This window comes from Schistocerca americana, chromosome 2 (genome assembly GCF_021461395.2).
Source record: "Schistocerca americana isolate TAMUIC-IGC-003095 chromosome 2, iqSchAmer2.1, whole genome shotgun sequence".
In the NCBI taxonomy this organism is placed as follows: Eukaryota; Metazoa; Arthropoda; class Insecta; order Orthoptera; family Acrididae; genus Schistocerca; species Schistocerca americana.
The window spans coordinates 1,024,783,815-1,025,072,172 of record NC_060120.1 but is presented as its reverse complement, the minus strand read 5'-3'; the positions used below and the strand labels follow the sequence as shown (position 1 = coordinate 1,025,072,172).

Sequence of the window (288,358 nt, the reverse complement as noted above, 5' to 3'; positions counted from 1 at the left end):
TATCCCTCTTTTCAGCTCACATACGGCCTCAGATAGCCTTCCATTCAGGTATGCACACCTTTCAAGTATTCCCCAAAGGTTTTGCACGATGTTCAAATCCAGTCTACGTGCAGGCCACGACTACGCGACGATACCTTTATTTTCAAACCACTTCTTTGTTGTGGCAAGGACACGAACAAACGAATTATCTTGTTGAAACATGAGAGTTACGTCCCCTGGGTCCTCATACGTTCTTCCAGTTCTGTCCCTAGATCTCACTGCACATATTAGAGTTCATTCTAGTGTTCAACCAAGCCATGCGTGACTTACCTTTACTGCAGAAAGCAGCACTAATCCCAACACTTCCACCACAACTATCCCTGCTCATTCTTACCTGCTGCTCTGTTCTCAGATAATGCAGTCGTATTGAAATCCATTCGGCCCACCTATACTGAACTTCTTCTCATCGCTGAAGGCCACTTGATTCCAATCTCAAGTCTATGACGTATGTTTTCAGCAAATTCCAGTCTAGACTGTTTATGAGTGGGTGTTAGAGCAGGTTTCTGCAGTCATTTCTTGAACGCAAGACGTTTGTCATTTGACAAAATCTGTCGTACATGTCTGGCAGTTACTAGCAACTGAAAACCAGCAAGAGGTTGAGAAAATGGCTCTGAGCACTATGGGACTTAACAGTTGTGGTCATCAGTCCCCTAGAACTTAGAACTACTTAAACCTAACTAACCTAACGACATCACACACATCCATGCCCGAGGCAGGATTCGAACCTGCGACCGTAGCAGTCGCGCGAATCCGGACTGCGCGCCTAGAACCGCGAGACCACCGCGGCCGGCAAGAGGTTGAGAAGAATAACGGCTTGTAGCCCTTGCATTGCCCGAAAATTAGGGTTCCGACGCCTCAGATAATTTTCTACTTAGCCCATTTCCGTTCTGCCCATATCGTGTGCCCAATCTAACGAAATTATAAATCACTGTACTTGAACGTACAATTCCTTGGCTGTTTGACAACTAGAGTGTCCCATTTCCTCCTGCGCAACGGCCTTACTGCAGTGGTCACACCGGTTCCCGTCAGATCGCCGAAGTTAAGGGCTAGCACTTGGATGGGTGAGCATCCGGTCTGCCGGGCGCTGTTGGCAAGCGGGGAACACTCGACCCTTGTGAGGTAAACTGAGGAGGTGCTTCATTGAGACGTAGCGGCTCTCGTCGTGTAAACTGACATACAGCCAGGAGAGCGGTGTGATGGCCACATGGCACTCCGTATCCGCATCCAATGACGCCTGTGTGCTGAGGACGATACGGCGGCCTGTCGGTACCGTTGGGCCTTCGTGACCTGTTCTGGCGTAGTTTAGTTTTAGTTTTATTTCCTTCCACGCACCGATTTCTGCATTTTCGTCACATGATAATTGTTTTTCTGCTTGACATTATCACAATGGCGGTTTATATACACAATACACACTGCTAGAAACTCACGTAGCACACAAAAAACATCGCACAGAGCCGACTGTCTTTATACCGAATTCCACCCTCCACCATCTAAATGGTTGACGTCTTGACATACACTGTACTACTGACATGAAATGCAATACTATTTGACTGCATTTGCCAGTATACTAGATGTCATTCTATTGCCTGTATAATGTGCACAATTATTCCAGCATACAAAGCTGATTTTCCTGAAAATGCCTTTACGCTGATTTCCACTAGTGCATAATACTGTCCTTCAACAATTCACACCATGAATTCACTTTCGGAAAGTCAAAAAATGTTCAAATGTTTGTGAAATCTTATGGGACTTAACTGCTAAGGTCATCAGTCCCTAAGCTTACACACTACTTAACCTAAATTATCCTAAGGACAAACACACATACCCATACCCGAGGGAGGACTCGAACCTCCTCCGGGACCAGCTGCACAGTCCATGACTGCAGCGCCATAGACTGCTCGGCTAATCCCGCGCGGCGGGAAAGTAAAGTTCGCACTCAATGAAGTTCATGTATACTGTCTAACGAGGCTACTGTAACTGCCTACTTGCTCGTCATTTTGACTTACAAGGCCTCCGCTAAAAGGACGCACGGATTAATTCAACAGTAGTCCCTGCAACTGTGTGCTTGGTGTGGCGGCCCGGCATCGAAAGCAAATTCCGGTTGTCGCATTTCTCGATGGTTACATCGTCGATTGGTGGCAGTTCATATTCACGCCGGAAACGACGTTGAGCCAATGTAACAGACTTTAGTTCGCGAGAAAAAGTACACACGATACCTTCTGCTGGAATTCAACATGGCTACTGGCGTGCCTTTACGTGAACAATGCTGTTACACACATGCGCACGCAGTTTCAACAGCCACAAACGCAGAAAACATTCTTTGTTGCCATAATTGTAGAAGCAAACTGCCAATAAATATCTCAGTTATGTCTACATTTAGGGTTGCCATAATCCAAGGACGAAAATCAAGGACAAAATTCGGTGATTATAAAGATGTGGTTGAAACACAGACCGATATGTTGAGTAATCTGATCAATTATAATACTCATTTCTATGCTTTCTACAAATGATAGGCATTGTTTAGTGTTACATACCTGCAATGCATTGTACTTAACCCCACACTTTGCAAATAGCCTCATGTTCGTTTCTTCCACGTTTAATTCTTGGAAACGCATCGATATATTCTTCTCGAAAATGTACTTTTCGTTTCGATATTTTGAATTTCGAATTCTGTGCAATAACAACACCAGAAGTACACTTCACATAGCTGAATGTTAACTTCACACGACTGTAGTGTACATAGTTCCGCGTAGTCAGCGCGTACACAAGTTTCCCCCTAGAGCGCGCCCCGCTAAGCACAACAGCGCAGCCGCAGCGCTCGTCTGTCTCCGCACTACGAGATGGCGCTGCCATAGAGATGGACTAAATTCTGCTTCCGCCGATCCGCGTATTAATATGTAATGCAGCGAATGAGATTGCTGCTAACGTAGAACCTTTTCTCCTAGCGGATCACACTTGCACAGTGATACATGAACGCGCAAGGTATTATAACGAGTGTACAGACCTCCGATTAGTCAGTCTGCATTTGTCTGCACGAGTCTGTACCAGTCTGCATTAGTCTGTATCAGTCTGTACGAGTTCTACATTTGTCTGTACCAGTCTATAGTCAAGTTTCAGTCTGCACCTAATAAGATTACCATATTCCTGTACATAGCCATGAAGATAAATGTATAGACACTTTTGTCAAGTATCAGAGATATATGTGAGAATAAGATTAACGTACCAATACCAAAGGAACTTCAGATTGTCAATTGTAAATAGCATCCAGAACCAAGTTAAGTAATTTTTAAGCTTATTATTTTAATAAATGTGTCTGAAAATTAATCAAGTTCTGTTTAAAGTTGGTCACCGTCAATCTGCTACTCTAAAGTTACGTTGTGCAAGACGCGACAGTTGGCTGCGACTGCGACGCTGCCCCCTCCTCTTTTCCCACCCTGGCAGACGGCGACACGGCCGCAACACGACTGGAGTCGTCGCCGTTTCCCAAGCTCCGGTCGGCGGCGCCGGATTCAAATACATAAGAAAAATAAGAATTCCGATTTTCTTGCTGTAAAAAATACTGTATGTTAATGCAACAAAGTTACATCGGCTCCCAGAGTTAGTTTTTCGATACAGATTCTCCTTTTACTTTAAAAAATTGAAGAGTATCTCTTCCGGTTTTGCGTGTTTTTTTCGCCGTATATTACTTCTCTATCAATTGTGAGGAAAGTAAAAGGCACAAAAAATTGATGTTTGCGTATCTTACAGTTTCACATCACAGCTTGATAATGAGGTGTCTATTTTTCCGATATTCGTCACAGTTATCCCGATACTTAATTTACAAGTAACCTACTGCATAAAATTTGAATTGTGTACAGTGAAAAATGTGGTCGCTGGCTACTTTACGTATGGTTCACGTTAGGTCATACAGCGTTGCCGATGAAAAGAAGCTAACATATCGAAATTATTTTTTAAGTTGAGATCAGATTGATATCGATCTCCGTTTCCGAGATTTGGGCTCATATATCTCCGGGAGCGTCGCGACTAGCCGCCAGTTCTGTCGACGCGCAACGAGAATCGTGTGGTCATCACACGATAGAGAATGCATTTGTTTTGTTTCGCTGACACATTTGGACCTAATGAAACCATTTTATGTCATATTCCTCCGGTATGAGTTACTCATATTTCTCCATATGCTCTTGACAATTTCATTTAAAATGCCACGAAACGTAGGTTTCTTAAAGCCAAGTGATCAAGCAGAACCCATTTTCTTGGTTTTGCTGAGGCATCTGAACCTGTTCCAAGCTTTCTTTCTCGTTTATTTCTCTGATACGAGTCCCGAATATTCCTCCATCTGTTTTTGCACATTTCACCTAAAATTCCAATGAAAGATAAGTTTATTAACAATAAGCGCACGCTAGCTTCATTGCATTGTTTCAAGTTCTTGACAACAAGATAGGGTTACACCTTAAACATCTCTAGAATTTTGATTCTGAACGTCTACAGTATACACTGGCAGAAATGTGGAAGAAATAATGTCCGTGCTTGTTCACAAAATTTCCCCAAATTATACTTGTCAGTTTCTCCCATGCAGAAACATTTGGAACAAGCTAAGGCAACTTTCATAGCCGACTGAATCTTTATTCCCATCGAAATGAACTTCCATATTCTTGTATTCTGACAGCATACATCGTTATGGATAACATCAACATTTAATCTTGCCAAGCTGCACTCAAAAGATGACTCCAGGATTTACAAAAGACGAATTTCAATTGTGAACTGTGTCAGACCAGAAGGGCCTTGTAAAACAGTAGTGCACTTTTGGCACAAGTTTTTTGAGCACCATCTTCTACCAATGAATTGAAGTGAATGTGACAAATTACTTATTGCAGCATACTGTTTGCGCAATCTGTTGAGAAACGCCTTCCTCAAAAACGAACATCTATTGATTACAGAAAGCTGTACAACAATCCGGCGGTGGTTTTTCACAACTAGAAGGTATCATCAAGACACCAATCTACCGTTTACTTTCAAAGTGAAGGTATTGTAAAATGTAACTTTCTCGTTGTACTTTAGATTGTTCATTTTATAATGTATTTGCCGTTTTCAATTTTTATCGTCACAAAAAAGAGTAATGCGAAAATTGACCTTCAAGTTCATTTTCATCATTCTCTACATCTGCATGGATTATACTGATTTTCATAACAGGCCTGAAAAATTTGCATTAATGGGAAAATATTATATATTTCACTCACCTGCCAGTTTCAACTGTGCACCAATTTCTTCCCAAATTCTGTCTCTGAACATAGTGTCTCTATATTTAGGGTTCTTCAAAGCGTAAAGGCAAGGCTGTTGCGAGACCAGCTCACAGAGCATCACATCCTGTGAGTGGCTCATTTCAGTTTTCCTTGACTGGCTCGACATCTTTCTCGCAGCCGTACGTCTTTGTGTCGTGCGACTTCCGTCGCAACACTGCTCACTGGTGCAGTGCTGCGGCAGCTGCCGCAACAGTCGTGCGTCGCATCCCAAACTCGAACTGCGCATGCGCCAGCGGACAACTTCTGACGTCACGTAGCGACCCGTCGCAGTCGCTAGTGTGCGTCGCGTCTTGGACAACGTACCTTAAAGCGTGCAAGTGCTATTACTATCGTCTGACCTAACGGCAGAAGATAAACACGCCACGATAAGACCACGAGACATATTGCCGACACTCGCCTACTTCGTTAGAGCGACAAGTCAAATAAGCTGATGGTGTCTGTACTGAAGGTCATACAGTGCGCACACCACAACGACCAAAGAATACCAGATACCGACAGCAGAGACGTTGTAAACCAACAGCGGAAAACTGAAACAGTGCTTCCACAGTCTGTTCTGAAAATAGCCGAGCGATTCTGAAGTGACACGGAATATCAGCACTGGTCTCAACGGCTATCGTGAAGTTTTCAGGAGTTATGAAACACTTGATCAGTGGCCAGTGGCAAAACGTGCGTAAAAAAGTTTTTTACTTACTAGCCACTTTTTTCGCGTACATTTTCCTCTTCGTCCAGGACATCCGTCTTCGAGCACAACATCGCGGACTGCCCGCCAAAACTCCGCGACGTATGGCAACCCTATCTACATTTTACATTTCTAACCCCGACAGCCCATTTATGGATCCACCCACACGTAAAATCTAGTAAGATTAAAACAAAATTAATAGGTAGACATGTTGTACGAAAATGGATAGTTTATTTAATAAATATATGGCTGTGGAAGAAATCGGTGATGTTACCATTTGTGTGAAATATATTCTGAAAACAAGGAAGAACAGCAGAGTAGTTCTCGATTTGTGTGAATTATGCTATTTCGTTTCCAGTAAAACAGAAGGCAGCAGAGTACTCCGCTACTGCGAAGCAAACGCTCGCTCTATCCAGCTGTTACGTTTGCAGTGCGTCCCACTTCCCGCGGTAGTGGTGGGGGGTGACCTTGAGGCGCGCTTTATAATTAGCGACACCGGCTCGCCGCCGTATGAGCTGCGTCGCAAATAGCGGACACTGCAGGCGGCGACGGCAGTGCAGCCATGGAGAGGTACAGGGGACGCGTCGCCATGGTGACGGGCGCCAGTGCGGGCATCGGCGCCGCCATCACGCAGGCCCTGCTCAGGGAAGGGCTCACTGTCGTGGGCGTGGCCCGGAGGGCGCACAGGGTTAAGGTGAGGCCGCTGCAGTTGTAGACCAGTATCACTGACGTCCATCTGCAGTACGATTTTGGAACATACGCTGTGTTACGTAATTACGGAATACGTCGAAGAAAACGGTCTATTGCAGCGTAACCTGTAGAGGCACTCTAGTCATATTTACTTAAGGAGGAGGTCGGACAGATACTACAACACACATACGAAATTAGCAGTTCACTTTATTAAAACTCTTAACATAGAATACTTAAATTTAGAAATAATCCTTGTCTACAGAGATGACATGTAATTGTTACTGTCACTGTCGCTTAACAGTTAGCACTTCGTTCTACACAGAATCATGGTGTTACATCACTGTACGTTGATACACTGTTCTGTCTTCTAAAAGGATATGCTGGGGCACAATGAGCACAAAACTCACTTAGTATTTGTTTTCAGCTACAGTAACTGTAAATCTACTTTAAAAAAATTAAAATAATATTTCATAAAACACTTACATTACCAATAAACTATAATTTAAAAAATCAATTCTATAAAATATACTAGGACAAAATTCAACAAAATTATTTATATTAAATAATTAAATAAACAAAAAATAAATATAATAAAATAAATAATCAAGATATCCTAAAGTTGAAACAACGTCCACGACTCTCGTAATTACATTCGTTTTTATAATTGTCGCTTTTGCCCTCACATTAACAGTTTTGGGTTAAATACGGGAAAAGTAAAGATTTCCCTTTATGCTCACTGTGCCCCATACAGGGGCAGAGTGAGCAGTTGCTTGGGCCACTATGAGCTAGGGCATGCGATAAAGTTTCGATATCCAGATACATCGATATTTATTCCAAAACATACTGGTATATATGGGAGATATATTCCACACAGTATATTGATACCAAAATTGCGAAGCCCAGTGCCGATATTTTTATTTTATATTATATTTTTTTCTCAATTTTCGGTAAACATCGGAACTTGTTGTTTTGAAACTGTAGTAGAACATAATTTTGCTTTCACTGTGTGAAGGAGTCTTGCTACTTTTTCAGTTTTCATAAAGTGCAGTTTTTCGCTTTGACTGTGTGAAGTAAATATACACTATGTGACCAAAAGTATCCGGACACCTGGCTGAAAATGGCATACAACTTCGTGCTGCCTTCCATCGGTAATGCTGGAATTCAGTATGGTGTTGGTCCACCCTTAACCTTGATGACAGCTTTGACTCTCGCAGGCATACGTTCAATCAGGTGCTGGAAGGTTTCTTGCGGAATGGCAGCCCATTCTTCACGGAGTGCTGCACTGAGGAGAGGTATCGATGTCGGTCGGTGAGGCCTGGAACGAAGTCCAACATGTCCCAGAGGTGTTCTATAGCATTCACGTCAGGACTCTGTGCAGGCCAGTCCATTACAGGTGTGTTACTGTCGTACAACCACTCCGCAACAGGCCGTGCATTATGAACAGGTTGTCGATCGTGTTGAAAGATGCAATCGCCACCCCCGAATTGCTCTTCAACAGTGGGAAGCAAGATGGTTCTTAAAACATCAATGTAGGCCTGTGCTGTGATAGTGCCACGCAAAACAACAAGGGGTGCAAGCCCCCTCCATGTTAAACACGACCACACCAAACACCACCGCCTCCGAATTTCACTGTTGGTACTACACACGCTGGCAGATGACGTTCACCGGGCATTCGCCACACCCAAACCATGCCATTCGATCACCGCATTGTGGACCGTGATTCGTCACTCCACACTAAGTTTTTCCACTGTTCAGTCGTCCAATGTTTACGCTCATTACACCGAGCGAGGCGAGGCGAGGCATCCCACAGCTGACACCCAATCACTTGACCACGTTCGAAGTCCGTGAGTTTCGCGGAGCGCTCCATTCTGCCCTGTCGCGATGTCAATGACAGCTGACGTCGCTGATAGATTACCTGGCAGTAGGTGGTGGCACCATGCACCTAATATGAAAAACGTATGTTTTTGGGGGTGTCCGGATACTTTTGATCACATAGTGTATGTGGCACAAAGAAGTCCAATTGCACTGAATGGAATAACAAGTTTCTGATGTGAAGAAATTTCACACCAGTGGCGTTAAGACAAAGTTTTTAACGCAGCCAGTGTGCTGTTGCTTCACATCGGCATTCTTCAAAAACAATCGCTGAAAACAGAAATCTAAATGACAAGACTGCTCTTTGCAGAGGCCAGAGGCATGTGGGGGGAAATGCTGTCGTAGTAGGCGCTCGGCGCTACCATCAGATACTGCAACTTTCAGCTTCACCACGCAATTTTGACACCACATCTGTTAGGTCACTGGCGTTGACAGAAATGAAAAAGACAAGGAAGTCGACGTGAACTGTTCCGGAGAAAACCGATGTGTGACGAGACCGAACGACAGATCTATCGAATACCTTTTCCTGTGCGACTTACATGAAGGTATCATTGTTAACAAAGTGGTTATCGCCATGCGTGAACGTGAATCGTTTTCCTTTCAATTCTTGCTCTAAGGGGAATAGACAAGCTGCCTTCTTGTTGATGAACAGAATATCTAATAATAAATGAATTCTTAAATTTACTGCTTAAAACTGGCAGTATATTCACAAAGTGCAGCTGATATTTTTTATAGACAAGTACACAGACATTTTCTCCTGCAGTATTTCGGTATATCGATTCCGTCTTCGATTTATCGAATGCGGTAATGATATTTTTGAAAATATGTATGTATCGGATTCCCGATATTTTTTAAAAATATCAGCAGTCCTACTATGAACGCACATTTGGGAAGGTAAATCATTGATACGAAAATTTCTTTCCTCATAATTAACACATTTATTTCATTATTAGACAAATATTTCCACATTTTTACTGAGCGTTGTGATGACACAAAGAGACTGGAAAGGCTAGAAAATTATTACAACGCCTACTGCCTCCAACACGCTGGGGCTTCGTTAGTTTACACACAATCAATGACACTAAAGTAGATGTCAGTTTCTTTTGGATTATTCAGCGTAAGGAATGGTTTACACTTTTATGTTATTTCTTGGGGTACGAAAATTTTACGATTTTTTTTCCATTGTCAGTAGAACGGGTATGGCAACAATTCGCCAAACGGAGTCTGTTTTTGTTGTGTCTCCACTTTCGCCACAACGTAACCATTCTTTTTGGGATCTTCAGTGAGCGTTGTGAATATATCGTGCCCTTCATCACTACTATGAAAATCAATGTCATCGTCTGTCATTCAACTGCATTTGCACTTCTGCATGAGAGTCATCACTGTCAAAAACAAGCTCCATGGTCACCCTGGCTGTTTGATTCACAGGAATCTTTTGCAGTTCCCTTTGCTTTCTTCTGCTATTGTTCTACAAGTTCTTGTTTTTCTGGGGTTTCTCTCAAGATTCGTGTTTGCCTCTTCTCCTTCTGGCAGCTGTACTTTTCTTTGGTGGTGTCTTTGGAAATGGACTGAATTCTTGAGGAGTGGGAGGGAAGCACGATGCTCTCTATTGCCATCGTCTCTTCTAGGGCCGGGTTCAATCTCTTTGAGAATACTCACAGCTATAGTATCAGCATCTGACTTTCTGGTTTAACTAAGTTCCAAAATCTTTCAACAGGTTTTCCCTCAACAACGTAACGCAGAACAATAACCAACTGAAATTCGCAATACACATCTGTGCTTTCATCCACGATTATTGCAGCATAATAGGCACGTTTTACTTCTTTACGAACTTCATCGCGGTACACTCCCAATGTGCATTGCAGTAGTACGTTCTGAACAGTCTTAGAAATGCCTTGGAACACTGATGCTTGAATGAGATGAACTTAGAGACCTTTATCCTGCTCTGCACTGAACTGAATTAGCTCACGAGAACCCTATTATTTTGAGAGGCATCAGGTTCAGAGGCATCAGATTCATCGAGTTCCAAAGCACCACAGAACCAAATACAGTTTACTATCAAATTCAATATACCTTTTCTACACGTTTGTTGCGGCTGTCAATTGTTTGTCTATATTGCGAATCTAATTTCAGCTGAACGTTGGTTTTGTCTAGAAATGAAAGACTGAGCACATTATTCACGTGTCGCTCTGAAATTTCATGTAATTTCATTTTAGACCATATATAATATCAGTTATTCCGGTATTACAGCAATGAACATCACCCCCAATTAACACACAAGGGAAACAAAAAACAGCGTTGCTTTCTTCACAACCACAAAAAGATCTGTTCTTTTGGTAAATTTATGGATCGAAAATACGACATCGATTTTTTGTTTGCCGCTGCAGATTGAGATTCGGGAGTGGTCTACCTACTGTTTTTTATCTGAGAGTTCTGTCGCCAAATGGCGTTTTTAATAACTTATTTACTTTGCTCTAGTTTGCTATTTCCGCAGTCAACTGAATTTTCCCTTACAGATAACACTGTGCAGACAGCTATATGTAGTGACATCAATATATTAATACAGAACTGTATCACAGGAACGTAACGAGTATAAACAGAAATACTATACATTTGCTTGGAAAAGAGATGCTCAGCAGGTGATGAACACGTTTGTTTTTTGTTCTGTAGACCAATATTGAAAGGATGCCTCTTAATTTCAAAATATTAATAGCATAAGTATATTTAAATTACATATAGCTACTTATAACCAAATTTAAGTGTATTATTTGTGTATTCGATTTAATTAAACATTCATTAGCGTTTAGGAATGCATTAGCATTAACTTGCAGAAAGATTGTAAAACTGGATTACAAGAAACCTGCGCCCTGATGTATTCTAACAGGATCGCTAGATGGTAGTTCGTGCTTCTATAGGCCCTGCAGTTTACTGCTCTCTGGCGGAAGGAACGTAAAGCTCAGAGTCAGTCTAGGTGTGTGGCTCCACTCCGCCATACGAAGCGTGTAGAAACCAATGGCCGAGCCTTTCACACAGCGCTTTATGAGGGCAGATGGTGCTAATCTGCCGTAGGCTCGAAGCTTCAGAAAACTACCGCGAGACCGCGCGGCGAAACCCTCCTCTTCAAATCAGAAAATACATACTCCAAAACTATGTTTTGTGCGGAGACCGGATAGATTTCTCTTTCTTTCTTTTTTATGCAAATGGTGCCACGGCGCAGCGGCACTACCTCACAAGCCGCTCCTGGTCGAAACGTTTTGAAACTCGCCCCAGACTCATCAGGTGCAAGTGTCAACATGAATGTTATTTTCTGAACCGTGCGCAGCTACACGCTAGCATTCGTGTGCTGAAGAAAATAACGATAATTGTAACATAAGCTAGCGAAATGTTTACGGAACGAAAGATCGTTATGTTTTAGGATACTTACATTGTACTGCCTTGTGCCTCTAACAAGTCTTGCAGCAGAAGTGTAATATGCTTTCTTATTTAATTTTAAAATGTCAGCATCCACTTTATGTGTGCTGCAGTTCTTTTCTGCAATTACAAGAATTGCACCAGAAAAGGACAGCCTGTTAAATAAGAGTGTGGTCGGTATTACACAAAAATGGTAAAAGATATCGCCTTAGTTCTTTCACATCCAAACAGAGGGAACATTTGTCCTTTATACAATGTCCATAAAGCATTAATATGCCTTGAATTCTTGACTGAGATACACAAGAAAAGACAGGAGTGCAACTTATGTGTCGCGTTCATCAAACATGTTTGATGCCGACTGCCAAAGGTTGGTTCTTCGACAAAAATAAAGGTAGGATATTGCAAGAGGATAATGATTCGAAGCACCATAGCAAGCTTTGCAGCGACTGCAAAAAGAAGAAAGGTGTGCAGGTACTGGATTGGCTCTCATAGACGCCTGACGCTAACCTATTGAAAATGTATGATCTTGCATGAGAAAGAAGTGGCGAGGAAAAAAGATCTTCACTTTGAAACATCTGTCAACGCAAATTCGACGCATTTCGGGGTCCTTCCACGTGTGGAAAACTTGGTTTCAAGCGTACCTCGGACATGCGAAGCATTTATCGACACTGCGGATTATTGGACATATTATTGATTATTGCAATTGCACTTCCCTTTTATTCATATACTGTGTATGTATATGTTTCTGTTTGTTGTCAAATACGTTTTTTCTACTGATTACCCGACCACGATCTTACTGGGTGTTTCAAAAATGACCGGTATCTTTGAAACAGCAATAAAAACTAAACGAGCAGCGATAGAAATACACCGTTTGTTGCAATATTCTTGGGACAACAGTACATTTTCAGGCAGACAAACTTTCGAAATTACAGTAGTTACAATTTTCAACAACAGATGGCGCTGCAAGTGATGTGAAAGATATAGAAGATAACGCAGTCTGTGGGTGCGCCATTCTGTACGTCGTCTTTCTGCTGTAAGCGTGTGCTGTTCACAACGTGCAAGTGTGCTGTAGACAACATGGTTTATTCCTTAGAACAGAGGATTTTTCTGGTGTTGGAATTCCACCGCCTAGAACACAGTGTTGTTGCAACAAGACGAAGTTTTCAACGGAGGTTTCATGTAACCAAAGGACTGAAAAGCGATACAATAAAGGATCTGTTTGAAAAATTTCAACGGACTGGGAACGTGACGGATGAACGTGCTGGAAAGGTAGGGCGACCGCGTACGGCAACCACAGAGGGCAACGCGCAGCTAGTGTAGCAGGTGATCCAACAGCGGCCTAGGGTTTCCGTTCGCCTTGTTGCAGCTGCGGTCCAAATAACGCCAACGTCCACGTATCGTCTCATGCGCCAGAGTTTACACCTCTATCAATACAAAATTCAAACGCGGCAACCCCTCAGTGCCGCTACCATTGCTGCACGAGAGACATTCGCTAACGATATAGTGCACAGGATTGATGACGGCGATATGCATGTGGGCAGCATTCAGTTTACTGACGAAGCTTATTGTTAACTGGACGGCTTCGTCAATAAACAGAACTGGCGCATATGGGGAACCGAAAGGCCCCATGTTGCAGTCCCATCATCCCTGCATCCTCAAAAAGTACTTGTCTGGGCCGCCATTTCTTCCAAAGGAATCATTGGCCCATTTTTCAGATCCGAAACGATTACTGCATCACGCTATCTGGACATTCTTCGTGAATTTGTGGCGGTACAAACTGCCTTAGACGACACTGCGAACACCTCGTGGTTTATGCAAGATGGTGCCCGGCCACATCGCACGGCCGACGTCTTTAATTTCCTGAATGAATATTTCGATGATCGTGTGATTGCTTTGGGCTATCCGAAACATACAGGAGGCGGCGTGGATTGGCCTCCCTATTCGCCAGACATGAACCCCTGTAACTTCTTTCTGTGGGTACACTTGAAAGACCAGGTGTACCGCCAGAATCCGGAAACAATTGAACAGCTGAAGCAGTACATCTCATCTGCAAGTGAAGCCATTCCGCCAGACACGTTGTCAAAGGTTTCGGGTAATTTCATTCAGAGACTACGCCATATTATTGCTACGCATGGTGGATATGTGGAAAATATCGTACTATAGAGTTTCCCAGACCGCAGCACTATTTGTTGTTGAAAATTGTAACTACTGTAATTTCGAAAGTTTGTCTGCCTGAAAATGTACTGTTGTCCCAAGCATATTGCAACAAACGGTGTATTTCTATCGCTGCTCGTTTAGTTTTTATTGCCGTTTCAAATATACCGGTCATCTTTGAAACACCCTGTACTTAACAGACTGTAGGTTTATTCCAAACGTGAAATACTGTACTGAGGTTACACATGGTCATGTATTAAACGTGAAAACAAAGTTGAGACTCGACGCGATGCCTGATGGGAGCGGCTGCAAATGGGAAATGCCTTTGCAGTCGCTCCCATCAGGCATCGAGCGTCAACTTTGTTTGCGCGTTTAATACACGACCATGTATCACCTCACAACAGTGTTTCACAGATGTTCAATTCAAATTTAAAAATCGAGAAAATGTTGTCAGTGTTATATTTAACAGTCTATGTTCCACACCATTCCTCTACTGTACGCCAATAACCAGTAAGAGAAATCAAATTAAGAAGAAGTATCATCAGAATTCAGTTACAAAGTGAATTTTTTTTTAAATAGACGCTACTGGCAACTAACACGAATTTACATTTTCCAGGCAGGGGAAATTGTTAAGACATTAAAGAAACTCATTTCATTCACAAGTATCACTTGTTCCATGGTAGAAGATTTTCTGTTTCTAGGAGCAAGATGGTGCATGACTGCCTAAATATGCCTTAACCATCCACATGGCATTTAACTACAGGGTGGCGCACGAAATGTGTTACCATTTTGTTTTTGAATATAAACTTTATTGTCAATACAATCTGAAAGGAACACATACTACAATGAAGAGTTGTCCATGGAGATTTGTTCTAACTCAGCACATGCTCAATATGTCCACCATTTCGTTTCCTAACATCCTTCACACGAACACTGAAGTTAGTGATTACCCTATGGCACATGTCTTCCGTAATTTCACTGCAAGCTTGAAGAATAAGTCTTCTGAGCTCCATTAAATCACGTGGACGTTTCGGGAAATTTTTTTACTTTAGGTACCCCCAAAGAAAATTTCACATGGATTGAGGTCTGGACTATTGGAGGGCCAATTTTGTCCCTCATTGAAGCGACCTGGAAACCTGAGTGAAATGATCCGCATGTCGAAATGCTCGTGTAAAAACTCCAACACAGTGTTTGCAGTATGTGGCCTTGCTCCAGTTTGCATGAACCACTGCGTGTTGAAGGGCAAGGCAGTAGCAAGAAGCTGTGGAATGAAGCTATTGCGAAGCATGCTCAAATAACGCTCGCTGTTCACAGTTTCTTCAAAGAAAAAGGGTCCAATAAGTCCATGACTGGAAATTGCTGCCCACGCTGTAATCCTCGGAGCATAATGTTGTCGTTCATGAAGCACTCGTACGCTTTGGGGCCACTGGAAACCTACAATTTGTTTGTTAACCACACCATCTAAATGAAAATGCACCTCGTCTGAAAACCAAACGTTGTTAAGAGTTTCTTCTCTATCCTCCGCCCACTGAGCAAACAGTAGTCTCTGCTGCTTGTGTTCTTCAGTGAGCTTCTGTGCACAGGTCATCTTATATGGGTACATACGGAGGTCACTTTAAGAATGCGTTGAACCGAGCATCTGAATATTCCCAGTTGCACTGCTGTCTTTCTACACGATTTCCCGGGACTTGTCTGTACAGCAACTCGCACTGCTTCAATATTCTCCGGCGAACAAACAGGCTTAGGCCGAGGTCGCTTCGCTTCCAGTACTGTTCCTTCCTGTACAAATTTATCGGACAATCTGTGGACGGTCTAACTTGCAAGGGACCCATCGTGTGTTAAACTGTTGTCGAAAACGCCTCTGAGTCACAACAAGGCTTTTCGTTTCATGAAAAAGTAACACAATTGCCGATCGTTGCTGTGTCGTCAGTCTTCCATTGTCAGCCATTGCTGCTTACTAGTCTCCTAGCGGCAGTATCGTGAATTACACGTCATTTCGTTACTCATTTGTTTTTCCAAGCTCTGCTGGTACTGTTGCAGAGATCCCAGCGGGATATCTAATGTACATCGTAAACTGTGAAAAAAACATTTGGTAATACATTTCGTGCGCCACCCTGTAGATTTAAAAATATGTAGAGGTTGGCCGGGAAGTAGGGACGTATACTAAAATGCTACAAAATACACAAAATTTATTGAAAATGTAATGTTCTTTTTTTTACGAACACATTACGTAACTTCTCTCATTTAAGTGTGAAAAATTATATCTTCCATATAACCACCCAAGGCTGGGCTGCAACAATAAATGCGTTTACTGAAGTTCTCCATGACACGTTCACAAACATATGGTGAGATGCCATTAACAGCCATTTTAATTTCATACTTCAATTGGTGTATTGTTTGTGGTTGGCTGACGTAGACTTTTAGTTTCGGAAATCCTCACAAAAAAGTCACAAGGCATAAGATTACATGGTTTCACAGGCCATTCCTAGTTGCCACGCAAAGAGATAAATTTTTGAGAAATATTTCCATTCAGCAGGGCAATCATTTCGCGAGATTTGTGACATGCCGCACCATCTTGTTGAAACAGAAAATCGTATTTTCATCAATAAAAGGGAAAAACCAATCAGGAAGCATGTTTCGGTAACGTTCCATTCACAATGACGACAGCTGTCATCATTTTCAAAAAAGTACGGGCCGATTACTCCTCCTGGCCAGAACCCTCACCACACAGTCGTGCGTTGTGGACGCATCTCGTCTTCCACAGACACCCGCGGATTTTCGTTACCTCAAATTCTGCAGTTCTGCTTATTGACACATGCATTTTCAGATCTTTTCAAATGGTTTCATGCAGTGAACTTGGTGATAAGTTCAATTGTTGAGCTCGTCGCCGAACAGAATTTCTGGGGTTACAGGCTTGTCATGCACGATATCAATGTTTTCTTGTGTTTGAACAGAATGCGGACATCCTGTTTTCTTAACGTTTGAAACAGAACTCGTGGTCTCAAACTTCCTGATCAACTTTCGAACTGATGACGAACGTATACATCAAACAACAATGCTCACCACCACAAAAGTTATCAGGCTACTAATGGGAAGGATCGCAGATAACAAACATGAAAAAACCACGGCTGCCAACCGTCATATGAAAAAATGTCGCGAAATTCAAATTTGTCATTACTTACCGGATACAGCAGTAAAATAATACGTAGAAGTTGCAATATTTACACACACTGCACAACACACAAACTCGGTCTTACAACAACAAAAACAATAGAAAATACCTGAAACTGCTCATGACAGTTTCTAGTGCACGTTTTGTCCTGTGACTCTAAAATCGGTCACTAGATGGAACCACCGACAAGGAAACATTTGTGCCCATGCACACTATCCTCCAGGTACAACACTCCTTAGGTGACCAATCAATTCTGACAACACGCATTTCAGCCAGAACACACAGACACGTACACACTCACATACTATCCCACTCACCCTCCCATCCACCCACCTACCTACGACGCACCCACCCACCCACACACACACACACACACACACTCACCACTCTCTCTCTCTCTCACACACACACACACACACACACACACACACTCACAAAGTACTTTGGTGCACCTGGGATCACAATAAACAAACAATGAACGTAAATATAAATAGTCTCACTTTGCCATAGGGTGATATTTGGCATGATAACATATTTATAGATTGGAGAGCAAAGTAGTCTTTGATGGAGTGGCATCCAATTACAGAGAGAATCATAGTGAGACCAGTCACCATTGTACAGTGTTACGCGCCAACAGAAGTGTCGAGGATGAAGAGAAAGACAAGTTTTATAGCAAACTTCGAGAAACATTGCCAAAGTGTCGATAGAGAGATATCCTCCTTCTGATGGGTAACTTTAACGCAAAAATTGGGAATGACCATGATGGGATAGAGCATATTATCGGTCAACATGGGCTGGGAACCCACAATGACAATGGAGAACGTCTCATAGACCTGTGCGGCATGTTTAACCTGATCATTGGTGGTTCAATTTACCCACATAAACAGTGTCACAAAGTGTCGTGGGTCCCACCTGACGGCAACACAGAGAACCAGATAGACCACTTTGCAATTAGCAGGAACTGGCAAAAATCACTCCTAGATGTGAGGAATAAAAGAGGAGCAGATGTCGGAAGAGACCACCACCTTATGCTAGCAACAGTCCGACTAAAAATAGCTGCACATAAAAGACATTGTGGGCAAAAGAGGATTAAGTTTAATTATAGAAAGTTGGACAATACAAATGTCTGAAAAGAGTTCTTGACCCAATTGGGAAATCGTTTTGAAGTGCTTAGCAGAGGAATCGGAGAGAGTAACATCGAGGGGCAATGGGATGCAGTGAAAATGACCTATGCACAGACTGCTGAAGAAATTCTTGGAACAAAGGATCACAACAGACATGACTGGATCCCTGACCGTACTTGGGATGGATTACAGCAGAGGAGAAAGGCAAAACTTCAGCTAAATTGCGCACAGACAGGGGAAGCAAAAAAAGAAATCCAACAGGAACTAGGAATATTAAATAGGATGGTGAAAAGGAGTTTCAGAAAAGATAAGAGAACCTCCATCAATAATTTCGCAGTTAAGGCAGAGGTAGCAGCTAACAGAGGCTATAACAAGACACTATACAACATCGTAAGAAAACTGTCAAATAAGAAATTTGGGGGTGATATGCCAATCAAGGACAAGCAAGGAAAACTACTCCCCAATCGAGAAGACCAAGTACAGAAATGGAGAGAACATTTTGAGAACGTTCTGAACCGCGAAACTACAGATGACAGTGTAACTCAGCTGAATATGGACTCCTACAAGATATGCCAATTAACGTAGAAGCGCCATCTAGAGAAGAAATCGCCAAAGCTGTCCAACAGATAAAAAACAGAAAAGCTGCAGGTCTGGACAACATCAACCCAGAGTTACTTAAAGCAGATCCCTCTATAACAGCAGAAATTTTACATCCACTCCTGACAGCCATATGGATGAATGAACAAGTACCAAATGACTGGAACAGAGGCTTGCTCATAAAGCTCCCCAAGAAAGGAGACCTATCCGTTTGTGATCATTGGAGAGGCATCACCCTGCTGTCAATCCCAAGTAAGATCCTTTCACGAATAATCCCAAATAGGATAAAAGCACATGTAGACAAGAAAATGAGAAGGGAACAAGCAGGATTCAGGGAAGGTCGCTCTTGCACTGACCAGATAAACACCTTGAGAATAATGGCAGAACATTCATATGAATACCTGTCACCACATTACATACTGTTTGTAGACTTTGAAAAGGCATTTGACGGTATAACTAGAACAAAAATTTGGAGTTCACTGTGAACGTTTGGAATTCCCAAGAAAATAATAGCTCTCGTCAGGTGCATGTATGAAAACTACACATGCCAAATTCAACAACGTCTGCTTTCAGATCCAACAGCAGTGAAAACAGGAGTTAGGCAAGGCTGCATGCTCTCACCGATACTTTTTAACATAGTACTTAATCTTGTAATGGTGCAAGCAATAGATAAAGCGAGGAGGATAAAATGGAGCAATGGGACACATCTAGAAGACCTAGATTTTCTCAGATGGCCTTTGCCTTCTATCCCACAGCTTCAACGACATGAAAGAGAAGTTAGAAGATCTGAAATTTGCAGCAAAGGAAGTTGGCTTGAAAATTAACGCCCAAAAAACTAAGGACATGCGGGCAAATGATAACAGCACTGCAGAGCTTAAGCTTGGGAGCCACATAATTGAAAAGGTGGATAGGTTTTGCTACCTTGGAAGCATGATTACACCAGATGGCGGTGCAACAGAAGACATTAACAGCCGCATCAACAAAGCAAGAGTAGCTTTTACAACTCTACGCTCTATCTGGAGATCGAAGGAAATATTACTGAGGACCAAATTGCGGGTATTTGAAAGTAATGTAAAATATGTGCTCCTGCTGCAAAAATCCTTACTGACTAACATGTATTGGCTGATTGCTTTGGATATTAAATATGATTTTCATAAACGTTTCCGTTTTTCACATATCCTGACACACCTTTCTTTCACTTTTCATCCATCTAACCTTTTGATGCTGAAACAAAATTATTCTCATTATGAGAACATCTCATAAATGTTAGCAGATACCATATATGTTTCTCATTTGTCCTCTCACAGTTACATCACTTATGACCACTAATCCAACACGAACTAACAGTACACAGAAAACTTTACTGAAATGTATTACCACACTAAAGATCATACAAAAGTTAGAGGCAATTACTGACCAACTTACAAGCTACTGAGAGGGCTGTAGAAGAGGGGGAGGGGAAGATCAGATAACCAGTTCAGAGAAGCATTGCCATGGCATAATGAATTGAATTCAGTACCAAGCACTGAAGATATTGTTACTTACTTACTACTTACTACTGATATAGCCCCCAGCTCTTCCACCTAATTTTATATTAATAGTTGAAAACCAAACTTCATCTTTCACAAGATTTGTCAGATCAGTGCAAAACACAACAGGATTTCTATACTCCCTACCCCCAACTGAAACCAATCCGTTGACCAATCTGCAACCAGTAAATGTAAAAGTAATGAGCATTACTAACGTACTATAGAATACCGACTGTATATTTTCATTGAAAATCACTATCCGAAACTGTTTTATCCACTGTCAATACTAAAAATTCTTTCTACAGTTATCATCATTAACTTTCAACAGTTTGCTTGTAGGAATCGCTGAAAATTTAGTAACGTATTTATTTGCTTTAGAAAAACTTTTTTTTGACGTATCCACACTTCATCACAGCATTAATTACTTTAACGTTTACTAATTGCATTACACTTACCTTGCTATTAATCTCCAAAGTTTTTACATTCGCTTTTCATAAAATAATTAACTTCATTGACACTTCCATTAGTACCTGTACACACTCCCTGTTCACATCAGGAACACTAATATTTACATCAACAGTTTCTGATTGGACCACAAATCCTGAACACTGACATTATTTACTTGCTCTGCATCCACAATCAATTTATTATTACTCTCACAATCACCTGTATCAATATTTATATTCATCTCTGTCTGTACTACCTCTGGAGCAATATCAGTAGCAAGTCTGTCAAGAACTTCACCCTCCAGCTGAGGATTTTTGACACTATTCACAATCCTTTGTTCATTTGCTGATCTCAGAGTTGTCTGATCGCTTTCTTCGTTTCTATTTTGACAGTAATTGGTAATTCACAAATTGCTGACTTAACTCCATCTCTGTCTTCAACAACTTCAGGTCATACGTCCAAATTTATCATTGCCTACTATTGGTGTCCTGTTGGTGAAATTTCCCACAGCTCAGTTACAGATAGTTCAAATATACTTCTACTTTCAGCATAAGTAAAGTTATTTCTGTCTGCAGTTTAATCTTTTTCTTTAACACTGTTATTCGTTATCTTTCCACTTGCAGTTTCAATCACAGTCACTTCAGATTTTTCTGTTTGCAATCCATTTAGATCCACTTCACTAATTACTGATTAATACTCCCCTTCATTATTACATTCACTCACACTGTCATTCATTTTAATCAAAACAACATTCATTAACTGCATACAGTCTACTTCAACGTCATCGAAGTGTTGTATCCTGCCTACTTGTCAAGTATGAGGTTCCTAAGAAACCAGCTTTCTCGGATCAGTAGACAACAATTCAAGCAAATCATATTACTGAAGTTTATTACAAAAGGAAATGATTACATTACTTAACTTTGTGTAATACAGATGTGTCCCAGGCAAAGGGTGACAGACAAAATAAGAAATCTCTTTAGTATACACAATGCTACATAGTAGAAGCGAAATGTCTTGATGCTATTCTTGAACTCGCTTCTGTAGAACTCGTAGAACTGGGCTGCGGCGAGGCGGCGCAGCGCTTATGCCCTCTTTGTGTAGAGGCTGCTACCACTGTGTCTACGACCTGGAGAGGGGTCGGTCAGAGTGCAATTGACTGACGTCGTCTCATAGCCCTCTCTTTTCTAATGTTCCTGCATGGAGTGCCGGTGCTTGACTTTATGCAGAAACACAAAGCATACTCTTTGAATTAACGGTGTCTTTTTCAACCCCAAAATCAAACATCAGTAGCTTTCCCATTCTCCGTTTTCCATATTATTTCTTTACCATAATTGCAAGAACATGGCTCCATTAGTTGCGAATTACCTACATTACTGTCAGTAAAGTTTCAGATTCTTTTTCTATCTGACATTTGCTCAGACTGTTATTAATTTCGTGAAGATCATCACGCATTACGTCCACACAATCTACCAAAGCAGCATCTTTCACATCAACAACTTTCTGTTCTACGACCCCATTCACAATAGTATCACATTTATTTAAAGTTTCACATCTTCCTCATTAAGTTTGTCTGTCTTAACTAATGGCTCTTCATTATCTATTACTATCACAAATGACTCACCTTCTCCTCTGACATCAGCTTCCTGCTCAATATCATTTATTTTCTAACAGTTTCATCCACTATCTGTACACAATTTATCACAACATCCTTACCAGTATTAATATTGGCATCTATATTTCCCGTAATAATTCCCACCTTCTCAGTATCAACAGTATCTATTTGCTTTACTTCTAATAACAATTTTGACCATTGAGGAGAATATTCAATCTACTTCACTTCTTTAGTTGTTTGTATTTTTTCTTGGTATCCAACATCCCTTCTTGTAATCTACTGTTCATTTAAGAGTTGAAACCCACCTTGCCTCACTAATCGGGTCTGTCACTATGGCAATCTCTTTTTGTATCACTTTTACTCAGCAGTTGACATTTTCTATGTTTCTCACTTACTTTATTAGCATTATTTAATGCTCTCATAAATTAAGTTGTTTTCACTCACTGGTGGCTCTTTTTTGTTTGTTGCCCAATCACCTCTAAATTGACTTTTATGTCCATATTTCCTTTCACTATTCATAGATCTGTTTTTTATTTGCTCTGTCCTATATATTTCAAGAAACCATTTATGTTTTTTTCTGGGTGCAGGTAAAAGCAATTCTTTAATTTCCAGAGACAGTTTGCATTTTAATCCCACAATTATGATTCCACTACCTAGTTCTTGAACCAAGTATTTAAGTTTACTGTTGTAACAGTGACAGAAAACCTTAATGATACCTTTTCTAGGATGATGCCCATCACTTTCCCATAATTTATTTAATCTCCTGTATCGCTCCTCTATTTCTTCAAAAACAAGTACTAAAATTCTTAGGATGAACTACAAGATTGAGAATGTCAGCAGCCCAGTCATACGAATATCCTCTTAAACATTCCTGTTCCCTTACGAAAGACGTTTTTTCCTTCTCATTCCAACTTTCTGGCAGACCATTGGATTGTCTAATAAAATCAACAGGGTGCACATCACCATGTTCCCTAACAACACTAAATTTATTTCAGTGAACACAAAAAGATACATTTGACATGTCATGCACATTGTGATTTACTCTTTGAATTTTGCTTACCTTATCTTCAAAGATTCTATATTGTCATTTATCTATCCCATTTTCTTCCTGTACAAACTTATATACATCTTGATTTGTTTGAACTGATTTTTGATCCCATCCATACTACTATTAAAATATTTTTCTAAGTATGGTATGTTTTCTCAACAGAACAAGAAACAGAGCCCACTCTCTAGATGTGTCCATAATACAAGGACGACCAGGCGTGTATAACGTATGTTTGTGAATTGCATGAACTTCTTTTCTTGAGTTGTAGATGTAGATTGAGAACTATCGCAACATTTTTAGGGGACTTCCCAGAAACCACAGTAAGACTAGCCTGTATGTACAGCGCTAATCCAAACTCTACTGACAAAATTTAGGAGCTTTTTCAGGGATATTTTCTGAGCACACTGATATATGTAACGCGTAATCTCACGTGTCTCGTTACAGAGTAATACTGTTTTCTTTCATTTCGTACCCTCTTTCATTTTTGTATTTGTACCATGCCTGAAATATCTGCACAGCAGTGGAAATACCGAGGGTGTGTGTCTTGGGTGGAAGAAAAAACTTGTTTCCATTCAGTTACGGCATTTGCTGTTGAAGACAATAATGTCTGCTTTACTCTTTGTCCTCAAGCCGGTTCTGTCTCGCGTTTCCATTTCCACTAGTGTCAGATGAGCGTTAACAGCTACAAACAACTGGCGAACAGAGTCCTGCGAGTGCGGTGTCCTGCAGGACCCACAACATTTTCTGATCTACAGAAACCTACCCAATCAAAATGGCTCTAAGCACTATGGGATTGAACATCTGAGGTCATCTGTCCCCTAGACTTAACACTACTTAAACCTAACTAACCTAAGGACGTCCCACACAGCCTTGCCCGAGGAAAGATTCGAACCTGCGACCGTAGCAGCAGCGTGGTTTCAGACTGAAGCGCCCAGAACCGCTCGGCCACAGCAGCCGGCCTTGCCCTGCCCAATCCTTGCACCACAGAAGATCTTTATGTAGCAAGAGGCAAGGCGTTGAGAACAACTGAATTCTGGAACTTACAGCCCATCTAACAGAAAATCAGTGGCGATTGACAGAATTTTATTATTGTTATTACTAATTTGTGTTATCTATGACCCATAAACATAAAATAAATAAAAAAGATAAGTGAAATGGCACAGTTTCAGAGACTTTAGTGGTCTTGTACAGATACGATTTTATGTATACAGACTGAAGTGGCGAGTGAAAATTTGTACCAAGGCTGGGAATCGAACCCAGGTCTCCTGCTTACTAGGCAAGTGCGTTAGCAACTAGGTCACGTTGCACAGCAGTTCACACAACTGTGCGGATTGCTGTGGCATGACTCCCTCCTCAGTTCAAATTCTCACTGCCTGGGGTGGCAGTTGACTGGGGCAGCAGCGAGAATTTGGACTAAGGACGGTAATTTGTGTAGTTGTGTGAACTGTTTCGCCAAGGTGGCCTAGTTGATAACGCACCAGCCTTGTAAGCACGAGACCTGGGTTCGATTCCCAGCCTTGGTACAAATTTTCACTCGCCACTTCAGTCTGTATATATAAAATCAAATAACAGTTGCTTGATGCACGCTTTGCATAGATTAAATGATTGGTGCTACACAGCTTTAAGATATTTACTAAAGGATATCTTCAAAAGAACATGAGCTGCACCTCAAAAGTTTATTTGAAACTAAAAGGTCCCAATGAAGGGACGTAATACCAGAGGTACCACTGGGATCAGTATTAGGCCCACTACTTTTCTCGTTATCTGTTAATGATGTGTCAGCTACTGTCTCCCATTGCAAGTAACACCTGTACGCTGACGACCTTCAGTTATATTTACGTGTAAGATCAATAGACTTATACACTTATCTGTGTGGGTGCAGGACATATGTTTGAAACTCAACCCATCTCAAACACAAGCAATCTCAGTCACTCACGAAAGTATTATTAACACACAGTTCTGATAATCTCTTCCACCCTTAATCCTAAACGGCACAGAAACAACTTATCCTCTTCTGTAAGGAACTTGGGGTTAATTCTCGACCATCACTTAGACTGGACGGAAAACCCAACAACAGTCTGTAAAAAGATACGTCACTTCATTCGCTACAGAGCTTATAAAGTAATTTGTAGACACAATAATACTCCCCATACTTGACTACGGTGGTGCTATTGGGCTCTGAGCACTATGGGACTTAACATCTGAGGTCATCATTCCCCTAGACTTAGAACTACTTAAACCTAACTAACCTAAGTACATTACACACATCCATGCCCGAGGCAGGATTCGAACCTGCGACCGTAGCAGCAGCGCGGTTCCGGACTGAATCGCATAGAACCGCTCGGTCACAGCGGCCAGGTGATGCTATTCTCCAAGAACTTTCATACGAAAGCTGATACAGGCCAGAACTGGTGATGAATGCTTGTGTGCTATACCTTTGTAATGTACGCTATTTCAACTGTATCACTCCTGCCTGCGAACAATTGTCAAGGGTGTGTGCCGATAAGCACAGAGACTATCATACACAATGCCTGCTCTATCGTCTTCTCAGTGATTGCCCTCCCTTTCACTTATCTTCAACTCTTAGACTGCTATCTTAACAGCACAGCAGAAATATTTGTTCTCAACAAGTTAAAATCCTCTCTGCATCATCACATAACATTTCCCTGTTCTCTGAATAATTTCCTGTATCTGGAATTTAACTTTGGAACACATTTCCTCAAAAAATCAGAGGAATTAAATCGCTTCCAAACTTCAAGAGGCAGGTAATGGCCTACCTTCTATCACAATAACCGTTTCTCCAGTGTACTAGTCTGCAGGTCACTCATAAATCCCACCTCCCCTACTACTTTTCTAATCCCTCTGTTGGCAGAGTTGTTTATTTAAATTCTCTTATTTTCTACAGAAACTCTCGCTGTCACTTAAATATTCTCCTCTTTTCCTATCCTTTCCGTTTCTGTAATACTAAACGTGTATTCAAATACGCTGAACTATTCTATGGTAGTCTTAAAGCGGGACGTTCATGAAATTGATCGAAAATGTCAGTTTTAGATTTTTTATTTATTAGTAGAACTCATGGAAAATAAATCCCCAAAGTTTCAGTTATAAAATCGCTTTGGCAGTGCCTGAAAAATAATTAAATATGTGATGTGACCTTCCTGCCACAGCCATTTTTTTAAGCAACATTTCAGTATGCACAGTCTCAGAGCGATAACAACCCCTACATTCACAAGGACAGGTTTCCAAAGCAAGAATAGAAATTCTTGTTTTGTAAATAAAACCGTCTTTTCCTGCTGCCACTTGTGGCACCAGGACAGGGCGGTTTTACTTACAAAACAAGTGCATCCTCGATGTTGTCAAGCCCACTTACAGGTTTCTGGCCTATCCTGAACTTCTAAAAAAGTGTGTTCATGGCAAAATTCAGTATTCAAATGAGACTCTAAATTCTCTCATTTGAAAACGATAACCTACAATCACTATTTCATCTGCTACAGCTCTCAAAATCGCAACTTGCGATGCAGTCCTTGTATTTCATGATGGGGACGTAGGGAGAATAGGCTTTAAGAGAGCAAATTTCGCTCAAGACATGTTGAGAAAAACAGGTTTACAGCGCCTTTCTGCAAGTGAAAAGACAGTTGAAAACCTGGTAAAAGAACGGAGCAGAAAACAAGAAACCTGAAGAGAAGCCTTTAAGGGGAAGAAGACCATGAGTACAAATATGGGACCTTTTGAAGAAGTGACTCAAGAAAAAACGACAGGTTGTACTTTTAATTTGCATTTCCTGAAAATGGTTTTTAAAGTATATGTATCCTTTGCTTAGAATCCATGAAGAATAGAATTATGAAACGTTGTACAGGTAGTTCTATTAACCCAATAAATATTGTCTCGAGAATAAATTTTGAAAAACTGAGTATAAGCTGTGACATGGGGCAAAGCGCTTGGAATTTTGCATGAATTTTATATTATACCTACAGAATTGCAATTACAAAATTATTAAAATTCTCCAGTTTGATGTATCCAAAAAACCTCATGACAGAAGCGTACTACATGCCAAGAGAAAATTTTGTAGAAATCTCTTCAATAGTCTTTGAGAAAAAGGTACATAAATTATGTCTCGAAACTAAATTTTTAAATTCTATTAAAATGCCTACGAATGTTCTTGAATACCTTTGGCATGTGTTGTTCCTGGTCAGATGTAAGAGAGAGACTTATGGCCCTAACCTGGTCAGCAAAAAATAAATAATTACATAAATATTTCGGACCAAGAGTAGTTAAGGTGGTATGCGAATACGATCCCTGTCTCGAAAGCCAGCGCGGTACGCGCTACACAACACGAGCAGTGTAATTTAACGATAGGTGTTTACCTTATAAAACTGCACGTGCGGCGCAGGAGCACAACAAAGGGCAAGCGATGCTAAAAATTTGCCTAATATAACTGTATATCGGCGAGTGCTTGAAATGTCTGACGACGACCTCAGTAAGCACTTTCAGTCACTTGTACGAATGCAGCTAAACTGACTGAAAAATTCCAAGAGATAACGCTGCGTATTTTTACATCTACGAGCTATTTTATTCTGTCTGTTGTTATCGCAACAGGTGCATCAGATTTATCTGTAGGATATCGAAGTAAAAAGTTCCATGGCACCGTATCAGGTGAAAGTGAAGTGCACCTGATAACGCCGATGCCACTAATCAGGAATTATCGCTTGACAAGATCCAGCCAAATAGTAAGTTGTACACGGGGAAAATTACACGATAAAATAGCGGCAGCTGCTAGCACTGAAAAAATTGATGTACATTAGGCGTATCTAGGCAAGCCCACGGAAGACACATAAATAACAACATCATATTCACTCTCCTAGACATCACCCTTCCATTGATTGACTCAGAAAAATACTTGGTAGTCCATCTGGAGACATATGTCAGCTCTAAGACGCACGTAAGACGGATAATAAACAACACTAGTCAATGGCAATTCCTCATTAGAAAAAAATTAGAGGACGTTTCCATAACTGCTCCGATAGCGCAGCTATATACGCCTAAAATACCTTTATTAGAACGATTATAGAGTATGATTCTGCAACACTAGCCGAACTAAATCGTCCGACCGTCACTAAACTACATAAATCAAAGAAAAGTTTTGCATCACTTCGGTTTCGAGAGTTCCGGAAGCTATACAGAAAATTGAAATAAAGATCAACATAAACATCACTTCCACCATTTTTATTGCTCATGAAAACCACACATCGCATGTTGTACCACCATACAGCGAGACCTTCAGAGGTGGTGTTCCTGATTCCTGTAGATACCGGTACATCTAATACCCAGTAGTACGACCTCTTGCATTGACGCATGCCTGAAATCGTCGTGGCATACTATCCACAAGTTCAGCAAGGCTCTGTTGGTCCAGATTGTCCCACTCCTCAACGGCGATTCGTCGTAGCATCAGAGTGTTTGCGTAGGTCATGTCGCCCATAAACAGCCCTTTTCAGTCTATCCCAGGCATGTTCGATAGGGTTAATGTCTGGAGAACATGCTGGCCACTCTAGTCGAGCGATGTCGTTATCCTGAAGGAAGTCATGCACAAGATGTGCATGATGGGGGCGCCAATTGCCGTCCATGAAGACAATTGCCTCGCCAATATGCTGCCGATATGGTTGCACTATCGGTTGGAGGATGGCATTCACGTATCGTAAAGCCGTTATGGCGCCTTCCATGGCCACCAGCGGCTTACGTCGGGCCCACATAATGCCACCTCAAAAAAGCAGAGAACCTCTACTTTGCTGCACTCGCTGGGCAGTGTGTATAAGGCGTTCAGCCTGACTGGGCTGCCTCCAAAAACGTCTCCGACAATTGTCTGGTTGCAGGCATATGCGACACTCATCGGTGAAGAGAACGTGATGCCAGTCCTGAGCGGTCCACTCAGCATCTTGGTGGGCCCATCTGTACCGCGCTGTATGTCGTGGTTGCAAAGATGCACCTCGCCATGGACGTTGGGAGTGAAGTTGCACATCGTCCAGCCTACTGAGCACAGTTTGAGTCGTAACGCTGCACGAAAAGCATTATTCAAAATGGTGGCGTTGCTGTCAGGTTCCTCCGAGCCATAATCCACTGCAGTAGTAGTCCTTGGGAGGCCTGATTGACGCATCTCATTGACAGTTCCCGTCTCTCTGTATCTCCTCCAAGTCCGAACGACATCGCTTTGGTTCACTCCGAGACTCGTGGACACTTCCCTTGTTGAGAGCCCTTCCTGGCACAAAGTAACAATGCGGACGCGATAGAACCGCGGTATTGACCGTCTAGGCATGGTTGAACTACAGACAACACGAGCCGTGTATTTCATTCCTGGTGGAATGACTGGAATTGATCGGCTGTGGGATCCCCTCCGTCTAATAGGCACTGCTCATGCGTGGTTGTTTACATCTTTGGGCGGGTTCAGTAACATCTCTGAACAGTCAAATGGACTGTGTCTGTGATACAATATCCACAGTCAACGTTTATCGTCAGGAGTTGTGGGAAGCAGGGTAATGCAAAACTTTTTTGATGTGTGTATTTACGACAGAACGATGACTTTCAGTACACTGAGATTGGACATTGGCTATGAAGCATCAGGGATTACCCCAACTGAAACGCGACTTGCGTGACCTATTACACAATATGGACAAGAAGTAATTGCACCTTACGTCCTCTATTACCAAAAAGGTGATTCACTGATGTCTTAACAAGTGTGCTGTCATACAGTCCGGTCTTCGTGTCAGTGTTTTCTGTAAGTTCCTTTCTTCGACGATTCTGCGAAGAACATCCTCATTCCCTATGAGTCCACCTGATTTTGACCCTTCATCTGTAGCACCACATCTCAAACGCTTCGAAAAAATGGTTCAAATGGTTCTGAGCACTATGGGATTTAACATCTCAGGTCATCAGTCCCCTAGAACTTAGAACTACTTAAACGTAACAAACCTAAGGACATCACACACACTCATGCCTGTAAGGGGTCCGTAGGCCCTTACTATAAGTTTTGCGACAGCACAGGTCGACAGGACAAACAATCGATAGTGTGCTTCGGGTGGCGAGAGCGAGAGCGAGTGTTGAGACAGTAGAGTGTGGTACGCGCTGCGGGCCGAGCCGGGTGGAGGTCGGTTGCTGGAATGCAGGACCGTACCGACAAAGGGAGTGGCCATCGCCGTGGTTTAACCCCTTTGTGTTAGAAAAATACGGGAAAGTGTAAAAGTATAGTTACTAGTGTGATTCAGTGATATTTTTGTGCCGATATTTGTAATTACGCGTCTACCGCGCCGGCATCATTTGGATTGCAGTGTTGGATTGCAGTGTTGGATACAATGATTGAAATTGCGTGTGACGATAATGATTAACGAAAGGGCCTGTACTGAGATTAGTCGTTATTAATTCTGTACGACGAAGGCAGTGGCTGTCTCCGTATTTTGGTGTTTTTGTGATGAATATAGGTCGTTGATTAATGAAGCTGTGTCGTTCTTCTTGCCACCAGACATTTTATTATTACAGCATTCGAGAAGGACAAAATGGAATGTAACAACTCCGTAGCAGTCCAATCCGATTGCCAGCCCCATTAGGTACACGGTCACATTAGTTATTATCTATTTGGGCTGCTATCAGATCCCGATCGAGCGGGATAAGTCAGAAGATTAAACCGGAGTGTTACATGCCCGAGGCAGGATTCGAACCTGCAACCGTAGCGGTCGCGCGGTTCCAGACTGAAGCGCCTAGAACCGCTCGGTCACCTGCGGCCGGCAAAGGCTTCGATCCTCTTCTTTTCCGGTTTTCTCACAGTCCATGTTTTACTCCCACGCAATGCTATGCTCCTGACCTAACGTTCTCAGAAATTTCTCCAGCGGATTAAGGACAATGTTTGACACTAGTAGACTTCTTTTGGCCAGGAATGCTCCCCTTGCCTGCGATAGTATGCTTTTTATGTACTCCTTGCTTCGCACGTCATTTATTATTTTGCTTCCAATGCAGCAGAATTTCTTCACTTTCTCTACTTTGTGGAACCCAGTTTTGGTATAAAGTTTGTCGTTAATCTCATTTCTGTTAGTCCTATTACTTTCATCTTTCTTACCACCACACAAAATAGGAGCAACACACTGACCAGAACTCCAAGACTAAATGAAAAACTCTGCATCAAATACATCTAACCCCGCCCCCTTCCATGACAATAGCTAAGAACATCCTATAACTGTACGCTGACATCAACGGGAGAAACTTTACGACTAACTCAAGAGACCGACCGAGGTGGCGCAGTGGTTAGACACTGGACTCGCATTCGAGAGGACGACGGTTCAATCCCGCGTCCGACCATCCTGATTAGGTTTTCCGTGATTTCCCTAAATCACTCCAGGCAACTGCCGGAATGGTTCCTCTGAAAGGCCACGGCCGACTTCCTTCCCCATCCTTCCCTAATCCGATGAGACCGATGACCTCGCTGTCTGGTCTCCTAACCCAAACAACCCAACCCAACCCAACTAACTCAAGACATACCGACCCCACTCAGTCTGCTTTCAGGATTCTTCAGTAAATGTGCTCACTAAAGTTTTTACACCGTATGATACCAGATATGTGGCTATAAATTCGATGTAGAATCCCAAAAAAATGCAGGTATACAATATACTAAGAATTTCTATTCGTAAAAGTTACAGAATTCATTTCAGATATAATTTTCAAACTATATATGGGATCTTGCTCAGTCGTCGCTTATAGGGTGCCTAAGGGATGCAGCGTTCTCGGAATGCTATACAAGATTTGAAACAAATAACATTAGCAGTTTTATTTCTATAAAGCAATTGAAAATACTTAACTTTGGAGCTACATCGTCGTCGCAAGTAACACGCAAACAGTAATACTCAGTGCTATAGACGAAGTCCAGACAAGTAACTGAACAGGATTACTACTAGTTGTTCTTGTAGCACGCTCCGCATCACGTTCCACTAATGCCAGTACACTGAGGCGATCTCAGCGGCCGAGGTCGGCAGAGCGGCGCTTATAATGAAACTTATTTATTTAAATGTGTGTGTCAGTACTAAAATTGCTGATTGACTGAGAAGATGAAACTTCTACGTCATCTGATTCTGAAACAGCTGAGTAAAACTGAACGTACAGAGCCTACTTTCTCTTTTTTTTTTTTTTATCATGTCAACACTGACCCACAATATTCTAGCGCAACGCAATCTGACTGCTCAAAAAAAATTGCAAACTGACTTCAAATAATTAATACAAAAGAATGGCCTTGAATAAGAAGCAATCCTGACAATAACCTGTACATTTCATTAAGGGCTTACCTCACAAAAATCTTCATTACGCGAACTACTGCAATACAGCGAACGTCAAGACTGCCAGCTAAATAAAAGATCCTAACTACTAAAGCCACTATCTACTAACAGGCATGTGGTTAGCAAAGGAAACATTTTGTTGCAAACCAAATAATGTATTTTCTACCTTAATAATGTGACATCCAGTTCGAACACGAATATAAATCATCATTGACATCCAGTTATCACGGAATACTTGTATATTTTTTATATTTATACATTTTATGATTTTGGTTGGGGTGGCTTTAACTATTATGGGCTAGCATGAGAGTTTTAATTAACTTATACCGCGATAACACTCGTACGGACATCGGCTGCCCCGAAGTACGTACGATATAATATTTTTTATGTAGAAAATATGCGTATTCTTACGCAAACTGTAATTATTAATATGGATCTCAGGGGCTACTGGTTATTTATGTACCAAACTACATAAAGATTAACTGAGATATTGCAAAATGTAATGATTTTGAATATTTCTTTTTCATTATTTGCAAGGCAAAACTGGAGAGAATCTCGTCTGCCGTTAGGCGGCCAAAATGAGACATACTGAACTGATTCAGTGCTGTAAATTTTGGTAACTGAAATTAATTTTAACTTAGAAATTAATAAAATATCAAAACTGAGAAGTCTCTCGCATTTACATTTAATATTATAACTTGAAATTTTAATTATACAGGTTGTTACAAAAAGGTACAGCCAAGGTTTCAGGAAACATTCCTCACACACAAATAAAGAAAAGATGTTATGTGGACATGTGTCTGGAAACGCTTAATTTCCACATTAGAGCTCATTTTAGTCTTAGGGAGCACGGAACATTCCAGCCTATGACTCGCGACTGGGGAAGACCTAGAACGACGAGCACACCTGCAATGGACGAGGCAATTCTTCGTGCAGTTGACGATAGCCCTAATGTCAGCGTCAGAGAAGTTGCTGCTGCACAAGGTAACGTTGACCACGTCACTGTATGGAGAGTGCTACGGGAGAACCAGTTGTTTCCGTACCATGTACAGCGTGTGCAGGCACTATCAGCAGCTGATTGGCCTCCACGGGTACACTTCTGCGAATGGTTCATCCAACAATGTGTCAATCCACATTTCAGTGCAAATGTTCTCTTTACAGATGAGGCTTCATTCCGACGTGATCAAATTGTAAATTTTCACAATCAACATGTGTGGGCTGACGAGAATCCGCACGCAATTGTGCAATCACGTCATAAGCCTCAGATTTTCTGTGAACGTTTGGGCAGGCATTGTTGGTGATGTCTTGATGGGGCCCCATGTTCTTCCACCTACGCTCAATGGAGCACGTTATCATGATTTCATACGGGATACTCTACCTGTGCTGCTAAAACATGTGCATTTACAAGTACGACACAACATGTGGTTCATGCACGATGGAGCTCCTGCACATTTCAGTCGAAGTGTTCGTACGCTTCTCAACAACAGATTCGGTGACAGATGGATTGGTAGAGGCGGACCAATTCCATGGCCTCCACGCTCTCCTGACCTCAACCCTCTTGACTTTTATTTATGGGGGCATTTGAAAGCTCTTGTCTACGCAACCCCGGTACCAAATGTAGAGACTCTTCGTGCTCGTATTGTGGACGGCTGTGATACAATACGCCATTCTCCAGGGCTGCATCAGCGCATCAGGGATTCCATGCGACGGAGGGTGGATGCATGTATCCTCGCTGACGGAGGACATTTTGAACATTTCCTGTAACAAAGTGTTTGAAGTCACGCTGGTACGTTCTGTTGCTGTGTGTTTCCATTCCATAATTAATGTGATTTGAAGAGAAATAATAAAATGAGCTCTAACATGGAAAGTAAGCGTTTCCGGACACATGTCCACATAACATATTTTCTTTCTTTGTGTGTGAGGAATGTTTCCTGAATGATTGGCCGTACCTTTTTGTAACACCCTGTATAATACATTCAGCGTAATGGCCGAATAAATCTTGCTATGGGAGATGAGCTCCATGCATTATGAAGTCCTGTAAAAAGCTTTGTTAATTATAATTAATGGTTGCAATTATGAGAGGTGACAACTAAGTCAATAATACACACTTTCTAATAACAATTTCAATTATATTTTCCAAAATACAGATAAAACTTAGGTTGATTATCAGACAGCACTACAATAGCGACCCACCGCTAGATGAAACAAACCAGGAGAGCCCGTTCAATCAAAGCACTGTCTCTGATATTCATGGCCTATGTTTCACAGAGATTATACCAAAAAACTGTATTTTGTCAATTACATCGATATTTGTGTTTTGATAATAATAACTTACGTTCTTTACTATTTGTTATACATCGTATACACGTACACAGTCTTGAAATAATTTATAATTCTCACGTCTCATAACAAAAACTCCCTTTCCGTTTCTCCAAACGTCCATTTATGTGACGTACCGTCACACAGTACAAAGATATATAATCATGAATAATTTTCAATCTCCAAGTCGGGTACTTCCAGATCGTTAGCCTACGCTAACACTCCAGACCTCTACCTTCCATCAATGCTAACTTCTCACATTTGACATCCATCACTGCTGGCCGTTCACCTCCAACTGCCCAACAGTACTTCCATCACTACTGGCGACTAACTTCCAACCGCCCAACAGTACTGGCGATTAACTTCCAACAACGAGTCTAAACAGCCACAGAGTCTCTTACAAAGAAAGCACGGTCAGAGATCCAATGGAAAGCGCTATACAGCTCTGCCAACACAGAAGCAGCCCACTTACAATATTCAATTCTTGCAGAGGGCGCGCTTGGAGCGGCGCTGTCCTATTGCGCGCACCACTGGCCGACGCTTCCTCACCGCCTTCTCTAGTCTTACGTACTGCGTCTTCGTTCCGGCGCTTGTGCTTACGCCAAAACGCTATATGTCAGTCTACACAGTCTGAATCCACACGGAGCTGAAGTTTCGAAAATACATGTTAGGTGCCTTCAGCAAAGTTTCAGAAAAATGAATGAAATGGAGGCATTTGGGTTTGTTGCACCATATGCTGGAATCCACAAATACGTGCCACTACTGCATTCGGTAAGAATGTGTGTTATATGTCCAGGAGTTGGAACTGAAAGATGCACCGGGCAAACTGCACGCCATAGAAGGAGATGTCAGTAGTGAGGAGAGCATCATGTCCGTCTTCAGGTGGATTAAAGACAACCTGGGTGGCGTCGACGTTCTCATCAACAACGCTGGCGTTTCAGCTGAAGCACCGCCGTCTTGTAAGTGGCATTTCAGGGGTTGGACAAAAATATGGAAACACCACAAACACAATACGCTTCCATACTTAATATTGTGGAGGAAACACACTGTCATAGAAACCAGCTTCCAGTTATCTCTGAATGGCTCAATATGGGTACGGTATGGTTCTCAAGGTAATATGACGCCTTTCTGCAAAATTGTGGGATGCTCAGGTGACGATGATGGAGGTGATAGTGATCACGCACCCCTCTCTCCAAAACAGATCACAAACGCTCAATAATATTGCGATCTCGTGACTGTTGTGGCCAGGGGAAGTGTGACAGTTCATCTTCGTGCTCACAAAACCAGTACTGGACGATGAGAGCTGTGTGATCAGGGGCTCCAACGTCTCGAAACGCATCACCATTGGGGGACAAACAGTGAACCGTGGGATTGACCTCATCAGCCACAACTGTCACATACTACTTGGCAGTAATGCGATCTTGCAGAGTAATCTGGAGCCCATGGAATACCACGATATGGCTGTCCAAATCATCACCGAACCACCACCATGTTTCCCACTTGGGACGTAAACTCGGCCAGAAGTTGGAGACATTTTATGGTTATAGCACAATGTTTTCCTCTTCAGGGCATTTGCCACTGATGAGTGGGTTTGGAATCCCAGCTCTCCTCCGAATTCTCTGCTTATGGAGCTCCCTTCGTGTTGTTTTAGTGCTGACAAGATTCGCGAGTGCGACATTCAGTTCTGCAGTGACTTCTGCTGCTGTCGTCCTCTTATACCACAATAATCCTCTTCAATGGCCGTCCGTCGCGAACAATCAACACGCATTTTCGTACGCTTTGTGACTTAAGGGATGATGTTTCTCCGCTTTCCCTGTAAGAGATATAAATCTTCGATTCGATGCTTCTTGAAAGACGAAATACTTCGGATTCTTTGGTTACGGAAGCATCCAACATACGAGCACCAACAATTTGCCCCTCTTCGAATGTACTGACCTTCGACATAATACGCTCATCATTACACAGAACACTGTTCTGGGCGAGTGAGGCGGCGCAATGGTTAGCACACTGAACTCGCATTCGGGAGGACGACGGTTCAGACCCGCGCCTGGTCATCCCGATTTAAATCGATTCAGGCAAATGCTGGGATAATCTCTTCGAAAGGCCACAGCTACTTCCTTCCCTAATCCAATAGGACCGATGACCTCGCTGTTTGGTCCCCTCCCTCGAATCGACCAACCAACCAGTGTTCTGGCCGCGACTGACATTGAATTGTTTTGAGAACATTGCACAGGTGCCGTTCTTTGCTAAATAAACTAGCGTAATCTGGAAGCCTGGCGACAACCCGCATTTATGTTAAAGTATGCATTTCTCTCCGTGTTTCCGTATTCTTGTCCAACCTCTGCACACATCTATTTTATACAATTACACTATGTGATCAAAAGTATCCGGAAACCTGGCTGAAAATGACTTACAAGTTCGTGGGGCCATCAATCGGTAATGCTGGAATTCAATATGGCGTTGGCCCATCCTTAGCCTTGATGACAGCTTCCACTCTCACAGGCATACGTTCAGTCAGGGGCTGGAAGGTTTCTTGGGGAATGGCAGCCCATTCTTCGCGGAGTGCTGCACTAGCGAGACGTATCGATGTCAATCGGTCGGGCCTGTCACGAAGTCGGCGTTCCAAAACATCCCAAAGGTGTTCTGCAGGATTCAGGTCAGGACTCTGTGTAGGCCAGTCCGTTACAGGGATGTTATTGTCGTGTAACCACTCCGCCACAGATCGTGCATTGTGAACAGGTGCTCGATCGTGCTGATAGATGCAATCGCCAACTCCGAATTGCTCTTCAACAATGGGAAGCAAGGAGGTGCTTAAAATATCATTGTAGGCCTGTGCTGCGATAGTGCCACGCAAAACAACAAGGGAAGCAAGCCCCCTCCGTGAGAAACATGACCACACCATGACACCACCACGTCCGAATGTTACTGTTGGCACTGCATACGCCGGCAGATGACGTTCACTGGGCATTCGCCATACCCACGCCCTGCCCTCGGATCGCCACATTGTGTACTGTGATTCGTCACTCCACATAACATTTTTCCACCGTTCAATCGTCCAATGTTTACGATCCTTACACCAAACGAGGCCTCGTTTGGCATTTTGCTGGCGTGATGTGTGGCTTATGAGCAGCCACTCGACCATAAAATCCAAGTTTTCTCACCTCCCGCCTAACTGTCATAGTACTGGCAGGGATTCTGATGGAGTTTAGAATTCCTGTGTGATGGCCTTTATAGTCTGCCTGTTACACATTACAACCCTCTTCAACTGTCGGCGGTCTCTGTCAGTCAACAGACGAGGTCGGCCTGTACGCTTTTGTGCTGTACGTGTCCCTTAAAATTTCCATTTCACTATCACATCGGAAACAGTGGACCTAGGGATGTTTAGGAATGTGGAAATCTCGCCTACAGGCGTATGGCACAAGTGACACCCAAGCATCTGACCACATTCGAAGTCCGTGAGTTCCGTGGAGCGCCCCATTCTGCTCTCTGACGATATCTAATGACTACTGAGGTGGTTGATGTGGAGTACCTGGCAGTAGGTGGCAGCACAATGCACGTAATATGAAAAACGTATGTTTTGGGGGTGTCCGGATACTTTTGATCATATAGTGTATGTACAGGTTAAAGCACACATGTCGTGATAGTCTTATTATTCCCAGACATTGTTTATTTATGCGGAGCATCTTGACTGTACTTGCCAGAGCGATAATTAGTTCAATCGAATGAAATTTAATACGTAACATACAGAACGTAACAAATGAGTTCTTGTGTTATTAAAACGTCTGGAAAAATGATTGTTCATAATGTTTGCGAAGTATTTTGAAGCCTTTATTTTAGAAAGACTGTCTAATTAGAATTTTTGACTTATAAGTTACTAAGAAAAATTCAGTCACCAACTGTGACATGGTCGCGTATACAAACAGTGATCCAATACTGTCAAATGTTTTTTATTCCAGTCTTTGATCACAATATGAATTCTTTAGACGATGACCGGTTTCAGTCTGTAATGACCATCCTCAGACCTTGTTTACACCATGTCCTAAAGTGATAAGACCATAATGGCATCGTCAAAACGTAGAAATATAATCGGCATCATCATATAAAACTAAAATAAGGTGTAGAATAGACTGCGTCGTCCACACAGTCATTATTGCAACTGGCTTATCACTTTAGACATGGTGTAAAAAAGATCTGAGGATGGTCATTACGGACTGAAACCGGTCATCGTCTAAAGAATTCATATTGTGATCAAAGACTGGAATAAAAAACATTTGTAAATTCAGTCAGTGGACCTAGGCTTGACTTGAGGTAACACCTACCCAGTTAATGCACCAGATATCTCGGCATTGGCTATATAAGCAAAAACATTAGCTAACTGATAGCAGCCTCAGAGCTGGCGTGGGGTGGACAGCAGACGTCCAGAGGAAATATTTCACCTGTTGCTGGGCTCTGCTGACAGAGTCCAGCGGCAGTACAACAGGACGCAATGGCTACTTCAGCAGAGTCCAACAGCAGTGAGAAGATCGTGACGTAGCATAACTGGCGATTATTTGCTTGAGGCAGCGGCCCAAAGGGAATTGGATTTTCTGCTCTGCAGAAAGTTACATCGCCATTTTTTTAGTTCCCTAGGCGGCTGACTTGCGTGGGCAGTGGTCACACGGTAACAGTTGCCGCCGCTTGTGGCCAAGCTACTAAACCTACGATGTCAATGGTCTCTGCCATCGATACATCTTTGTCCATTGATGGCAATGATATGAGATTTACAAGATTTACACGCCCTTGATTCAAATCTTCCTGCCTCATGCCTTCTGACAGAGTCCATACAGAATACTATGGCCAGCAGATGCGGAGAGGGCAGGGCACGTGTGGGGAGAGTGATTGTGGAGGGGGCTGTGGGCAGGCGCTGTAGGGGAAATGCCGAGCGCTGGAGGGGAAGTGCTGTTCTAAACTGAAGCCTACACTCACATTTTTGGTCAATATTAAGCGGATACCCTCCACACCCACATTTGCATAGTGATGAATCAAAAAAATCTGTCGCCTATGCTTTGATTAGTATCTAAAAAGAATTCCGCCGAAAATACAGCGATTTAATTTCGCCTGGGTTATTGACTGTAACTGTCTGAGAAGTGTAATGAGGCAAATTTTGAGTGAAACCTACATATTTTTCTTGTTCCCATGTTGAAATTTGCTTCTTTCGCCAAAACAGTGTGCAGTTTACACAATCTTACCTCACCAAGATGTTATACAGATGCGAGAGAATTCTGAAACAGTTGTTTATTAAGTTTATGAAGCGAGGAACTGAAGAACAGCGTCTACACTTATGTTGTTCCAAAACCCATAGCATTTCCCGTTTCACCAGCTATCGATGGCCCTTAAAAATGACAATCTTTCACCAAAGAAGTCTGTAGTCAGTAGAATAATATGGTAGATAATGAAGTTTTGCATAACAATGATACGAAAAACTACTCTCCTCTTGGTGTGCTATCATTTGCCATAATCTCATTTCGATATCTCAAGCTGTTTGTGAAATATGAGGAATGTTGTGGATATTTCACTCTGGCTTTATCGCTGACGCGGTTCAATCGCAGATGAATGTGCTACATGAGATCATTTTTCTCGAGACTGGTGACAAATACGGACCTCCACCCAAGTCTAAAGAAAAATTCAATAAGTTAGCTGAATTTCGTACACAGCAACATATTGTGTAAATATGCAGCAAATGCAAAATCATAGCGACTCCTATTTTTCATTGCAAACTTTTTCGAATTTCGAGCAGTGTCTCACTTCCACGTGGCAACGGCATTGCCGCAGTGGATACACCGGTTCCCGTAATATCACAGAAGTTAAGCGCTGTCGGGCGTGGTCGGCAGTTGGATGGGTGACCCTCCAGGCTGCCATGCGCTGTTGCCATTTTTCGTGGTGCACTCAGCCTCGTGATGCCAATTGAGGAACTACTCGACCGAATAGTAGCGGCTTCGGTCAAGAATACCATCTTAACGACCGGAAGTGTTGTGTGTTGACCCCACGCACCTCCTATCCACATCCGTCACTGAGGATGACACGGCGGTCGGGTGGTCCCGGTAGGCCACTCATGGCCTGAAGATGGAGTGTCTCACTTCCACGTAAAATATCACAATAACTGTGAGATCTAACGAAATGATGGGCACCTCATAATGAACCACACATATGAAGCTACAGGTGGAGCAAAAATGAAATTTTTTTACCGAATAGGTTCTGTAAATTCATTTGAGAAAAACAGCGGGACATGCGCCTCGATTGTGTCATTCCAGATTTGCCGAAAGATGAGGACAATGTCGGCCTCCCCTTGCGAACAAACGAAAGAACACGCCTAGCGCTTTGGACGAAAATTGGACACTGCGCATCGATCACCATATCCTGCAGCAATCAATTTCATTGTAAAGAAAGGCACCAATGCAGTCGCGAAATTCATCATTGTCGAATATGAACAAAATTTGTGAATTCGTTATTATTCTTTGCTCTTTGACACTCTGATATGTTGACAGCTGGCAAGACGGAGGACTGGAAACGAATCCTGGACGTGAACGTGCTGGGCCTGAGTATCTGCACCAGGGAGGCCGTGCAGGACATGCTGGGCAGGGGCGTCGACGACGGCTTCATCATTCACATCAACAGGTAGGCTTCCCATAGATGTATGCATCTAAAACGCTTGCTTCTAGATCGTTTCAGTTCAAACTTCATATCGAAACTGTTCTGTAGAAAACGATAATTCCTTCTCTTTTGGCATGCAATAGAGCGTAAAAATATTTACAGAATGGATGTTTCACTCTCCAGTGGAGTGCAGGCTGCAGCAAAGCTCGAAACTACGAGCTGAATCTGCATCTTCGATGTCTGCAAAGTATCAGGGAGGCACTACTGGACTTATCTAAAGCAAGCTGACGGAGGTGCTTGGCTGGCTCGTTAGGTAAAGATGGAAAGGTTCGATTTAGAGTTGTGATTCAGCACAAACTCTTGGTCTTTGCAGAGTTCAAGTGTTTATGTGCATTGTCATCGCATATACTTTCTGTGCTTACCGAGATACTGAAGCCAGTACATTTTAAATTAAAAATTGTGCTTAGGCATCCTACAAGTGAAGACAAAGGCTGTTGCACAGTAGAATTTCACTGCAGCTGCCATGTCACAACATCACGTAACAGGACTTACCGCAGCTTTCGGACCAAGGGTGGAAGCATTTCCGGAACAGCTAAGTTTGTAATATGTTCGTGTGCCGCTATGGTGAAAGTATACCGTTCACAGCAAAATGGCGCTATCCTAAACCGGCGCCAAGGGTACTGTGGTGCACCATAAAAGCCGTAGATGTCAGGGATGAATGACGGCTGCGCTGTGCAGGTGAATGGACGGGTAGTTACTGAACAACTAACGGCCTAGATGAACCAAGAGGCTACCGACAATGTCTCGTCAATGACCGTTCAGCGAATATTGGTGTGTATGGGCCTCCGCAGGAGGCGCCTGGTTCATTCACCCATGCTGACTGCTGAGTGGCGATAGGTGGCCATTTCAGAGACTCCAACGGCTGAAACGTCAGAAAGTAAAAGCACTGTAATAATTGTTGGAAGAGGACCAGAGGAGCGAGACTTGTGGTCTGGGGAGTGTTTTCATGGCATTCCCTGGGTGATGTTATTATGAAATGCACAGTGGGCTAGCACAAGTATCTATCTATCCTTGTGGTCCATGTACACCTCTACATGCAGTTTGATTTCCTCAGCACGATGGCATCTACCAGCAGGTTAACGCAATGTGTAACACAGCTTGCAAACGTACATGGATGGTTTGGAGAGCACCAGGATGTTTTTATCGTACTTTCCTGGGCACCAAACACCCCGGATTTAAACCCAATCGGGAATGTATGGGACACGCCTTGGATCCTCAAGGGAGAAACCTAGCCCAGCTGACCATGACGCTAGAGTTGGCTCGGCTACCCATCCCAGTCAGTACCTTCCAGAACCTCACTGATGCTCTTCCTGCAGGCCCTCGCTACAAAAGGTAATTATTCAGGAGTTTGACAGGTGGTCACATTGACGTGACAGTACAGCGTAAAATATTGACGTTACTAGGAGTTGAAAACAATACAGTAAGCAAAACAAACGCAATCTCTCCGATAGTTCACAACTCTGAATGTCTGTGATATAAAAACCTGGTATTGGACAACATGAATACCGTGTGGTCCAACTCGTACTTTGTAGCACGCTTGGATCCTTCTTAGCATGCAATCGACACTTTACTGCTGAAGCTTGTCGCACTATCCGATCGTGGTCCTCCTTATGCCATCCTGTGTCCGAGGAATATTTTCAGCGACACAGCTTGTGGTCTTGGGGTAGTGTTCTCGCTTCCCGCGCATGGGGTCCCAGGTTCGATTCCTGGCAGGGTCAGGGATTTTTCCCTGCCTCGAGATGACTGGGTGTTGTTGTGTCGTCTTCATGATCATCATTCATCACCATTACGCTCGGAGGAAGGCAATGGCAAATCACATCCGCTAGGACCTTGCCTAGTAAATGGTGCGGGTCTCCCACATCGTCCCCTACACTCCTCGAAGTATGGAACATCATCATCATCACTTCCAAGTATATGTAGCCGAGTTCAATTCAGCAGGTAGCACGGGCTAGCTCTTTAGCTAGCCCACACTCCCACCTCAATATACGACTTATCTGCAGTCACCATCCACATCCTCCTTGCTCGCCAATTTTAGATTCCCACTGGAGGTCGAATGCCCTGAAGGTTTCGGATTCAAAGCCCATCGAGGCATATCCCTTACATGAATACTTGGTGACTGTTCTTTCAAGTATGTCCAAAAGGAGAGACACCATATATTCATATAATTCTCAATAGTGTTTCGCAAAAAAGACGTCGTCTTTCTTCTAGTGATTCTAAGCATCTCCATAATACTCGAGTGTTGATCGAACCAAATGTAGCAATACGTCTGTGAATTGCTTGAGTGGTCTTTTAATCCGACCTGATGGTGATACGTTGCACGTGTGTTGAGGTGCAATGAGAACACTGTCCAGTTTAACAAAGTAGAACAAGTTTATTAAGTGTTCAAGAACACAAGTCTCCTTTGTGAGGTTTTACGTTACATGTAAATGGAAGTTCGTTTGGTACTTTTAGTCCGAACAAGGGAGACAATGATCAACTTGCCAAACACCAAAATGAATAAGAAAGTGGGCGCAAGTTGCGATTCATTTGGAATGTTCTGGAGTTAATCACACAGGTAGTCATGGTCTCGGCAAAGGGAGGCAACATGTACTTAGCTGGCGTCAAGTTAAATTCTGAAGAAGTAAATTGTGCCCTAAGCTCAGTAGGGGCTAGAAGTTAAACACAGTACAGCGACTATTCGATGAGAGTGCCTTAGTTGGAATTCAAATTGATAGACCACTATCGTTGTTGGCATCTGGCCCAAGGACCTCTAAGGAATAACTGGTTCAATAGCTGAGTTTGAAGTACCATTCCACAGTGCCGGCCTTAAAATGTCGCTGCTCACAGATACAGTGAGGTCTGCTAGTAAGCATGTGAGATTGTGTAGGAAAATAGTGCCTGTGATCACAGTGAGACAGCTGTGGAAGTGCGCTCCCCTGCCAACAGGCCTGGTGCACCTCATGGCTGCTGTGTGAGACTCCGGGGACACCACGTGGTAGTGATGTCCAGAACGTGTACCAACATATGAGACGAATGTAGATCGGTGTCTGGCAACAGGCGAGTATATCTTGTGGCGAATGAAGCCTGAAATGTGGACAACCTGCAGGATGCGAGTGTGTTGCAGGTTGCTGTCAACAGTAGCGATCCCAAACACTCGAGCAGAACTCAAGATAGGGTAGCGCTAGTGTTCTATATGTGGTCTCCTTTACATGTGAGATACACATTTATTAGAATTCTCCCAATAATACCAAGTCGATCATTTGCTTTCCTTACTACAGACATTACATGCGTGTGCCATTTCACATTTAACTGATGTGTCTGTGTCGAGCCACGCAACGCTAATACCGTATTTGAACGTTATGGGATTGTTTTTTCTACTGGTCCCCATTAGCTTAAATTTTTCCTCATTTAGGGCAAGTTGTCACTATCACACCAAATAAACGTTGTGTTTAATTCACTCTGTATCCTTCTACACTCACTTAATGACGACACTTTCCCATATAAGACGGCATCATCAGCAAACAATTACAGACTGCTGCTCACTCTATGCACCAGATCGTCTTTCTATACAGAGAACAACAATAATTCTGTCACACTTCCCTGGGGCACTTCTGAAGATATCCTCGTCTATAACAAACACTCGCTGTCTGAGGCAATGCCCTGGATTCTACTGTTTAAGAGGTGTTTCAGTCACATTCTAAGAATACGGAAACTGCCTGTTGTATTTCATGTATGGTTGACAGGATATCGTGCAACAAAAGACAAGCTGAGATTTACACGGTTGATACATTCTAAATCTGTACTGATTTGTGAACAAAAGCTTTTCTATCTCAAGGAAATTTTTTTTATTCTAACTTCGAATGTGTTCAAGACTTCTTCAGTGAACATATGTTATGGGGCTCGATCTGCAATTTTGCAGGTCCTTTTTTTACTCTTGTTTTGTACGGGAGTCGCCGGTACATTTTGCAGTCTTTTGAGACTTTGCACTCGTCGATAGACTCAAGATAAATGCAAACTAACTAAGGGGCCAATGCTGTTGGCTAATTTCTGTAAAACCTAACTGGGGTTCCATCTGGAGCTAGCGATGGTGGCGAGAAGTTTCTGATGTCACTGTGTGGACATGACATAAGGACCCAACAGGCCGAGTTCTTGTGGATATCACTATATTACACACTTCTAGCGACTAATGTATTAGTGCAAATCACACTGTCGTACACTTGCTGCCACACGGAGTGGTTCAAATGGTTCGAATGGCTCTGAGCACTATGGGACTTAACTTCTTAGGTCACCAGTCCCCTAGAACTTAGAACTACTTAAACCTAACTAACCTAAGGACATCACACACATCCAGGCAAGATTCGAAGCAGGATTCGTAGCGGTCGCGCGGTTCCAGACTGTAGCGCCTAGAACCCCTCGGCCACCCTGGCTGGCCATGCTGAGTGGCCGCTCGGTTCGAGGCACCATGTCACGGATTGTGCGGCCCCTCTCGCTGGAGGGTCGAGTCCTCCTTCGGGCGTGTGTGTGTGTGTTGTTCTTAGCAAAGTTAGTTTAAGTAGTGTGTAAGTCCAGGGGCCGATGATCTCAGCAGTTTGATCCCTTAGGTATTCACACACATTTGAACACACACATACAGCTGCTAGCTCCTTACATAAATACGTTATCGTCTGCACAAACAGAAGTGTAACATTCGATATGGTCTGACTCACAAATTCTTCTCCTATACCAACCTCTTCGTATCAGAGTAGCATTTGCAATCGACGTCCTCACTTATTTGCTGGATATATTCCAATTTCAATCTTCCGCTATAGTTTTTATTTTCTGCAGCTCACTGTAGTACGATGGAAGTTATTCCCTGATCCATTGACGTATGTGTTATCATCCTACTGTCCCTTCTTCTTATCAGTGTTCACGATATACTCCTTTTCTGCAGAGAACCTCCTCTCTCCTTATCACGTCATTCCACCTAATTTTCATCATCTTTCTACAGAACTACAACTCAAACACTTTGAGTATCCCTTTTACGATTTTTCTTACCGTGCATGATTCACTTCCATAGAAGGCCATCCTCCAAAATTTCTTCCTCAAGTTAAGACTGAGGCTTGGTACGACTTCTTTCGGCTGCCATTGCCCACTTAGTCTGTTCTAGTTTGCTTTTGATGTCCTCCTTCCTTCTCTATCATCTGTTACTTCTCTTCCACGTTAGAAGAATTCAGTCACTTCATTTACAGTGAAGCAACCAGGAAGAGATGAGGAAACGAAATGGCACTGCGTGCATTGAGAGTGAATATGATGTTATTTCAGCGAAGACAAAATCGAGTGACCTTCACATAGAACTTGGCAGTATGAGCTGACACATCAGTATGACGTTGCACCATCTCTGGCCCCGATGCTGCTCTGATCCTGTTCGGAAGGGTGTCGTAAGGTCGTTGTATTCTCTCCTGAGTCGAGCTGGCCCACAACTGTCGTTCTGGTGCTTGATGCTGGTACTGTGTTGGAGTTGACGTTTGAGAAGGTCTCACACACGCCCTACTGGAGATAGCACTGGGAATCTTGTGGGTCACGGGAGTACCTCAGCATCACAAAGTTCCTAGAGACGTGTGCCATTTGTTGATGTGCACTGTCTTCAGTAAAAATGGCACCACGGTACTGTCGCATAGGAGCCAACAGACGAGGACGCAGGATGTGCGTGACGTATTTTTGTGCCGCCAGAGTTCCCTCAGTCACTACTATCTAGCACCTGAAATCACACTCGTTGGCATCTGAGACCGTGACGCCAGGAGTAACACCACTGTACATTGAAAGCCTCTTCGGGTTTGCTGCCAGATCCTAAAACCAACTCGAGCGAATATTTCGGCTATCCAACTGTTCGCCAACTTCAGGCAAACGCTGCTGCTGCTGCTGCTGCTGACTCCCGCTGAGAACTGATGCCAAGGCTGGAAATGACGTTCTGTACAGGCCTCCGTAGCATACACGGCGCATGCGCCGCCTACAGAGTTGCTGTCATCCAAGGCTGGGCAGGTGGCGCCGCTCTTGGCAGATCACAGGCGACAACGATATATCGCACTCAGAGACTATTTTCGAACATTCTGACTGGCCGCAAGGGAGAAATTTCCGTTTTGTTGCAGGGTAGTAAAGAGTCCCACGTCTTGCTAAGAGGAAACCCATTATCTCTATTAATCAAATTATCTGCCAACCTAATTTCAATCGCCTTTTTCTAAACACAGTTCCAAAAACCGGAAGTGTTGGCAACTATCACAGTTTCGTCAAATTTCAAACCGTTTCCATCGTTTAAGCAATGTTCAGCTACTGTCGATTTTTCTGGATGCCTCGTATTACAGCAATGTTCCACGCACCTGTCCTGAACTGTGCGAATTGAACGACCGAGGTAAGCCTTCCCACAGTGACACGGAATTTTGTATATGTCAGGCTTCCTAAGCTCCACGTCATGTTTCACAGAGCCGAGTAGTGCCCTAATCTTAGAAGTTGGATGGAACATATTCTTAATGTTAAAACTCTTTAAAATACTACGAATCTTAAACGATATTTTGCAGTGAACACATAGTGCGTAGTGGAGCAATCACTCTGTTTTAGAAATAATTCAGAAGTCAAGATCGCTTAAACACTGTTTACTGGATAACCGGTTTCAACCCTGAAAAGGTGCCATCATCGGATGTGTGAAGATATAACGTGACAGGTTTGATGGAGGGCTTACACGAGTTACACTGTATACATTACCATTAGCACAGTACCATATACCTGAATGTAGATTAACATTTATAAACCATTTGGATATAACGATACATGAGGCAGACCAGCGGATGTAAAATCATTGCCACAAAAAATAAAAAACAACTGCTGTCATGGTCATTGTTTTCCATAAGATATGTAAAACCGAAGTCACAAGATAAAACTATTTGGCACGTGACCGCTGCTCGACTGTCAGCGGTCGGCATCACACTGCCCTATTCCCCGCCTGTTTACCTGCTGCGATTCTGGTGGTTCACAACCGGCCACTAGATAGCGCTGCCCATGCAGTGCACACACAGTCCCACGGTATAACCACTCATTACTACTACAATACAACTTTACTATTACTGCTAATCAAATACCAATGCAAAGAACACTTTCGCATACACTTACTGTACATACTGTACATACTATGCATACTATACATACTATACTTACTATAAAGTACGTCAATTACAGAGTAAAAACACATGAAGCAAAGGCATTATCCATATTAGCAGCAAATTATATTATAATTTACTCTTATTCATACATGGAAGTCAGGAATATACACATAGTAAGCCGTTCGTAACACGACTTAGATACAATGTGACAAGTGATTAAAACCTGTATGCTGGGCCTTTGCCTGTCTGGGCACTACGGTCTTAGGTACTGTAAACGCTAAAAAAGGAATAAACTTGCTATAAAAGAATCTCACCATGTATACATTTATTATGAACGTAGAAAGGATCGACTATGAAAACCTTTATGGTCATATGAAATTAAGGAATGCCAGGTCAGAAACAAACTGAGGGGGCACGGGAAGAGGGGGGAAAAACAGACTTGCGCATCAAGATGCACAGCCATTCCACGTGCGCTCCCATCGGCATGGCGCATGTGGAATGGTCTGTTTGACCAAGAGAGCAGTTGTTTTTTATTTTTTGTGACAATGATTTTATATCAGCTGGTCTGCCTCATGTATCGTTATATCCAAATGGTTTATAAATGTTAATCTACATTCAGGTATGTGGTACTATACTAATAAAAATGTACGAGTATATAGTGTAACTCATGTAAGCCGGCCGGAATGGCCGAGCGGTTCTAGGCGCTACAGTCCGGAACCGCGCTACCGCTACGGTCGCAGGTTCGAACCCTGCCTCGGGCATGGATGTGTGTGATGTCCTTAGGTTAGTTGGGTTTAAGTAGTTCTAAGTTCTAGGGGACTGATGGCCTCAGCAGTTAAGTCCTATAGTGCTCAGAGCCATTTTAACTCATGTAAGCCTTCCCTCAAACCTGTGTGTTATATCTTCACAGATCCGATGATGGCATCTTTAGTGTGTTGAAACCGGTTATCCAGTAAGCAGTGTTTAAGCGATCTTGGCTTTTGAATTATTTCTACTTAAACGATATGCCTCCATCATAAGGAATAAAGGCAAAAGATCTATGATCCTCTTCATACACCTCCGGGAATGGTCGAAACTCCATAGCCCGACGGTGTTCTACTAAGGGCGGCGCCACCTGCCCAGTCTTGGAAGGCAGTAACTGTGATGGGCGGCGCATGCGCCGTGTACGGTTTGGGGCCTATACAGGACGTCGTTTGCAGCCTTGGCATCAGTTATCACCATAATAAGCAGCAGCGTTCTCCTGAAGATGATGGACAGTTGGATCGCCGAAATATTGAATCGAGTTGATTTTAGGATCCAGTAGCAAACCCGGAGGGACTTCCAACACTTATTAGCCTACAGGGTCACACCACTGTGTCTTTCAGTAACACTAGCAGAATGGGATCGCTCCAAAGGCCGATACCTTACTCACCGACGAGATCACTTGTGGCAGTGTAGAACCACGTTTCGTCGTTGAACAAATTTCGACGCCATTAATAAGATCATGCTTCTCAATCATGACAACACACCAGAAGCAGCTGTTTATGCTGTGTTAGCGGCAGCCCACACATCTGACGGTAATTGCCTGCTAGTGTCCGACCAATGGTGTGGGTTGACACAGAATTTTGCAGGAAGTCCATTACTTGTTCTCGGATTGCAGATCCAAACGTGAAGGGGTTACGGTGTGCTTGGTCCACAATAAGGCGACCCTCTCTTGTGGTGGAAGCTGGACAGTGAGTATGCCTACTTTAACTTTCCCAAGCAATTCAGCATTGGACCACAGTCACATCTGAGTCTGGATATTATCCGATTCGACCAACCAACCAAATTTAGATCCACAGTTATGTTCGTTTCAATCTTTGTCAGGTGCAGATAACGCTGTCTTACACGAATACACAGCATTCCCATGTCTTTCACAGCGATCACTCAATATCAGGCGTTGTTCATGTACCTTGTATACTCTACCACACGAGGTAACAACACTAAACACAACCAACACTAATGTACACAGATAGCCATTCTGTCAAAGAGAACTACAAGCCTAAGTGTTTGCATATCCACCGACGGTGTATACGCTCACGAAGTTACGTTGCCGGCCGCGGTGGTCTCGCGGTTCTAGGTGAGCAGTCCGGAACCGTGCGACTGCTACGGTCGCAGGTTCGAATCCTGCCTCGGGCATGGATGTGTGTGATGTCCTTAGGTTAGTTACGTTTAAGTAGTTCTAAGTTCTAGGGAACTGATGACCAAAGCAGTTGAGTCCCATAGTGCTCAGAGCCATTTGAACCATTTTTTGAAGTTACGTTGACTGTTGACCATGTCTTCTGGGTGCTTCGCCTTTTTCTGTCGGCCAGTGTAGAAGAGTAAATTGTCCTCAGAGCAGATCGTAAGGCGAATTACGACAAACAGCGTGATAAAACAGAGTTAGTCAATACAAACTAAGCAAAGGTGAGTTACAAGGAATACGTTAATTAAAACTTCCGGGTTAGGACGCCGTGGTCGAACAACAGAAATTCTTCCTGCTGACGTTTTGTTGCCATCTGTGAGCAACATCTTCCGAGGCGAGCCGACGACTGGCTGGGCCGTGGATGTCCCGTTTATATAGAGCCACCACTCGTCACCTGCTTTTGATAGTGAATCTATCTCTGGCTAACGCCATTACTCTCGATCAAAGGTAATCGATTGTCAGATCGTTGATACAAAGTTGACCGGTAAACGATTGTCACATCGTTGATACAAACTTGACCGCCACATCGTATCTAACTTCTGAAACTTCTTTGTTTAATATCCTTTTTACGTGGACTGAAATAACAGGGATGGTGTAACTTCTTAATTTAATTTTGAAACTGCTGAGTGAAACTGAACGTACTGTCACTTTACTTGTCTTTATCATTTCACATCTGACCTACAGAATTATTCCTAACAAATGCAACTCAAAGGTATTCTATTCATTTATGATCCACAATATACAAAGATACGCAATCTGACTGCTCAAATAATTAACAGAAAAGAATGGCCGTAAATTAGAAGAAATTCTAACAATAACCTATACATTTCATAAGACACTTACATCACAAAAAATCTTCTTTACACGAACTACAGCGATACAGCAAGAACCAACACAGCCAGCTAAATAAAAGATTCTAACTACTGTAGGCCCTAACTACTAATAGGCATGTGGTTAGATTCTGTTGCAGAGCAAATAATGTATTTAGCAAATTTTACCTCAATAATGTGACATCCCGTTCAAAATATTATATAATCGTCTGTGACATCCAGTTTCAAAAATTATATAATCATCAACAATAATACGTTTCCGTGACGGACACACGTCCAGATCGTCCGCTTGCGCTAACACTTCAGATCCTCTAACATGCTAACTATAAACTTCCAGCATCCATCACTGCTGGCTATTCACCTCTAACAACGAGTTCGACCAGCCACAGAGTCTCTTACTGTCAGAGTTATTAATGCAATCTATCGCATTGCCAACATATAAACATATAAACAGGCTTACGCTTTAAGCCTTCTCCTTCTCTGTTAAAATTATTGTATTGTTTATAAATCTCTATGGCTTCTCTGTACATTGTGCACGATAATGCAAAGTCTTAGCTAGCACACTCGTTTCAATAAATTTTATTTCATGATCAGTGTCTTCAAAAAAATGTTCCACTACAGCCGATTTGTCGGTGTGACCGAGACAACAGTTCCTTTTGTGTTCAGTTAGACGGGTATTAACACTTCCATTCGTTTTTCCAATATAAACCTTCCCACAGCTACACGGAATTTTATGCATCGCAGGGGTTGCAAAAGGATGTCGTGCTTCTTTCGCTGATCTTAAACGTTCACTGATGTTCTTGGTGGGTCTAAAGATTGTTTCAAATCCAAACTTGGCCAGAACTTTCCCAATACGGTCCGTAATACTGTGGATAAATGGAAGAAAAACTTTCCCAGCCTACGGTTGTTGTTGTTGCATGTTTTCGGACACCTTTCTTCTGAGATGGTGAGCTCCATATATCTCATTATCAACACATCCATTTTCCTTAAAAGCTGTTCGCAAATGATTTAGTTCTTCTTGCAAATGAACTGGCTCACAGATTTTATTGGCCCTGTCCATTAATGTTTTAATAACACCTCTTTTCTGCCTGGGATGATGTTTCGTATCCTTATGGAGGAAACGATCGGTATGTGTACCTTTCCTATATACCTTATGACCTGAAGTCCCATCTGCCATTTAAGCTGTCCATTAGTCTCTTTCTCCACAGTAAATTGTGTCTTTGGACTAATACTATTTTAATGCACGAAGAAACCATTCAGTTCCTCTTCACAGAGATTCCGTATCAGCAAAGTGTCATCTGCATACCAATACCACTTCAGTGGACCTAGCTGACTGCAGCGCCCACCGTTAAAAAAAAAATCCACAAAAAGATTAGCAACAGCTGGACTTAGAGGGCTCCCCGTTGTTACTCATCCAATTTGTTCATAGAATTCATCATTATATTGAAAATAAGTCGTGGATAGGCAATGTCAAAACAAAGCTACTACTGTATACCAGTGGGAAACATGTCAGCTATGTAAGAAACAGCTTCGTTAATCGGAACTGTGGTGAACAGGGTACAACATCAAAACTGACAAGGAATCACTTGGGCTAACAGTAATCCCTTCAATTTTTCGATAAATGACACAGAATTTTTAATATGATGATCAGTTTTTCCGATGTACGATTGTAACAAGGAGGCAAGATGTCTAGCCAACTCTTGACTAGGGGATTCAATAGCATTCACTTACAGAGAATTGTCAATGCAATGATACGAATGTATCGTCTGACTTAACCTGTCCTCTAATAGCATTACGATCATTTTACATAATGTAACTGCAGGACAAATAAAAAATGTGAGTAATGGACTGTGAGGCTGATCCCAGCGGAGGTTCGAGTCCTCCCTTGGGAATAGGTGCGTGTGTTTGTCCTTAGGATAATTTAGGTTAAGTAGTGTGTAAGTTTAGGGACTGATGACCTTATCAGTTGAGTTCCATAAGATCGCACACACGTTTGAACATTTTTCGAAAAAATGTGATCATGATATTACAGGACCAAGTAAAAAGTAAAACCGAGTCAAAATTTCTGTGCAGTTTGGCGTGCCACCTTCCCACATTCGACGAGCTGTACGCCATGTACTGCGCCAGCAAATACGCCGTCAAGGCGCTGCTCGACGGACTGCGCCTCGACCTGGTCACCAGGAAGAGCAACATCCGTGTTGGGGTGAGTTCTGGCAACACTGCTCGCCTCCGCTATGTCGCAGCGGTTCTGGTGACGTCATTGTTTCCTTCGTAATTGGCTTTTGGCAGGTACAGCATACTGCCATGTCTTGGAATTAACTGGGAATTCGTGCGTATCTTGAGACTGGCCACTCAGACGTATCATAAAACTACACTCCTGGAAATTGAAATAAGAACACCGTGAATTCATTGTCCCAGGAAGGGGAAACTTTATTGACACATTCCTGGGGTCAGATACATCACATGATCACACTGACAGAACCACAGGCACATAGACACAGGCAACAGAGCATGCACAATGTCGGCACTAGTACAGTGTATATCCACCTTTCGCAGCAATGCAGGCTGCTATTCTCCCATGGAGACGATCGTAGAGATGCTGGATGTAGTCCTGTGGAACGGCTTGCCATGCCATTTCCACCTGGCGCCTCAGTTGGACCAGCGTTCGTGCTGGACGTGCAGACCGCGTGAGACGACACTTCATCCAGTCCCAAACATGCTCAATGGGGGACAGATCCGGAGATCTTGCTGGCCAGGGTAGTTGACTTACACCTTCTAGAGCACGTTGGGTGGCACGGGATACATGCGGACGTGCATTGTCCTGTTGGAACAGCAAGTTCCCTTGCCGGTCTAGGAATGGTAGAACGATGGGTTCGATGACGGTTTGGATGTACCGTGCACTATTCAGTGTCCCCTCGACGATCACCAGTGGTGTACGGCCAGTGTAGGAGATCGCTCCCCACACCATGATGCCGGGTGTTGGCCCTGTGTGCCTCGGTCGTATGCAGTCCTGATTGTGGCGCTCACCTGCACGGCGCCAAACACGCATACGACCATCATTGGCACCAAGGCAGAAGCGACTCTCATCGCTGAAGACGACACGTCTCCATTCGTCCCTCCATTCACACCTGTCGTGACACCACTGGAGGCGGGCTGCACAATGTTGGGGCGTGAGCGGAAGACGGCCTAACGGAGTGCGGGACCGTAGCCCAGCTTCATGGAGACGGTTGCGAATGGTCCTCGCCGATACCCCAGGAGCAACAGTGTCCCTAATTTGCTGGGAAGTGGCGGTGCGGTCCCCTACAGCACTGCGTAGGATCCTACGGTCTTGGCGTGCATCCGTGCGTCGCTGCGGTCCGGTCCCAGGTCGACGGGCACGTGCACCTTCCGCCGACCACTGGCGACAACATCGATGTACTGTGGAGACCTCACGCCCCACATGTTGAGCAATTCGGCGGTACGTCCACCCGGCCTCCCGCATGCCCACTATACGCCCTCGCTCAAAGTCCGTCACCTGCACATACAGTTCACGTCCACGCTGTCGCGGCATGCTACCAGTGTTAAAGACTGCGCTGGAGCTCCGTATGCCACGGCAAACTGGCTGACACTGACGGCGGCGGTGCACAAATGCTGCGCAGCTAGCGCCATTCGACGGCCAACACCGCGGTTCCTGGTGTGTCCGCTGTGCCGGGCGTGTGATCATTGCTTGTACAGCCCTCTCGCAGTGTCCGGAGCAAGTATGGTGCGTCTGACACACAGGTGTCAATGTGTTCTTTTTTCCATTTCCAGGAGTGTATTTCCAGTTGCTGTATGGGCAGTTAGACTTAGGGGCAGCCAAGAATTCGGCTGGTAACCGATCTCTGGCGCGAGTGCCATAGTCCTCACTCAGCCTGCTCACTCCCTCTCCCCCCCCTCTTCACCCACCTGTCTACGCCTGAGGGGGGGGGGGGGAGGGAACTGCTAACGTACTGCAATTAAATGCAGCGCAGACACTCCACATACAAGTTGGTTTTATGTTTCACGCAACACAGCAACATAGATCACAAAGTCTCAGTACTGGCAAAATGGTTCACATGGCTCTGAGCACTATGGGACTTAACATCTGAGAGGTCATCATTGCATGTGTCAGAATTTGTCCCTTGCACAATGCAATTTTCTTTTTAAATACAACCCAATCAAATCAAAAATAATTTGTTTGACACCTTTCGGTGTCTTACTGTGGGCAGCGTGCAGTCAAGTCAAATTAAAATGCGTGGTCAGCAATCCATTATAGATGTTCTAATTTTCGCTGCTATACTCCTATTTCCTTCATAAATTCGACAACAACTGGTTTTAAAGAGAAAAATAGTTTCAGACATGTCTCTTGACTTAATCAGCGTACTTTTCAGTAATATATAAAGTCCTCACACTCTTTGTTCATTTACATCAGTGGGATAGTGTGCAGCAACTTCACAATTTTACTGTTCAATTTCGTCACATAGAGCATGCCTAGATATTTAGGACAAAGTGCGTCTTGATAAGCAGAACAATGAATCCCATGTGCCGATCGTTTTAAGTTTTTTGCTTTTTCGTTGACAGCGAAATCTTTAAATTCTTTGTGCATGATATTCTTGTTTCCCAACAAATTTGCAATAACCATCGACTATGTGATTGGACAATAGATACTGGTAATTTTCGTCCCTCTCTTCCGTCATTCCAAATCATTACTAAAGGCCTGCGATGATATATCACTAGACTACCTCTTTTTGTGCAAAAACAGCGGCATGAAAAAATAGCGAAGGGTAAAGAGCACTGACACCACGAATGCACCGAACTGAAGAGGGTTGTGCTGACCTAAAAATGCCACCCCGCAATACTAAATGAAATGGTTCAAATGGCTCTGAGCACTATGGGACTTACATCTGAAGTCATCAGTCCCCTAGAACTTAGAACTACTTAAACCTAACTAACCTAAGGACATCACACACATCCATGGCCGAGGCAGGATTCGAACCTGCTACCGTAGCGGTCGCGCGGTTCCAGATTGAAGCACGTAGAACCGCTCGGCCACTCCGGCCGGCCTAAATGAAATGGCGCACCATTCTCAGTACTACGGAGGAGGACTGAGCAAAGCAAGACAGGCTGAGCCTCAAATGGCCTGCACTCCCGGCATGCGTGACATTTGGCATGTCGTGCCTGGCCATGAGTTAAGACAGCTTAGCGATGGTGTCTTCTCTACGTTCTCCCACCGCTCAAGTCGTTGATACTTAACGTCTTTCCTGAGTCTCCTCAGAGCATCACAGTAGAACTTTCTTCTCACTGACTACATGGAAGAAATTATCGACAATCCCATGAAGGTCAAGAAAAAGTCATTAACACTGATCTGATGTTGGTGCAAAATTGACTCGCTTTTACGGCCACAGAGAGGATGGTGTCTCCCACTGCAAAGATTGCTGTTTTGTCTCAGGGTCATAACCATACACACATAACTAAACACTGGTTGCTGTTTAGTGCACGCCTGACCCAGATGATCTCAATGATCGGCGTTTAAAAGACGAAGGAAGAACTTAGCTGCAGTTAAAAAATGTTCAGTTCATCAGCTAAAATGCGTTGATCTGTTTCGTATGTATTTCCAACGAGTTCACAAACAGCATGGAGTGTCTGGTTTCTATCCTTGTGGGTCACTTCACGGACTCGCACCATCATTTCTGGAGTTATGCATCAAGGCAGTCGGTCTGTTTATCCGCCACAGTCTCCTGACTATCTTGAAATCGCTAAAACCACTCAGACGTTCTTGCTTGCTCACCAGTAGCATGATTTAGTATGAGCTGGGTTCCAGCTACAGTTTTACAGAGCTTAAAACAAAACTTAATGCAGATCCTTTGTTCCTTCAACCCAGCCATTTTGAAGTCCATAGGAATCAGCAACAAAGTTTACTCTGATGCACTCACAAAGATGCCATGTACCAGATTGACAGTTTAAAGACACAACTATGGGATTTCTGTACTGCTGACTGTTTGGGCGGAATGTTCAAATTCTCGGAAAATTTTGGATAGCAGTTTCTTTTCATGGATCACTTCGAAAAACGTACCTTGGCTAAACAACTCTGAGTGCAAATATCAGAGACTGGCTCACTTATGTAGATGATGTACTATGTATGTAAACAGGAACTACGATCACAAGACAACTGAACAAATAATAATTTCATGACTTACATAGTCAACATAAAAACATTCAGATCACAATACAGATTGACAACAAACCCATAAACTAAGTAGATCTAAGCATTGACATCAGTACACAAACAAATTGTTTCAGACGATATAGAAAAACTACAACTACAGACACAGTAATGCATTCTTCTTGACAACACCCAACATCACATAAACATGCAGCTTTCCATTCAGTGGTGCACTGTCTCATATCTGTTACAATGTCTGGAGAAGATTTTCGAACAGAATTAGACACCACAAGACTTACTGCCATACTCAATGGCTGAGGTTCAGTTCTGACTGAACACATCTTACACACAAAAGGAAACCAGTCATCAGTGAGGCCAAAGATTGTTTCTGATGTGTCAGTAGTTGAGGTGGCCAATAAAGACTGTCAGACACGTTAATGTAGCATATTAATAAAGCCATAGCTGCACTTGCATATCAGTTGGTTTGTTATGCTGAGTGTTGGTGAGTGAATAAGCTGCAGTACATGCAGTAACGTCAGCTGCCCTCATGTCTCTGTCTGCTTGGGTAAATGTAGTAGTTCGTGATGTGCGCCCCATTCCCCCCACCCCTCCAAGCTGTCCCAACGCATGATGCGCCGGCACACACAGCTTTGTTGCCAGACTGCCCAACAGTGCGTACAGAGGTGCATGGACAAGAGGATGAATCTATGCATCATGCTATTGAAGTAGCTATAATTTATACATTGTGAACATTATACAGGGTGGTCCATTGATAGTGACCGGGCCAAATATCTCACGAAATAAGCATCAAACGAAAAAACTACAAAGAACGAAACTCGTCTAGCTTGAAGGGGGAAACGGCGCTGTGGTTGGCCCGCTAGATGGCGCTGCCATAGGTCAAATGGATATAAACTGCTTTTTTTAAAAAAAATAGGAACCCCTATTTTTATTACATATTCGTGTAGTACGTAAACTGATATGAATGTTTTAGTTGGACCACTTTTTTCGCTTTGTGATAGATGGCGCTATAATAGTCACAAACGTATAAATACGTGGTATCACGTAACATTCCACCTGTGGGGGCGGTATTTGTTTCGTGATACATTACCCATATTAAAATGGACCGTTTACCAAGTGGGGGAAAGGTCGATATCGTGTTGATGTATGGCTATTGTGATCAAAATGCCCAACGGGCGTGTGCTATGTATGCTGCCCGGTATCCTGGACGACATCATCCAAGTGTCCGGACCGTTTGCCGGATAGTTACATTATTTAAGGAAACAGGAAGTGTTCAGCCACATATGAAACGTCAACCACGACCTGCAACAAATGATAATGCCCATGTAGGTGTTTAAGCTGTTGTCGCGGCTAATCCGCATATCAGTAGCAGATAAATTGCGCGAGAATCGAGAATGTCAGAAACGTCGGTGCTGAGAATGCTACATCAACATCGATTGCATCCGTACCATATTTCTATGCACCAGGAATTGCATGGCGACGATTTTGAACGTCGTGTACAATTCTGCCACTGGGCAAAAGAGAAATTACGGGACAATGACAGATTTTTTGCACGCGTTTATTTAGCGACGAAGCGTCAGTCACCAACAACGGTAACGTAAACCGGCATAATATGCACTATTGGGCAACAGAAAATCCACGATGGCTGCGAGAAGTGGAACATCAGCGACCTTGGCGGGTTAATGTATGGTGCGGCATTATGGGATGAAGGATAATTGGCCCCCAATTTATCGATGGCAATCTGAATGGTGCAATGTATGCTGATTTATACGTAACGTTCTACCGAAGTTACTACAAGATGTTTCACGGCATGACAGAATGGCGATGTACTTCCAACATGATGGATGTCCGGCACATAGCTCGCGTGCGGTTGAAGCGGTATTGAATAGCATATTTCATGACAGGTGGATTGGTCGTCGAAGCACCATACCATGGCTCGCACGTTCACCGGATCTGACGTCCCCGGATTTATTTCTGTGGGGAAAGTTGAAGGATATTTGCTATCGTGATCCACCGACAACCCCTGACAACATGCGTCAGCACATTGTCAATGCATGTGCGAACATTACGGAAGGCGAACTAATCGCTGTTGAGAGGAATGTCGTTACACGTATTGCCAAATGCATTGAGGTTGACGGACATCATTCTGAGCATTTATTGTATTAATGTGGTATTTACAGGTAATCACGCTATAACAGAATGCGCTCTCAGAAATGATAAGTTCACAAAGGTACATGTATCACATTGGAACAACCGAAATAAGCCGGCCGGGGTGGCCGAGCGGTTCTAGGCTCTACAGTCTGGGACCGCGCGACCGCTACGGTCGCAGGTTCGAATCCTGCCTTGGGCATGGATGTGTGTGATGTCCTTAGGTTAGTTAGCTTTAAGTAGTTCTAAGTTCTAGGGGGCTGATGACCTCAGAAGTTAAGTCCCATAGTGTTCAGAGCCATTTGAACCACTTTTTTCAACAACCGAAATAAAATATTCAAACGTACCTACGTTCTGTAGTTTAATTTAAACAGACGTACCTGTTACCAACTGTTCGTCCAAAATTGTGAGCCATATGTATGTAACTATTACAGCGCCATCTATCACAAAGCGAAAGAAGTGGTCCAACTAAAACATTCATATTTCTTTACGTACTACACGAACATGTAATAAAAAATGGGGGTTCTTATTTTTTGAAAAAGCGCAGTTGATATCCGTTTGACCTATGGCAGAACCATCTATCGGGCCAACCATAGTGCCATCTGGTTTCCCCCTTCAACCTAGACAAGTTTCGTTCTTTGTAGTTTTTTCGTTTGACGCTTATTTCGTGAGATATTTGGCCCTGTCACAATCAATGGACCACCCTGTATAATAATTAGTGTGAAAGTGGGGATTAAACACATTGCAGATTCTATGAGCATTATATTCATTACACTGAATCATATCACGTAGCACAAATTAACCAATAAAAGTATTTTCGCAAATGTGATAAAGATCAAAAGTGAAAGAGCTTTTTCAAACAGTAAATACTTTTCCCTAATTCGTGTAACAGTCTTCAAATCAATACGTATGTTGTATTACGGGCTTTCTGAAGGAGCCCATTTTCTTCCTCAGGGTTGTCCTGACCAAATTTCATGGAAATCGGTGCAGCGGGTTAGTCGTGAAAACTTAACAGTTACTTTACCATTTATAACATTAGTATGATAAAACTTTCAATTAGAGTATGTTTTCCCGTGATCCGATTTTGGTAAAGCCTACACGACGTCACAAGCTATGCCCAAGTTACTTGTGAAAATCCCATGAAAGAGATTAGCGTATTCAAACAGAGAAACAGACAGACATGACGGTCTTTGATAAAATTTTAAATCACAATATCTTTCTTCCGGTGATCTGAACTTGATGGAATAAAGCCTAAACGGTGCCCAAAGCTATGCTCAAGTTACCTGTGAAAACCACATGTAGATTCGTCTAGTAGTTTTGGAGAAGCGAGGTCAAACAAAGAGAAACGACAGTTTTATAAATTTATTATTAGTATAAATACCTAAACATGAGCAGAACCAAAACGAGGATAATGGAAATAAGTCGAACTAAATCAGGTGATGCTGAGGGAATTAGATCAGGAAATGAAACACTTAAAGTACTAGAAGAGTTTTGCTGTTTGGGCAGCAAAATAACTGATGATGGTCGCAGTAGACAGGATATAAAATATGAACTGACAATGGCAAGAAAAGCGTTTCTGAGTAGAGAAATTTGTTGGCATCGAATATGGATCTAAGTGTTAGGAAGCCTTTTCTGTAAGTATTTGTATGGAATATAGCCATGCATGGAAGTGGAACATGGACGATAAACACTTTAGACAAGAAGAGAAAAGAAATTTCTGAAATGTGATGTTGCAGAAGAATGTTGATGATTAGGTGGGTAGATCACATAACTAATGAGGAGAATTGGGGAGGAAAGTAATTTGTGACTTAACCTGACTGCAAGGAGGGATCGGTTGGTAGGACACATCCTGAGACATCAAGAGATCACGAATGTAGTACTGGAGGGAAGGGGGGGGGGGGGGTGTAAATCGTAGAGATTGACCAAGAGATAAAAACAGTTAGAAGATTCAGAGGGACATAGGTTGCAGTACTTACTTGGAGATGAAGAAGCTTTCATGGGATAGAGTAGCATGGAGAGCTGCATCAAAACTGCATTCGGACAGAAGACCACAACACCAAGAGATATGTAAAATTAATAATCAATGTATACGTAACTTTGAAGTGCTGTAGGTCCTTCTGGTGCTGAGTTATATACAGCGAGAGTAATGTTCTTGATAGCAACAATGTCTTGAACGCCGATACAATTCAATAAGCCACTAACAACAGAAATATTTAGTAGCGTGATGCTATTCTGGTGACATTTCTCGCCATTGCAAATATTCTGCACTAAGGTAGATGTGAGTCCGAAGATTCACCGAGCCTCGGACGAAACTCTGAGTGCGACTGCTTAAAAAGGAACGCGCCGACCAATCGGAATCGCAGCAGAGAGATCACGTGAATTCAGCGTCCTTTGACGGCGAGGAAGGTGAGTTTACATCCGTGCGGCTGTAGCTTCCCTAACACGAAAGTAGTGGCTCCCAGTGTGAACTCAGGTGTGAATGGTATCACCTGCACATACTTGTTGAGGAAGAAGCATGCAACATATACGTGCGCCTCTAATTCCGTGTGTGGCGCCCCCCCCCCGCTCCCCCATCGGAGGCAGCAAGCGATGGAAGACTGACCACGCCCGTTGGCATGCCTGGTGCAGTGGACGAAGCGTCCGTTGACGCTGCAGTTTTGAACATCACAGTGATTTACTAGGTACGTTCCTGTTAGAGGTGGTATGCTGTTTCTTCCTTTTAACTGTGAACTGACGTACTCACCCAGTTATAGGGGGACCTACGCTTTAATGTGTACCGGGTGATCAAAAAGTCAGTATAAATTTGAAAACTGAATAAATCACGGAATAATGTAGATAGAGAGGTACAAATTGACACACATGCTTGGAATGACATGGGGTTTTACTAGAACAAAAAAAAAAATACAAAAGTTCAAAAAATGTCCGACAGATGGCGCTTCATCTGATCAGAATAGCAATAATTAGCATAACAAAGTAAGACAAAGCAAAGATGATGTTCTTTACAGGAAATGCTCAATATGTCCACCATCATTCCTCAACAATAGCTGTAGTCGAGGAATAATGTTCTGAACAGCACTGTAAAGCACGTCCAGAGTCATGGTGAGGCATTGGTGTCGGATGTTGTCTTTCAGCATCCCTAGATATGTCGGTCGATCACGATACACTTGCAACTTCAGGTAACCTCAAAGCCAATAATCTGGTCTGGGGACGTGGGAGGCCAAGCATGACGAAAGTGGCGGCTGAGCACACGATCATCACCAAACGACGCGCGCAAGAGATCTATCACGCGTCTAGCAATATGGGGTGGAGCGCCATCCTGCATAAACATCGTACGTTCCAGCAGGTGTTTATCAGCCAGGCTGGGGATGATGTGATTCTGTAACATATCGGCGTACCTCTCACCCGTCAGAGTAGCAGTTTTCCTGTCCAGCGCCATCTGTCGGACATTTTGTGAACTTTTTTTTTTTGTTCTAATAAAACCCCATGTCATTCCAAGAATGTGTGTCAATTTTTACCTCCTTATGTACATTGTTCCGTGGTTTAAGTTTTCAAATTTATACTGACTTTTTGATCAGCCGGTATTTAGACTCATAGTGCAGCTAGATATTTTTCACGTCGTCAAACATAGCAAAAGGTAAAATAACAGACAGATCACAGATAGCACCCCTAGGGTTGACCAGGGAGCGAACTATAGATCTTTGGATTTGTCCACTGGCACTTTAGCTCTGAGCCACCAAACTTACTAAAAAAATAAAATGAAAGTTGAAAGATTTATGCCCGTCATCTATGCTCCCTCTGCTACTCCTACCAATGTCCGCAGAAAGTGGTGTATTCCATACTTAGGACAGGTGTGACAAAGTGTAGCCAAAACACTGAAAACATTTTTTATTTTTGTTTATTTATTTTTTTGAGTCATCAGTCTTCTGACTGGTTTGATACGTGCCGCCACTGATTTCACTCCTGCGCTGACCTCTTTATCTCAGAGTAGCATCCTCTGGGAAAAGCTGAGCAGTGCTCCTGTGAACCTACCGCTCTTACAGGTTTTCATGTTTTCAGCGTTGTGTTGTGCTTGATTGAGACTGTATTACGTAATTGAATATCAGTTTTCTGACGTTTTCAAGTCAGAAATGGCGCATACTTTCCTGGTCAAATAGCATGTATGGCATGTGAAGTTGTTACAATAGATACTTTTCCAGTGCGAAGATGGTCTATGATCGAAATCGGTAGTGAGTAAAGACCGAAATACTGAATGTCTTCTTCCAAAGCTGTTTCACATAGGAAGACTGTACTGTGGTTCCTTCTCTAGATTGTCGCACAGATGACAAAATGATTGATATCGAAATAGCTGACAGAGGGCTAGAAAGACAATTAAAATCGCTCAAAAGAGGAAAGGCCCCTGGACCTGATGGGATACCAAATGGTTCAAATGGCTCTGAGCACTATGCGACTTAACTTCTGAGGTCATCAGTCGCCTAGAACTTAGAACTAATTAAACCTAACTAACCTAAGGACATCACACACATCCATGCCCGAGGCAGGATTCGAACCTGCGACCGTAGAGGCCGCTCGGCTCCAGACTGTAGCGCCTAGAACCGCACGGCCACTTCGGCCGGCGATGGGATACCAGCTCGATTTTACACAGAGTAGGCGAAGGAACTTGCCCCCTCCTTTCAGCTGTGCACCGTAGGTCTCTAGAAGAGAGTAGCATTACAAAGGATCGGAAAAGGGCACAGGTCATCCCCGTTTTCAAGAAGGGACGTCGAACAGATGTGCAGAACTACAGACTTGTATCTCTAACGTCGATCAATTGTACAATTGTGGGACACGTATTATGTTCGAGTATAATGACTTTTATGGAGACTAGAAATCTACTCTGTAGGAATCAGCATGGGTTTCGAAAAAGACGATCGTGTGAAACCCAGCCCGCGCTATTCGTCCACGAGACTCAGATGGCCATAGACACGGGTTCCCAGGTAGATGCTGTGTTTCTTGACTTCCGCAAGGCGTTTGATACAGTTCCCCATAGTCGTTTAATGAACAAAGTAAGAGCATATGGACTATCAGACCAATTGTGTGATTGGAATGAAGAGTTCCTAGATAACAGAACGCAGCATGTCATTCTCAATGGAGAGAAGTCTTCCGCAGTTAAGAGTGATTTCAGGTGTGCCACAGCGAAGTGTCGTAGGGCCGTTGCTGTTCAAAATATATATAAATGACCTTGTGGATAACATCGGAAGTTCACTGAGCCTTTTTGCGGATGATGCTGTAGTATATCGAGAGGTTGTAACAATGGAAAATTGTGCTGAAATGCTGGAGGATCTGCAACGAATTGAGGTATGGTGCAGCGAATGGCAATTGAATCTCAATGTAGACAAGTGTAATGTGCTGCGAATATATAGAAAGAAAGATCCTTTATTATTTAGCTACAATATAGTAGGTCAGCACCTGGAAGCAGTTAACTCCATAAATTATCTGGGAGTAGGCATTAGGAGTGATTTAAAATGGAATGACCATATGAAATTAATTGTCGGTAAAGCAGATGCCAGACTGAGATTCATTGGAAGAATCCTAAGGAAATGCAATCCGAAAACAAAGCAAGTAGGTTACAGTACACTTGTTCGCCCACTGCTTGAATATTGTTCACCAGTGTTGGATCCGTACCAGATAGGATTGATAGAAGAGATAGAGAAGATCCAACGGAGAGCAGCGTGCTTCGTTGCAGGATCATTTAGTAATCACGAAAGCGCTACGGAGATGATAGATAAACTCCAGTGGAAGACTCTGCAGGAGAGATGCTCAGTAGCTCGGCACGGGCTTTTGTTGAAGTTTCGCGAACATACCTTCACCGAGGAGTCAATCACTATATTGCTCCCTCCTACGTGTATCTCGCAAAGACACCATGAGGATAAAATCAGAGAGATTGGAGCCTACACAGAGACACACCGACATTCTTTCTTTCCACGAACAATACGAGACTGGAACAGAAGCGAGTACCGAAGGAGGTACTCAAGTTACCCTCCGCCACACACCGTCAGGTGGCTTGCGAGTGTGGATGTAGATGTAGATGTAGATCGTAAGACGGCACAGTCTGTATCATGCATTTCTCCTGCTTGGTGACGTTGTAGTTTGATGGTGGCCTTTTAAGTCACAAACCGGATAACAAAATAAATCAGTAGTGTAGAAAATCCAAAATTTTATAATTAAAGGTTAAGGCTACATTTACTTCAAAGCTTTATTGTTGCTTTTATAATTAATGTATCATTTTGATGAAGAAGAAATACCATATTTCTGGTTAACTGTTGGTAATATCTTATAAATTCTGGTTGCTAATTTGTATCCACCCTATTTAAAAAACAGTATGATTTATATCTCACCATCACAGAGAATGCCGGAAACGGCCAACGTTGAAGTCGACGAAACGCTGTTTTCCATTTATCAACCTCTTAGATTAGCGTTACAACTCTCCCTGACTCGCCCTGAGAGAGAGAGAGAGAGAGAGAGAGAGAGAGAGAGAGCAAAAACCTTCTTCTATAGCTGTTTAAGTGTGCGTGGATTACATGAGCTCACCTGGCTCTTCAATTTGCCCCACAGGTTAAAATTACAGGGAGACAAGTCAGGCGATCAAGTTGGCCAAGAGATCTTCTGCCTCTGCTAATTGTCCGCTCCTCGCCGAACACCTCGTGCACTCCAGACAACGTTATCAAGGCGGTCTGATATCGCTCCGTCTTGACGAAAATATCACTGAAGGCGTTCGTCTTCTGTGAGTGGATCAAACAATTTCTGGACTTACCAGTTAGGATTATCAGTATGACGAAAGATCGGTGTTACCATACGGCCACCAGACGTTGGGCAACAAACACCAGTCTTAAGATTATATAACGTCTCTTCAGACTGCTGACAGGGAATTTCTGATGCATAATGACACTTGTTTTGAGGGTTCACGTACTCTGACAAGGTGAACCAGGTCTCAGCTGAAGGAATGAAAGCTGAAAGTCCTCATTCCACTTCACTCAGAAACCACCGGCGGAGCTCAACTCTTTGATTTTTTTTTCTTTATTGTAATTTTTATCACCTTACACAAGGCGGGCTGTCAGCAGCTGAGTACGCCGCTCTTCAGCCTTGAGATTTACAATAAGTAATAAATAGAGGGGACACAGAGAATGCAATCAAAAATGGCGGGCAAAACAATGTAGACACCAAAAAACATAAAACACGGAGCCGTTCACGCCTGACGAGAAAACATCACTGACACTAGTCGACACGGTGCACAAAACAGGGATGATGGCGATGGTACACGTGAACAGTGGCGGCGTTTCGGCGAACAAACACTAAACACAAACGAAGGCACACACACGAGACACTAATGGCGATGACCTCCGGCGCGCGAATGTTCACTATGCGTGTGCGAGTCCGGGGACCTGCCAAGAGAGGAGGAGGAGGAAGGGAGTGGGAGAGCAAGAGGGGAGTGCAGAGATGCCACGGGCAGGGGAGATAGGGGGGGAGGGAGGAAGGGGGAGGGGAAGCCCGGGGGAAGAGGGGTGGAGGGAGGGGACAGGGGAAAAGGAAAGAGAAGGGAAGGGAAGGGAAGAGAAGGGAGGGAGGGTGCCTAAAGGAAAGGACACCGGAAGTGGGGGGTGGGGCAGGGTCAAAGTTGATAGGAGGGGTAGATGGAGGGGAGGAGGACATCATCAGGGAGGGGGAGCTGGCGGGAGCCACCTTGGGAGAGGGTAAGGAGGGTGGAGAGATGGAGACTGGGTGGGACGTGGGAATACAGGCGCGGCAGTGGGCGGGGGTGAGAGAGGATCGGGGAGATGAGCGGGTGAGGAGGATCGAGTTTACGGGAGGTGTACAGGATCTGTATCCTTTCAAGGAAAAGGAGGAGGTGGGGGAAGGGGATGAGATCGTACAGGATCCGCATAGGGGAGGGGAGACGGATGCGATAGGCGAGGCGGAGAGCATGGCGCTCAAGGATTTGGAGGGATTTATAAAAGGTGGGGGGGGGGCGGAGATCCAAGCCAGATGGGCATAACAAAGGATAGGGCGGATGAGGGATTTATAGGTGTGGAGGATGGTGGAGGGGTCCAGACCCCACGTACAGCCGGAGAGGAGCTTGAGGAGACTGAGTCGGGAGCATGCCTTGGCTTGGATTGTCCGGAGGTGGGGAGTCCAGGAGAGGCGACGGTCGAGGGTGACGCCAAGGTACTTAAGGGTGGGAGTGAGGGTGATAGGACGGCCATAGATGGTGATGTAGAAATCAAGGAGGCGGAAGGAAGGGGTGGTTTTGCCTACAATGATCGCCTGGGTTTTGGAGGGATTGACCTTGAGCAACCACTGGTTGCACCAAGCGGTGAACCGGTCAAGATGGGATTGGAGAAGGTGTTGGGAGCGCTGTAGGGTGGGGGCAAGGGCAAGGAAGGCGGTGTCATCGGTGAACTGGAGAAGGTGGACGGGGGGTGACGGCGGCGGCATGTCCCCCGTGTGCAAAAGGTACAGAAGGGGGGAGACGACGGAGCCTTGGGGCACACCGGCAGAGGGGAAAAAGGTGTAGGAATCTGTGTTATGGACGGTGACATAGGAAGGACGGCGGGAGAGAAAGGAGCCGATCAGACGGACGTAGTTAATGGGAAGGGCGAAGGTTTGGAGCTTGAAGAGGAGACCGGAATGCCATACGCGGTCATATGCACGTTCGAGGTCCAGGCAGAGGAAGATTGCGGAGCGATGGGAATTAAGCTGTTCGGAAAGGAGATGAGTGAGGTGAAGGAGAAGGTCGTCGGAAGAGAAGGACGGCCGAAAGCCACACTGGGTAATGGGAAGGAGGCGGTGCTGGCGGAGATGCTGGTGGATGCGTCGGGTGAGGATAGATTCCAGGACCTTGCTGAAGACCGAGGTAAGGCTGAAGGGACAGTAGGAGGAGACGGTGGACGGCGGTTTGCCAGGTTTAAGGAACATGAGAATATGGGGGGTAGTAACCGGTGGACAGGACTACATTGTAGAGCCTGGCCAGGGTGGAGAGGAAAGAGACAGGAGCTTCACGAAGGTGACGGTAGGTGACACGATCGTGACCAGGAGCGGTGTTGCGTTTTGTGCGGAGTGTAGTAATGAGATCCTGTGTAGTGATAGGGGCATTGAGTTCCGTGTGCGCAATGTTGTCCAAGTACTGAAAACCAGGAGCGAGGGGAGGGACAGAGGTGTCAGTTCGATCGCGGATATCCGGGAAGAGGGAGTAATCGAACTGGGGATCATCGGGGATGGAAAATACATCGGAGAGGTAGGAGGCAAAGTGATTGGCCTTACTAAGGGTGTCAGGGAAAGGGTGATCAACATGGAGAAGAGGATAGTAGGGGGAGGGTTTAGTTCCGGTAAGGCGACGGAAGGCTGACCTGAACTTGGACGAGTTGATAGGTAGGGTAGCAGTTAAACGGGTGCGTGTCTGTCGCCAGTCCCAGTGTTTCTTACCCGCGAGCAAATTACGAATGTGTCGCTGGAGTTGCCGGTGGCGTCGTAGTGTGTCCGGGTCCCGCGTGCGGAGGCGGAGGAAGGCACGGTAGAGACGGCGGGATTCACGGAGGAGGAGAACGGCCTGTGGGGGTAAGGTAGGACGGTGGGGGTGGACGGCGATAGTAGGGACGTGGGCCTCCACGGCCTCAGACAAGGTCTGCTGGAGAAAGGAGGCGGCATGGGTGACATCGTCAGGGTGGAGGTAGGTGAAGGAACTCTTTGAAGTTGGTCTGGATGCTTTAACTCGTGCACAACAGAAAATTTGCAAGGATACAGATGCCGATCCTTTCTGATAATGTTTCGACACGACGATCTCTTAGTTCCCACCTGCAGATACACGGAGTTGAGATCTCGTCCGTCTTTGTTCCAGGCTTTCCTTCACTCAAATATTCTTTTCTGGTGGTTGAAATCTTTTCTCACACTTACTGTTGTGTACATAGTTCCGCGTAGTCAGCGCGTACACAACTTTCCCTCTAGAGCGCGCCCCGCTAAGCACAACATCGCAGGCGCAGCGCTCGTCCGTCTCCGCACTACGAGATGGCGCTGTCAAAGAGACGGACCAAATTCTGCTTCCGCCGATCCGCGTATTAATATGTAACGCAGCCAATGAGATTGCTGCTAACGTAGAACCTTTTCTCCTCGCGGATCACACTCGCGCAGTGATACCTGAACGCGCGAGGTATTATAAAGTGTGTACAGACCTCCGGTTAGTCAGTCTGCATTAGTCTGCATTAGTCTGCATTTGTCTGCAGTCAAGTTTCAGTCTGCGCCTAATAAGATTATCATATTCCTGTACATAGCCATGAAGATAAATGTATAGACAATTTGTCAAGTATCAGAAATATGTGAGAATAAGTTTAACGTACCAAGACCAAAGGAACTTCAGATTGTCAATTGTAAATAGCATCCAGAATCAAGTTATGTAATGTCTATCCTTTTTATTATTTTAATAAATGTGTGTGAAAGCCGGCCGCAGTGGTTTAGCGGTTCTAGGCGCTCAGTCCGGAACCGCGCGACTGCTACAGTCGCAGGTTCGAATCCTGCCTCGTGCATGGATGTGTGTGATGTCCTTAGGTTAGTTAGGTTTAAGTAGTTCTAAGTTCTAGGGGACTGATGACCACAGATGTTAAGTCCCATAGTGCACAGAGCCATTTTTTTGTGTGTGAATATTAATCAAGTTCTGTTTAAAGTTGGTCACCGTCAATCTGCTACTCTAAGCGTGCAAGTGACTTTTCTATCGTCTGACCAAACGGCAGAAGATAAACACGCCACGATAAGACCACGAGACACATTGCTGACACTCGCCTACTGCGTTAGAGCGACAAGTCAAATAATCTGATGGTGTGTGTACCGAAGGTCTTACAGTACGCACACCACACGTACCATGTTTATTCGCTGTAGAGTCCATTTCGCGCCATTTGGCATTAAGTTTTGCACTGCAGACGGCGATGGAGTTGTTGTCGAAACACTTTCAGTCTTAAGCACGTTTCCCACGAAGTGTACTTCGCATAACACTCGAAATGAACACTTGTTGAATGCAGCACCTCTTTGTGCTGCATTCAACTGGTCATTAAACGCGCTTACTTCTCTCACTCACTCAAACGTAACGACACAGCGAAGTACTGGGGACAGAGCACGAGGGATATGCGGGTGTGCAGACACAAGGCAGCAGTAGTTGCTGCGTTTTAAATCACGGCTTCCAGCATTTACTCTGAGGGGCAGTTCAATTGTTCGTTAACAAAGGTCAGTTCCGCGTCAGTCTTAGATATATTTTCCTGGCCATCCTCATAACGCTCCCGACACAACACATTTACAGTGTTTGGAATCATTTGACGTGTCATGTAGTATGTTTTTTCATGGCTGTCAGATAATGATTTTGTTTTTCAGCAAATATCCCCCGGCGTAGTTATCACGGAAATTTTTGACAATCTGACAAAACTCTCGAAAGAAGCAGCCCTGGCGATGGCGCATTTGCTACCAGAGGACGTGGCAGCGGCCGCGGTGTACATGCTGTCCCAGCACCCGCGCGTGCAGGTGAGTCGCCAACCATGACGTTGCTGTTGTTGCTGCTGCTGCTGTCTTCACTATACTGTGCAAGCCTCTTCGTTTCAGCACTACCTGTATCCACATGAACCGGGTCAACTGAACCTACCGGTTCTAGCTATGCGATTCGTCCCATAATGTAACGGTGTTGTGATACGCGACGTCGTACGTGCCCAAACAGGAAGTGAACGGGAGCTAACTATTTTTTTTTCTTCAACATTATTTTATTATTTTTTTGATTTATGTAGCGGTATTGAAGAGTTCAGTTAACCTCTTGAACCTGGAGGCTGTAGTGTAGTCTTCATCTCCCTCTATAATCTTTACCCTCTCTCCGTTCGCACACTATAGTGTTGAGCTCAGTTGTAACGTTCTTTAAATTATACTTTTTGTGTTTGTTATTGGATATACGATTCATGCAGGCGATGGCGTGATGAACCATCCCTCTTTCTTCTTCTACTATCAAATCTATTCATTAAGAATCAGCAACATTAATGGGCATGGGTCCCTTTGAAGTAAAATATTCCGGAGGTAAACTAAGTTCCCATTCGGATCTCCAGGCGGAACCTACTTCGAAGAAATTCAGGCCGAAAGGAACTTTCAGGTTGGGAACATGGAACGTTAAAAGTTTGAACAGGCCAGGAACATTACAGACATTATTAGACGAATTAGATAGATACGATGTAGACATTGCAGATATTCAAGAAACTCGGTGGCAGGGGGAGGGTAGCATAAAGAGGGGTAACTATACATTTTTCGATGGAGGTGCGGAAGCTCACAGTTTCGGAACAGGTTTCGCAGTACAGGGTAAAGTGCTTCACGCAATCAGAGATATAAGGTTCATTAGTGACCGACTATCAGTTATAGTGTTGTCCGATAGGTGGAATAGACTAGTAGTAATTAATGTACACGCACCAACTGAGGACACTGAAGAGGTTGTTAAAGACGCCTTTTATGAAGAACTAGATCAACTGTGGGATGAGTTCTCCTCGTATGATACAAAATTAATCGTAGGCGATTTTATTGAGAAGATAGGGAAGGAGGAAGCAAAAGTTTGCATAACATTTCGAATGATAATGGCACAAAGGTGGTTAATTTTGCTGTTTCAAAAGACATGATTGTTGAGAGCACATATTTCAAAAGGAAGGACATTCATAAAGCAACTTGGGTCTCTCCGAATGGACACAGCCGAAACCAAATTGATCATGTTCTTTGCAGATCGGAGATGGCACACTAGTATAGAAAATGTTAGGACTTTCAGGGGAGCAGACTGCGATTCTGATCATTTTCTTGTAGTTGCCAAAGTTCACCAACCCCTATCTACAGCAACATCAAGGTGTCACAATGCAGAACTTGGGTCCGACACTGACAAGCTAAATGATGAAAACTTTTGAAGAAGGTACATGATAGAAATTTCAAATAGGTTTGATGCTCTCAGGACACACGAAGATCAAGATGAAGATGTAAATAAACAGTGGATCACTGTGAGGAATAATATCAAAGAGGCAGCGAAGGTCACAATAGGTACAATTAAGAACAGGAGGAAACCGTGGTTTGATGAGGAATGCAAGAAATTGGTAGAGGAAAGGAGAAAAGCGCGATTAGATTGGGATAGAATGGGAGACAGAAAACGAGAGGAGTTCTTGAACTTGAGAAGGGAAGTTGGTCGTAGGCTACGGGCAAAGAAGAGGGATTATTTGAACAATCAAATTACAAAAATGGAAACAAACAGTAAAACAAAAAACATTAGAGAACTTTACCTAGACATAAATGGGTATAGGAAAGGCTTCAAGGCTAGGACAAATGCACTTCAAGGGGATGCTGGGGGAATACTGAGAGACTCCAGTGCTATATTAAGTAAATGGAGGGCGTATTTTGAGAATCTATTAAATGTACACCAGGAAGCAGGAAATGAGCAGGCGTACGAAATACATACAGCAGAACCCCAGTTACCTGAGCCAACGTTCAAGGAAGTAAGAGCTGCAATCAACAAATTGAAAAACCATAAAGCACCAGGATCAGATTGCATAACTGCAGAATTAGTTAAAAATGGGGGACAGAAATTGGTGGAAGTAGTTCACAAAGTGATAACTAAAGTATGGAACTCAGAGATGATACCTGAAGAGTGGCAGGAGTCGATTCTGATCCCAATTTTTAAGAAAGGTGACAAAATGGATTGTAGTAATTATAGAGGGATATCGCTATTACCAGTATGTTCCAAAATTTTCCCGAATATTCTGCTAAGCAGGCTTACACCATATGCAGATGAAATTGTGGGGGATAACCAAGCCGGCTTTCGGAGGAACAGATCAACTATGGACCAAACATTCACCCTGCGTCAAATTTTGGAAAAGAAATGGGAGTACAATAAACCAGTTCATAATCTTTTCATAGATTTTACAAAAGCATATGATTCAGTATTGCAGTCAAAATTGTACAGAATTCTTTTGGAACTTGGAATACCAAAGAAGTATGTTAGACTTATAGAAGCGAGTTTGAAAAACACAAAAGACAGAGTACGCGTGGGGAAATTGGAGTCAGAAGAATTTGTAATAAAGAACGGTCTTAAGCAGGGAGATGCCCTGTCTCCGCTACTTTTTAATTTAGTCCTAGAATATATTGTACGAATGGTAGCAGATAATTCAGAGGGTGTGGAGTTAAATGGAAATATTAAGATATTAGGGTATTCAGATGATCTAAACATCATTAGCGATAGGAAAGAATCTATAACAGCAAATGCGAATGCGTTAATCAAGGCTAGTGAAGATGTAGGTCTAAGGATAAGTGAAGACAAAACTAAATACCTGGTTACTACTAGAATACCAACAGCAGTAGATCAGGAAATGTTAAGAGTTGGAGACATGCAGTTTGAAAAAGTGAACACATTTAAGTATCTGGGCTTGGACATCACTTCGAGAAATGAGATTGAACCCGAACTGAAGAAGAGATTACGGGCGGGAAATGCGTGCTACTTCTCACTGAATACGTTACTTTCATCACGGATATTGTCTAGGAATTTAAAGATTAGAATATACAAAACTATTATTCTACCATTTATGCTGTATGGGTGTGAGACTTCGTCCCTCACTGTGCAGAATGAAAAGCCGTTTCGTGTATTTGAAAACAAAATTTTGAGGAAAATTTTCGGAGCAAAAAGGGATGACATTAGCGGAGAGTGGCGAAAATTGCATAACGAAGAGGTTCACGAACTCTATTCAAGCCCTGACATAATCAGTATTATTAAATTACGTAGGCTGCGATGGGCGGGTCACGTAGCTCGAATGGATGAGGGCAGGGCAGCGCGCAGAGTACTGGTAGGGCACCTAGAAGGAAAACGTCCTGTGGGGAGACCGAGGCGTAGATGGGAGGACAATGTGAAGGCTGATTTGAGGTACAGCCCAAGACAGGGACAGATGGCGAAAATAAGTTGCTGCGGTAATGGACTCTCGAGTCCGGTATGACCAGTGAGTAAGTAAGTAAGTAAGTAAGTTGTCTTACAGAAATTTACTGTGTATTGTGTTGTTGAGCATATGGTGTGCTTAATCAGTTTTACTGTAATCCAAAGAAAAATTAAACAATTTAATCCGGAAAACCAGCATGTAATGTCTATAATGAAATCAATCCCTCTAAAATTTACTCAGTCTCGTGAGCACCGAGCTCAATGGCCCTGTGCAACAAACTGATCAAATCCATTATGCAAATAAACTATGAAATACAGTTTCCTTAGTTCTTGAATCGCAACGGATGTAATCTTGGTATTCTGTCATCTCCACAGTAGGCATAGAAAATATTCAATCTTGGCTCAGCGAAGTGCAATGCCGGCCGTAAAATAGCTTCATACAAATAATGTCAGTAGATTAGTTGATAAACAAATAACCTTGCAAACGTTCAGTGATAGTTTTGGATACTGGCTCAGCGCTATACAATGCTGCCCACAATGAAACTGTTACAAAAAGTAATACTTTTCTAATCCTGGCACATTAATATTTATATATGTAGATGGTATCTGTTCTTTCGGACATGTCCGAAAGAACATAGTTAAAGCTCACCGGCCATGATCATCTTCTTGTGTGCGGATGCACAAACGATGCCCGAACTCTTACGGGAATCGGCAAAAAGCCGCGCATATAGAGTATAATGGGCAGGGGCACTATGAATATAGTGCGGGACAATAAGTTGAGAATGTGGGTCTCACGGGAGGCGTGCTAGAGATAAGTCCCTGCAGGTGCAATATCCTCTGAGTCCTCGGTGGCTAAGATGGATAGCGCATCTGCCATGTAAGGAGGAGATCCCGGGTTCGAGTCCTAGTCGGGGAACACATTTTCAACTGTCCCTGTTGACTTACATCAACGCCTGTATGCAGCTAGGGGTATTCATTTCATTGTAATTTCTCATCAATATTTTTCTGACTCTGATTCAAAAATCATTTCTTTTAAAAATATTCATTGGATTTAAACAAGCACGACATGGAAGAGGGTGAGGTACTGATAACGGGGTATGCTAAGACCGAATGCTTCTGTTTGAAAATTGTGTTCAAAATAAAGTTTCTCCTTCATAAAATCTAATATGAAACATTTTACATTACCTTCAAACTCAGTGAACTTCTCAGCTGGTCTACAGTTCTCACTTACTGGCGTAATTAAAAATACTTGGATTGTTACATGACAAAAGGTCCGACATCGTTTGACGAAATAGATTCCAAAGTTTAATTTCTCTGTATCAGGATTACAAAACACTCAGAATATTACAAATCGTGTATACCTACTCAACCTATATATCAAATCTGATGACAAGTACTTGGTCCCTACATCCAAGGGTCAGTATTGTAAAATTAGCAAGATCCACATTGCGTTGCTGCACGCTTAAAACTAAATATCCAAAATTTCATTACCTTGCAAATCTGTATTATGCTGCGGCCATAGGCCAACAGCTAAATTCTCACAGCTAGCCACTAGCTTTAAGTCTTACATCCTACCTTTAACAGGGCGCAACGACAACTAACTCTGCGCTTCGCGCGCCCCTGCTTGCAATCGATTCTGCCACTCAGGCAACATCTTTGGTTCAGTGGTGTCAAAGATACAATCTCTTCTACATATGATAACCATTTCATGTCATTTTTTATCAAATATATTACCAAATCGGGCTCAGTGTACAAGTGGACCCCTCATACAGTGGACTTGCATTGAGAGCGCTTCGGTTAAAAACCCTGTCCTGTCATCCTAATTTAGGTTTCCCGCGATTTCTCTAAATAACTCCAGCAAATTACCGAAATCGTTCCTTTGAAAGGGCACTACAGATTTACTTCCCCATCCTTACGTAATCTGAGCTTGTCTTTCATCTCTAATGACCGCACTGTCTGCGGGACGTTGAGCTATAATCTTCCTCCCTTTCTCCCCTCACACTTGCCTTCATTATCAAACTGGCGACTCATTGATGGCTCAGGATGCCTCCTATCATTAGAGATGCCATTCGAGTGCTGTGCCGACGTCCGTGAGGCAATGTGTGAGTCAATGTACAGCTTGTTAGGGTGACTGAGGACAGTACACCGGACAACAATACATCTGTACTTACTTCATTTGCAGACTAATAATTGTAGCTGTTACGAATAGAATGTTTTATACTGGTTACTACCTCCAAGTACATGTGGCAAGAGCATGTCACTAATGCTTATTTGTCTCTGGGCAGCAGGTCAGATGTTGAGGCGTGACGCGCCACGCAAAACGGTTAGTCTTTGCTGACAGGTCCACTTACAAAGGAATGGTCCAATCCGACATGTCGAAACCCACCCTGGAATTTTAGGTTCTAAGGCTAAAAATGGCAAAGCTACTCATTTTTGCCCCCGAAGAACCGCTTATAAATGCGGTTTGTACAGTCCTTCCTGCCCAACGCGCGAATCGGCGAATAAGCGGACACTTCAGAGACCAAATATGTCTCAGATCAAAAATTTTTCAATAACGTGCAGTTCATATCGGCAGCTAAACTTCTGAAGGGATGTGCTGTTATACGAATGACTAGCAGAAGAAAGAAAATGATGGCAGAGTATGATGTTACAATACAGAAACTTGCATCAGTCGGGACTTTCATTTGTTGACGTTAAACATTTTATAACAAATCTTGTAAAACAGTTCTTATGATAATTTTTGAATAATTTATATTTTGCTGCCAATGGAACAGTTACTTGTTTATTCCCTGAAGCCGTCACAAAAATGGGAAGTGTCCATTAGGTGACGAAAACAAACAGTTTCCTTAAACCAGGAACATCTGATAAAAGAAAAATTAATGCATTCGGGCGCTTCATAGTAATTTCTAGTTTTACTTAGACGGATCCGGAATGGAAGAAGAAATGTTCGTGACTGTTGCCCCTCATATTGTGCTGCATACCAGGCATACTTTATCAACTTCGTTAAATGTTGTGATCCAAGTTGACAATGCAGAAATGATATGATCGAAGTTTAGCAATACTATTCCGCAGATAAATCTGAAATGACAAAGAGTAACTGGAAATTATACTATCCAATGATTTTGGAAAAATGCTTTACATTGTTGAATTTTTTTATCGTGAGGCTGAATCACAATATCAGCTCCGGTTGGAATCAGAATTATACATATGTCCTCGTCCTCCTAATGACAGAGATGTCGCTATATCTGGGCCAAGAGTCCAACAAAAGCAATACATTATTTTCTGCAACTGCCAAGAGGACGTCTCGGATGTAGCAGCGAACATCTTTCCCTCCCATATTTCCAGATTTGTTGCATCGATTACAAACTTCTGAAAACAAATAGTCAGTTTTTTTCAAATTTTGAACATAATTTGCTTTGATGTTTCTGAAGAATTCGAAGAATCTTGGAAATCAGTAATGTTCATCTCAATTTCCATTTAGAGCACTCAGTGCCAATATCTCCATCGGTAATGATGCATTGACTCACAGGTGTGGCTGTAAATCTTCCGAATAATTTTTCTTTCATATTTTTTCGAGTTTCATTTTGGCACATATTTCTTACTTCATGTAAATATTTTTTCCATTCATCAAACAATGGAAAATCCAGTATGGAATGTAACAATATTATGGAAAGGGTAGTTGCTACTCACCATATAGCGGAGGTGCTGAGTCGCAGACAGGCATAACAAAAAGACCGTCACAAAGTGAGCTTTCGGCCAACAAGGTCTTTCTCTTGTCGTCTTACAAACGACAAAAGGCCTTGTTGGCTGAAAGCTCATTTTCTGACGGTCTTTTTGTTATGCCTATCTCTGACACAGCATCTCCGCCATATACTGAATAGCAACTATTGTTGCAATATATATCCTAGATTTTCCATTGTTTGATTTTGCTTGACGTCTTTTCTTCCATCCTTAATCCAATGTTGTTTTCCTTTGTTACAATGTTTCCAATGCTTTACTATACTCAATGTCCGTATTTTTTTCTCTTATCGCCTTACAAACCGCCAAAGGCCTTGTTGGCTGAAAGCTCATTTGTGACTGTCTTTTTGTTCTGCCTATCTGCGACTAAGCATCTCCGCTGTATGGTGAGTAGCAACTATCCTTTTAATTATATTGTTTCTTCCATTTATAGAATTCATGCTCATAGTTTACAAAACGAAACCGGATTTGCACACAGCTTAAAGCCTCTCTCCCTACTTCATTTAATTAAAAGATTGATAGCCTCTTCTTTCTCACTGAAAGATATTACTCTACATGTTTTCTTTGGGCTTGGAATGTACTCTGTTTTTGTTCTGAACATTAATTATCACAACACTCATCGTTAGAACCACAATTCACGGAATCATCCCTGTTATTTGCTGTTTCTTCTAATATTGCCACAATTTCCAACGAACTGTCGTCATCATTGGAATGATTGTCCAAGAAATTAACTGTTAAACGATACATCTGTAGGTATTCAGAAGAATTAGGTACCGAGCAAGGTGGCGCAGTTGTTAGCACACTGGACTCACATGTGTTAGGACAGTAGTTCAAACCTGTGTCCGACCATCCCGATTTAGGTTTTCCGTGATTTCCCTAGATCGCTTCAGGCAAATGCCTGAATGGTTCCTTTGGAAGAGCACACCCGATTTCCCTCTCAATCCTTTCATATTCCGATGGAACTAATGACCTCAAAGTTTGGTCCCCCCCCCCCCCCTCCACCTCTCCCTCACATCAACCAACCAACAATCCTGTCCCTTCTTCTTGTCAGTGATTTCCGAAATAGGTGATTTCGATTGCACACCACGGTCTTCATATTTCATCTTTGCAAGGTTGAAAACATTAACTGGATTCCACATCACTGTTAATCTCTGGAACCTATACAAAGGCAGATACTTTTAGTAACATATACTAAGAAATGACAAAGGAAATTAATTCAGTTTTATCTCCATCATTAACACTTAGCAGTACCGCAAATGCAAATGCCATTTATTATGAATATTAAATCAGTTGCAAATTCGAGCAAATAATAACTGTGAACGACTATGGAAGAAACTATCCACAGAAACTGAAATTCGCTTTACAAATTACTTTTGCGCTGTGCCAAGTTATCTGTTTACCGATGTGCCAACAACCAAGCATATGTGCCCGCCGTGTCGTATATTTCTTTTGTTGTATTCTTCTTGTATAAAACATTTCAGGGCAGATTTCGCCATGTCGGATTGGACAGTTCCCTTGTTAGTTGTGCACTGACGACCTGGCAGAAAACATCAAGTAGTAAATTATCTGACGTGTTTGTGAGAAGACTGTTAGACGCAGAGGTAAAACAACACTCTGAAATGGGTACATATTAAGGTCTCAAAGAGCACAATATCTGCACGTATTCCCTAACACCCTGTATATTTTCTTGCACGTACTGTGTTGATGCTGGGACTTCATTGAGGTTGTGCTGTCGATCATGACAGATCTTCATTTTCACTTTTCGTCTGAAGATTCAGATTTTGTTACCGATTCCCTAGAATATGCATGTGATAATCTTCGTGACATACGTTTGGTATTTCTCATGACTCCTTAAGCATACAGTCGCTTTGATCGAAACATTGTATAACTAAATGTTTAGGTAATGTGTCGTGCTTCTAATTTTAATGAAACTGAAAGGTAAAATTGAGTCTGTGGTCCGTCAGTATGTGGATCATCCCCGTCTAAGAAGTTTGGTGACTCATTGTCGCACATTCCTTGCCGTCTTCTAGAATACTGTACACACTGCTTCCTGTTGTAGTCGTGTCCCAGATATGGTGTCGTTATATGTTAAGCAATGTTTAGACTCTTTTCTGTTGGTGATTGCTTGAGTACTTGTTTCATTTATTTTTTCGTTTCACTAGACCGCAGATCTGCTCTTGATCACCAAGGCAACTAGGTAGAGATATCACTAAGAGTCTATCCACCGGCGTTGTCTTGTCGACCTTACGCGTCTTTATAATGACACTGAGCTTTTCTTTAGGACGATTCCAAAAGTCTAGACATTATGCAAGACTTTTAGCAGACTCGTTTCTGCGACAGTGGGGTATTTTTAGTGATCTGCTTAGAGGCCTTATCATAGACTATATGAGAGTTGTTTACTTTTCTCTTCATCCAGATGCATCCTTAGTTGTCATTCCATCACATTATTTCCAACTGCAACTGCATGAATTGCAGTAAAAGGATTTCTGGATGTCTACACCTTTGCTTCTAGCTATCCTCAATTTATAACATTTTCACCATTGCTACATCATGATGCATTAAACTTTTCTTCCAACTGAATTCTGGAATGTCCCTTAGCTACTGCCAGGATGTTGGCTCTGTATGCAGAGGAGACCAATTCCCATCCTGCAGTCCTCAAGCTTTTCCAACATTAGGTCGATCACAACATCGCACAAGACAGGGTGATCTAGGTTTTTCGTCCCGTTCGGCAAAGCAAATTTTCTGAGAGAGTATCTCTTTGTTTTTCGCCTTTAGCTTTTGCCATCCTTCATTAACATTTGACTATTCGTAACCTTGCCTTGCCGATTCCCTAGTGTACATTCCAACTTGCGGACTATTTTGACACTGTACACACCATTCTAGATGGACTATGCTGGCGCCCTTGAAAACGGTTGCTGTGTCGCTACGCTCGTGATGTCTTAGTGAACTGTACTTACTAATGTCACAGCGGGAACGGTTTAATGGGCATAAACCAGTATTATGAGGAGAAAACAAGAGGTTCTCGTCTTGGCACTGAAACCATCCATTTCTTAAGCCATCAAATAAAAAAATAAAAAAAGACTTTGGCCAGAATTCTTTCTATACCTTACTTAACTTCTAAACCTGGACTCTTACTGTTTGGATGCCGCCTCGATGTGCAAGAAATTATGGTTCTACATGCGAGTCACTTGACTCTTCTTTTACTACCAAAATACAGTGTTTACCTTGCCTTTGTCTTGTATAGCAAATTTTATTGTGTTGCAGGTTTACGACATCATATTACGGCCTACTGGATCGGCGTTTTAGCTCTAGATGTCATAACTTTTTCTGGTTTCGAGAAGATAAGCATATCCAGAAATTTATAAGCCTCTAGAAGCAACATGCATTTGCTTGTTCATTACACTATTTTTGTTTGGCTGAGTAAGGAAATAAAAGAAGATTCCCTGTGATGTGTAATTCAGAGAATATGTAGAAGAGTGAGACTTTAGTACGTTACGACGTACCTCTCTTAATCAAGGTGGACTGTATATTTTGTAAATTACCGGAGGTGTGACAGATCATTCGTAATTGTAATACAGCAGTATTGAGAATTTGAGAAATGAATCAATCCATAAAAGGATAGTAGTAAGTTTTGACACTGAAACTAATGTACATACTACTTTTGAACTCTCAACAAATTCATAGAACTAACATCATTATACACTCCTAGCAGACATAAAGATATTAACTGCATAAAATAACAAAATGGAAACAGTAGAGAGCTATCAACCTGAAACAGTGTGACACTCGTATTTCATTCTGTAACAAGATGAACTTAGCTATACGTACGTGTGTGTATAAATGTATGTGCATATGAATTACCTTATGTGAAGCAGTTAAGTGTTAAATACGCGTCAAAATAATGCTGTATAGACTGAAATAAAGATAATGTGTACTGTCATTCTCAAAAGACTTCTTTTCTGTGTTAAACAAAATGTGTTTAAAAAAAATTAATGTTTCGTTAAGACTTCCACAAATACAGAGAATTTACACTGACGAAAATCCCAACACCAAGAAGGAGACACACGAGATAAATGAAAGTTGGTTGGCGTGTTTCTACATCTGAAAGACGACGTTGATCCAAATTTTAATGCAGTAATAATAAGAGCGGCGCTATTAGCGTCACTATGAGGGTACAATTCAAGTTTGATCTAAATACTTGTTTTAACAGTCATGAGCGTCAGTTACCATTGAGATTGGACGTAAGGAGTTGATTTTAGTGAAGAATGCCTCTAAGATGACGAAGATGCCATTATCAACAGCTGACTGTCTTTTAATAACGCTACGAGAAGCTGGATGTTCCTTCCGCGATGTCTGCAGGAAGACTTGGTAAGAAACGACCCACTGTACACGACTGCTGGCAGTGGTGGCCACGGGAAGATACGGGAGACTGGGCATTGGAGTGTCACATGGGATTACCGAGAAGGAAGACCATCGTGTTCGTGTATGCCTGTGGCGAATCGTACTGCGCCTGTGGCAGAGATTCCAGTAGCAGTAGCCACCACAGTGACACACCAAACTGTTACAAATCGGTTACTTCAAGGACAGCTCCGAGACAGGCGTGCCGCGGTGTGTGTTCCACTGATCCCAAACAACCACCATCTGCGGCTTCAGTGGTGTCAGGCGAGAGCTCGTTGGCTGTCAGGGTGAAGGCCTGTTGCGTTTTATGATGACAGCTGGTTCTGCTTCGGTGCCAGTGATGACCGTGAGTTGGTTAGAAGGAGGCCACTTGAGCACCTACAGCCATCCTGTCTGTGACCTAGACAAGATGCGATTTACTATGATAGCAGGTTATCCCACGCATCCTGACTGCAAATATGTACGTCAGTCTGTTGATTCGACCTATTGTGCTGCCATTCATGTACAGCATTCCGCGCGGGGGGAGGGGGGGGGGGGTGCTTTCCACCAGGATACTGCTTCCCCATTCACCACTGTTGTATGTTGTAACCCAACACGCTCTACAGACTGTCGACATGTTCCTTTGCCTGCTCTATAGTCACTTCTGTCTCTGATCGGGAGTGTATGGGACAATCAAATGGTTCAAATGGTTCTGAGCACTATGGGACTTCACATCTGAGGTCATCAGCCCCCTAGAACTTGGTACTAATTAAACGTAACTAACCTAAGAACATCACACACATCCGTGCCCGAGGCAGGATTCAAACCTGCGACCGTAGCGGTCGCGCGATTCGAGACTGAAGCGCCTAGAACCGCTCGACCACAGCGGCCAGCATGGGACAATTGAGCACATGTGGCGGTTGTTAATGGAAGCAAGAATAAAGAAAAATCAAGACATGTCCATAGGATTTGCCAAGCTGGAAAAAGCGTTCGACAATGAAAAATTCGGCAAGATGTTCGAAATTCTGAGACAAATACACTGCTGGCCATTAAAATTGTTGCACCAAGAAGAAATGCAGATGATAAACGGGTATTCATTGGACAAATATATGATACTAGAACTGATTACATTTTCAAGTAATTTGGGTGCATAGATCCTGAGAAATCAGTACCCAGAACAACCATCTCTGGCCGTAATAACAGTCTTGATACGCCTAGGCGTTGAGTCAAACAGAGCTTGGATGGCGTGTACAGGTACAGCTGCCCATGCAGCTTCAACACGATACCACAGTTCATCAAGAGTAGTTACTGGCGTATTGTGACGAGCCAGTTGCACGGCCACCATTTACCAGACGTTTTCAATTGGTGAGAGATCTGGAGAATGTGCTGGCCAGGGCAGCAGCCGAAGATTTTCTGTATCCAGAAAGGCCCGTACAGCACCTGCAACATGCGGTCGTGCATAATCCTGTTGAAGTGTAGGGTTTCGCAGGGATCGAATGAAAGGTAGAGCCACGGCTCGTAACACATCTGAAATGTAACGTCCACGGTTCAAAGTACCGCCAATGCGAACAAGAGGTGACCGAGACGTGTAACCAATGGCACCCCATACCATCACGCCGGGTGATATGCCAGTATGGCGATGACGAATACACGCTTCCAATGTGCGTTCACCGCCAGGTCGCCACACTCGGATGCGACCATCATGATGCTGTAAACAGAACCTGGATTCATCCGAAAAAATGACGTTTTGTCATTCGTGCAACCAGGTTCGTCGTTGAGTACACCATCGAGGGCACTCCTGTCTGTGATGCAGCGTCAAGAGTAACCGCAGCCATTGTCACCGAGCTGCTAGTCCATGCTGCTGCAAACGTCGTCGAACTGTTCGTGCAGATGATTGTTGTCTTGCAAACGTCCCCATCTGTTGACTCAGGGATCGAGACGTGGCTGCACGATCCGTTACAGCCATGCAGATATACCTATCATCTCGACTGCTAGTGATACGAGACCGTTGGGATCCAGCACGGCGTTCCGTATTACCCTCCTGAACCCACCGATTCCATATTCTGCTAACAGTCATTGGATCTCGACCTACGCGAGCAGGAATTTCCCGACACGATAAACCGCAATCGCGATAGGCTACAATCTGACGTTTATAAAAGTCGGAAACGTGATGGTACGCATATTTCCTACTTACACGCGGCATCACAACAAAGTTTCACCAGGCAACGCCTTTCAACTGCTGTTTGTGTATGAGAAATCGCTTGGAAACTTTCCTAATGTCAGCACGTTGTAGGTGTCGCCACCGGCGCCAACCTTGTGTGAATGCTACGAAAAGCTAATCATTTGCATATCACAGCATCTTCTTCCTGTCGGTTAAATTTCGCGTCTGTAGCACGCCATCTTCGTGCTGTAGCAATTTTAATGGCCAGTGGTGTAGATGTAAAGTGTAGGGAGGGATGGTTAATATACTATGGATAGAAGAGCCAAGAGGGAATATTACAAGTCAACGAGCAAGAATGAAGTGCTCGGATTACAAAGGGTGTAAGACAGGTATGTAGTCTTTCGCTCCAACTGTTCAGACTGTACATCGAAGAAGCAATGATGGAAATAAAAGGAAGATTCAGGTGTGCGATTAAAATTCAAGGTGAAAGGATGTTAAAGATACGATACGTTGATGTCATTGCCATCGTGAGTGAAAGTGAAGAAGAGTTATATGATCTTGTGAAAGGAATGGTCTAATGAGTGCAGAGTATGGACTGAGAGTAAATCAAAGAAAGACGAAAGAAACGAGAAGTAGGAGAAATCAGAACAGCGAGAAATATAACATGAGGACTGATGATCACAAAGTAGATGAAATTAAGGAATTCTGCTACCTGGACAGTAAAATAACCAATGACGGATGGAGCAAGGAGGACATCAAAAGCAGACCAGCACTGACAAAAAGGGCATTACTGTCCAAGAGAAATCTGTTAGTATCAAATAAAGGCTATAATTTGAGGAAGTAATTTCTGAGAATGTACGTCTGGAGCACAGCATTGTATGGTAGTGAAACAAGGACTGTGGGAAAACCGGAACAGAAGAGAATCGAAGCATTTGGGATGTGGTGCTACAGACGAATATTGAAAATTAGGTGGGCTACTAGGGTAAGGAATGAGGAGGATCTGTGCAGAATCGGAAAGGAATAAGTGGAAAACACTGATAAGGAGAAGGAACATGATGATAGGACATATGTTAAGACATGAGCGAATGACTTCCATGGTACTAGAGGGAGCTGTAGAGGGCAAAAACTGAAGACGAAGATAGAGCCTGGAATGCATCAGCAAATATTTGAGGATTTAGGTTGCAACTGCTACTCTGAGATAAAGAGGTTGGCACAGGAAAGGAATTCGTGGAGGACTGCATCAAACCAGTCAGAAGACTGATGTATAAAAAAATAAAATAAAATAAAGAAACGTCATGGGACGACAAGTCCAGCGCCACCCGCAATCAGAATTAACAGTCCCTGTATTGATCGACGAATTGCTACAGGCGTGGAAATCAATCACACAAACTGACATCCGGTACCTGTACGACAGAACGCATGCATGTTTGCATTCTTGCATTCAAAATTCTGGCGGTTACACCATTTATTAGCGTACCAGCATATCACATTTACAATGGATTTTCTCGCGCTTACTTAAACCTGTGATTTTGCAACGTTAATAATTTAACTGTGTTACGTAGACAAATGTGTCCCAGAAGTTTGACTACTCTACATTAATTATATCTTGGTGTTGGGATTTTTTTCCGTCAGTACGTAAGCTGATTACCCGTCTGCACTAATATTATGATATTCGTAGACAACAGGGAAGTTTGGCTGAAATTCTTCCAGGCTTTCCAGAGCTGTGCTGAAACATTCACACAAACCAACATTCATGTGTTCATAGGATCAAAGGAGTACCTTCGGAATTATCTATTTATTTATTTTATTTATTTATTTAACCTGGCAAGATTAGGGCCATCAGGCCCTCTCTTACATCTAACCAGGCATTCTACTTATTTTAGTAGGCATGTTAAACTACATCTAGTACAAAAAGTGAAATAAACAATTAGAAAGGCACACCTGGAAAAATACATACATATAGAGTTTATGTTCGTAGATCGTAAGTACTGTTATAATTAGACATTATTGAAGAGACAGATTTTAGATAGGAGTGCTAGCAGCAGGGAGTATGAGGGAGACTCATGGTGAAGGGAGGAGAAGAATAGAGAAACATGATGAAACATAATTAAGGAAATATAAAGGAAAAGAAGATTGCGTGGCTAATAGAGATAGATGAAGAGGAAGGCATCTCAGGAGCAAGATAGGAGACGCTAGCTTTGCCATTTGACAGATGAGAGGATTGGCCTTGTACATTAATTTTGTGGAGAACGTTATGAGGACGATAGTAGGAAATGCTTCAACTTCTTCTTAAAAACAGCAGGAGATTGAATTTTGCACAAAGTGATGGGCAGTTTGTTCCAGAGGCGGACAGCAGCAACTGAGGAGGAGTTTGCAAGAGTTTTTGTTTTGTGAGTGGGAACAGTTAGGATACCAAATAAGAGTAACCCCGTGTTTCGATTATGATGGCATGACAGGTTTTTAATCTCTGAAGCAAGGTACTGGGGTGCTTGCGCGACGAGGAGTCGGTGAAGTAGACACAGAGTGCGGTAGTCATGCAATTTGTCGGGCTGCAGCCACCCTAGCTCGGAGTATGAAGCACTAACATGATCATATCGGCGAATGTTGCAGGTGTAACGCACACAGGCATTCATGGTTAGTTCTAGCCGTCTTTTGTTTTCACTACTCATGCCTTGTTGAATAACATCACAATAGTGGAGGTTCGGTAGAACGAGTGCTTGCACGAGCTGGCGTTTCAAGTACTGTGGAAATATGTTCCGAAACTTTTTGAGAGCATAGAGACAAGCAGACGTCTTTCGGCACACTGCGACTGTATTCTCCGCCCAGTTGAGATGCTCATCCAAAGTTACACCCAAGTTCTTAACTGTTTTCTGATATGGTATTGGAGTACCGTCTAGCAGAATAGGAGGTAGCCGTTCGCGGAAATCTGAATTTATTAATTTCTGATGGGCTATTAAGATTACTTGCGTCTTTTTTGCATTTAATTTAAGCCCCAGGTTTTTCGCCCATGTAACTACTGAAGACAGATCATCATTCATCTGAGCGATTGCAGTGTTTATATCTTCAGGTCTGACGCTTAGGTAGAGCTGGAGGTCGTCAGCATTGAAATGATATTTACAGGAGGACAGAACCGACGAAATATCGTTGACATATAAAGAAAACAAAAGTGGTCCTAAGACTGATCCTTGTGGCACTCCCGAGGAAACATGTTTCCAGGAAGATTTTTCATTTCCGCAGACAACACATTGCTGTCTGTCTTTTAAGTAGCTTTCAAAACATGTCATTGCACTATCAGAGAAATTAAGCTGTTGCATTTTTCTGAGCAAAATGTCAAAGTTAACAAGTGTCAAAAGCTTTGCTGAAGTCCAGTAGCGTCAATATTGTTGCCTTTCGATTGTCGATGGCATATTTCAGGTCATCAGTTACTTTAATTAGAGCAGTGTTTGTGCTGTGATTTTTACGGAAACTGGATTGAAATTTGTCATATAGGCTGAATTCATGCAAGTGTTCAGTGATTTGGTCATGAACAATATATTCAAGTGCTTCGGAAACAGCAGGCAGTATGCTAATTGGTTGGTAATCACTAGGCAGTTGCGGGTTTTTGATCTTAGGGATGGGTCGAATTATGCTTCTTTTCCATGCAGTGGGGTATATTCCGTTCACGAGGGAAAAACTAAATATGTCAGTTAAGACAGGTACTAAGATATCGGAAACATTCTTAATCATGGTTATATTGATACTGTCGTTGCCTATTGCATCAGAAGAGATTCTCATAATTGCTTTTCTTGCTGTATTTGTTGTTACATGTTTTAGATGGAAGGTATCGTTGTTAGTTATCCTGTTTGGGGATTCTTGTGGACGGTAATTATCAGCCGTGCGGGTATTCAGAGGTGCAGAGAAGAATTCATTTAATTCGTTAGCTGACACATGAAAAGTAGTTTCCGATTTTGCCTTTCCGACCCCCAAACTACGGAGATTCTTCCATAGAGTCGAGGGCGTCAGATCGCTGCGTACAAGGGAGCGAGCGTGCCTGATTTTAGCATTGCGAATGCATTGTTTCACTCTGTTCCGTAGCTTTCTATATTCTTCGAAACGCTCGGGTTTCGGATCTGCCTTGAAACGCCTGTGGGCTGCATCCCTATTAGTCATAATTCGACGTAATTCAGTTGTCAGCCATGGAGCAGGAGATTTTCTTACACGGATTGTGCGTACAGGTGCATGTTTGTCATAGAGGTCAGTGAGTTTATCACCAAGTTCATTAATTTTGCCATCGATTGTAGGTTCTCTGATTATTTGATGCCGTGAGATTTCTGAGCAATCGACTGTTAGAGCGTCAAGGTCAATACGTTTCATGTTCCTGCAAGTTATGTAACGCGATTTGATCCTTGGGGGATGCACAGAGTAGGTCAGGAATATTACATCATGTGCTGAGAGGCCAGGGGCCGATGTTTGACCAACATATTTTACTTTGTCAGTCTGTTTCGTTGCGATTACGTCTATAAGAGCATGACTGTGCGCCGTATGGTGTGTAGGTTGTAATGGAAGAATGTTCATGCTATTGCAGCTAAACAGTCTTCTTAGGTTTACTGCGGAGGGAGTGTCTCTTAGGAGGTCTATGTTCAAGTCACCCATTACGATGACATGTTCGTATTGACACTGAAGTGAATGTAATTCCGACTGGAAGGGACTCATTGAGCTTATTTTTGGCGGCTTGTACACGATGCCAGTCAAGAACTTCCAACTTTGTATATTTATTTCAATGAACATGAATTCAGCCTCTTTTCCATCAGCAGGGTTTGACGCACATAAGACTTTCGCTTTGAGATCTGTTCGTATACACACGCCGACCCCGCCACCTCGCTTTCTTGATCTGTCTGCCCTAAGAAATGTGTACCCTGGGAGATGAATAGACGCAGAGGATATGTGTGGTTTTAACCACGTTTCGGATAAGAGGATTACGTGGTAGTTTAGTTGGTTGAAGAGGAGGCTAAGTTCTTCGTAATGTGCAGGTAAAGACTGGATGTTGCAGTGAGCTGCTAAAAGCTGTGACGCGTTCCCCTGAGCAGCCTGGAGTAGGGTGGCAGACTGGTTTGTCCCTTTGTTGGGCACTACCTACTGCGAGGGGCACAGGCCGGTGCTTCTGCCAAGTGACATAACACAGGGGTGGCCGAGATTTTGCGCGCCCTGTTTGTGACTCCGCGAGTGCCGAAAGAAAGGCGACTGCAAGAGATTTCCTGAGGTTGCAGGAGTATGGAAAATGGATTAGTGGTATTCGGTGCAAGGAGCATACGATCAAAATAGTGACGGCTGTGTGTCACTGTGTATCCTATGTCGTAAGAGGAGAAATGTAATTAGCATATTTGAAACAGCTTAGGGTGGAAATAAGGGAAAGGGGAGTGATTTAAGAGGCCGATGCTACCAGCAGAGAGAAGTAAGCTTAATAATTAATAGATTATCGTAGGAAGCTAGAATTAAATCGAAATTTACTAAAGTGATACTGGTAGTGATTATCGTAGGAAGCTACAATTAGATTGAAATTTGCTAAAGTGATACTGATAGTGATTTTTGTTATGAACAACTTAAACCGAAGAGATGGGTGATTAATGAACTAAAGGAGAGACTAATAATTGCAATAGAACTATTACAGAATGGAAGAGAATAAACTGAGAAAATGAAAAAAGTATTAGCAGTAACTAAAATTAAGAAATGGTTAGAGCTACAGATACAAAAAAACAGTAAAAAGTTAATACAGTTACAAAAACAATTAGTTGAAGGTACAAATATGGGTATAATTAAAAAGTTAATACAATTGCAAGACTATATCTGAACAAAAGCAAAACAAGGATAATGGAATGTAGCCTAATTAAGTCGGGTGATGCTGAGGGAATTAGATTAGGAAATGAGGCACTTAAAGTAGTAAAGGAGTTTTGCTATTTGGGGAGCAAAATAACTGATGATGGTCGAAGTAGAGAGGATATAAAATGTAGGCTGGCAATGGCAAGGAAAGCGTTTCTGAAGAAGAGAAATTTGTTAACATCCAATATTGATTTAAGTGTCAGGAAGTCATTTCTGAAAGTATTCGTATGGAGTGTAGCCATGTATGGAAGTGAAACATGGACGATAAATAGTTTGGACAAGAAGAGAATAGAAGCTTTCGAAATGTGGTGCTACAGAAGAATGCTGAAGTTTAGATGGGTAGATCACATAACCAATGAGGAAGTATTGAATAGGATTGGGGAGAAGAGAAGTTTGTGGCACAACTTGACCAGAAGAAGGGATCGGTTGGTAGGACATGTTCTGAGGCATCAAGGGATCACCAATTTAGTATTGGAGGGCAGCGTGGAGGGTAAAAATCGTAGAGGGAGACCAAGAGATGAATACACTGCAGTAGGTACTGGGAGATGAAAAAGCTTGCACAGGATAGAGTAGCATGGAGAGCTGCATCAAACCAGTCTCAGGACTGAAGACCACAACAACAACAATCTGAGTATAGGGCTGTTACAATTTGCAAATGGTGTTAAGTTTGCGGAATGATTACTCTGCCATCCTGAGTCCACACATTCTGAAGAGCGAAACGGGATATGGCACTGTTTAAAATCTTTAGCCGTTCGTGTGTCAGATCTTCCCTTATTGTAAGCCCTGTCCTTGCTAACTTCTTCTTCTGGGTAAAGATCTCCGCCCTTTTTCGGTATGAGACAAATTTAATTATTATTGGACGAGGTTTGGTAGCACCTGGTAGTTTTCGTCCCACCCGATGGCTCCTGTCAATGTCTGCCTTAGTCACTTCAACGCCTAATTTTTCACGCGCAACCTGTATAAGCAGGTTGTCTGTGTCTTCTTCCTTATTTTCTGCTACTCCAAACAGTCGTAGACTATTTCGCCTTTGGTACTGTTCTAGCTCGTCTGTTGCGGCAGATAGTTTCACTTCCAACTCTCGTGCCTTTTTCTCGTATTCAGACACAGACTTTTGTAGTGCTGTAATTTCGGCAGTATTGGCCTCAACAGTTTCACGCATTTTGGCCAATACTGCTGCCGTTACTGTATCTGATATAGTGCCTGCTATCAGATCGAGATCGTCTTTATCGCGAAGCGCAGCATTTACCTCAGAGCGGACCAGCTCCGCTAGACCGGGAGCCGCGGCCGCACCTTCCGCCAGGAGCAGACCCGCTGCACCTGCTGCTTCCCCGCTGCTGGACGCGCTGCTGTTGACTCTTCTGTCTACCATTTTCTCGAAGATATTGTCGGAGCACAGAAAAAAATAGCACTACTGCACAGAACACTGTTGTTTACTCAATTTCCACTGGTACTAGGCAACACCACCTGCGAGAACACCTTCGAATTCAACTAAATTTCGCGAGCCGAACTTAACACGTGTTACACTGCAGCCGCCATGACACAAACAAAAGTCATTATGTGACTGGCTCCAGGAATATTTGACTAATAAACCCAGTATATATAACTGGGCGGCGAATGTTCTATAGAAATAAAACTGACACTTTGTGTGCGCCATGAAGCAAAATAGGAATCTTAGTATTCTCACTATACAAAAATGATTCATGACAGCGGATCAACCGTCGAGCCATACGACATTATCGTCATTAGCAGCACTACAAGAATGTTTTCTGACGGTGCTATTGTGTGCAGGAATGTCGTTGGATGACCATGAAGGATTGCAGAAACATCTGGACAAAATTTCCACTAGGTGTGATGAATGATAGCTCTCTTGTGTGATAAATGTGAAGTTGTGGCAATAAGGAGAAAGAACTTGTTATTACATTACAGGGATATTCAAAAAGAAGGAATAGATTTCAAATATTTATTGCTCGCAAACTACAAAAGATAGAAATAAAATTCTAACGTTCCTGGAAAGAGAAACGTTCTAATTTTGATGCACTCAATTTGAGTGCCATGTATAACACGACAAATATCAAAACGGTGGCTCATTTCCTGCCACCACGAAGCAAATGATCTGTCGTTATCGAATTCACAGCTTCAACAATTCGATACCACAAACTTTCAAGAGTGTCAGACATAGGGCGGATAACATGCTGTTTTTTACGTAACCCCATAGTTAAAACTGACAAGGTGAGAGGCCTGAAGATCTGGGAGGCCACCGGTGATGAAGTTCATCTTCTCTTGCTCCTCTTCCAATCGAACGTCCTGCAATGGTGTCATTCAGGTAACGTCGGAAGTGCTTAGAGAAATCCTCTAATAAAGCAGACGGGTGGTACATTGCAAGCCTTTACGATACGGAGGACTTACCTCATGACGCTATAGAAGAAGAAATGGGAGCTGATATTGAAGGCCTAGAGGATCCACTGTTAAGGAGTTAAACAGAGATCTGGATGACTTGCGATTAAATAAGGGGGAAGCATAAACCACAATCCTTCGGAATTCCTAAAGGCATTGAGCGAAATGGCAACGAAGCGAGTATTCGGCCGGCCGCTGTGGGAGAGCGGTTCTAGGCGCTTCAGTCCGGAACTGCGCTGCTGCTATGGTAGCAGGTTTGAATCCTGCCTCGGGCATGGATGTGTGTGACGTTCTTAGGTTAGTTAACTTTAAGTAGTTCTAAGTCTAGGAGACTGATGACCTCAGATGTTAAGTGTGGTGTCACCGCCAGACACCACACTTGCTAGGTGGTAGCCTTTAAATCGGCCGCGGTCCGTTGGTATACGTCGGACCCGCGTGTCGCCACTGTCAGTGATTGCAGACCGAGCGCCACCACACGGCAGGTCTAGAGAGACTTACTAGCACTCGCCCCAGTTGTACAGCCGACTTTGCTAGCGATGCTACACTGAAAAATACGCTCTCATTTGCCGAGACGATAGTTAGCATAGCCTTCAGCTACGTCATTTGCTACGACCTAGCAAGGCGCCATTACCAGTTTATATATACTTTGGTATCATCAAGAGCGATGTTCTCCAATTACGGATTAAAGTTAAGTATTACAAGATTTTCGTACTTTATTGCAATTCTCAAGACATTGTCCTGTTGCAGACCTCGCGCCAGCCTGCGTGAGCTTAAGCGCGTGCCTTTCGGCTTCCTCTCATAGTGACTTGGCTGTCTTGCCAACTCACAACATTAAGTGCCATAGTGCTTAGAGCCATTTCAACAATTTTCGAGTATTCAAATTGGTTTGTTGACGCTATGAGTCTGGAGACATACCATCAGACTTCCGAAAAAATATGACCCACACAATCTCGAAGAGCGAGAACTATCGCGCAATTAGAATACCAGCTCATACGTCCAAGTTGCTGACAAATATAATGTACAAAAATAGGGAAAAAACTGACGATTTATTACATCACGACCATTTGGCTCTAAGAGAAAGACATCAGAGAGGCGGTTCTGATGTTGCTTTTAATAACTGAGGCACGAGTTAAGAATAATCTAGACATTGTAATAGGATTTGTCGACCTAGAAAAAGCGATCGATAGTGTAAAATGGTGTAAGATGTTCGAAATTCCGAGAAACATAGATGTAAGCTATAGGGGAAGATGGGCAATGTACGACGTGTACAAGAACCGGTAAGTAACAATAAATATAGCAGACCAAGAACGAAAATAATCTGTTTCAATTTACGTTTCATAATTGTTAATCACACGTTTGTGATCAGAATTAATTCTTGATTGTTCATTGTTTATGAGTAAGTTCAGAATATACTAACGTTACTGAAGTTTTGTTCTGGTACAGTCACAAATATTTTGATACTCGCGTGTACGTAAACCCTGTGAGCAAGCAACGTTTTCCATTCGTTAGCGACACCTGTAAAAGTGTTTTCGACCGATTCTTCAGGATATTCAAACCACATTACAATAACAAATGTGTTAAAACGCGATTTACTTTACAGAACGACACTTTAATTGCTCAAATGGGTCCCACCACACGCTGATCGCCTCGTGTCCATGCTGGTATAAATGACAAGGTCCAGCGACAGTGCCTCAGATTAAAATTGCAAGAACTGGCGCGCTACGTGGATTTTCACATACTGCGTAAGATGGGGTGAGAGTACGCTTACATAAATATTTAGTTTCTGAAAATACTGCCAAAACTGTCGATACGTAACACGTTAAGTACGAAGGTAGGAGTAAAAGGAGTGACAGAAGTGTAGATATTGCGTATTAAAGCGTGATGATACAACTATTCATTGCCTCAACGGTGTAAGGCACAACTGCTTTTCATCATAAACTGTTGAATCATGAATCGACAGATAAACAGTAATTATTCTGCAAAAGATCAGTGCAGTTTACCAGAAATGATTTTTACATTTTACGGTGCTTTAAAATAGGCACTGTTAAAAAGAAATGCATCTGCCTGGATAATATAACGTTTAGCTGTCGTCAATAGTCTATAACAAGGAATAATCCTTGATGCAGACAATGTACTATAAATTAAAGTAGTTTGAAACTGCTTGGTGCGTTACAGAAAGAGCTGTAAGTATACCAAAGGTTAAAAAGTTTCTTGCATTGTTTCAATTACACTTGCATGCCTTTTATGCTTTTCTTAGGCTAACCAGGTTGCAAAGAGAAAAAACCGGGACAGTTTTGTTTATACTTCATACCTAACTTCATCACTACACTTACGTTTATTTTTGCTGTCAGTCATCCGTACCCTCATGAACCATGGACCTTGCCTTTGGTGGGGAGGCTTGCGTGCCTCAGCGATACAGATGGCCGTACCGTAGGTGCAACCACAATGGAGGGGTATCTGTTGAGAGGCCAGACAAACGTGTGGTTCCTGAAGAGGGGCAGCAGCCTTTTCAGTTGCTGCAGGGGCAGCAGTCTGGATGATTGACTGATCTGGCCTTGCAACACTAACCAAATCGGCCCTGCTGTGCTGGTACTGCGAACGGCTGAAAGCAAGGGGAAACTACAGCCGTAATTTTTCCCGAGGGCATGCAGCTTTACTGTATAGTTAAATGATGATGGCGTCCTCTTGGGTAAAATATTTCGGAGCTAAAATAGTCCCCCATTCGGATCTCCGGGCGGGGACTACTCAGGAGGACGTCGTTATCAGGAGAAAGAAAACTGGCGTTCTGCGGATCGGAGCGTGGAATATCAGACCCCTTAATCGGGAAGGTAGGTTAGACAATTTAAAAAGGGAAATGGATAGGTTGAAGTTAGATATAGTGGGAATTAGTGAAGTTCGGTGGCAGGTGAATACAGGGTTATAAATACAAAATCAAATAGGGGTAGTGCAGGAGTAGGTTTAATAATGAATAAAAAAATAGGAGTGCGGGTAAGCTACTACAAACAGCACAGTAAACGCATTATTGTGGCCAAGATAGACACGAAGCCCACATCTACTACAGTAGTACAAGTTTATATGCCAACTAGCTCTGCAGATGATGAAGAAATTGATGAAACGTATAATGAGATAAAAGAAATTATTCAGGTAGTGAAGGGAGACGAAAATTTAATAGTCATGGGTGACTGGAATTCGGGAGTAGGAAAAGGGAGAGAAGGAAACATAGTAGGTAAATATGGATTGGGGGAGAGAAGTGAAATAGGAAGCTGTCTGGTAGAATTTTGCACAAAGCATAACTTAATCATAGCTAACACTTGGTTCAAGAATCATAAAAGAAGGTTGTATACATGGAAGAATCTTGGAGAAACTAGAAGGTATCAGATAGATTATATAATGGTAAGACAGAGACTTAGGAACCAGGTTTTAAATTGTAAGACATTTCCAGGGGCAGATGTGGACTCTGACCACAATCTATTGGTTATGAACTGTAGATTAAAACTGAAGAAACTGCAAAAAAGTGGGAATTTAAGGAGATGGGACCTGGATAAACTGAAAGAACTAGTGGTTGTACAGAGTTTCAGAGAGAGCATAAGGGAACAATTGACAGGAATGGGGGAAGAAATAAAGTAGAAGAAGAATGGGTAGCTCTGAGGGACGAATTAGTGATGGCAGCAGAGGATCAAGTAGGTAAAAAGTCGAAAGCTAGTAGAAATCCTTGGGTAACAGAAGAAATATTGAATTTAATTGATGAAAGGAGAAAATATAAAAACGCAGTAAATGAAGCAGGCAAAAGGGAATACAAACGTCTAAAAATGAGATCGACAGGGAGTGCAAAATGGCTAAGCAGGCATGGCTAGAGGACAAATGTAAGGATGTAGCGGCTTATCTCACTAGGGGTAAGATAGATACTGCCTACAGGAAAATTAAAGAGACCTTTGGAGAAAAGAGAACCACTTGTATGAATATCAAGAGCTCAGATGGAAACCCAGTTCTAAGCAAAGAAGGGAAAGCAGAAAGGTGGAAGGAGCATATAGAGGGTCTATACAAGGGCGATGTACTTGAGGACAATGTTATGGAAATGGAAGAGGATGTAGATGAAGATGAAATGGGAGATACCATACTGCGTGAAGAGTTAGTCAGAGCACAAAAGACCTGTGTCGAAACAAGGCCCCAGGAGTAGACAACATTCCATTGGAACTACTGACGGCCTTGGGAGAGCCAGTCCTGACAAAACTCTACCATCTGGTGAGCAAGATGTATGAGACAGGCGAAATACCCTCAGACTTCAAGAAGAATATAATAATTCCAATTCCAAAGAAAGCAGGTGTTGACAGATGTGAAAATTACCGAACTATCATTTTAATAAGTCACAGCTGCAAAATACTAACGCGGATTCTTTACAGACAAATGGAAAAACTGGTAGAAGCCGACCTCAGCGAAGATCAGTTTGTATTCCGCAGAAATGTTGGAACACGTTAAGCAATACTGACGCTACGACTTATCTTAGAAAATAGATTAAGGAAAGGCAAACCTACATTTCTAGCATTTGTAGACTTAGAGAAAGCTTTTGACAATGTTGACTGGAATACTCTCTTTCAAATTCTAAAGGCGGCTGGGTAAAATACAGGGAGCGAGAGGCTATTTACAATTTGTACAGAAACCAGATGGCAGTTATAAGAGTCGAGGGGCATGAAAGGGAAGCAGCGGTTTGGAAGGGAGTGAGACAGGGCTGTAGCCTACCCCGATGTTATTCAATCTGTATATTGAGCAAGCAGTAAAGGAAACAAAAGAAAAATTCGGAGTAGGTATTAAAGTCCATGGAGAAGAAATAAAAACGTTGAGGTTCACCGATGACTGTAATTCTGTCAGAGACAGCAAAGGACTAGGAAGAGCAGTTGAACGGAATGGGCAGTGTCTTGAAAGGAGGATACAAGATGAACATCAACAAAAGCAAAACGAGGACAATGGAATGTAGTTGAATTAAGTCGGGTGTTGCTGAGGGAATTAGATTAGGAAATGAGACACTTAAAGTAGTAAAGGAGTTTTGCTATTTGGGGAGCAAAATAGCTGATGATGGTCGAAGTAGAGAGGATATAAAATATAGACTGGCAATGGCAAGGAAAGCCTTTCTGAAGAAGAGAAATTTGTTAACATCGAGTATAGATTTAAGTGTCAGGAAGTCGTTTCTGAAAGTATTTGTATGGAGTGTAGCCATGTATGGAAGTGAAACATGGACGATAAATAGTTTGGACAAGAAGAGAATAGAAGCTTTCGAAATGTGGAGCTACAGAAGAATGCTGAAGATTAGATGGGTAGATCAGATAACTAATGAGGAGGTATTGAATAGAATTGGGGAGAAGAGGAGTTTGTGGCACAACTTGACTAGAAGAAGGGACCGGTTGGTTGCACATGTTCTGAGGCATCAAGGGATCACAAATTTATCATTGGAGGGCAGCGTGGAGGGTAAAAATCGTAGAGGGAAATCAAGAGCTGAATACACTAAGCAGATACAGAAGGATGTAGGTTGCAGTAAGTACTGGGAGATGAAGAAGCTTGCACAGGATAGAGTAGCATGGAGAGCTGCATCAAACCAGTCTCAGGACTGAAGACAACAACAACAACAACAACATCGTGATATTTTTAAATCGATAATAGGCCTATGACGATGCAGCATCTGAAAAACCCATAGCAAATATGCATCATCATTTTGTGAAACAGAAAGGAACATGTAAGTACATTATACATAAATAAAATTATTTTCTTCAGAAATAAAAAAACAGGTATATATTTTTATTGTAATAGCCTGGATATATTTATTCAATGTTTAGTCACTTACTACGTACACGGGTACAATTAATTCATCCTAAAAACTGTGTAATATTACTAATCAGTTATCATACCCAAATTATAAGTTCGATACTAAAATTTAAGATATCATTTGATTGCAGACTGTGAGGGCCAGCATGCATACATGCCAAACAATATTCAGTAAGTACTGTTAACACACTCCGCATCTCTCACAGTCTTCATAAAATTAACTTCCACATAGCTGCAGTCCCGTTGAGAGAAATGATTTAAGTGATGCTCCTTTATATCCTATTTGTTTTTAGTTTTGATTTTGTTTATCTCGAGGGCCATAAAGTGCAAGGTCGGCAGGTTAGAGCCGGATTTAGGTAATGCCTGCATTTCTTGGGCTCAAATGGTTCAAATGGCTCTGGGACTTAACATCTGAGGTCATCAGTCCCCTAGAACTTAGACCTACTTAAACCTAACTAATCTAAGGACATCACACACATCCATGCTCGAGGTAGGATTGGAACCTGCGACCGTAGCGGTCGCGCGGTTCCAGACTGAATCGCCTAGAACCGCTCGGCCATAACGACCGGCACCTGCATTTCTTTTCAACATATCTCTTACTCTTTCGTTAGACATAAAGTCAGTTAAACCAAATGAGATAGGCCTATAGGGAGCATTGTAAATATATATATATTTCTACAACGTTCTAGGAAACGTATTTTTCATAAGTATTTAATTAAATGAGAAATATTATTCAAAGCACTTGGTTTCTCGATTAAAAACGCGGACAATTGTGAGTACCGACAGATTTTCTCGGGGTACTGGGGCATTTATGTGTAAACCGGGACTTCTGGTGAGCCTAGGTTTTCTTATCTTCTTTTATTTATTTGTTTGCAGTAGCGATATACTAAACGTAGCAAAATTAATGGGAGAAAAAAAGCTTGCAGCAGCAATCTTCAAGAATTTAACATTAATTACAAATTTAGTTATATGTTATCTTTTCTTGAGTCTACATCTCTCCCTCCAGCAGGAATCCTGTAAAACTTCACTTCCTTCTGGACTTCAGAAGTTCAGCACTGTGGCAATATCGCAGTCGAAACTTCAAAAAATACACAACACGACAAGTCGTATGACACAAATGTAACAAGCGAACTGGATTTGATCGGATGTGTCACATGATTCGACGTAGGCCAATCACGAACTGCGGGTAATGGTAAGCAGAATGGAAAGGATGATCATACTTTCCTCATACAGGATTTTTAACATAAAGAGACACTACTCTGTCATCTGTTGAGAATGGACAACACTACTTTTAAGTGGAGAGACAGCTTTGCTGATGCACCTTTAACATCATGGCTGCTAGAATACGTGATAGGGATCACGTGGTGTGTGTGCAGCTTCAAGCTGCACTGCTAACGTCACACCTGACCGTCTCACCGCTCAGTTGTGCGCCTCTGACGTAACGTATTGTATGGTCGTTGAGTTTTTAACTGAATACAACTAGCTTGTGTGTGTATCGATTCTTACCAATGATTGACGATTAAGTGCACAGACAAGGTACAGTTATCAGTCTATTGAGAGGATTCTGAGGGCCTTTTTTTAAATGTTTTCAGTGAAAAATAATGGTTTGTTGTATGATCACGAGTTGTAATAGCCACTGCAGACAATGAAAATTTTGTGGCGGTGTTCGTAGCGACAAGCAATTCGCTGTAGAAACGGCTTACGAAGTCACCGCCACACTTTTAATAGCGGGCCGACCGGTCCGCTGGAACAGTGAACAGAAAGATGAAAACCCAAACACTCTGATTAAATAAAAGTCGGTACTTATCTTTATTAACGAAGATACAGAACACAGTATTGGACTCCGTGTCTACAGAGATCTGTCTAGTTCGAGTCGGAGCGGCTAGGTCAGCGTCGGCTGACGACAAACAACAACTCTGCTGCGATGAACACACAACTGACTAGCAAGTACACAATTCGGTGGCGAGTATACAACTGAGCGGCGAATACAGAACTGTCCTAGCGCTCGCGACTCCAGCGCTTAAGAAACCAGAAGCCAGCGGTGGCGCGCGCAGCCTTGCGGCGATTTCCTGTCTTCGCTGGCGCTGCTTATGCGGACGGCGTCCGGACTTTGATGCTGCCAACCTTTTGGCAGCGGGCTCGGGTGGCATTACTGGCTAGGATATAACAGAAAAAAATTAGGAGGTACGTTTTATATGTTTCCTAAGAACAGTAACACGAAATAAGTATGGATAAAATCTTGTAAATGTGCCGTTTTGTTTTCCGGAGCTAATGGTTGTTCGTGCTTAATACATCTTGCTGATTCGAATTATGAGAGGTATTTGAAAGCTGAATTGTTGAATCTTCCTCCGAAAAGCAAATTGAAGCATGATGCTACTCAAAGTCTAAAGGGCAGGTGGGTAAAAAGTACGCATTTTCGGTTTTACTAAATGTTTTAAAAAGATCTTGAGTCAGTATTATATCAGTTACACATGCAACAGCTAGTTCGACATCTTGGTAACGTTGTGTAGAAATTTCATAGTCATCCAGTTACCGTACAGGAATTCCGCCTAAGAGCCTTGTAGTTTTGTTTTCACCCAGACATATTTCAGGACGTTTTGTGCTATATGTATCTGACATTGCGTCAGTTGTTGGGGGCGATCTGAAAGTTATATTATTCTTGAAGAATCAAGTTTGCCAAGATCGTTAGCAGTTTTCGACGGATCTACACTGTTATCATCGGATCTTGTAACATTGCTAGTTGGACATGCTTCTTACAACACTGAAAGTCACATAGTGATGTTGGCTCAAATAGTAATAAAAAGTGGTAGGCAAAGTCAGTATGTCACAAATAAAATAACACACAAATATAATAAAAAGAATTGTTAGCGATCTTGGCAAACTTGATTATTCAAGAATAATATAACTTTTTGTGCTACCTTCAGTGGGTTTATTTGTTTATTTTCCTTCTGCAAAATTACTTTTATATGTTAAACTTTACAGAAACTGTTGGTACAGAATATTTATATTTGTAAAATGAGGGATTATTGTCAAATGCTTTACACTGGTTTGCATACGGTATAGATTTGAGGGATGTGTCTCTCAGTTGAGGCATTCTATATTGTTTATTTACGATACGTCTAAAGGTTCTAGTTTTGTAGCACATCTGGAAATAACTACAAGGAAACTAGAGCCTTTAGACATATCGTTAATAAACAACATAGAATGCCTCAACCCAGTGATACATGTCTCAACTCAACACTGGAAGCAAACAAATGTAAAATATTTCACAATAATCGCTCATTTTACAAATGTAAATGTTTTGTACCAAGAGTTTCTTTAAAGGTTAATATGTAACAACAGTTTTGCAGAAGGAAAACAAACAAATATATCTACAGAAGTTAGCACAAAGAGTGCTCCATTTTCCTAAAGAATACTTTTTGCGCACTGGAGTAAGAGTGCGTATTGAATAACATAAAAAAGAATTACAAATAATAAGCGTGGAAAATCAAATTAGGAACTCTTTATATTTCGGGGAACTGAAAAAGAAAATGTCACAATGATCTGAGAGTAAGATCGAAAAAAACGTTTATAGATTGAAATGCAGTGCTGCAATATTACCTGTTTTCCTGCAACGAAAAAGTTTTTGTGGGTCGGCCTAGGTACTCACTATCTATGCCGATTTTAACATAGTCTCTGAAAACCCGATAGCTTTGGATGCTTTTCGTATCCAGGTATCATTTTCAATGAGGCCAAGAACCTAATGGTACAGCGGCTCCAAGAGCCTAATGGTAGAGCATCTCTGTTAATGGCTGTAGTGCTGATGTTCTCTATCGGTTTCTGAAAAAAACGGGCACTATGGAAGATGTGATTATATTTTATGTGCGTTTGACGGGTAGGTATGTTTGAAAACAGCACTACCCAACGAAATTAAGGAAAAGAATAATGAATTTATGTTTTCTAAGGTGAATAACAAGGCATCTAAGAAAACTAAACGCCAATAAAAATGCATGAGTGCACTACAACGGACTATACAAGTCGAAGTACAGATTATGGAGCAAAAGTTCACAAACAGCTTCCACCCCATTACATTTGCGTATTTTTACCGCATTCCGCTATTTTCTTTTTCGGCAATCTACATATAACACACGCAACAACAGTTATATAAATTTATTCCTGAAATTCATCTTACCTGTAGTAGGCACATATAGATGTACTACCTAAAGCGACATACGAAAATCTGTGCCTGATCGGGACTCGAACCAGGATTTCCTGCTTATAGCGAGCGCTTGCCTTACCACGTACACTATCCGACCACACTCCCTGGACCGACCTGGTACGGATTTTCATATGTCACTTTAGGTAGTTCATCTACGCCTATTACAGTAAAGCTGAATTTCAGGAATGAATTTCAAACGGCATATAATATTTAGGTGGATTTGAATTCACGTAACACTCAACCAAAAATGCAAAGTCCGACTGCCACGAGGTTCCAGAAAAGAACTGAGGAGATGATAACGTATGCGCTGCCTGGTGGCAGAATGGCGAATTTCTGCTGTAGGGACGTGAAAGCTTCATGCATACTCTTGCTACACGCGTACTTTTACCCCAATCTCCTTTGTCGCCCACCCTCCAGAACTGATATAGGGGACATTATTAAACCTGATGAGAGACAAATTCTGGCACAAAAGAGAAGTTACCATAAAGAAATAGAAGAGGTTTTACAGGTAAATGGGTTACCGACTAATGAAGAAACTACTCTGAATCGCCAAAGAAACTGGTATAGACATGCGTATTGAAATACGGAGATATGTAAACAGGCAGAACACGGTGCTGCGGTCGGCAACGCCTTTATAGGACTAGCGTCTGGCGCAGTTATTAGATCGCTTACTGCTGCTACAGTGGCAGGTTATCAAGATTAAAGTGAGTTTGAACGTGGTGTTATAGTTAGCGCACGAGCGATGGGAGGCCGTATCTCCGAGGTAGCGATGAAGTGGTGATTTTCCCATGCGACCATTTCACTAGTACACCGTGAATATCAGGGATCCGGTAGGCCATCAAATCTCCGACATGGCTGAAGCTGGAAAAGATCCTGAAAGAGTGGGACCAACGACGATTGAAGAGAATTGTTCAACCTGACAAAAGTGCAACCCTCCCGAAACCTGCTGCAGATTTCAGTGCTGGATAATCAACAGGTGTCAGCGTCCGAACCATTCAACGAAGCATCACCGATATGGGCTTTCGGAGCCGAAGGCCCACTCGTGCACCCTTGATGACTGCACGACACGAAGTTTTACGCCTCGCCTGGGCCGATCAACACCGACATTGGACTGTAGCCCTGCACAAGGTCACACGTACGGAGACAGAGCTCTCGTGAAAGATAAGTAATTTAGGTTGTAATTAATTGAAGTTGAAAACTTTTAACTAATTAAATACGTTCTTTAGTGTAATCTTCAAGATCACCATTAAAAGTTTTTCTCTTATTTGCGTAGTGTTCTAGTACTCGCGAAAAGGTCGTTTGTTTACTTACTGCTGCTTAGGCCTAATTTTTCGAGTGTGCATATTTAGCGTTATACCGCAATTGTAAGTGCATTTGCTGTAGTTTAACTGATTAAATACGTTCATTAGGGTGCTTTTCAAGCTCACCATTGAAGGTTTTTCTTTTATTTGCGTATTGTTCCAGTAATCGCGAATAGTTCGTTTTGTTTATATTTCGCGGCTTTGCCTTACTTTCCGAGTGTGCATATTTAGCGTTATAACGCAATCGTAAGTGCATTTGGTATAGATCAACTAATTAAATACGTTCATTAGTGTGCTTTTCAAGCTTGCCATTAAAGGTTTTTCTTTTATTTACGGATTCTTCCACTTATCGCAAAAAGCCTGTTTAGGCCTAATTTTTGATCGTGCATGTTTAGCATGTTTACAAATTTAAGTGCGTTTGTAATAGTTTACTTAAATATTAGTTTCCAAAACATATTTAGTGTCCTTTTGCATTTATATTTAATATATTATCGTTATCGCTTAGTAAATCTCTTAGCCTAATCAATTTCTAAACTACCATGGATACTAAGTGTGTGAGCTGCAGTAGGAAAGTTAGTTCAGGGGTTTTGTGCAGCTGTTGTGACAGGTGGTTTCATTGGGGAAATTGTAGCGGCGTGGGAATTGGGGAACGAGACTCTTCCATTCTTTTGCTGGGTTTGCTTAAGAGATAGGATTATAGCTGAACAGGAGGAGAAAATTAGAGCCCTTCAGGCTGATTTGGACAGAGCAAGGGAGGAACTGAAGAGGTTATGGGGGGACGAGGGTAAACAGCGGTGGGAAGTGGTAGCTGGGAACAGGGGCCACAGAAAGAGGACAGTGTCTGACAGTTTCCCAGTTGGCAGAACCAATAGATTTACCCTGCTATTAGTTAAGTAAGGAAGAGGCTCCAGCAGAAGTAGATGTAGTTAAGATGCTACAGAATCTCACTAGGAAACCAACTGTTTCAAAAAAAGTAGAAAGTAAGAGGAAAGCTCTGTTGCTAGGTAGCAGCCATGGAAGAGTTGTGGGCCAGATTTTGCAGGAAAAATTAGGTGACAGGTACCAGGTCACAAACTTTTACGAGCCAAGTGCATGTCTTAGCCAGGCGGTAGAGGATATAGGTTCCTTGTGCAAGGGTTTCACAAAGCAGGATCAAGTGATGATAGTGGGTGGAGTGGGAAACATTATTGATAGGGATCAGGGCTACAGTATTGAGTGTGACCTTGTGAAAGTAGCCTCGGCAACGACCCATACCAGTGTTGGGCTGGTGCCTGCTTTCATGTGGCATGATCAGCCCCAGTTGAACCGCTCTATCAGGAGGGTGAATATGGAGTTGGATCAGTTGCACAGGGCGGCCACTCTGTCAGATATTGGATTGGTTCCTGTTGAGGCTATTGATAGGGGGGATTTAACAAGGCCTGGCCTACACCTCAATATGAAAGGGAAGGGTAAACTGGCAGGGTTGTTAGCGAAATCCATTAGGGGGGACACTAGTACTCATGGATGTACCTCTTTTATAGACTAATATCAGTGTCCAATGAGACGTTCAGGCAGACAGGTGCTAAAGAGATCCAAAACTCACAAAATTCTCACAACAGGAAAGTAAATAATAATGTTACCATATTTAACCAAAATATTGGTGGATTAAAGAAAAAAAGTAGATTCTCACAAAAGTAAAGTAAAAAAAAAATTATATCTCGGGACTGAAGAATAAAGTACATGAGCTTCTGGTTTGTTTAGATGACACTGAATCTTATAATGTAATAGATATACTATGCCTGTCTGAGCGTCACATTGTGTCTGACATGGAAAAGGTTATAAACTAGCTGCACATATGAGTAGAGAGAATAAGGTGAAAGGAGGGGTTGCCATATATGTCATAAGTTATCACTGTGTAGAAAGCTTAGATACAAAAAGTATGTCTAGAGCAACATACAGAAGCATGTGCCTGTCAACTTAAACTGAAGGAGGGCTCTTTTATAATTGTAACAGTATATAGGTCCCCTTCAAGAAACTTTCATTTATTCCTGGAAAACTTGGATGCCTTGTTGTGCTATCTGTCAGATAGGGGAAAGCAAATTATTATTTGTGGGGAATTCAATGTCGATTCACTGAAAGAGTGTAATAGGAAGAATGACCTGGAAGTGTTGCTCGGTTTTTTCAATTTGACATCCGTCATTAATTTTCCTACTCGGGTAGTAAAGAACAGCAGCACATTGATAGATAACACTTTTATAGACCAAGATAGGTTTAAAAACATAAATTCTTGTCCTATTGAGAATGGCTTTCTGATCATGATGCTCAGCTAGTTACAATTAGAAATTTCAGAGAAAATCTTCAGCAGTTAGACTGGGATGAGGAGTACAATGAACCTGATGCTAATTGAAAATGTGACTTATTTCATGATACACTTGTAAGAGAATTTGAAAACCGTTTCCCCAAAAAGGTAGTTAAATCTAATTATAAGAAACCATGCAAAAAACCTTAGCTTGCTAATGGAATAAAAATATCTTGTAATCACAAAAGGGAACTGTATCTAACAACAAGAAAGAGTAATGACCCAGAAACAGCCAAATATTATAAAAACAACTGTGCTACATTGTGAAAGGTTATTAAAAAGTCCAGAAGCATGTGCATCATGTCTGATAACAAAATCAAAACAATTTGGAATATTGCTACAAGGGAGACAGGGCAACCAAGAGTACAGGATTACGGCATCCCCATCAAAACAAATGGAACCTTGGTAAACAACAAGCCGGAGGTCCAAACCATTTTGAATAATCATTTTTTAAATGTTGTAGAGAAAATAGGATCTAAATGCTCATTAGAAGAAGCAAGGCAGTTAATGGAAGAGGCCTCACCCACATGATTTGATACAATTGAAATTCCACCCACCTCTCCTTCTGAAATTAGGAAGATAATAAACTCTCTCAAGAATAAAAGCTCACATGGAATTGATGAAATTTCCAGCAGGATAATAAAAGCTTGTTCCAAAGAAATAAATGGGATTCTTAGCCATATATGTAATAGCTCTCTGAAGCAGGGGATTTTCCCAGATAGACTGAAGTATGCCATTGTTAAATCACTGTATAAAAAAGGGGATACGTCTGATGTCAACAACTACTGCCCAATCTCTCTTCTGACTGCCTTATCCAAAATCCTTGAAAAAGTAATGTATTGTAGAGTAGCTTCACACCTTTGTAAAAATAAAGTTTTAACAAAATGTCAGTTTGGTTTCCAGAAGGGTTTTTCAACGGAAAATGCTATATGTACTTTCACTAATGAAATATTAATTGCTCTGAGTAACCTGAAGTCACCTGTTGGTATTTTTTGTGATCTATCAAAGGCTTTTGATTGTGTAAATCATGGAATACCTCTAGATAAGCTCAAGTGCTGTGGTATGAATGGGACAGTGCTCAAATGGTTTAAATCATACCTAACTGGAAGAGTGCAGAAAGTTGAAATAAGCAGTTCACATAACATGCAAAAAACTGGTGATTTCTCAAACTGGGGAACAATCAAGAATTGGGTGCCGCAAGTTTCGGTCTTCGGTCCTCTGCTGTTCTTAATATATATTAATAACTTGCCATTCTATATTCACGAAGATGCAAAGCTGGTACTTTTTGCTGATGATACAAGTATAGCTATCACACCCAATAGACAAGAATTAACTGGTGAAATTGTAAACGATGTTTTTCAGAAAATCATTAAGTGGTTCTCTGCAAATGGGCTGTCATTAAACTTTGACAAGACACAGTATATACAGTTCCACACAGTAAATGGAATGACACCATTAATAAATATAGACTTCGAACAGAAATCGGTAGCTAAGGTAGAATATTCAAAATTTCTAGGTGTATGCACTGATGAGGGGTTGAACTGGAAAAAACACACTGAGGATCTGCTGAAACGTCTGAGTTCAGCTACTTATCCTATTAGGATCATTGCAAATTTTGGCGATATACATTTTAGTAAATTAACTTACCACACCTATTTTCATTCTGTGCTTTCGTATGGCGTCATATTCTGGGATAACTCATCATTGAGTAAAAGAGTGTTCATTGGACAAAAGCGTGTAATCAGAATAATTGCTGGAGCTCATGCAATATCATCCTGGAGACACTTATTTAGAGAGCTAGAGATCTTCATGGTAGCCTCACAATATATATATATATATATATATATATATATATATATATATATATATATATATATATATATATATATATTCACTTATGAAATTTGTTACTAACAATCCGAACGAATTCAAAAGTGATAGCAGAGTACATGGCTACAACACTAGGAGAAAGGATTGTAACCTCTCCCTCACTTATCGACCTTAATGACAGTGAAAAATTAAACCGCGTGTACCTAATGGAAATTTGGGAAAAGCAATCGTCACCGAAGTTAATCTGTCGGTAAAGAGGGAGGAAAGGGTTACATCTAAATGAAAGGAAAAATGCAAATGAAATTGGTGGAAATTAATTTTGAGAAAAGGCTAAAATTAATAAAGAAAGTAAATGTGCGGTCGTCACGTTAACAATTAATTGGTGTCAATTAGATATTTGAGATTTGGGGGGAATTATGGTCGCCAGTCCTATGGGCAATTACTATAGTAACTGAAAAAGAAAGGTTATTACACATATAATTAGCACTAGAAGCGTGGCAACTGAAGGTTAACACGTGTAGTGTGAAAACTGAAAGTTTGTCAGAAGTAATAAATTTCGCTACACTCTGACTTAATTTAGCAAAAGAATTAATAAACCCGGAAAATTGAAAGTTAATTTAGTGACTGAAATTAATAGTGAACTTTGTTTCTGAAGCACTACGAAATTCAGTAAAATAAGGTTAGTCTTGGGCTACCCCAACAATCATTTCAAAAGCTACTTGAATCTACGCAATTTAGAAATAAGAGATTTCACTTTGAACTTGAATTAAATGATTCTGAACAAATAAACAATAGTAAAATTTAGTACGTACCAAGCTGAGCTGCAGTCACAGGTAAGCTAAAATATGGTAACCAAACTCGCGCTCTTAATTTGTGCTTCTGGAATCTAAATATTGTAGCCAGCTATGAATACCTTAACTGAACTTTGAAATTAAAGCAGTTAAATCGAATGATATTACTTTAATGCTGGCGTTTGAATTTCAACGACACTCGGGTGTATTCCGGAAAAGGAAGGGGCCCTGCTTGGTAATGCAATTGAGACAATGAGCAACAAAGGTTCATGCTACGTTGCTGTAATTTAGTGAGAAAAATTTAACAGTTTGAAAAGCTGAGGTCTGCCATACAGTTCTAAAACTTTACGTGCTACCAGTCTTCCTTGTTGGTTGATTGAAGGTTTGAAGTCGTCGATCGAGGAGGTGGCGACAGTCACTCATTGTCGGCCGTCACTGTTGCAGAAGCTGGATATTGGTGCGCCTTCTTCTCGACACGGTCTCCAGCCGAAACGGGCTCTTGATGTGTGCCAGCTAACGCTTCCCGTCCGCGACACCATGTCAGAAACTAACATACCAAGTCGAGCGCAATTACATGCTGCCAAACCCCGAAAGCGCGGCAACTCGCGGGAGCGTCACACAACACACCTGCTCCACTGCCCTCCTCCAGCCAGACTCTCTGCCCGCGCTCCAGGCGGCAGAGTTCACACTATCAAAGATCCTAAACACTTTGGTTCTCCACACGACCTATCGATGTATTCGTTCGATAGCATAGTTTTCCCTAGGCCAGACCCAGCGTATAAATACAAATAATATTCACAAAACAAACCAATTATACATCGACATAAATGCATATATATACAAATAGTAAAACAATTACAATATACAAAGACACGGAAATGTTATATCTTCAGGTAACAAAATAAGGAAAAAAAATTTGCAGTGCAATAGATGGAAATGGGAGGATATGCATTTCCGGCGTTACAGGATGATCTTCACTACTCAAGGTTAAATCTAACTTTGTCTCAGAAGGGGGTAAATTATGCTGCCACAAAAGTCTTTGGTCACTTACCTAACAGTATCAAAAGTCTGACAGGTAGCCATATAGCATTTAAAAGGAAATTAAAAGAATTTCTTAATGGCAACTCCTTCTACTCATTAGATGAATTTTTGGATATAGTAAGTGGGTAATTTCCTCAACCCTCACAAAAAATAAATAAATAAAAATAAAAATATTAAGTGTCATGTAATATTTTGTGTAATGTAATATCTTGTATAGACACCTTTTATTAACCTGACACGTTCCACTTTATTACGAAGTGTCGTATTCATGATCTATGGAACAAGTACTAATCTAATCTAATCTAATCTGTTGATGGTCGGAGATATGTTGCATGGTCGGACGAGCCTCGTTTCAAATTGTATCGAGCCGACGGACGTGCATGGGTATGTAGACAACCTCACGAATGCATGGACCCAGAATGTCAGCAGGGGAGTGTTGAAGCTTGTGAAGGCTTTGTAATGGTGTGGAGTGTGTGCAGTTGAAGTGATATGGACCCCTAATACGTCTATATACGACTCTGACCTGCATCCATTTATGTCCATTGTGCATTCCAACGGACTTGGGAATTTCCAACAGAACAATGCGACACCCCACACGCCCAGAATTTCTACATAGTGGCTTCAGGAACACTTGCGCTTGCCACCAGACTCTCCTTGCCTTGCAACGTGCTGTTCAGAATAGATCTCCACCCCCTCGTGCTCTTAAGAATTTATGGACAGTCCTGACAAGATTCATGGTGTCAGTTCCCTCCAGCGCTACTTCAGACATTAGTCAAGTCCATGCCACGTCGTGTTGCCGCACTTCCGCGTGCTATCGGGGGCCTGCACGATATTAGGCAGGTGTACCAGTTTCTTTGGCTCTCTAATGTATTAATAGAGGAAAAATTAAAATTATGAAACCACGTAACGCTGTAAATGCTGCAACGCCCTCTTGTGCCAAGAATTAGAAATTATAAAAATTATTAAAAGAACTTAAAACAAAACTGCTGTATTGACATTAGACGTGTCACAAGACGTTTCGATACTAAGCACCTTGAATGTGAGTTAACATCTGAGGGAGATGCTGTATCCACTGATGTGTGCGTATTTTCTGTGGGTCTTGTAGTTTTTGCACATTTATTTCCTGAAATCTAGAAGGTATTTATGAATGACACCGTATGTTGTTCGGCTTCTTATATGGATTAAGAGATTTGACAATAGCCTGGCAAGCACAATCAAACTTATACTGTGAGTGTCTGTACAGATGGCACACTCCCTCACTCCATATTTGTGTGATATTTTGCAATGTTTTGTATAAGCACTTGGCGATTTTGTTCCGGAAGAACTTTTGTCAAAAAAAGTGGTTCAAAGGGCTCTGAGCACTATGGGAGTTAATATCTGAGGTCATCAGTCCCCTAGACTTAGAACTACTTAAACCTAACTAACCTAAGGACATCACACACACTTATGCCCGAGGCAGGATTCGAACCTGCGACCGTAGCAGCAACGCGGTTACGGACTGAAGCGCCTAGAACCAGTCACCCACAACGGACGGCAGAAATTTTGTCATAGCAGATATTATCTAGGACGCCTTTTAGTTATCTCATGCCGAATTAACGAATTTGTGCAGAACTGCGCTGGTATGTTCTTGAGAGAAACACATGGCAAGCATTTGTTTTAATTAATTACAAATTTTTCAACTACGTCATAATCTCGTAATTAACAAGGGGATATAAGAAAATAAAAACTGTTGCCAAGGAATTAGATATTTGTCATATGACTCTATACAGATTTGTCAAAAAGATAAGATCTGAGGTAGAAAATATCGCGATTGGTTACAAAAAAGTAAGACTGGTCCTTACTGAAGAACAGGAAGATAAGTTAGCAGAATAGCTGTTACAATTAGCTTCAATTTTCTTTGGTCTTCTGCCAGAAGAAGTCAAAAAGTTATTGTACGAATGTGCACTGAAATTCAATGTTGGCAATATTTCACCATCGTGGTACGAAAATAAAAAAGCTGGTCCAGACTGGCTGACTGTTTTTTTTTTTTTTTAAAGACATCCACACCTGTCAATGAGAACACCGGAGCCACTGAGCGCCAGCAGGGCGACATCATTTAATAAACACGATGTTACCAATTTTTTTACAAAGCTGAGCACAACGTTGGATAATTATAAATTTACACCTTCAAGAATATATAATTTAGATGAAACAGACGTTACCGCAGAGCTAAAGCCGAGGAAAATTCTTGCCAAGAAGGGAATGAAGCAAGTTGGAGCCATAGTATCTGCTGAACGAGGGACATGGGTTACAGTGTAACTGGTAGTAAATGCATTACGTCATGCAGTTCCTCCCATGTTTATTTTCCCAAGGTTTAAGTACAAGGATCTGTTTATAAAAGGCGGACCACCGGAATCTATCGGCGCAGGAAACAATTCAGGGTGGATGACAGCTGTGGAGTTCGTGAAATATATGGATCATTTTATCAAACATACTAAACCATTACCTGCAGATCCGATTTTGTTGTTGCTCTATAATCACCAATCTCATACTGATATCAATGTGACGGAAAAAGCGAAACCTAACTCCATTACAATGATGTCATTCCCGCCTCATTGTACACAACGCCTGCAGCCATTGGATGTTGGAGTAAATACACCTTTTAAAAGCTGTTGTGCAAAGGCTCAGGACATCGTATGTTACAGATCGCCCTTAGCTTTAGTAAACGCATCAGATGTGGCTTTAGGCATTTCACATGACCATCACAAATAGGTCGGAAGCAGTATCATAGAATGTTACTAGCATAGACGCTAATGCATATGAAATTGTAAACATTGTAAGAGGTCTATGACTATGGTATTTATTGCTAGCGCACTCGAGCAGATGTAATTTCCATGGATTGCTCAGGCGCTACCTGCGATATGTAAGACCAGACCAGACCAGAGAGCGGAGTTGACTGCAGTAGGAACTGTGTAGCAGTAGGAGTAAGTAGTAGGTGGTACTCCGGTGTATGGAGTTGGCTGGGCCGGACGTGGGAGCGATGACGGTGCCTGAGCGTTGTAGTATAAGGTAAAAGCAGCCTCGCGCATATGTACCATTGTTATATCAAGTCCCATGTAAATTTTTTTAAAAAATCTCTTAATAATAATCTTTCTTATAAAAAATTAACTTTTGACAATCATTCATCTCAATTTAAAGAATTTACTAATTTCTCCAATCCATGATCATCCTGATTATTGTAAAGAAAAATCAGTTGTTTCTTTTTATACATGAAAAATCTATCGGCCAGCATTGCACTGGGCTGTGCCAGAAAAATTTCTTATAGGAGCAGGTGTATACGTGTTATCCGGCGACCTTGTTGAGGTAAGATTTTTCAATTTATTCAGAATGAATTTTCAGGGCCATGACGCAGCACTGCTGACGTCCAAAATTTACCAGTTTAAATTGACAGTCAGTTATTGAAAGGTTATAAGTGAGTCACATTTATTGAGAGATTAGTCACATTGTATTATTGGTAGGTTACGGAATTTTTTATTGCGAGGTTACGCTGAATGTGAATGACATAAATAATTATAATTTTACTGTTGGGAGGTATTTTTTACTGTTGCGATGTTATTATATTTTTATCTGTGGGGAGCTTACACTGAATGCTATACATAATTATTTTTATCTGTTGGGAGGTTACAACATTAGTACAGATACAAGACAAATCGTTGATGCGCCAGGGCCATCAGGGATTGTTAATCTGCCTGCATCTTCTGGTGTCATAGAAGAACAATTAAACTCGGAGATAAGTCCATTTCTCTCCAGGAGAAGTACGTCCTTTTCCGAAGGCCTCGCCAAGGATTCGAACAAAAAAGAGACGTCTTAGAAAATCTGCTGTTTCAACCGATACTCCAATAAAACAAATCTTAGCAGAAGAGCAGGAAAAGGAAAGTGAACATCAACAATGAAAAAATGAGAAAAAATAAAGGAAAGGGGGAAAGTAAAACAGCACAAGGAGATGGAAGAGGGAAAGACAAAGGGAAGGGGAAGTCTGTTAATAGACAGGTTTTACAAACGAGTAGTGAAAGGTCTGAGGGTGAAGAGGACAGTTTAGGGTATTATTGTCTAGTGTGCTGTGACAGTCACTCTAATTCATGAAGAATGTGTTCAGTGTCAAGACTGTAAGAACTGGGCCAATTCCAGACGCAGGCAGAGTCAGGCCTTATTAACCTACTTGTGGCCGAACTGTGCTTGTGATATATCTTCTGATGATTAATTATTTATAAGTATATATGTTTCCTGCCTATGACGGCAATATGATAGGTATTTACAGCTTAAGACAAGGCCAATATGATTGAAGACTGGATTATGAAGGTTGAGTAGTTACAGGTTATTTGATAAGCTGTTAATTACTAAAGGGTTAGTAATTGTTTAAGTACAAATTATAGTTACTTGTTATATAACATACAAATGTTTCCCTGACGATTCGTACATTGTTGATTACTACTTAAATAAACAGACATGGTTTAATCATTTATTGTTTTTTATTTCACAAATAATAGCTTTAACAAATACGGTAACAACTTACCCTAGCTTGTTAACAATTTGCCCCCAAGTAGGGGTAAGTTGTAATTTTACGACTTTAGACATTAAAACATTATTACTAAATAAATCTTACAATAAATGACCCAAATAACTGTCTTAATAGCAAAATTACATATATAAGTTAATTTTGATTGCATCGCTTGAATACTAAAATCAAGTATTCTTAACGAATTTGATGGTAACTAAAAATCCGAACTTGTAGCCCCGCTCTCCCCTATCTCGCAAAAATTGTTCAATATTTTGTTCATGGAAAGCCTATTTGTCAGAACGCAGATGTGTACAAGTGTTTTATAATAAAAGTAATTCCTTCTGACTCAATACTCTGAAGCAAGTGTTTCAGTTGAACGCCTCTTCGGTGACTTGTGTGTCCCTAACCTACCCCAATAACCCTACTGGAGCAAGGGGAAACTTTGAATCCGAATCATGGAGAATCTTCACTTTATTGAATGATGAAGGCTAGTTCAAGGGCAGACTGAAGCATTCCTAGGTCTGACCGGGATTCGATACCGCTACATTTTGGTTTATAGGGAGCGCTATAACCACTAGACACACAGGCTCGACAGAGATGGTTTAAAATCTTGGGCTTCAAAATAATACATACAGGATGAAATCGTCTTGTGTGATTTTTTCAGTCGTATTTTTTTCTGAAATACTAGAAATACATTCAATAATATTTTCATCCGAATCATTAAAATAAATTGTTATGGATTAATCTTTTATAGGCTTAAAATTTTAATAAATTTGTTGTAACACTTGTAAAAGTCTTAAACTTCTTTGTGGTGCTCGGTCGTTCACCGAACGCTGTCAGTGGAGTGAGCCCGTAGCTCGAATGATGACGTCAGACACCTGAAACAGTAGAACGTGTAGTAGTTAGTACATACAACGGCTACTTCATGAAAATAAGTGACTGATCTCAAATACAAATTTCGTACGCTACTCCCTCGAAGCAAGTTAGCTATTTAGAAACGTTAGTGTTAATAGACTGTAAAAAAAAAAAAAAAAAAAAAAAAAAACCACGAAAGATCCATTTCCTAAAGAGTGCTTTACTCTGCAGCTCAAATAATTTATTTAAAAATTTCTTTAGTCGGATGTAGCTGTAACATACGTTTTGCAATTGTTACACAGTTCAACATTCATCCAGACACAGAACACAGTGCCTTTTGTGTGAGTAAAGAAGCCTATATGACGCATTGTTCTGTGGATAGAAACTGAAAGGAGCACATTAAGGAAATAACTGTACAGCGTTTCACTAACTGTGCACTATACAAGCTATTCTTGAGATTCGTTGGAGGAAGGAAACGTAAGACGTCTAAGAAAGAGAGAATTTTTTCGCCGATTTTTCTCGTGACCTTCCTCAATGTACTGGAATAACAATCGCTGAGCTGCTGTAGCGTGCCAACACGGATACGAAATCTGAACCTTTCTGGCATAACTTACAAGTTTCTGATGTCTATAACTGAGAAATTTGTTGATAAATTATGAGTAAATTATGTGGCATTAATTATATCCATTATGGATGGCTAACTGAAACAGTGATTTACATAGATGGTTTATGTAGGTATGAATGCAATCACTAGCTTTTTGAGTCTGATACAACTTATTGCATCATTAAGTTTTAGAACCACTGCAAGCTCAGTATCAGATGGAAGAGTTACAAGAACGTTGGAGTTTATTATAATGAAATTTGCATGATTTGACAGCTGTATTCTGATTGGCTTCCTAATTTTAATACTCACTGCAACAGTGTATTGTGATTGGCTGCCCCATTTTAGTACTACGCTGAGATCTGCTGAAGAGGAGAGGGTCAGAGGATGTTAAGATGTAGGGGGAAAGAGGGAGAGGTGGCGGACGGGATACAAAGCACAGCTAGGCTACTTAAGACAACTTACTTTTTTTTAATTTCCACAGTGATGCATTTTTTACATTTTTCTGCCACAGCCGTATTGGATATTTGAATTTTCTGCCATGGTCATCTTAGAATTTTCAGCGACTGCTGTGGCGACTAGTGGGGGAAACTTGAATTGTGTGCTGGATAGGACATTAATGTAGTACTTTTTGCGATTTAGTGCTTATTTTTCAAATGGCACTCTTGGTTAAGCTTTGAGGGTCATCAAAGTTGAAGAAACGTGAAATCAAAGTCTCTTCGGATAGTATGTGATATCCCTATTAGTAATGAGACCCAGCAGCAGTTCGATGAAATGCCAAGTTCGAAGAAATGCAGTATTTCCAAAAATAATTACCTAAGCTTCAGATGACTTGGTTGCACATACAAAAACAGTTGCCTCTGAACTGAACTCACACACACACACACACACACACACACACACACACACACATGTGCAGCACGCATACATTTAAAAATACATAAAAATCACCTGAATTGCGTAAAATGGTGCCATCTTAAAATATATATTTCCAAGTCTCTTTCTGTTCTTCGCTATAAAAAAAATTGTTTATGTCAAGTGCTAAGAAGACAAACAGACAGCCTGGATCACTGCCAGGTATGGGAAAAATTACATTTTCTAGGCCTAGTGTTGTGTAAGGCACAAACACCCACAAATTAAATATTTCCACATCTAAGTGCTTTTCAAGTGTCCTAAAGTTATCTCCACGTTTAAAATGCGTAAAGGGTGTCGTCATACATACATTAAAAAAACTTTTGTGTCATCCCGCTTCCTAGAACTCCTGTAAATGGTTCAAATGGCTCTGAGCACTATAGGGCTTAACATCTGAGGTCATCAGTCCCCTAGAACTTAGAACTACTTAAACCTAACTAACCTAAGGACATCACACACATCCATGCCCGAGGCAGGCTTCAAACCTGCGACCGTAGCGGTCGTGCGGTTCCAGACTCAAGCGCCTAGAACAGCTCGGCCACAACGGACGGCCAGAACTTCTGAAGATAGAAGTTGACTGTGGATGTTACGTCACAGATACAATCCCTTTGACTGTTCAGAGATGTCACTAAACCCGCCCAAAGATGTAAACAACCATGCATGAGCAGCGCCTATTGGCCGGGGGAGCCATCCAAACAGTTCAAGTCATTCCACGAGCAAGTAGATACACGGCTCGTGTTGTCTGTAGTTCAACCAAGCCTAGACGGTTGATACCGTAGTTCGATCGCGTTCAAACTGTTAATTTGTGCCAGGAAGGGCTCTCGACAAGGGCAGTGAACAGGCATCTCGGAGTGAACCAAAGCGATGTTGTTCGGTCATGGAGGAGATAGGAACTGTCGATGACATGCCTCGTTCAGGCTGACCAAGGGCTACTACTGCAGTCGATCACCGCTACTTATGGATTATGGTTCGGAGGAACCCTGACAGCAACGCCACCACGTAGAATAAGGCTTTTCGTGCAGTCACAGGACGTCATGTTACGACTCAAACTGTAGCAATAGGCTGCATGACGCACAACTTCACTCCCGACGTCCATGGCGAGGTACAGATAGGCCCAACAAGGTGGTGAGCGGACCGCTCAGGACTGGCATAACGTTCTCTTCACCGATGAGTGTCGCATATTCCTTCAACCAGACAATCATCGGAGACGTGTTTGGAGGCAACCCGGTCGGGCTGAACGTCTTAGACACACTATCCAGCGAGTGCAGCAAGGTGGAGGTTCCCTCATGTTTTGGGGTGGCATTATGTGGGGCCGACGTACGCTGCTGGTGGTCATGAGAGGCGCCGTAATGGCTGTACGATACGTGAATCCCATCCTCCGATCGATAGTGCAAACATATCGGTATCATATTAGCGAGGCATTCGTCTTAATGGACCACAATTCGTGCCCCCATCGTGCACATGTTGTGAAAGACTGCCTTCAGGATAGCTACATTGCTCAACTAGAGTGTCCAGCATGTTCTCCAGGCATGAACCCTGTCGCACATGCCTGGCATAGATCGAAAAGGGCTGTTTATGGACGACGTGACCCACCAACCACTCTGAGGGATCTATGCCGAATCGCCGTTGAGGAGTGGGACAATCTGGACTATCAGTGCCTTGATGAACTTGTGGATAGTATGCCCCGACGAATACAGGTATGCATCAATGCAAGAGGACGTGATACTGGGTATTAGAGGTGCCGGTGAGTACAGCAATCCGAACCACCACCTGTGAAGGTCTCGCTGTATGGTGGTACAACATGCAATGTGTGGTTCTCATGAGCAATAAAAAGGCTGGAATGATGTTTATGTCGATGTATATTCGAATTTTCTGTACTGTTTCCGGAACTCTTGGAACCGAGGTGATGCAAAACTTTTTTTGATGTGTGTATAAATGTGACCATACATTATCGATGGCTCGTAGAACAAGCTATCATCATCTGTTGTTTTTAAAAATTTTCCGATAGTGTTGCATCATAACAGTCACCAGTACAAAGGGAGCAAAAGTAATGCTTCATGTTCTATTCTAGAAAATGTTATCGGAATGATTAACAGCCTAATATTGCTTTTTATTTGCATTTGAACTAAGTGTAATAGAGTTTAAATAACAAACGAACTTTTAAGGAAGACTATCAATGTACCAATATGAATTATGTTGTGAAGGCTCACTAAAACGTTTATGAGCTTTATTTCATATAATCAGCTATTAAACAGCACCAGAATTCAGTTAAAATACGTAATCAAGAGACAGACTTACACACAACATAGCCAATAAACAAACTAGATGTTCAAGCACCATTTTAGGAAGGAATGAGAAGACTTTTTGACGAGATTTTACTGTGATATGTAGCTTAAACTGCATATTATTGTAATATACTAGGTGAGCTATATAGTACAAATTGTTTATTTTCAGAACATGACGATCAAAGACGTTGCTGGAACGGGAGATTGATAACACATAGCGAAAGGCAATGGAGCAACAAGACAGAAACGGAAATTTGATGTTTTGAAAGTAACATTTTAGGCACGAATATAAAATTATTTATAATTTATTATGTACAAAACACATACAGGTTGCTTATCATAATACACAGGTATAATTACGGATCTGTGATCGTAAACGGAAATTTGCTCCGAAATGGTGCTGGACTATTCCCCAAAATACGTATGTAAGATTTCGAGCACAAAACAAGTACTGTAAGAAACATGTTAAATAGTTCCAAAATGTAAGTGCCAACGTGAAAGTTTTTCACCAGTGCAGAAGGCAAATATCATGTGGTTAAAAGCACACTATGTCCATAAAGTCCTTGGAAATGGAGTTCTAGCTCCGAAACAGATTGCACAGCAATTTCAAAATAAAATTTGTGACTGATGACAGAATATTAATTAATAATCCGTAATCCACATGTCACAGTTACAGAGAGCCCATGGATTTATGTCTACTAATAACAAAACACACTTGGCACTACCGTGATGAGTTAATTGTTCTATAATATTTAAAAGAAATACACATGACTTGCATACTGGAACTACAGCTAAAAGCTATAGGTTAAGCAGCACTTATTGACAACAAAAGTTTAACTGTTGTACCTCAATTTGGAAGGCCAATGGACATTAAAATTAAACATTACCACATTTAAATTATCTGTATAATGTAATACAATTCATATAGCTTGCTTATTGTCAGTACTAAAATAAATGATGAAATAAATGAAAAGTGTAGTTCAGCCTCTGTATCATGCATTAACGTCATCCTAATACATAAGAATGTGTTCTATAACATTGACAGGGATTAGCAAAGTAAACCATGTTGTGCACTTACAACATTTAATACTCGTAAAAGCAGTTTCAGCTAATTCACCATTCATCCATACATTCTTCTGTGGTTGGAATGAATTTAGCACAGCAATGCGATCAGAATGCCCACCACCAGCATAAGTTTATTGTTGGTGATGTCAAACAGTCAAACAACGATAGTCCTACAAAAACCAACATGTTTCCCCCAGCATCGTCATCTTACCAAATCTTGATTCAATCTGCAACCTGGGACAGATCTGGCTCCATCAAATAAGTTCATCATTATTTATCTAAGCACTTTAATTCTCTATGTAAGAACTAATGTTCACGTAAATGGAGCTTACTATTCTGAAATTTAGTCTTTCACTCTATTATCCACAGCCATTGTTCTCCTCTTCATTAGACATTATTTCATTATCATGTAAATTATTGCACACCGCTTTTGAAGCCAGCAAGAAAATTTTTCGCTATACCAATTCATGTGTGTCTGGAATGTCTTCTTCCTTATCATAATACTTTTATATAATAGTTTTCACATGTGGTTGTGCTGACATAGCAGTAGTTTTGTTATGATGATTGATGGTGAGTAAGTAATCTACTGTAGTTTCGATAACATCATCTTCCCTCATGTGTATGCCTGTTAGGGTAAGCACAGCTAATGAGGTGCACCCCATACTCTCTCCTACCAAGCTGTCTCAATGCACATGCACTGGCATGCACAGCGTCGCTGCCAAGCTGTGTGTATTGAGGGCCATTGGCAGCAGGATGCATTGTACTACTGATATAGTTATACATTATACAGTGTGTACATTATGCCATAACGTATGTGGGAGTATGGATTAAACATATTGCAGATTACATAAGCATTGCACTCATTTCTTTGAATCCTACCACGCAGCACATATCAACCAATAAACGCACGTTCAAAAATACGGGGAAGAACAAAAGTTAGACAGAAATGGCTTTTTCAAAGAGTAAATATTTTCCCCTAAACCACGTAATATTCTTTAAATCAGTAAGTATCTGGTACTAAACACTATGTAAAGCATCCTATATGCATCCACATGGTTGAAGCTAGCTCCATACCAGATTTGGTAAAATCGGTTAGTCGTGAAAATGGAACAGAGTTACGTTCCATTTATAATATTAGCATGGAGAAAACTTTAATATATGTTTTTTGAATGAGTCGATTTTGACGAAATACAACCTACATGGTGTCCTAAGCTATACTTAAGTTATCTGTGAAGCTGCTTGGTCGGTTGGTTTGGGGGAGGGGAGCAAACAGCGAGGTCATCGGTCCCATCGGATCGGGGAAGGATGGGGAAGGAAATCGGCCTCCCCTTTCAAAGGAGCAATCCCGGCATTTGCCCGAAGCGATTTAGGGAAATCACGGAAAACCTAAATCAGGATGGCCGGACGCGGGTTTGAACGGTCGTCCTCCCTCGTGCGAGTACAGTGTGCTAACCACTGCGCCACCTCGCCCGGTGCCGCAAGAATGAGATCAGCGTGTTCAAACTGACAAACAAAGAGATACGAAAATTTTAAATCAAGATATCTTTTTTTCGATATCAGATTTTGATTAAATCAATTCCATACGATGTGTCAAGCTACAGTCAAGTTTGTAACTGCGAAAACTACATGAAAATTCATCTACGGTTTTAGATAAAACTTTAAATCATTATTTCTTTTTTTTCATGATTAAATTTTGATGAAGTGAAGCTTTATATGCAAAAACTCCATGAAAATTCATCTAGTAGTTTTGGAGAAGTGTGTTCAAACAGACAGACACGACAATTTTACAAATTTATTGTTAGCATAGATTGCAGGAAATGAAGTCTGTACACGTTTAAGAGAGCACTGGCATCAAAGTTCTGATTAGTAAATATTGCATCCCCTTTGTTGAAAGTTCATTTTGTACCTAACCTCTAGAGCATTTAGTTCAAATGCCAATAAAAAGAAGTGTTAGGCTGCTTATACCACTGATTATATTTTCTAGTGTAGCACTTTGAATGTATAACCTAACAGTTCATGTTAAAAACGTTATGTGTGTGTGTAAAATAAAACTGTGATATGTGACTAAACATTGCATTTTTATGTTGCTGAAATATGTTTGCAGACATTTTAGACTTGGAAAGGACACTGTGACAGTTGACAAGCACCATATCAGTAGTTAGATGTGGAAAACAAGTAATCTGAGGGTCCGCTGTGCCTATAAGTATGGTATAACAGTCTAACTGTGAATGTTCACATCTGTTGGCGATGACAAGCATAACGAGGATAAAGCGAGAGCTGATTCTTGCTTTTTTTTTTTTTTTTTTTTTCACTTTGAAGTTTTGCAGATTAGTAGTTAAAGTGTATCTCATCATTGTAATTTGTTAATTACGTTTCATAAGTGTGTGTTCGTTTCTATTTACGGAGAGTATGTTTTTTAATCAATCTCATATCCGATAGCGAATGCTACAGTTTTCAAAGAAATTTACAAATCTGAGATGAAGATCACTGATGAGATGGTACAATATTTCACATAAACGACTTTTTGTAGTAAGGAATGAAAATAGACTGGGCAATATTTCTTTTTGAAGTGATGCCATTTTACGCAATTCAGGCGCAGTTTAAGTATTTTTTAAGTGTGTGTGCATGTGGGTGTGTGCAAGTAATTAAGAGGCTAGTATCTTTGAACATGGAGCAAATTCATGTAAAGGTTATGCAACATATTTTAAGGTACTATGTATCTTCAAACATGGCTTTCATAAAAGAGAAGCTTGTGTAATGTTTCAGTTACTTTCTGATTGGCTGCCTCATTTTAATACCCACTGTTATACTACACGGTGATTGGCTGCCTCACTTCAGTACCACGATGTGATCTGATGAACAGTTGGAGAGGTGAAGGGAAAAGGGGAAGCGACAAATGGGTGGGGGAGGGGGGAGGTGAAGGGGTACAAAACATAAGTTGCACACCATCTTCCATTTCTTAAATTTCCTACCACCGTCATGTAATATTTTTGAATTACCGATCACCACCATATTGGATTTTTCGGTGACTGCAGCGCCGAGTAGCGGCGGAAGATTGAACAGTATGCTGTATAGTACAATGCTATATCGCTGCAAAAAAGAGTATTTTCAGTGTTTTTTGATACACTCTGTACGACATTAGAAAGATTTTTATCTATTCAGAAAATAAATGTATAACATACGTCAGAATTTAAAAAAATATTAATACCAATTGTCCATTAAGTACTAAACTTTGGAAAAACAACTGGCTAGAGCTTTGACTGTATCATGTTTCGTTATGTTATGCTTGTACTTCAACCAGACTATGGAGTTTTGTTGGTGTCACACCACTATTTACATACTGACTTGTTCGACCCTGACCTGAAAATCCACTATACCTTATTTTTCGGTGTCCACACTATTATTTGGTGCACCGCTCGTTCTGTCGCTCTAATGGATGCGACAGACCAGATATTTTAATAAATTGAGTGCCACATATTCAACGTAGCATATACTCAATCCTCTGTTGCGATTTATTGTATTTTGTTACATCCTTATTTCGACTGACTACTTAATGGTGCCCCCCATGAACCATGGACCTTGCTGTTGGTGGGGCGGCTTGTGTGCCTCAACGATACAGACAGCTGTACCGTAGGTGCAACCACAACGGAGGGGTATCTGTTCAGAGGCCAGACAAACGTGTGGTTCCTGAAGAGGGGCAGCAGCCTTTGCAGTAGTTGCAGGGGCAACAGTCTGGATGATTGACTGATCAAGCCTTGTGACACTAACCAAAACAGCCTCGCTGTTTTGGTGCTGCGAACGGCTGAAAGCAAGGGGAAACTACGACCGTAATTTTTTACCGAGGGCATGCAGCTTTACTGTATGATTAAATGATGATGGCGTCGTCTTGGGTAAAATATTCCCGAGGTAAAATAGTCCCCCATTCGGATCTCAGGGCAGGAACTACTCAAGAGGACGTCGTTATCAGGAGAAAGAAAACTGGCGTTCTACGGATCGGAGCGTGGAATATCAGATCCCTTCATCGGGTAGGTGGGTTAGAAAATGTAATAAGGGAAATGGCTAGGTTAAAGTTAGATATAATAGGAATTAGTGAAGTTCGGTGGCAGGAGGAACAAGACTTTTGGTCAGGTGAATACAGGGTTATAAATACAAAATCAAATAGGGGTAATGCCGGGGTAGGTTTAATAATGAATAAAAAAAATAGGAGTGCGGTAAGCTACTACAAACAGCATAGTGAACGCATTATTGTGGCCAAGATAGACACGAAGCCCACACCTACTACAGTAGTACATGTTTATATGCCAACTAGCTCTGCAGATGATGAAGAAATTGATGAAAAGTATGATGAGATAAAAGAAATCATTCAGGTAGTAAGGGAGTCGAAAATTTAATAGTCATGGGTGACTGGAATTCGAGAGTAGTAAAAGGGAGAGAAGGAAACGTCGTAGGTGAATATGGATTGGGGGTAAGAAATGAAAGAGGAAGCCACCTGGTAGAATTTTGCACAGAGCACAACTTAATCATAGCTAACACTTGGCTCAAGAATCATAAAAGAAGGCTGTGTACATGGAAGAAGCCTGGAGATACTGACAGGTTTCAGATAGATTATATAATGGTAAGACAGAGATTTAGGAACCAGGTTTTAAATTGTAAGACATTCTCAGGGGCAGATGTGGACTCTGACCACAATCTATTGGTTATGAACTGTAGATTAAAACTGAAGAAACTGCAAAAAGGTGGGAATTTAAGGAGATGGGACCTGGATAAACTGAAAGAACCAGTGGTTGTACAGAGTTTCAGGGAGAGCATAAGGGAACAACTTACGGGAATGGGGGAAAGAAACACAGTAGAAGAAGAATGGGTAGCTTTCAGGGATGAAATAGTGAAGGCAGCAGAGGATCAAGTAGGTAAAAAGACGAGGGCTAGTAGAAATCCTTGGGTGACAGAAGAAATATTGAATTTAGTTGATGAAAGGAGAAATAAAAAAGGCAGTAAATGAAGAAGGCAAAAAGGAATACAAACGTCTCAAAAATGAGATAGTCAGGAAGTGCAAAATGGCTAAGCAGGGATGGCTAGAGGACAAATGTAAGGATGTAGAGGCTTATCTCACTAGGGGTAAGATAGATACTGCCTACAGGAAACTGAAAGGTACATTTGGATAAAAGAGAAGCACTTGTATGAATATCAAAAGCTCATATGGGAACCCAGTTCAAAGCAAAGAAGGGAAAGCAGAAACGTGGAAGGAGTATATAGTGGATCTATACAAGGGCGATGCAATTGCGGACAATATTATGGAAATGGAAGAGGATGTAGATGAAGATGAAATGGGAGATATGATACTGCGTGAAGAGTTTGACAGAGCACTGAAAGACCTGAGCCGAAACAAGGCCCTGGGAGTAGACAACATTCCATTAGAATTACTGACAGCCTTGGGAGTGCCAATCCTGACAAAACTCTACCATCTGGTGAGTAAGATGTATGAGGCAAAATACCCTCAGACTTCAAAAAGAATATAATAATACCATTCCAAAATAAAGCAGGTGTTGACAGATGTGAAAATTACCGAACTATGAGTTTAATAAGTCACAGCTGCAAAATACTAACGCGAATTCTTTACAGACGAATGGAAAAACTGGTAGAAGCCGACCTTGGGGAAGATCAGTTTGGATTCCGTAGAAATGTTGGCACACGTGATGCAATACTGACCCTACGACTTATCTTAGAAGAAAGATTAAGGACAGGAAAACTTACGTTTCGAGAATTTGTAGACTTAGAGAAAGCTTTTGACAATGTTGACTGGAATACTCTCTTCCAAATTCTAAAGGTGGCAGGGGTAAAATACGGGGAGCGAAAGGCTATTTACAATAGGTACAGAAAACAAATGTCAGTTATAAGTGTCGAGGGATATGAAAGGGAAGCAGTAGTTGGGGGGTGGGACAGGGTTGTAGCCTCTCCCCGATGCTGTTCAATCTGTATATTGAGCAGGCAGTAAAGGAAACAAAATTTATGGTTTGCATTAGGTATTAAAATCCATGGAGAAGAAATAAAAACTTCGAGGTTCGCCGATGACTTTTGAACACCAACAAAAGCAAAACGAGGGTATTGGAATGTAGTCGAATTAAGTCGGATGATGCTGAGGGAATTAGATTACTTAAAGTAGTAAAGGAGTTTTGCTATTTGGAGAGCAAAATAACTGATGATGGTGGAAGTAGAGAGTATATAAAATGTAGACTGGCAATGGCAAGGAAAGCGTTTCTGAAGAAGAGAAATTTGTTAACATCGAGTATAGATTTAAGTGTCAGGAAGTCGTTTCTGAAAGTATTTGTATGGAGTATAGCTATATATGGAAGTGAAACATGGACGATAAATAGTATGGACTAGAAGAGAATAGAAGCTTTCGAAATGTGGTGCTACAGAAGAATGCTGAAGATTAGATGGGTAGATCACATAACTAATGAGGAGGTATTGAGTAGAATTGGGGAGAAGAGGAGTTTGTGGCACAACTTGACTAGAAGAAGGGATCGGTTGATAGGACATGCTCTGAGGCATCAAGGGATCACCAATTTAGTATTGGAGTTCGGTGTGGAGGGTAAAAATCGTAGAGGGAGACCAAGAGATGAATACACTAACCAGATTCAGAAGAATGTAGGTTGCGGTAGGTACTGGGAGACGAAGAAGCTTGCACAGGATAGAGTAGCATGGAGAGCTGCATCAAACCAGTCTCAGGACTGAAGACCACAACAACAACAACAACAACAACAACAACAACTGAATGGTGCTGTCCTAGAAACGAGGGGTGAGTCCGATGATGCTGGTCTCATCGTATTTAATTTCACGATTATCCGTGGCGGCCATCCCATCCATTGGAGTAGACAGAATGTGCGTTTCACGATATACCACTGGGGACTCAAAAAAAAAAGGAGAATCAAAATGATTAGCCTGTGCCGGTCACTGAACTTGACTATACACAGTGGCGCGACAGGGACGATACTTCTCACTGGTTTAAGTCCAGGCAGCGAGTTACATAACAGATCAAGACGCCTGAAGAATACGACTGGTCGGTCGTCACTTAAAGAAAAACCGGTGCACCACGAAGGAGTTATCCGAATGGGACGGAAATTGGTAGGTCTGATCTACATGTACAGATATACAGACAAACAAATGATTACAACTTCAGAAAAACTGCATGATTTATTTAAGAGACGTCAATAACGCGTTTGTCGACCTCTGGCCCTTACGCAAGCAGTTACTCGCCTTGACGCTTGACATTGATTGATCCAGTTGTTGGATGGTTTCCTGAGAGACATCGCGTCGAATTCTGTCCGGCTGTCACGTTAGATCATCAAAATCGAGCGCTGATTGGAGGGCCCTGCCAATAATGCTCCAGACGTTCTCAACTGGGGACAGATCCGGTGACCTTGTTGGTCAAATTAGGATTTTGCAAGCACGAAGACAGGCAGTAGAAATTCTCCTCGGGTTTGGGCGGGCGTTATCTTACCGAAATGTAAGCCCAGGATGGCTTGCCATGAAGGGCAACAAAACGGGACGTAGAATAATGTCGATGTACCGCTGTGCTGTAAGAGTGTCGCTAATGACAGCCAAAGGGGTCCCGCTATGAAAAGAAACGGCACCACAGATCTTTAGTCCTGGCTGTCGGGTCGACAACCATTTTGGTATCCCAACAGTGTCCAGGGCGGCTCCAGACACTTCTTCTCTGGTCATCGGGACTCAGTTCGAAGTGGGACTCATCACTGAAGACTGTTCTACTCCAGTCACTGAGATGCAGCCATTCGGATTTTCCTTTGTGGTGCGTCGTTTTCTTCTTTTTTTTCTGTCTTAGAGTGTATCATGCAGAAAACTCGGCTAAACATCAGAGAGCACACCAGCGATACTGGCACCTGTTTGTGATGAGTTACATTTAGGCTCAATAGAATATGGAAGTCATACAGTTATAAGTGGTGGAGACTTCAATGTACCCTCGATTTGTTGGCGAAAATACCTGTGGTAGACTGAAAACACCTTCCGAAATTGTACTAAATGCTTTCTCTGAGAATTACTTTAAACAATTAGTTCGTGAGCCCACACGAATTGTAAATGGTTGCGAAAACACACTTGACCTTTTAGTCACAAATAATCTTGATCTAATAGAGAGCGTCATGACGGATACAGGGATTAGTGAACACAAGGTCATTGCAGCGAGGCTCAAAATCACATCCACAAACCCATTAAAAATAAACGCAAAATATATCTGTTTAAAACAGCAGATAAAAATTCGCGTGATGCCTTCCTGAGAGAGAGTCTCCATTCGTTCCAAGCTAATTATGTAAGTGTAGACCAGATATGGCTCAAATTCAAAGATACAGTATCGACAGTATAGATAGATTCATACCGCATAAGTTAATAAGAGACGGGACTGATCCACCATGGTACACAAAAAAAGTCAGAACACTGTTGCAGAAGCAACGAAAAAAGCATGCCAAATTCAGAAGAACGCAAAATCCCCAAGACTGGCTAAGTTACACGGAAGCTCGAAATTTAGTGCGGACGTCAATGCGAGATGCTTTTAATAGGTTCCACAATGAAACATAGGCTCAAAATATGGTAGAAAACCCAAAGAGATTCTGGTCGTATGTAAAGTACACCAGTGGCAAAAAACAATAACATCACTGCGCGATAGCATTGAAAATGTTACCGATGATGGTGCCACTAAAGCGGAGTTACTAAATACAGTTTTCCATAATTCCTTCACGAAAGAAGTCGAAATAAATATTTCAGAATTCGAAACCAGAACATCTGTTAGCATCAGTGACATAAAAGTAGATATCTTAGGTGCTGAGAAACAGCTCAAATCACTTAAGAAGGCAAGTCGATCGGTCCAGATGGCATACCAGTCAGGTTCCTTTCAAAGTATGCAGACACAATAGCGTCTTTCTTAGCAGTCATATACAACCGCTCACTTGACGAAAGGTCTGTTCCTAAAGAGTAAAAAGTAGCACAGGTCACACCCATATTCAAGAAAGGAAATAGGAGTAACCCATTGAATTACAGACCTATATAACTGACCTCAATTTGGAGTAGCATTTTGGAGCATATACTGCACTAATCGCCTTGAAGAAAATGACTAATTGATACATAACCAACACGGATTCAGAAAGTATCGTTCTCGTGCAACAAAGTTAGCTCTTTATTCCCATGAAGTAGTGAGTGCTGTAGACAAGGGATCTCAGATGGATTCCATATTCCTAGATTTCCAGAAGGCTTTTGATACCGTTCCTCACAACCGACTATTAATCAAATTGCGTACATATGAAGTGTCGTCTCAGTTGTGTGACTGGATTCGTGATTTCCTCTCAGAGCGGTCACAGTTCGTAGTGATAGACGGTAAATCATTGAGTAGAACAGAAGTGATATCTGGCGTTCCGCAAGGTAGTGTCATAGGCCCTCTGCTGTTCCTGATTTACGTAAATGATGTAGGTGATATTCTGAGCAGCCCCCTTAGATTGTTTGCAGATGACGCTGTAATTTACCGTCTAGTCAAATCGTCTGACGATCAATTCCAATTACAAAATGATCTAGAGAGAATATCTGTATGGTGCGGAAAGTGGCAATTGGCACTAAACAAAGGAAAGTGCGTGGTCATCCACATGGGTACTAAAATAAATCCGATAAATTTTGGGTATACGATAAATCGCACGAATCTATGGGCTGTCAATTCGGCTAAATACCTAGGAATTACAATTACGAGCAACTTAAATTGGAAAGACCACATAGATAATACTGTGGGGAAGGCGAAACAAAGACTGCGCTTTGTTGGCAGAACACTTAGAAGATGCGGCAAACCCAGTAAAGAGACAGCCTACATTACACTTGTCCGTCCTCTGCTGGAATATTGCTGCGCGGTGTGGGAACCTTACCAGGTAGGATTGACGGAGGGCATCGAAAAAGTGTAAAGAAGGGCAGCTCGTTTCGTGTTATCGCGCAATAGGGGTGAGCGTGTCACTGATATGATACGCGAGTTGGGGTGGCGGTCACTGAAACAAAGGCGGTTTTCTTTGCGCCGACATATATTTACGAAATTTCAATCACCAACTTTCTCTTCCGTATGCGAAAGTATTTTGTTGACACCCACCTACGTAGGGAGAAATGATCATCATAATAAAATAAGAGAAATCAGAGCTCGAACGGAAAGATTTAGGTGTTCCTTTTTCCCACATGCCATTCGAGTATGGAATGGTAGAGAAGTAGTATGAAAATGATTCGATGAACGCTCTGCCAGGCACTGAAGTGTGAATTGCAGAGTAACCATGTAGATGTTGATGTAGAGGCCCTATAAGCCCACTGGCGACTTACCATCACGTGCGGCTCCTGAGACAGCATGTACAACACCGCCTGTGCCACGTCATCTGGCTGAAGGCAAGGGGAATCCCACAAGGCTCGGTTATCTTCACTCACGTTCTTCATGATCTCCGTCTTCACCAGCGCTGGGGATACTTCCTGAAACAAACGTTTACCACTGTGTAAGAGCACCTCGTGTTCGTTTTAAAATACATAAGCGTAATTACCAGGGCTGTATTTAGGATCCATAGACACGGAGGTTTAACCTGTGGTGCAAGCCCTGTAAGTACAGTACTCGTAGTAGCTAACTCGCAAATGTGGAATTTTACCGGAGCTTTGAAGTTAAAATCCTATAACTCAGTATTTAATGTTTATTACATAAAGCGATCAGAAACAGTCTGAAAAGCTTGTAAGTTTGTCGCGGGGTGTTGTACTGAGAAATAGCTGTTAAGAAAAAAATTCGATGCGTTGCACCGTTCCCAAGTTAATTAGCACTGAAGTTACCCAGTCATGTCGTAAGCGCGCAAATTCAAATGGCCCGCCAGATATTATTAGTGTCGGTTGTCCTCCGGTTTTCGGTGATTTTCCTACATTGCTTCAAGCAAATGCTGGGATGATTCCTTTGAAAGCGACCGGCCTATTTCCCTTCCCATCCTTCCCTAATCCGATGAGACCGGTGACCTCTCTGTTTGGTCTCTTCCCCCAGATCAACCAGTCCTCTCTAGCTGACCGGTTCGTAGGTCCCATCGTTACCTCTAGATGTCACTCCGACGCTAATTAAATACGAACAGATAGCAATAGACACATCACTACTGCAAACAACTTATACATGCAAACTATCATCATGATTCAGTCTACGTATAAATGAAAACCGTATCAAAGTCTCTACAGTAGTTCCTACGATACTCCGTCACATGTAGACAGAAAACTGCGGCATGGGCTTTAACATATAATGTTTATAGAATGTATAACATTTTAGTACATGGTTTATCATTTAATGAACAGCTGATAACGAAAATTTAAGAGCATTGAAATCATTAAGGTATTCCACAGGATTTAATAACATCACTACAAACTACATCTTCCTTTTTTTGGGTCATGTCTTCTGACTGGTTTGATGAGGCCCAGCACGAATTCCTCTCCTGTGGCAACCCTTTCACCTCAGATTAGCACTTGCATCCTACGTCCTCTATTATTTGCTGGATGTCTTCCAATCGCTGACTTCCTATACAGTTTTTTCCTTCTACAGCTCCCTCGAGTACCATGGAATCATTCCCTCATGTCTTAACAGATGTCCTATCATCCTGTCCCTTCTCCTTATCAGTGTTTTCCACATATTTCTCTCCTCTCCGATTCTGCATAAAACCATCTCATTCGTTACCTTAACAGTCCACCTACTTTTCAACATTCGTCTGTAGCACCACATCTCAAAAGCTTCGATTCTCTTCTGTTCCGGTTTTCACACAGTCCTTCAATACCATGCAATGCTGTACTCCAGACGTACATTCTCAAAAACTTCTTCCTCATATTAAGGCCGATATTTGATATTAGTAGACTTGTCTGGGTCAGGAATGCCCTTTTTGCCACTGCTAGTCTCCTTTTTATGTCCTCCTTGCTACGTCCGTCACTCGTTGTTTTACTGCCTAGGTAGCAGAATTTCTTAATTTCATCTACATCGAGACCATCGATCCTGATGTTAAGTTTCTCGCTGCTCTCATTTCTACTACTTCTCATACTTTCGTCTTTCTTCGATTTACTCTCCATCCATACTCTGTAACCATTAGACTGTTCATTCCATTCAGCAGATCAGGTAATTCTTCTTCGCTTTCACTCAGGATAGCAATGTCATCAGCGAATCATATCCTTGATATGCTTTCACCTTCAATTTTAATTCCATTGCTCAACTTTTCTTTTATTTCCATCATTGCTTCCTCGATGAACAAACTGAACAGTAGGGGCGAAACATTACATCCTTGTCTTACACCTTTTTAATACGAGCACTTCGTTCTTGGTCGTCCACTCTTATTATTCACTCTTGGCTGTTGTGCATATTGTATATGACCGGTCTCTCCCTATAGCTTACCCCCATATTTCTCAGAATTCCGAACATCTTGCACCATTTTACGTTGTCAAACGCTTTTCCCAGGTTGACAAATCCTATAAACGTGTCTTGATTTTTCTTTAGTCTTGCTTCCATTATTAACCGCAACGTCAGAATTGCCTCACTAGTGCCTTTACCTTTTCTGAAGCCAAAGTGACCGTCATCTACCGCATCCTCAATTTCCTTTTCCATTCTTGTCAGTAACTTGGGTACATGAGCTGGTAAGCTGATTGTGCGGTAATTCTCGCACTTGTCAGCTCTTGCCGTCTTCGGAATTGTGTGTATGGCGTTTTTCCGAAAGTCAGATGGTATGTCGCCAGACTCATACATTCCAGACACCAACGTGAATAGTCGTTTTGTTGCCACTTGCCGCTACGATTTTAGAAATTGTAATGGAATGTTATCTATCATTTCTGCCTTATTTGACCTTAAGTTCTCCAAAGCTCTTTTAAATTCTGATTCTAATACCGGGTCCCCTATCTCTTCTAAATTGACTCCTGATTCTTCTTGTAGCACATCAGACAAATCTTGTCCTCATAGAGCCTTTCAATGTATTCTTTTCACATATCCGCTCTCTCGTCCAACAGTGGAATTCCCATTGCACTCTTAATGTTAGCACCTTTTGTGTTTAATGTCACCGAAGGTTGTTTTGACTTTCTTGTATGCTGAGTCTGTCCTACCGACATTCATTTCTACTCCGATTCCTTCACATTCTTCATGCAGCCATTTCGTCTTAGCTCCCCTGCACTTACTATTTATTTCATTCCTCAGAGACTTGTATTTCTGTATTCCTGAGCCTCGCAGAACATTTTGTACTTCCTCCTTTCGTCGATCAATTGAAATATTTCTTCTGTTACCCATGGTTTATTCGCAGTTACCTTCTTTGTACCTATGTTTTCTTTCCCAACTTCTGTGATGGCCCTTTTAGGGATGTCCATTCCTATTCAACTGTGCTGCCTACTGAGATATTCCTTATTGCTGTATCTATAGCCTTAGAGAACGTCAAGCGTGTCTCGTCATTCCTTAGTGCTTCCGTATCCCACTTCTTTGCGTATTGATTCTTCCTGACTAATGTCTTAAAGTTCAGCCTACTCTTCATGACTAATGTGCTGTGATCTGAGTCTATAACTGCTCCTGGGTACGTCTTACAATCCAGTATCCGATTTCGGAATCTCTGTCTGACCATGGTGTAATGTAATTGAAATCTTATCACCTGGCGTTTTCCAAGTATACCTCCGTCTCTTGTGATTCCCGAGCAGAGTATTCGCTATTACTAGCTTAAGTTTAGTACAGTACTCAATTAGCCTTTCTCGTCTCTCATTCTTCGTCCCAAGCCCATATTCTCCTGTAACCTTTCCTGCTACTCCTTCCCCTACAACTGCATTCCAGTCTCCCGTGGCAGATTTTCATCTCCCTTTACATTGTGTATTACCCTTTCAATACCCTCATACACTTTCCTTATCTCTTCATCTTCAGCTCGCAACGTCGGCATGTATACATGGACTATCGCTGTCGCTGTTGGTTTGCTGTGGATTCTGATAAGAATAACCCTATCACTGAACTGTTCACAGTAACACACTCTCTGCCCTACCTTCCTATTCATAACGAATCCTACTCCCGTTATACCATTTTCTGCTGGTGTTGATATTACCCTATACTCATCTGACCAGAAATCCTTGTCTTCTTTCCATTTCACTTCACTGGCCCCTACTGTATCTAGATGGAGCCATTGCATTTACCTTTACATATTTTCTGCCTTCCCTAGAACGTTCCATTGCCTTCTGCATCCTAATGCCACTGATTTTTGTTGGTTCTTCCGCCTTCAGGGGCAATTTCCCACCCCTAGGACAAGAGTGTGCTCTGAACCTCTGTCTGTTCCTCTGCCCTCTTTGAAAAGGCCGTTGGCAGAATTAGGATGACTTCTAATGCCGGAAGTCTTCGACCGCCAATGCAAAACGGGTAGTAGCTAAAACTTACACATTATTTAGTCTTGCCCTAAACTTTACTTAATTATGTACAAAACAATAAAATTCCACAAAAAGGTTACTTCTTTTATCAGACAAGTATTGCAGTATTATTATTATTATTATTATTATTCCCCTGTTTAATCAATAATGTTCCAGGGGTTGGCACCTGTTTAACTCTGGAACGACGACACAGTGAATCCACAATTCAGAGATATAAAACCACCTGCGGTTTTTGTTTGAATTAAGGGAAGGTCGCGTCATCAAATTGATGTAGGATATCTCGAATGAAAATTTCTGTAAACCCTCGTTGCCAGTTTGTGAAAGCCTCTTCGCTGCTGCTGTGGAGGCCAAGTTGACACTGTTGTTACGATATGCCGAGTTTGTGAGTTCGTGAAACGGCTTCTGGTGTAGTACACCGCTAAGACAATTTCCCCCTGCAACTATTACACAGCTATGCCCCAGCGTGAGGTAATAGGAAAGGAGAATGAAGGTTCTACAACACTTCAAACAAATTAGTAGCAAAGACACACAAATGACTTAAAAAGGTTTACTTATCTTTGTGACTTGTTGAATAATGAAGTCTGCAACCTGCCCTGCGTAAAATACTACACAAAAATGGCCCTCAATGGCTGAGTGTAAATAATCGTTGGTAAACTACTCATACATAGCAAATGCAATTTACAACTGTCTGTTCACTTCTAAGACTTAACTAACCGATATTCCCTGACTAAGTCAGCCCTGGACGATGACCTATAACCAAGTGGGCCAGAGCTGCTCTTATATCTTTCGAGTAGGCTTCTGTCCATTGTCGTCCGGTAATTGGTGTACTATACTCGGCCGGAAATTGGCCGAGGCGAAGTCGATATCTTCATCCTCAGCGCCGCCCGTGGTGCTGGTCGAACTCGCGCAAGTGACGAGTCTCTATGGCACTGACTCCAGTTCCCATCTTTGTGCCCGTGTTGCTTTTGCCCTGGATGTGTCTTGTTCGGACGGCACAGCAAAACTAATCATTAAAACGAACGTCAATTTATTGAGTCACTTTAATTCGATTCACATATCAAGTGTTGAAAAAAAAGTGTAATTTTTCAACGAATTAAAATCACTGGGTATAAAGTACAATGATGAATCCCATTTATTCAAGGAAATTAATTAAAAACTGTCTTCGGAATTAATTTTGAAAGCAGAAGGCACCTGAGAGCTATTTGGATGGCTGTTAACTTCTTGATCAAACTACACTCCTGGAAATTGAAATAAGAACACCGTGAATTCATTGTCCCAGGAAGGGGAAACTTTATTGACACATTCCTGGGGTCAGATACATCACATGATCACACTGACAGAACCACAGGCACATAGACACAGGCAACAGAGCATGCACAATGTCGGCACTAGTACAGTGTATATCCACCTTTCGCAGCAATGCAGGCTGCTATTCTCCCATGGAGACGATCGTAGAGATGCTGGATGTAGTCCTGTGGAACGGCTTGCCATGCCATTTCCACCTGGCGCCTCAGTTGGACCAGCGTTCGTGCTGGACGTGCAGACCGCGTGAGACGACGCTTCATCCAGTCCCAAACATGCTCAATGGGGGACAGATCCGGAGATCTTGCTGGCCAGGGTAGTTGACTTACACCTTCTAGAGCACGTTGGGTGGCACGGGATACATGCGGACGTGCATTGTCCTGTTGGAACAGCAAGTTCCCTTGCCGGTCTAGGAATGGTAGAACGATGGGTTCGATGACGGTTTGGATGTACCGTGCACTATTCAGTGTCCCCTCGACGATCACCAGTGGTGTACGGCCAGTGTAGGAGATCGCTCCCCACACCATGATGCCGGGTGTTGGCCCTGTGTGCCTCGGTCGTATGCAGTCCTGATTGTGGCGCTCACCTGCACGGCGCCAAACACGCATACGACCATCATTGGCACCAAGGCAGAAGCGACTCTCATCGCTGAAGACGACACGTCTCCATTCGTCCCTCCATTCACGCCTGTCGCGACACCACTGGAGGCGGGCTGCACGATGTTGGGGCGTGAGCGGAAGACGGCCTAACGGTGTGCGGGACCGTAGCCCAGCTTCATGGAGACGGTTGCGAATGGTCCTCGCCGATACCCCAGGAGCAACAGTGTCCTTAATTTGCTGGGAAGTGGCGGTGCGGTCCCCTACGGCACTGCGTAGGATCCTACGGTCTTGGCGTGCATCCGTGCGGCGCTGCGGTCCGGTCCCAGGTCGACGGGCACGTGCACCTTCCGCCGACCACTGGCGACAACATCGATGTACTGTGGAGACCTCACGCCCCACGTGTTGAGCAATTCGGCGGTACGTCCACCCGGCCTCCCGCATGCCCACTATACGCCCTCGCTCAAAGTCCGTCAACTGCACATACGGTTCACGTCCACGCTGTCGCGGCATGCTACCAGTGTTAAAGACTGCGATGGAGCTCCGTATGCCACGGCAAACTGGCTGACACTGACGGCGGCGGTGCACAAATGCTGCGCAGCTAGCGCCATTCGACGGCCAACACCGCGGTTCCTGGTGTGTCCGCTGTACCGTGCGTGTGATCATTGCTTGTACAGCCCTCTCGCAGTGTCCGGAGCAAGTATGGTGGGTCTGACACACCGGTGTCAATGCGTTCTTTTTTCCATTTCTAGGAGTGTACTTATCAAACCATGGGCATTTGACAAAGGCAGCAATACTGGCTAAGCTCGGTACACGCGCTTCGTAATAAAACTCTGAACCAAATAGCACCAATAAAGTTTGAAAAGCGCTTACGAGTTGAGAGCAGCGCAGACTACAAGGAGCGCAAACGCTATTCGTTGCAGAGCAACAAGAAATGCCAGGCTAGACCGAACATCACTCGTAACCTTGGCGGAAAAGACGTCGCTCTGCGATGCTAGACAGGATCGCCCAGCAACCTGGCTGCTCCCCGACTCCTCTCCAACTCAGCTCCCTCTGCTATTACACACAGAGAGAGCCAATCCCCGGATTTGCCATCGTGACAGGCATGAATGTCTTTTTCCTCACTACTGTGCTGGGGAATCCTTCGTAAATTTTTCAGTTTGCGGCTGTTGTATTTCCGTAGACTAACCAGAAGTTGGCAAACCACGTAACTCTCTTTCCATATTGGCTGTACGTTTATGTCGCTCGTTTCCCACACTGTGTACGAAAATATGGCGGCTTCCCCTCTGCTATGCTTCCAGGAAGTCCCCATCTGCCTTTCTCACAGTCTTCAAGAGCCACACAAAAAGCAGCTCAACACACAGCAGAAAGATCCCTATTACTACCACTAGCCAGAGAATAGCCTTCCCAGACGGCTGTCTCAAGCGTCTTACGCTGCCCTTGCGAAAAATTCTGGGAACATCTCGAGTCGTAGCTATTCAACCACACGAAGCCTCTGGCGTGTGGGTGGCCACGCGCCTCTTGTCTCACCAGCAGATCAAGAATTCTGGTTTTTGCGAACACAGAATTTCTGCTACACCTGTCCAGTCCTCCTCTCAGAAAGTCCCGGTCAATATACTCGTAACACATAACGCAATTACTGAAGGTCGCATACTAACATGTGACTAATCAATATAGTACAATGTTCAGTTAGTTCACAACTGTGATGGTGCCTTCGGTTTCTACCGTAAGTATCATGCAGCCCAGGCGAATGTCCCTCACAGCATAATACTGCCCCCACCAACCTGCGTCTGTGGCACAGTGCATATTTGGAACAGAAGTTCGTCTGGATGACAAGAAACGTGATTGATCCGACCAGAAGAAACGTCTGTATGGGCCCAAAGACCAATCTCGATGATGCCAGTCCAACTGTAATGGTAACTGATGAGATCAGTGCGTCAACAAGGCAACCAGAAGTGTCATCTGCTGTGGAGCCCATGTTCAACCATGTGTGCTGAACGGTTTGCGCCAAAACACTTGTGCATGTATCAGTATTGTACGAGGACGTGCTGAAGAGTAATGCTTCCGAATTTTTTATGTGATAACTCAAAACATTTTAAATAACACAAACCTTATTAACATTCTACAACTTTATTCTTCATGTCTGCATATTTATTTTTGAACATAGCCACCATAGCCACGACCAGTTTCTTAGCGGCACAGTCACTGTGTAATGTCTGACTTCGTTGACAGAACCACAACCTCGCCTCTGCTTGCAACTCTTTATGTTTTGCGAACATGAAAATCTGATGAGGCCAAGTGGGTCTGGATGGAGGGCGGTTGATGACAGTGAATCCAAGGTGCCGGATTGTTTCAGGCGTCATAGCGCTCGTGTGTGGTCTGACATTGTCAATCTGAACGAGAGAGTAGTCCATGTATGGACAAAATCTTCAAATTGATGCTTTCAGTTTTCTAAGGGCCTCGCAGTACCTTGCAGAATTTATGGTAGTGCCTTTGGGCATGAATTCGAAATACATCACACTTTGACCATTCAAGAACACTGTGAGAATGATTTTGTTTGCTGATGGCACCGTCTTGAACTTTTCTGGAGCCGGTGATCCCTTGTGCGGGAACTACATTGATGCTCTCTTGTTTTTGAGGTCAAACAAGTGAATAAACACGTCACCTATCACAGTTGTGTTAAGAACCCATCACTCTCGCTCTCAAAACGCGAAAGAAATTGTTGACATACGTCAAAAATCCTCCATTTGATGTCTCGAGATAGCATGTGAGGCACGAAGGGTGCAAAAAGTTTTCTGTGTTGCGGTTCTGCCAGTGATGACCTGTACACGCTCTCGTAATACGCCACACTTACCTGAGAGCTACTGACGTTAACACAATCATCACCGTACACAGCTCTCATTCTCCTATGGAGGCACGTTTTCTGCGGTTAGAAACGCGATTACAATATACTGTTTCTCAAGTAGCGGCTTATTTACGTTACCACAACCGCCATATTAGACGCTACAATGCGGAGCCCTCTAGTGGCAGAGGGAGGTAACTTGCGTCAGCGAGCGGGAAAGTGGACTGAGTGATATGCAAGACATGTAATACCTGAACTGTTATTAAGGACAGAATAAAATTTCAGAGACATTGCTCTTCAGCACATCCTTGTACTTTGTGTGATTCAAGGATTCTGACACAGATCGCTGCCCTTTCCTGGTTTACAGAGGAGTCGAGCTTCCGACCTCTATGTTATGTTATGAGGTGTGGACGTTCAACACATTGTCACCTACTGGTCGTTTCATCGTCCTTCAGCCACTTTTCGTAGATGTTCACAATAGTACTACACAAGCAGCCGCGTAGCCACGGAATTTCCGAGATCTTCGTTCCCACATGGCGGGTCACAACAACGTTCCCTTTTGCCGAAGTCGCTTATATCAACAGATTTCTCCCTTTTGCAGCCCGTATCGAGACTAGGCTGATCTCCCACTCGTCTATATTTCACTTATACACACCTACAGCTACATCTACAGATGTACTCCATATGCTACCGTAATGTGTGTGTGTGAAATCTTATGAACTTAACTGATGTCATCCATGCCCGAGGGAGGACTCGAACCTCCGCCGGGACCAGCCGGCTGCCGTAATGTATATGCGGAGAATACCTTGTATCACTGTCTTCTTTCATGCTTCAGTCGCAAACAGAGTGAGCGAAATGTACACGTTGTTGAGCTGTTCCAGCGTCATGACCAGCCACACGCTAATGGTGCTGTGAGGAGGAATAATGTGGTGTTGAAGATGGCACTGACAGCAACCAACTTTGCCCATGCTCTTCTGGCGCCTGTCAGGACTATTAATAGATGGAGATTTTACAGGGTATGGTCCACATCTGAACAGGACTGGGAGGGAATATTGATACAGCTGATTCTCGAAAGTATAGTGGGTGGATCTCAGGTGACATATGGTCAAGTACCTGTCGTCACCAATAGGAAAAGTATTTCTGTTTTAGGATAAATCCAGAGAAAATACTTCCCTGTCTAACGAGAATCTCTAGCTGTTTAGAAAATTCTGAAAAAATCGCTCACAACAAGAAAATAACATACCAAATTGTACACATACTACATGTCATAAAGAAACAAAAATCATTGGGAAAAGCAACATGGGATATTTCACAAACTTAACAATCCTTCATCAAAACATACAACAACAACAAAAAATACAACTGAAGTTAAGCTCCAGTCTATGAACTCCACTGTAGTTTGTGTCACTGAGCGTTGGTGTAGAGGCAAGGAAATCCAACATGTAGTATTATCATTGTATGAAAGGACACACTCTTAGTTTAGGGCTAGTTCAAAGAGCAGAGGATCATGCATTTATTTCAGAAAAGGAGCACAGTTCAAATCAAGTCATGACCTTAGTACAGGAAGTGAACTTAAACATTTTGAAACATCAGCTAGAAAGCTTGTTAAGGCACAGAAATTAATCATCTTACGTGTGTATCAGTCTCCCAGTGGTAGTGTTTGCGCTTTTTTCAATAAATTAACAGAAGTTCTAGATAAAATGTCAAGCACAAATGTCAAAATAATTTTGTGTGGGGACATAAACACAAGTGCCACAAATGAAACTAGTAGCACCTCATATATAGGTTTCAGAGATTTGGCATGTTGTTGTGGGTCAATAGTGCAACAAGGTTTCATACAGTGACAACGTCAGTAATCAACCTGAAAGGGTACAGTACCGCCCGACATTGAGATAGGTACAACATTCTTCGTTATTCTTGTCATAACAACATATTTTTTATAATAATAACTCAATTTCATTTAAAACACGGAAACCGGATACCAGTGTAGGAAAGAATGACAATTTATTTATTTACTTGATCACATGTGCACTCCCACAAAATAAATCCCTACACCAATTTGGTGAGACCTGCGAAATAAATGAATGTATGGTCGTCTGCTAACCACAGATAGTGAATGTGCAATATATGATCATCTTTGAGACGAGGCTTTGGTCACCTTTGGTGGAACCAAAGAGATGAAATTTACCTGAGCTTTGAGCACCTGAAATGTGGCTGACCAATACGGTAACATGGTGCACCCCCACCTCGATGGAGGTACGAGCTGACCTGAAGAACGGCCATGTTCCAGCACTCTGCCGCTGGATCTAGTGTTTGTAAGACCTGTCTTAGGTGTGCTCCATAAAGACAAAAGAGTGGAGACATGGTATGCATGTGAAATACTTCAGAGTAGTTTGGAATAATAATTTCTCTATTTCAGGAACTTTTGTGGGGAGAATTAAACGTCAGGCAGGTAATATTAAGGGCATTGTAGTAATCTTCGGAAGTGACCAACGGTCACAATGAAACCACGTGTAGCAGTAAGTTGAAATACTTCCGAGTGCTTAAGTTAAGCTGAATTACTAGCGTGTGTACTATAAGTTGGAAATATTTAAGAAATGGCGTGTGCAGGACTTGAAATTAGAGACGAGTACTTCCACGTGGTGAGTACTGTGTGAGTCTCAATCTGTGTATGAGACAAAGGATAAAGAGAAGTACTCGTCCATGGTATCAGTTGAGGACTCGCGTGTGTGATGAATATGTTCTTAATATTACTTTGCGTGATATGTTTCCGTGTGACGCTTGATTCAAACTATAATACTCTGAGAGAGGAGCAAGGTGAGTCAGCCGTCTATCCAGCAACGCCACTTGGCTTGCATTGCACAGGAAGACGTGAATATATCCTCCAGAGTTCGTAGTAGGAAAGAAAAGTTACGAACTGGGGCAGTGTTGTGTGAAACTGGGATGAATACTAATTGAAGTGGGAAAGCTGAAAGTGATGTGATTATGATGTTGTGACTGTTCCTTGTGTTGTATTCCATGTTTCAGTGTGGTGTATGTCATGTAATTTAAGTATGTGTGGTTTGCATGGGAGAGTAGCAAGGTAGTTTCAGAGGTAGTGGGTTATGCATGTTCCTTTTGTACCGCTCGGTCTGGAGGAAAGTTTCGTGATGATGGTTGTGAGAGTCGAAGTGTGAGATATAGCAAAAGATCCACCATCCTATCCAGAAAGTGCACTGCAACGTTAAATAATTACGAGACCATAAGATAGAGAATCACCAATGCAAAGCCATGCCCTCTGGGCGGAATTTCTCATGTGTTATTGTTGTAGGTTATAGAATTTGTGTGTTTAGGTTATATAATTTATCTGAATAAATAAGATAGTGAAAAGAAAAAGATTGGTGGCCTTTTCCTTCGAATTGTATGTTGTCATTATATCCAGAATTTATGATGTGTGCGCCATTCATATTCAGTGCGATGGCCACGTGTTGATCAAAGCCGTTAAATAAAAAAGAAAATGTGGTATTGCCAGTGCGTAGTGAACAGTCAGAGTTGTGTAAATTACTAACAGTCAGATGTGCGTTTCCGTTGCGTAATATTCAAACTGGAGAATAACGTGTAACTTAATTGTGAGTACTAGAGTTCATGTTACTCGATAAATAAGAATGAGTCCACTCGCTTGGCAGACCACTCTTCTTGCAGGCCTGACTGCTTGATGCCACAGTAGGAGCACGGCATGTGGGTGCCTCTCATAATTCGACCCTGCTAGGTTTTTCCTGTTAGGGTTTGATGTTAAGATTTTTTTTGATGAGATATATTGTGATAGCGCTAAGAAGTAAAATTTTTTGTTTGCAATTTCTTTCTGGATTGGTGAGGATCTTTTTTTTTATGTAATTAATTGCTATATCGTCCAAGGCTGGAAGATCGTTGTATAATTTTTTTTTTTTTTTTTTTTTTGCGTGATGTCCGTAGTAACTAGGTCGCAGTCGAAAATTGTAGTCACCACGGGGGAGAGTGATTCTGGGGTGAACGTAGCAGTGGAACAGGAAGTAGGTGTCGATCTTGGGTTAATGAGCGAGAACAGCAAACACTCGGAAGAGGCTGAATTGGTCTGCGGACCGCGGCTAGGTGATCCTTTAGGCAGCGGGCCTTGTCCACAAACGGGGGCTTTTCCCGACGACGCGGGCGAGCCGGGACTAGGTCCGGTATGCAGTTGAAGTGTAGCTACCCTTAGCGAAGCTACGGTTTCTCAGGCAAGCAAGGTGAGCGCACCGAAAGTAAAAAAAAAAAAAAAAAAAAAAAAAATGGTTCAAATGGCTCTGAGCACTATGGGACTTAACATCTGAGGTCATCAGTCACCTAGAACTTAGAACTACTTAAACCTAACTAACCTAAAGACATCACACACATCCATGCCTGAGCCAGGATTCGAACCTGCGACCGTAGCGGTCACGCGGTTCCAGACTGAAGCGCCAAGAACCGCTCGGCCACAATGGCCGGCGCACCGAAAGTAGCAATTGACAATGTGCTACTGCAGTTTTTACAGAGGATGGATAGAGATAATAAGGAAAGATTGGAAGCGATGGATAAAAATAATAAGGAAAGATTGGAAGCAATGGATAAGGGAAATAAAGAGACAATGAGGAAGCTACATACAGTTATCGATGAGCGTCTGTCTGCAGTTGACAATCGGTTAGATAAGGGGGAGGAGAATCTGGGTGCGTTGAAGCAACTATGTGACGCCGTGAAAGAAAAAGCCAATAATCTGGAGGTACGAATAATTGCAATAGAGAGTGATATTACAGAACGTAGGGACGTGTTGCCGGATGAGCGAATCAAAGAGGTAGTGGAAGACTTACTTGCAGATAAACAAAGGGCATTAGACAGCGTGGAAGCTCAAGTCACCCGGCATTAAGTGGCGCTAAATAAACACAGGGATGAAGTTGCGGAGGTAGTGGTCAGAATGAATACGATTAGCGCAGACGTAGAAAAGATCAGTATAAGAGGCGAAACAGGCTCTGACAGTACGCAGCGAGAGGTCTATGGCGACCAGGAGGAGGTACAATCACTATTACAGTTTAAAAAGGCACAATTATAAATAAATAGGAAACAGAGGGAAGAACTAGCACAGTTGCAATTAGCGTGCAGTAGCGAAGGTGAAACACCACCAGGTAGATTGCAGAGGAAGAGTGAGATAAATTCAAAAAACGAAAATAGGCAGAAAGAGGAAGACGAACTCAGAGAGTTAGAAGAACGGTTGTGTCGGATAAAACAGGTGGCAAACCCAACTGGGTGTAGTCCAAGGTCAGAAAACATAAATGCTGAAGAAGAATGTAGGAGGCACTTCGTGTCGGTACAAACGTACACTTGTTTTCCGGATCCAGATAACTACCAACATCCATGCCTGTGGCTGTCTCAATTTCAAGATTCATTACCTTCATCGTGGGGACCGCTCCTCACAATGAAGTTTGTGTAACCATTTGAGGGACGAGGCTAGAACGAAAACGCAGGAAGTTATTAAAGACTGTAGTAGCTACAAGATATTTTGTGACAAGTTTTTAAATGAATTCTGGTCGAAAAGTAAGCAGGACCAGGTTAAGCAAAGCATATTAATAATGCCAAATTGTAACGAAGGTGGTATAAGAGATCCTGTGGCGTGCTATCAGGAAATTCTGAGACGAAATAGGTATTTGGATGTCCCATACGAACCTGGGGAGCTCATTAGGATCTGTATAACGAAGTTGCCAGTGAAATTGCGCAGAGATATAGTGATAGCAGGCAGAGGCTTAGACGATTCTGCGTCATTTCAGCACTTGTTACAGGAACTGCGTAATGAGAGCAACATTGTGAACGGAGACACGACTCATAGGTCAGACAGAGTCGAGGATAGGAACGGCAGAAACTATCAGAATGACAGGAGAGCATGGAATCAGAGGAATGACGGAAATGGAAGATGGCGAGGAAATAGGGGGCAGAATTCATGGGGATATCAACCGTCAAACCGGGAAAATAGAAAATGGGACAGAGATGGAAGAAGAAGGGAAAATGAAAATGATGGGCGAAGAGAGGATAGGCAGTCATTGGGTTCACGACAGGACAATCACTGTCACAATGACGGAGGGACAAGAAGGTGACTACATGATAGATGGGTACAAGCCAGGACTATTAATGATGTAAATATTAGGTATATCGATTACGGAAAACTAAGGGAGAATCTGTTAGAGGAGGTAGGAGATGTGGGGAGTGAAGTCCACCCAATAATTAGCGTAGAAATAAATAATATAATCGTACCTTGTGTCATCGACACAGGCAGTGTAATGAGTGTTTTGAGGGAAGATGTGTTTAAGTGTTGTAGTCTTACAAAACCATGGCCACCGTTGCCATTGCAAAGGACAACAGTGAGAGGGGCAGTTACAGGAAAGGGAATTGAGGTGAAGTTACAAGCGCAGGTAGACTTTGTGTGCCAGGCGAAGAGGTTTAGTACAGTGTTCATGATTGTGTCGTCTCTAACTGTTGAAGGGATACTAGGCGTTAATTTTTTGAGCCAATATAAAGCAGTCGTTGACATGAGAAATGGTTCGATGGTGTTGAAACGAGATTAGGAGGAAATTACATTAAGATTCGATGATTGCTTATGTGCTAAAGATAACGCACACTTAGCATTATGTCTGGCGGTAAAGTCCGGTAGTCAGGCACAGAATACGGGGTTCGAACAAGAGAAGAAGGAAATTCATAAATGTTTGGAGGAGGAGATCAGGGAGAAAATCTGGCGTTTACGAGGGACCACGGTCTACGGCGAATTGCAGAAAATTTTATACGAGAACAGGAAGGTATTTAAACATGATGCGGGTACAACAAGACATTTTGTGTATAGATTCAAAGTCAAGCCCCATAAACAGTTTAGGGCCCAAGTGTACCCGATTCCTGTTGTGTACAAAGAAAGAGTAGAAGCTGAGATCGAAAGCATGCTAGAACAAGCGATTATCGAACCAGCATCCAGTCCGTACAACAGCTCCTTAGCCTGTATTGAAAAAAAGGATGGGTCAATTGGACTAGTTTTGGATGCAAGAAGGATTAATAACGTAATAGAGCCAGAGACAGATCGGCCATTCACACTTGACGAATTGCTGCAAAGGTTTCACGGGATCAGAGTTCTCAGCTCAGTTGATTTGAGAATGAGTTTCTGGCAGGTACAGTTAGATAGGGGGTGTAGAAAATACACTGATTTCTTGTGCTACGGGAAATTGTATCAATTTCGGAAACTACCATTTGGGTTAAATGTATCATCCGCGGCGTTTATCAGAGCGCTAAATAATGTCAGTCCTCATGAAATAAAAGATAAGGTAACACAGTACGTGGATGATGTCCTGATAGCAGAGAGAAACTGGGAAGACCACAATAGAACGTTAAGCATATTGCTCGGTGCATTGGAGAGACATGGGGTAACCGTGAATTTGGGAAAGTCAGAATTTGGACGAAAAGAAATCGAGTTTCTAGGTCACATTGTGACACCAGAGGGAATAAGACCAAATCCAGACAAACTCGAAGCAATCAGAGATTTTCCGGTGCCAAGAACAAAACGTCAGCTACGGGGTTATTTAGGATTAATCAATTTTTACATGAGGTTTATTAAGATTGGGGGTGCAGCGACACCCAGACTATGTCAGCTGACTGGAAAGAAAACGGTATGGAATTGGGACCCCGTCGCGCAGGAAGAGTATGAGGCGTTAAAGAAGGCACTGCTATCGGCACCTCTTCTCGGGCATCCAGACCTAGGGAAAGAGTTTTGTATGGCCACAGACAGTTCCCGTTGTGGACTTGGGGTAACATTGTTCCGAGAGCAAGAGCAAGGAGGAAAAGTATTGCAACAACCTATTGCATTTGCGAGCCGAGTGCTTAGCAAAGCTGAGAGAAATTACACGGTAACCGAGCCTGAAGCTTTGGCAATAGTATGGGGTTTTAGTAAGTTTAGATACTATTTGTATGGGAGGCATACTAAAATCTATACTGACCACAAGTCACTACAGTTTCTGATGTCGGCCAAACTTAACAATAGACCTCGCTAGGTGGGCACTCTATTTACAGGAGTTTCAGTTTACAGTCATGTATGTTCCTGGGCCACAGAATATAGTGGCAGATGCGTTGTCAAGGAACCCAGTACGTCATGGTCAATGCTTGATGAGGAGGTAAATGAGAACAGGTATGACATATTGTATATGCAGGGCGTGCCGTTCGAGAAATACATAGGGGCGGTACTCACAAATATCGCGAAAGAGCAGGATAAAGACGCGTCATGGAGAATGGTGAAGGACAGAGTTAGAGCGAACCTAGATGCCAATATAGCGCGCTTTTATACAATTCAGAACCGGGTCCTTTTCTGCCGTAGAAATCCGAACACACAGGACTGGGTGTTGTGTATACCAAATGAAATAGTCAACAAGCTGATCTGGTACACGCACCTAAGTTACGGGCATTACGGGGCAAGGAAATGCTGTAAGAAGTTAAGGGAATCAGTTTATTTCATTAGTATGGAGAGGAGGATCAAGAACGTGCTTGGTAGTAGCAAATTGTGCCAGAAGGCAAAATCGTTAACTATCTCATGCAAAGCACCGCTTTTTCCGATAGTTCCAGGTAGATTGAGGGAATTCGGAGCAACAGATTTGTTTTGCCCGCTGCCTAAGTCAGTGCAGGGATATAGATATGTTTTAGTAGCAGTGGAATTGGTGTCAAAGTATGTGACTTTTACCGCATTGAAACGTGCGACAGGAAGGACAGTAGCAGCAGCGATCGTTAAAAACTTTTTGCGAGAAGTAGGAACTGTAGAAAAGTTCATAGCTGACAATGGACCACAGCATAGATCCAGACAATGGCTAACCACACTGAAGAGAAGAAGGATAAAACCGGTGTTCATATCCCGCTACCATGCTGCAAGTAACCCCAGTGAAAGAGTGGTAAAAGAACTAGGAAAGTTGTGTAAGATCTATTGCCATAGGCAACATAGAAGTTGGAGCATTTTTCTCAAAGATTTTCGGGACATCCTCAATGAGCTACCACATGGAGCAACTGGTTTATCACCAATTACGGTACTAAAGAATGAACCACCACCAGATCGAGTCAGGGAGCTGGTAGATTTTCCGCGATCAGGAAACCAGAGGCACACAGAAATTGTCAAGGTTGCGATAGAGCGTATTAAGAAAGCAGCTAAGGATAGGCAGGAGAAGCAGAAAGGAAAGACCCGTAAGATAGAATTGGCAGTAGGAGACAAGGTTCTAATTAAAACTCATCGATTATCAAAGAAGCTCAGATTCCTAACTAGCAAATTCTTTACGGTGTATAGTGGACCAATCAGAGTGAGGCGGGTTGTCCATGAAAATGCTGTACTGATTGAGACGATCAAGGGAAAACATCCCGTGGGCTTCATCACATTTCTAATATCAAATTATGGAAAAGTTAAGGATAGATCGAAAGTAGGCAAGTTATGGTAGATGGTCAGTGTATTTATTTGTGGTGTATTAACGTTGTGCAGCGTCAAATCGAACGTAAGAATTTTCAGGCGGGATGTCAGGAAGTATGACGGAATAGACTGGTCGAATGAATCATGAACAGGAGTCGACAGAGTGGTGTATGTATGTATTTTTTGTCATATGAATAAGGATCAAGCAGAAACGACGTGATGATTAATGAGTGGATAAAGATGGTAGATAGAGAGAGAAGCGACGTGACAAATAATAGTGGATAAAGGTGATATTTAAGGAGAGAAGCGACGTGAAGCAGTGTGATTAATAAAGAGAGATTCGACGTGATGAAACAGTGGTAAATGAAGGTGAGTAGGATTAATAATGTGGAGATGTCTGAGATGTATGTTACAGAGAGGCCTGTGTATGCTGCAATCGAGATTGATGCGAATGGCGAAGGAAGACCAGGAAATGATGGAGTAATGGACGGCCGAAGAGCCGAAATACGAATGAAGAGATGAGGACAACTGCACAACGTGAAAGGACATAAAGGGAGTATGAGATCCAGATGGTGAACGTTGTGGAATACTGACGTAAGATGTAATATAAGTGTATATCTAATTCTTACCATAACATTTGCAATATGAAAAAAATAATTTTTGTTGTTGTTGTTGAAGCTTGGTACCAGTATAACTAATCAAAACGGTACCAAGAATGTGTACAGTTATTTTGCAGGATGAATAATTTGTGTATTTTTTGTTCTTAGATGAAATGTCGCAATTCTAAAGTGATATTTAGCAGGATGAATAATCGGTAAAGTGAATGCAGAGGTAAGCCAATGGAGAGAGGTGCCAGAGTGAAAGGACGTAATCGGAGTCTGGAATGCTATCTCCGAAACAACTCCATGTGTTATGTGGTTGAGTATAAGGGAGCAAAGGTATGGTATGTTGACGTGAGTGTGGTGGTGTTAAGGTTAGCTGACTTCTAGACCTATTCTGTTGATGTAGTAATGGATTGAATGAGAAGGAAAATGTGGTGTCAGTTGAATGAGAGTTGTAGAGTAGTGTGATCAATGCGCACACTCCTGTAGAGGGGATGCTACCGATCCATAACTAAAACATTATTGTGCTTTTTTGTTTGATTTGGATGAACCTCAATGGCAGGTCAGGATCTGACATCATGTGGATGGTACATACATGTCCTAGAAATGTTGTTATATATAATAAAAGGTACAGTATATAAAGAGATACTAATTTCAGTCTGTCACAAGCACAAAGGTGCATTGTATGTTGTAGATTTAGAGTCATCAGTTTCTAAAATGTTTATTGTGTTAGGATGTTAAAGTAGTTTACTATTTAACACCATGTGGTACATAATTGTGAGCTGTGTAGATTATGTCTTATTTTTTTGGTAGAACACTTTCAAGGGGTATTAATTTCAGTCTGTCACAAGCACAAAGGTTCGTTGTATATTGTACTTTTAGAATCAACAGTTGCTAATATTTTCACTGTGATAGGATGTTAGAGTTGTCTACTATTTGATACTGTAATTATGAGCTGTATAGATTGTTTCATATTCCTTTTTTTTTTTTTTGACACTTTCATGTTTTTTATGAGGGACGACAGATACAATCAATAGCACAAGTGTGGGCTGTATATAGAAAAGGGATAAATGTTAATATTGTATGTGTAGAAAACTAGGGTGTATGATTTTATGTTCTTTAGAACAAAGATTCTTTTGTTACCAATGTATCTAATAGATCATACATGTAATCAATGAGTATTTAAATACTGTAAGAATCTCCTGTTGTCTGTAATGTTGCGCGATGCACGGAAGCGTCTGACTGATTGGGTGTTGTAGCGCTGAGGCGCTATGCAGAACGCGCATTACCGCTAGCGGGAGGCCAAGCTGACGTCGCCATGGGAGAGGTGACAAAGCCGCTGCGCTCCCCACTCCACTGTCAGTCGGGGTACGCTCCACGCGCCCACTACAGCACGTCAACGGCCTGGGGCGACACGCACGTACTACTGGCCATTCATAAGTTCCGCCGCCCTTACGACTGGAGACAGTATCCCGCGGAGGCAACAGCGGATGGTTTCTTCTGCACAATGGCTCGCGCGGCGGCAGTGCGACGGCAGAGTGAACAACGCGAGGCAGAGTTCGGCGGGCATTTTTTTAAAAGCAACTATTGACTAGTACTGGACTGTGGAGCCGTGAAACAAGATGACTGCTCGTATGTCTCCATAAGGTGGAAAGTGAAGGACTGGTGTTTCCACGTTGTGAGTGGTGGAAAAGATTTTGTCTTTAGCAGACAGGACGATTGTTTTGCTTTGTCTTGACCACTGAACGGTGGGATCCAAAAAACTTTTGGCAGTGACTTGTTAAGTGTGCTTTGTAAATTGCATGTGGGACGCTTGTTATACTTAAAGAGGACAGTTGTCGTATGATGACTAATTATTGTCTGAACGCAAGAAACTAAAGTGGGACATTGTCATTTGCATTTGTAGTAGGAGACATTTCTTGAATTGGTGCGGGAATAAGTGCTGTTTGTTGGAACTTACGACTTTTAATTACACCACGAATTGAAAGGACAGAACCGTGGGTAATAGTAGTTGTAGGGCCATTTCTGGACGACCAGATTCCTGTGGATGGTACTCTGAGAGTGACTATGACATTTGTGTTTAATGTGTTCAAAATGCCGATTTGAGTGACTTAAAGACTTTCGTCCGGGTAACCATGGGAGAGCTTTGACACCGAGGCAGTGTTTCTAGGAAAACTATCAGCAACTTTTTGACCCCAAGAAAATCACAGAATGAAATGATTCCGTGTGACTCGCAAGATAGGGAATAATGTATTTGTACTTGTAATTGTGTAATTTTTTTATATGTTTCATTCCTGAAGGGACAGCAAGTGTAATTGTATTTCATTAACATTTGTGTTTAGAATAGTTGGCTTTTTTTTGTTTGTTCTGGGTTATCAAGTTCACGTAGCATGTTTATCAGAATATTTGGTATAATGGTGCTTTGATTATTAGCCAGTGGCGTAATACTAAAGTAGCGGCTCTTGTTGCATTAGTCAGTAAGGTTGTCACAGGGGACAAGAGTTTGCATTACACAACAAATATCGGAATTAACTGATGCATTTTGATGACATGGACAGTAATGATCTTGTTGGTGTGTTGACTGAAGCCACTTATTTGCATTATCACAGCGGTGATATTCCACATTAAAGTGTAACGAAGGCTAGTCGAATTGCAAGTTCTTGTCGTCTAAATGTGTAACAACAGAGAAATGAGCAGTAGAGTAAGATGCGAGAGCTACTGGTGGATTCAAGCACTTATTGCTAACTATTTACTGCGTGTATTGATCAACGTTGATGGACTGACTAGCTCAGCAGCAGGTATTTGTACTGGTGGACAAGGATAAGGTTAAACTCACAGTCGAGTAGTGGTGGCAACTCCTTAAGTGATGATAGTTAATGAGGTATGACATGATGTCTTAGATGAACTATATTACGTAACCAGTATGTAACTTGTGGTATATTTCATTGTTTTTCTTCTCAGTTTTATTTCAATGTAGGTTTGATGTATATTTTAGAGTACTGATATGGAGCCTGACATTATACATGGAACTAGTGTACGCAATTGTTTCTTTTGTTGATTTTGTTTTGTATTTAGACATTGCCGTGTAAAGATTATTACAACGCAATTTATGAATGTCAGATTACTTGCTCTGTGTTTGGACGGTGAGCTATTTAAAATTTTATAAGTACAATTAGTATTTTTTCTATTTGTTATAGAATTAGTGAAGTTTGGATTACTCCTAAAAATAACGGAAATCCCGGTAACTAAGCAAATTTTTATCTCACCATTATTATTTATTTGTATGATGTAATGTTTTATTTGTCATTTGGATTGTTGTAAATTTGTATGTGTACGTTACTCCGGATTGTGGAGAATACAATAATGCAACAACTGTGTCAATAATTTGGTAAAGTAACAGCATTTGGTCGTCTATTTGAGGTCACCAGGGGCTAAGGTCTCCTCCTAGTTATTATGATGACTTGCTACGTTTGTTCGAATACAGTTTTCTTTAAAAAAATATGTTCAGAACTACCCTCGCATTGCAGGGATAGTACCGTGCCATTTTTTTCTACATGGGTAGCCGGTGGTGAAAGGGTACAGTACCGCCCGACATTGAAATAGGTACAACATTCTTCGTTATTCTTGTCATAACAACATATTTTTTGTAATAATAACTCAATTTCATTTAATACACAGAAACCGGATGCCAGTGTAGGAAAGAATGACAATTTATTTATTTAATTGATCACATGTGCACTCCCACAAAATAAATCCCTACACCAATTTGGTGAGATCTGCGAAATGAATGAATGTACGGTCGTCTGCTAACCACAGATAGTGAATGTGCAATATATGATCATCTTTGAGAAGGGGCTTTGGTCACCTTTGGTGGAACCAAAGAGATGAAATTTACCTGAGTTTTGAGCGCCTAAAATGTGGCTGACCAATACGGTAACATGGTGTGCCCCCACCTCGTTGGAGGTGTGAGCTGACCTGAAGAACGTCCATGTTCCAGCACTCTGCCGCTGGATCTAGTGTTGGTAAGACCTGTCTTAGGTGTGCTCCGTAAAGACAAAAGAGTGGAGACATGGTATGCATGTGAAATACTTCAGAGTAGTTTGGAATAATAATTTCTCTATTTCAGGAACTTTTGTGGGGAGAATTAAATGTCAGGCAGGTAATATTAAGGGCATCGTAGTAATCTTCGGAAGTGACCAACGGTCACAATGAAACCACGTGTAGCAGTAAGTTGAAATACTTCCGAGTGCTTAAGTTAAGCTGAATTACTAGCGTGTGTACTATAAGTTGGAAATATTTAAGAAATGGCGTGTGCAGGACTTGAAATTAGAGACGAGTACTTCCACGTGGTGAGTACTGTGTGAGTCTCAATCTGTGTATGAGACAAAGGATAAAGAGAAGTACTCGTCCATGGTATCAGTTGAGGACTCGCGTGTGTGATGAATATGTTCTTAATATTACTTTGCGTGATATGTTTCCGTGTGACGCTTGATTCAAACTATAATACTCTGAGAGAGGAGCAAGGTGAGTCAGCCGTCTATCCAGCAACGCCACTTGGCTTGCATTGCACAGGAAGACGTGAATATATCCTCCAGAGTTCGTAGTAGGAAAGAAAAGTTACGAACTGGGGCAGTGTCGTGTGAAACTGGGATGAATACTAATTGAAGTGGGAAAGCTGAAAATGATGTGATTATAATGTTGTGACTGTTGCTTGTGTTGTATTTCATGTTTCAGTGTGGTGTATGTCATGTAATTTAAGTATGTGTGGTTTGCATGGGAGAGTAGCAAGGTAGTTTCAGAGGTAGTGGGTTATGCATGTTCCTTTTGTACCGCTCGGTCTGGAGGAAAGTTTCGTGATGATGGTTGTGAGAGTCGAAGTGTGAGATATAGCAAAAGATCCACCATCCTATCCAGAAAGTGCACTGCAACGTTAAATAATTACGAGACCATAAGATAGAGAATCACCAATGCAAAGCCATGCCCTCTGGGCGGAATTTCTCATGTGTTATTGTTGTAGGTTATAGAATTTGTGTGTTTAGGTTATAGAATTTATCTGAATAAATAAGATAGTGAAAAGAAAAAGATTGGTGGCCTTTTCCTTCGAATTGTATGTTGTCATTATATCCAGAATTTATAATGTGTGCGCCATTCATATTCAGTGCGATGGCCACGTGTCGATCAAAGCCGTTAAATAAAAAAGAAAATGTGGTATTGCCAGTGCGTAATGAACAATCAGAGTTGTGTAAATTACTAACAGTCAGATGTGCGTTTCCGTTGCGTAATATTCAAACTGGAGAATAACTTCTAACTTAATTGTGAGTACTAGAGTTCATGTTACTCGATAAATAAGAATGAGTCCACTCGCTTGGCAGACCACTCATCTTGCAGGCCTGACTGCTTGATGCCACAGTATGAGCAAGGCATGAGGGTGCCTCTCAAACCATGTGGTCACAAATAGCACAATGTAGCTTTAAAGGGTACTACAGTATCAGATCATTTACTCCAAATAATAAGAGTAAAATCAGGTACGAAAAATTTCCCTAAACTGCAAACTGACGAAAGACATTTATCAGAAACAAAAACGCAAGATTTTTCAAAAGAAAGATCAAACCATAGTACAGCTAAAGTGTATAGAGGAACCAATCTAAATGTGTTGTTCTCTAAATTCTCCTCATTATTTAAATCGAAATTTGTAAGTATCCACATCAGTATCAATGTCACACAAAAACAAATAATAACAGTAGGTATTAAGAAGCCCCAAACCCTCAAGCGCTCAGTTCCATGAAAAAAGTCATAAGAACCCAGAGTTTTTAAATTTCGGTCACATCTACAAAAACATTTATAGGAAGGTACTGATTGCTGAAAATAGGTCATTTAATGACAAAATCATATAAAATGCAGAGAACAAAAGCAAAGCCATTTCTGATTTCATTGAAAAGGAAAAATGGAGAGAGCAACATATGCAAAATAACACACTGATAAGAAAGGCGAATAAAGTAGTAAATGATTCACGTCACCTAGAAAGTTACATGAATGAGCGTTTTTCAACTATTGTAGACAAACAACAGCAAAAATTCCCAAAGACATATAACATAAGTAAACAATTATACACTGACTACAATGACGTTGCCACCGAGCACAGAGCATGAAGTCAATAAATCTGGACAAATACTAAAAAATCAAAAAATCAATAGTCTTCGATGAAGTACCACTGCGTGCACTGAAACAGTGTATAGTGAGCGTACAACCTCTCTCAGCGAACATAGTAAACGAACCCTTCACATCAGGAAGTTGCCAGAGTTGGGAGCTCCAACGTTAGGCGCGTTATGGGGCCCCTTAAGTACTTGGCTGACATGAAGGGTAAGAAAACCAATGTGCACTCCGTGTGCATACCGGGTGGAGTCATTCCAGATGTGGAAAGGGTCCTCCCGGATGCCAAGAAGAGCACAGGGTGCAGCCACCTGCACGTGGTTGCTCACGTCGATACCAGTGAAGTGCGTCACTTGGATCAGAAGAGATTCTCTCTGGTTTCGAGTGGCTAACAGAAGTGGCAAAGGCTGCAAGTCTTGCTTGCCAGATGAACCGGAGCTGACCATTTGCAGCATAGTCTACGGGACCGATTGCGGACCTCTGGTAAAGAGCCGAGTGGAGGGTCTGAATCAGAGGCTCAGACGGTTCTGTGACCGTGAAGGCTACAAATTCCTCGACTTGCGTCAAGGGTGGTTGGGTTTCGGGTTCCGCTGAATAGGTCAGGTGTCCACTATACGCAGGAGGTGGCTACACGGGTACCAGGGCCTGTGTGGCGTGGACTGGGCGGTTTTTTAGGCTAGAGGGTCTCGGGAAAACACAGAAAGGGCTTCACTCACAAAGGGTGCAGGCTGAACACAGGAAGAATGTAGATACAGGAACCATTGGTATAACAGTTGTAAATTGTCGTAGCTGTGTTGGAAAAGTATCAGAGCTCCAAGCGCTAACAGAAAGCGCTGATGCTCAAATCTTTATAGGCATTGAAAGCTAGCTAAAGCCGGGTATAAGCTCAGCCGAAATTTTTGCGAAGAACCTAACGGTATTCCGAAAGGAAAGGCTAAACACGGTTGGCGGTGGCGTGTTAGTTGCTGTCAGAAGTAGTTTATCTTGTCGCTAAATTGAAGTAGATACTTCCTGTGAGTTAGTATAAGCAGAGGTCATTGTTGACAACCGGAATAAAATACTAATTAAATCCGCTTACCGACCACCCAATTCAGATGATACAGTTCAAAGAAAACTTGAGATTGATTTCAAACACGTACCCGACTCATACGATAATAGTTGTTGGCGATTTTAATTTACCCTCGATATGTTGGCGAAAATACATGTTTAATTCCGGAGGTACGCATAAAATATCATCCGAAATTTGTTAAACGCATTCTCTGAAAATTATTTCGGGCAGTTTGTTCATGAGCCCACGCGAATAGTAAACGGTTGTGAAAACACACTTGACCCCTTAGCAACAAATAATCCTGAGTTAATAACGAGCGGCAAAACCGATTCAGGGATTAGTGAACACAGGGTTGTCGTAGCGAGATTGAATATTGTAATCCCCAAATCCTCGAAAAATAAGCGAAAAATAAACCTATACAAAAAAGCAGATAAAAATTCATTTGATGCCTTCCTGAGAGACAATCTCCACTCATTCCAAATTAATAATGTAAGTGTAGACCAGGTGTGGCTTAGATTTAAAGAAATAGTATCGGCAGCAACTGAGAGATTTATACTAAACAAATTAACAAACGACGGAGCTGATGCCCCTTGGTACACAGAACGGGTTAGAACACTGTTGTAGAAACAACGAAATAAACATGCCAAATTTAAACAGACGCAAAATCCCCAAAATTTGTGATCTTTTACAGAAGCTCGAAATTTAGCGAGGACTTCGATGCGAGATACTTATAACAGTTTCCACAACGAAACTTTGTCTCGACACCTGGCAGAAAATCTTAAGAGATTTTGGTTGTATGTGTAGTATGTTAGCGGCAATAAACAATCAATGCCTTCTCTGCACGATAGCAATGGAGATACTATCGAAGACAGTGCTGCGAATGCAGAGTTACTAAACACAGCTTTCCGAAATGCCTTCACAAAAGAAGACGAAGTAAATATTCCAGAATTCGAGTCGAAAACAGCTGCAAACATGAGTAACGTAGAAGTAAATATCCTCGGGGTAGTGAAGCAACTTAAATCACTCAACAAAAGCAAGTTTTCTGATCCAGACTGTATACGAATTAGGTTCCTTTCGGAGTATGCTGATGCATTAGCTCCATACTTAACAATCATATACAACCGTTCGCTCGACGAAAGATCCGTACCCAAAGACTGGAAAGTTGCACAGGTCACACCAATATTCAAGAAAGGTAGTAGGAGTAATCCACTAAATTACAGGCCTATATCGTTAACGTCGATATGCGGCAGGATTTTGGAACGTATATTGTGTTCGAACATTATGAATTACCTCGAAGAAAACGGTCTATTGACACACAGTCAACATGGGTTTAGAAAACATCGTTCCTGTGAAACACAACTAGCTCTTTATTCACATGAAGTGTTGAGTGCTATTGACGAGGAATTTCAGATCAATTCCGTATTTCTGGATTTCCGGAAGGCTTTTGACACGGTACCATACAACCGGCTCGAAGTGAAATTGTGTGATTATGGAATATCGTCTCGGTTATGTGACTGGATTTGTGATTTCCTGTCAGAGAGGTCACAGTTCGTAGTAGTAGACCGTAAGTCATCGAGTAAAACAGAAGTGATTTCTGGCTTTCCGCAAGGTAGTGTTATGGACCCGTTGCTGTTCCTTGTCTATATAAACGATTTGGGAGACAATCAGAGCAGCCGTCTTTGGTTGCTTGCAGATGACGCTGTCGTTTATCGACTAATGAAGTCATCAGAAGATCACAACAAACTGTAAAACGATTTAGAAAAGATATCTGAATGGTGCGAAAAGTGGCAGTTGACCCTAAATAATGAAAAGTGTGAGGTCATCCACATGAGTGCTAAAAGGAACTCGTTAAACTTCGATTACACGATAAATCAGTCTAATCTAAAAGCTGTAAATTCAGCTAAATACCTAGGTATTACAATTACGAACAGCTTAAATTGGAAGGAACACACTGAAAATATTGTGGGGAAGGCTAACCAAAGACTGCGTTTTATTAGCAGGACACTTAGAAAATGTAACAGACCTACCAAGGAGACTGCCTACAGAACGCTTGTCCGTCCTCTTTTAGAACACTGCTGCGCGGTGTGGTATCGTTACCAGATAGGACTGACAGAATACATCGAGAAAGTTCAAAGAAAGGCAGCAGGTTTTGTATTATCGCGAAATATGGGAGAGAGTGTCACAAAAATGATACAGGATTTGGGCTAGAAAGGCGTTTTTCGTTGCGACGGAATCTTCTCACGAAATTCCAATCACCAACTTTATACTCCGGATGCGAAAATATTTTATTGACACCGACCTACTTAGGGAGGAACGGTCACCACGACTAAAAAAGCGAAATCAGAGCTCGTACGAAAGATATGGGTGTTCATTCTTTCCGCGCGCTGTACGAGATTGGAATAACTAAGAATTGTGAAGGAGGTTCGATGAACCCTCTGCCAGGCACGTAAATGTGATTTGCTGAATATCCATGTAGCTGTAGATGTAGAACAGCCAAGAGTTCTGTCTCTGCTAAAGAAAGATAATGCAGAAGACATAGTAAATTGCCGGCCCATTTCACTGCTGTCACCATTCTAAAAATAACAGAATCAATTATGAAAGACAGATTAATGAGTTTCTTGAATAACTACAACCATAGTTTGACTTCTGATGTGGTAGAAATATGGAATCGTCTATAGTGGAATTCACAAAAGCCATACTTGATGCTTTTGACAAAGATGAATGAGTTACAGCATATTTTTAGATCTTTATAGCGCTTTTGGTACAGTTGAGCATGAGATTTTATTGAGTAAGCTGGAAGCATTAGGAATAAAACTGGTTCTATCATATCTAGCAGCTAGGGTACAAGGAGTAGAGATAACAAAAACCTCAAATACGTCTATGGTTTTAGTAAAACACTTATCAGAGCCAAAATACGTTAGTAAAGGAGTGGCTCAGGGAGCATTTTAGGACCAATACTGTTTTTGCTATAACTTGATGACTTTCCTGCTAGTGTTAGCCGTGGAGACAAAATTCTCTTTGCTGATGGCAACAATATTATTGTTACTTAAAAAACAAGAGAACTCCTTGCAGAGAAAGTAAATAAAACCCTCAAGGAAGTTTACAATTGATAAGAGAACTCCTTGCAGAGAAAGCAAATAAAACCCTCAAGTAAGTTTACAATTGGTCAATAAGCAATAAAGTGACATCGAACATAAAGAAAACAAATGATATGAGTTACACTTTGAAGAGGGAAAATGACTATTCAGTTAAATGTAGATGGCGACTCTATAGATAGTGTAACAAATGCGGAACGTCTAGGAATGAATATTGATTCTCAGTTGAAATAATGTGAACATACGAAGATACTTGCAGACAGAATGTCATCGGCATGTTACGTCCTTCGAGTGCTGTCAGTGTATAACAGCCAGTGTCTTTTAGTTACATACTATTCATATGTACACTCAACTCTTAGCTACGGCATTTTTTACTGGGACCAAATGTACAAAATGTGAACACGATTTTCAAATTGCAGGAAAGGGTCATAAAAATAATAACCAAAAACCGTAGTCGATTTCATTGGAAAGATCTGTTAAAAACACTTGGGTTTTAAGTGCACCATTTGGATACATTTACCATTCAGTTTTACACATCAGAAATAACATCGATAACAAGTACCCTGACAGTTCTGTCCACGGTCAAGGAACAAGGTGTAGACTGAAGTTATACTTACTAAGAAAGTATAAAAAAGAACTCAAAACAACATTTTCTACCAAGGAATAAAACTGTACAATAAATTACCAAAGGAGATTAAAGAAACTGCTAAACGAACTCATCTAAAAAGGTAGTTAAAAAGTATCTGTTAACCCAAACATTCTATATGTTGAAGGATTAACTAGATAACACAGAGTAGCGGTCTGGTAAAAAAGTAACACAAATAATAATAACGATAATAAAATATCTGACACTCTACATAACACATTCACACTATAATATTTCCTTCTTTTTTCATTTTCTGACAAAACTTACTCCCAAAGCCAAGCAGTTTATAATATTTACACATATTTCTGAACTTGACATTTCACTCGTTATATAGGGATATTGATCCAGTTTTTCAGGCTAATAAATGAGAAGTTACGGTGCTCAGAATGCTCCTGACATGAGCTAACAGTGCGTGTAGTGTTATGAAACAATGTACGTGTAGTGTGTGTGCAGTGACTGGAAGTGAGAAATGAATGGATATGGTAGCATCAGCCTTTTATCGTAATTAAACAACTTACTTCTAAAACAGTAGTGTGCACTAGGTTAAAACGAAAGAGCACTGTTTTAAACAGAGTGAACTTGTATTCGGGAGGGCGGAGACTTCAGTCATCATCCAGCCTTCATGAGTTAGGTTATCCATTGTTTTCCTAAATTACTTCAGGAAAATGCCGAGATATTTCCAGCTATAAAGAAGCAGTCGACTTCATGTCCAATCCTCGTCATTCTAGATCTATAAGTCTGTAAACGAAAGTGTATGTGATTTTCTTTAATTTTGTTGTTCTTAAATTGTAGCGCCAAGAATGTCCAATAAAAGATATGTACTACTACTGCTACTAATGCTACTAAAAGCATTGTCCACATGCCTCTGCACGTGACCTAATTTATCTTCGTGGTCTTTACACGAAATGCACATTGGCGGCAGTAGAATCGTTCTTCAGTCAGCATCAAATGCCGGTTCTTTGAATTTTCTCGAAAATAATGTCATCTTTTCGCCAGGGATTCCCTATTGAGTTCACGCAGCATTTCTGTAATCCTTGTGTGTTGATCGCCTCTGAACTGCTTCGATATGTTCCTTTAATCCTACCTGGTGGGGATCCCCAATCACTGAGCAGTACTCACAAATGGGTAATGCTAGTGTTGTGTACGAGACCCCTGTTGTAGATGAATTGGACTTACCTAAAATTTTTCCATTAAACCGGTGTCGATCATCCGTCTTCCCAGCTACCGTGTTTACCTGCTCTTTCCATTTCATATCGCCTAGCAACGATATGCCTAGATATTTAATCGACATCTTTCCTGCTCATATGCATTAACTTGCGTTTTCATACATTTAGAGCCAGCTGAAACTCATCATACCAACTACAATTTTTATCTACGTCATCTTGTACCCTCCTTCAATCACTCAATGACGACACCTTTCCGTATACCATAGCGTCATCAGAAAACAGCTGCAGATTGCTGCTCAGCCTGTCCGTCAGATCAGTTATGTACGAGAAGAATTCAAAAAGTATACGGTCGTCTGAGAAAAGGAATATTTATTCTAATGATAGAAAACTGAAACATGCATTATTTTCTACATAACCTCTCTGGACTTCAATGCACTTTGTCCAACGTTTCACAAGTTTTTTGATTTCGCCGGTTTTTGGTTGCACCTGTAATCAATTTTGCTCCGCATCAACGACATCAGCATCGGTTGCAAAACTTCTTCCCCTGAGCGCTTCCTTCAGTGGTCCAAACATATGAAAATCCAACTCCTTTACTGTTTCGGCCGTCCGTTTCGCAGAGTGTGGCTGACCGTTATCTTGCTACAGGATGACACATTTTCGCAGTTTTCAGCGACATTTGAATCTGATTGCAGATTTCAGTTTAGTTCGCTACACTTCTCAATAGTTTTCACTGTTCACAGTTTTCCATCACCATACCCCAAATGACTTTCAACTTGTCCTCAGCTGTTAACAGCGATGGCCTGCCCGATATTTCCTAGTCACTTGGAGAAGTTCTTCTGTGTTTGGGAAGCGCTCTATCAATTCGTAAATCTTACTTCGCGATAAGCGACTTTCACCACATTGCGCTTGCATTCGATGAATAATTTCCACAGCTTTAAGTCCTTCCGCAAACAAAAAGCGAATTACTGTCCTCTTTTTCTCTTTGGTGCAGATCGACAATGGAGATGACACGTTTCACTGTCTGCTACAATACAACTATCGCCGGAATAAGAGTGACACGTTCTATAGAACTGTTGCCGCCTATACTTCAGCAGTGTTACCAAGCCCTACGGCGAGAAATTTCAGAACTGCCTTTAGGTTTTCACTTCCCCTCATACATAAAGAATAAGAACGGTCTTATTACATTTCCGTGGGGCACTCCTGACGATACCATTGTCTCTGTTGAACACTCGTCGTAGAGGACAACATACTGGGTTCTATTACTATAAAAGTGTTGTGCCACTCACATATCTGGAAGCCGTATGCTCGAGCCTTTGTTAATAGTCGGCCGAGCGCACAGTGTCACACGCTTTTCGGGAATCAGGAACTCTGCCTGTTACCTTTTGTCCACGGTCCGGAGGACATCAGGTGAGAAAAGAGCAAGATGACTTTCGCAAGAGCGGTTCTTTCGAAATCCATGCTGATTTGTTGACAGAATCTTTTCCGTCTCAAGGAAATTGTCTGTGATTTTGCGGGTTCATTATGTTCTTCCTCTATACAGATATAACCTGCGCTTTTTTTTCAGTCGCATCGTAGTTTGCACTACGCGAAAGATTCACGATAAATGTAAGGTAGGTAAGGAGGAATCCATCCGGGCATGGCCATTTATTTGTTTTCAACTCTTTCACTTGATTTCTCTGCCTTCCTTATATCGCCATGTACAGTAGTCACTCTCGCGGAACGTGTAATCGCAATAAGGTGCCTCGTCAGGATAATACAGCGAAAAGCGCCTTTTTTGGTAAAGGTACATTCGATTTCAAAAACGCAATTGTTTATTTTATTTTTGTAGTTCACACTAGAGCGGTCGTGGTGGTCCCATAAGCTTGCTATGACGAGTCAGTAACGCATATGTCTGATGCTATGGGTTATAAGATGTCTTGTACGTGCCAAAATTCTGTTAATCATTCTTTTACAGTTCTTCGGAATTTTTCCAACTGAAGTGACACGCATTTCACCGGGCGCCACTGGAAATTTGAAGCAAGGGAGCGCTGATTTCGAAAGGTGAATGTTGACTTAATTCCTATCAGCTGTTCTCTGAAAAATTCAGCCTAAGAAGGCAAACAAAATGATTACGTCTGTTACAACCATTAAGTCACTTCGTTATTTTGAATTTATGTGGTATGGGCCGCTTTGTAGAGCGGACTCGTTATACTTCGATTTAAATTACTTTGTACAGGGTGACAATTATTGAACTGTACGAAAAAAACGTAAGTTAGTTACTAGCTACGGCGTGCACACATTTTATTCAACGTCACTACAGATATTCAGATTTAGGTTATGACATGTTGGATATGCCTGCCACCATTGGCGATGATGTGGCGCAGACGAACAGCGAAATTCTGCATGACCCGCAGAAGTGTAGGAAGATCGTTGCTGTCGATGACCTCCTGAATGGCTGTTTTCAGCTCAGCAAAGGTCTTGGAATTATTGCTGTACACTTTGTCTTTAATACAGCGCCACAAAAAACAGTCGTATGTGTTCATATCCGGCGAATATGGCGGCCAATCGTGGCCCATGCCAGTGGCCTCTGTGTACCCCAGAACCAGAATGCGGTATCCAAATTACTCCTCCAGAATATCAAACACGCTCCTGCTTCGATGGCGTCGAGCTCCGTCTTGCGTGAACCACATTTTGTCGAACTCATGGTTACTTTAGATAATGGGGAAAAAATCATCTTCCTAAACCGTCACGTACCATTCGGTAGTGACTGTACCATCAAGAAGCCAACGGCCTTGCTGCAGTGGTAACACCGGTTCCCGTCAGATCACCGAAGATAAGCGCTGCCAGACTGGGCTAGCACTTGGATGGGTAACCATCCGGTCTGCCCAGCGCTGTTGGCAAGCAGGGTGCACTCAGCCCTTGTGAGGCAAACTGAGGAGCTGCTTGAGTGAGAAGTAGCGGCTACGGACTCGTACTGACATACGGCCGGGAGAACCGAGTGCTGACCACATGCCCCTCCATATCCGCATCCTGTGACGCCTGTGGGCTGAGGACGACACGGCGGCCGGTCGGTACCGATGGATTCGCAGGGGCCTGTGGACGTTTACGTGCCATCACGGAATATCGCACGGATTATTCCGTGACTGGACATTGCACACCACACAGCCACCCGTTGAGGGGCTTCTCGCGGGGTCAGAGATTTTCTCTGCCCCGTGATGACTGGGTGTTGTGTGATGCCCTTAGGTTAGTTAGGTTTAAGTAGTTCTAAGTTCTGGGGGACTGATGACCATAGATGTTAAGTCCCATAGTGCTCAGAGCCATTTGAACCATTTTTTAGGGGCTTCTCGATCGCGAAATGCGAATTTTCAGTCCCCCAAATACGCCAATTTTGCTTACTGACGAATTCGTCCAGATGAGAGTGGTCTTCGTCGCTAAACCAAACAACACTGCGCATACTAATTCCCTACATGCCCCTCGGCCAGCCGTACAGTTTGAACGTCCTAGCGCAAACAGTACAGAAATTATGTCGATTCATTTCATATAGTTCAATAACTCTGACGGAAGGTGATGATGCTGACCAGAGCCGCCGGCTCGCACACAACGTGTCACGTGCTCGTGCGATCCATAGCTGGGCGCACACCAAGAAGGAAGCTAGTTGTCAGTTTACGGACTGTTGCAAAACGCATAAATGCTCTGCGAGAATGCGGCCATTTTTAAAGCACTCAAGAACTGATAATAATCTCGACCACTGTAATACTGCCCTTCACGATTCGGCCTCAGCCCATTCTCAAACGCTGTACAAGAAAAATACATGAAATGGCATTAGTGAAAAAAACATTGGTACATTTATATAAAAAGTGTAGCGTAGAAACGGAAGAAGCTAGTACTCAGTGAGAAAACATTGATAAGATACATGAAACGCACATCGTAAAAAAAAAGAAGAGACGTAGAACTCACCAAAATATCTATTCTTTGGTAAAACGTAAATGAATTTATCAAACATGGATACAACGTATGTGGTCTACATTACTCCACATTTGAGTGCAAACTGACTCACTGAACACATCAAGGTACCAGGTGAAGAAGAACTCCAGATGGTAGCACTATACATCTCTTGTGAAACTTGTACGTTGTGAGATACAGAAGTCCTGCTAAAACTGACTGTTACATGTAGTTTCAAATGACAAATGATATTATATTATATCTATTACATCACCATGATTATTATTTGACAAAAATTCATCTGGTGCAAGGATGGAGAAAATTATCAACACAAGATGGAGTCAATGTATAAAATGTAATTAAAATTCTTGAACTTCTGGCTGTTCGATAAAACAAAAAATTTCAACAGATGTGTAATTTAGTATACAGAAATGTATATGTGAAAACGTTAAAATCGGTTTGTTGGTATTCTGGTATTCCAACCATAAGATAAAACAAAATTTACAACTTTACTGGCTAAATGACAGGAAGTGTTTTTTAGTATGTAACGGTTCTGCAGAGGTAAGCATCAGTTTAGAACATAAAGTACAAAATGCAATACATACATGTAAGGATTGGAATACAACAGATGTGTGTGTATTTAATATCTGATTCAATACAAATGGTGAAAAAACGTTAAAATCGGTTTGTTGGTATTCTGGTATTCCAACCATAAGATAAAACAAAATTTACAACTTTACTGGCTAAATGACAGGAAGTGTTTTTTAGTATGTAACGGTTCTGCAGAGGTAAGCATCAGTTTAGAACATAAAGTACAAAATGCAATACATACATGTAAGGATTGGAATACAACAGATGTGTGTGTATTTAATATCTGATTCAATACAAATGGTGAAAAATTAGTATCTGTCAAATTTTGTGATCGTGCACAGTGGGCAAATTACTAGTCAAAGATTCTGAGCTATACTCGTACTACAATGTAAGCATAAAATTAACAACCTAGCGGTCTTACGTAACAATTTTCCACTTATGGTAGAACCAGAAGTATACAAAAATCCAAGACAACAATATGTAAAAGTAGGATACTACACATAAACCACAGCGACTATAAGCTGTGACATTTAAGTCTGGGAGGCTGCATAAAGAGAGGCGTTAAAAACATTTTTAATTATTTCTAATATTTCTAAAAATGTTGACAGCATCACATAAAAAATAATCTAGTGTCTTACGGCAAGTAATCTTGTAAATATAGGTGTCGCACATCTTATTAACTGACAGGGACAATGCCAAAAACATGCTCGCTGCATAATAACATGCGAATCATGAAAAATACGGTAGTTAAACCACTCACCTGGCAGATGAAATATACAGGAACAGTAAAACACATTAAGTATCTTCCACGAAAGCAAATCTTACGATTACATAGTGGCATACAACAAAAATGTGCTCTACCTATATTGAAGGTGAAAAGCTACACAAAGAATACGTTTGTTTCTTTTGAATTAACCGAAAACGAAAAATTACTGAAAATGAAAGTTATGTAAGGAAATATCGTACTGAGTTGCCATCTGTCTGACTCCAACTACATCTTGTAGCAATGGCTGTAGATATTCCGAGAACGAATAAACGAAAGCAAACCCTGACAAGGACAGAGTGGAATTAATCGATAAAACTGTGCAATAACTGTATTGAAAACAAATAAAATGAAAAGAAAGAGGGAAAGCTACACAAAGAGTACATTTTTCGGTGTGTATTAACCGAAAGAAACGCAAATTTACCGTAAGTGGAAGCTGAATAAATAAATATCATATTGAGTCGCCATCTATAGGGCTCCAGATATTTCCTGTAGCAACGGCTATAAATATTTCGAGAACTTATTAAAGAACCAGTTTTTAGATAAATCTGTTTGTCCACTTAATATTTCTGAAGAATTTTTTTTTCTGTTAAGATAAATTTCTAACTCTTGTAACGTATAAGAAAATTGCCCTTTAGTTGCCTTATGTAATACTTCAGTTTTCATGACCGTCATCAATAGTATGGCTATTGTGTAGGAAGAGCTTTTTAATGCTTCCTTCATTACTGCTGTGCGATGTTACATAAAGCTCTTCTTGAAAGACATACCCGATCGTCCCACATAAAAAACTTTCACAGCCATTACAATTTATTCTACACACGCCTGAATTTTCGTATTTATCGCGTTTTGCTTTTACTGAACGGCGTAAACGTTTCTCAAGGTTACCATTCGTTTGTAACCCTATCTTTGCTTCCACTGCGCTGTCTCTTGAAACTCGACAAGGAGAACTACGTACTTAGGTCTTTCATGCATTTTAAACGTGGTTTCCTGTATACTCGACACTAATTTATATCGCGGGCGCCACACAAGTTCTTACAGTATTGACAACGGTGTTTGCCTGCCAAGACATTCGAATGGACCCCAGCCTGTGTGTTTAACACGCGTTGTACCAGCCAATATAAAGATGCCTTAAACAGGACGAAACGCATCATTGGCAAAATATAAAATAACAAAGCTTGTTTAGCAGCCAAGACTGTTTATTTCTTCAAGACATTTATGACTGTTGCTGTATCATCATGCAATGAACTGGAAGAAAAACAAAACTCTAATCTCCTTGTTGTTAGATGTTAAATGTTCCAATATATTCAAATATTTTCTGTATCCTTTGATTTTAAGGGAAATTTTGTTAATCTATTAGCCACAGAACGAAAATAGGTCCATTTACGTGTTCCCAGATGACACGAATCTGAATGTATGATAACATTGGAGTAAGTTGGTTTTCTGAAAATGCCAAATGACAGACTGTTAACTGCTCTACACACAGTTAAATTAAGGAAATTTACTGACTTTTTAACTTCATATTCCAGACTGAACCGAATGCTTGGGTGCATAATGTTAAGTTTTTCTGTTATATCATCAACTAGATCGCGATCGCCTTTGACTAACAGAAATGTGTCATCAACGAATATGTTAGAAATAATCACATTATTCCAGACTTTACGATCTTCTCTCATGAAATTATTCTCTAAGTTCTTCATGAAAATTCCGGCCATTCTATTGGATAAGCTGATGGTTCATGATCGATGATAATATTTTTCCACTGAATTTAAAATAATTGAAGGGAAATGTGAATTCTATCTCCATCATTTCGATGATTTAAGTGATATTAACTAAATTCTAGAAATATGAAAAAGAATTAAAAATGTTTTTAACACCTACCGTTGTGCAACTTCCCAGACTTATACGTCACAGCATACTGTCACTGTGATTTATCTGCTGTATTCTACCTTTACATATTGTTATCTTGGATTTTTATGTACTTCTGGTCCTGTCACAAGTGGATAATCGTTACACAAGACCGCTAGATTATTAATGGTATGCTCACAATGTGGTATAGCTCACAGTTCTTGAGTAGTAGTTTGCACATTGTGCATAATCACAAGATTTGACAGATACGAGTTTTCACCATTTATCTTGAATAATGTATTGAATATATACACATCTATTGTATTCCAGTCCTTATGTATATTGCACTTTGTATTTTATTTTATACACTAATGCTTGTCTCTGCAAAACTGTTACACACTAAAAAACATTTCCTGTCATTTTGTGAATACCAACACATCGATTTTAACGTTTTCGCCTATACATTTCTGGATACTAAATTATGCATCTCTTGTAGTTTATTATTTTACTGAACAGGTAGATGTTCACTTACTTTCATTACATTTTTATACATCGACGCCGTCTTGTAGTGATAATTTTCTCCAGTCTCCTTGCACCATATGGATATTTGTTAGATAATAAACAGGTTGATGTAGAGATATAAAATCATTTGTCGTTTAAAAGTACATTTATCAATCAGTTGTATCAGTATTTTTGCATTCCATAACATACAATTTTCACAAATGTAGTACAGTACTGTCATCTGGCGTTCTTCCCCACCTAATGTCTCAATGTGTACAGTAAGCCGATTCGCACTCGGATGTGAAGTAAGATAGACCACGTACGTTGTGTCTATGTCTGACAAATTCAGTTTTTTTTACCTAAGAATGTGTTATAGATATTTTGTTGGGTTTTACTTCCCCTCGTTTTTTGTTTTTTATGAAGTGCATGTCACGTATTTTATCACTCTTTTCTTCTCAGCGCTTGCTTCTTCCTTATTTATGTTTTGTGTCACTGTATCGATGTTTTTCCATTGACACTCTTTCATGAACTTCTTTTGCAGAGCCTATGAGAGTGGCGTATGGCCGAAAAGAGTGAGGGAGTATAAAATTAAGAAATACAGTGGTCAAGACGATTATCAGCTTTGATTACCGACTGTTGCCACTGTCTTTGGAGGTAGTGGGTAGGGAGTGGTGACGGCCACAGTTGATGTACGGACGGCGATGCGTAAGATGCTGTAACAACACGCTATAGGCGAATAACAGCAATAAGATGATCGTTGAGTCACATATATGTCGCAAAGTGACAAATTATGTAAGCAAGCGGAGAAAATTTCAACAGGTGAACACAAATGAATTTTTGATTACACACTATACCACTAACGGATGCATGACACATATCTGCATCACGTTCACTATCATCGGAGTGATGACTAGAGCTGCTGTCATAATTTAATGAAATAACAAATCGTTCATTGCTATTTTCCACTACACATTCATTCTGACATGCTTTCATTGTAACTTATTTTTCGTGTATCTTATCTTATGCCAATCTGAGGACGAAGTTTGTTTTACAGTATCCTTTGCTAGTCTTTCCACTTCTGCCTCTGTACATTTATTGTTCATTGTGACATACCTGGGAGTGTTATGATGGCTGTCTGAGAGCCAAATGACCATATATTTTCCACATGATCTATAATACGTACAAGTAAAGGTGCTCTGAGCTACGAGATCAAGTAATTCACCGTCTCTACATTCGTCTGGTATGGGAACATTTTTTGGTTATAGCCACAGGAGAGAGTCATGTTGTCTGGAGGTTGCTTTAGATACCTAATCAAGGACAGTCGAATGATATGAGGCGTTGTCTATAACTATTACTGAAGATTTCCTCAAATTTTTGAAAAGTGCGTCCTTAAACCATGGGTGAAACGTCACACCTTTTCTAATGGGTTGTGGCATGATGCCAGTTACTAAGTCATCTATCCACCATGTACTTCTTGAATGGCTTGCATTTACCCATGCTTCATTGAGCCAAACAACATCGTTAAAATTTCCATTTGATATTCCCCTCAAAAACGGACACCACAACGATACAATATAATCTGTCTCCAATACGACCTTTCTTCCCTTAATTCATTTGTATTTGAAGCTTATGTAAGTAGGCTGTTTAGGTTTTTTTATTGGTAACGCCACGTAGCGCACTGTATGAAAATCACTGGCTGTGCTGTGTGCAGTCTGTGGCTCGTTTGCATTGTCGTTTGCTATTGTAGTGTTGGGCAGCTGGATGTTAACAGCGCGTAGCGTTGCGCAGTTGGAGGTGAGCCGCCAGCAGTGGTGGATGTGGGGAGAGAAATGGCGGAGTTTTAAGAGCGGATGATCTGGACTTGTGTCCATCAGATACAGTACATTTGTAAGACTGGATGTCATGAACTGCTATATATATTATGACTATTGAACACTATTAAGGTAAATACATTGCTTATTCCCTATCAAAATCTTTCATTTGCTGACTATGCCTATCAGTAGTTAGTGAGTGCCTTCAGTGGTTTGAATCTTTTATTTAGCTGGCAGTAGTGGCGCTCGCTGTATTGCAGTAGTTCGAGTAACGAAGATTTTTGTGAGGTAAGTGATTTGTGAATGGTTTAGGTTAATGTTAGTCAGGGCCATTCTTTTGTAGGGAATATTGAAAGTCAGATTGCGTTGCGCTAAAAATATTGTGTGTCAGTTTAAGCACAGTCATTTATAAATTTTCTAAGGGGACGTTTCATACTTAAGTCATGCACAGTATGTGGCAGTGACAGTTTGCTGTCTCTGAAAAGTTCCGCATCTTCTACGGAAATGTTGCATGCCAACGTTTTATAAGGCTGCAAACAGTGTTCCAGAGAGTAGCTATTTCGCTTACATTACGGCGGTGTCAACACGAGATGGACGGGAAAAATAACATTTCACCACTGCAAAGGGGCGGAAGAAAACACAACATTGGCAGTCCCGGTGGGCCAAACAGAGGATGTCAGGAGAAACGTAGTGCAACAGAACAGCTGGAAAGGATCAGGTCACCGGTACATGATGAAAAATACGCTGTTGCTAATGCAACAATAAGCATCAAGAGCTTTTACGAATCATTCCTATACTACAACAAAATCGCTGTCATCTTCGTAATAGCGAGACCTATGCGGTCGTGACAAGTAACGCAAGGTAAATAGTAGGCACTACTTCACTCCACAAATACCCCAGTATTTTAGGTCATAAGACAATTGGTCAGACTGAACGATGGCGTACGTTACGTTCGCACTCGGTTCCCTGATTACAGTAAAGAGAGGTCTGGCACAGGTCTGTTGTAGATTTCCTGCACGCTGCTGAATAAAGACAGCCACTGCTGGGTGAGATGGCTATCTCTCCGTGATCACCTGTCGCAGAGTTGCAGTACCACAGCCTGCTGCTGTCGCAGATGGGTGGTCCCATGGGTCTTTCCTATCGTCCCGGATCATGTGACGTCTCCTGGAAATCCTTATAAAAATTAAACTAAACCTATACCAGAGGTCCAAATGTGAAGCGTAAGTACAGCGCAAAACTGAGTTTATTTCATATACATCTACATCCATACTCCGCAAGCCACCTGACGGTGTGTGGTGGAGGGTACTTTGAATACGCCGGTAGGGGTGGCCGAGCGGTTCTAGGCGCTACAGACTGGAACCGCGTGACCGCTACGGTTGCAGGTTCGAATCCTGCCTCGGGCATGGATGTGTGTGTTGTCCTTAGGTTAGTTAAGTTTAAGTAGTTCTAAGTTCTAGGCGACTGATGATCTCAGAAGTTAAGTCCCATAGTGCTCAGAGCCACTTGAACCATTTTTGTACCTTGAGTACCTCTATCGGTTCTCCCTTTTATTCCAGTCTCATATTGTTCGTGGAAAGAAATATTGTCGGTATACCTCTGTGTGGGCTCTAATCTCTCCGATTTTATCCTCGTAGTGTCTTCGCGAGATATACTTAGGAGGGAGCAATATACTGCTTGACTCCTCGGCGAAAGTATGTTCTCGAAACTTCAACAAAAGCCCGTACCGAGCTACTGAGCGTCTCTCTTACAGAGTCTTCCACTGGAGTTTATCCATCATATCCGTAACGCTTTCGCGATTACTAAACAATCTTGTAACGAAGCTCGCTTCTGTCCATTGGATCTTCTCTATCTCTTCTATTAAACCTATCTGGTACGGATCCCACACCGTTGAGCAGTATTCAAGCAGTGGACGAACAAGTGTACCGTAACCTACTTCCTTTGTTTTCGGACTGCATTTCCTTAGGATTTTTTCCAATGAATCTCAGCCTGGTTCAAATGGCTCTGAGCACTATGGGACTCATCTTCTCAGGTCATCAGTCCTCTAGAACTTAGAACTACTTAAACCTAACTAACCTAAGGACATCACACACATCCATGTCCGAGGCAGGTCGCGCGGTTCCAGAGTGTAGCGCCTAGAACCGCTCGGCCACAATCTCAGTCTGGGATCTACTTTACCAACGACTAATTTTATATGGTCATTCCATTTTAAATCACTCCTAATGCCTACTCCCAGATAGTTTATGGAATTAAGTGCTTCCAGTTGCTGATGTACTATATTATAGCTATATGTTAAAGGATTTTTCTTTCTATGTAATAGTAGTACATTACAGTTATTTACATTGAGATTCAATTGCCATTCCCTGGACCATGCGTCAATTCGTTGCAGATCCTCCTGCATTTCAGTACAATTTTCCATTCTTACAACCTCTCGATATGCTACAACATCATCCACAAAAAACCTCAGTGAACTTCCGATGTTATCTACAGGTCATTTACATATAGTGAATAGCAACGGTCCTACGACACTCCCCTGCGGCACACCTGAAATCCCTCTTACTTCGGAAGACTTCTCTCCATTGAGAATAACAATTTCTGTCGACAAAACCGTAGCTAACAGGGCAGATAACTATAAAACCTACAACTCGTTAATACTATATTTTTTGTGTTAAAACTGTTAATAAAGTATGTATTTTAGTATCAGAGAGTAACTATACAATGTAAACACATACTTTGTAATCACGCACATTTTATCTCATTAAGGTTAAAGAAGGCATGGACCAAAGATCAAATACTACTTTTGTCTCCGCTGTTGAAGAATTAAGTTGCTTAGCCGTTGTGACGCAGTATTTGATGTATGTATTTTCTGTTACAATATATGGTAAAAAGTGAATTTCTCCTGTTCTTGTACAAAACCACTCTCTCCTAGCCGAAACATTTAAGTGAAACTAATTATTAGAAATTAGCTGTGTGGGAGAATGCCCATCTGGCTTTCTTTTGTCGTAATGGCGCACAGGCGGCCATTACGTGGAATTTATTTCAAATATTAAATACTGGGCTTCAGCTTCAAGTTAACATAACAAATACTGTGAATACTGACAGTAATTTTATAGTATGAATATTTGCAAGTTCAATTTATCAGAATTGTTAAAGAATTGGCTAGAAATATTTAACTGCATTAGGCAACAAGGCTTAGGTTTGTCTTGCGATGTCTTTGAATTTACAATTAAATTTACTTATGTCAAAGAAACGATTAACCAAAACTGAAGCCACTGTGATATTAATGAAATTATTTATCGTGAATACAAATTCTTACGCTACGTAGATGGTTAAATCGCCTCTCTCTTCGCAACAATTAACTGAACGGTCATCAACAGCAATAGTTTCATGCTACATCTGATTATCTTTGACCTAACCGCGAGTTTGTATAACGTAATTAAACTATTACATGCAAAACTGTACCAATTTTAGTAATATTTGTGCCTGCTTAGCAACCTTGATTATCGTTGGCGTATATTTAAGCCGCATTTACGAGCGAGCAGAATATACGCGACGCTAACAGTGTGTTGAATATCCTTTACCTTCTTCCCAGCAATTCCGACCACGTGTTAAATGCTTCAAATGGCTCTGAGCACTATGGGACTTAACTTCTGAGGTCATCAGTCCCCTAGAACATAGTAGAACTACTTAAACTTAACTAACCTAACGACATCACACACATCCATCGAGGCAGGATTCGAACCTGCGACCGTATCGGTCTCGCGGTTCCAGACTGAAGTGCCTAGAACCGCTCGGCCACCCCGGCCGGCGACTACGTCTTACATCAAAATCAAAACACTTTAATAGCAAAAAACAGAGAGAGGATACAATCAGGACTCCAGCTTTCCTGATACTTCGGCTGACTGAACATGGCTTATGTGAACGGCAGGCCAAGATCTTCGTGGTACGTGGCTACACGGCAACCTTTATCGCAGTTCAGCAGATGAAAGACTGCGAGCAAGTGGGGACAGAGCACCTCCCAAGTCAATCTGTGATTAAGTCCACACACGCGCCACCTTCACCCACTGCCCCGACATCGCAATACGGCCAAAGCCGGAGCTACACCGGCGGAAGGCGAACCTGTATAATGGGATCCAGCCAGGAACGGAAAACGCGGCATCAACTGCCTTGAACGGGCTGAAGGCCGCTTACGACCCGAATCATCGACTGGCATCCACAGCCGATATCAACAGCGAGTCAAGACACTGACCGTAATTATGGAAATAAGTAAGTCTGGATCTTCTTTCGCTGTACGTACCGGTGACGACAGGTCAGCACCATCATTCCAAGGGAAAGTGGCACGGAGCGAACTGGGAGAGTGATTCCTGAGACAGAACCGTTTCCACAACCGCTCTCACAACAGTCGCCGCTTGCAGAAGCCTTCAATTTATCGAGAGTTGGACTAGCCTTTCTCGAATAATAATTAAACACGACTTCGTACTGGATATCCCTGAAAATCGTCGCTATAAGACCCACAATTCTCGAATTGCTTCTTCTTTCCTGGAGTGCTTGGAAGTGACAGTCCAGCTTCATTTTTTTCTACTTCGTAGCTTCTCTTCCCTATTCTCAGGACAGTGGTTTTATGAGTTTTTAACGTGTCCACGGTACTGTCTGTAACTGAAATAAGAGGCAGCAAGTGCCCATCAGTGTCTTTCTCTCGTTCGAAATTTTCCCTGACATTGTTGCAATATTCACAAGCCGGTCCTCTCAGTACAACGCGCTGCCCACGTACATATCTCGCATAGCTCGCATCCTCGGATGTCCTCCCCCTCGCCTTTCTTCTGCCAGTGAAATATACTGAACAGAAAGAAACAGTCACACGAATATCACACAACTCAGTTCGCAACACCGCACAAAACAGCTGCTGTACGCCGCACGGAGTGGCCACGCGGTTTGAGGCGCCATGTCACGGATTGCACGGCCTCTCCCGTCAGAGGTTCGACTCCTCCCTCGGGCATGGGTGTGTGTGTTGTCCTTAGAATAGGTTAATTTAAGTAGTGTGCCACTCTAGCGATCGATGAGCCAGCAGTTTGGTCCCTTAGGAGTTCACACACATTTGAACATTTGAGCTGCTGTTCGCCAATTAGGTTTTGATTGTAGAGAGAACACGAATTCGAAGCAACAAGTACATTTTTTGTTTTTTCATCTCTCTCTCAGCCTTAACACACTACAGACAGCGCAGTTTCCAAGAGGATATCCATGTCCCATCCTTGGATGCCTGTAAATAAGAGCCATAAAGGAGCCTCATCTGAGGAGCACTCAACATGCAAAGTTTCATAATTTTTTTTTTCATAATGCGTGGCCACAGTCATAATATATTTCTGTAAAGTCAGTACCGCCATTAGACTGTTGTTTATTCACAGTGTTACATTTACACTTACATAATCATGATTTCCGCTTCAAAGTGCTATTATCAAGTGTTTTAAGTGTTATAAATTGCCTAAGATGGCATACTGTCGTATTAAAATACACTATTAGACGTATAGACTTGAGTCAAGATGGTGTACTCAGTAATGAAACAAAGCAGTAGTCTCTGCCAGAAATATCGGCTCTTAAACATTATGTCTAATAGTGTATTTTAATACGGCAGTATGCCATCTTAGGCAATTTATAAAACTTAAAACACTTGATAATGGCACTCTGAAGCCGAAACCATGATTTTGTAAGTGTAAATGCAACACTGTAAATAAACAATAGTCTAATGGCGGTACTGACTTTAAAGAGATTCAAAGTTTCGTCTGAACAATTTAAATCATGCGCAACAGTACATCTCTGTAAGGACAATACTGCAGGTCCGTTTTGATAATGTTTCAATGAGACGATCTTTTAATTCCCACTTGCACAGATAGAAGGCGTTCAGATTTCACCGGGCTTTGTTCGAACGAAGAAAAGTCTGGAGCAAAGGTTTTTGATGTTCGATCCCTTTACAGATAGTTACGGTTTTTCTTCACTGCAAGGTCCGTCCTCGCCATTATTTCGTTAACTTCTGAATTATAGACTTTTGCTGAAGCTCCGTGCAAACACTTCCAGTCTTCATCTCTTGCACAAACAGTTCTGCAATCGTTTGACAGGAATTGTGCTTCGCATAACACTCGACGATCGGCATGCGCTGTTTTGCTGTCAGCACCATTTTCTGTTGCATTCACCCATCTGTTCCTATCTCTCCCACTTGGCCCTAGATTATTAAACCATCCTAAAATTTGCAATTGCAGCTGGTACCAATTCGCGGTCCCCGCCGACCTGGTATTGTAAGTAAAGGGTGCAAAATAGCACAGTCTGTACTTATTCTGTACATGACATACCATTGGAGACCTCACACCCTAAGGGAAAAAAACGACGCACCACGAAGGAACTATCCGAATTGGACGGAAATCGGCGAATGCGTTATACATACACAGACAGATAAATGATTACAGTTTCAAAAAAAAAAAATTGGATGATTTATTCAAAAGAAAGAGCTTCACGAACTGAGCCAGCCAATAACGCGTTAATCCACTTCTGGTCCATATGAAACCAGCTATTCGTCTTGGTGTTGATTGACAGATCCGTTGGATATCCTCTTGAGGGATATAGTTCCAAATTCTGCCCAATAGGCGAATTAGATCGTCAAAATCCGGAGCTGGTTGGCGGGCTCTGCCAATAGTGCTCCCAGCGTTCTCAATTGGAGAGAGACCAGGCCACATTGCTGGCCAAGGCAGAATTTGGTAAGCACGAGGACAAGCAGCAGAAACTGTCCCGTGTGCGGCAGGGCGGTATCTTGCTGAAATTTAAGCCCAGGATGGCTTGCCATGGATGGCAACGAAACGGGGCGTAGAATATCGCCGTCATACCCCCGTGCTGAAAGGATGCACCGGATGACAATCAAAGGGGTCCTGCTATGGTATGAAATGGCACCACAGACTAACACTCCTGGCTGTCAGGCCGCATGGTGAGCGATAGTCAGGCTGGTATTCCATCGCTGTCCACGGCGTCTCCAGTAGATATGGGTCGTTCGTGAACTAACGGGTCAAAAGGAATTGTTCATCAAGATGAACGGAACGAGCGATGAACGAATTCTAAGGATCGGTCTTTCATAGTTCACTTCGTTCGTGGCTTTCTGCTTATAGTTTCCGGGAGCGGGAAACGGTCGGTCTCGTTCCCGCAACTACAGCCTCGGTCCCGTTCCCATCTGTCTCCGTCTCGCTCGGCCGGACTCGTCTTCGCGTGGCCACTCGTCGCAGTTCCAATGCCGACTGCTCATAGTTAGTTAAGTATAGAGTCGTTCGTTTCGTTCGCTGCGCGTGCCCATACTAAATCCGTTTCAAACCTTTTTTTGAACTTTGAACTTCTGGTTCTTTTCGTATTCTATTCAACAGCCATTATCGGTAATTATAATGTATTTTATAATTACGTAAGTTACATAAAATTACGTGGTATGTAATACATCTTTTCAGGTAACAAAACGGCATATCAGCTCACTTCACTACTTCGGTAAACAGCAGAAGAAATACTTGTAAAAAGGCAAGATTTTTTATCTTATTACACATGCAAAGGAAGTCGGCACGGCACGCACGAGTGGCCATTTTCCGTCTTTTTTTTTGATCCAAAGTAAAAGAGCATGTTCATTGTTATGGAAGGCAGATCGACTTGCAACCGAATGAAGTCCGCGTTTCATAATCGATTATCTGGTGTCACATTTTGTAAAGAGAATATTATAACTTCTACAATATTATTTCAGTACTTGACTGCTCATTGTCGCCTACCAATCGTCATCTATTGTTTCGAGGTTGTTGTTTGCATTACCTTATTTGTTATCTCTTCACTGCCTAATTATTACATGTTTATCTACTCTGCTCGTAGCGGTCAACAAATCCTGCGTAACTGGCGAGCAGTCTGTACTCGGGGCTGGTTTTTCGTGCGCCACCTTAACATTATTTCACTGCGATCAGCCACATAACGCTATAGTTTCTAACCGAGAGGTTTTGCGGAATCACGAAAATTACAAGCGTGTGAGAATTCTGTTATGAATGAAATCTCTGTACTCCAGGGCAGAGACAAGTGCCTCTCTTGGCGCCTTCCATCTTCAGTCATCTAGGCTAATAATTTTCAGTTTTTCATAAGAACCGTATACCAAGCACAAATGAATGGTAAACGTGTAAAAATGAACGGTTCCCAAAAAAGAGCGATCACCAGTGAATTAGTTCCCAAGGATGAACGAGTTTGCCCGTCTCCAGTCACATTCCCGCTGGTCGTCGGGTCTCCGTTCGAAGCGGGACTCATCAGTCAAGCCAACTGTACTCCAGTCAGTGAGATTCCAGGTCAAATGGGCCCCGACACCGCTCCAAACGGTATAAAAGCAGCTGGCACATGGGGCGCCGTGAACTCAGCCTCCTTTCTGTGAACCCTTACCGCCACTGAAGCGCAAGTTTCACGCCAGATCGATGGCAATGACGGATCCGGGACTCTGAGTACCTCTCTGACGAATGCTCGGAGTTCAGGTTCTGTCGTCTCTCCCGGTCGACCGCTTCCTTCTTGACGCTGTGTTCGGCCGTGATTCATCCATTCGTCAAGTAATGCCGACGCTCCTGTTCAAATGTCGAGCCCTTCGCCGATTACTGCAACGTACTCTCTCAAATGCTCTCATCTGTATGTATTTTTCACACGTCTGTGCAGCTGATACAGGGAATGAAATTCGTTAAGATTTTACGTCCTGGTATAGATATCTCTCTTCTCAGCTGCGCTGTGAAATTGCGCTGCGATGTCACATATTCATCCAGCAGCTGTCAAACTTTACAATTTTGCACTTTTCGTTGATAACTGTATGAATATCGGTATTCAGTTTGTGAGCAATTTGGATAATTTGTTCGTGGTGCGTCGTTTTTTTTTGTCTTACAGTCATAGTCGCAATTAACTAGCGCATAAACTATAAATTGTGAATTACTTTGAATAAAATATAGAGTAGTAAAACTGACGATGGTTTAGTAACAATTTAACGTTTTTTCCCCTCCTTTAGTGTTCTAAGGTTAAACGTACTGACACAGCGAAGTTTTCGGGACAGAGCGAACAGGTAGATGCGTCAAGTGCAGGCGTGTTACATGATGTATCGAAATCACGGTTTTCAGAGTTTTCTGTGATGGAAAATTCTCCTATCCGTTAACATGGATCAGTTCCACGTCAGCTTTATAAAAAAAAATTTCCGGGACAGTTTTCTTTCATTCACCGCGTAAAACATGGTGGTTTGTTTCTGAACAAGAGGATGTTTATTACAGAGGAAAGTACCTGGTGAATGGACGAATACTATTGTTATACCTCTTTTCGAAAGAAAATGGAAATAAACGCATAGCAGCAGGAAGAACAGTAGCTGAGAGAGTAATGAACCTCGCAGGTAAACAAGTGTGGCCACGAAAATGAGACTAGAGCGAGAGGGCTCCTTTCTGCTTTCAGCTTGTGATCTGGAGGCTGGTTTGAGGACTTACTCCAACACGGATGCGGCTGTTCCGGGCGAGCAAGTCCTTCCTCAGTCCATCGAGCAGCACCCTGACAGCCGTCTTGCTGCCGAAGTACATCGCGTATTGGGGGTCGTGTGGTGGGATGTAAGCGGCGAGGCTAGAAAACGAAAAGACACTCTGACAAACACTTTAAATTTATAGAACATAGCTACACAAAACTTTAAGAAACAGTTTATCGGAGCGTAATATAACAGTTGTTGTAACGTATTGTTATCTGCACAGCGTGATTCAGCTGCCCCTACCGATGTCATTTCTATGCAACCCGCAGTGATATTTCTCGCCTTCAAGAACCACGCGTCTGATTTTTGATACTCTGGCTCACTACGCGGAAGCTATTAGGTCTGCAGAAAAATGAACTGGGCGTCTTTGTAGGAAATTTTATGTAATGATTAAATTTTCTACTGGGATACGCTTTCGCCAGAAGCGACAATGTACAAAAGTGACCATCATACGCACCTCTGCTCCCACATTCAGCCGCTACCGGTCAGGATTTGTAGTTTGTTGCTCATGGAACTCCCTCCTACCGCTTTGCAAAAATTTTCTACTGCGTGAATTATTTCCCACATTGGAACAGTTTTGGTCTTCACTGACTGCCCTTGTTACGCCACAGGCTTAGTCGTGCACTTACAAACTGTAAAATTGACTTTTGTGTAAATTTTGCATAAAATTTTTATGAAATTTAACAGTAGAAAATGACCTATTTCATCGTTGTATTTGTTAGTCCTTCTGACTTAGAAAATACTGTGCTAGTAAGCGTTAAGTTTGGATCGAATAGCTACAGTAAATCGATTTAGCGTAAGTCTACAAAAGTCGTTGTTCTCTTCATTACACTTAGGGGCACGTTTAAATTAATATTGTTAAAGATGTAGTGACGTAACAAGACTGTTACGCCACTGGAGGTAGCCGAAGGAAAGGCACGCGTACACACACGCCGACGGGCGTCAAGTCTGGAACAGGCTACGTAATTAATGCTATGAAGAAAAGTACGTAGCTGGATTACTACTTATCTTTAATCAATCATTGTGGTACATCACTCTTGACGATACACAGGAGACTTTAATTACAATTACTGTAAGGCTAATGGCGCCTTGCTAGTTCGTAGCCATTAACTTAGCTGAAGGCTATTCTGTCTCTCGGCTAATGAGAGAGAAAGGCTTCGTACATCTAGTCGCTAGCTAGGTCGTCCGTACAACTGGGGCGAGTGCTCGTCCGTATCACGAGACCTGCCTTGTGGTGGCGCTAGGTCTGCGATCACACAGTGGCGACACGCGGGTCCGACATGTACTAAATGGACCGCGGCTGATTTAAGCTACCACCTAGCAAGTGTGGTGTCTGGCGGTGACACCACAAAAGAAATAGCCAAATATGCTGGCGGCGCAATAGCCTAATCAGTTGAGACCAAAGAAGGTCAAACTTTTGTTTTTTAACTTTGTGTTCTGCCTTACGGCAGGTCTTGTCATGGGGGAAGCCTCGTCATAGAGGTCCACCGCATGAGCGTCTAGGGAAGAGATTCCAGTGGAGGTTTCCTGTTGCCTTCCACTGGTGATAATGAAATGATAATGAAGACAACACCCAGTCCCTGAGCGGAGAAAATCTCCGACCCAGCCGGGAATCGAATCTGGGCCCCTTGGCGTGACAGGCCGCCGCGCTGACCACTCAGCTATCGGGGCGGACAAAAAAAGTTCGAATATAGGAGTAATTCGCGTGGTCGGAAATTTTTGTACAGTGGTAGCAGGGAGTGCCACGAACAACGTACTAAGAATCCTTACTGGTGAGGGATGAGTGTGGAGTCGAAGGTGCGTTTGAAGGTCACTTTTGTATGGTTTTCTTGAGTAGTACTAATATCCTAGCGCCCAGCGAAAACGTATCCCAGTACAAAATCAAGCTGCATTAAATTACTTACAAAAAAGATCCCGTATATTTTCTCTGTAGGCTCTGAGCACTATGAGACTTAACATCCATGGTCATCAGTCCCCTAGAACTTAGAACTACTTAAACCTAACTAACCTAAGGACATCACACAACACCCAGTCATCACGAGGAAGAGAAAATCCCTGACCCCGCCGGGAACCGAACCGGGGAACCCGCGCGTGGGAAGCGAGAATGCTACCGCACGACCACGAGCTGCGGACTTTTCTCTAGGACTAAAAACTTGCGCGTAGCGAGAGAGAGAATGTGGAAATCTCGTACATGGTTTTTGATGGCCAGATATAACATTGCGGGCTGCACAAAACGACATTGGTAGGAGCAGATGAATCACGCTGCATGCATTAAGTGTACTAGGTGAACAATAAATCAAAATTTTGTAACATTTGAAGTACTGGAGAATGACATCTCTTTGTTTGTCGTGTATTATCGCAATATTTTTGGAAGTGATACGCTGAAACACAGTAGGTAACCTCAGCATCTCAGTTAATCGATAAATGTTTATTATAGTACAAAAGTTTATACAAAACATACAGACAAAAAAATACTAGGCTTCAACGGTGTGAGAAGGAGATGTAATTTAATCACAAAATTATTTAATATAGAGGGTGTAATGGGTATAAGTGCAGACATTTTTATTGGTGACAGAGGACAGTGTATTGAAAAAACATTACACCAGTATTTACTTGAAGTGCAGACCATTATTTATAGCTCTTAGGAGTGGTATGTTTTTGGGTTAGTTAGTGCTTCCAAGTATATGTGGAAGGAGCAAACTATTCATTAATGGTATTAGTTGAAAACAGTCTTGGTTGCCATTTTAGATTTTTATTTATCAACTACGGGTTTCGCCTTATTTGGGTATCTTCAGGCTGATCTTAATTTTGTATTTCTTAGGACGATGCTTTAGAGGCATCAGTACTAGCACACGACGCTGTGGTGTACTATGCTAACTACTTAAGCCCCAACTTATTCTACACAACTGGCCATTAAAATTGCTACACCACGAAGATGACGTGCTACAAAAGCGGAATTTAACCCACAGGAAGAAGATTCTGTGATATGAAAATGATTAGCTTTTCAGAGCATTCACACAAGGTTGGCGCCGGTGGCAACACCCACAACGTGCTGACATGAGGAAAGTTTCCATCCGATTTCTCATACACAAACAGCAGTTGACCGGCGTTGCCTGGTGAAACGTTGTTGTGATGCCTCGTGTGAGGGGGATAAATGTGAACCATCACATCTCCGACTTTGTTAAAGGTCGGATTGTAGACTATCGCGATTGCGGTTTATCGTATCACGACATTGCTGCTCGCGTTGGTCGAGATCCAATGACTGTTAGCAGAATATGTAATCGGTGGGTTCAGGAGGGTAATACGGAACGCCGTGCTGGATCCCGACGGCCTCGTATCAGTAGCAGTCGAGATGACAGGCATCTTATCCGCATGGCTGTAACGGATCGTGCAGCCACGTCTCTATCCCTGAGTCAACAGATGGGGACGTTTGCAAGGCAACAACCATGAGCACGAACAGTTAGACGACGTTTGCAGCAGCATGGACATTCAGCTCGGAGACCATGGCTACGGTTTCCCTTGACACTGCATCACAGACAGGAGCGCCTGCCATGGTGTACTCAACGACGAACCCGGGTGCACGAATGGCAAAACGTAATTTTTTAGGATGAATCCAGGTTCTCTTTACAGCATCACGGTGGTCGCATCCGTGTTTGGCGACATCGCGGTGAACGCACATTGGGAGCGTGTATTCGTCATCGTCATACTGGCGTATCAACCGGCCTGATGGCATGGGGTGCCATTGGTTACGCGTCTCAGTCACCTCTTGTTCGCATTGACGAGACTTCGAACAGTGGACGTTACATTTCCGATGTGTTACGGCCCGTGGCTCTTCCCTTCATTCGATCCCTGCGAAACCCTACATTTCATCAGGATAAAGTACGACCGCATGTTGCAGGTCCCGTACGTGCCTTTCTGGATGCAGAAAGTGTTCGACTGCTGCCCTGGCCAGCACATTCTCCAGATCTCTCACCAATTGAAAACGTCTGGTCAATGGTGGCCGAGGAACTGGCTCGTCACAATACGCCAGTCACTACTCTTGATGAACTGTGGTATCGTGTTGACGCTGCATGGGCAGCTGTAACTGCACGCGCCATCCAAGCTCTGCCTGAATGCCCAGGCGTATCAAGGCCGTTACTACGGCCAGAGGTGGTTGTTCTGGGTACTGATTTCTCAGGATCTATGCACCCAAAATGCGTGAAAATGTAATCACATGTCAGTTCTAGTATAATATATTTGTCCAATGAATACCCATTTATCATCTTTATTTCTTCTTGGTGTAGCAATTTTAATGGGGCAGTAGTGTATTATTTGCTCCTGTGAACGTGTACGCGTTATGCAGGTCTTGGAGTCTCTCACGTCCATTTAGGAAGTATTTACTGTTAACGAAGGCGCTGTTGGCCTGATGTACTCGACGATTCTTTAAGCCACTCTCTCTAAAGGATCGTCCTAAGAAATACCAAATTAAGATCATCCTAAAGATGCCTAAATAAGGTGAAACGCGTAGTTGATAAATAAAAAAAAACTAAAATCGCAAGCAAGACTTTTTTCAACTAATACTATTAAATACTGGTTTGCTGATTCATGCCACAGATGGACTGGAAGAATTTTTATTTATTACTGCTTATTTTCCCAGCAGGTCAGGTATTGAATTGCGCACACGTGGACCCAAATACACTCCTGGAAATTGAAATAAGAACACCGTGAATTCATTGTCCCAGGAAGGGGAAACTTTATTGACACATTCCTGGGGTCAGATACATCACATGATCACACTGACAGAACCACAGGCACATAGACACAGGCAACAGAGCATGCACAATGTCGGCACTAGTACAGTGTATATCCACCTTTCGCAGCAATGCAGGCTGCTATTCTCCCATGGAGACGATCGTAGAGATGCTGGATGTAGTCCTGTGGAACGACTTGCCATGCCATTTCCACCTGGCGCCTCAGTTGGACCAGCGTTCGTGCTGGACGTGCAGACCGCGTGAGACGACGCTTCATCCAGTCCCAAACATGCTCAATGGGGGACAGATCCGGAGATCTTGCTGGCCAGGGTAGTTGACTTACACCTTCTAGAGCACGTTGGGTGGCACGGGATACATGCGGACGTGCATTGTCCTGTTGGAACAGCACGTTCCCTTGCCGGTCTAGGAATGGTAGAACGATGGGTTCGATGACGGTTTGGATGTACCGTGCACTATTCAGTGTCCCCTCGACGATCACCAGTGGTGTACGGCCAGTGTAGGAGATCGCTCCCCACACCATGATGCCGGGTGTTGGCCCTGTGTGCCTCGGTCGTATGCAGTCCTGATTGTGGCGCTCACCTGCACTGCGCCAAACACGCATACGATCATCATTGGCACCAAGGCAGAAGCGACTCTCATCGCTGAAGACGACACGTCTCCATTCGTCCCTCCATTCACGCCTGTCGCGACACCACTGGAGGCGGGCTGCACGATGTTGGGGCGTGAGCGGAAGACGGCCTAACGGTGTGCGGGACCGTAGCCCAGCTTCATGGAGACGGTTGCGAATGGTCCTCGCCGATATCCCAGGAGCAACAGTGTCCCTAATTTGCTGGGAAGTGGCGGTGCGGTCCCCTACGGCACTGCGTAGGATCCTACGGTCTTGGCGTGCATCCGTGCGTCGCTGCGGTCCGGTCCCAGGTCGACGGGCACGTGCACCTTCCGCCGACCACTGGCGACAACATCGATGTACTGTGGAGACCTCACGCCCCACGTGTTGAGCAATTCGGCGGTATGTCCACCCGGCCTCCTGCATGCCCACTATACGCCCTCGCTCAAAGTCCGTCAACTGCACATACGGTTCACGTCCACGCTGTCGCGGCATGCTACCAGTGTTAAAGACTGCGATGGAGCTCCGTATGCCACGGCAAACTGGCTGACACTGACGGCGGCGGTGCACAAATGCTGCGCAGTTAGCGCCATTCGACGGCCAACACCGCGGTTCCTGGTGTGTCCGCTGTGCCGTGCGTGTGATCATTGCTTGTACAGCCCTCTCGCAGTGTCCGGAGCAAGTATGGTGGGTCTGACACACCGGTGTCAATGTGTTCTTTTTTCCATTCCCAGGAGTGTAGGTTAGCTATACCGACAACTGTAGTCCACTTACTGGTGCAGTTACGACAATGTAGAAAACATTAAATCGCAACGTTTGTGACGTGTTTGTGAGAATTCTGTTCAATGCAGAGGAAGAACAGCCAACACTCTGATACCGCTTATAAAATATCTGCATGTATATACTTTACATCGTGTACACAATATACTGACGATAAGTTATGCAAATTCGATTTTAGACAGTAATACAGAACTCCATCGACAAAATGGCGCAGGTTATTCTGGGATCTTTTCATTGTTTGTTGATACGAGGGTTTCGTTGTCAGCGGTGGCTCGTTACATAGCGATTGGATTTCTTTTGATATTTGAGTCCCTGTTATTAGGTTTTATTTAATTCCACTGAAAACACGTGCCGAAAGGCGAAAACATATTAGTTGCACGTTAACAGTGTTACACAGCTGTATGAATGGGTTTACTGATGAAGTATTGGCCGATATTCACCTAGTGTAACGGAAGAGCGGCACAACCACGGTAGGGTAGTTGTTCCCGCAGCCACAAAACCCCCTCACAGTAATTTTTCCTTTATCTGAGCATTGTTACCTCCCTCTGTGTTCTTTTACTATATGTTTTGGTGAGTGCGTATTATAGATTTTACACCTTTATGCAACTATTTCACGGAAACCAAGGTAGTTTTCGTGAAAAACCGAATAAAGTGCATTACTACTCTGTAATGAGCCACAGGACAGCATGGGTCCCTTATACCAAACAACACAGAAAATATCCTTGTACAACCTCAGAAAGTTTTTCGTTTGAGTTCAACTGACCTGATGTACTCGTATTTAATACTGACTGGTTTCTCAGTGCTGAAATAACTTTTTTCAAGTAGATGGCTATCCATCGATGATTACAATACATGAAGATCTACTTGTATCGAAAATAATAATAATTGACTTAATAAAAAAAACAGTTCTTTTCAGAGAGGAAAATCCTGCTGGAGATAAAATTGTCGTCAATAATATCACAATAAGTGAAACATGTTAATTGTATGGACTGCAACGTCTTTGAAGATAAAGACACACAAAAGAAAATACATACAAAATAAGTCAGAAACTAGTTTAAAATGTGATAAGGGTGTTGCTGACTCAGCACTGCTGTACCGAAGTGAGATATAGGTTATAAATAGAAAGCGAATACTTCCCCCAGGTTGTAGTCTGACGAACATTGTCAGGAATGTTCAAATAACTTTTGGGAATGCAGCCGGATGATGTCGTCGACAACCGTAGATAGTCTCACGTTTCAACAGGCAACCAACTTGTCAATTTCAGGAAAAGCGGCAGCAAGTAAGTGCTGCGCAAGTGAAATTGAAACCTCAATTTGCAGACCAGTTCCGGAAAGATAAAAAAACACATACACACACACATACACTGTAAACACTAGCACCACCACACAAAAAAAGTTGGCCGACGCCGGAAGTTACCTATAGAGAAAATTACTAAACAACAGGTGCGATAGCATTAACTCTGACCTTCTAGTTTTTGGCGAGGGAGAGATCAGGATTCTACACAGAACTGAAGCAAAAACCGCCATCTCTATTTACAAGATTACTTGTTAATTTACTTTCAGCTGCTTCAAATGGTTAAAATGGCTCTGAGCACTATGGGACTTAACTGCTGCGGTCATCAGTCCCCTAGAACGTAGAACTACTTAAACCTAACTAACCTAAGGACATCACAAACATCCATGCCCGAGGCAGGATTCGAACCTGCGACCGTAGCGGTGGCGCGGTTCCAGACTGTAGCGCTTAGAACCGCTCGGCCACTCCGGCTGGCTCAGCTGCTTCCTTAATAACATTGTCCCAATCGCTAGAAGTGCACGCCAGAATTTCCGTGTTGTTAAATTTCATTGCCCGACCGGTGCCAATATGACGTTATACAATAGCCGATTTTCTCGGGTGTTATAAGCGTATTTTTCAGATTCACTTGCACAGCACTTACCTGCTGAAGTTCTGCCGTGAAAATAACAGGGTAGTCACCTGTTGCCGATGACGCCACGTGGCGATATTCCCGTAAGTTGTTTGAACATTGCATACGCCAGGAGAAACTCAGCTCTCACAGTACCAGAAATGCCGATGACAGAAAATAATATTATTTCGCGAATAGTGAGACAAAATTTATAGTGAAGGACGATCACCAAATGAGCAAACAATTCAGTGACTCGTCAAGCACAGAGCTGTCTCATTTGCACGTTCACATCTAGTGAAGAGAGACCAGACTACTTACATCTAGGTGGCGAAACAGTTTGAAAAGTGAGTAATGGTGCATGTCAGATGGGTGCAATTGGCATCACAAAAGCCAACATTTTCATGGGATCCTGAAGGCTGATGCCCCTATGCTGCACAGGAAGTCTAACCTTCTACTGCCTATAGAGACGAGTTAGCACATCTGTTTCTCAGTTACCGTAGCTGTTTGAAATAGAGCTCGAGCTCTACGACAGAGCAGTATTGTGCAGAAACGCATTCTCGTTCTGAGAGCTGGAAGAGTCCATCCTGTTGCTCCGAAGGGGAGGCCCCTGATGTCTTCACATCGAGGTAATAGAATCTATCTCCTCTGGTTCAAAGACTATGTAAGCTAGCCACTATCGATTTTGTCTCAGCGCTGGCTGGGTATATTGCGCATTTCCGAAGCAAGCAGGGGGGCTGACGGTACTGAGCGACCAGGAGGCGCAACTGTGGTGCGCTGGGGCTGGAGCACAGTGTGCGAGAGAGGGAGTGACGGCTGGACTGCCTCGGTGTTAACACCGGACGTTGATCTGCTCTCCGGGCCTCAGACGTCGGTTATGGGGCTCCGTTTCCATCTGCTGGAGTTTGTCTTACCGATAATCTATCTAGTGAGCATCGTTCCAACGACAACTGTGGTTATCCCAAAAATTAAAGAATCGCGCAGGTTCTTTCGTCGTATAAAAACTTTCTCAGTTCATATTCAGATTATGATACTGATGCTGCTCATTACCTACTTGTCGTTAATTAATATTCGACTAAGCCGGAACATGATAATTGGTTGCGAAAGAGGCATTTTGGTTTTCGTATGTGTATATCAGTGAATGTTCTTTTCATTAAAGAGAGATGTGTAATTGTTAAGGTTTTTTACTCGTAATTAAGTTGCGGGGTTGTTTTCTTAATTATATGGCAACTATTTTATTGTGTTTTATTTGCATGTTAAAGACTGCAACGTGTGTATAAGGCCATGGGTAGAAATGTTTCTAATAGCAGATTTCTGTGTGTTCCAGAAGGCTTTCTTGTTCTGGTTTCAATATTTGTGTACCTTGGCCCGGAGGAGTACGGGGGTCGTGTGGGTCCGTTTGGAGAGGAAGAAGGGCATGTGTCCAGAGCAGGACTGTAAAATTCTAAATTGTATTTTCTTCCTGTAATTTAGCACTCTTATTGAGCTATAGTTGTGTGAGTAGCTTATGCTTAAATGTGTGTTAATTAGACTTGCAGAAATTTTGCTTTGTTCAAGGTTTGCTAAGATAATGTTGAATGTTCAATAATTTTATTAATTGGGTAAATATTTTTTTAATGCAATTATGCTTGTGTCTTTTTAACGTTGAGTTTTTTAGTATTTTTTATTTAAGGGAAAGGTAAACTTCAGCCTGGTTGGTAGGCGAGTTTCTTTCTGAGTTCACTTCGAAGAAAGCCTTTGCTTAAATTTTTGCTGTTACTGAAATGGTTTGAAGATATTTTGATAGTGATCGTATTTATTTAAGAATTTGTTTGCAAAAGGATAAGGAGTGTAATGAATGTAAATTGTACAGTATATTTTTTGAGCACCAAGGAATGTGAACATCTGCTGAGGAACTACACTATAATAAAATTTATTATATGTGCAAACTTGGGCCTAGTCCTTCCTTAATCGAAAGTGAGAGCCCGTTCTGATGATTTTAAGTCACCGCTACAACCCCCTCAGTTGATGGTTGGCCGCTGACCTGTGCACTTCCTGCATTCTCTTTGGTGTCTGCACAGTACGCCAGCACTGCCTTCGCACACTACAGCTCCAGGGAAAGTCGTTCATGGCCAGGTATGTGTCATTATACATACTGACGAAATTTAAGCTGGAGGTAACATATTATGGAGCTGGTCAAACAATTGATTTCAGCTACTTTTGCTTTGGGAGAGGTAAATTAGTGAGCACAAATCTCATTAGATGTACTTTAGGGGGTTACACAATCTTTAAATATAGAGAATAAAGGAGGAGGAGGATACATTGGTACAAGTACTTCCCAAGACTGCACTGCTTCAGAAAAGGGGTGGACGATGGGAATGTAAATTTTATATTTAGAGACTGCCACATAATTTTCACTTAGCACACATTCTTTATCTTACACTGTTCACGTCGTAGTAAGGAATACTACTTCTTTCACACCTTCCTTGTTTTACAAGATTTGCTTCTGGCAGCAAGTTGTCAGACTCGTTTCGCTTTGGTTGACTCGTTATTGAACCAAGCGCCAGCAGACATCATGGTTGTACTTCTTGGATCTGACAGTCTGTCGCCACAGTGTTGTTATAGTTACAGTTAGAGGAAACTGTAATATTCAAACTGTGTTCTGCAATATATAAGTCCACCAAAAACCAGTGAGAAATTGCTGTATACTGGTAGACTAGGTCTTAGTGCTCTGGCCAAAGAGTGTTTATCGTCTGAAACCTCAGAAACATAAGTCACGTGCAATGTTTTAAGTAGTGCTTAACCTTAAGTAACCTCGCTGTCGGTCATTTTATTTGTTGTTATAGTATGAACTGAACTGTTGTGAATACAGAAATCGAATAATAAAGATTCGTCTTTAACCCTGTAAGAGATATACTTTGTGTGTTTTGCGTACAATTGGCCGCTTATGTTACAAAAATTTGTTGTATACTTGTTCGCTCTGTTCAAAATTTTGCAAATTCACCCTGAGTTATTGGAAGTGGCAGACTCGCATGACGGTGGCCATTTTGACAGACTGTGACTCTTGTACTATTACTAGCTGAATATGACACCATCTGCATGAACTGAGTAATTCATTGTTAACTTAATTTACTCTCTTGCGTGTTGCTTCACTTGTAATTACGTAATTCTGATCATGAATTATTTCCTGTGTGCTGCGAGCTGCAGTCTTACTGTTATCTTTAAGCATGAAGATTAGGCGTCGAGGAGCAGGCATTTGCTACAGGTTGTGTAAGTTATTGTGAGCTACTCTCAGAATAGGTTGCTGAGTTTTAAGCCAAGTGTGGAAATTTAAATTTGGTACAGTGGAACACACGTTCTTGTATTATTACTAGTGCATGCTTTCATAAAAAGAAACTGTAAAATCTACACATTTTATGTAACTACAGTCACAGTTAACTAAAATTGGCTTTATAGAAACATACTGAATTTCAGGCTGTACTGATATGGCATAGCCTCCGGAAAAAAGTAATGTAAATTAACTTAACGATATTCATCAACAATGGAAGCGCTTTCTGCGCCCTTAGATATGCAATAATTACTATCTCTGTATAGTTAGTATATAAGAAAAGGACGCTTGTTTCTTTGTCTTCTTCTTTGTCTTCCTGGTCTCGTTGGCTCTGATGTCCTATCTGACGGTCGCATAGAGATCATGGTCTGTAAATGAGTAATATAATTATTTGTAGCGTTATTATCAATTTTGTCAAATACGTCTGCAGTCATTTATGGTAGAATGTGTTTTTTGTTGGTAGCAAATAGTACCTTCTCTGACCCATGATTTATTTACGTAATAATTATATGTTGCCCTGACCATTTTGTGTAAGTTAATTGTTGTAGCGACGCCATTAATGATAAAATAACAAAAACACTTTTAATAGTCATTTCTTGCAAGAAGTATTAAAGTTAATAATCTTAACAAATACAGAACGGCGTCTTGTAATATTTTCCATTTCATTTTTTAGGTCAGAGGTACAGTTTAGTGAATAATAATTTTTTAAAATGTATATGCTGCCGTTGCACATAGGCAGCTATACTGGAGCAGCAAGCCTCAGAGAAAAAGAAAGAATTAAGCAGTTTATTTTACTGGTTTATAGCGTAACATAAAAGATTTTTTTAAAAACCATCGTGAGTAAGACAGATGTCTTCACGTTGGAAAACGTATGATATTTCTGGCGATAGCGTCCTGAGTAACAATTAGCCGTGGATTTTAACCAACTTAAAAGAGAATTTTTAACAAAACGTTTTCATTTCCAACTATCAGAATAATTTATTTCATTCTCTTTTGAAAAAACATTACGCGATATTGATGGTTTATTAATTTTCCATACTGTGGCCTTAAATTCTACTCAGTGGTTGGCCACATTAATTTCTTTAACTTACTTCAGACTAGAGTGTAGAAATTTTACTTTGTAACGAAAATTACTTGACTGATCAGGTCAGTGGTTCGGGATAGAGTTTTTGATATTTTATACAAATGTTTACAGCTCTCATCCTATCAGTTTTCATAATTTCTTTATTGTGTTTTGAAACGGTGTGTAATATAACTTTATCGCAATGAATGATTACATAAGAATTAAATGACACCACCTCACCACTCCGTGCCTGCTCCCTTCTGCTACACTTACGTATATGACTACTTCTTTTTGACAGTTATTGCGAGGCACTTAGACTTCTAACATCTGTATTTGTTGAATTGTTCAATGTACTGACATAACTTCTTAACACAATCCTTCGCAGAATCGCCAGCTATCGCTTATAAGTTACGCAAGATATGTGTTTGTGCGTAGACTTCAGCTGTTGAACTACATCTCACCTACACTGTGCTGGTCGCTTACAATGGAATCCAGCCACCATCGTTGTCTCGTTTCGTGCGTCTGTGCAGGTGTGGGCCCCGTCCAACACCAATTACTTCGTCTACGAGCACTCTTTATCACGCGAGCCACGAACGCTCTTGGTCCAAACTGGTAATTACATTCACATTTGGCACAAACCACAGGAGCCCACCAATCCTGTTAACTAGTTGTAAAGTGACGTCTTGGAGCATCATGTGGAGTACCTTCTGATCTCGTCCGTAGCTCAGCTAATTTAACATCCATTAATGTTCATTTGGAGTCCATTTGTATTGCTTCACTGCATTCACATACTCGTAAAATCACAATATTGCGGCACGATAATGAAGCATATGAGTTATCACAACAATTTGTATCGAAGTTGCATCAAAAAATCATCCGATTTCGTATGCCATTTTCTCCTTTCAGTAACAGAGTGCTGACAAGTGACTCTTCATGATCGTCATTTTATAAATAAACGACCCACTCTGAAATTGAGCAGTGGAAGAACGTGCTACTCTCAGAAACTTTTCTTTGTCAGGGGGTCATGCCTCTCCATTTTCGAAGCACACTGTGGTAGCCACTCACCTGCAGATGTGGATGATGAAGCCATCTTCGACGCCCCTGCTGAGCATGCCCTGCACGGCCTCCCTGGTGCAGATACTCAGACCCAGCACGTTCACGTCCAACATACGTCTCCAGTCTTTAGTGGCTCCACCTGCAAACAACACGCCGAAACAGGTAACTGTAAGCACTTCAAAAGATAAACAATGGTTGCTTCAGGTAGATGAATTAACGAAACTTGTCTATGAGACACAACACCTCTCTTGTACCGTCAGCCATTTATGTTTGATATGTACCACTGCAACTTTGAGGATATAGTAATAATAATAATAATAATAGTAATAAGAGATAAGACGGAATCATTTTCTTCTCATTATTTCTAGCTCATCTCTGTTGGTCCTTCCCACCCAGTAATGGTCGCGTAATGACCAGTAACACTTCAAAAAATGGTTGTAACCGTTTTTTGGTCTACATATTGATGAATACGTAACTTTGAAGAAACATATTGTTGACAAGGAACCCCCTGAGTGCGAGGTCGCAAAAGGTAAATGATGTTTACGGCATTTGACGCCCCACATATTGTTTAGCATGCAACCACAATAACGGCAGTAGGGTCGGAATTGGAGGTATGCAATGGCGAGTACAGTATATAAATAACTCACAACAGTGTTACACTGCTAGTGGTGTTGACACAAAGACGAGTATGTCAACGATAAACAAAGCAAACACTACACTGCATCTGCAACAACAGCTGCCGAAGATGGCATTTAGTCAAAATGAAAAGCAAGGCATATTATCGCACTATCTAAAGCTATGCCTTAAAGAATAGCCAGTTTCACGATAAGCTCCATGACAGACGGTTTCACATTCGGTTGCATGCCATCACATTTCCCCATGACACCAATTTGATTCTATGTGCATTATTTAAGAGTGGATACTTAGCTGAACGTTCTGCAAGGTTTGTAGCTCCCACGGAGTTCGTCTTCAGTCTTGATGATGCGTACCTTTGGGATTACTGTGGCGCATCATTTTTCATTCGGTGTTCATCGTGCAAGTTAATGGTTTGTTGTGAACATTTCTTGAATATCGACGATGTCTTATTTTACGACTTGTTATACATACATCCCATGGGAGTTTTATACTGCACCTCTCGCAGACTTATTTTCTGGCGCCCTCCTGATGCACAAGGTGAGTTTTTAGCAGCTAATATTTTTCGCGTCATAATTGTTAACACAATACTTCCAAGCAAGCCTTCCTAAAGACTGAATTTGTGTTCGGATACTTATGGGATTCCTTGTAAGCTGCCCCAACATTTTCCTTTACTTTTGTTCTTCATACAACTGCTAGTCTTGGAAACAATCAACACCAAAACATATCTTGCTAATTTCCACTCAGCAATGTCTTATAGAATAATTTCCTGGGCTATTTTGGCAAAGAAAGTATTGATTACACAAAAGTGAGCTGTTTGAATGATAAAAAAATTGCTTCGCCAGTTGGCTTTTGAGAAGGTTAGAGCTTTATAAATTTGGAAAATACCTCCAGCATTACATAAATACAGGCAAAACCTTTTTCAGTTTTTGGCAAAGGAGCATAGAAATCCTCAGCTAACAGTTCCATCAAATCATTCAGCGTAGGAAGTCTACATGTATGGACAGTAACTTTGGCTCCTCGGCATTTATCACATTTTTAATAGGATTATTTGCCCTCTTTGCCATGTTATAAAGAAAAATCACAGATTGTGCTAATTTCTGTACACTCTTTTTAACACCTACATGCTCAAAATTCAAATGGGTATAATCGACTATTTCAGTTATGTGCTCACTGGGCCAATACACTCCACAGTTTACCTCATTTTCATTGGTTTGTTGAAACAGTAAATAATTATAAATCCTGTTATATGTTGGCAGTCGTACCCAAGTTCCTTTTTATCGTCTTACACACGTCATCATGATTCTGATGTAACCTCAAAGATTTTTGCAGTTTTATTCAATATTCTTCTCTCCATGAACTTCATTGAGGTAAAACAGATTTACATGCTGCTCACGATTGTTTATTTCCGACTTTATAACTCCATCCTACTGCCAGTCTGGGGAAGGTATCTGGCACAATGTCTTGTGTACCTTTAACATATATGATTTTAAATTGAAACTGCTGCAAAACGAGTGTTCGCCACATCAATCATCCATGTATTAATATAAATCATATGAAAAGGCTCTGTGATCAGTGTAAATAATTGTTTTATTTCTCCATAGATAACCTCTAAACTCCTGGAATCCCCTTTCACCAATACGTCTCACACAGTCACACTACGTTTTTCTTCACACCTAGTGAATGACCTGTTTAAAAGGATAATGTTTTATTATCTTCATTCCACTCGTCCCCATAATACTGGAACTATTCCACTTCAGCGCTGTGCCCACTGGAGTCAGTTTCTAAACAAAATGGCTGACTGAGGTCAGGGTGGTGTAAGAGCCTCCTCTCCCTCAAAGCCTCCTTAAGTTCATCAAAAGCTTCTTGATATTTTTTGTCCAGGTAACAGTTGTCCAACCACAAAATTTCTAAAAAAGAATTGCACAGACCTAAAATGATTTACATTGCTTTTGGTTTCTAGGACATGGACATTCTTTTATTGTCTTTATGTTTTTTGGATCACTTTTAATACCAGTTGTCGGTGAGATATTGCACAAAAATTTTCTTTTTTTTCTAAAATTTCACATTTTCTAAACCTAGTGATCATGCTCTCTTTTCTTAAAGTTTAAAATACCTTGTCCAGAGTTTACAATATTCTTACCAAGATTCAATGTTAATTAGTTGGTCATTTACATACCCAATTATTTTGGAGCTTAGCTCTGATCTTATGACTTGGCCTAGCAGTCACATAGATGCTTACACGCATATTAAACTCTAGTGGGACAACAGTATACTGGTATAACTTCTCATTTACAAAAATGATGTACAGTTTCGATATTTTTAAGTAATTGGTACTTGCCAGTTCATCAGTTAAATCAAGAACTGCCATACAGTTCACCTTGTTGTACTTCTGTAATATCCCTTCCATATTTTCTGGGGGATTTGTCTCTCTCCTCACTACTGTGTTCACATTCAAGCATCTATGACAACTTCTACACTACTGTTCTTTTATGCACAACTATTAAAGGAAGATTGAATTCACTCTTACTTCTGTCTGTCTGGCTGTCTGCCAGAAAATGTTTCCCATAAAACGTCTCTAATTCCTCTTTCTGTTGGTTATTTAATCCTTCAAATTCAGACATTTGGTTTTTAAGCTCTTCTGCAACCCCCTTTTATCCTTATCACAATCTCGGGCCAGGTTCATTTACAATTTCACTCAATCAGTCCTTTTTAATTCAAGATGTTCCAGTAAGTTATTATTATCTAGTGTCACATCATCAAAATTCACATTCACTTTTGATCCTTCATACCCAATATTAACAAAACTGTCTCCACAATTAATCTATCCTCTATAGTTTGTTAACCAATCCACACCTAAACTGATTGCTACACTTTGCCCTGGTAACATAAAAAAATGCATCAAACATATGCCTACAATTTCAAATTACAGAAGTATTTGCAGATTAGCAGCTTCGCTTAATTTATGTATTGCATTTACTATTTTTAGTCCAGATAATCACACATTCATTACATCATTATGTTCCTGTTCATAATTGAAAAACCTTTGAGTAACTGCATCAGTTTCACTACCAGTGTCTAAAAGAGCTTTGTTTTCTCCATCATAAATGCCAGTTTTCATAGGATGTTGTCCAGTCCTAGTATCATCAGTTTCACTTACTTCATGTGACAATTCCTAATAAAATCACTCTGTGTTCAGTCATTACTATCTATCTCTATATATATCTCCTTCTAATTCTTTTGTATTACACATAAATGTATTTCTTTGTCATTACCTGTTGCTAACCTTTTAGCCAATGATGAAAACATTAACTTTCTTCTCAACACCTATATCTACTGGACTCTTCAAACAATTTTTGGTAGGCCTGATCATCTCCTCAATAATTTCAGAAAAAGTTCAGTGTCATTCCTCATCTCGTTTTTACAAGTCATTATATAAAAGATTTGTGACCTCTTTGTTTCCCTCTTCTTCCATTTTACTACTACTACTAATATCACTAATATCTTTCTCATTACTACTACCACTTTCATTTTGCAAACTACCCTTTTCCTTCCACCCATCTCTTTGCTGCCCTTCATATTTTTTGACTCCATTCTATAGCTGGGGAAACATTTCTATATATAAACTCGATGAGTCCATCAAACACATTATCTTCTGCCATTACGTTCTGACTTTTACATGTCCGATTACTAAATGTAGTATTAGTGCTATTAGAAATTACTAAATTCTTCCATAATGGAAACGTGAAACATTTGTTGTCCTGTAAGTATACACACCCTAGCATGGGACTCAAATATGGAAGTTCTGTTCCCACTTAGGACTCTCCCAGCCCTACAATTACTTGGCCTCTTGGTACTCTACCTCTCACATTTGTTAGTTCACTGTCTTTGTCTCATGATAACACACAGAATTTCTGTTTTCATGAAGTGAACCACTTGTTTGCCATCTATCAAGATCCCTCATTCTTTTCAATCCAGTTCTCAATCCTAGAAGTAGTCTCATTAATTTTCTCCACTTCTTACTCATTCATCTAACTACATTCTTCTTAAAGCTGATCTCAATATTTCCTTACTTCAGCTTTCCCTTGCTTGAACTCAACAGCCTGGATTTTATGTTTTTGTCCAGGCCTCCTACCTTTACACTTATGACATTCTCAAATTTTCCTTGTTCTACTTATGTTTATAACTGCGTCTCTGTAACCCTTTCAGAAACATAATTTTTGAATTTCCCAAAATCTTTATTTATCCCTAACTTCACCTCATCAATTTCCTTATCTAAGCCACCTTACTGCTCCTGTTTAAAAACTTCCATTCAAATTTCTTCTCTAACATTTATACCTTTCCACATACTTCTTTCTGTGATTGTTCCATTTTTATATTCCACCATTTGCACTCTCTTACTTGCCAACACCAGTTTCCAATTTAACAAGTAAACGTTTTTCTGTATTTTACATAACAGATTCTATTTCTTTGTCCCATCTGTTCACTTCTCCACACTTGGAAACCCACTGGGAACCCACTACATGTTCTTCCTCTTCAATCATCGTATTGCAAATTAAAGCAGGAAAAACCAGAACCAGACAGTCTACTCACTAAATTTCGAACTCTGAATTCAAAGATTTCAAGGTCTCAACAAGACAGTGTTTGAAACAGTACTGTCCTCTTATGACAGAGCATCATTTGTAATGAAACAGGAGTTCCCTAATCTATCAATAATATTAGTCCTACTACTAAATTTAGTAATAAGATAACTGATGTTATAAATTATAGAGCATTTAACCCACAGAGCATATAAAAATGGAGGAAACTTGATAAATTTCTTATAAAATGTGTACATATATTTTGTAGCAAATAAAATCCTAATCTTTTACGTTTTCTCAGAATTAACTAAATATTAGACAGACTCAAACTGAACCAATTACTAACATTTATCAAAAAAGTAAGCAACGCCCCAGAATGGCTTTGGTATATCATAGTACGACCACACTGATACATAAACCAATGTCATGCAACATACACCTATCAGAGGAAAAGTTTTCATGTGGTATGAATACTTCAACAATGGAAACTCATCTACTGTTTTCCGATTGCTTGTAACCAGTTAGCTTAACGTCAGAACTGCATGATGTGTTTTTTTCTAGTACATTACATTAAGCAGTACAAAATTCGATGTACAACTTGGATAACCAGGCAAAAGACTGGAGTAATGCTCACAAGCACTGCAGTTACACAATTATATGAAGAAAAAGACAAAGAAAACGAAAAGGAAAAAAAATCTTTATCGCTGCAGATAAATATGTAGCACACACAAATGCTGCCTGAAGGAAAGCAGTGTCAATAGATGAAGCGTCCACAGAATTGTAATGTTTGGTGTGAGATGTAATTTAACAAAAGAATTTAACTTTTGACTTTGTTATCCTTCAGAGTATTATTTATAATGTGTGGGGTACCAGTTATGTCCAAAAAGTACTAAAAATGAGAAGTCTAAGAAACGACTTCATCACAAAATGATGTGTTTCATACATAATTAAACAAAAACTCTTGCAAGTGACTACTCGACAATAAATAGTAAAGAATGATGTAGGAAAGAGTAACATTTACAATATCCTTCTTGATCCAAGTACCTGCAGTTGGCAATGCAGACCAAAAGTGCTCATAACTATTTTGTAGTTTCACATTAGATATGGCAAGATGCACTTTATATATCACAGTCCACCATGTTACTTAGCTGTTATTCTCTTACCAAACACGTTGTTTCAAAGTCCCAACATCATAGTGTTCTAATTATTACTTGGTGAACTATTAGTCCAAGTTAATTCTTTTACCACACTGTCACGGTTTGCACTCTATTCAAAGAAAGCATTCAAATGGGTATAAATGCCTCTATGCTGTCCTTATTGATAGGTTTCACCTTAATATTTTAAGACAAAATACGTTATAATGGAGCCATTGTAATCTATATATTCATTAAGTTCACTCTACACATCGAAAACAATCTACTCGGCAAACAGCCTACTGCACTTCATACTTTTCAAGTTCGCTTTGTGAGACGTGAGCCCACGATACGAGAGTACTGTAATATGTTTGTATTTTAAATTTGGGGTCTAACATACGCGTCGGGACTGTTCGCGTTGTACACTCCGAAAACAGTCCACTCCACAATCACGTGACTCTGCTGACCGCACATCATAATCTCAAGTTTATTTTTCGTGGTGTTGTTCTTCTATCTGAAGCACTCTAAAAGGTTTAGATGTATCGAAAACTGCTGCCAGAACATTAAATTCACGTACTCACCATATTCAATCTCTTAGTACCCTCCAAACACCTTAGTTACCATTTCACTTATCAACGTTTCGATAAATTTTTTAAGCTTGACTTCTCTCGTAAAATTTTCTACATTTCTATACGAAACAAGAATTTTCCAGTTATACACAACTTCAAGTATACAGTAACAAGTAACATTTTAAATTCGTAAAGGAGAAAAATGGAAAACAGCTATTCCACAAATTGGCACAACTCCAAAACGTGTAGAAAAGAAACCCAAAACCTTCAGTGCTGCAGCTTTCTCCAATTTGAGAGTAAAAAAGGAAAAAAAAGGGAAAAATTTGTATCCTAAAATCATAATACCTTCATGGGCAAGTGCTTAGAGGTGTACCGGTAAATAGGATTGTAACTGTATATGCATCAGCTCTGTGTTCAGTTTACAATCTAGACTGCCTGACAAAAGAGTTGAAGCACCCAAAACACTTGGTGAGTTGTCAGTGTAACTTCATACACTTACACACCATTGGTGTGTGTGTGAATGAGCACAGTGGGACTTCTCTGCGACATCTTGAACAACCGCTAGGGTGCATTAGTGTTGTTCATGTTTAACATTATTACGAGGCCTGGTAGGATATACTCGTATAAGGAGCATGAACAGGGTCATATGTTGAGTTATCACTGTGTAGGACATGGAGATTCCACATATTCATGTAAGACAGTGTATTAGCACCTGACAAAGCTATAAAAGGGCCTTTTTTGTGGGGTTCCACTTCGCTGGTTGGTCGAACAATACAATGTACAGATTTGGGTTCATTCAGATGTGACAATGGCCTGATGTTGGACTTTTTGGGAACATGAGGGCAGGCATACTCATCATCAAGGTTTCAGTCATCCACATGCGACCATTACAAGGGAGGATCGCTGAAATGTGCACCAAGCACATTGCGACTGCATCACATCTGCATCTGGCATCCAAGAACAAGTAATGGAAACCTTGCAACACTGTGTGTCATCCCACACCAATGGTTGGAGACTAGCACCAGATGGATAAGGGAATTACTGTAGCATGCCCACTGTTACCACCACAACACAATCTTCTGTGTTTGGAGTGATGCCATCACCGAGAAGCGTGGACTACTAATGAATGGCATCACAGTGTGTTCAACAATGAGCCATTGTTCTGCATAATGCGGTTGGCCATCATCGGTGAGTATGGTGGCCACTGGACAGAAATACTACTCTTCCAATGTTTTTGGGAGACTTAGCGGTATTGCTTCCTGTGTCATAAAGTGGGGAGTAATTGGATGTGATTTCAGGTCAAGGCTGGCAGTGACTGAAGCAACTCTGACTGCATAATGGTACGTCAGGGACATCCAAGTTGTCATGTGTTACATCTTGTGAGACAGTATAGTGCTGCCATTTTCCAACGGCACACTGCTCGTCGACACACGGGACAACACCCTATGAATTGTGTGGTGCTGCGGCCAGCAAGATCCCAAGACCTGTCGCCGTTAGGACATGCGTGTCGCCGTTAGGACATGCGTGGGACTGCCTCAGGTTTAAATTCTGTCCCAGTGCGAGTATCGAGAGTATCAAGGACCTTTTACAACAGTTGGGGCCAGTTTGCCTCAGGGGAGGATACAGTGCCTTTATGACAGTGTTACCAACTGAACCAGTGCATACATCCAGGCCAGATACGGTTCAGCTCTTACTGGTAAGTGATCTAATTCTGGGAAGTTCTTTGTAAATTTGACCCAACCACACCACATACCCTCCCATACACTGAACCTCCATTTACTCTGCTCCTTCACTTGTGTGCGCTTCACTCTTTTCGTCAGACAGTGTTTACCATCACTTTTTTTCAGTTTCTCTACCTGTATAGTAAAAAAACTTTAGAACAAAGCAATAAATGATTTTATTTTCATTTTCACTTGTTAAATAGTGTTTTTCTGCGTTACTATCTGAAGGGCATAAACTCTGGTTTCAGTGCAAATGTTCGTTACGCCTGGAGGTCACTGCAGTACGTACGAAAGTATTTTCCAGGAGGATTGCCAAGTAAGACAACAGCCTGTGCACTCTGTCGTTAATACGAGTAGTTACACGTTCTACAAACTCCCTCTGAATCTTAAAACCATTACACACAATGGCCAAATCGATTAAACATAAGGGTACAAAGTCTGTATATTCCACAGCTCAGTCATATTATGTGATCACCATCTGCACTACTGGCTATTAAAATTGCTACACCAAGAAGAAATGCAGATGATAAACGGATATTCATTGGACAAATATATTATACAAGAACTGACATGTGATTACATTTGCACGCAATTTGGGTGCATAGATCCCGCGAAATCAGTACCCATAACAACCAGCTCTGGCCGTAATAACGGCCATGATACGCCTGGGCATTAAGTCAAACAGAGCTTGGATGGCGTGTACAGGTACAGCTGCCCATGCAGTTTCAACACGATACCACAGTTCATTAAGAGTAGTGACTGGCGTATTGTGACGAGCCAGTTGCTCGGCCACGATTGGCCAGACATTTTCAATTGGTGATAGATCTGGAGAATGTGCTAGCCAGGGCAGCAGTCGAACATTTTCTGTATCCAGAAAGGCCCGGCCAGGACCTGCAACATGCGGTCGAGCATTATCCTGCTGAAATGTAGGATTTCGCAGGGATCGAATGAAGGGTAGAGCCATGAGTCGTAACACATCTGAAATGTAACGTCCACTGTTCAAAGTGTCGTCAATGTGAAAAAGAGGTGACCGAGACGTGTAACCAATGGCACACCATACCATCAAGTAAGTTGATACGCCAGTATGGCGATGACGAATACACGCTTCCAATGCGAGTTAACAGCGACGTCGCCAAACACGGATGCGACCGTCATGATGCTGTTAACAGAATCTTGATTCATCCGAAAAAATGACATTTTGCCATTCGTGCACCCAGGTTCGTCGTTGAGTACACCATCGCAGGCGCTCCTGTCTGTGATGCAGCGTCAAGGGTAATCGCAGCCATGGTCTCCGAGCTGATAGTCCATGCTGCTGCAAACGTCGTCGAACTGTTCGTGCAGATGGTTGTTGTCTTGCAAAGGTCCCCACCTGTTGACTCAGGGATCGAGACGTGGCTGGACGATCCGTTACAGCCATGCAGATAAGATGTCCTTCTGAACCCACCGATTCCATATTCTGCTAACAGTCATTGGATCTCTACCATCGCGATCAGCAATGTCGGGATACGATGAAGCGCAATCACTATAGGCTACATTGCGACCTTTATCAAAGTCGGAAACGTGATGGTACGCATTTCTCCTCCTTATACGAGGCATCACAACAACGTTTCGCCAGGCAACGCCGGCCAAGTGCTGTTTGTGTGTGAGAAATCGGCTGTAAACCTTCCTCATTTCTGCACGTTGTAGGTGTCACCACCGGCGCCAACCTTGTGTGAATGCTCTGAAAAGCTAATCATTTGCATATCACCGCATCTTCTTGCTGTCGGTTAAATTTCGCGTCTGTAGCACGTCATCTCCGTGGTGTAGCAATTTTAATGGCCAGTAGTGTATGTTCGATGTAAACGTGCAGTAATTAACCATAGACGGCTGGTGGCGGAACTGGCAGTGGAGAACATATAAACCCTGTCAGGGGGGCCCGAAAACAAAACGATCTATGTAACGTCTAGAAGGGCATAACCATTAGCTTTCGGGCTAAGGGTGGAAGCATTTCCGCAACAGCCAAGTTTGTAAACTGTTCGCGTGTGGCCGCAGTTAACGTACACCGTGAATGGTGAAACGCCGCTATCCAAAACAGGTGCGGAGGCAACTGTTGTGCACCACGGGCCATATATGACAGGGTTGAAAGATGGTTGCGGATATGTAACGGGCAGGCAGTTTAACCAAGGAGCTACTGACAGTATCTCCTCAACGACCATTCACCAAACGTATGAGGCTCCACAGCAGGCGGCTGGTTCATGCACCCAAGCTAACTGCTGCTCATCGGCAACGGAGGCTGGAATTTCCCCGTCAGTACCCCAACTGGATGTCCACTGAGTTATGACAGATGGCCTTTTCGGATGAATCGCATTTTATTCTCCATCGGAGAACAATAGTCCGGAGTGTCCAGAGCAGAGGGCATTTCCTGGATGATCTCGTCAATCTGCAATCAGTGAATGGACACAAGTATCCGTCCATACCTCGGAACCATGTCCACCGCCACATACACTTTGTTTTCCCTCAGCACGATGGCATCTACCATCAGGACAATGCAACGTGTCACATAGCTTACAGTATACCTACGTGGTTCGAAGAGGACCAGTAGGAGCCTGCCGTACTCTCTTGACCACCAAACTCTCCGGATTTAAACCCAACAAAGAACCTGTGGGACCATATCGATAAGTCTGTTCGCGTTATGGATTCTCAACCGAGAATCCTAGCTTAAGTGCCCACGGCACTGGAATTGCCACAGCTCCACGTCCCTGTCGCTAACATCCAGAACCTCACTACTTCTTTTCCTGCATCTCTCACAGCAGTTCGCGCTCCAAAGCGTGGTTATTCTGACTTTTGACAGGTGGTCACATTAATGTGACTGGACAGTGTAGTCTGCTTTCCATACTTTAAAATACACCAAATAATGGCAGAGGAACACCAGGAGGGGGGCGGAAGGTACACGTTGCGATGCGTCTTCTACGTTATAAACTTCTTTTCCTTCATATTTCTTCCTGTTTCGTCCATTCCAAATACACACATCAAAAAAAGTTTTGCATCGACCCGGTCCCCAGAACTCCTGAAGATAGACGTAGACTGTGGATATTGTATCACAGAGTCCCTTTGACTGTTCAGAGATGTCACTAAACCCACCCAAAGATGAAAACAACTACGCATGAGCAGAGACGGAGGGGATCTGACAGCAGATTAATTCCAATCATTCCACTAGGAAGGAGGCACACGGTTCATGTTGTCTGTAGTTCAACCACGCCCAGACGGTCAACACAGCGGTTAGATCGCGCCCGCATTGTTACTTTGTGCCAGGAAGGGCTCTCAACAAGGGAAGTGTCCAGGCGTGTTCTTCGGACATGGAGGAGATACAGAGAGACTGGTACTGTCGATGACATGCCTCGCTCAGGCCGCCCAAGGACTACTACTGCAGTGGATGACCACTAACTACGGATTATGGCTCGGAGGAACCCTGACAGGAACGCCACCATGTTGAATAATGCTTTTCGTGCAGCCACAAGACGTTCGTGCTGCGACTCAAACTATGCGCAATAGACTGCATGATGCGCAACTTCACTCCCCACGTCCATAGTGTGGTCCATCTTTGCAACCACGACACCATGCAGCGCAGTACACATGGGCCCAACAGCATGCCGAATGTACTGCTCATGATTGGCATCATGTTCTCTTCACCGGCGAGTGTCGTATATGCCTTCAACCAGACAGTCGTTGGAGAAGTGTTTGGAGGCAACGCCTTAGACACACTGTCCAGCGAGTGCAACAACATGGAGTTCCCCCGATGTTTTGGAGTGGCATTATGTGGGGCCACCGTACGCCGATGGTGGACATGTAAGACGCCGTAACGGCTGTACGATACGTGAATGCCATCCTACGACCGATAGTGCAACCATATCAGCAGCATACTGGCTAGGCTTTCGTCTTCATGGATGACAATTCGCGCCCCCATCGTGCGCATCTTGTGAATGACTTCCTTCAGGATAACGACATCGCTGGACTAGAGTGGCCAGCATGTTCTCCAGACATGAACCCTATCTAACATGTCTGGGAGAGATTGAAAAGGGCTGTTTATGGACGACGTGACCCGCCAACCACTCTGAGGGATCTACGCCGAATCGCCGTTGAGGAGTGGGACAATCTGGACCATCAGTGCCTTGATGAACTTGTGAATAGTATCCCACGACGAATACAGGGATGGATCAATGCAAGAGGACGTGCTACTGGGTGTTAGTGGTACCTGTGTGCACAGCAACCTGGACCACCACCTCTGAAGGTGTCCCTATATGGTGGTACAACATGCAATGTGTGGTTTTCATGAGGAAGAAAAAGGGCGGAAATGATGTTTATGTTGATCTATGTTCCAATTTTATGTACAGGGTCTGGAACTCTCGGAACCGAGATGATGCAAAACTTTTTTGATGTGTATTGAAATAATTCCAGATGCAGTGTAAGCCGCTGAAATGCACTACCTACCACGCTTGACCTCATGTATACCATTTAGGTGTTTTCCAACTCTTGATGTGCTTCCACAAAAATCTGTCTGTGATTGATAATGGTACACGTTCCAGACTCATACTGTGTCACACTGCTTTTTATCCGTGCATTGCTTATCGGATGCATCAAAACTTGAAAGAAACAACAAGTAAAAGTAAAAAAAATAAAAATAAAAAGCGTGCGAAAGTATTTGTGTATAGTCGCTTAATCTGAAATCAGTATGCGTAACTACGGTTGAATACATTTCTCTTTTTGAATCAGTTAACAGTATCATATCGTATGGTAATTTCTTCAAAGGTAGTTTCGATAGTATTTTCTACTCACCAGTTAGGCTTGCATCAAAGAATACGCCAGCGCTGTTGATGAGAATATCGACACCTCCCAGGTTGTCTAGAGTCCACTTGAATGCAGATACAACGCTTTCTTCATTACTGACATCACAGCAACGGGGATATAACTTTCCTTTGGCGTCATTTAATTCCCATGCCTGGTGAAGAAAGAGAACAGCCATAGAACACAATATTTTAATAACAATACGTTGGTATTTATTTGTATTTCATATCTGTCAGCAGCCTTCCAGAATACGGACACAAAGAATAGATGTGACTTCTTCAGAACGATGGAGCTGCTCCTTGTTCCAGTTTCAATACCCAGCAGCTTCTAAATAATAAATAGGGGAGAGGAGGACCAATTCTGTGGCAAACATATTCTCCGGAGCTAATGCCGCTACACCTTTGCTTGTGGTGGTGTTTATAAGCTCTTGTGCATTGAACCTCGACCCAAGATTTGGAGCTTGTTTTGTGGAAGGCTGCGGAGGAACAGGGCTAGGGGATAGCCGGGCAAAGTGGTCATGGCAGGCAAAGCGGCTGTGGGGTCCGAGGTACCAGAATCGTGAGGGGAATACCTCGACTTCTTCCCCCATGGAGGGTCCAGTCACCCCGTCTGCTGTGCCGCTCATCGGAGTTATAGTAATTTTTGTGGATTTCAATTATTCTGATGTAAGGTAAGTGGTCACTTTCTGCATTTATTGCGGAGGGGGAATGTCATTACATCTGTTTACTGAAATTTTGCTGGAAGTGTCATATCTTGACTCCATAATCTCACGCTATAAGAAAAAAAAGAGTCATCACTAAGGAAATAACCGATCTGGTCGACAATTGAGGGCAACTGCCTCGCCACAGTGGATACACCGGTTCCCGTGAGGACACCGAAGTTAAGCGCTGTCGGGCGTGGCCGGAACTTGGATGGGTGACCATCCAGGCAACCATGGGCTGTTGCCATTTTCCGGGGTGCCCTCAGCCTTCTGATGCCAATTGAGGAGCTACTCGATCGAATAGTAGCGTCTCCGAAAAAAAAAAAAAAGTCATGACGACCGGGAGAGCTGTGTGCTGACCACACGCCCCTACTATCCGCATCCTCAACTGAGGATGACATGGCGGTCGGCTGGTCCCAATGGGCCACTTGTGGCCTCAAGAAAGAGTGATGCTTTTCTTCGGCAATCAATACATGTGATGTACATGTACAGGCAAACAAACGATCACAATTTCCGAAAAGTTGGATTCAGACATCGAGCAAGTCAGTAACGCGTTGGTCCACCTCTGGCCCTTATAGAAGCAGTTATTCGGCTTGGCATTGATTGAGGGAGTTGTTGGGTGTCCTCCTGAGGGATATCGTGCCAAATTCTGTCCGCTTAGCGCGCCAGTTCGTCAAAATCTTGAGCTGCTTATAGGGTCCTGGCCATAACGCTCTGGGCTCCATCGGGCCTGAAGACCACATAGAGCTGCATATTTATGGCTGTGGCGAATATCAAACACTTGTGTCCCTCCGCTGTCTCTCTCTCTCTCTCTGCTAGGTTGCTGTGCCGAATAAACGGAAAAATACAGCTTCTCACAAACCGAAATGAACAGCTAATTCAGCTCCTGGCTTGTCTGTAGGCAACTTGTGGAAATACCATCTCAGTTACCCATTCACTATGTTAATAAACCCGAGGAGTACTATTGGAACACAAAAATATGAATAAAATATGTAGGATGACGCTACATGAATAATTACATGTAAAAAAAGCGGAAGTAAGAGTGATTCCAGATGTGCCGCAGGGGAGTGTCGTAGGGCCGTTGCTATTCACAATATACATAAAGGACCTTGTGGATAACATCGGAAGTTCACTGAGGCTTTTTGTGGATGATGCTGTAGTATATAGAGAGGTTGTAACAATGGAAAATTGTACTGAAATGCAGGAGGATCTGCAACGAACTGACGCATGGTGCAGGGAATGGCAATTGAATCTCAATGTAGACAAGTGTAATGTGCTGCGAATATATAGAAAGGAAGATCGTTTAACATTTAGCTACTATATAGCAGGTCGGCAACTGGAAGCAATTAATTCGATAAATTATCTGGGAGTAGGCATTAGGAGTGATTTAAAATTGAATGACCATATAAAATTAATCGTCAGTCAAGCAGATGCCGGACTGAGATTCATTGGAAGAATCCTAAAGAATTGCAATCTGAAAACAAAGACAGTAGATTACAGTACACTTGTTCGCCCACTGCTTGAATATTGCTCACCAATGTGGGATCCGTACCAGATAGGGTTGATAGAGGAGATAGAGAAGATCCAACGGAGAGCAGCGCGCTTCGTTACAAGATCATTTAGTAATCGCGAAGGCGTTACGGAGATGATAGATAAACTCCAGTGGAAGGCTCTGCAGGAGAGACGCTCAGTAGCTCGGTACGGGTTTTTGTTAAAGTTTCGCGAACATACCTTCACCGAGTAGTCAAGCAGTATATTGCTCCCTTCTACGTATATCTCGCGAAGAGACCATGAGGATAAAATCAGAGAGATTAGAACCCACACAGAGGCATACCGACAATCTTTCTTTCCACGAACAATACGAGACTGAAATAGAAGGGAGAAGGGATAGAGGTACTCAAAGTACCCTTCGCCACACATCGTCAGGTGGCTTGCGGAGTATGGATGTAGATGTAGATGTAGACAGTGAACTGATGGATGAACTGCACTTCTCACGAAATTTCAATCAACATCTTTTGAATGTCAAAATACGAGGGTTGGAACGTAAATAGTGGCAACTGTTTATTTACAAGCGATACAAAAGAGTTACATGGTTGCACCTGTCACTGTCCCTCAAAATAGTCACCAGCGTTGTGTAGAACCCTTTGGCAGCGATTTGGAACGCGCAGTTTTCCGTTAGCAAACCCTGTTCTGTTGATGGTGCGAATGGAGCTGTCTACTGCCTGTCGAATCTCTGGAACAGTTCTGAAGCGAATGCCACGAAGTGATTCCTTCATCTTCGGAATGAAATCAAAGTCACAAGGACTGAAGTCCGGGGAGTGTGGTGGATGGTACAGTACTTCCCAGTCCCATCGACCGAACAGAGCAGCCACAGCTAGCGTTGTTTGCGCCCGCGCATTGTAGTGCAAAATCATGGGTGGGTTGCGCAGAAAGTGTCGCCGCTTCTTTCGCAAAGCTGCTCGCAGGTGATGCTCCACAAACTAATAGTAGTACTGTGCACTGACGGTCTGGCATGGTGGAACGTAATGCCTTAGGATAACACCATCACAGTCGTACACGAGAATCACCATAACTTTCACCATGCTGGGGCTCTGACGCACTTTCGACTTTCGAGGCGACCCATAACGACACCATTCGTTGGATTGGAGTTTCAGTTTTGGCTCGTACGATGTGGCCATGTCTCGTCCAATGTTACGATACGGCGTAAGAAAGCCTCTCCTTCGCGCTCATAGTGCTCCAAGTGCGTCTGAGCAGCGTCGTAACGCGTCCATTTCCGCATTTCCGCCAAGTTATGCGGAATCTATCGCGATGCAATTTTCCGCATGCCCAGGCGTTCCTTCAGGGTGCGAAGCGCAGTCGTATGTGCTAATCCGGTTTCGCGGGCGTGCTCACTAATCGTATGGTCTCGATCACTGTCCACTAACGCGGCAACAGCATGCACTTCTTCTTCAGAGACGCTAGGACGGCCTGCCCGATGCGTGTCTGCCACAGTTTGCCGACCTCCGTTGAAGGGTTTTAACCGTACGTGCCACTGTTCTGTACGGCAATGCCGATTCCCCGCACGCCTCTTGAAGACCTTGATGATACTGTGATGCTGTACGACGTCTGACACATTCAATCTTGATCCAACTCCGCTGTTCCTGTTTCGAAAACATACTGACACCGTTATGTTAGACCGCTCGCTCGCAAGTGACTGTTTCCTTCGATTGTGCGCACGCCGGTGACGTGGGACGAGCGAGTCCATTTGCTCGGAGGACAGGTAGGTATGTCAACAACGTGTGCTATCAGCGACAGTAGTAAATTCCATGGAGTAGTGTCTCCACAGCAATGTGCCACTATTTAAGTTCCAACCTACGTACTTAATTGCCTCTTGTCCACGTAAGGAGAAATACTTGTCATGATCAAATAAAGATGAATCTGAGTCGCACGGAAAAAGTAACGGATATTCTCACATATTATTCGAGAATGAAATGGTCAAGATACAGATTGAAAGTCACTCTGTGAACTGCAGTGTAATTATGTACACGTAGGTGGAGAGAAGACCAAGAGGGACGAGAAACAGGATTTCAGGAGGGAACTGTGGTCATTGACAGTCATATTATGTGAGTGAAGTCTACTGAGACGGCAGATTGATGAGGAGACTCCCTCCCCTCCGCCACTGCAACCCTCCCCCCCCCCCCCCTCTGTCTCTCTCTGTCCATGAGGGATTATAGCTATTACAACCTCCTACTTTGCCCTCAACTCGGCTAATTAATCTATGCTAGTGCATCAGCCACATCTAACTCCGTTATTTTGCTGACTAGGTAGTCAAATTCCTTAATTTCATCTACTTCGTGGCCATCGATCCTGATGTTAAGGTTCTCGTTGTTCTAATTTCTGTTACTTCTCGTTTCTTTCGTCTCTCTTCGACTTACTCTCAATCCGTACTATTTACTCATTAGACTGCTCATTCCATTCAGCAGATCAAGTAACTCTTTTTCACTTTCACTCAGGATAGCAATGTCATCAACGAATTGCATCATGGATACCCATCCACCTTGAATTTTAATTCCACTCCTGAACCTTTCATTTATTTCCATCATTGCTTCTTCGATGTGCAGACTGAACACGAGCGGATAAAGGCTTCGTCCCTATCTTACACTCTTTTTAATCGAGCACTTCGTTCTTGGTCATCCACTCTTATTTTACCGTATCGCTTTTCTACATATTGCATATTACACGCCTCTCCCTATAGCTTACCCCTATTTTTCTCATAATTTCGAACGCCTTGCGCCATTTTACAGTGTAAAACGCTTTTTTGAAAGTCTCTTCGGGATTGCTGCCGGATCCTAAAATCAACTTGACTCGATATTTCGGCGATCCAACTGTTCGCCATCTTCAGGAAAATGCTGCTTATGCTGATGAGTCCCGCTGAGAACTGTCGCCAGGTTGCAAATCGACGTCCTATATAGGCCACCGTTCAGTACACGGCGCATGCGCCGCCCATCACAGTTTCTGCCTTCCAAAACAGGGAGGTGGCACCACCCTTAGTGAAACACTGCTGGCAACGATATATCGCAATCAAGGCCGCACCAAAGAACGTTCAGCTTTGATGCGAGATAATACAGGATTCCTCGTCTTGCTAAGAGGAAACCCATTGTCTCTGTTGATTAAATTCATCAACGAATTTTAAGGAATTTTAACATTAAGAGTGTTTTCCGTCCACCTTCTAAATGGCTGGCTCTGAGCACTATGGGACTCAACTGCTGAGGTCATAAGTCCCCTAGAACTTAGAACTACTTAAACCTAACTAACCTAAGGACATCACACACATCCATGCCCGAGGCAGGATTCGAACCTGCGACCGTAGCAGTCGCGCGACTCCGGACTGAGCGCCTAGAACCGCTAGACCACCGCGGCCGGCTCCACCTTCTAAGATTAGGGCTCTGCTCGGCTCTGTAAAGGATGATTTGAGGCTTAGGAAACCCGGGGTGCACAAAATTCCGTGTCAATGTGGGAAAGCTTACGTTGGCCGTTCTATTCGCACAGTGCAAGACAGGTGTGTGGAACATCGCCGACATACGAGGCTACAACAGCCGGAAAAATCGGCGGTAGCAGAACACTGCCTAAATGAGGGACACAAAATGAAATTTGAGGAAACTGTTGTGGTTGCCAACATTTCCGGTTTTTGGAACAGTGTGTATAAAGAGGCGATTGAAATTAGATTGACTGATAATTTAATCAACAGAGACAATGGGTTTCTTCTTAGCAAGACGTGGAATCCCGTATTATCTCGCATCAAAGCTGAACGTTCTTTGGTGCGGCCTTGATTGCGATATATCGTTGCCAGCAGTGTTTCACTAAGGGCGGTGCCATCTCCCTGTTTTGGAAGGCAGAAACTGTGATGGGCGGCGCATGCGCCGTGTACTGAACGGTGACCTATATAGGACGTCGATTTGCAACCTGGCGACAGTTCTCAGCGGGACTCATCAGCATAAGCAGCATTTTCCTGAAGATGGCGAACAGTTGGATCGCCGAAATATCGAGTCAAGTTGATTTTAGGGTCCGGCAGCAAACCCGAAGAGACTTTCAAGACTTATTACGCCGGGAAAGCCTACGTAGTCACATAAAACGCTTTCTCCAGGTCGATAAATCCTATTAACGTGTCTTGATTTTTCTTTACTCTTGCTTCCATTACCACCCGCAACGTCAGCATTGCCTCTTTAGTGCCTTTACCTTTCCTAAAGCCAAACTGATCGTCATCTGACACATCCTGAAATTTCTTTTCTATTCTTCTGTATGTTATTTTCGTCAGTAACTTGGATGCATGAGCTGTTAAGCTGATTGTGCGATAATTCTCGCACTTGTCAGCTCTTGTAGTCTTGGATATTGTGTGGCAAATATTTTTCCGAAAGCCATATGGTATGTCGCTAGACTCATACATTCTACACACCAAAGTAAACAGTCGGTTTTTTGCCACTGCCCCCACCGATATTCGAAATTCTGATGGACTGTAATCTGTCCCTTCTGCCTTATTTGATCGTAAGTCCTCCAAGGCTCTTATAAATTTTGAGGCTAATACTGTATCCCTATCTCTTCTAAATCAACTCCTGCTTCTTCTTTTATCACATCAGACAAATTTTCTCTCTCAAGAGGCTTTCAATGTCCTCTTTCCATCCATCTGCTCTCTCCTCTGTATTTAACAGTGGATCTCCCGTTACACTCGTAATGTTACCACCCTTGCTTTTAATTTCACCGAAAGTTGTTTCGAATTTCCTGTAAGTTGCGTCAGTCCTGCCGACAATCATTTCGATTTCTTCACATTTTTCATACAGCCATTTCGCCCTAGCTTCCCTGCACTTTTCATTTCATTCCTAAGTGACTTATATTTCTATATTCCTGAATATACTTGAGCATTTTTAAACTTCCTTCTTTCATCAGTTAGCTGAAATATTTCTTCTGTTATCCATGGTTTCTTCGCAGTTACCTTCTTTGTACCTATGTTTTTCTTCCCAACTTCTGTGATGGCCCTTTTTAGAGATGTCCATTCCTCTTCAACTGTACTGCCTACTGAGCTAGTCATTATTGCTGTATCTATAGCCTTAGAGAATTTCAAAAGTATCTCGTGATTCGTTAGTACTTCTGTATCCAACTTCTTTGCATATTGATTCTTCCTGAGTAACTTCTTAGACTTCAGCCTACTCTTCATCATCACTACGTTGTGATCTGAGTCTATATTTGCTCCTGGGTACGCCTTACAAGCCAATATCTGATTTCTCACCATGATGGAATCTAACTGAAGTCTTCCGGTATCACCACGCCTTTTCCAAGTATACCTTCTCCTCTTGTGATTATTGAAGAGAGTATTCGCTATTACGAGTTGAAAGTTATTACAGAACTCAGTGTTTCTCCTCTCACTTTCCTTGTCCGAAGCTCACATTCTCCTGTAACCATTTCTTCTGCTCCTTCGCCTAAAAATGTATTCCTGTCCCCGATGAGTATTAGGTTTTCTTCTGCCTTTACGTAGTGTATTACCTTTTCATTATACTCGCCGACTGCGGTGGCCGTGCGTTCTAGGCACTCCAGTCCGGAGCCGCGCTGCTGCTACGGTCGCAGGTTCGAATCCTGCCTCGGGCATGGGTGTGTGTGATGTCCTTAGGTTAGTTAGGTTTAAGTAGTTCTAAGTTCTAGGGGACTGATGACCACAGCAGTTGAGTACCATAGTGCTCAGAGCCATTTGAACCATTTTCATTATACTTACATACTTTCTCTATCTCTTCATCTTCAGCTCGCGACGTCGGCATGTATACCTGAACCATCGTTGTCGGTGCTGGTTTGCTGTCGATTCTGATAACTCTATTACTGAACTGTTTACAGTAACACACTCTTTGCCTTACCTTCTTACTCATAACGAATCCTACTCCCGTTATACCATTTTCTGCTGCTGTTGATATTACCGTACACTCATCTGACCAGAAATCCTTGTCTTCTTTTCATTTCACTTCACTGACCCCTACTATTTCTAGATTGAGCCTTTGCATTTCCCTTTTAAGATTTTCTAGCTTTCTTACCACGTTCAAGTTTCTGACATTCCACGCCCCGAGTCTTAGAACGTCATCATTTCGTTGGTTATTCATGCTTTTCCTCATGGTCACCGCTCCCTTGGCAGTCCCCTCCCGGAGATCTGAATGAGGAACTATTCCGGAATCTTTTGCCAATGGAGAGATCATCATGACGCTTTTCAATTACAGGCCACAGATCCTGTGGATACACGTTATGTGTGTTTAATGCAGTGGTTTACATTGGTTTCTGCTTGCTCATGCCGTTGATCATTGCTGATTCTTCCGCTATTAGGGGTAAACACCCTCGACGTCACTCCCGGCGCCACCCCCCCCCCCCCTCTCCCAATACTGTAATACCACCTCCTCCACAGTTGACACTACACATGAGCCAAGGTAACGTTCTCCAAGCACTCGCCAAATCCAAACACTTTCGTTGGGTTGCTACGGGGCAGTGCGCGATTCATCGCTCTAAGTCACTCTTTTCCTGTCATCCACTGACCAGTGGCGTTGTTCTTCATCCTAAGTCAAGCCCCAAAAGGCATTTTTTGTTTTGTTTTTAGTATGTGGCTCATGAGGAGCTGCTCTTTCTGCATTCTTCTCAACGGCCAGGCACAGACACTGTGCTAGGGGAACTTCTGGCAGCACTTTTGAAACTTACGACTGATTCCTCCCGCTGATTTCATGCGAATTTTAACTGCTGCCTTCTGCTAACGGTCTCTGTTTGTCAGTAGACGAGGCCCTCCTGGCGTTACTTTATCTGTGGTTGTTCCTCCACTTTTCCACTGCACAGTTACATCACCAACAGTCAATGTGGGCACCTTTAGAAGAGTTGAAACGTGCCTGCTGGATCTGTTAGTTAGGTGACATTCAATGACTAGTCCACGTTGGAAGCCGCTGAACTCTCATTGTGCTGTTACTGGTTTTCTACAGCACCACCGTCACACCCCACAGTGACATACAATGTCGATCAGGTCGTCAAACTATAATTCTTCTATGTGAGACCTGAATTTCTCCTGGCGTATACAATTTTCAAACAACTTACGGGTATTTAACCAGGTAATATTTTCAGCGACCGCCGATATTTTGGCGTGAGTACACTCCGCCATTTTGCCTTGAAAATGGCGTACTCCCATCGAGATATCGGCAGTCTCTCAAAATATTACCTGGCTGAATAGCCGGAAGTTGTTTGAAACTATAATTCTTCTAATTTACAAGAGGGAAAAGCACCCAGACGAGTGGAAAATATCTTCCCCTAGAAGCATCCGATGCCATCATTCAGTATTCACCGGCGTATTTCATATGTGAAAAGTCATGTGCCATCTGTTGTGTCTAGACAGGACAGCCTAGACACAGTGAGAGAAAGCCGAAAGGCACGCGCTTAAACTCACGCAGGCTGGCGTGAGGTCTGAAACAGGATACGTAATGAATGCTATAAAGAAAAGTACGTAGCTTCTGGAATACTTAACTTTAATCCCTAATTGTATAACATCGCTCTTGTACAGATATAATCTCCATTTCAATATACTTGGTGATGGCGCCTTGCTAGGTCGTAGCAAATGTCTTAGCTGAAGGCTATGCTAACTATCGTCTCGGCAAATGAGAGCGTGATTGTCAGTGAACCATGGCTAGCAACGTCGGCTGTACAACTGGGGCGAGTGCTAGTACGTCTTTCTAGACCTGCCGTGTGGTGGCGCTCGGTCTGCTATCACTGACAGTGGCGACACGCGGGTCCGGCGTATACTAATGGACCGCGGCCGATTTAAAGGCTACCACCTAGCGAGTGTGGTGTCTGGCGGTGACACCACACCAACGGTGGTGGGTTCGTCACTGATAGCTTACTGGAGTTCACCGAACAAAATACATTCAAAGAGGGGGGGGGGATCGGGGGGAAGGGGGAACAACACACCATGAAGGAGTTATCCGAAAAGGACGAAAATCGACAAATGTGATGCACACGTACAGACAAACAAATGATAAAAATTTCAGAAATTTGGATGGTTTATGCAAGAGAAAGAGCTTTCTTTACAAACTGGGGAAGTCAATAACGCGTTGGTCCACTTCTGGGCTCATGCGAGCAATTAGTCGACTAGGCACGATTGTTACAATTGTTGGACGTAGTCCTGAGGAGTATAACGAGAAAATCATTGCAATTGGCATGTTAGATCGTCTATATCCCAGGCTGATTGGAGTTTCTGCCCAAAACGTTCCAATCGTTCTCAAATTGGGAGACCTTACTGACCAAGGTAAGCACGAAGACAAGCAGTACGAAACTTCCTGGCAGACTAAAACTGTGTGCCGGACCGAGACTCGAACTCGGGGCCTTGGCCAGTAAGGTAGAGCACTTGCCCGCGGTAGGCAAATATTTCTAGTTCGAGTCTCGGTCCGACACACAGTTTTAATCTGCCAGGACGTTTCATATTAGCGCAGACTCCGCTGCACGGTGAAAATTTCATTCCGGAAGCAGTATAAACTCTCGCCGTGTGCGGGTGGGCATTATCCTCTTGAAATGTGAGCCCAGGATGACTTGCCACTGTGCTGTAAGGGTGCTGCAGGTAACAACCAAAGTGGACCTGCTTTGAAATGACATGGCTCTGTAAACCATCACTCTTGGCTGTAGAGCCATATGGTGGGCAAAAATCACTGCTGTCTGAGGCGTCTGCAGACACGTCTTCTGCCTGGAATCTCATTGATTTTCGAATTGAGCTCCGACGACCAGCGGCGACATGTCTGAAGACACGGTGAGATACCAACCTGACTGTCGCCAGCCATATGGCACGACAACCGGCAGTGGTGATGACGCCATACGATTTCGTAACGGGGCCCATTTGGTTGTCATCAGCAGCATCCTTACAGCAGAGCGGCAAGCCACCCTGGGCTTACATTTCAGCAAGATAATGCGCCCCACAAACGGCTAGAGTTTCAGCTGCTTGTCTTTGTGTCCTACCTTGGCCAGCAAGGTCTCAGCATCTCTGCCCGACTGAGAGCGTTTGGAGCACTGTGGGCACGGCCTTCAAGCCAGGTGGGGATTCTGACTATCTAGCGCGCTAAATGGACAGAATTTGGCACGTATCCTTCAAGAGGACACCCAGAAACTCTGTTCAATCAGTGCCAATACGAATAACTGCTTTTATAAGGGCCAGAGGTGGACCAACGCAGTAAAGAGTTGCTCAATTTGCGAAGCTCTTTCTCCTGAATACATCAACCATTTTATCTAAAATTGTAATCATGTGTTTGTCTGCACATGTACGTCATGTGTACGGATTGTCATCCGATTTTGTTAATTCCTTTGTGGTGCATGTTTTTATTGCCTTAGAGTGTAATATGTGTTACAAAGGTGCTAGCAGACTTGGGCCATAGACAATCCGTTTCAAATCCCACACGAAGTGCTTCTATTAATGAATACAGGTTCATCTCAAGCACTTTGCGAGCGAGCTCTACGAAGGGAGTTGCAAGCAATGGCTGGACATTTGGAGTCGGATACTTCGAAAAAGGCCAATGTTCACAGTGGCACATGAAGCTGCACGTCCTCAGTGAGGCAAACACCGCAGAACTTGGACAACAGCTGGGGTGAAGGCGTCCGATGCATTCAGAGAAGACAGGATTTGGACTGTTTTCAAAGGTTACAAGGTGTCAAGTACACCGAAGATCGGATGAGGTGTGGGTTTGCATGTGTGTGTGTGGGGGGGGGGGGGGGGTCGAAAGTAGTCCTGAGATGTTTTGGGGACGTTTTGCAAATCATGACCATGGCCCACTCATTCAGGTTATCTTGAACCTGAACAAAGATGTTTATTTTAACGTTCCGAGTGAGCAAAAGTTATAATTTATTCTACATTTTCATGCCGAGTACGCGGCACGACTCACAATGGTCGTGTTCAGAGAGCTACACGCATATGTTCCTGGCGTGACCAATACTTGTTGCACGACTGGCCAGAATTTTTTTAATCATCAGTCTTCTGTATGATCTGATGCACAGCGCGCCAAGAAGTCTTCTCCTGTGCCAACCTTTTCATTTCAAAGTAGCACCTGCTACCAACGTCCTCATTTGTTTACCGGGTGTATTCCAGTCTCTGTCTTCTTCTACGGTTTTTACCCTCTACAACTCCCTCTAGTACCACGGAAGTTATTCCCTGATCTACATCAACATACATACTCCGCAAGCCACTGTACTGTGCGTGGGGGAGGATACCCTGAACCAGTACTAGTCATTTGTTTTCCTGTTCCACTCGCAAATAGAGCGAGAAAAAAAGATTGTTTATAAGCCTCCGTAGGGGCCGTAGTTGCTCGTATCTTATCTTCGTGGGCATTACGCGAAATGTATGTTGACGGCAGTGGATTCGTTCCGCAGTCAGCTTCAAATGCAGGTTCTGTAAATTTCCTCAGTAGTATTCCTCTAAAGGAACGTAGGCTTTCCTCCAGGGATTCCCATTTAAGTTACCGAAGCTTCTCCTTAATAGCTGTGTGTTGTTCGAACCTAAAGGTAACAAATCTAGCAGCCCACCTGATGTCCAGGTGTCCTGTTGCTCTGTCCCTTCTTCTCGTCAGTATTTTCCACGTATTCTTTCCTTGCCGATTCTCTAGAGAAACTCCTCATTCCTTACTTTATCAGGCCATCTAATTTTCAATATTCTTCTGTAGCACCACATCTCAAAGGCTTCGATTCTCTTCTGTTTAGTGTTTTGTCACAGTCCACGTTTCACTACCATACAATGCTATGCTCCAAACGTACGAGATTTCTTCCTATAATTACGGACTATGTTTGACGTTAGTAGACCTCTCCTGGCGAGGAATGAACTTTTTCCTAGTGCTACTCTGCTTTGTACGTCCTCCGTGTACCGTCCATCTGTCTAGGTAGCTGAGTTCCTTAACTTCTAAATTTTTAGACAACATAGTTGTTGTATGGAGATAAACAACGATTAATTTACTTATAACCAATTATTCGAAATGACAATCCCATTATTTATTTTGCCGCCAACCGGTTTCAACCCGAGATGGGGTCATCTTGAGGGCAATTTACACCATTTGGTCGCTCGTTAGAGTCGTCACCCTGCCTGTGCACGGTTGGTAACTAAATAAATAAATAATGCGATTATGACTGTCACTTCGAATAATTGATACCTTAATTCCGTCTACATCATGATCCCCAGTTCTGAAGTTTCTCGCTGTTCTCATTTCTGGCACTTCTCATTACTTTCGTCTTTAATCGATTTACTCTCAGTCGATACACTGTACTCAATACAATGTTCATTCCATTCAACTGACCCTGTAAATCTTCACTTTCACTGAGGATAGCAATGATATCAGCGAATCTTATGATTTGTTTCCTTCGCTCTGAATTTTACCTCCACTCTTGAATCCTTCCTTTATTTCCGTCGTTGCTTCTTCGATGAATAGACTGAACAGCAGTGGTGAAAGACTACACCACCTTTTGAGCCCGAGCACTTGTCTTCCAGAGCAGAAATGATCGGACTAAATAGGATGTGAGACATTCCCATCTTAATCACGTAGAAAGTGCTTAGGGCTACTTTGAACAGCAGGTGAAACATAAAATCAATATCTTTGCAATATGGTAGCTCCACTGAGTGAAAAAGCAGTTAATGGATTCAGGTGGATATAAATGAACGAATTTGCGGGCTGTCTTTGTCGTCGAATCAAGGCCATTGTCAAGGCGGTGTTACGCAGAATAGACTGATGTCTCTTTGTTGTCGCAAATTTTTTGTTCTGTCTGTTTACTGCGGTGACAGAGATAGCTAAAGCGAATCATAATTTCCCGGCGTACTGCATGAGCAAAACAATCCAGAACGAATAATCAGACCATCGAGGGTACATGTTTAGTGCCACGTGTCAGACGTTTATCTTTGAACTTTTCGCTCACGATATATGCCGGTACGGACTGAAGAATCGCTATCTCTCTTATTTTGTCAAGAAAACACCACTGTTATATGCTTATCTTATACAAGCCTAAGAAACCTGCTGAAGTTACAGATAATATGTGCGGCGTTGTGTCGAACTTGTCACATTTAAGGAACAGGAAAGATGTATGAATTACGTCTGTCATATTTTTAGCTGTCTGCAGTTGATAGCAGTATCTATGTAGTATCTTTGTCCGAGTTAATAACTCTGGTAAGTTACTGCATGACTTTCCACTCAGTGGTCATTACAGCCAAAAGTAATCTTTATGGCTATGCTGATAGCAACCTCGTTACGGAAAGGAAAGTCCAGACCACGCGCAGGTAGGTGCCTAACTGTTGCAAATCATCTTATACTTTCTAGTTTTCTCAATACTCTCTGAACTCTCGAGAATATAGCAATGCGTCCGAAGAGAAGGAGTCAAGGGGAGTGGTGGTGGAGTACGGGTGGCCTACAAAGTAACCTCCATCAAGTTAGACTGTTGTTTAACTCTGTTACCAATGTTGCAAAACCAAATCCATGATACGGCTACCAGAATGAAAAATGCTCCTTTAGTAGCACGAAAAGTGCGACAAATTCCTGGTAGAGTTAGGGATGTAAAATAAGAAAACTAGCTGTTCGATTTATCTAATAGATTCAAAGACATTTAAATAAAACATCTAGAGCTATTCGCGCTTTTTTACTTGTCAGTATTAATACCGATGTCATGTAACGTAATACATTGTGTCAATTAAATTAACATGATACATGATGTCATATCGTATAGCATACACATGCTATCCATGTCATCCAACATAGCACTTGTCATGTCGTGAAATATGACAGCGTGTCGTTAATGTTTAGGATGAATGCGTCCCCTCTGGGATACTTCCTGTTACACGCTCGTATGCTTCCTGCTGTAGATGCGTCCACTCTCTAGAAGCACATAAATTTGTGCCTGTTTTTTCTTAAGCCCCTCACCATACCTGTAACAGGGGGTTGGTCTAAGAGAGCTCACTGCACTGGGAAAGTAGGTTTAACTCGTAAATAAACGCGAATACGTCAAGATGTTCTGATCTAAATTTCTTTGGAGCTGTCAGACAAGTCGAAAAGCTAGTTCCCTTCCTTTACGTTCCTATCTCTGCCGAGGAGGTCTTCGTCTTTTTTTTGTGCTACGATAGGAGCATTTTTCATTCTGGTCCCTAACTTTTACTCTACCACAATTTTGATATTAGAGCGCCATAGCTCGACAATCGATGTAGATTTTTGTTGACTCGGATGACGAATGATCCGGTAAACGTTTTTGTATCGTCTTTCGAACCATGTTGCTTGTGTCGTGGGAACGGATAAAACTTTTTACAAAACAACAGGGCGACCATTAATTAAGTTGCATAGCTCCTTAAAAAATTTGAACAGATTCGCTCAAGTTGGAAGCACAGAAGTGGCGAGCCTAAAAACCTTGCAAAACGCGGTTTTTGCTCATAAAATCAGGATATAGGCAGATTTTTGAAAGCGAGTTTTCAGTTTTATTGTAAGAATGCATTTTTTATTTCACTGATTCCTTTCAACAGTAAGCGCATTCAATTCACGTAAAAACGAATTTCAGTTTGACTTTAAACCATCGTATCTGGACGAGGGATAAAGATTACTGGATTTAAAAAAATCCATTCTGACTTTATCCATTTATGTACCTTCGTGCATAGTTTGAAGTGATTCGTAGAAGTTTAAGGTATAGATGTGCTGCGCTAAAAAACCTCCCACAAAACCATGTTTTTTTGCACGTAAAATCCAAACAAAGCGAGATTTTTTTAAGTGGTTAAAACTTTTCTTAGACTAAGGTCTGAAATGCCGGTTGCCCAAATTTGACCCATCAGTCTCTCTCTAGCCCAGAGTTATTTAATGGTGATTTTTTTTGCACGTAAAATCCGAGCGGTGCACATACAAATGGTGCCATTAGCTGAACATTAACTTCAGCTCTACATCTACGTGATTACGCTGCTATTCACAATAAAGTGCTTGGCAGAAGGTTCAATGAACCTCCTTCAAGCCGTCTCTCTACCGTTCCACTCTCGAATGGCGCGCGGGAAAAACGAGCACTTAAATTTTTCTGTGCGAGCCCTGATTTCTCTTATTTCATCGTGATGATCATTTCTCCCTATGTAGGTGGGTGACGACAGCATGTTTTCGCAATCGGAGGAAAAAACTGCTGATTGAAATTTAATGTGAAGATCCCGTCGCAACGAAAAACGCCTTTGTTTTAATGATTGCCACTCCAATGCACGTATCATGTCTGTGACACTAACACCCCTATTTCGCTATAATACAAAACGAGCTGCCCTTCTTTGAACTTTTTCGATGTCATCCGTCAGTCCCCCCTGATGCGGATCCCACACAGCACAGCACTCCAGAATAGGGCGGACAAGCGTGGTGTAAGCAATCTCTTTAGTAGACCTGTTGCACCTTCTAAGTGTTCTGCCAATGAATCCGACTCTTTGGTTTGGTTCACCCACAACGTTATCTATGCGATCGTTCCAATTTAGGTTATTTGAAATTGCAATCCCTAAGTATTCAGTTGAATTTACAGATTTCAGATTTGTGTGACTTATAGTGTAATCGAAAGTTAGCGGCTTTCTTTTCGTACTCACGTGAATAACCAGGCACATTTCTTTATTCAGGGTCAATTGCCGCTTTTCTCACCATACAGATATCTTATCTAAATCACTTTGCAATTCGTTCTGGTCATCTGATGACTTTACAAGACGGTAAATGACAGCATCATCTGCAAAACAATCTAAGACGGCTACTGAGATTGTCCCCTATGTCGTTAATATAGACCAGGAACAATCTTTTGCAAATGGAATTAATAGATTCGTACAATTTGACCTTACATCAGCTCCCGTACAAACCTTATTTAATATACTGTAACACAGCTAAAGACAGATGTTCGAATGAGTATATAAATGGCAGCTGGTCCGGGCTAAGCTCAAATGCTCAAATAGGGACCGAGCACCAAGACCCCCCTCCCCCAAACCGCGGTATTAAAAGTGGCCTTTTCACAAATATCTTTTACACGAAACATAAAAAAGGAAACTCACTCTACTGCATACATTTTACGAGTTAAATTCACGAGGAGACAATTTTTTTTTTTTTTCATTAACGTCCTGCGTTAGTAAATTTTGCCCACTCTGGATTAAAAGCCCACCTTTTCATCCAGTTCCGCTACATGACTGCTTCATTTGTTCTAGTAATAAACTATTGATGTGTTTGACGTAGGGAATAAAAGGTGGAATCGACATAATAACAACTCCTTCTTGCAAGTAGGGAATTTGGATTCATCTTTGCGTTACACCCCCCCCCCCCCCCACACACACACACCGTAGGTACAACTACAGCGGAGAGGTATCTGTTGTGAGGCCGGACAAACGTGTGGTTCCCGAAGAGGGGCACCAGCCTTTTCATTAGTTGCAGGGGCAACAGTCTGAATGATTGACTGATCTGGCCTTGTAACACTAACCAAAACGACCTTGCTGTGCTGGTATTGCGAACGGCTGAAAGCAAGGGGAAACTACAGCCGTAATTTTTCCCGAGGGTATGCAGCTTTACTGTATGGTTAAATGATGATGGCGTCCTCTTGGGTAAAATATTCCGGAGGTAAAATAGTCCCCCATTAGTTGCAGGGGCAACAGTCTGAATGATTGACTGATCTGGCCTTGTAACACTAACCAAAACGGCCTTGCTGTGCTGGTATTGCGAACGGCTGAAAGCAAAGGGAAACTACAGCCGTAATTTTTCCCGAGGGTATGCAGCTTTACTGTATGGTTAAATGATGATGGCGTCCTCTTGGGTAAAATATTCCGGAGGTAAAATAGTCCCCCATTCGGATCTCCGGTCGGGGACTAATCATTGTTATCAGGAGAAAGAAAACTGGCGTTCTATGGATCGGAGCGAGGAATGTCAGATCCCTTAATCGGGCAGGTAGGTTAGAAAACTTAAAAAGGGAAATGGTTAGGTTAAAGTTAGATATAGTGCGTGTTAGTGAAGTTCGGTGGCAGGATGAACAAGACTTCTGGTCAGGTGACTACAGGGTTATAAACACAAAATCAAATAGGGGTAATGCAGGAGTAGGTTTAATAATGAATAGGAAAACAGGAATGCGGATAAGCTACTACAAACAGCATAATGAAAGCATTATTGTGGCCAAGATAGATACGAAGCCCACGCCTCCCACAGTAGTACAAGTTTATTTGTGAACTTGCTCCGCAGATGACGAAGAGATTGACGAAATGCATGATGAGATAAAAGAAATTATCCAGATAGTGAAAGGAGACGAAAATTTAATTGTCATGGGTGACTGGAACTCGATAGTAGGAAATGGAAGAGAAGGAAACGTAGTAGGTGAATGTGGAATGGGATTAAGGAATGAAAGAGGAAGCCGCCTGGTAGAATTTTGCACAGAGCATCACTTAATCATATCTAACACTTGCTTCAAGAATCATAAATGAAGGCTGTATACATGGAAGAAGCCTGAAGATACTGGAAGGTCTCAGATAGATTATATAATGATAAGACAGAGATTCAGGAACCAGGTTTTAAATTGTAAGGCATTTCCAGGAGCAGATGTGGACTCTGATTACAATCTATTGGTTATGAACTGTAGATTGAAACTGAAGAAACTGCAAAAAGGTGTTAATTTAAGAAGATGGGACCTGGATAAACTGAAAGTACCAGAGGTTGTAGAGAGCTTCAGGGAGAGCATTAGGGAACGATTGACAACAATGGGGGAAAGAAATACAGTAGAAGAAGAATGGGTAGCTTTGAGGGGTGAAGTAGTGAAGGCAGCAGAGGATCAAGTAGGTAAAAAGACGAGGGCTAGTAGAAATCCTTGGGTAACGGAAGAGATACTGCATTTAATTGATAAAAGGAGAAAATATAAAAATACAGTAAATGAAGCAGGCAAAAGGAATACAAACGTCTCAAAAATGGGATCGACAGGAAGTGCAAAATGGCTAAGCAGGGTGGCTAGAGGACAAATGTAAGGATGTAGAGGCGCATATCACTAGGGATAAGATAGATACTGCCTACAGGAAAATTAAAGAGACCTTTGAAGAAAGGAGAGCCACTTGCATGAATATCAAGAGCTCAGATGGAAACTCAGTTCCAACCAAGGAAGGGAAAGCAAAAAGGTGGAAGGAGTATATAGAGGGTCTATACAAGGGTGATGTACTTGAGGGCAGTATTATGGAAATGGAAGAGGATGTAGATGAAGATGAAATGGGAATTACGGTACTGCGTGAAGAGTTTGACAGAGTACTGAAAGACCTGAGTCGAAACAAGGCCCCAGGAGTAGAAAACATTCCATTAGAACTACTTACAGCCTTGGGAGAGCCAGGCCTAACAAAACTCTACCATCTAGTGAGCAAGATGTATGAGACACGCGAAATACCCTCAGACTTCAAGAAGAATATAATAATTCCAATCCCGTAGAAAGCAGGTGTTGACAGATGTGAAAATTACTGAACTATCAGTTTAATAAGCCATGGCTGCAAAATACTAAGGCTAATTCTTTACAGACGAATGGAAAAACTGGTAGAAGCCGACCTCGGGGAAGATCAGTTTGGATTCCGTAGAAATGTTGGAACACGTGGGGAAATACTGACCTTACGACTTATCTTAGAAAAATGATTAAGGAAAGGCAAACCTACGTTTCTAGCATTTGTAGACTTAGAGAAAGCTTTTGACAATGTTGACTGGAATACTCTCTTTCAAATTCTGAAGGTGGCAGAGGTAAAATACAGGCACCGAAGGGCTATTTACGATTTGTACAGGAACCAGATGGCAGTTATAAGAGTCTAGGGGCATAAAAGCGAAGCAGTTTTTGGGAAGGGAGACAGACTTGTAGCCTATCCCCGATGTTATTCAATCTGAATATTGAACAAGCAGTTAAGGAAACAAAAGAAAAATTCGGAGTCGGAATTAAAATCCATGGAGAAGAAATAAAAACTTTGAGGTTCGCCGATGACCTAATTCTGTCAGAGACGGCAAAGGAACTGGAAGAGCAGCTGAATGGAGTGGACAGTGTCTTGAAAGGAACATCAACAGAAACAAAACGAGGATAATGGAATGTAGTCGAATTAAATCGGGTCATGCCGCGGGAATTAGATTAGGAAATGAGACACTTACAGTAGTAAAGGAGTTTTGCTATTTAGGGAGCAAAACAACTGATGATGGTCGAAGTAGAGAGGATATAAAATGTAGACTGGCAATGGCAAGGAAAGCGTTCCTGAAGAAGAGAAATTTGTTAACATCGAGTATAGATTTAAGCGTCAGGAAGTCGTTTCTGAAAGTATTTGTATGGAGTGTAGCCATGTATGGAAGTAAAACGTTGACGATAAATAGTTTAGACAAGAAGAGAATAGAAGCTTTCGAAATGTGGCGCTACAGAAAAAAGGTGAAGATTAGATGGGTAGATCACATAACTAATGAGGAGGTATTGAATAGAATTGGTGAGAAGAGAAATTTGTGGCACAACTTGACTAGGAGAAGGAACACATTCTGAAGCATCAAGGGAATTTAGTATTGAAGGGCAGATTCAGAAGGATGTTGGTTGCAGTAGGTACTGGGAGATGAAGAAGCTTGCACAGGATAGAGTAGCATGGAGAGCTGCATCAAACCAGTGTCTGGACTGAAGACCACAACAACAACAACTTTACCTTACAGCACACAGACACCTGCATCTACATCGAACACTATATAAGCACACTGGCCTGTGTAGAATCGTCTCTAGTCGGGACATTGGCTTCAGTTGCGTGAGGAAAGAACCCTTACGTTTCTTTAGGACTGCCATATAAGGTAAAGTCATTCGCTGATGACATAATTGTTGTATCCCGAGATTTAGTGACAAGACAATCCGCGTGCCGCACCGCCCTAGGACTTAAATGCATGGGCCAGCAATCTTTTTCCAACATATCGCCTTAAAAGGCCAGCAAATTTTTCATACCTACTGAAATCCTGAACCGATTATGTCTACATCTGTTACAGACTCTTCATCACTGCACTGCCCACCCAAACCACCCATATAAACTATGCATAAGTGACTATTGGTGCTTGGTGGCCGCAGTGTCCTTTAAAGTCGTCCCGAATGTATTGGTTCCTATGGTTTTGCGAAACCTAGGTTTCGTCCAGACAAACCACATCCCTGTTGACCTATGTATGCAATAAACGCATAGTCTGCAAAAATTTAGATCTCAAAGCGGCAAATTTCCTTTCGGTCCTTAGAAAATTTGCATCCATTGTTTCTTTTTCCGAACTTAAAAGCGATGACCTAGAAGGTACAGAACGGACGTTTGCGCGCCTGTGTTCTCAGCTCCCTGTTGTAGTTCTGCACAGACTTCGCTGTACATTGATGCAGTATTCTAACTTAATCCTTCAGACCGCACCTTTATTAACATCGTCTAGTCGAGTAAAGCTGTTTTCCCGTTTACATCCGCTGCGTGACGAATGGAAGAGATTAATTACACACGCAGCTTCTGAAGATGTTACGATTCCGTCAACGCCTAGCACTCTCTTGTCTGAGACTCCACATGTTTCCACTGTCAGTTTTTGTGCTCGGGCAAAGTTAATGTTCGATTTAGCTTCTTCTCATCAACATGTACGTAGAAAAACCTTAACACAATAGATGTTACACTTTAAATTTGTGTTTCAATATCCATTCGATACTGCCATAAGCAAAGAAAATGTGAGCTAGCAACTATGTTAGGAGCACTTCGTTGATCTTCAGAATTGCTGTAACTAGACTGAAGAGCCAAACCAACTGTTACACATGCCTAATGTCGCTTAGGGCCCTGCGAGCACGCAGAAGTGCCGCAACAGGACGTGGCATGGACTCGACTAACGCCTGAAGCAGTGCTTGAATAATGCAGGGCTGTCCATAAATCCGTAACAGTACAAGGCGATGGAGATCTTTTCTGTACAGTATGTTGTAATGCATCGAAGATATACTCAGTAAAGTTCAATTCGAGGGAATTTGGTGGTCAGCGGAGCTGTTTAAACTTGGAAAATAGTTCCTGGAGGCACACTGTAGCAATTCTGGAGATGTCGCATTGTCCTGCTGGAATTGCCCAAGTCCGTCGGAATGCACAATGGACATGAATGTATGCGTGTGATCAGACAGGACGCTTACGTACGTGTCACCTGTCAGAGTCGTATCTAGACGAATCAGGGGTCCCATATCACTTCAACTGGACAAATCCCTCACTATTACAGAGCCTCCACCAGCTTGAACAGTCCACTGCTGATATGCAAGATCCATGGATTTGAAAGGTTGTCTCCATACCCGGACGCGTGCAGCCCACAATTTGAAACGAGGCTCGTCCGACCAGGCAACATGTTTCCAGTCAGCAACAGTCCACTGTCGGCATTGAAAGGCCCAGGCGAGGCGAAAAGCTTTGTGTCGCGCAGTCATCAAGGCTACACGAGAGGGCCATCGGCTCCGAAAGTCCATATCGATGGCGTTTCGTTGAATTGTTCACTGGCTGACATTTGTTGATGGCCCAGCATTGAAATCTGCAGCAATTTTGCGGAAGGTTTGCACTTCTGTCATGTTGAACGATTTTCTTCAGTCGTCGCTGGTCCCGTTCTTACAGGATCTTTTTCCGGCCGCTGCGATGTCAGGGTTGATGTTTAACCGGATTCCATTCGTGAAATGGACGTACGGGAAAATCCCCACTTCATCACTGCCTCTGAAATGCTGTGTCCCATTACTCGTGGACCAACTATAGCACCACTTTCAAACTTACTTAAATCTTGATAGCATGTCATTGTAGGAGCAGCAACCGATCTAACAAGTGCACCAGACGCTTGTTGTCTTATATACGCGTTGCCATCCATATTCTGCCTGTTTACATATCTCTGTATTTGAATATTCATGCCTAGTTTCTTTGGCGTTTCACTGTATATGTGTAGAAGAACGAGTCTGCGTAACAAAGCGAAACTGCGCACACGGAAGTAGTGAAATGTGATAACTTACTAGCGGGTACTTAACTGACACGTGCTGACACCTGCGACCTTGAGCCAACTGGTTTTGTGACGGAGTCTGCAAGTCTTTCGCGGGTACTTAACATGAAAACATCGCAAAGCTGACACGTGAGACCTTGAGCCAACTGGTTTTGTGACGGAGGCTGCAAGTGTTTCGCGTTATCCCGCGCAGCGCCGAACACAGTGCCTGCGAGATGCGTGGATCAGACTGTACCAGGCGCGGCTCGAAGTGAATCTCTCCGAGACGGAAGCACCCGAAAAGATATATTAAAATATATTACCCAACAGAGGATTACAGAATTTAAACACTCAGAAAGCATTTCGAATATTTTCTGCACTGGTTTAAACAATGACATTCAACGTTTTTGGAACTGCTGATATCGAGTGATGTTTTTCGAACAGGTAGTAGCTAGACATGGCTGCTCCTTGATATGTCAGTTAGCACCATGTAGCAGAGGCTTGTGAGCGTGGTCTCTACGTAGTACAGCTCTTATGGCCCTCTCCAAGTCTCTGTTCATGCAGCCTAAGGGTGTCGTACCAATCTACAGATGATTTTCACGTTCTGATGCTTACAAAGAAAGGTAATTAACAGAGCGGCCGATCCCCTGGTATCGAATCTCTCACTCTGTATATTTCAGTTGTACTTGGTCGAGTCATGAACTTGGTGCATGTAACCTGATCGAAACATGAATCAAGAAAAAAAAACAGTGCAGATATATGCAGGGGTACGAGATGTGACAAAGTAATGATATTGGTTACAAAAAGCATCTTTATTTACATTTTTAATCAACTACATTGATATCAACTTCAATGTGACGTCTTTGTACCTTCACACACTCCATCGGTGTTTCCATTGTTGGTAGCATCTCTCAAACTCATCTTCACGTCTTTTAATGCTGTCGGATTAATAAGAAGTTTGTGATAGCACTGAAGCGGATTTTGGCGTCAAAAAATGCCAAGCATTCAATGCAGTATGGGATCGTGCATTATCGTGATGCAGGATCCAGTTGTTAGCAATATATGAACATACACAATGGTCCCGGTTTCGAAATCTGTCGAGAATTTCTTGGTAATAGTATGAGTTTACTGTTTGGTCTGGAGGTAATCATTCTTTGTGCACAATACCTGTGGAGTCAAAGAATCAAAGAAGCGTGCTTTCTTTGGTCTTGGCGATTCCATTGTGAACTTTGACGTTAGGTCTCGAAATCATACTAGTAAAAGTAACTTTCATCACCAGTGGCAGTTCGGTCTAGTAGTTCTGGGTTCAGTTTTACTTGTTTCAACACACTGGCAGCCACAGCCGTTGATCTTTTTGTTGCCGTGTGAGATTTTTGGGACTCATTTTGGCACAAACTTTTCCGATTCTGTCAGTATCAGATGGACAGTTTCCCGATGAATGTTCAGTTTGTTTGCAATTGTTCTCACAGTTAATCTTCGATCGGCTTATACAAGTTCTCTCACCCTGGGCTTGTTGTCAACTATTCGTGGTGTTGATACTCGCCCACTGAGGTGTTCACTTTCGACATTGATTCTTCTTTCAGAAAACATAAGGTGCCAACGAAACACTTGTGGCCTTGATAAAACCTCGTTACCAAAAGCCTGCTGCAGATTCCATATGTAACTGCAGCATTATCAATGGAATACTGGTGAGTATTATTTCGTGATTCGATTTTTGTGGCGAGAAGCAGACACAGGACTTCGCTCTTGAAGATGCCGTTTGCAAGTGCACGCCACTTGTAGTTGTGATGGGGAAACGCTAAGGTCACACACCGCTTGCTGTAGCAGGCTGTTGGGTTGCCACCGTTCTCCATTATTTGCAGAATGCATCCCAATCTCTGTCTTCCTCTGCAGTTTCTAGCCTCTACAGCTCCCTCTAGTACAATTGAACTTACTCTCTGATGTTTTAACAGATGTCCTATCATCTTGGCCCTTCTTGTTGTCAGTGTTTTCCATATACTCCTTTTCTCTCCGACTGTGCGAACCGTCTCATTCCTTACCTTATTATCTTACCTAATTTTCACCATTCGTCTGCAGCACCACATCACAGATACTTCGATTCTCTTCTGTTCCGTTTTCCCGCATTCCAATCCATATTTCACTACCATACAAGCTGTACTCCTGGCGTATGTTCTCAGAAATTTCTTCGTCGAATTAAGGCATGCGTTAGAGAGTAACAAACTTCTCTTGGCCAGGAATGCCCTTTCTGCCAGTGCTTGTCTGCTTTTTACGTCCTCCTTGCTCCGTCCATCATGGGTTATTTTGCTGCTGAGAGTCAACCCACAGCGGTAGGGAAAGACTTAGCTGGTACGACACGGCGCGAAGGCGACGACTCCGCCTGTATTCGACACACGCCAAACTCGAATTCCTCCCGAGACTCGTCAAACTGACACATCATTCACTTAGCGCTATCGGCGCTTAACCTACCATCGACCTGTGTGAGGGAAAAAGTGCTGATCGTTGGGTAAGGGATCGCGGACCCTTCACACTCTATGACACTATTTCCTACCTACAAGTTAATCACTTGACTTACGAAGTATATAAACGCAGCAGAGGGCTACTATGTTGTTAATACAGATCAGGAACAATAGAGGGCCTATAACACTTCCTTGGGGAACGCCGGATATTGCTTCTGTTCTACGTTTTACTCGATGACTTTCCGTCTATTACTACGAAGTGTGACGTTCCTGACGGGAAATCACGAATCCAGTAGCACAGCTGAGGCGATATTCTGATGCGATATTCCATAGGCACGCAGTTTGGTTAGAACACGCTTATGAGCAACGGTGTCGAAAGTCTTCCTGTTATCTAAAAATATGGAATCAATTTGACATCCCTTGTCGATATCACGCATCGCTTCATGAGTATAAAGAAATAGTTGTGTTTCACAAGAACGATATTTTATGAATCCGTGCTGACTATGTGTCAATAAATCGTTCTCTTCGAGGTACTTCGAACACAGTATACAGGGTGTTACAAAAAGGTACGGCTAAACTTTCAGGAAACATTCCGCACACACAAATAAAGAAAAGATGTTATGTGGACATGTGTCCGGAAACGCTTAATTTCCATGTTAGAGCTCATTTTAGTGTCGTCAGTATGTACTGTACTTCCTCGATTCACCGCCAGTTGGCCCAATTGAAGGAAGGTAATGTTGACTTCGGTGCTTGCGTTGACATGCGACTCATTGCTCTACAGTACTAGCATCAAGCACATCAGTACGTAGCTTCAACAGGTTAGTGTTCATCACGAACGTGGTTTTGCAGTCAGTGTAATGTTTACAAATGCGGAGTTGGCAGATGCCCATTTGATGTATGGATTAGCACGGGCAAATAGCCGTGGCGCGATACGTTTGTATCGAGACAGATTTCCAGAACGAAGGTGTCCCTACAGGAAGACGTTCGAAGCAATTGATCGGCGTCTTAGGGAGCACGGAACATTCCAGCCTATGACTGGCGACTGGAGAAGACCTAGAACGACCAGGACACCTGCAATGGACGAGACAATTCTTCGTGCAGTTGACGATAACCCTAACGTCAGCGTCAGAGAAGTTGCTGCTATACAAGGTAACGTTGACCACGTCACTGTATGGAAAGTGCTACGGGAGAACCAGTTGTTTCCATACCATGTACAGCGTGTGCAGGCACTGTCAGCAGCTCATTGGCCTCCACGGGTACACTTCTGCGAATGGTTCATCCAACAATGTATCAATCCTCATTTCAGTGCTAATGTTCTCTTTACGGATGAGGCTTCATTCCAACGTGATCAAATTGTAAATTTTCACAATCAACATGTGTGAGCTGACGAGAATCCGCACGCAATTGTGCAATCACGCCATCAACACAGATTTTCTGTGAACGTTTGGGCAGGCATTGTTGGTGATGTCTTGATTGGGCGTTCTCGCTTCCCGCGCCCGGGTTCCCGAGTTCGATTCCCGGCGGGGTCAGGGATTTTCTCTGCCTCGTGATGACTGGGTGTTGTGTGATGTCCTTAGGTTAGTTAGGGTTAAGTAGTTCTAAGTTCTAGGGGACTGATGACCATAGCTGTTAAGTCCCATAGTGCTCAGAGCCATTTGAACCTCTTGATTGGGCCCCATGTTCTTCCACCTACGCTCAGTGGAGCACGTTATCATGATTTCATATGGGACACTCTACTTGTGCTGCTAGAACATGTGCCTTTACAAGTACGACTCAACATGTGATTCATGCACGATGGAGCTCCTGCACATTTCAGTAGAAGTGTTCGTACGCTTCTCAACAACAGATTCGGTGACCGATGGATTGGTAGAGGCGGACCAATTTCATGGCCTCCACACTCTCCTGACCTCAACCCTCTTGACTTCAATTTATGGGGGCATTTCAAAGCTCTTGTCTACGCAACCCCGGTACCAAATGTAGAGACTCTTCGTGGTCGTATTGTGGACGGCTGTGATACAATACGCCGTTCTCCAGGGCTGCATCAGCGCATCAGGCATTCCATGTGACGGAGAGTGGATGCATGTATCCTCGCTAACGGAGGACATTTTGAACATTTCCTGTAACAAAGTGTTTGAATTGATTGGCGACTCCACAGTGTCCTGTGCAATACGACCAGATAATGGGTATACTTGGAAGGAGAGACAGCATTGGTCGTATATTTTTGTTTATTATCGCAAAATCGATTTTCGGTCACTTAGTGACCATCTTCAGTGCTGTAATATATAACTTAAATTAGTAAGCACTGGTGTCAATAAGCTTACGGCGATCACATAGACTATGTGATCGCCATAAGCTTATTGACACCAGTGCTTACTAATTTAAGTTATATATTACAGCACTGAAGATGGTCACTAAGTGACCGAAAATCGATTTTGCGATAATAAACAAAAATATACGACCAATGCTGTCTCTCCTTCAATGTGTTTGAAGTCACACTGGTACATTCTGTTTCTGTGTGTTTCCATTCCATGATTAATGTGATTTGAAGAGAAGTAATAAAATGAGCTCTAACATGCAAAGTAAGCGTTTCCGGACACATGTCCACATAACATACTTTCTTTCTTTGTGTGTGAGGAATGTTTCCTGAAAATTTGGCCGTACCTTTTTGTAACACCCTGTATATTCCAAAACCCTACTGCAAATCGACGTTAGTGATATGCGCCTGTAATTCAGCAGATTACTCCTAAGTCCGTTTATGGGTATCGGTGTGACTTGAGCAATTTTGCAGTCTTTAGATACGTATCTTTCTGTGAGCGAGCGGTTGTATATAATTGCTCAATATGGAGCTATAGTATCAGCATACCCTGAAAGGAAAGTGGCGGTATACAATGTGGACTGGAGGCCTTGCTTTTATTAAGTGATTTAAGCTGCTTTGTTACACTGAGGATATAGAGTTAACATTGTACAGTTACTATTGACATAGTAGCTTTATAGTGTGCGCACCGGCAGGTATGTGTGCGTGGGCGTGTGTTTAGGGTGGCTTGGCTTACCTCCATCCTGTCCGGCTGCAAATCCACGCCCACCACGGTGAGACCGTGCCGCAGGAGCGCCCTCGTGATGGCAGCGCCGATGCCGGAACTGGCTCCTGTCACCATGGCAACTCGACCCGCGTACCTCTGCATGGCGGCGATGTACGGCGCGGACTGACGGCAAGCTCTTACACAACGCCCGAGCTCCTTATACCGGTACCACCCCACCTCCCTTCGTCCGTTCCCCTCCCAGCTCCTGGCGTCTCACGCACTAGCCTTGGCAATAATAATAGCTCAACACTGTGCTGTTAGCAGGTCGGCGAGTCGGGCATGCAAACCCGCATTCCTGCAGTCAAGTGCCTTAGCCCGTAGCATCATTACCTGTCACGTTATAGTGGACTTACGGCGATAGATAGGACTTAACGTGGGTAATACTTCATTTGCAAACTTGAGTGCACGCAAACACGTCTACTCTGAAACCTGTTTCTTTCACTTCGTTCCACTTCCCAATATTCACTTGACGTATACCACGCTGAACGTATCTTTGTTCCTAAACAGCCGTCAGAAATTGTCTAAATGATAACGCTTTCACCGTTTCATCTACATCTATATCTACAAGGCTACTCTGCAAATCACACTTAAGTGCTTGGCAGAGGGTTCATCGAACAACCTTCAACACTAATTCCCTATCATTCCACTTTCGAACGGCTTGCGGAAGAAACGAACGGCTATACCTTTCTCTGCGAGCTCTGATTTCCCTTATTTTATTACGATGATCGTTTCTTCCATGACGATCGTTTTTCCCTATGTAGGTCGGCGCCAACAAAATATTTTCGCCTTCAGATGAGAAAATTGATGACCGAAATTTCGCAAGAAGATCTCGCCGCAACGAAAAACGTCTTTGCTTCAATGATTTCTACCTCAAATCCTGTATCATGTCCTTGACACTCTCTCTCCTGTTTCTCTATCATACAAGGCGTGCTGCCCTTCTTTGAACTTTCTCGACGTACTCGGTTAATCCTTTCTGATAAGGATCCATCCAAAAGAGGACAGACAAATGTAGTGTAGACATTCTCTTTACTAGGTCTGTTGGATCTTCTGCGCGTTCTGACAATAAAACCCAGTCTTAGTGTCTCCTTCCTCACAACGTTTTCTATGTATTCTTTGCAATTTAAGTAGGTGGTAACCTTAATTGCTAGGTATTTAGTTAAATTTAGCCCTTTAGGTTTGATTGATTTACCGTGTAACCGAAGTTTAACAGATACCTTTTAGCACACATCTGGATGACCTCACACTTTTCATTATTTAGGTTCAACCATTTTTCAACTGGTTTTGAGGTTCTGATGACTTTACTAGATGATAAATGACAGTATCGTCTGCAAACAACGTAATATGGTTGCTCAAATTGTATCCTAAACCTCCCGTATAGATAAGGAACAGCAGAGGACCTCTGCTGTAACATTACCTCTGAGAACGCCAGAAATCACATTGACTTATATTGTTTCCCAAAATGCCCCACCCCACATGGTCAATATTGTTGCACAATATTATCCAGGTTTTCCGTAGACCGCTCAGAAAAATACGTCGTATCTACTCTGGTTCGGAATGTCGGACCAGCAAGGCGAAGATGTTAGAGCTGTGATTGTTGCTCCGCTTCGTGGCGAGCAAGAGAGACATTACTGGAAACGACCGTCCTCGTGATCACGCATTACACCATCACAGTCATCTATTGCACTATGACTACGAATGGGAAAATCGACTGGTTATAACCGGTCGGTATTTTAATCCTGAATATCCGGTGTTTTTCGGCATTTGTTTGCCTTCGGTTACAACAGGTGTTGCTTGTTTTTTACTAATCACCTTGTAAAGAAGAGAAGTATCAATTAGCCACAACAGCATTGCTGAAATTTTTGGATTTTAAATAAATATTTTGAAAAAAACGAACGTTTAATTGGACGATGACAATCAAGTCTACGGTGGATGGTTAGTCAAGTGACAAATTTCAGCACAAGATTACCCAAGGCCGCTCGAGTGGACACAAGCTGGTGAATCAACAAAGTTTATGCCTCTGCCCGCGGTATTTACCTTAAGCACGCTAATTTCTTCTCTGCATCATACGGAGCGTTAAGTGCTCCATTCTGCACTTGACGCCAGTTCAGAGAAGAGTCCTTCCTACTCATGGCAGAACTGCCTCCCTCCACTTGGGTTCCTTTTTCACGTCACGGCTTTTTTCGACCAATAGGAGCGTTCCTCTACCAATCGCAATGTCCCTTCTATCAAACAGCGTCGAAACTTCACTAGTTTTTTCCTCCCTAGTGAGTTTCCGCCAATCGGACTTTTTGTGCCCGTTTTAGACACCTAAAGTTCATTGACCTTTCCGTGTGTCGCACTCGCTGCGTCACATGCTTTTGTTCGTATCCCGTTGAAATTTCAAAACGCAGTTTTCTAAAGCTTCTTCTCTGCCCTTGTACCGATGCCCTCGCTACGGGAGGCCCTCCAGCTTGAACCACCTGGCCCAGGGTCACTGTCCTCTTTCCTGGCACCTCTTTAAGCGGTTGCCAGTGTAACTCCCGCAGCGTGGCTTCACTACACCATTGTGGAGCTGGCTTTTAAAAAGTAAAAGTGACTCAACTCGCGTTCCCTGTTCTACCTTCCGCTCAAAGACATGCATTGTATAGGAATGGTGTGTTAATTACTGTCAATTGACTGTCATCCCTTTTTGCTCTACATATTGATAGGCAAACGTTCTCATAACTGTCGATTTACGTTAGGTGTCATCTTCACCGTCTCATTGCGATTTGTAAAGGTCTCATGTAAGGTGCGAATGTGACCATTTATTCTGTCACCTTACAAGTGTCATGAATAACACACTACAAATCCTAGCCAGTGGGGAGTGCATGTAGGGGGAAGCAGCTGTTATGTGTTCGGTATGAAGAAACAAGCAGTCTTGGTTGCAGTGCTAAACTATTTATTTTTTCACAATGACGCATTTGATGTTTAATTAGGCGTCTTTGAAAGTAAAAATTTCATTATATTAGCCTGAAGACATTTAGTGAGATTGGATTACCAGGAAGACATTAAACAATTTACTGATATTTGGTAGAGATGAATGAATGAGACACCTGGCATAAAATATCCCAGCAGGAAAATGCTCCTCGTCAAACCTTTAAAACTACTGCTCTCTGTGATATAAAATACACTGAAGAGCCAAAGAAACTGGTACAGCTGCCTAATATCGTGTAGGGCCCCCGTGAGCACACAGAAGTGCCGCAACATGACGTGGAATGGACTCTACTAATGTCTGAAGTAATGCTGGAGGGAACTGACACCATGAATTCTGCAGGACTGTCCATAAATCCGTAAGAGTACAAGGGGTGAAGATCTCTTCTTAACAGCACGTTGCAAGGCGTCCCGGATGTGTTCAATAATGTTCATGTCTGGGGAGTTTGGTGGCCAGCGGAAGTGTTTAAACTCAGGAGAGTGTTCCTGGAGCCACTCTGCAGCAATTCTGGATGTGTGGGGAGTCACATTGTCCTGCGGGATTTGTCAAAGCCCATCGAAATGCACAGTGACCATAAATGGATGCAGGTGATTAAGACAGGATGCTTACGTACGTGTCACCTGACAGAGTCGTATCTACGCGTATCGGGGGTCCATATCACTCCAACTGCACACACTCCACATAATTATAGAACCTCCAACAGCTTTAAAAGTCCCCTGATGACATGCAGGGTCATGGATTTATGAGTTTGTCACAATACCCATGCACATTCATCCGCTCGATACAATTTGAAACGAGACTCGTCCCTGCCAGGCAACATGTTTCCAATCATCAACAGTCAAGTGTCGGAGTTGACGGGACCAGGTGAGGCGTAAAGCTCTTATGTTGTGCAGTCATCAACGGTACACGAGTGGACCTTCGACTCTGAAAGTACATATCAATGACGTTTCGTTGAGCGGTTCGCACACTGACTCTTGTTGATGGTCCAGCATTGAAATCTGCAGCAATTTGCGACAGGGCTGCACTCCTGTCACGTTGAACGATTCTCTTCAGTCGTCGTTGGTCCCATTCTTGCATGAGCTTTTTGCGGCCGGATTCCTGATTTTCACTGGTTCATGGCGAAAACGTTGTGAAGAAAACATAAGAAACGAAGAGGTCAGTGATGCTGATTAATAAAACTTAGGAAATAGAGAGGCACAATTTAAAAAATATGGTGACAGTCTGGTTTCTGTTCGCAGAACTTTAAAAAGGGGACGCACATCACTGAACACTCACGGAATAAAGCTGAAGATGACTGAAAGGTATTTGTAAGAAATATGTAAACTGCTTTGTCCCTAATTTGACAACTCATACTGGAAATTAGAAGGAAGCAGAAATTTACCTTATTACGGCGCTGTGGCGCAGTGCAATACAAACCAAACGGGATCAGGCCTACAGTAGAGCCTTATATCTGAATCATACCGGAGGTTCAGTGCATATTCTGGTTGCACACATCACACTGGATATGAAAACATACAATACCCCTACCAATAGTGCACGCAGCTCTAGGCAGATGGCGCCTGCATGCTGTGAACTATGATAGTGTTCAATTGCTAATCTTGTCATAAAAACAAACCATGATAGTTATTATTGACGACTGCTGCTCGAAAAAATTTCTGATAAAATGTTTACATTAACAGCCAGAATAATCAGGGCGAATTAATATTGAAAACAAAGGTACATAAAAAATACATTGCTGTAATGAGAAAGCATAAAAGTATATAGGGGAGTACCGAGTACCAATTTTGTGTGTCCCAAGTAGTATTCTGCTCAAAACATTGTACATACCCGATCCTCCATAAAACGAGAATATATGTTCCTCTCCGTGCCCCCCCCCCCCCCCTCCTCAATGCACGAGTTTATTACATGACAGCTACTTGTCAGTTCTGACAAACAGTGTCTTTGCTATGGCCCGATGGCAAGCAAGTGAGCATCTGTAGTAAAACACACTTCAGCGGGAATCTGATAAATGCAATCTGAAGACGCCTAAACGCGTCATTGGGAATAAAAAAATTTAGCACTGCAACTAAAAATGCTTGTTTCCTCCAGTCATACATTGTGGTTGCTGTACCAACCCCGTTACGAAATAGAAAAAGTTTTTGTGTTTCTCTCGAATAACTCGATAACCGCGGCTTCCCGCGAAAATATATGGCGGTACAAAATTAAACTACAGTAAATATTCAACAAAAGAAACGACCTATTCATTTTCTCTCTAGAACTGTCTCCGCGTCAGGGGGAAGGGAAAAATTGCAGGTTATTAGAAATATTGTTTGAACGACATGAATTTATTGATTATCTTTAAATGAAGTGGGTTAGAAACAAATATTAACTGCAGTAGAGCCGTATTAAGGGATAAATTGTGTTCCAGAGATGTAACAGGGTAATATGGGGCGGGGGGCTGAGTGTTGTGTGGGGTAGAAGCATGAGGAAAGGTAGGTCGCCTGATTATGCTCACGCACTTCCCTCCTCCATAGCTCTGCTCTGAAAATGGAGCAGGTGATTCCCACTTGTTCACCCCACTTCGTCACAAGAAGCATCTAGAGGGTGTTTCGCAAGTTACACCTACCCTCCACAGCACGCCTTCTGAAATACTGGCCACCCAGTGACCAGACATACCGGAGGTGTATTTACATTCCTCAAAATAGGTTAAAGGTACGTGGAATACAAATCTTGACTTATTAATAATGCTAATGCAAGTAAATCTCTGCATACTGTGTAAGTAGGCTGTTTAGGTTTTCTTATTGGTAACGCCACGTAGCGCTCTGTATGAAAATCACTGGCTGTGCTGTGTGCAGTCTGTGGCTAGTTTGCATTGTTGTCTGCCATTGTAGTGTTGGGCAGCTGGATGTTAACAGCACGTAGTATTGCGCAGTTGGAGGTGAGCCGCCAGCAGTGGTGGATGTGGGGAAGTGAGGCGGCGGATTTTTGAGAGCGGATGATCTAGACATGTGTGCATCAGAAACAGTACATTTATAAGAATGGATGTCATGAACTGCTATATATATTATGACTTTTGAACACTATTAAGGTAAATACATTGTTTGTTCTCTATCAAAATCTTTCATTTGCTAACTATGCCTATCAGTAGTTAGTGCCTTCAGTAGTTTGAATCTTTTATTTAGCTGGCAGTAGTGGCGCTCGCTGTATTGCAGTAGTTCGAGTAACGAAGATTTTTGTGAGGTGAGTGATTTGTGAAACGTATAGGTTAATGTTAGTCAGGGCTATTCTTTTGTAGGGATTATTGAAAGTCAGATTGCGTTGCGCTAAAACATATTGTGTGTCAGTTTAAGCACAGTCATGTACAATTTTTCTAAGGGGACGTTACATATGGCGACCCTGCCAAGATACCTCACTGGAATCTTCTGGTTTTTTTCTTGTAGATTGTGTAATTAGTGTAGCTATTGTTTATTGCTAGCACGTAATCATAGAGAGAATTTCCTTTGTAGTTGTAGCTTTTCATTGTTGTGGCATGCATGTAGATTTGCACCAAGTATTTCGCAGCTGCGCTTGCAATTAACTAGATATTATTTTCAGTGCTATGTTAATGTGTTCTCTTATTTTTGCTCTTCAAATTATGCTTTTCTGTGTTATCGTGTGAAATATTGTGACAATAATGGCGTGTGAAAAACGTAACACTAGGCTCCAAAGTAAACTGAGAAATAATAGTGACGGCGAGCGTAGCTTATCAGCACCACTGTGTAATGAATTAACAGACATTCAAAGTAGTAATTTGGTAATAGTGCTTAGGGAAATGGAGCGGGCGGCAAATAATGGTGTAGTGAAACAAGTAGTGCACAGGGAAGCATTATCGATCGATTGGTCGGCAACAGCTCGCCTCAGGAATCCGAAATGACAGAACACAATATTGCAAATACTGTAGACTTAGGTTTTGGGCCCTCACCGTTTTCTCAAATGAGCCAAGACACATTTTCTGCATGTCAAAACGTGAATGTTGCCGGTGAAAATGCACTGCCAAAAAGCATAGAGAAACAGATTCCAGACACTAATACATTATTATTGCAATTAATGCAACAAATGGAACAAACTCAGAGACAAACACAGCAAAAGCTACAAAAGTTAGACACAATGGAACAAAATCATTGACAAACACAGCAACAGTTAGACACAATGGAACAAAATCAGAGACAAACACAGCAAAAGCTTCAAAAGTTAGACATAATGGAACAAAATCTTCAAAAGTTAGACACCACACTTGAACAAACACGTGAAGATTTAAGTACTGAGTTACATAACATTGAATCGAAATCTCAAAAAGTCTGTAATGACGTAAAAACACAAATTTGTGAGCATTTTCAACCTATTTTTTCGCAGCATGAAAATGCATTACGGAATCACAAAGCAACCATAAAAGAACTGCAAACTATTGTTCATGAAAATCATGAGACCTTGCAAGCTAAAATTGACTCAGTTGCATCTACCGATTCGGTAACGCAACTTGCAAAAACTCAGGAAAACTTGAAGGACACAGTAGATACTCTGAAAATTGGTTCAGAAAGACACATGGAGGAAATTAGTTCATTATCAGAGAAAGTAGTTAAACTTTCAAATCAGCTAAATAATTTATCTACAAAGGTAGATGATAATCTGAATGACACCAAACCAGTAGTCTTTAACGACACAGTAGAGTGCGAACAAATTCGGAAATTCAAACAAAATCAGAGTCAAATTAATACGCAACACCAAAGAGAAATCCGGGAGGTACAAGATCAGCTGACACACATTATACAAGAATTACGTATTTTAGAGGACACTCGCGCTCCAATACGGGAAGAGGGACATAGAAATACGGAACAGCCACAAAATAATAACACGGGGTACTTCGGAAATTATGAAAGAAATTGGCAAGGTACACCAAATTTTGAGATGGAACCGCCGAAACGAAATAACAATGACCGATATGCGACTCGCCGACATGATGATTTTGACTATAAGTTGTTTATTGTTACACGTAAATTCAAAACATTTAAGAATTCCGGCAACGACATTCATCCACAAGTGTGGCTTCATCAGTTCTCTCATTGTTTTCCTCCCACCTGGTCATTAGAGCACAGATTAGAATTTATGTGTGGCTACTTAGAGAATGAACCAGCTGTAAGAATGCGATCGGTCATTCACGATTGTCATAGTGAAGGAGAATTTTATCATGCCTTCCTCTCAGCACATTGGTCTCAAGTTACACAAGACCGAGTAAAACATAGCATTATAATGATGAAACATTTCGAACAATCTGAATTTTCCAGTCTTGTGAAATATTTTGAAGACATGTTGCACAAGAATCAGTACCTGTCAAACCCATACAGCCCCTCAGAACTCATCCGCATTTGCTTAATCAAATTGCCTGAACATTTACGACATATTATTTTGGCAGGACTTTGCAAAGACGACATTGAAGCTTTTCAGGGACTGTTACAAGAATTGGAAATTGACACTGACAATCACGGAACGCGAAAACAGGAGCACAACAATTACAGGTCACATCCGTCACAATTCCGCAATGACAGAAATAATAACTTGACACGACAAGGCTATTCTTACAACGCAAATCGTGAACAAAACAGACACCACCCATATAACAACCACTGGCAGAGTAATAGTTACAGAGAAAGAGCGCATTTCTGTAGTAATGAATATAACAGAGACAATTGTAGAAACAGACAATATGGCAACCAGAACTATTATTATCACGGAAGACAGAATAACTTCAGACGCAACGGTCCACCGTGCAGTGATAATTCAGGGAGAAATTCTCCACCACTTAACCAACAAGAAAGAAACTACAGGAACTACCGACATGACGACAGACGATATAATCGTAAAGACAGACTTGAATTGCATCAGAACTGGCGAGATTCAAACAGGGCAGGGCCTTCTCGACAAGGTGAATTTGTAGAAGTTAGGTCTCCAAATCACAATAACGACGCGCGCCAACAAAGAGACAGCAATGACTCGCACCGCAGGCAGCCACGTGCGCCGGCTGGCTCAGAAAAATAACATAGATGCTAACCTTGAGAAAGATTCCAGTATTCTTTACTGACGTATACCACATGATAATTGCATTCAAGTTCAAACTCTGAGTACTATGAAGAGTAAAGGATTGCACCACACTTCACATGTAAAATCGTTTCTTGAAAGATAATTTGCTTCTTAACTTAGTCTTTTCCATAAAACTTTTCACTTCACGTTACTAGTATGCTTTGTCAGACTTAGAAACTGTTAACATGCAACAATGTTTGAATTTAAATATCCAGTCTAGCACCTAGGGAACATATTTAGACAGTAATTACAAATACATTGTCATAGCGAACAGACGACACAGTGTTACTGTGTGTGTACATTCTTGCTTGTTAGTAGCACAATTACGTAACGACTATAACACGCTTACACACTTAGAACATATACTACTAATGAGATTTTAATGCAAGATTTTGGTTTAGTCGAAAAGAGAGCTTTATTTGAAGTACTTTCTGTGAGATTAAAGATGACTTTGTATTTGGTTTCTTTGACAGCTACACGATTATATCACGACGCTACTAATGTGTGACACAATTTGCATTGTTGCTTTTGCGGTGTATCTGTTTTATATCTGCACAATTTTTATGTATTATTCTGGAAAGTAAAACATGTTTTAGTAGTAACTTTTGTGGTATAGCTACAATGAGCCAGCCTTTTCTGTAGCACAACAATACGTTACAGCACAGTACTTTCTTCATCACGGCAATAAACGTAATAACTGAGATATCTATACGCAAAGCATTTCACTTTTGTTTATGATGAGGAAGTACATTGCCTTCTGCAGAACTTAGATTTCGGAGGACGATAACTATGACACTTCCACAGAATTATCTTACAGCAAGACGCACATTTAGCGCTAAAGGACACGTATTTGAGTGATTAATTTTGTACTTAAAACATTTATTTTTAAAGATTTTTTAATTGCAAAGGTTTTCCGTGATACATTTCATTCCATTGCTGTAATCTGTAACACCTGAGGGTATAATTACATTATTCCTGAGGGGGGTACTCGCCTACTTCGTGTACCATGTGTTTGGCAAGCACAAGGAGCCCTAGCTAATATGGTATTTGCTCATACAACTCTACACATCGGTACCATGTTTCTCTAACACATAAATTACACAGCTATCTGATCATTTAACTGAGAGAGACATATTTGCTTATACAACTCTACACATCGGTACCATGTTTCTCTAACACATAAATTACACAGCTATCTGATCATTTAACTGAGAGAGACAAACATTTATTTTACTACATCAGTGACAGATGTTTACGTAATTTCACCGTTGGATAACTTCACACTTGCGAAATTGTATTTTGTATGTACGTTGTGATGCTATGGGAGCTTTGAATGATATATTTGGTATGGGATCATGATTTTTAAAGTACGTTTGAGGTTCTTGTTGTTGTTGTTATGGTCTTCAGTCCTGAGACTTGTTTGATGCAGCTCTCCATGCTACTCTATCCTGTGCAAGCTTCTTCATCTCCCAGTACTTACTGCAACCTACATCCTTCTGAATCGGCTTAGTGTATATATCTCTTGGTCTCCCTCTATGATTTTTACCCTCCACACTGCCCTCCAATGCTAAATTTGTAATCCCTTGATGTCTCAGTACATGTCCTACCAACCGATCCCTTCTTCTGGCCAAGTTGTGCCACAGACTCCTCTTCTCCCCAATTCTATTCAGTACCTCCTCATTAGTTATGTGATCTACCCATCTAATCTTCAGCATTCTTCTGTAGCACCACATTTCGAAAGCTTCTATTCTCTTCTTGTCTAAACTATTTATCGTCCATGTTTCACTTCCATACATAGCTACACTCCATACAAATACTCTCAGAAACGAATTCCTAACACTTAAATCTATACTCGATGTTACCAAATTTCTCTTCTTCAGAAACGCTTTCTTTGCCATTGCCGGTCTACATTTTATATCCTCTCTACTTCGACCATCATCAGTTGTTTTGCTCCCCAAATAGCAAAACTCCTTTACCACTTTAAGCATCTCATTTCCTAATCTAATTCCCTCAGCATCACCAGACTTAATTCGACTACATTCCATTTCCCTCGTTTTACTTTTGTTGATGTTCATCTTATATCCTCCTTTCAAGACACTGTCCACTCCATTCAGCTGCTCTTCCAGTTCCTTTGCTGTCTCTGACAGAATTACAATGTCATCGGCAAACCTCAAAGTTTTTCTTTTTTCTCCATGGATTTTAATACCTACTCCGAATTTTTCTTTTGTTTCCTTTACTGCTTGCTCAATATACAGACTGAATAACATCAGGGAGAGGCTACAACCCTGTCTCACTCCCTTCCCAACCGCTGCTTCCCTTTCATGTGCTTCGACTCTTTTAACTGCCATCTGCTTTCTGTACAAATTGTAAATAGCCTTTCGCTCCCTGTATTTTACCCCTGCCACTTTTAGAATTTGAAAGAGAGTATTCCAGTCAACATTGTCAAAAGCTTTCTCTATGTCTACAAATGCTAGAAACGTAGGTTTGCCTTCCTTAATCTTTCTTCTAAGATAAGTCGTAAGGTCAGTATTGCCTCACGTGTTCCAACATTACTACAGAATCCAAACTGATCTTCCTCAAGGTTGGCTTCTACTAGTTTTTCCATTCGTCTGTAAAGAATTCACGTTAGTATTTTGCAGCTGTGGCTTATTAAACTGATAGTTCGGTAATTTTCACATCTGTCAACACCTGCTTTCTTTGGGATTGGAATTATTATATTCTTCTTGAAGTCTGAGGGTATTTCGCCTGTCTCATACATCTTACTCGCAGTTTTGTCAGGACCGGCTCTCCCAAGGCCGTCAGTAGTTCTAATGGAATGTTGTCTACTCCCGGGGCCTTGTTTCGACTCAGGTCTTTCAGTGCTCTGTCAAACTCTTCACGCAGTATTGTGTCTCCCATTTTGTCTTCATCTACATACTCTTCCATTTCCATAATATTGTTCTCAAGTATGTCGCCCCTGTATAGACCCTCTATATACTCCTTCTACCTTTCTGCTTTCCCTTCGTTGCTTACAACTGGGTTTCCATCTGAGCTCTTGATATTCATACAAGTGGTTCTCTTTTCTCCAAAGGTCTCTTTAATTTTCCTGTAGGCAGTATCTGTCTTACCCCTAGTGAGATAAGCCTCTACATCCTTACATTTGTCCTCTAGCCATCCCTGCTTAGCCATTTTGCACTTCCTGTCGATCTCATTTTTGAGACGTTTGTATTCCTTTTTGCCTGCTTCATTTACTGCGTTTTTATATTTTCTCCTTTCATCAATTAAATTAAATATTTCTTCTGTTACCCAAGGATTTCTACTAGCCCTCGTCTTTTTACCTACTTGATTCTCTGCTGCCTTCACTACTTCATCCCTCAGAGCTACACTTTCTTCTTCTACTGTATTTCTTTCTCCCATTTGTGACAATTGTTCCCTTATTCTCTCCCTGAAACTCTGTACAACCTCTGGTTTAATCAGTTTGTCCAGATCCCATCTCCTTAAATTCCACCTTTCTGCAGTTTCTTCAGTTTTAATCTACAGCTCATAACCAATAGATTGTGGTCAGAGTCCACATCTGCCCCTGGAAATGTCTTACAATTTAATACCTGGTTCCTAAATCTCTGTCTTATCATTATATAATCTATCTGATACCTTGTAGAATTTCCAGGATTCTTCCATGTGTACAACCTTCTTTTGTGATTCTTGAACCACGTGTTAGCTATGATTAAGTTATGCTCTGTGCAAAACTCTACCAGATGGCTTCCTCTTTCATTTCTTTCCCACAATCCATATTCACCTACCATGTTTCCTTCGTTCCCTTTTCCTACTCTCGAAATCCAATCACCCATGACTATTAAATTTTCGTCTCCCTTCACTACCTGAATAATTTCGTTTATCTCATCATACATTTCGTCAATTTCTTCATCATCTGCAGAGCTAGTTGGCATATAAACATGTACTATTGTAGTAGGTGTGGGCTTCGTGTCTATCTTGGCCACAATAATGCGTTCACTATGCTGTTTGTAGTAGCTTACCCGCACTCCTATTTTCCTATTCATTATTAAAGCTACTCCTGCATTACCCCTATTTGATTTTGTATTTATAACCCTGTATTTACTTGACCAAAAGTCTTGTTCCTCCTCCCACTGAACTTCACTAATTCCCACTATATCTAACTTTAACCTATCCATTTCCCTTTTTAAGTTTTCTAACCTACCTGGCTGATTAAGGGATCTGACATTTCACACTCCGATCCGCAGAACGCCAGTTTTCTTCTTCGTGATAATGACATCCTCCTGAGTAGTCCCCACCCAGAGATCCAAATGGGAGACTATTTTACCTCTGGAATATTTTACCCAGGAGGACGCCATCATTATTTAACCATGCAGTAAAGCTGCATGCCCTTGGGAAAAATTTCGGCTGTAGTTTCCCCTTGCTTTCAGCCATTCGCAGTACCAGCTCAGCAAGGCCGTTTTGGTTAATGTTACAAGGCCAGATCAGTCAATCATCCAGACTGTTGCCCCTGCAACTACTGAAAAGGCTGCTGCCCCTCTTCAGGAACCACACGTTTGTCTGGCCTCTCAACAGATACCCCTCCATTGTGGTTGCACCTACGGTACAGCCATCTGTATCACCGAGGCACGCAAGCTTCCCCACCAACGGCAAGGTCCATGGCTCATGGGGGGGACGTTTGCGATAGATGACACTATTGAAGTGGCAGATATTTTTTTTAGGGTTTTGAAATTATTGCAGAACACTACGATGTTTTTGAGATTTGACTGAGGTGTTATGATGTTATTATTACGACGACGATGTGTATTATGCTGTTGAGGTATGTTTATGATCAATAAGCTGATGTTATATGAGGAATCTGATTGTGCTACATATTTATTATGATGAAATATTGAAGTGTCGACGCAAGATTGACGTGTCGACGAATATGTATATGTGTAATAAGGTAAGGAATAATGAGAAGTGGTTAAGGACTCAGATTTGTGAAAACGGATGTTGGAAACCAAGAATCGTACTTTAAGAGTTATGAAATGTGTGTACATGCGTGAATGTTTCACAGTGCCGACGAAAATGTTTTGGACACTGTTATATTTATAGGATTTTGTTTCTACAGATTTGTAACACAAATTCTTGACCTGTGAAATTTTTTTTATATGAGACTGTCACTGTAGTGGAAACTGCTGTCGTAAATATTTCGGTAAGAAAGGTAAGTGACCTTGACGTAATGAGTTTTGGGCGCCCAGCTGAGAGAGAGTCGTCTGACAAAAGAAAGCCATTAGGTGGAGAAAAAAAAGAAGAGGCCATTACCCTCGCTATTGACATTTCCTTGTCGAAAGCATCGCAAATACGACACGCTCAAACTTGAAAACATATAATTACACTGTGGATCTCTTAATTTATGATATTTACTGAAATTGTCTAATGAAATGATGAGAAACATTTTACATCTATTGTCTTTCTAGTTGAGAGATTTTTTTGCCTTGCGAGATGCCATTTGCCTAGTGAATGACGTTTCATATGTTGCTTTATATATACATTTGCCTATTTTGTTTAATATCTAGTTTCTAGCTGCACTGCAGCATTGGTTACAATAAAATTTAATAGATGTACTAATATAGATATTTTATGCCTACAGAGCCAGTAAATAATAACTTTATGATCTACTTAAAAAAACGAGGGAGCACAAAAAGACATTTCCCCTCACAGGAATTGCATACATATTTTTTGTCAATGACTGGTAACTTTTTAGTGGTGTAAGTTAAGGTGATGCATCATTCTAGTGTTAAGATGTGACATAGGTATTAGACATCGCCATCTTTACTGTAATATTACACTCCTGGAAATTGAAATAAGAACACTGTGAATTCATTGTCCCAGGAAGGGGAAACATTATTGACACATTCCTGGGGTCAGATACATCACATGATCACACTGACAGAACCACAGGCACATAGACACAGGCAGCAGAGCATGCACAATGTCGGCACTAATACAGTGTATATCCACCTTTCGCAGCAATGCAGGCTGCTATTCTCCCATGGCGACGATCGTAGAGATGCTGGATGTAGTCCTGTGGAACGGCTTGCCATGCCATTTCCATCTGGCGCCTCAGTTGGACCAGCGTTCGTGCTGGACGTGCAGACCATGTGAGACGACGCTTCATCCAGTCCCAAACATGCTCAATGGGGGACAGATCCAGAGATCTTGCTGGCCAGGGTAGTTGACTTACACCTTCTAGATCACGTTGGGTGGCACGGGATACATGCGGACGTGCATTGTCCTGTTGGAACAGCAAGTTCCCTTGCCGGTCTAGGAATGGTAGAACGCTGGGTTCGATGACGGTTTGGATGTACCGTGCACTATTCAGTGTCCCCTTGACGATCACCAGTGGTGTACGGCCAGTGTAGGAGATCGCTCCCCACACCATGATGCCGGGTGTTGGCCCTGTGTGCCTCGGTCGTATGCAGTCCTGATTGTGGCACTCACCTGCACGGCGTCAAACACACATACGACCATCATTGGCACCAAGGCAGAAGCGACTCTCATCGCTGAAGACGACACGTCTCCATTCGTCCCTCCATTCACGCCTGTCGCGACACCACTGGAGGCGGGCTGCACGATGTTGGGGCGTGAGCAGAAGACGGCCTAACAGTGTGCAGGACCGTAGCCCAGCTTCATGGAGACGGTTGCGAATGGTCCTCGCCGATACCCCAGGAGCAACAGTGTCCCTAATTTGCTGGGAAGTGGCGGTGCGGTCCCCTATGGCACTGTGTAGGATCCTACGGTCTTGGCGTGCATCCGTGCATCGCTGCGGTCCGGTCCCAGGTCGACAGACACGTGCACCTTCCGCCGACCACTGGCGACAACATCGATGTACTGTGGAGACCTCATGCCCCACGTGTTGAGCAATTCGGCGGTACGTCCACCCGGCCTCCCGCATGCCCACTATACGCCCTCGCTCAAAGTCCGTCAACTGCACATACGGTTCACGTTCACGCTGTCGCGGCATGCTACCAGTGTTAAAGACTGCGATGGAGCTCCGTATGCCACGGCAAACTGGCTGACACTGACGGCGGCGGTGCACAAATGCTGCGCAGCTAGTGCCATTCGACGGCCAACACCGCGGTTCCTGGTGTGTCCGCTGTGCCATGCATGTGATCATTGCTTGTACAGCCCTCTCGCAGTGTCCGGAGCAAGTATGGTGGGTCTGACACACTGGTATCAATGTGTTCTTTTTTCCATTTCCAGGAGTGTATTTCTGCTTGAACATTGTCATGTTTAGGTATAAGTTATTGCATTTGCTGCTGCTGTTTTCCAGGCATAGTTCTACTGAATTTTACATTGTATTAAGATAGTTTTACTACTGATTTATTTTTCTTGTTGCTGCTCATTGCCTCATATTAGTTGTATTTGCTTTGCTAATTTCTATAATGCTGCTTGCTTTGCCAATTTGCATTTTTTGTCATTGCTGTTTGTGTTAATTGTTTTGTGCTGTTGCATTGCCTTGTCCCTTAGTTTATGCATCTGAGCTCAGTAGATTTAAGTTAGCTTAAGAAAGGGTAAGGTATATAAGAGAACGAGTTGTGATGAATTGGAAGAAATGCATTGAGAAGCTATAAGAAAATGGTTTGGCTAAAAAGTATTTTGAAAGAGGATATGAACAAAAAAGTAGGGTTTCGAGACAACAAGTTTGGGTAGGATTTTCTTGGAAATAAATGATGAGGTAAGATAGTGGAAAATAAATAATGAGGTAAGAAATATGTGAACATATAAACACAGAAAGCATGCTTGGATAGGGTGTTTTGGTGGAAACAAATGTTGAAAGAAGGCGAAAGATCTATGGAATGAAGTTTTGGGTTGGACTGCAGTACCAAATGTTACACTGAAAACAAACCCTGCCCTTTCCTCTTGTGTTATCCCACTATGTGTTTGTGTACCCTTGGGTATTTGTGTTCTTCCTGTCTTTATGTGTTTATCTGATGAGAGTTACGTTGTAGAATTTTTCTGATGTTATTTACTTTGTAAAGATGTTTAGACATTATTTACTCTGTTTTGTTTTAATGCTCATGTGTGAAGTTGATGTTTCAAAAGTTATTCTGATCTTTTATGTATTTGCTTATGTCATAATTCCTCTAACACTGATGTATATGTTTATTTCTATTCTTTTGTAAATCCCCTATTACTACAAATGTTATCTGTATTGATATATTCTTTAATGATGTATTTTGTACCTTTGTTATTGTATTCTTATGTTATAAAATTGTAATTGACACCAGTTTATCAAATTAAATAACATATAAGCATTCGTTTCACTGCACATATTTCTGTTGGTCATAGTATATGCACAATATGCGAAAAAAAAGAGGACTCTTAGCGTTTGGACGTGTGTTAATAATTCACCAAGGGACTGATTAACAGCATTGCTCGTTCTAAGGACAATTCCAAAAACTTTGTGAGTGGTTTATGGACTCGCTATATTCTCCACAAGACTCTTCGATGGTGATTGTGCACCTGCACAGTCGCAACAGATGGTTGCTGGCCGTCTCTACAGTGGGTCTGCATCTTTGATGGCCCACCAGTACCATTATTTCTACAAGGACTGCAGTGGGTCTGCACCTCTGGTGGCCCACCAATACCATACACTCTACCAGGACTACAATGGGTCTGCTCTGTGATGACCTACCTACCAATATTATTCAACTTCGACTGACTCTGCTGTGGGTTTGCTCTGTTGTGGCCCATTAGCCGTCTGCATGTCAAGAGTCAGCACTGTCTTTCCGTTGGAAGGACAACACTACTTCTTCAAGACTGCATGGAAATCCACTATTTCCATGTGCATTCCCTTTTACTGCTCAGTCTTGGAGAAAAAAAACAGTGCAATTTTACTGTGATGAATGATCAGGACTGTCTTTACGGACTGTGAGAAAATTTTAGCTTTTGACCAACACTGTATCAAAAAGTGCGTGCAATTGATTTCTTTGTTATTTTAACTGTGAAAATTTTTAAAAAAAATATGTATTGGCCAGTGCCCAAAACAGTTTGTAAAATTTTTTGTGGGGAACATGGGGGCAATGTAAGTAGGCTGTTTAGGTTTTCTTATTGGTAACGCCACGTAGCGCTCTGTATGAAAATCACTGGCTGTGCTGTGTGCAGTCTGTGGCTAGTTTGCATTGTTGTCTGCCATTGTAGTGTTGGGCAGCTGGATGTTAACGGCACGTAGCGTTGCTCAGTTGGAGGTGAGCCGCCAGCAGTGGTGGATGTGGGGAAGTGAGATGGCGGATTTTTGAGAGCGGATGTCTGGACGTGTGTCCACCAGAAACAGTACATTTGTAAGAATGGATGTCATGAACTGATATATATATTATGACTTTTGAACACTATTAAGGTAAATACATTCTCTATCAAAATCTTTCATTTGCTAACTATGCCTATCAGTAGTTAGTGCCTTCAGTAGTTTGAATCTTTTATTTAGCTGGCAGTAGTGGCGCTCGCTGTATTGCAGTCGTTCGAGTAACGAAGATTTTTGTGAGGTAAGTTATTTGTGAAACGTATAGGTTAATGTTAGTCAGGGCCATTCTTTTGTAGGGATTATTGAAAGTCAGACTGCGTTGCGCTAAAAAATATTGTGTGTCAGTTTAAGCACAGTCATGTAACGTTACTACTGTTCTACAGTGATAGAGGAGAAACTGATTCTTGTCATCTTCTGTGATAGCTGTGTGGTTCATCACGGAAAAGGTAATATCCTCTACGGCGACCGTTGCTCGATTTCCAGTTTTACTTCCCCATCATTTCTGATTCCGTTTTCTTATGCGAGTAAACAAAATAACTTCAGGTAGCGTGTGTTTGTGTTGTAGAGCTATATTGAGTTTACTAAATGGGTACTTTTTGCGGGTGTTAAACTAACTTTTATGCAAAATACGTTCAGAGACCTTTGGAGAAAGAGGAACCACCTGGATGAATATCAAGAGCTCAGATGGAAAACCAGTCCTAAGCGAGGAAAGGAAAGCTGAATGGAGGAAGAAGTACACAGAGGACCTGTACAAGGAACATAGATACTTAAGTGGAATATTATAGAAATGTATGAGGACGTAGATGAAAATGAGAGAGGAGACAAGATACTGCATGAGGAATTTGACAGAATACTGCAAGACCTGAGTCGAAACAAGGTTCCGGAGTAGACGGCATTCCGTTAGAATTATTGATAGCCTTTAGAGAGCCAGCCACGACAAAACTGTTCAATCTGGTGAGCAAGATGTATGGAGCAGGCGAAATAGCCTCAGGCTGCAAGAAGAATATCATAATTCCAATTCCAAACAAAGCAGGTGCTGACAGGGGTGAATATTGTCGAACTATCACTTTAATAATTCAAGGCTGCAATATACTAACACGAATTCCTTACAGAAGAACAGGGAAACTGGTAGAACCCGAACTCGGGGACGATCAGTTTGGATTCCTTACAAATGTAGGAACACGCGAAGCAATGCTGACTACAATTTCTCAAAGAAGATAGATTAAGGAAAGGCAAACATACCTTTATAGCATTTGTAGACTTAGAGTAAGCTTTTGACGATGTTGATGGAATACTTTCTCTGCAACCCTGAGGGAAGCAGTGGTAAAATACGGGGAGCGAAAGACTATTTACAGCTTGTACAGGCACCAGACAGCAGTTACAAGAGTCGTGTGGCATGACAGGGCAGCAGTGGTTGAGAAGAGAATGAGACAGCATAGCAGCCTATCCCCAATGTTGTGCAGTCTGTACATTGAGCAGGCAATAAAGGAAACAAAAGAAAGATTTGTAGAAGGAATTAAGGTCCATTGAGAAGGAATAAACACTTTGAGGTTTGCCGATGACATTGTAATTGTGTCAGAGACAGCAAAGGGTTTGGAAGAGCAGTTGAACGGAATGGGTATTGTCTTGAAAGGAGGATATAAGATGAATGTCAACAAAAGCAAAACGAGAACAACGGAATGCAGCCGAATTAAATAAGTTGATGCTGAGGGAATCAGATTAGGGGAAGAGACACTGAAAGCAGTAGACGAGTTTTGCTATTTGGGCAGCAACATAACTGGTAATGGAAAAGTAGAGACGAGACAAAATGTATACTGGCAATGGCAAGAAAATCTGTTCTGAAGAAGAGAAATTTGTTAACATCGAGTATAGATTTAAGTGTCAGGAAGTCTATTCTGAAAGTATTTATGTTGAGTGTAGCCATGCATGGAAGTAAAACAGGAATGATAAACAATTTAGACAAGAAGTCAAGCTGTTGACATGTGGTGCTACGGAAGATCGCTGAAGATTAGATGGGCAGATTACATCACTAATGAGGAGATACTGAACAGGATTGGGGAGAAAATAAATTTGTGGCACAACCTGACAAGAAGAAGAGATCGCTTGGTAAGACACATTCTGAGACATCAAAAGATCACCAGTTTAGTACTGAAGGGAAGTTGGGTGGGGTGGAGGGGAGTGAATGTCGTAGAGGGAGACCAAAATATGAACACGGTAAGCAGACTCAGAAGGATGTGGGCTGTAATAGTTACTCGAAGAAAGGCTTGTACAGGATAGAGTAGCATGGAGAACTGCACCAAACCAGTCTTCTGACTGAAGACCACAACAACAACAATGTTCAGGTAAACAATGTCTCAGAAGGGTTCAATTTGTAAGTAGGATGTTGTCAGTGACCTATGTAGTGTTGGTGGGAAAGGGATTGGATTGGTAAATGTGATACCTCTCTGCTGTCTATCGTTGACAGCTCATTGTAAAGTCGTGTAGCTGTGTTAGAATCACCTGGAGGTGAATTAATGAATGACCAGAAAGTTACTGCATTTTTCCCGCTATCAATTGCATTATTCTAGGCTTCCTAAAACTGTTTCATTCAGGAATTTGTGGTCGCACTGAATGGAACCAGTTGTCAGACATCCACAGTATATCTTCCAAGATGAGTCTGAATATGTGTGATGGAATGGGACTGACGATGTTGAAGTGTAGAACAGTAATCTGCTGCAGTGCATTGCTTGAATTACGTTGAAATATCTGAAGTTCGATAACATCTAGGTGACCTAGTTCTGCTATAGAAGAATGTAGTTCAAACCTCCTGAGTGTTTTCAGATCTTCAAAGAGTTGAGGCTAGGGTAATGCACTTGATACCCTTCATGCTAGGAAAAGTATTCCTCACAGTGACAGTGGAGACATTGCAATCGACACTGTCGAAAGCCGGTCCCGGTGGTCGAGCGGTTCTAGGCACTTCAGTCCGGAACCGCGCGACTGGGGAGGTATAATGTGAAAATCGAGTAGCGCTCGTAGATGGGGAAGTAGCCTTCCCCTGTGGAGCGTTACATTTACCGTATAGGATAGGCAAGAATAAATTTTCTCGCTAGCGGTGAAGGACAGTGTGCAGAGATTTACGTAGTTCTATATGCGATCGCAGTCTTTCTCGGCTTATTCCACTGTTGAATTCTTCGCCGGTTATCAGCCGAGTGGTGGCGCCGTCTTGTTGCAACGTTTCAATGAGTTTTGTACCCATCATCTTCTGGTGACTCATTGAGACGTTGCGACAAGATGACGCCACCACTCGGCTGATAACCCGAGAAGAATTCATTACGTAGTCCTGTCCATATGCGTATCTTGTGTTAGTGGTATTGGTACCTCCTGTCTGCAGAACATGTAGTGTTAACATATTCTGTGGAAAATAAACGTTCCCTCGTCATGTCTGTGTCCTGCGCCGCTGCTGAAACACAATTTATCTCTTAATATGGTTCTACTGCATTTTGACGTGGTACACAATTTTAGTAGTTGTTTTCTAACCACTTAATTTAAAGATAAATATTAATTTTATACCTTTGAAACAATATTTTTACTACTCTACGAATTTTCCAACTCCTACAACGCGGAAAATATTATGTACAAAGAAAAGATGAATCTGACCTTTTTTGTTGGGAATGTACTGGGAAACATTTTCGTTAAGAGCGGCGACTTTCGCGTTATTCGAGAAAAACTTAGAGAAGGACATCCGAAGGCCCCCAAACCGCCGCCGCTCCAAAGCTCATGCTTCACAGATCAGTGTGTCGTTCATGACCCTCCCTCCTAGCACTGTTCAAACATTTGTGACTACACGATTCTTTTCCCAATCGAATTTTTTTTTCTTCGTTGACTGGCTTAGACCAACTAACACAGATGTGCCCCCGGAGCACAATTTAACCCGAAATAAGGCTCTAGTGCACATTGAGTCGTACACACATTTAGTATTTGCTTTTTACTCGCTTCATTTAAAGATAAACATGAATTTCATACAGTTAGTCCTAGAGAAAAATTGAACAGTACCTTCTTGCTGGGAATTTAGTGTAGTTTAATTTTATACTAGGAAATATTTTCGCTGGGACCAGCAATTTCCCAGTTATTGGAAAAAAAAACACAAAAAATGTGGTATTTAAACGTCCTCCATCCCTCTCCCCCCATCTCTCCCATTTGCAACGCTGGTACCCTGCTAAAACAGCGAACAGAAATATTCCCAGAGATTGTACCTCGCGAGAGAGTGGTAACTATATTGCCAGTTTTGTATTTTATCTCTCTTCAGCGACTGTAGTCGTACATAATGAAATAACAAGCAACCAGCTCCGTAACAGAAATTTAATTTCTTTACCGGTGTCGGGCACTTAGTGCCCTTCTTCAGCAGGTCATGCCTATCGCATTATTTGCGAATGTTAGTAATAAAGTGCGTACAGCAAAATGCCATGGTCACGTTGTTCAGAGTGTCTGCATAAAACTAGTGACTACACGACTATGGAATTGTACTGAATGCACTTCGTTATTGACACCCGCAGATGATGCGATAGGCATAATTCTGAAGAAGGGCACTAAGTGCCCGAAACCGGCAAGGAAATCAAATTTCTTTTACGCAACTGGTTGCTCATTACACTGAAACGCCAAAGAAACTGGTGTTCAAATACAGAGATATGTAAACAGGCAGAATACAGCGATGCGGTCGGCAACGGCTATATAATACAAGTGTCTGGCGCAATTGTTAGCTCGGTTACTGCTGCTACAATGGCAGGTTATCAAGATTTAAATGAGGTTGAACGTCCAGTTATAGACGGCGCACGAGCGCTGGGACACAGCATCTCCGAGATAGCGATGAAGTGGAGAATTTCCCGTACGATAATTTCACGAGTGTACCGTGAATTACAGGAATCCGGTACAACGTCAAGTCTCCGACATCGCTGCGGCCGGAAAAAAAGCCTGCAAGAACGGGACCAATGACGACTGAAGAGAATAGTTCAACGTGACAAAAGTGCAACCCTTCCGCAAATTGCTGTAGATTTCAATGCTAGGCCATCAGAAAGTATTAGTGTGCGAACCATTAATGAAACATCATCGAAATGGGCTTTCAGAGCCGAAGGCCCACTCGTGTACCCTTGATGAGTGCACGACATGCCGTCAACACCGACACTGGACTGTAGATGACTGGAAGCATGTTGCCTGGTCGGACGAGTCTTGTTTCAAATTGTATTTAAATGATAGACGTGTTCGGGTATGCAGGCAAACCATGAATCCACGGTCCCTGTATGTCAACAGGGGACAGTTCAAGCTGATGGAGGCTCTGTAATGGCTTGGGGCGTGTGCAGCTGGAGTGATATGGGACCCCTGATACGTCTAGATACGACTCTGACAGCTGACACGTACGTAAGCATCCTGTCTGCTCACCTGCGTCCATTCATGTTCATTGTGAATTCCGATGGACTAGAGAAATTCCAGCAGGACAATGCGACATCCCACACATCCAGAATTGCTACAGAGTGCCTCCAGAAACACTCTTCTGAGTTTAAACACTTCCGCTGGTCGCCAAGCTGCCCAACATTAACATTATTGAGCATATCTGGGACTCCTTGCAACGTGCTGCTCAGAAGAGACCTCCACCCCCTCGCGCTCTTATGGATTTATGGACAGCCCTGAAGGATTCATGGTGTCAGTTCCCTCCAGCACTACTTCAGACATTAGTCGAGTCCATGCCACGTCGTGTTGCGGCTCTTCACGACATTTGTCAGGTTACCTACCAGTTTCTTGGGCTCTTCAGTGTATTTCATTATACCGGGTGATCAAAAAGTCAGTATAAATTTGAAAACTGAATAAATCACGGAATAATGTAGATAGACAGGTACGAATTGACGCACATGCTTGGAATAACATGGGGTTTTATTAGAACCAAAACAATACAAAAGTTCAAAAAATGTCCGACAGGTGGCGCTTCATCTGATCAGAATAGCAATAATTAGCATAACAGAGTAAGACAAAGCAAAGATAATGTTCTTTACAGGAAATGCTCAATATGTCCACCATCATTCCTCAACAATAGCTGTAGTCGAGGAATAATGTTGTGAAGAGCACTGTAAAGCATGTCCGGAGTTATGGTGAGGCGTTGGCGTAAGATGTTGTCTTTCAGCATCCCTAGAGATGTCGGTCGATCACGATACACTTGCGACCTCAGGTAACCCCAAACCCCATAATCGCACAGACTGACGTCTGGGGACCTGGGAGGCCAAGCATGACGAAAGTGGCGGCTGAGCACACGATCATCACCAAACGACGCTCGCAAGAGATCTTTCACGCGTCTAGCAATATGGGGTAGAACGCTATCCTGCATAAACATCGTACATTCCAGTAGGCGTTTATCAGCCAGGCTGGGGATGATGTCATTCTGTAACATACCTCTCACCCGTCACGGTAGCAGTTACAAAAACAGAATCACGCATTTCCTCTTAGAAAAAAGGGGCGATAACGGTAGATGTGGTAAATCCAACCCATTCCATGGCTTTCTCGTCGTGCAATGGAGTTTCCACGACAGTTCTAGGATTTTCGGTAGCTCAAATTCTGCAGTTGTGGTCGTTGACAGACCCTCTGAGCGTGAAATGAGCTTCGTCGGTCCACAACACGTTACTCAACCAATCGTCATCTTCCGCCATCTTTTGAAATGCCCAACCCAACCGCAAATGCCCTCCGCTTCATTAAATCTCCAGGTAACAGTTCATGATGCCGATGGATTTTGTACGGATAGCATCGGAGGGTACGCCTCAGTGCCAACCAAACAGTAGTGTATGGAATGCCGATGCGACGTGCGACTGCACGAGCGCTGACTTCCCCGTGTATAGACGAACCTTCTACAGTCTCAATTTCTTCCTGAACTGTCTCAGCACAATTACGCCTTGTGCTCGGTCGGCCACTACGGGGTATATCGTTTAAACACCCCGTGGCTTCGAACTTCGAAATCATTCTCGCTACAGCTGCATTTGTCAACGGACCTTTACCCTTTCGAATCCCCTTCCTACGGCGATCGGATCGTAACGCTGAACTAGCACATTCCCGATTCTGATTATACAGCTTCACTAAAAGCGCCTTTTCAGGTAACGTCAACATACTGCGACTGCTGGCGCATCTGATTCTCTCTCTTTTTCCTTTATTGTAATTTTCATCACCTGATACAGGCGGGCTGTCAGCAGCATAGTACGCTGCTCTTCAGCCTTAAGTGGAACAAGAACAAGACATATGGGTGATACAGACATTACAGTAAAAACGGCAGGCAAAAAAAGGAGATTTAAAAAACAATAAACAGGAAGCCGTTCACGCTGGACTCGAAAAAACAGGTAACACTTGGTGACATGGCGCACAGAACACGGATGACGGCGACGGCACACGTGAACAGTTGATGCGTGACGGTGACAGAACACTAAACACAAAGCGAGGCACACACACGACACACAGATGGCGATGATCTCCGGCGCGCGAATGTTCACTGAGCGTGTACGAGTCCGGGGACCTGCCAAGAGAGGAGGTGGAGGAGGAGGAAGGGGAAGGGGAATGGGAGAGGGGAGAGCAGAGATGCCATGGGCAAAGGAGAGAGGGGGAGGGAGGAAGGTGGAGGGGAATCCCGGTGGAGAGGGAAGGAGGGAGGGGGGAAAGGAAAGAGAAGGGAAGGGAAGGGAGGGAGGGAGGGTGCCTAAAGGAAAGGACACAGGAGGTGGGGGGAGGATCAAAGTTGATAGGAGGGGTAGATGCAGGGGAGGAGGACATCATCAGGGAGAGGGAGCTGACGGAAGCCACCTCGGGAGAGGGTAAGGAGGGTGGAGATATGGAGACCGGGCGGGACGTGGGAATACAGGCGCGGCAGCGGGCGGGGGTGCGAGAGGATCGGGGATACGAGCGGGTGAGGAGGATCAAGTTTACGGGAGGTGTACAGGATCCGTATCCTTTCAAGGAAAAGGAGGAGGTGGGGGAAGGGATGAGATCATACAGGAACCGCGAGGGGGAGGGGAGATGGATGCGATAGGCAAGGCGGAGAGCATGGCGTTCAAGGATTTGGAGGGATTTATAAAAGGTAGCGGGGGCGGAGATCCAAGCTGGATGGGCATAACAAAGGATAGGGCGGATGAGGGACTTATAGGTGTGGAGGATGGTGGAGGGGTCCAGACCCCACGTACGGCCAGAAAGGAGCTTGAGGAGACAGAGTTGGGAACGTGCCTTGGCTTGGATCATCTGGAGATGGGGAGTCCAGGAGAGGCGACGGTCGAGGGTGACGCCAAGGTACTTAAGGGTGGGAGTGAGGGCGATGGGACGGCCATAGATGGTGAGATAGAAATCAAGGAGGTGGAAGGAAGGGGTGGTTTTGCCTACAATGATCGCCTGGGTTTTGGAAGGGTTGACCGTGAGCAACCACTGGTTGCACCAAGCGGTGAACCGGTCAAGATGGGATTGGAGAAGGCGTTGGGAGCGTTGCAGGGTGGGGGCAAGGGCAAGGAAGACAGTGTCATCGGCAAACTGGAGAAGGTGGACGGGGGGTGACGGCAGTGGCATGTCCGCCGTGTACAACAGGTACAGAAGGGGGGAGAGAACGGAGCCTTGGGGCACACTGGCGGAAGGGAAAAAGGTGTAGGAATCTGTGTTATGGATGGTGACATAGGAAGGACGGCGGGAGAGAAAGGAACCGACCAGACGGACATAGTTAATGGGAAGGGCGAAGGTTTGGAGCTTGAAGAGGAGACCGGAATGCCATACGCGGTCATAAGCGCGTTCGAGGTCAAGAGAGAGGAAGATTGCGGAGCGACGGGAATTGAGCTGTTCGGAAAGGAGATGAGTGAGGTGAAGGAGAAGATCGTCGGAAGAGAAGGACGGCCGAAAGCCACACTGGGTAACTGGAAGGAGGTGGTGCTGGTGGAGATGCTGGTGGATGCGTCGGGTGAGGATAGATTCCAGGACCTTGCTGAAGACCGAGGTAAGGCTGATGGGACGGTAGGAGGAGACGGCAGACGGCGGTTTGCCAGGTTTAAGGAACATGAGGATACGGGAGGTTTTCCACAGGTCGGGGTAGTAACCGGTGGACAGGACGACATTGTAGAGCCTGGCCAGGGTGGAGAGGAAAGAGACAGGAGCTTCACGAAGGTGACGGTAGGTGACACGATCGTGACCAGGAGCGGTGTTGCGTTTTGTGCGGAGCGTAGCAATGAGATCCTGTGTAGTGATAGGAGTATTGAGGTCCGTGGGTGCAATGTTGTCCAAGTACTGGAAACCAGGAGCGAGGGGAGAGACAGAGGTGTCAGTGCGATTGCGGATATCCGGGAAGAGGGAGTAATCGAACCGGGGATCATTGGGGATGGAAAACACATCGGACAGGTAGGAGGCAAAGTGATTGGCCTTACTAAGGGCGTCAGGGAAGGGGTGATCATCATGGAGAAGAGGATAGTAGGGGGAGGGGTTAGTTCCGGTAAGGCGACGGAAGGCGGACCAGAACTTGGACGAGTTTATAGGGAGGGTAGCATTGAAACGGGTGCATGTCTGTCGCCAGTCCCGGCGTTTCTTAGCCGCGAGCAAGTTACGAATGTGTCGCTGGAGTTGCCGGTGGCGTCGTAGGGTGTCCGGGTCACGCGTGCGGAGGAAGGCACGGTAGAGACGGCGGGATTCACGGAGGAGGAGGACGGCCTGTGGGGGGTAAGGTAGGACGGTGGGGGTGGATGGCAACAGTAGGGATGTGGGCCTCCACGGCCTCAGACAAGGTCTGCTGGAGAAAGGAGGCGACATGGGTGACATCATCGGGATGGCGGTAGGTGAGAGGGTGGCTATCGACCTCTGTGGAGAGGGTATCCCGGTAGGCATTCCAGTTGGCACGGGAATAGTCATGGATGTTCTTAGGGGGAGGGTCATTACGAGGGTCGGAATGGGGGCGACGATCGTCTGAAACGGTGAGGAGGACAGGGAGATGGTCGCTACCAATAGGCTCCAGGACATCCACCGTAATGCGACCAAAGAGGATGGGGGAGGAGAGAATAACATCGGGAGTGGAGTTGGATTCGGGACGGGTGTGCTGGGGGATGGGGATGATGTCGCCTTGAAGGGAGGAGAGGAACCGATGCCACCGCCGTAACTGGGTAGCAGAGCGACTATAGATGTTGAGGTTGGTGGCGACCACGTAGGAGGAGAAGGTACGGTCGATGTGGGAGAGGAAGTCGAAAGGAAGAGGGGTGTTGGGGCGGACATAGATGGTGGCACAGGTAATGGTAAGGCCAGGGAAGAAGAGACTAAGGATCAGGTGTTCGGTGGGGTCAGGAAAGAGAGGTTGGAGCCGAACGAGGATCTGGCGGTGGTGACCAATGGCAACTCCGCCACGCGCAATTGGGAGGGGATTATCGGAGCGGTGGAGGAGATAGAGGGAGGTGTGGATGGAGTGGTGGGGTTGAAGGAAGGTTTCATTGAGGAGGAAGGCATCCACACGGTGGGTAGCAAGGGTGTGCAGGAAGAGGTTCTTGTTGGTGGGAAGGGAGCGGATATTGTTGAAAAGGATACGGTGCTGTCGCGCCATGACAGAGATTTAGACGAGGGTGTCAAGACGGGAGAAGGTGAAATGGGCCTGGTTGTTGGAATAGGTGGCGTACATTTTAAGGTGGAAAATGGAACGGGCGGCGAGGGAGATCTGTTGGAGGGTGTGGGGGCGCTGAAAGGGGTGAACGTTCTGGAAGACAATGGTGAGGAACCTGATGATGTCCTCAGCGGTGGGGGGGGGGGGATGAAGGGAATTGCCAGGAGGGGTGGGGGCGTCCAGAGGATGGACAGGTACGGTGAGTTCAGGAGTGGTTGGAGCAGGTCGGGCTTTACACTTTTGGGAGTAGGTGGGATAGGGGAGATTGCAGGTATTACAGGAGGGAGGGGATTGAAGGTTAGGGCACTGCCGGAGGAAGTGCGCTTGCCGACAATGCGGGCAGGTGGGGGCCTCACGGCACTCAGCTGTTGGGTGCACATTATAGCGCAGACACCTCTGGCAGCGCAGGGATTGGGGAGGGGAACGGGAGGGGTTGACCTTGTACCGCTGGTGGAAGAGGAGGGCACCCTCCTTCGGGAGATGGTCAATGGAGGGGGCGTCCTCAGAGAAAACCCGCATAAGGCGGGTGGGGCCGGCCGAGTTGAAAATGCGGCGGACCGCCCGCACCTCCAGCGTGGGATGGGCCTTGAGCTCCACCAACACCTCCTCCTCCATGATCGACGGACTGAGCCGAGTGATGACGGCGGTGAGGGTCGGCGGGCGACGCGGGGGTTGGGGTTGGTGGGTAGGAGATGGAGAAGGAGCAGGGGTAAGGGAGGCGTTGGGGCCAAAACGGGTGATGGGGAGGCGGGAGAGGATGTCAGTATGGAGGGTTGGGCTGGGGGAGGAAATGAGAACAGAATCCCGCCGTGGAGTAAGGAGAGAGATGGGGGCACCAGGGAAGTGTTGGCGGAGGAGGAGGGGGAGAGTCCGGGCCTCGAGAAAGGAAGGATCGGGATGGGACAGGAGATACTTGTATAAACAGGGGGGGTGAGGAGGAGGAGGAGGGAGCAGGGCCAGGTGGGGAGACATCCATGGTACCCTGGGGGGGGGATGGAGGTCGGGGTGGGGCCTTTTTGGGAGCGGAGGAGGTGGGGGTGCCACTAGGGCGTTTGACGGTGGCAGAAGGGCGGGTGGTGATATGAGGGACGGGAGCTATAGGGAGGTGGTGGGATGGGACAGGTCCCGGCGTGGACGCAGCAGTCGGCGCTGGAGATGGTGACAGTGATGGTGAAGGCAAAGGCGACGGCGACGGCGACGGCGACGGCGATGATGATGATGATGACGGTGGTGGCGGTGATGGCGAAGGCGACGGGGAAAGCTGGGCGTGGACAGTGGCCCGACGGGCCACCACCCTAACCGGAGCTGCAGTGACAGGCTGGGGGAGTGGGGGGAAAGGATCAGAACGAGAGGAGCGAGAGGAAGAAGCGGGAGAGGGGGCGACAAAGAGCGAGGGCGAAGGGAGAGTGAGAAGAGGTGGGATGGAAGGAGAGGGGTGTGACTGGGCACACCAAGTTATAGTGGTGGAGGCGGCGGAAGGGGATGTATAGACGATGGCGATGGTGGTAGTGGTGGCGGTGGTGGTGGGGGCGGACATGACGACAGGGAGACAAAACGCACAGCACGAAAAGGAAAGGACACAAACTGGGAACAAACGAAGATGCAGACGGACGAAGACCAGGGTCGGACGACCGGGGTCGGACGGCGACGGCGACGGCGACGGCGACGGCGACGGCGACGGCGACGGCGACGGCGGGTGGCAGGAACGCCCCAGCGTATCGCTACATTGCTGCTAGCGTTGGCCGAGATACAATGACTGTTAGCAGAATATGGAATCGGTGGGTTCAGGAGGGTAATACGGAACGCCGTGCTGGATCCAACGGCCTCGCATCACTAGCAGTCGAGATGACAGGCGTCTTGGTTGTAACGGATTGTGCAGCCGCGTCTTAATCCCTGAGTCAACAGATGGGGACGTTTGCAAGACAACAACCATCTGCACGAAGACTTGGACGACGTTTGCAGCAGCATGGACTATCAGCTCGGAGACCATGGGTGCGGTTACCCTTGACGCTGCATCACAGACAGGAGCGACTGCAATGGTGTACTCAACGACGAACCTGGGTGCACGAATGGCAAAACGTCATTTTTTCGGATGAATCCAGGTCCTGTTTACAGCATCATGATGGTCGCATCCGTCTTTGGCCACATCGCGGTGAACGCACATTGGAAGCGTGTATTCGTCATCGTCATACTGGCGTATCACCCGGCGTGATGGTATGGGGTGCCATTGGTTACAAGTCTCGGTCACCTCTTGTTCGCATTGACGGCACTTTGAACAGTGGACGTTACATTTCAGATGTGTTACGACCCGTTGCTCTACCCTTCATTCGAACCTTGTGAAACCCTACATTTCAGCAGGATAATGCACGACCGCATGTTGCAGGTCCTGTACGGGCCTTTCTGGATACAGAAACTGTTGGACTGCTGCCCTGCCCAGCACGTCCTCCAACTGGAAACGTCTGGTCAATGGCGGCCGAGCAACTGGCTCGTCACAATACGCCAGTCACTACTCTTGACGAACTGTGGTACCGTGTTGAAGCTGCATGGGCAGCTGTACCTGTACACGCCATCCAAGCTCTGACTCAACGCCCAGGGTTATCAAGGCCGTTATTACGGCCAGAGGTGGTTGTTCTGGGTATTGATTTCTCAGGATCTATGCACCCACATTGCGTGAAAATGTAATCACATGTCAGTTCTAGTGTAATATATTTATGCAATGAATGCCAGTTTATCATCTGCACGTCTTCTTGGTGTAGCAATTTTAATAGCCAGTAGTGTATTTAAGTTCGTTTTTCCAGCGTGCTGTTCGAGTGTGGAACGGTAGGGATGTAGGTTAATGGCTGTTCGATAAACCTTTTGCCAGACACTTAATTGTGAATTGCGGAGTAATCATGTAAATAGATGTAGAAGCGAAACAAAAACAAAGATTCCAAAGACGTCAGTATTTTGATCCAAGAAAAAGTATCCGACTCTGAAACTCAAATGGAGATGGAGTGAGAGCACGATCTTTTAGTCGGCATTACTGACCTTCTCTGTGAGTATGATTCAAGCTTATAAAATACTCGCTCTGAGTATTAGTAGAACTAAATCTGAACTAAAAATTGCATCACCACAACAGTTACCTGTGACTCAGAAGCTCATGTTACAGAAGTTACCTTTTTCAGTTTATCTGTGCCTGGTTTTAAAACAATACCGAACGTAGCACTCGTAGAAAACACCGGTACAACAGCCTTCCTAAGAGAGATCATTCCAGTACACAGTCTCAAAACTTTATATGCAAATCGAGAAATATGTTGTCCTATTTATTGTCACCATAATTAACCTTTATGCGCCGTCCGGCGATAGCATCAAGTTAGAGGGATCCCCTTCCAACAGAGAAGATGTTCCCTGTCTCTTGAGAAGAAACCCTAGAAACCTTTTAATAGTCAGTGACTGTAATTGCGTATTAAACAAAAAAGACCAGTTCCCGAACTTCAACTTTTGCAGGGAACTGCATAACCTGTTTACCAACACGAAACTGATAGATACTTACAAACTGAAGCAGCCCACCTTCGTGAAATATACGTTCTTCATCTAGACTTTTGTGCAGCCGTGTAGATTGAATGCATGCATCCGATTCTACACGCGAAAGAATCTTTGCAGTTGAGGTGATAGTGGTTTGTTTTCCTGACCATTGTGTCCTTTAAGTAACTGTAAATTTGTATAACTAGCTGACCAAAATATATAGATCCTAGTGGATTCTCAACATTTTGCGCTCGGGAAACAAAGAAATAATCGAATTCATCAGCGACACGTCGAATACCTGTCTATGCTCAACAAATAAATATTCTTCTGAAGCAGAATTGTGGACCAGTTTAGCTATATGGCAATTAAGACAAAGTTTAATCTATTATGGATCTCAAAAAGCAAGAGACATTAAAAGGACTTTACAGTTTTACTACACAGGACTGAGGGAGGTTATCATAAATTCAGTGTGACAGACACATACATTCAGTAAATAAAACGAATAAAGGCTTAACTATTGAATATTAAACAGAAACAAATGGAAGGTCTCTAGATCTAATCATAACCCAGAACTTTAACAGATGGCGAATGGAAATCAAAGAACTATTCATTCAGGTACCAGAGAAATTGCAGACACACATTCATTGAAGGCTTAGAAACAGACAGTAAGAGATTACTCACAAACCAAAACGGAGTTGTCGGAAAAATGGTACAACATTACGTACAGTTCTACTACGCTGAGGAATCAGAAGCAATTTCGATAGACGAAGCGGTACAAGTTTTTAACAGAGAGATGATGAACGACGAGAATATCGGATTTTTAGCTAATTTGAGTGCAGAGGCAGTTTTCGAGTTAAATACCGTATCACCATCCCACAAATCGCCCAGACCGGATGTACTCCCAAAGGACTTTTATCTTAGATTCTGGAATATCATCGGATCTACTTTTACTGAGATTTTCAACGAAATAATGAGAGGGGTGGAGGTGTGTTGATTGCCAAAGATTTCAATGCAGGAAAATTTTTTCTAGTGTCAAAAGGAAAAGATCAGAAGAAAATAGATAACCTCTATCCACTAACTTTAGCAAATTTATTTTACTAAACTATTACTACAGCAGTAAACAGTAGAATGAGGCCTGTACTTGAGAAAGTAATAAAGAAACATCAATCCTACCTTCCAGTATAACGTATCATGACACCAAGCTCAGGATATCAAGACATTATGTCAAGTGCTATAGTAATATAAAATGTGCTATGTTCTTTGTTGACTTTTGTAAAGCTTTTGACCCTGTGAATCATCATTATCTGCACCACTTTTTACTGAAACAAACAGGACTCCAAGAAAGAGCTCTGCAAGTGATCCTGGATACGATAACAGGAATCACGGCAAAGATCACCAACAATGGACAGATGACAAAGGCAATCAAAATACAAGGTAGTCCACTTTCCATGTCGCTTTTTTGTGCAGTTGCTGGATCCACTTCCCAGGGGACTGATGGCTGAGTGCACCAAGCTCGATATAAAGTTAACATCACTGGAGTCGGCATTTGAACATGTTCAATATAAAATTCTTGGGCACCAATCTAGATCAAAGTTAAACAAGCGAGTTGACCACGGTTAAACACGGCCGTGGCTCACGCCCGGTTTTCTCATAATGACCAGGTATTAAGATGGCGGCGTGTTTCGATGTTTTGAGACAGACTCAAGGCATTATATGCCGTACCGTATACATGAGATGAACACAGAGAGTTTATTAATTTATGAATCAAACTTACCAACAGTAGAATCAAATTGTGCCTCCACATGTGAGCACATCGCCTGTTTTTCTCTAACAAGGGGGCCACACGAGAAACAGATTTTTGTACTTCTTTATATTTACGACACGTGAACTACGAAACTCTCTCTCCCAAAGCAGTTCAAATCAACTCTCAAAAATTCTCGAGAAAATCAACTTCTATATTTCCCTGTCTCGCTTAAGATGTTACATTATGATTTTTTTTAATCGACAAGCAGTGTGTCTGTTTGGCAGCGTGCTTGTTCGTGGCGTGGGCGGGCTGGGTTCGATTCCAGATAGGTTCAAAATTTTAAATACAGACGCCTGTTCTATGAGCATTTACGTGAAGTGTAAAAATACAAAAAAATGGTTCAAATGGCTCTGAGCACTTTGGGACTTAACATCTCTGGTCATCAGTCCCCTAGAACTTAGAACTACTTAAACCTAACTAACCTAAGGACATCACACACATCCATGTCCGAAGCAGGATTCGAACCTGCGACCGTAGCGGTCACGCGGTTCCTAGAACCGCCCGGCCACACCGGCCGGCTGTAAAAATACAGAAAGCTATAAAAATGTAATTTGTAACATTATAACTGTACAACCTTGATTAAAAATCTTTTATAAGAGATCAGTAATTAAGAATTTATGTTTGGAATGAGAACTGGATTTTAGTATGCAGTACATAGTTAGAAATATTAAGACGTGCATTTTTCATACAAGTAACTATTACAAGTATTAATTAGCATATACGTGATGAGTTTTATATTTAAATGGCGTAGATATTCGAAGTGAAGGGAAAAAGACGAAAGAAAAATTAATTACGGAAAAGAGACGGTATATATAGGAGGCCGTGTGGAAATTCACATCTCTTTCAACATCTTGGCATATCCGGGGCGCCTCACTTTGCAATACAATGAGTTAACCGAGGTCAAATGCAACGTAGGCTTTGCCGATAGTCGATTAACGTTGGTGCACCGCAGACACATTTTAAACGCTGTTTACGTTTACTTTTAACCGTGATTAGGAAACCTTGGTTGTCTTGCTTCTTTACCGAGGCTGGTGCACTCGGCAATGAATGAAAAACTAACTGGTCTGGCCATTTCAACAGCGATTCTCACTTTAAGAGCTCACGCCGATGTTGCTGAGGTTCTCTTACGACGCAGAAGTAATGAAGGCGCATTGAAAACTGAATCTGACAAACACGGCGCAGCCTCAGGTACAAAAATAAATGAGGGGAAGAGTAAGCTATTAAACGTCAGAGGGTTCGAAACTGGCGAAGCACCACGGGTGGAGATGGTGGGAATAATAAATCTCCACTGAAAATGGCCAGGAAGAACTGGAAGCGGACGACGGACAAACGTACAAGGTTCCATAATAGGAAACTCCTGGCGGACCAGCAATCTTATCGGAAAAATCAGGATTTTAGACACCTATGTATTCTGTAAAGCACAACACATATCTCGCAAGGGAAACTTCCCATCGCATCCCCCTCAGATTTAGTGGTAAGTGTACACAGTGGACAGCTAGTCAAAAACTGCACACAGATCAAGAATGAAAACAGGAAGAAGGTGGACTGAACTGTGAGAAAGTATCAAAACAGTAACAGTGAAGATCAAGAAGTGGATTATAGAGCAGCTTGAAACAGGGTCGTCGTTAAATGGTCACCGTCAAGACATGTTCAAACCTCACTCATGCCAATTTCTTTTTTCCCTCTGTTCGCTGTATTCAAATTTGTATCTGTGTTATGGTGTAAGAAATGGACCTATAATAGCAGTTGATTCTGCCCAACTGCTCTATTAACAGCCGAAAGGAACTGGCTTTCGAATGGGAACCACAAACGTTTGATGTCAAGGCGACAAGTCAACCGAACACATCTGGTGTACCATTCACGGCATTGGTGATAGTACGTGTCATATGATAGGAATCTTTTACCGGCGCACCCAATTTCTACGCCTGTTAAATACGTGAGATATGCCTCCTTGCCCGATTTAGATGTTCGTATGAATGCGAATGTGATCACTCCCAAGGAAATGATGAAAACATAATACTCTTTCACATAGGCTGCAACAATTGGACACAAGAGTTTCACAAGCACGCAGTTTCTCTGTGCTCTCTGAAAACATTTTTTTAACGTTTTTAAAGTAACATCGCGTTTTGGAAGTTTTGACTTTTGAATTCCTTTGGTTCAAATGGCTCTAAGCACTATGGGACTTAACATATGAGGTCATCATTCCCCTAAACTTAGACTTAAGTAAACCTAACTAACCTAAGGAAATCACACACATCCACGAGCGAGGCAGGATTCGAACCTGTGACCGTAGCAGCAGCGCGGTTCCGGACTAAAGCGCCTAGGACCGCTCGCCCACAGCGGCCGGCTGAATTCCTTTGTTACGAGTGTGAGTCAAATGAAAACCTAAAAAAAATTTTTAAATATTATTTATTGTGCAGAAGCGGTACAAACCTGTATCACTTTTCAACATAATCTCCCCCACGCTCAATGCAAGTCCTCCAGCGTTTACAAAGTGCATAAATTCCTTTAGAAAAAAATTCTTTTGGTAGTCCGCGCAACCACTCATGCACCACGTGGCGTACCTCTTCATCAGAACGGAACTTCTTTCCTCCCATTGCGTCTTTGAGTGGTCCAAACATATGGTAATCACTTGGGGTAAGGTCTGGTGAGTATGGTGGACGAGGAAGACACTCAGAATGCATGTCTGTGACTGTTGCAATTGTTGTACGGGCAGTGTGGGGCCTTGCACTTTCATGTTGCACAAGGACACCTGCTGACAGCAATCCACGTCACTTTGATTTGATTGCTAGCCGCAGATGATTTTTTAGGAGATCTGTGTATGATGCACTGGTAACAGTAGTCCGTCTAGGCATGTAATGCTCCAAAATGACGCCTTTTTCGTCCCAAAAGAGAGTCAGCATAATCTTCCCTGCTGATGATTCTGTTCGAAACTTCTTTGGTTTTGGTGATGAGGAATGGCGCCATTCCTTGCTCGCTCTCTTCGCTTCCGGTTGGTGGAAGTGAACCCAGGTTTCGTCCCCAGTAACGATTCTTGCAAGGAAGCCATCACCTTCTCGTTCAAAGAGCCGAAGAAGTTCTTCACCATCATCAACAAGTCGTTCTCTCATTTGAGGAGTCAGCTGCCGTGGCACCCATCTTGCAGACACTTTCTGAGACTGGAGCACATCATGCACAATGTAGTGTGATGACCATGACTAATCTGTAAACATGCTGCGTTGTCATTCAGTGTCACTCGGCGGTTTTGCTTCACTATGGCTTCGACTGCTGCGATGTTCTGTGGAGTCACAACTCGTTGTGCCTGACGTGGACGAGGAGCATCATCCACTGAACACATACCATTTGCGAACTTCCTACTCCAATAGTAGACTTGCTGCTGTGTCAAACATGAATCACCGTTCTGAACCTTCATTCGTCGATGAATTTCAATAGGTTTCACACCTTCACTACGCAAAAACCGAATAACAGAACGCTGTTCCTCCCTGGTGCAAGTCGCAATTGGGGCGGCCATCTTTATACTGATACTGCGACGGTATGTGTGCATCTGCACTACGCTGCCACCTACAGGCCATTCTGCACACTGTTTGTAGCACGCCTATCAAATTACAGGATAACGGCGCGAAATTTCGATTTGTTATTACAAATTTAAGGTTTTCATTTGACTCACCCTCGTGTAACATAGTTCACACCCGTTTATTTGTTGTTTTCATTTCTGTGAGACTTCTATGTGGTATCTCGCCTGCTCTTGCTATTCATCGCGTTTCATTGCGACGGTAACGTTTCCTTACCACGTTATTCATATTCTATGACCAATGCATAGTATGACAACTGGCAAGACTACAGAAAGAGAACAAACATTTCAATGAGCGGACGGACAGTGCATAATGAAATAGATATTAATGACACAACACAGTTCTGAATACAGATCGACTGCTTCACAGTCCGGAACCGTGACCACATAAGCACGACCCCGTGGTTGTTGATATTCGCTCAATGCGGCACTTTTTAAGTGCGGACCGGTCACTGTTTCTATTTTGCTTCTTTTCATAGTTCAGTACACCTTGTAACACTCCCTTATGTTTTGTTATAGCCCGTTCGTTCGGGACCTGAATAGCAGCCCAAATAGATATTAAATTAATGTGACCGTGTACCTAATGGGGCTGGCAATCGGACTGGACTGCTACGGAGTTGTTACATTCCATTTTGTCCTTCTCGAATGCTGTAATAATGAATGGCTGGTGCCAAGAAGAACAACACAGCTTCATTAATCAACGAACTATATTCATCACCAAAACACAAAAGTAAGGAGACAGCCACTGCCTTCGTCAATGCACTGTTAATAACGGCTAATCTCAGCACAGGCCTCTTTGTTATTCATTATCGTCACACACAGATTTTAATCACTGTATCCAACACTGCAATCCAAATAATGCCGGCGCGGTAGACGCGTAATTACAAATATCGGCACAAAAATGTCACTGAATCACACTAGTAATTATACTTTTTCACTTTCCCGAATATTCCTAACACAAAGGGGTTGAACCGCGGCGATGGCCACTCCCTTTGTCGGTAATTTCTATCAATTGCTGGCTTCTGCTCAGCTCTCTGCCCGCCTCGCGGGAACCCACAACACGCACTGACTTGACTCAACTCTCGCTCTCGCGACCCGACACACTAATCGATAGTTGCCCTGTCGACCTGTGTGAGTGCAAACCTAGTAGTAAGGGCCTGCGGACCCCTTACATCCCCGCCCTCGAAAACTTCTTTAGACCCGCAGGCGAAAAAGAATCGGCAAGGGAAATGAAACATTGCTACATTTGAACAAACACACAGTGTAAATAATTAATGAAATTACAATTCATCAAATAATCCCTCGACTCCGGTAGTGGGCTGTCTCCACAATAATTTTTACAAAAGGTTATACATCTCATAAACATGGCATTGTCCAATTTACAATTTTTATATCAACCAGCAATAGTCCTCTCTAGTCCAATATTGAATGAAACACACAACATATACACTCAAAAATTATTACTTAAACACAGGACATATGAATTACTATACTACAAATTAGTTATTACAGGTTTTATACTCATTCTTAGATAATCTTCGACATGAAATATGCAATTCTAATTGTAATACATCACAAAACACAATGTAAATAAACCTTTCCCTCTTTCAAATGTCCATTTTATAGCTAAATGTTCTAACCATGTCCTTCCCCACTACATCAAGGAGCTTGAACACCCTCAGTTCAGACATTGGCCCTAATCGAGTTCCTCTTCCTCATCTGGGTCATTTCTGCTCTCGTGGGAGTAGTACCTTTTTATGTTTTTCACATGCTCCTTACCATGCACTCTCTTTGTCCGTGCATATTCCAACTCCACAGTGTTAGGATGACCAATTTTTATAATCCTGTACGGTCCCTTATAAACGTGGTTAAACTTATGTATTTCAGAGTTTATTTTCTTTGATCTAGCATGAACCTTTACTAATACCAGGTCTCCTACTCGGTAAGTTATCGGTTTCACTAGCTTGTCGTGTCTTTCCTGTCTTTTCCTAGCCTTCTCCTTCATACTTAATTCCACCAGCTCCAATTTCCTTTCCCAGGTCAATGAACTTCCTGGTGGGTAGACTACCAACTCACGAAAAATACTATCAGGTTCTTGATTGAGCAATACTTCACATGGGGCAAACCCTGTAGAATCATGTGGGAGGTGATTCCTAACCCGCTCAAATTCTTCCAGATATTCTGTCCATGAACCATGCTTCCTATGACAGTAGGTTCGGCATAAACGGTTCAATTCCTTCATTGTTCGCTCCACTGGGTTAGAAGCTGGCCTATACCTAGAAATGGCAATTTGCTCTATTCCGTGCTCACTTAGCATCTCTGTCCATTCCTTTGACCTGAACTGTGACCCATTATCACTCAAAATTCGCTTAGGAATACACACCTTTTGAAAATAGTCTTTCTCAAAATGGTTAATGATGGCTCTACTAGTAGCTTTCTTCAATGGGTAAAATGTTATGTACTTGGAAACCAGTTCTTCTACCACTAAGATTTGTGTGTAATTCCCTCGTGAGGCAGGAAGTGGCCCAAAGAGATCCACTGCAACTATGTCCTTAATTGCTGTTGGTACAATTGGATGCATATATCCTTTGTGCTGTACTGTAGTCGTTTTAGATTTTTGACAGGTGTCACATGTACTCAGTATTTTACGTATACACCTTCCCATGTTGTTGAATGCACAATCTAATTTCAACTTTTCCAGGCACTTCTTCGGTCCATAATGCGCATTACTATAGTGCGTATACCAAATTAATTTTTCTACCACATGCTCAGGCACACAGAGTTTCCAGTTCTCCTCACTCTCCTTGTTCCTTTTATAAAGTATCCCATTGTGAATATAATAAAATGTGCGAATTCTTTCCTCTCCTGCACACCTGTATTTGTTTTTAATTGTCTTTAATTTCTCATCCTCGTTCTGTTCCCTACACACATTCTTTAGGAACTTCCTTATGCATTCTTCATACTGTACTCCCCTCATCAGGTTAATTCTAACTCCTTCTCCTTCCGGCCTGTCCACCAACATTCCTCTTGAGTCAGCTGGTAATCTTGACAGAGCATCAGGTATTATGTGTGTTGGTCCTGGTTCATAAATTATCTCGAAGTCATAGTCCTGTAATGCCAGGGCCCATCGCATTAGTCTGCTATGCCTCAACTTGCTTGTAGTCAGAAATGTAAGGGCCTTATGGTCAGTCACGACTTTCACATGCTTCCCGGCCAAATAGTACCGGAAACGCTTAAACCCCCACACAATTGCCAATGCCTCCCTTTCAGTAATCGAATATTTCCTCTCCCAAGCATTTAAACTTCTGCTACTGAACGCTATTGTTCTTACACTCTCACCATTTCCGCTCCTCTCTATTTGATACCAATGTATTCCTAGTCCACAGTCAGAGCTGTCTGCTCCTAAATAAAAATCCTTGGAAAAATCCGGGTGATACAATATATCCGCACTATATAGTGCTTCCTTGATATTCTCAAACTCGGTTTGGCACTCTGCACTCCAATGCCACGGCATCCTCGCCTTAGTCAATTCCCTCATACTCGGGGCATTAAGTACAGATCCTTTGACAAATTTTCTATAAAACTCACAAACCCCGAAGAATGCTCGCAACTGTTTCTTACTATGGGGGGTCGGAAAATTTCTAATAGCCTCCATTTTACTAGGATCAGGATAGATACCCTCCTCGGATATTATATGGCCCAGAAATTTTATCTTTGATTTGCCAAATTCCGACTTGTCCAGGTTTACAGTTACCCCTGCGGTTTCAAAAGCTGCCAAGATTGCATCCAGTCTATTCAAATGTTCTTCCCATGATTCGCTTGCTATCAAGAGGTCATCCACGTAGACGGTGACCTTCTTAAGTAACCCCTCGCCTAGTATCTTATCCATCGCTATTATAAATTCAGACACTGACACATTAAGTCCAAACGGCAACACCCTAAATTGATAGCATCTTCCTCCATAAGTAAATGCCGTATACTGGCGAGACTCTGTGGCCAATGGTATCTGCCAGTAACCAGCAGTCAAGTCGATACTACTAAGCACCTTTGCTCCTCGGAATTTTTGAATCAGTTCTTCTATAGTCTCTGGTTTGTCCCTCTCCGGTTCGATGATTTTGTTCACTGTTCGCGCATCCAAAACTATCCTCACCTTTCCATCCTTCTTATCAACGACAAATAGGGGGTTGTTGTATTGACTATTGGTCCTTTCTATAACACCAAGGTCCATCATCCTCTGTATTTCTTCATCTACTGCTCTTCGTTTCGCCTGTGGAATGGAATACTGTTTTATATTGAACGGTTTATGGTTCTTTATCTTTAGCTTACACTCCACCCCTTTCATGATACCTGGCCGTTGAGAAAATACTTTACAACGCCTGTATAATACTGTGGCTAATTTCTTCTTAGTCCTCTCATCTAGGTGTGTCATCTCCTCCAACTTTTTCCTGATCTTATCCTCTTTATGCCTATCCTCTCGTGCTAATCCTTCAAGGTATATCAACACTTCTCCTCCTAGTTCCTCTTCCCTGTATCCCGTGGTGGGTTCCTCTTCATGACACAAATTTACTCTTCTGAATTCTTCCTCTTCTTCGATTGCACTCCCCTCAGCAAACTTTAACCTCTTCTCTTCTCCCTTTCTTCCCTTGACCTTGATAGTACCTTCATCAAAACTCACTACTGCATCAACTTCATTCAACCAATCTATCCCTAAAATAATTGATGTGTTCAATCCGGCCACCACCAAAAATGTTGCTTCGTATTCTTCTCCCTCTATCTCGAAGGTAATCAACGCTCGTTCTTTAATAGGTTTACTCCTTGCACCCAACGCGTTCACAATTCTCACTCCACTCACTGGGAAACTAGGCAAGCTAATATTTGCTTTTAATATCTGTTCATATAACCTTTTGGATACTGCACATGCTTCACTTCCTGTATTGACTAGTGCCTCGATATTCAGTCCACATAACTTGATCCCTATCATGGGTAGCATAGGTTCTTTGGGAATCCCACTTCTTTCCTCCAGTAGATCTTCCCTTAGGTCTCCACCATTGTCGTGTCTTAGTAGGTTTACCCTGGTCCTCGTAGCTCTCACTCCCGATCGGACCTCATCTGGAGTGTCATTCAGTTTTCCGGTCTCTCCACCTCTTCTATATGCACTGTGTCATTCATTCGCCTATCCCATCTTCTCTCATGATCTCTTGGTTCTTCACTCCTTCTCCAATCATTTCTCCATTGACGTTCACCACCATGGTTCCTGTACCTATGACCACCACCTCTTCCTCTATAATTAGACGCATTACCAAAATGATTCCTTGGGTCATTACCTCCCCCTCGGTTTTGATCATTAGCTTGATTGTGTCCCTGTGATCGAACAGATTCCAACTGTTCCAGTATCTCCATCAAAGCCTCCCTATTTTTAATTAGGCTCCCAGATACAGTTCCTTGTATTTTCTGATTCAATCTTCTTTTTATCGCAGATATCATTACGTCATCAATCAGGGGTTGTTCCAGGGTCTCGTTCAATTCCCACAAATGTTCGGCAAACTCTCTCAACGTTCCTCTCCATGTACTAAGTGACTTGCGATGGAGTAGGTCCTCAGTTGCTGCACATTGATGGCTTTTGGACCAGTATTTCTTCAAGAATTCCTCTTCAAACTGGTCATAACTAGTAGTCCCTTCCTTCTTCCTGACCCCCCAAGTGAAGGTCTCACCTTCCATTCTATCTATTGCAAATTGAATCTTGTCTGAGTCCTTAAGATGTGCTGGGAAAACTCCTTTTAACCATTTCATAAATATCATTGGGTGCAACCCTCCTTTCGGTCTAAATTTCTGCCCTGTATTATTTTGGACATACCGATTGTCACTGCTCATCAAGGTAACTACTCTACCTTCCCCAACTGTTAAAGTGGCATTGCTAATTCGTTTATCAATTTCTTCTGCCTTGCTCTCCAATTGCTGCACTCTCTTGTTATCCTCTTCTCGTTGCGCGGCTATAGCATTTCTCAGATTGATAGCCAGTTGGTTTTGCCTATCTCCTATCCCCTTAACCGCATCATTGCATTGTCTCTGCATCTGCGTCACCTCGGCGATTCGATGATTGCAATTTGTTTCCACTTCGTTGATTCTTTCTCCCAATTCGGCTTTCGTTTCTTCAATATCGTCTTCTATCTTTCTTGTTAACTTTCCTTCCACCTTCTCCACGTCTCCCTGGACTTGGTCTATGCTCTTCTGTAGCCTCCTCTCTCTCTCGTCGATATCCATCTTCAGTCGTCCTTGTAACTCCTGCATTTCCTTCTTCAGATTACATTCCATCTTCATTTGCGATGTTTTGATCTCTTGTGCTATAGTTTCTTGTAAACTTTTCTCTAACGATGCGTTAGTTTCTTGTAAACGCTTCTCTAATGATTCTCGGGATATTTTTCCCTCTTCTCTAGTTTCTTGTATACTTTTCTCTAATGATGCGCTAGTCTTCTTTATCAAGTCTACCAACATCGACCATCTATCGGCATCCTCTGAAACTGGCTTATTTCTCGTCGTTTGTCCCGGTGTCTCAGGATAACTAGTTGAATGTGCTAATGGGCTATCTAATGACAATCCACAATCACTGATTCCTGAATCATCTCTGTCCTCCTGTCCTATCCCTTTTCTTTCAACTACTGCCTCACAAACCTGCTTATCTTCCGTAGACATGTTTGATTTGTTTTTAATGCACAGGCAAGTAATACAAAATAATCTCTAGTAACCCAAAACACTCCTAATTACCATGAAACTAATCGTACCTGAAGTATTTTCAGTTAATCCCTAAATTGATACAATATGCAAGACCATCGAACATAACAACTCTCAAAACCTAATCATTTCAAATATCAATTTTCACAAGCACAGAAAATGTTTTAAATAAGATAAATCATACCACTCATAAAATCTATACATGTAAAATCCCCAAAAACAATGAGCATATCTGTATAATTACCATTTAGACAGTGCAGTGTGCATAAATAAGTATGCTATATTTCAAAGTATGCTTCGCAAATTTTTCAGAAATTACTACAATTGGGCACTTGTCCTAATGTAAATATCAGCTAAAAATTGTTTATTTATCGCGAAGACTGCACACCGTAATTTAATGTTATGTCAACCAGTCATCTCACTCACCAACTGACGTTACCGCGAGTCGCAATGTTTTGACGTTTGAGGTGGGCGTGGCGCTGTACTGCCGCTGGAGCTGCGTGAGGTTGCGCTGCTGTTGCAAGTCGTCGTAGTTCTCCGTCGGCCGCTCCGTGGCGTTGCAGGCGGGCGTAGTTTGTAGTTTGGCGGCTAGGTGCCGGGACTGCGCTCGGTGTCTCGAAGTCGCGTCGCTCAGCCGGCCGCTCCGTGGTGGGATGTCGTGTGAAATCACCTCGCGGATCGAAGCTCTTTGGTGCAACTGCTACACGGGTCTGCGTGACGTCACTCAATAATTGCGTCGCCACAATACATTGTCGTCTGCATAGCAGTTTATGGGTCCACACGAAGCTGTCCGATTTTCACTATTCAAAAAAACAATTTCAGTCACAATATTACTATTAAACACTTCTTTAAATCTTTCGTGACGAATTCTTGGCTCGTTTTGCTATTCTAATGTTCACACGTGTCTTTCTTTGGTGTTCACTTTTCACAGTTTTTCGCGCGGATTTACGCATTTGCACATTATAACACAGTTTGTTGACACTATTATTTTCATCTAATATGGCAAGAAAAAAGTTTAGTCACAATCGTAAGGTGCTATTACTTCATATTGTTCACAATGCACTGTTTCTTGCCGCGATATTAAAGTTTATGCTCTGTCCCGATTCAACACTGAAAAAATATTTTCTCACGTTGAGCAAGATAAAATTACCTATTGTTCTTTATGATTCGTCCGAAAATTGCACTTGTCCTTTCACGGTAAGCCAAGGGTGTAACACTCCCTTATATTTTGTTATAGCCCGTTCGTTCGGGACCTGAATAGCAGCCCAAATAGATATTAAATTAATGTGACCGTGTACCTAATGGGGCTGGCAATCGGATTGGACTGCTACGGAGTTGTTACATTCCATTTTGTCCTTCTCGAATGCTATAATAACGAATGACTGGTGCCAAGAAGAACAACACAGCTTCATTAATCAACGAACTATATTCATCACCAAAACACAAAAGTAAGGAGATAGCCACTGCCTTCGTCAATGCACTGTTAATAACGGCTAATCTCAGCACAGGCCTCTTTGTTATTCATTATCGTCACACGCAGATTTTAATCACTGTATCCAACACTGCAATCCAAATAATGCCGGCGCGGTAGACGCGTAATTACAAATATCGGCACAAAAATGTCACTGAATCACACTAGTAATTATACTTTTTCACTTTCCCGAATATTCCTAACACAAAGGGGTTGAACCGCGGCGATGGCCACTCCCTTTGTCGGTAATTTCTATCAATTGCTGGCCTCTGCTCAGCTCTCTGCCCGCCTCGCGGGAACCCACAACACGCACTGACTTGACTCAACTCTCGCTCTCGCGACCCGACACACTAATCGATAGTTGCCCTGTCGACCTGTGTGAGTGCAAACCTAGTAGTAAGGGCCTGCGGACCCCTTACAACCTTCTTCCTGTTTTCATGCCTTATCTGTGTTCAGATTTTGAGCGGCTATACACTGGGCCATATTACCACTAAATCTGAGGAGGGGTGCGGTGGGTAGGTCTATTTTGTAAGATATTCCGGACAGCAAAATTGAATGCCAAAAGGATAATGCGATGGTCTAGCAGGTATGTTGAAAAGACAATATCTTCAGATTAAACAACGCCGTGCTCAGAATGTCAAGACGGACGGTATGCTTGGAAATAAGGGACATTATCAGGAAGGCGAATGCGTTATTCGTAAGAAGGACCTGTAACAACAACAACGCTGTATTATTGTACATATAATAATTTTTTCTTCTGATTTTTGGTAAATTAATGTAATCGATATTCTGATTTCATTTCTTTTTCTTTTCTTGCCATTGTGTTAAAGAAACTGTAAACAATTTTCGATGTGAATATTAATGTTTATGTCAAATTGCAAGCAATATTATAACAAAATGGAAATGTAAGAAATGTTGAAAGTGTTGTAAGATGTTAAAGTTGTAATTGTGCGCCTGGTCCATACGTAGGCAATGTATTAGGATATGTGGAATGCAAAACCTTTGGCGAATACCCTGTCTGTAGGGGAGCGGTAAAAGGTGGACGGCAGGCGAGCGCGGGAAAATGCACACGGGCGCGGCACGGCATAACGGGCTCAGCAGTAGTAGTCGGAGTTGGCCATCGGTCTGAGTAACATGTTCTGGACCGAGGAGGCTCTCCTGGAAGACGTAGTTTCATTGAGCCTCGGATGTGCCGTTTCCGACAACTATACAGCATGGCAAAATTACATAGGCACTAAATCGAAAAATATTGCGACGCTATGAAGAAGTAAAGTGCCGATACATCAAGAGCCATAGCTGTGATTGTAAGTGTGCTCTGTGCCTCGCCATCTCGCCGCCCGCCAACCGCCGCATCGATACGAACAGGTTGAATCTTTTAGTACTGTATTCGTGTGGACCAGTGTTACTTTTGTTCCTTACTGTTCAATAACAACTTAACTTTTACCAGAACTGTCCTATCATTTATTTATCCTCATCACTAACCTAGACAGGGTCCTTTCCAAATGTTGTGCAATCCGAGTGTCCCGAGATGAAGATTTAAAGTTTATGTTAATAATAATTACCTGCAGACCTAGCGGTGTTAGTATGATGTTTAAAGAACTTTATTGGTAATGAATATATAAGTAAAGAACAGAGGTCTGATAAAGTTGGAAGATAATGTTGAAATTGGTTTAGAGATGAAGTTTAATTTATTTGAGACAAAAATAATGATAATTAAATGAGCAGGAAATAAGCTAAAAAGAGCTTGAGTGCTTAACGATTTCGATAATAAAAAAAAATTTCAGTACAGTGATCATAACAGTTTCAGGGTCCCCTCCCCCCCCCCCTTTTCTTTTCTATTCAGTTAGATTCTGAAGTGTGCTGAACTGACTTGACCACCAAATTTAAAGTCAATATAAAATCAAAATTTATTAGTGTTTTACTTTTTCCAAAATTGACATTGTATGTGTGTTTCGAGAGTGCTGTTTCTAGGGTAACCTATGCCCGATTTTAATCAGATCAATAGACAGTACGAAGTTTGTAGTAAACATTATAGTTTATTGTTGTGTATTTATGGCTTGTCCATATTAGTACAGAAAGTGAAATTATTTATTCAGTAGATTTTTGGTTCTAAAAATTACCATATTATGCAGTGTTATTACGTGTTGTTTTGTATAAAAGTACATCAACTTGTACAGGGGAGAAACTCAGTTAATGCCTAATTAGGCTGGCGACCGTATTATTAACAATTTGGTAGCATCTGATGTGTTGTTTCTTGTCCGTCCTAACGTGTAGTTGCACTTCAGACTTGCTTGACGTATCATTGTTGTTACTGAGTGGGTGAAAGTCTGATTTTGCCTCCATTCAGGTACACGCGGTCAACATATATACCAAAATCCTTTCTTATAAGGTGAAGCCCGTCAACTTAGCATAGTACAGGCTTTAAAGAGTATCGTGCACAGTAGCGTAGTGTTACAGACCGTCACGATAATTAACAAGGAGGTAGACACCATCACTTCGAAGCTATTCAGCATTTTACAGCCTGCAAGTATGTAGCTCCCATAAATGTAGGCAACTTTAATTTTAAACCGAAACTTATCAACGTTTTATCTTGAAGCAAGTTACTTAGGCGAAAACCTTTTACGAAAGAGCGATTGAACGACGAACGCCTTGGATGATGCATGGAAGAAGAAAGACAGCCCAAACCAAATTGAGTTGAAGGACTCAAGCAACGTGGAAGACTGTCTTGGGCAACATTAGGTTATCAGTTCACTCATCAAATGTATATTGAGCATTTTATAAGTCGTGAACAATACAGTTGCAACAAATGAAAAAATATATCAGATTGTACTGCTTGACAAAAGCCTCAAATTTGATCTTGTTGAGATGCTCTTACGTAGCTTTATTTGTTGCGGACATTTAATGAACTGGGAATGGGCCAGGAGGAAAATATAGTTTCACGCCAGAAGCTCGGAAACCAGTTACAACACTGACATATGAAGGGCTTATTTCATTAGTGGTACAAGTCCATTGCCTCCACTTTTCTTTCTATAATGCTTCTGACATAATGGTCCAAACAAACAGAAAGAAATGTTCATCTCTAGCAAGAAGCCATATGCTCGAATATCTCTGGTATCCCAACTGCAGATTTTTCAGCGCCCATTTAACTTTAGGACTCTGTATCTCAGAATGAACAAAAGTGGGCTTGTACCACTATTGAAATAAGCCCTTCGAATAACATTGTGGCTTGAATCATAGTTCTACCCACAGACAGAAACCAGTACTGTGATGTGGATGCTCGGAAACTACGTAAACTACATTGTAAACACTAATGTTGAAGACAACATCATCACACTTCCGGTTTACATGGAAGAACCTTTTTGGCGAATGAAGCCAATGCAGACGATTATATTTGAAAAAAGTGGAGTCGGATAAAATTGGTGTCTTTGGTTTTTCCCCTTCCGAAGATAGGATTTTGTTTTTTGGGCATTTATTAAAAGTTAACCGAAGAGTCAAGATCAGCACATTAAGTACATCTGCAGTACCAAAAGTTACATTCTGAAATTTGGTTGAGGGAATAGCAGTCTAGTCTGCAGTTTTGAATTCAGAATGTAAAGCACCAAAAAGGTAGTTCAAATTTGTATTACTGCGTTCAAATGTGATTTAGTTTTTGCTCCAATGTTTGTCATGCGATGAATGAAACGTATATCGGTGTTCTAATACTTACTGATGTGCTGTACTTTATGTATATAATGCATGTGAAACATGAGCTGTAGATGTTCATCGATTATAATGTCAAAGGTTTTTTTTTAATAGAGTAATTATTGTTAAAAAGGGGGATAATATTTTCGACTCGAAATCAAAATGTCCTGGGTCCCTGGTTCGAATCCAGTCACTGCTTAAATTATGGATAGAAGTTATCAGAAACAGCGGCCGAAGACTTGTATCACACGAAGTCGACATCACTCTGAAAAAGGTGGCAAACTATTGGTGCTCGTATAATCGGTGTTGCCATAAGCAAGGCGACCGAAGTGTTTCGTGCTTCAAGAGGCAGCGCATCGAAAATTTATACTCCATACAGGAAAAGCGGAGAAGCATCATTCGCTAGATCACAACGCCGACGAAATAGTGTGTTGAGTGACCCTGACAGATTGTGACCAAAAGTCTCTATTAAAGCAAATCTCGATTTCAGCTAGTAATTATCCATTATCAATGCAGTATTTCGGAGCTTTAATGCATGTCCTAGTACGTCAGTTCCCTGTTGTTTGGGCTCCTATCACAGTTCATTCAAGATTTGCTTTAATAAAGCCTAAAAGTAAAGGACGATTGATTGCTGTGTTACATGATTTTGAAAGTGCTGGTAAGCTAAAGCCAAATGGCTGCAGAAACAGTGTAAAGAAGTCGAAAAAGAAATGATTGTCGGAAGGACTGACTCAACATGTAGAAGAGTTGAAAAAGCCTTCGGTGAAGTGAAGTTAAAAGCAAGGGTGGTTACATTAAGAGTGCAATGGGAATTTAACAGTTAAATGCAGAACAGACAGCGGATGGGTGGGCCTATATGAGAGAGAAGACTTGTCTGATGACATAATAGGACAAGAAACAGGAGTCGATATTCCCAGAATGAGATTTTCACTCTGCAGCGGAGTGTGTGCTGATATGAAACTTCCTGGCAAATAAAAACTGTGTGCCGGACCGAGACTCGAGCTCGGAACCTTTGCCTTTCGCGGGAAAGTGCTCTAGCAGCTACCCAAGCACGACTCACGACCCGTCCTCACAGTTTTAATTCCTCCAGTACCTCGTCTCCTACCTTCAAAACTTCACAGAAGCTCTCCTGCGAACCTTGCAGGAGAGCTTCTGTGAAGTTTGGAAGGTAGGAGACGAGGTACTGGCGGAAGTACAGCTGTGAGGACTGGTCGTGAGTCGTGCTCGGGTAGCTCAGATTGTAGAGCACTTGCCCGCGAAAGGCAAAGGTCCCGAGTTCGAGTCTCGGTCCAGCACACGGTTTTAATTTGCCAGAAGTTTCAGGAGTCGATATCGACGAGATACGGAGTCCAGTATTAGAATCAGAATTTA

General features: G+C 42.5%; 2 protein-coding genes and 2 pseudogenes across 2 annotated transcripts; 3 read left to right on the top strand and 1 right to left on the bottom strand.

Annotated features, from left to right (window-relative positions):
• Nucleotides 1-6,542: 6,542 nt before the first annotated feature.
• On the top strand, nt 6,543-83,070 carry LOC124595781 (dehydrogenase/reductase SDR family member 11-like). The gene is made up of 6 exons (XM_047134667.1): nt 6,543-6,709; nt 36,092-36,254; nt 41,820-41,949; nt 54,201-54,330; nt 71,839-71,985; nt 82,394-83,070. The coding sequence occupies exons 1-6, from the start codon at nt 6,578-6,580 to the stop codon at nt 82,433-82,435; spliced, it is 744 nt and encodes a 247-aa protein (XP_046990623.1). The 5' UTR covers nt 6,543-6,577; the 3' UTR covers nt 82,436-83,070.
• Nucleotides 83,071-115,714: 32,644 nt separating this feature from the next.
• Nucleotides 115,715-237,413, bottom strand: LOC124595610 (dehydrogenase/reductase SDR family member 11-like). The gene is made up of 6 exons (XM_047134427.1): nt 237,266-237,413; nt 208,633-208,795; nt 195,194-195,323; nt 181,692-181,821; nt 131,836-131,979; nt 115,715-116,645 (listed from the first exon to the last, which is right to left on the bottom strand). The coding sequence occupies exons 1-6, from the start codon at nt 237,395-237,397 to the stop codon at nt 116,604-116,606; spliced, it is 741 nt and encodes a 246-aa protein (XP_046990383.1). The 5' UTR covers nt 237,398-237,413; the 3' UTR covers nt 115,715-116,603.
• Nucleotides 165,530-165,647, top strand: LOC124597571 (annotated as a pseudogene).
• Nucleotides 209,471-209,588, top strand: LOC124597127 (annotated as a pseudogene).
• Nucleotides 237,414-288,358: the final 50,945 nt, after the last annotated feature.

Bases quoted from the DNA above. Each gene is read 5' to 3' on its own strand.
- LOC124595610 (XM_047134427.1), bottom strand. From the start codon at position 237,397: ATGCAGAGGTACGCGGGTCGAGTTGCCATGGTGACAGGAGCCAGTTCC. The intron at 181,822-195,193 runs GTGAGTGGCTAC...TTCGTTTTCTAG, and splicing joins TTCATCATCCACATCTGCAG to CCTCGCCGCTTACATCCCAC. The intron at 131,980-181,691 runs GTAAGTCCTCAA...CGTTTGTTTCAG, and splicing joins ACAGCCGCATCCGTGTTGGA to GAAGTATCCCCAGCGCTGGT.
- LOC124595781 (XM_047134667.1), top strand. From the start codon at position 6,578: ATGGAGAGGTACAGGGGACGCGTCGCCATGGTGACGGGCGCCAGTGCG. The intron at 41,950-54,200 runs GTAGGCTTCCCA...ATTTCTGTGCAG, and splicing joins TTCATCATTCACATCAACAG to TTTGGCGTGCCACCTTCCCA. The intron at 54,331-71,838 runs GTGAGTTCTGGC...TTTGTTTTTCAG, and splicing joins AGAGCAACATCCGTGTTGGG to CAAATATCCCCCGGCGTAGT.